The 284,787-nt window shown below is 51.2% G+C and overlaps 3 protein-coding genes across 7 annotated transcripts; 1 reads left to right on the top strand and 2 right to left on the bottom strand.

The window, feature by feature from the left end:
* The first annotated feature begins 5,816 nt into the window (after positions 1 to 5,816).
* LOC140392645 (tumor necrosis factor receptor superfamily member 9-like) lies at positions 5,817 to 27,208 on the top strand. Its single transcript, XM_072478114.1, has 7 exons — positions 5,817 to 5,983; positions 10,960 to 11,064; positions 11,276 to 11,419; positions 18,937 to 19,024; positions 22,301 to 22,452; positions 24,544 to 24,681; positions 26,717 to 27,208. The coding sequence occupies exons 1-7, from the start codon at positions 5,905 to 5,907 to the stop codon at positions 26,833 to 26,835; spliced, it is 825 nt and encodes a 274-aa protein (XP_072334215.1). The 5' UTR covers positions 5,817 to 5,904; the 3' UTR covers positions 26,836 to 27,208.
* Positions 27,209 to 33,623: 6,415 nt separating this feature from the next.
* On the bottom strand, positions 33,624 to 182,762 carry LOC140392647 (uncharacterized). Of its 5 annotated transcripts, none has more exons than XM_072478118.1 (12): positions 182,645 to 182,762; positions 178,186 to 178,288; positions 164,804 to 164,866; positions 163,729 to 163,858; positions 161,351 to 161,441; positions 138,291 to 138,396; positions 39,981 to 40,141; positions 37,244 to 37,306; positions 36,344 to 36,472; positions 35,061 to 35,173; positions 34,354 to 34,451; positions 33,624 to 34,208 (listed from the first exon to the last, which is right to left on the bottom strand). In XM_072478118.1, the coding sequence occupies exons 2-12, from the start codon at positions 178,232 to 178,234 to the stop codon at positions 34,054 to 34,056; spliced, it is 1,158 nt and encodes a 385-aa protein (XP_072334219.1). In that variant the 5' UTR covers positions 178,235 to 178,288; positions 182,645 to 182,762; the 3' UTR covers positions 33,624 to 34,053. The 5 variants fall into 5 exon arrangements, with proteins under 5 accessions (XP_072334219.1, XP_072334217.1, XP_072334216.1 ...); XM_072478116.1 differs by lacking the exon at positions 182,645 to 182,762 and adding an exon at positions 181,723 to 181,870; XM_072478115.1 differs by lacking the exon at positions 182,645 to 182,762 and adding an exon at positions 181,630 to 181,787.
* A 27,092-nt stretch (positions 182,763 to 209,854) lies between these two features.
* Positions 209,855 to 229,082, bottom strand: LOC140392648 (proteasome subunit beta type-7-like). Its single transcript, XM_072478120.1, has 8 exons — positions 228,945 to 229,082; positions 222,687 to 222,780; positions 222,293 to 222,390; positions 217,264 to 217,404; positions 213,342 to 213,457; positions 212,257 to 212,315; positions 210,866 to 211,017; positions 209,855 to 210,223 (listed from the first exon to the last, which is right to left on the bottom strand). Exons 1-8 carry the CDS (start codon positions 229,007 to 229,009, stop codon positions 210,112 to 210,114), a joined length of 837 nt encoding a protein of 278 aa, XP_072334221.1. The 5' UTR covers positions 229,010 to 229,082; the 3' UTR covers positions 209,855 to 210,111.
* Positions 229,083 to 284,787: the final 55,705 nt, after the last annotated feature.

Below are 284,787 nucleotides of genomic sequence, written 5' to 3' on the forward strand. Positions count from 1 at the left end.
GTGAGGTCAGCCATTTTGCAGTTTAGTTTTGTAGTTTGGAGGAAAAGAGCTGGATGTGTGTCTGTGTTTTGCAGTGAGCTGGATCTCTGCCATAAATGACCATATCTGGATCATTTGGGTGATTTAAACTCATAATAGGAAAACCTTTAACCTGATGCGATTTTGTTTAAAGGTGTTAAGTCTCTTGGAAGTTTGAAGGAACATTTTAAGGAATTATTTACTGTTGCAATATTTTCTGAGTGATCTTTGAAGTAAGGGGTGTTAAGAGATCCAATGTTTATTTAAGATGTTAAGTTGAGTTCATGGAATAAACAGTGTTTTGGGTTTAAAACCCCACGTGTCCATTATTGTAATCCCACACCTAGGGAAAAAGCCGTGTGCTAGGAAAAGCAACAAATCCATTAAAGGGAGAGATTGGTTGAACTCCATGACACATTTTGGGGTTCTGAAAACGTGTCGCCCATAACAATTCTAGCATCACAAAGTGATCACAAAACCATCTTCTTGAAATGGCATCAAACACAGTTTGATCCTAAACATGTTGTTATTCAGAGGAAGGAGATGTGGAAATGGTACAACAAGTTCAGAGATTCAAGCAATAGTTGTGGGTGTTAGTAAGTAAAGTCACCAGATGACCACAGGTTGCTTTCCCCTTTGAGGGGGAGAGCTGACTGGTGGTGATTTAACCCGAGGATCACCACACCTCAGGCGAGGGGCAAGGTTGAGAAGGCGGGACCTTCATGAATAACCTCAGCCGGTACGGGGATTGAACCCACGCTGCTGCCCTCGCTCTGCATCACAAACCAGCTGTCCAACCGACTGAGCTAAACTGGATCAAATTGGACATGTGAGCTAATGGGAGTCATTCTTTGGATGGAACCCAACAACTAGTCATGCGTTGAACATGTTATGAACATACGTAGGAACAGATGGATTAGGGGCAGAAGTGGGCCATTTAGCTTCTCAAGTCTGTTCCACCATTCATTAAAATCATGACTGATCTGATTGTGACCACAACTTCACATTCTGCCTACACCCCCAATAACCTTTGACTCCCTTGTTGGCCAAGAATCTAACTACCTCCGGCTTAAAAAATGCGAATTGACCCTTCATACATCACTCTCTGGGGAAGAGAATTCTAAAGATTTGGGACCCTCTGAGAGAAATGAAATTCTTCTCATTTCCATTTTAAACGGCACTTATTTTTAAACGGTGTCCCCAGGTTCCTGTTGATGTATCCGTTTTTTAATTATTTTGGTTGTTTCAGCGCTCATTGTGTTGATCGATATTCATTTATTATGGGAGGGCAAGGAGGATGCTTGAAAATGAGGATTGCAACCGAACTATAATGTTCAGTGAGACAAGATGGTTGTACAAATGACCCAGGTAACCCCTGGCAGAAAGAGCAGAGAAGAAATGGGGGAATGTGAGTTCACTTTACCCATGTATTTCAATGTATCCGATTGGATCTGCACCCAATGGGTTAAAACTGCTTTCAGTCCCGCTCATCAGGGAATACTGAACATTGAAGCAGGCTTAGCTGAAGGGAAATCACTCATCCTTAGAATGGAATCCCCACAGTTCAGGGGGCGGCTTTTCTGTCCGTCGAGTCTGCATCGACCCTCCGAAAGAGCACCCTACCTATGGCCACTCCCCTGCTCTATCCACACAATTCCGCATGTTGATCATGGCTGATTCATCTAACCTGCACATCTTTAGACTGTAGAAGGAAACCCACACAGATTTGGGGAGAACGTGCAAACTCCACATGGTCACCCAATGCCGGGATCGAACCCGGTTTCCTAGCGCTGTGAGGCATCAGTGCTAACCATTGTGCCAGTGTGCCGACCTCTTGAAGGTCTGGGACATGTTGTTTGGTGACTGTTGAAAATGGTAAAGTAGGCAGCACGCTGGCGCATTGGGTTAGCCCTGCAGTCTCACGATGCTGAGGTCCCAGGTTCGATCCCGGCTCTGGGTCACTGTCCGTGTGGAGTTTGCACATTCTCCCCGTGTTTGGTTGGGTTTCGCCCCCACAACCCAAAAGATGTGCAGGCTAGATGGATTGGCCATGCTAAATTTCCCCTTAATTGGAAAAAATTAATTGGGTACTCTAAGTTTATTAAGAAAAAAAAGAAAGTGATAAAGTGATTAAAGTGCTGGGTGAAATATATTAACCATGCTAACAGAATTGTTGGGAGAGCTTGAGTGTATCTTCTTGGCTCTATATTATCGGTGTTCTGCTTTGTAGTCTAGTGTTGGTCTACTTGGATGGTAGAGATCAAAGCTCGGGCTGTTATCAGCGTTTTGAGCAAACCACCGTCTTCTGGAGTGGTAAAGACTGGTACCTGAGTTCTTATAAATAGTAAAAAAAACAAATGGAATTGTGCTGAATGCTTTGACTGAGTGCCTATGTTGGATTGTGTCACATGAGCTTGTTAAAGCAAAGATCGGGTTTGATGTTGGTGCAGCTGATCTCTGTGTTTAAAATAACAAATAGACCAGGCAAGCAGTCCCAACTACGTTTCTCAACAGATCAGGAAAAGAATCTCACAGCAACGTCTTTACTCAATAGTAACTCCTCACCAGCAAGAATGCTTGAAGCAGTGAGTTGTTGATGCATTGCAGGGGAAGCTGGTTGTATCCATGAGGGGTAGAGAGCAAAGGGAACCCAGGAGAAGGTGGGGAGAGCACGATAGCATAGTGGATAGCACAATTGCTTCACAGTTCCAGGGTCCCAGGTTCGATTCCCGGCTTGGGTCACTATCTGTGCAGAGTTTGCATGTTCTCCCCGTGTGTGCGTGGGTTTCCTCCGGGTGCTCCGGTTTCCTCCCACAGTCCAAAGGTGTGCGGGTTAGGTGGATTGGCCATGTTAAATTGCCTTTAGTGTCCAAAATTGCCCTTAGTGTTGGGTGGGGTTACTGGGTTATGGGGGATAGGGTGGAGGTGTTGACCTTGGGTAGGGTGCTCTTTCCAAGAGCCGGTGCAGACTCGAAGGGCCGAATGGCCTCCTTCTGCATTGTAAATTCTATGAAATCTATGAGAGGTAATTGGAATGGGAAGGGATTTGTGTGGGGTATCAGGAGGCTACATCGCTGTGAAGGGGCACTGCTGGTGAGCCCAGTCGTCCCCACTTGACATCCACCGACATGCATTTGCCAGTCGAGAGGGTGAGTTGATGGGATAATGATCAGGAGTGGGAATCTTGGTTGGCTTTCCCCTGCTTAGCCTAGGGGTGCTGACACCAGTGTGGAAATCTTTATTGCCATTGGCACAGATCAGGGACATTCTAGGGTAATTACTCTATAGATCACCGATTTAACCAGCCGACTCATTGCTGAAAATCTCATCCCAGTCCCTAAATTCAGTTGTGAGTGACCAAATCTTTGGCTGTGCGTGTGACACTGTTTATTCATGGAGCATGAGACTGCACTGTTTTTTATAGGGATGTGAGACTGACTGTGTTATTTGAAGTGTTATTGGAAAGCCGAATGTCCTCAAATCTTTCTGGGACGGGGTTGGAGATGTTGGTGTTGTTTTGGGGGGGGGGGGGGGGGGGGGGCAGGAGGGGTCTCGACTCGAGCATATGTCAGGATACAAGAGAAGAGCAAATCTGATAACCCACGCAGAGACCACAGCATGACAAAGCTGTAGGGAGATTATATTAAAGGATTTTGACAAATAAACAAAACGCAACCAGGTAGATTTAATAACGCGAGGAACCGTAGCAATTTACAGATTAGGGACCATCCATAAATGTCATAATTTGCTAAATAGAGTAGGGTGTGTACAATTAAATGCCAATGCACAGCTTTTTTTAAAATTTAAAGTGCCCAATTAATTTTTTCCAATTAAGGGGCAATTTAGCATGGCCAATCCACCTACCCTACACATCTTTGGTTTGTGGGAGTGAGACCCACGCAAACACGGGGAGAATGTGCAAACTCCACACAGACAGGGATCCAGGGCCGGGATCAAACCCGGGTCCTCAGTGCCGTGAGGGAGCAGTGCTAACCACTGAGCCACCGTGCCGCCCCACAGCTTTTCAATATATTTAGCTTTAATAAATTCATATGGCCATGAACATTGATTTTCGGGATGAGCCAGTATAGACAAGAGAGAATCTAACCAGCTCCCCTTGACATTCGGTGGCATTACCCTCACTGAATCTTTAAAATGCATTGGGATGGGATGTGAGCATCACCCGTTGGTCCAGCATTACTTACCATCGCTAATTGCCCTTGTACTGAATGACTTGCTCAGCCATTTCAGAGGGCAGTTAAGTGTCAACCTGCTATGGGTCTGGAGTCACATGGGCAGCAGACCAGGTAAGGATGGCAGCTTTCCTTCCCTAAAGGACATTGATGAACCAGATAGTATTTCTGCCACCTCTCTTTCAGATAGTATTTTTACTGAGTTCAAATTCCACCATCTGCTATGGTGGGATTCAAACCGGATGCCCGGAGTATTAACCCTGGGTCTCTGGGTTATTGGTCTGCTGACAATACCGTTATTCCACTGAATCCCCCCACTATCAACATCCTGGGGGTTACCATTGACTGACCAGAAACTGAACTGGACTAGCCATATAAATACTATGGCCACAAGAACAGGTCAAAGGTTAGGAATCCTGTAGCGAGTAAATCACCCGCTGACTCCCCCAAACCTGTCCACCATCTACAAGGCACAAGTCAGGAGTGCGTTGGAATACTCTCCACTTGCCTGGATGAGTGCAGCTCAAGAAGCTCAACACCACCCAGGAGAAAGCAGGCCACTTTATTGGCACCCCATCCATCACCGTAAACATTCACTCCCTTCACCACTAACGCACAGCCGCAGCCGTGTGCACCATCGACAAGATGCTCTGGAAGAACTCACCAAGGCTCCTTGGAAAGTACCTTCTACCTTCAATCACCTAGACGTACAAGGGCATGAGATACATGGGAACACCACCACTGCACGTTCTCCTCCAAATCACCCACCAGCCCGACTTGGAAATATATCACTGTTCCTTCACTGTCGCTGGTTCAAAATCCTGGCATTCCCTCCCTAACAGCACACTGGGTGTACTTACTGCAGTGGTTCAAGAAGGCAGCTCACCGGGACCTTCTCAAGGGCAATTGGGACCTTTCAATGAATTACTATTGTTGTAAACTTTGGGGGTCTCTCTCTCTCCACCCCACCTTCCTAAAAATGCTGCTTCAGACTTCCTTTGACAAAACTTCCAGCCACCTTCCCTAGTAACCCCCTCAAATTGGTAACTGCTGTCATGTGGCCGTCAATGTTCGCACAGTAAGATCCCACAAGCAGCTATGTGAGAAGTGAGTATGATATTGGAGCTGCCAGTGGGCTGGGTGAGTATTGGAACCGCCGTTCTCCCTCAGATACGGAAGCTGGAAGGGCTGGAGGTTAATAGCACTGCAGAAAGACAGCACCTCCGACAGTGCAGCACCAAGAATCCCCACCTGCAATGTGTGGGAGCTGAACCCTGGTCACAGACACAGCCTGCTGCCCTGCCAGAGAATGGCCTCCTCCTGTGCCTCTTACACATTTACAGTATTTTGGGGAGGGGGAGAGAGTCGGGTTATTAAATAACTAAAATTACCAGAATGCTTAGAATAAAAGTCGAGGGGAATTCCGTTACCGGTTGAGCACTCGGGGAATTGGAAGCATCAAATAGGCTGGGGTGAACTTCCCAGTCAGAGACTATCACGGGTGGGGGGCTGTTCTCCGGGCCGGGTGGGGGTGGTGGTGAGCTGCCTGATATTCACCCCCAGGGCTCTCACAATCTGGGCTTCCCCCAGTGCGTCAATCAAACCGCCCCCTCCACATCTTGCTAAGGCATGAAGTAAATGCCGTGTGTGAAGGGGCCACACTCACATCACAGTGGAGCTGTGTACAGCGGGAATGGAAGCCACACCGCTGCTGCTTGTACTTGTCCTGTTGCTGAAGATGTCCTCAGCCACCGACACCAACTGTCCTGCAGGTAGGGGGGACTCCACTCTGACTCTCTCACTCCCCATGCTCTTTCCAGCGCATTCACTGTCTCACTGTGGCTGTTTATTCACTTATTGTGGCTCTAACCTGATTCGCTCCTGCAGAAACCAGTGAGTGCAAATGGGATCAGATGCAGTTTTATTTATAGATTTAGACACCTGTCTAGAAATTCGCGCGTTCTCACTCGGTCTCTCTCCCTCACTGTTGCAGTCCCTCTCTGTCATTCTCAGTGTCTCACTATCTGTCTCTCTCACTATCTCTCTCACAACCCGTCTCTCTTTCTCCCTCACAATCTCTCTCTCACTCTGTCTCTCTTTCTCTCACAATCTGTCTCTCTCTCTCTCTTTCACTATCTGTCTCTCTTTTTCACTCACTCTGTCACTCTCTCACTATCTGTCTCTCACTCTGCCTCTCTCACCATCTCTTTATCTCTCTCACTCACTCTCACGATCTCACTCTCTCCCTCACTATATTTCTCTCTCACTATTTCCCTCTCACTATCTCTGTATTTTAGCACGGTAGCCTTGTGGATAGCACAGTTGCTTCACAGCTCCAGGGTCCCAGGTTCGATTCCGGCTTGGGTCACTGTCTGTGCGGAGTCTGCACATCCGCCCCGTGTGTGCGTGGGTTTCCTCCGGGTGCTCCGGTTTCCTCCCACAGTCCAAAGATGTGCAGGTTAGGTGGATTGGCCATGATAAATTGCTCTTAGTGTCCAAAATTGCCCTTGGTGTTGGGTGGGGTTACTGGGTTATGGGGCTAGGGTGGTGGTGTTGACCTTGGATAGGGTGCTCTTTCCAAGAGCCGAGCAGACTCGATGGGCCGAATGGCCTCCTTCTGCACTGTAAATTCTATGAAATCTATGAACACACATTCTGTTAGGATGTTGAAATCTATTGATAGTATGATGGTCACTAGAGATAAGATATAACGTCAATTTAAAGATTTTCCTTTCTGTAGTAATTAGCAAACTGCTTATTGGCACATTAAGAAATCCCTCAAATTCAGTTCAGAGGGAGACAGGGAATGTAAACTATCGGTTTGGAAGTTTACGAAGCTGAATACTTAGACTGTTATCAAGAGAATTGGCAAATGAGTAAAGGAGACTGGATTGGGAGGAAATCCCTGCTTCCCAGGCCCTTTGATCCCAGTGACAGCTCTCACAGTGAACACAGCCAGAGAGATACAAAGGAAGAATCTACATCCTGTTGACCACGAGTGTGTGTAAAGCGGGACACTCACAGACCTTTGACATTTTGGAAATATCCGGTTAGATTATTTACAAAGCGTCGTCCCGGGACTCGTGACTGGATATCCCTGCGGGACAGACTTAGCCCTGTCTTAAACCCTATCCCCGCTACCTCCCCCCCTCCCCATACCCTTTACTCCCCCCTCCCCATACCCTTTTACTCCCCCCTCCCCATACCCTTTTACTCCCCCCCTCCCCATTCCCTTTTACTCCCCCCTCCCCATACCCTTTTACTCCCCCCTCCCCATACCCTTTTACTCCCCCCTCCCCATACCCTTTTACTCCCCCCTCCCCATACCCTTTTACTCCCCCCTCCCCCATACCCTTTTACTCCCCCCCTCCCCATTCCCTTTTACTCCCCCCTCCCCATTCCCTTTTACTCCCCCCTCCCCATACCCTTTTACTCCCCTCCCCATACCCTTTTACTCCCCCCTCCCATACCCTTTTACTCCCCCCCTCTCCCCATACCCTTTTACTCCCCCCTCCCCATACCCTTTTACTCCCGTCTCCCCATACCCCTTTTACTCCCGTCTCCCCATTCCCTTTTACTCCCGTCTCCCCATTCCCTTTATTCCCCCCTCCCCATACCCTTTACTCCCCCTGCCCCATACCCTTACTCCCCCTGCCCCATACCCTTTACTCCCCCTTCCCATCTCTTCTTCTGCTTTACTCCCTCTGTCCTCCCCGTACCTTATTCCTTCCTCTTCCCTCATTCCCATTTCCCTGGCCACTCTCCATTCCCCTCTTTTTATCCTTTTTCACATGGACTCAGCCCTCTCCCCTCCCATTCTCCCTCCCACTCCCCTTCTTGTGATCGTTGCTGCCTCATTGCCACGACCCCCCCCCCCCCCCCCCCCCCCCCCGGTGTAGAAAGTGCGGATGGGCTATTCCACTATGTAGGACCACATTTCCATCTCCGTCCCACACCCAATGCCCACAACCACATTTTTGCAGCTGACACCAACCAATAAGACATGGGTGTTGCGATTGATTTTCACTCCCCTCCCACCTCAGAATTTCATAGAATTATAGAATCTGTACAGTGCAGAGGAAGGCCATTCGGCCCATCAAGTCTGCACCGACCCTTCTGAAAGAGCACCCAAACCAATCCTCCCTCCTATCCCAGTAACCCTACCGAGGGACAATTTAGCATATCCAATCCGCCTAACCTGCACATCTTGGGACTGTGGGAGGAAACCGGAGCACCCGGAGGAAACCCATGCAGACACGGGGAGAAAGTGCAAAACTCCACACAGACAGACGCCCGAGGTCGGAATCGAATCCAGGTCCCTGGCGCTGTGATACAGCAGTGCTAACCACTGTGCCACCATTGCCGCTCCCCTCCCTCCACCTCCTTGCCCACCTCACGGCCTCCCCCTGCCTGCTGTCAGCTAACTGCACACCCTGAACCTGAGATCTCCCCATTTCTTGAGACTTTCTCAGCTATTCCAGGAAATGGAAGCACCTCAAAAACTCCCCAAAATCCCACATCTTGCAGGGGAATCCACAGTTGCGTTATTAAAGATTTTCTAGGAGAGCTGAAGAACTCTTTATGCCCTCTCCCTCCTCACTATCCCCTCCCTCTCATTGCTGTCGCTTCCTGAAGTCATCAGATTGGCTCAGAAATTACTCCTGGGCTCCCTCCATTGTTATTCTGTACCTGACCAGGAGAGGGCACTATCAGTGGTTCCACATTAGCAGTCTGGTATTCCCCCAAGTTATGCAAGTACACTAGGTGACAGTGTGCACCAGTAGTTTGGATACTGCTACCTGTATTTATTGGTGATTGTGACAGCACACCTCTGTGTAGTACTGCCATTAGCATCAGTGCCCTGGGCTACACGGTGTTCTCCAACTGAAACCCATAAATTTACAGGGCTAGGGTATAGATTTTACTGCAATGCTCTCCCCTCTTTAGCCTTGTTCACTGTGGGTCAGCTGTAAAGTCCCAAGGGATCAGTTAACTCAGAATGGATCCAGAATTGAACTTGGGATAACCCTGATCTGGGAGGCTCAACTTGGGACATGATCACATTGAAAACAAGAACCAAAATGTCAATCTCTGTGCCTTTGGGAGGATGTGATGGGGGGGCGAAGGTGGCTGAGGGATTAATAGGTGCAGGGCTGAGGGGGCAGTTGGTGACGTGGCAGAAATGCCACTCTGTTAGACATCAAGGCTGTGCAATTACAGAGAGAAGGTGAGAAGGTGAATCACCAGCCACGCTGACTGACAGGCAGTAACATACAGATTCAATTACTAACTGGGAAGTTTGAGGCCTCCAAATAAAACTCTGATTCAGATGTGACAAAATTATTTAAATATTTCAAGAATCATTGCGTGGCTTTGAAAAGATTTAATAAAGAATTCTAGTTGGTTGATGTCTGATCGAGGGATCAGAGTGTTTAATCATAGGGAAGATGAATTTGCATTTTTATAGCGTCTCTCACAGCCTCAGGAAGTCCCCAAAGCTCTTTACAGAAACGAAATACTTTTTCAAATGTACTCAGTGGACTACAGGAATAGTAGCCGCTGTTTTCTGCACATGAGCTTCACTGGACCCGGACAATAATGTGATCATGGCCTGATAATGTGATTGAGGGATAAACATTGACCAGATGACCAGGGATAACATCCTTATCTCCTTGTGAAACAGTGTCATGGAATCATTTCCCTGAGAAGGTAGACTGGGTCTCCATTTAACATCTTCTCTGAAAGCTAGCACCTCTGACAATGCAGCACTCCCTCAGTACTACACTGGAGAGCCAGCCTGCATTGTGTGCACCAGATTTTCCTCCACCAGCCAATAGAGGAAAAGATTCTACGGGATTAAAAATTTTTTTTTAAAGTGCCCAATTCTTTTTTCCCCCAATTAAGTGGCAATTTAGCGTGGCCAATCCACCTACCCTGCACACCTTTGGGTTGTGGGGGTGAGACCCACGCAGACACGGGGAGAATGTGCAAAATCCACACGGACAGTGACCTGGGGCCGGGATCGAGCCTGGGACCTCGGCATCATGAGGCAGCAGTGCTAACCGCTGTCCTCCATGTCACCCACCTGTGGGAAATCTCACTGGACTATTTTGCCTCCACAGTTATTGGCCCTGCTCCAAGTGGGGACAGATGGATTGAGGGAGGAAGAGAGAGAGGGTGGTAGGGCAGGAAGGAGAGGGAGGTGAATTGGGCGACTGGGGTTAAGCTCAACTTCACTAATTGATTGACCCAGCTCAGTGGAAGTTTGTTTGCTGGTAGGGAGTTGGGAATATTGGGGGCTTTCTTTCCCTTCAACTCCTGTTAGAGGGGCAGATGGGAAGGAAAACACCCATTGAATTGAACTTAGGTCCCAGACACGGAAGAATAATGCCTCAGACACAACTGCCCCAATCATTACTCAACGGTTGATGCTGAGAGTGCCTGAGGGGTGATCAGGCAAGGGATTTATAGAATGGTAGAGTGTAGTGTGGAAGGCCATTCAGAACATCAAACCTGTTCTGGCCCTCTGAAAGATCTATCCAAATAGTCCTAGCCTCTTGCTCTTTTATCAAAGCTCTGCAAATCTTAATTGATGGCCTTCACACTCATTGACACACTCCGAGAATCATGAGGCACTTGGGGATGACCACTGCTTGAACCAAACTACAGGACAATTGTTGACAGGAGGATCAGGGAGAACTGTGCTGATTGCACACAATTGATGAGTAATGGTCTTTCTCGTTAACAGGCTCGTTTCTAAGGAATAAACAGTGCACACCCTGTCCAGCAGGATCGTATACAGAGAGCTCGAATAGAAGACCCACCTGCAAAAGGTGCCAGCCATGTCAGGGAGGTAGGTGCCTCCTGCAAATGTTACCTGGTCCCATCTTGCTGCACATTCGTAATAACCCTCATTCTTGTGGGGGTGGGGATTGGGTGGAGGGAGTGGTGGTTGGTAGGGGGCAGGGGAGGAATGGCACTGGATATCGAGAAACATAACAGAGAGAGGTAAAGAGAAAGGGAGAGAGAACAAACAAGTGACATTTGTTTTTCTGTTTTGAAAGGTAAGTTTCTGATCCTGGCAGTGTGCACCGGGACATCAGACACCAAGTGTGGATGTGTCGAGGGATTCAGGTGTAGCACCAAGGAATGCAGATCCTGTGAAAAACACACCATGTGTGGGAAAGGACAGGGAGTGCAAGAGAAAGGTAAGAGATTCTGATGAGACCAATTTTCAGAACGTTTATTTTGGTCCTGTTTAGGAATTACCTGCAATTTCCGAGGATCTTAACAGAACAGCCTGATGTCATATTTGAATATTGCCCCTAGTCGGTACAATGTGATAGCATCTGAATTTTCGGAGCAGCACACCTCTGCTGTTTTACAGAGAGAGAGAACAGCAACCACCCGATGAGTCACAGAACGAACACTCAGACGCACGCATGCATTGTGTTACATCTTTGCCCTCAAGGGAAAATAAATACTGGGCTGGATTGTCCGTCTCACGAAGCCGGAAGTGCGAATCGTGATTGGGCGGACAATCCGGTGTCCTGCAAAAATTCAGGTTCGTGCCCGCGCTGAATCCAGCACCGTGTTCCGGTCCCTTCCCTACGATTAAAATGAGGTTTGGACCCCGCACAGGCGGGGGCATGGAAAACTGGCATTTGCATGCATTTATATGTGATTATCAGGTTGGACACTTCATGCTCCGTCCTTCTGTGATGCTCCCCCCCCCCCCCCCCTCTCTCAGGCAGAGGTCCCGTGGGCGTGAATTACTACAAGTATTTACCATCAGGGACTGGGCGCCATGGCTGCGGAGGGGGAGAGGGAGGCTAAAGAAACACTGAAAAACCATTGAAAACTGTCGGGCCTGCTGGGGATTGGTTGCCCGGACCGGGGGCAGTAGTGGGAAACAACTTGATGCTGAATCCCCCTCGGGATCTGGCTCCATTACTGCAGTCTGTCATTTAAACGCACCCCTTTATGCTATTTGTACGTTCCTGGCCGCTCACACTGCTGGGTGCTGCCTGTGTCCTCTGAATGTTCAGAAGACCGCTGGTCATGAGCCCACCCAGGCCGCCCCTCTGTACAGGCTCACACCCCAGCTGCTGCGTCAAGCGGATGGGCGTGGCCAAGCTCAGTCAGGGGCCCACAGGTGCTGGCACTGCTCAGAAGCAGTGGGCAGCATGGTAGCACAGTGGTTAGCACTGTTGCTTCACAGCACCAGGGTCCCAGGTTCGATTCCCAGTTTGGGTCACAGTCTGTACAGAGTCTGCACGTTCTCCCCGTCTGCGTGGGTTTCCTCCGGGTGCTCCGGTTTCCTCCCACAAGTCCCGAAAGACGCGCTGTTGGGTAATTTGAACATTCTGAATTCTCCCTCAGTGTTCCCAAACAGGTGCTGGAATGGGGCGACTCGGGGCTTTTCACAGTAACTTCATTGCAGTGTTAATGTAAGCCTACTTGTGACAAAGATTTTTTTTAAAGCGCTGCCCCACTTCAGAGGAAGCAGGGGTCAGCAGAACTCACTCCAACCAGGGTACACCTGCACTGTGGCCTTTCAGCCCTCCCTGGTTATCTGTCCCTCTCAGGACTGAGGTCTCACCAGTGACCCCTACCCCTCTGGATCACCAGCTGTCTCCTCCTGGTGAGGCTGGCAGCACTGACTGCAGTGTCCAGGACGGTGGGCTTGAGTCTGCGGCCCACCCTGGGCAAGAGGGTGTCCCTCCTCTCCTCACCGGCATGGAACTGTGGGTCCCCTTCGGACTCCCGACCTCAGGGGGTCAGGTTTTCCGTGAGCATTCTTGGTGGCTGCAGTGAGTGTGTAGTAAGTGGAGCTCTCAAAAACAGCTCCAGCTGTCAGGCTCTTTGGCGCTAACTCCGACCCCAGCGGTTAGAATGCCCGCTGGGCCGGGAATCGCACTGAATTTGCGCTAGCAGAGTCCTCGCCCATTTTCATATCGTGACTCGCTTTCCGAATAGTGCCCCCAATGGAAACACAAACTGAATTCAATTCATTCCCAACGACAACACTTAGTTTCCGAAACGGAGAATCCTGCCCATTGTCTATTTAGAGTTAAAAAACGCACAGGTAGAGGAACTTAGAAATTTAATCAAACCTAAACATAATCAGATGCATGCACAATAGGAACAAATAGTTCTTCATTTGAGATAGAGGCTGACATTGCCCTCAACATCCGGGATTTGTGATTGTGTCTGACCGCACCAGTTTATGGACTTGTTTGTATTATTTTGAAGAGAATACGCAGTTCAAAAGGCATCTGGGAAACTGCGTTTCAGGAAAAGACAATCTCAGGAGTGTTGCTTACAGGTAGTACATGAGCAGAAATCAATTGATCGATCGATCGAAAGCTGTGATAAGTGATTCACTGATTTGTACATCAGCACTCCCAGGACCCAACACCCTTTGTTCATTATCCAGCATTCCAAATTCCACGGCCAGTGAGTTTCAGCCACACTGTGTCACTAGCAGACATTCCTTGAATTTCGCAATCCTCTCAAGATGTTACTATTGATGTTCCTGCCAACGAGTGTCCGAGTGTTTCCTCAGTCAGATGGCAAGGCTGTGGGTGTGTCCCCGGCTATAAGAAGTAGTGTCTCACACCCAACCCTAACCCTAACCCGCGAATCCCGGTGCAGAATTTGCACACCTTCCCTTCAGTGTAATAAAAACAGAAAATCCCAGAAAAGCTCAGCAGGTCTGACAGCATCTCTAGAGAGAGAAACAGAGTAAACATTTTGAGTGCAATATGACTCTTTGTTGGAACTCAATGCTGCACCATTCTACCACAACGAGAAACCCTCGTTTACTGGACATGTGTCTTGTGAGGAGCCCTTTTGTGAAAGGGAAAATATGTTTGACTAATTTATTGGTGTTCTATGAGGAATTAACACGTGACTGATAGAAGTGGAACCTATGGATGTGATGTTCTTGGATTTCCAATGGGTGTTTGATAAGGTGCCACACCAAAGGATGTTGGACCAAATAAGAGCTGATGGTATAGGTGGGAATGTGTTATCATGGATACAGGATTGGTTGGCCAACAGGAAGCAGAAAGTAGGGATAAATGTGCTGCCATGGGTTGTTAGGGTCTGCTTAAAACGTTTCTGGACAACTGGTGTTTGCAAGCAGTACATGTCCAGACTGTGGAGGTTACAGTGTACCTAATAACTGGTGTGATGGTGGCTGTTACTTTTAGTAAATGCAGCATCAGGTTTTGTGATTCTCCTCAGAACCAGTGTGTGTTCTTCATTAAATGTCTCTTTTTCTTTTTAAATTTTTGTCCAATTAAGAGGCAATTTAGCGTGGCCAATCCACCTACCCTGCACACCTTTGGGTTGTGGGGGTGAGACCCACACAGACACGGGGAGAATGTGTAAACTCCACACGGACAGTAACCCGGGACTGGGATCAAACCGGGTCCTCGGCGCCGTGAGGCAGCAGTGCTAACCAGTGCATCACTGTGCCGCCTCTTCATTGAATATCTCAGTGATGTTTGTTACGTCTAACAGAGAAATTTACTCCGATATTGGGCAAGTTTAAACAGCCACTGGATTTCTGCTGCATGTATATGTGTCAGCATGTCTAGAGGTGATTTAACTTTGGTGGCTGGATGAATATAAAGTTATCTTCCTGTAGTAATTTGTCCAAGAAAGGTAAATCTTGCTTCCAAAATTTTAATTTGTGTTCTCCCCCCTTCCCCATCACTGTACTGAATAATTGAAGATGATTCAGTATCAAACTGCCCTTGGTCATTGACTTGCTGGTATTGATTTCATATACTGTTACTCCAGTAGATGGTGCGCTATCAATTTCATCCTGATTGCTGTGCCTATAGCGGTCCATGCCCAGGATAGTTATGCTTTCATTGACTTTACAGTCTGGTTTACACCTGTTACCACAATGTCGGAGCAGGATTTGCCCTCTCTGATCAGCAGGCTTGTGCCAACATAAACTACAATCATGGACCTCAGTCCACCATTGCAAGCTTAAAACCTCTTGTTGCCTTTTTGTTGTAGGCAAAGCAGAGTTATTTACATCTCACTGGAGGAGGAGACTCCACAAGTATCCCCATCCTCAATGATGGAGGAGCCCAGCACCAACAGCCTCCCCGAACAGGCGCTGGAATGTGGCGACTAGGGGCTTTTCACAGTAACTTCATTTGAAGCCTACCTGTGACAATAAGCGATTTTCATTTCATTTCATTTTCGTGTGCAAAAGACAAGGCTGAGGCATTCGCAACAATTTCCAGCCAGAAGTGTCGAGTGGATGAGCTATCTCGGTCTCCTCCGGAAGTCCCCAGCATCACAGGTGTCAGTCTTCAGCCAATATGATTCACTCCACATGATATCAAGAAACGGCTGAAGGCACTGGATTCTGCAAAGGCTATGGGTCCTGACAATATTCCAGCAATAGTACTGAAGACTTGTGCTCCAGAACTTGCCACATCCTAGCCAAGCTGTTCCAGTATAGCTAGAGCACTGGCATCTACCCAGCAATGTGGAAAATTGCCCAGATGTGTCCTATACACAAGAAACAGGACAAATCTAATCCAGCCACTTTCCGCCCTATCAGTCTACTCCATCATCAGCAAAGTGACGGAAAGAGTCATTGAGAGTGCTATCAAGCACTCTTAATGACTCTTTCTTGGCAATAACCTGCTAACGGACGCTCAGTTTGGGTTCTGCCAGGGTCACTCAGCTCCTGACCTCAATACAGCTTTGGTTCAAACATGGACAAAAGCGCTGAATGCCAGAGGTGAGGTGAGAGTGACTGCCCTTGACATCAAGGCAGCATTTGACCGGGTTTGGCATCAAGGAGCCCTAGCTAAACGGGAGTCAATGGGAATCGGGGAAAACTCCACTGGTTGGAGTCATACCTGGCACAAAGGAAGATGGTTGTGGTGGTTGGAGGTCAATCATCTCCACTCCAGGACATCACTGCAGGAGTTCCTCAGGGTAGTGTCCTCAGCCCAACCATCTTCAGTTGCTTCATCAATGACCTCCCTTCCATCATAAGGTCAGAAGTGGGGATGTTTGCTGATGACTGCACAATCTAACCTTTGGACACTAAGGGGCAATTAATTTATCATGGCCAATCCACCTAACCTGCATATCTTTTGACTGTGAGAGGAAACCGGAGAACCCGGAGGAAACCCACGTAGACACGGGGAGAATGTGCAAACTCCACCAGTCACATGGGGCCCGAATTGAACCCAGGTCTCTGACACTGTGAGACGGCAGTGCTAACCCCTGTGCCACCCCTGACATTAAGTTCCCCACTCACTTTCTGACCCCTCATCTCCTCTCTGGAGTTGCACCACATGCTGTCAGCCATGTGATAAATCTCATGCATATCTGAGGTCGAAGCGGTCTCTCACGAATCCTCGAGTCCGAACACAAGTAGGTCTCAGACCCTCTCTCCTGGCATCGAAGCTTGGATCCTTGCTGACTTTTCACAAGGCAGCACTGGTCATATTTCTCACCAGTACCTTGTATCTCTGGATAGGAACAGTCTAGTGGGCTTCGCAATCCTCCACATCAGCTCCACTTTGGCCGGGATTCTCCGATTGTTGCGATTCCCGCCGGCAGTGCGGCCCTATCAGTGCAAAATCCTATCGACACTCGGCGGGAAGATAGAATCCCACCGCGTGCGAAGGGGGCGTGGGCGAGACACACGTGGCTGGCAGACCAGAGAATCCCGCACTTATTCCTGACTCCAAAGCAGGCTGCATTTACTTTTCCCCTGTTGACCGTGAGAAGTGGTGTCACTGTCTGAACTCATTTTTGTTTCTGGCCGTGCTCCTTTGGAAGGGAATACTTCCCTCGGGCTCATTCAAACCCTTTCCACTTTTCCTCCGAGGCTGTGGATTTCAATAACCAGAGGTTATGGTAGAATATCTCTCAACATCATTGGGCACGTGCGTGCGTTTTCACAAAACGTTTAAAATCGTGCCAATGTTTGAGGTAAATCATCGCTGCGGCTACATGACATGGCCATGTATTTTTACAAGGTTTATCAACGTTTATTAAGAATATAGAATAAGTTAACTGGTAGTATCTTCAGGAGCTGCATCTGTTCCACAGTTTGCTGCTTTACCAGTCCGAGAGAAGAATCTCCTGTCCAATGACCCACTGAATCACGTGGGCAATCGCAGGGAACACCAGGCCACTGTAGAAAGGTACATCTGGAAACCAGGTCAGATCACGCAGGGTCGAGGGTGGTGTCACCTTCCCTCTTACGCCCGGACTTATCAGATAGAAAGGACACGTTTGACGATCAGTGTCACCACTGGCTGAGTCATCCAATGTAAGAATCTTCTAAAAACAGACGGTAGTAGAGAAGCCACATCCTGTGACGGTCAATGAGACACGTGGGAGAAGGTGAAAATGTTCCACTCGCGCCTTGCGCTATCTATTCTGTGACCTCCATTGATAATGTAGTCATGACTTGGTCATCGCCGATGACCAAAGTTAAAGCTTTTTCTTTCCTACCCCGCCTGAAGAGCTGGATTCTGAAGCTCGGGGGTGGGGGGTGGGGGAGGTCTGGAGTCTACCACTTTACTCCAGGGGCCATTATTTTGGTCTCTGTAACCTGCCTGTACAGTTTGATTTCCCTCTGGGGATAGGGAGGGGGCAGTTCATAGTTAACTTATTTGGGAAATTAACATTTCGCTGGGCTGTGAAAAGGTTTGTGCATTTTTGCTGCTGATTCCTTGGCTGGGGTCAACATTTAAAACAACTCTGCGGTGAAACACGGGTTCTCCCCACCTTGACCACCCCCTTCACATAACCGGTCTGAGTGACCTCGACACCCCCTCCCACCCTGTCCCTGTGACCCCACTCTCCCTGTCCCTGTGACCCCACTCTCCCTGTCCCTGTGACCCCACTCTCCCTGTCCCTGTGACCCCACTCTCCCTGTCCCTGTGACCCCACTCTCCCTGTCCCTGCTCCTGTGACCCCACTCTCCCTGTCCCTGTGACCCCACTCTCCCTGTCCCTGCTCCTGTGACCCCACTCTCCCTGTACCCTGCTCCTGTGACCCCGCTCTCCCTGTACCCTGCTCCTGTGACCCCACTCTCCCTGTCCCTGCTCCTGTGACCCCGCTCTCCCTGTACCCTGCTCCTGTGACCCCACTCTCCCTGTCCCTGCTCCTGTGACCCCGCTCTCCCTGTCCCTGCTCCTGTGACCCCGCTCTCCCTGTACCCTGCTCCTGTGACCCCACTCTCCCTGTCCCTGCTCCTGTGACCCCGCTCTCCCTGTACCCTGCTCCTGTGACCCCACTCTCCCTGTCCCTGCTCCTGTGACCCCGCTCTCCCTGTACCCTGCTCCTGTGACCCCACTCTCCCTGTCCCTGCTCCTGTGACCCCGCTCTCCCTGTCCCTGCTCCTGTGACCCCACTCTCCCTGTCCCTGCTCCTGTGACCCCGCTCTCCCTGTCCCTGCTCCTGTGATCCCACTCTCCCTGTCCCTGCTCCTGTGACCCCGTTCTCCCTGTACCTGCTGTATCTCACTTGATGCTGCAATTTACACACTGAAGCCTCACAGTAGCTCTCTCCAACTTTTCTTTGCTGGGCCGAATGACTGACTGGTTTTCAGAAGTGCCCCACCTTTCACAACATCTCGTGGTCAAATGGGCAGGAATAATAGTAGGCAGGTTTTGGGGGCTTAAGAATAACAAAATCCCCTCTTTCTCTCCTTTCCCTCCAGGTGACTCCTTCAAGGATACAATATGCAGTGACTGCGGGCACGGGACATATTCCGACACAGAGGGTGGAACTTGTAAATCCTGGACCAAGTAAGTGACCAATCAAAGCTGTGTTCACCGCCCAGGTGAATTGCTTAAAGGTTTTGGAAACAAAGCAACGTTTCTGAGGGAGACATTACTGAGCACAACTACCTGCATTTATATAGCACCTTTAACATAGTAAAACATCCCAAGGTGGTCCATGGGAACAATTATCAAACAACATTTGACACCAAGCTATGTAAAGAGATATTAGGACAGTGGGAGAGAGAGTTAGAGAGCTTTGTGGAGGAAATCTCAGCTATTAGGGTCCAGACAGCTGACAGAACTATCACAATTGATTAAGCGGGTAAAATTGTGAACTTGCAGGAAGCCATGGTATGAGGCGCGACGTGGCGATGATGGATTGGGGAATGTTCCGTAAAGGGATGACGGTGGATAGGCAGAAGAACAGTAGACCTAAGGATTGGGAGCAGTTTAGAATTCAGCAAAGGAGGACAATGGGATTGATTAAGAAGGAGAGAATAGCGTACAAAAGTAAGCTAGCAGGGAACATAAAAACTGACTGTAAAGGTTTCTATAGATATGCGAAGAGAAGAAGATTGGTGAAGACAAATGTAGGTTCCTTATAGTCAGAATCAGGGGAATTTATAATGGGGAACAAAGAAATGGTTGACCAACTAAATACCTACTTTAGTTCTGTCTTCACAAAGGTCACAAATACCTCTGTACCAAGTACCAGAAATGTTGAGGAACACAGGGCTTGATGAGAAGAAGGAACTGAAGGAAATCAGCATTAGTAGGGAAGTGGTGTTGGGGAAATTGATGGGATTGAAAGCCAATAACTCTCCAGGGCCTGACGAACCACATCTCAGGAAGTGGCCCTAGAAATAATTGATGCATTGGTGATCATCTTCCAAGATTCTATAGATGCTGGAACAATTCCTGCAGATTGGAGGGTAGCTAATGTAACCCCATTATTTAAAAAGGGAGGTAGAAAGAAAACTGTGAATTATAGACCAGGAAGCCTGATGTCGGTAGTAGGGAAAATGCTCGAATCCATTCTCAAGGATTTTATAGCAGAGCACTTGGAAAACAATGGCAGGATCAGACAGAGTCAGCATGGATTTCCAAAGAGAAATCACGCTTGACAAATCTACTGGAATTCTTTGAGGATGTAACTAGTAGAGGTGATGAGGGGGAGCCAGTGGATGTAATATATTTTGACTTTCAGAAGACTTTTGACAAAGCCCCACCGAAGAGATTAACGTGTAAAATTAAAGCGCATGGGATTGGGAGTCATGTATTGAGATGGATAGAAAAATGTTTGACAGACAGGAAATAAAGTGTAGGAATAATCAGGTCTTTTTCCAAATGGTCGTCATTGACTAGTGGGGTACCGCAGGGATCAGTGCTACGATCCCTAGATTGTCACAATGTATATTAATGATTTAGATGAGGGAACTAAATGTAATATCTTCAAATTTGCCAAAGACTCGATGTTGGGTGGGAGGGTGAGCTGTGAGGAGGATGCAGAGATGCTTCAGTGTGATTTGGATAAGTTGAGTGACTGAGCAAATGAATGACAGATGCGGTATAATGTAGAAAAATGTGAAGCTATCCACTTTGGTCGCAAAAACAGGAAGGCAGATTATTATCTGAATGAGAGAGGGAAATGTGCAATGAGGCCTGGGTGTCCTCGTACACCAGTCGCTGAAAGTAAGTAGGTGGTAAAGAAGGCAAATGGTATGTCGGCCTTCATGAAAATGAAAATCGCTTGTCACAAGTAGGCTTCAATGAAGTTACTGTGAAAAGCCCCTAGTCGCCACATTCCGGCGCCTGTTCGGGGAGGCTGTTACGGGAATTGAACCGTGCTGCTGGCCTGCCTTGGTCTGCTTACAAAGCCAGTGATTTAGCCCGGTGCTAAACAGCCCCTTCATTGCGAGAGGATTCAAGTACAGGAGCAGGGATGTCTTGCTGCAATTATACAGGGCCTTGGTGAGACCACACCTGGAGTATTGTGGCAGTTTTGACCTCCTTATCTGAGGAAGGATGTTCTTGCTGCAGAGGCAGCGCAGCAAAGGTTTACCAGGCTGATTCCTGGGATGGCGAAACTGATGTATGAGGAGAGATTGAGTCATTTAGGATTATGTTTGCTGGAGTTTAGATGAATGAGGGAGAAAATCTCGTTGAAACCTGTAAAGGTTTAACAGGACCAGACAGGGTAGATGCAAGGGAGTACAGAACCAGGGGTCACAGTCTAAGGATATGTGGTCAACCATTTAGGACAGAGATGAGGAGAATCTTTTTTTTCACCCAGAGAGTGGTGAGCCTGTGGAATTTGCTACCATAGAAAGCAGTTGTGGCTAAAACATTGTGTGTTTTCAAGGAGTTAGATATAGCTGGTGGGGTTCAAGGGGTCAAAGGATATTGGGGGAAAGCGGGAACAGTTAATTGAGTTGGATGATCAGTCATGATCATAATGAATGGTGGAGTAGGGCCTCCTCTTGCACCTATTTCTATGTTTCTGAACCAGAATTGAAGGAGTGCAGAGACCTTGGATGGTTGTAGTGCTGGAGGAGGTTACCAGAGAGAGGGAGAGTTGAAGCCTGTACAAATTGAGAAAGTTGGACTCAACGGGAGGATTGGGGGATGGTGGTGGTGGTGGTGGTGGGGAGATTGGAACCAAGCACACCCACAATGTCAGGTTACGGACCAATCCGGGCTGTTGTGGATCATTGAGTCGATTCATTGTAGCTGAGCCTTTGAGCAAGTAGCTTGGATTTGACTGGGGTGGGGATGCGGGGGTGGGGGTTGGGGGGGAATGTAAGAGGATGACTATGAGTAACTTTACCACATGGCAATGCCCCTTTAACGGGTGGTTCTATTTGTTTGCAAACTGAAAGGTCAAAGCCTGGGCTGCTAGTGGAAACTTAAGGCTCCACTCATAACCACAGGTAGCAACTATGAGCTTTCCACTCCCTCCCTCCGTCCTTTAGTGCAGCGAGCAGCTCTTAAAAAATACACAGTTTTAAAAATACAGTTAAAAGCAGTTAAATGAATAGTTTGCTCGCTGTTCAAATTTGGCATATTTGCTCACAATACTGTAACTGTACAGGCAGGAAGTATATATTACAGAATGAGAAAGATAATCACATATTGCTCTCCAGTGCAGGCAATGATGGGAAACCACTTTAAACAAGATCACTCCCACGATCAGACCAGTCATTGCACAACTTTCCAAATATATTTCAACAACGAAAAAGCTGAATGAATCGGTTTGTATAGTCTGTGTGTATTAATCTCCTTTTGCATTCCTTATCCCAGCTGCTTGGCAGAGCGTCGCCAAGTCTCGAGGAATGGTTCTCGGACGGAGGACCAAATATGCGGAGCTCCATTTCCCTCCACAACGGTCCTGAGTAGCCCAGAACGATCCACAAACAGAACACCAAAACAGACGGACAAGCCACTGATTGAAGGTAGTTCATGTGCACCATTCCTGACATTAACTCTTTTTGAAAGCGAAGAATAACTCGCTTGGAGTTTTTTACCGCCTTGTCACAGTGCAATGGGCAGAATGGTCTCCTCCTGTACTGTAAGATTCTGTGCTACCATTCTAATCTAATCCAGAAATAGAACAGGAAAATCTTGAATAATAAGAGAAGATGCTTGAGTAAGGGCAGCACGGTTGCACACTGGTTGGCACAGTTGCTTCACAGCTCCAGGGTCCCAGGTTTGATTCCTGCACTGTCTGTGCGGAGTCTGCACGTTCTCCCCGTGTCTGCGTGGGTTTCCTCCGGGTGCTCTGCGGAGTTTCCTCTCACAGTCCAAAGATGCGCAGGTTAGGTGGATTGGCCGTGATAAATTGCCCTTAGTGTCCAAAAAAGGTTAGGTGGGGTTACTGGGTTATGGGGATAGGTTGGAAGTGTGGGCTTAAGTGGGGTGCTCTTTCCATGGCCGGTGCAGACTCGATGGGCCAAATAGCCTCCTTCAGCACTGTGAATTCTATGATTCTATTCTAGTATGATAAGTCCGTCTCTGAAGCAGGGTCTGTAATACATTTTGGGTGTCAACACCCCAGGGGAACCCTGCTCGGGCTCAGTAAAATTACTCTGAGGTGCGATCAGTACTGAGAGGGGATAGGGGAAGGCAGTGAGCATAAATCCGGTACCAGGGCGGCACAGTGGTTAGCACTGCTGCCTACGACACTGAGGACCCGGGTTTGAATCCCGGCCCTGGGCCACTGTCCGTGTGGAGTTTGCACATTCTCCCCGTGTCTGTGTGGGTTTCACCCCCACAACCCAAAGATGTGCAGATCAGGTGGTTTGGCCACGCTCAATTGCCCCTTAATTGGGGAAAAAAAAAAGTGTGTACTCTAAATTTAAACAAAAAAGATCTTCCCGATAACCGGGATGAGAGCGCTGAGAAACTAGCAGCGGCTGACGGTCAGGAGCTCAGTCAGACGGTTTTCTTGTATCAGCAGCACTAACCTGATCACGGTGGAAAATCAATGCAGAATCTCTGCTCGCCAGTGTCGCTGGCATCACCCATGCTTAATCCCACTCATTACATCGCAGCTTGTTTGAAAATAAAACAACCAATTCCAACCGAAGAATCTCCAACAATACACAAGAAGCCCAACACTATCCAGGACAAAGTAGCCCACTTGACCGACACCCCATATACCACCTTGTGCACAATCCGTGTGGTTTCACTCTAGGGAGTGAAAGTCGGTTTTGCCAATGACACCAAGCTTCTTCGCCAATTTGCCGACATCCATCTCTGGGCTGTGATGAGGAGCAGGGGGGCGACAGGCGGAATTTGCCCCATCAGGCACTCACTCTGGTCCAAGGACACGGGATCCAATTGTGACACCTTATCAAACACCACCTAGCTGTACAAACCAGAGAACAGAACCTGGGACATCTTGCTCAAGTACGGACTGCCTTAACCAGCCCGGCTAAAGGATGAGTTAATAATCGGTTTGATTAAGTGAATATTGTTGTGTTTTGGAGGTGTGACACTTGGGAGCATGGAGGTTTATTTGCAGTGAGTTCTCTGTTACATTGCTGTGCCCCAATGTTTCGCGCGCTAGGACTTATGACGCCATTTTCGATGAATACATTAATACAACAGAGCTTCACGAGAGTTAATAGGATTTAGTGCAAATTATGTAACAAATATTGACACTGGTGTGTCGGCCCCTGATTTGGAGGTAGGTGGGACCTCACCCTGTCTGTTTAAAGAGTCTCTGTAAACTACAGCAAACAGAACTAAAGCAACATTTTGTGATAAAAGCAAGGTCATTTCACCAGCAAAATGCAGTCAGAGGACAGGTACCCAATACAAACAAGGTGGATAAAAAGCAATCCCAGTCACTTGTAGCCGTGTCGGCTCCTGACGTGATTGACAATTATACAGTCTCTCCATCCATTGTCCTTTAATCATTGTCAACTTGGTAAATAAAATAGAGTTGGTGTTGAGTACATTAAAATAACGTTTATTATCAGGAGAAATGGTGATAATTAAAAGTTATGGAGCTCATGTCCTCCAACTTTTTCCCTTGTTAGGCACAGCAAAGAATGAAGGGATTGCAGGGATTGTCGCCATAATTGTGCTGCCGTGTGTCTTCGTTCCATTCACTTTGTATGTGGCTGTGCAGAACAGAAAAAAACAGAAGCAGCTCCCACTGGATGTGCTGAATAATGGTAAGTGTGCGGCTGCACCTCCCGGTCACTTCATCAGCACCATTACAAGAGTGGGTCTAGGTAGGGTGCTCTTTCGGAGGGGTCGGTGCAGACTCGATGGATCGAATGGCCTCCTTCTGCACTATGATGCTGAAGAGCCACCGTTATACCCTCTCCCTACTCTTCCCCATATCCCTCAGCCCCCTCCCCATATCCCTCAGCCCCCGTTAACCCCCCTTCTCCCCGTATCCCTCAACCCCCGTTAACCAGCCAGCTCCCATATCCCTCAGGCCCCGTTAACCCGCCTTCTCCCCATATCCCTCAGCTCCCGTTAACCAGCCTTCTCCCCATATCCCTCAGGCCCCGTTAACCAGCCTTCTCCCCATATCCCTCAGCCCCCGTTAACCAGCCTTCTCCCCATATTCCTCAGCCCCCGTTAACCAGCCTTCTCCCCATATCCCTCAGCCCCCGTTAACCAGCCTTCTCCCCATATCCCTCAGCCCCGTTAACCCGCCTTCTCCCCATATCCCTCAGCCTCCGTTAACCAGCCTTCGCCACATATCCCTCAGGCCCCGTTAACCAGCCTTCTCCCCATATCCCTCAGCCCCCGTTAACCAGCCTTCTCCCCATATCCCTCAGCCCCCGTTAACCAGCCTTCTCCCCATATCCCTCAGGCCCCGTTAACCCGCCTTCGCCCCATATCCCTCAGGCCCCGTTAACCAGCCTGCACCCATATCCCTCAGGCCCCGTTACCCAGCCTTCTCCCCATAGCCCTCAGCCCCCGTTAACCAGCCTTCTCCCCATATCCCTCAGGCCCCGTTAACCAGTCTTCTCCCCATATCCCTCAGCCCCCGTTAACCAGCCTTCTCCCCATATCCCTCAGCCCCCGTTAACCAGCCTTCTCCCCATATCCCTCAGCCCCGTTAACCCGCCTTCTCCCCATATCCCTCAGCCCCCGTTAACCCGCCTTCTCCCCATATCCTTCAGCCCCGTTAACCAGCCTTCTCCCCATATCCCTCAGGCCCCGTTAACCAGCCTTCTCCCCATATCCCTCAGCCCCCGTTAACCCGCCTTCTCCCCATATCCCTCAGCCCCGTTAACCAGCCTTCTCCCCATATCCCTCAGCCCCCGTTAACCAGCCTTCTCCCCATATCCCTCAGCCCCGTTAACCAGCCTTCTCCCCATATCCCTCAGCCCCCGTTAACCAGTCTTCTCCTCATATCCCTCAGCCCCCGTTAACCAGCCTTCTCCCCATATCCCTCAGCCCCCGTTAACCAGCCTTCTCCCCATATCCTTCAGCCCCCGTTAACCAGCCTTCTCCCATATCCCTCAGCCCCGTTAACCAGCCTGCTCCCCATATCCCTCAGCCCCCGTTAACCAGCCTTCTCCCCATATCCCTCAGCCCCCGTTAACCAGCCTTCTCCCCATATCCCTCAGCCCCCGTTAACCAGCCTTCTCCCCATATCCCTCAGCCCCCGTTAACCAGCCTTCTCCCCATATCCCTCAGCCCCCGTTAACCAGCCTTCTCCCCATATCCCTCAGCCTCGTTAACCAGCCTTCTCCCCATATCCCTCAGCCCCCATTAACCAGCCTTCTCCCCATATCCCTCAGCCCCCGTTAACCAGCCTTCTCCCCATATCCCTCAGGCCCCGTTAACCAGCCTTCTCCCCATATCCCTCAGCCCCGTTAACCAGCCTTCTCCCCATATCCCTCAGCCCCCATTAACCAGCCTTCTCCCCATATCCCTCAGCCCCCGTTAACCAGCCTTCTCCCCATATCCCTCAGCCCCGTTAACCAGCCTTCTCCCCATATCCCTCAGCCCCGTTAACCAGCCTTCTCCCCATATCCCTCAGCCCCCGTTAACCAGCCTTCTCCCCATATCCCTCAGCCCCGTTAACCAGCCTGCTCCTCATATCTCTCAGCCCCGTTAACCAGCCTGCTCCCCTTATCTCTCAGCCCCGTTAACCCGCCTTCTCCCCAGATATATTGAAAATGTTACAAAGTGGATTTTCTCAATTTACAACATCCTTAATGCTTCTCCACGTCTGCTTTTCAGAGGATCTTCCAGTTGCCTTGGTGACAGCGGCAGACGATCGGTGTAGTTGCCATTGTCCTGAAGAGGAGGTGGGAGACTGGCAGCTGCGGCAAGAGACCACCCCCAAACCTCCGGAATGAGCCTCGCCTCCTCCACTCCAAGCAGAGTCTGAACGTTGGGACAGCGTTGTGAACGGGGGAAGAAACAGAAGTTCAACAGCTTTCAAAGTGACTCATTTCTAGAGTAAAAATCAAAACGACTCTCCGGAAAGAATTGGATTTGTTCAAAGAATACTGTCGCTATAAATCCCAAGTGTTTGGGACAGTCACTCCCCAGGTACGACTGTGGTTACATAAGCAATTACAGATAACCGTCCCTTTTTCTTGCTTCAATTTCTAGCACCTTCTGACATTCACTATGGGTCTTATTACAGACCCGGACCCGGGAGCTTTCTCTCCTTTGATTGAGTTAAGTGTCTCGTAGCATGTCCGGCAGACCAGGAAAGTCTCACATTTTGGGGGGTGGGGGTGGGGTGGGGGTGGGGGGGAAAGAGCTCTTTCAATGTGCAGAATTGGAGGGGAGAAGGATGACCAGTGTGTGCTGGGACGATCAATAATCAGCTGAGGCGCCTGTTCCTGGTTGGTAGCCAATGGCCACTTTTGATAGTGAGAGGGATAGTGAGTTGGCATCCTGTCAACATGCCAGAGTGGGACAGGGAAAGACAGAGCTCTCAGCACTCGGGGACGAGTCAGAGGTTTGCTTTAGGAAGGGCAATCCGGAGCTTGGGGTGAAGGCCTACCCACCAAACGATGGGAGCGATTAAAATTGGGGATGCTCGAGATGCCAGAATTAGATGAGCACAAATATCTTGGGGAGGATTGTGTGGCAGCTTAAAGGGGTGAGAGAGGGTGGAATAAGTTAATTAATGGTAAGAGTTGACCATAAGGGGTAAAACAAATAGCCAAGGTGCAAATGATGGGCCTGGGGCTGGAGTACCCAAAATGCACATATGAATGGACTCCGGGGAAGCTGAAGTTGCAGAGAAATGGTCACATAAAAACTAAAAAAGCTGATGGTGAATGGGAAACCGATAGGAGGCAATGGGAACGAATTCAGAGTTAAGATCACACATCCTGTGGTATGACATTAATGTCCTGGATAGGGTGAAGCATCACTAGTTCAGTTGGTGGAACATCAGACTTTTAATCTGAGGGTCCAAGGTTCCAGTCCCTATCTGAATGCTCCTTTCAACAAAGTATCTCAAATCTCATGAAATATGAACAAACCCTTGACCGCGTTTGGAGGCAGATGTAGCGAGGGAAGTCCAGAAGCTATTTGAGGACCTTCTCCCACACACCAGGGGCCTGGTGTTGGATGGATCAAAGAAGGCTACAATTGAATCCCTAATAAAAATAATATGTTCCAAAATAGTAACTAGTTCATAGTCAGCCTACAGGAGCAGAACCAACAACCCCAACCATTAAAGCTATCCACAACGCAAGGCCCAGGAACCAAACAGAAGTTGTGCTTGTCAGAAGTGACTGACTGTGGATTCACTGGGCAAAGACACTAATTCCTGGTCTGTTCGTATTGACTGGATGTTTACTCAGGAAATGGATGGGAATAGAGTGATACGGACCCAGGACGTGTAGAAGATTGTAGTTTAGTCGGGCAGCATGGTCAGCACGGGCTTGGAGGGCCGAAGGGCCTGTTCCTGTGCTGTACATTTCTTTGTTCTTTGTTCTATTTCAGTGCTCATATCTGACCAAAGCTGAAAGTACTGTGATGTGCAACTCTCTTGTTCTCGAGTGCAATATTTAAAGCAGTGTATATATTATTAAATAAACACTTTTTCTTATAATTCTGCTGCTGTGGTTTTTGGCTGAATGCTGGGAAGTTGGTTGATTAAAAATACATTATGTCAAACAGAAAAGGACCATTCAATCTAACATGTTCCTGCTGCTGTTAATGCTTCACAATACCGATCACAATACCTATCACCCCATATCAACATAATCTTCTATTCCTTTCTCCTTCATGTGATTCCCTAACTTTCCCTTAAACTTATCCTTTTTATTTAATTTTTTTTTTTTAAATTTAGAGTACCCGATTCATTTTTTCCAATTAAGGGGCAATTTAGCGTGGCCAATCCTCCTACCCTGCACATCTTTGGGTTGTGGGGGCGAAACCCACGCAAACACGGGGAGAATGTGCAAACTCCACACGGACAGTGACCCAGAGCCGGGATCGAACCCGGGACCTCGGTGCCGTGAGACAGCAGTGCTAACCACTGCACCACCCTGCTGCCCTAAACGTACCCTTTTTAATAAGAGGAATTTTACAGTACTCTGATCAACTGAAGTTCTATATAAATTCTGCCTTTCAATTTTATTTTTTCCTCTTATCAAAATTAACCTGTGCTATGCTTGCTTTTTTTTTTAAAATGGTCTAATTAATTAACTCACATTGCTACTTTGTAATGTGGATCTGAAACCCTGGATCCATTTAGCACCTCTAGCCTGTGTAAATACTTATTTTCCAATGATTATGTGGCCTCCTTTATGCTTCCTATCAAAACGTATCTCACGCTTCTCAATACTGGAGTTCTTTTGACAATGACGCATCTGTTCAGCGAGTTTACCTTCCTCCATTTCTCCTCTGCATTAACTACACCCTCAATTTGGTGGCATTTGAAAATTTTGAAATTGTATTTCCAATTCTTGGGAGTCCAAAACATTGATGCAAATAATGAACAGTGGCCCACCTTTGACCCTTATGGAAAACCACTTCTACCGTTGCTAGTCTGAGTAACTATCTCTACTCCCTGTAGCCAGCATGCTGTCCATTCTGCTACACGTCCTCTGATTCTGCAGAGACTGAGAGAGAGAGACCAGATTTCGAATCTCACAAAGGCAGGGTTTATAAATCAGTTCTGAAACTCAAATACTCCAGAAATTAGGTCTTGATGTGCTGTGCTTTATTCTTCTGGACAGGGTAATACATATTGTACAAAAAACAAAATGGCTGGTTTGAGCCAAGGCAAAATCAGTTACCATCTGACTCAAAGCAAATGAGAATTAAATTATCCCCCCTTCAAAGGAAGGGCAGACACGATGGCACACAGTGGGACCCACATGACAGGGGACCCACCCTTTTTCTGGGTGGGTGGGAAACCGTCACTGAATCGTTCAATGGACTATTTGAGACAAACAGGTGACTTTCCTGCTCTCCTCCTCTGGGGAAGAAACCAAAAGGAAACATTCTTATTGTTATTTAAGTGCAATTGGAATCGGATAGGGACAGTTTCACCCTCACTGGTCAACTGGGAAAGACTGGGGCCCCTTACGTCTGAGAGCCACATCAGCTGATGGTTGATTCAATACTGGAATCTGGAGCCAGAGATGAAGGTATTGCCCTGGAGGCAGGGGGAGGGCCAATTTTGTGAGATAGAAACCAGCAAATGACATTTAAGAAACTGCGCCCCACTCACCCCCCCCCCCCCCCCCCCCCCCCCAAAAAAAAACACTTAATTTTAACGAGAGTTTCAAAAGTAACACAGATTGAAACATTGGAATGAAAACAACTGCCTCTTGGAGCAGGTCACGTGAATATGACCGATTGATTACGGTTTGGGTAAATTAGTTTGTTATTGTGTTGGTTCAGCCACCTTGCACATGGTCACAAGACTAAGGAATTCCCCATAGGAAATATTGAAACTAGTGCTTGTGACTGGAGTACGTGATAACTCAACGCCCCTCTGAGGCACATGGGCGAGGAATGCCCCCTCTGAGGCACATGGGCGAGGAACGCCTCTCTGAGGCACATGGGCGAGGAATGCCCCCTCTGAGGCACATGGGCGAGGAATGCCTCTCTGAGGCACATGGGCGAGGAATGCCCCCTCTGAGGCACATGGACGAGGAACACCCCCTCTGAGGCACATGGGCGAGGAATGCCCCCTCTGAGGCACATGGGCGAGGAATGCCCCCTCTGAGGCACATGGGCGAGGAATGCTCCAACTGGTTCGGATATTAACTGTTCATTGGCCAAAGCTACAGTGGACAAAGCACCTACATCCTAATCGAATTTCACGGGTTTGACCTCTCACCCTGGCAACAGCGCTTGGCTGGGGAGTTCTGAAGCCACTGGTGTCCGGACGATGGGATACAGTTACCCCAGGAGAGTTTTGCTGCCCTGTCTCTTCCCCCTGTAGGCTGGGATGTCACTGGGTAGGTATTCCTGCCCTCTGCAGGCTGGGTGGACACTCCTGCCCCCTACAGGCTGGGATGCCACTGGGTGGACACTCCTGCCCCCTACAGGCTGGGATGCCAATGGGTGGACACTCCTGCCCCCTGCAGGTTGGGATGTCACTGAGAAAGCATTCCCGCCCCCTGCTTGATCATTTACACCACTTTAAGGGTCCAAATGTCGCACTGGCTGAGATCATGCAATGGGCTCACTGTACGTCAGGCTAACCAATAGGAGATAGAAGGAACTGGAGCTTTTTGAAACCTCATTATTGTACTCGTTGTCCTTCAAATCTCGTATGAGGGTGAGAGTGTAAAACCCCCAACAAAGAGTCTGGTTCAGTGGATCTGAAACCCTGGAGAGTTTGGGAAGTATTCTGACAGAGATGGTTACGTGCCAGGCCTCAAGAGGGGGGGGGGGGGACTTTCCAATTTATCCCCGATTTAGCCAAAATGAATAAAATTTGACTCCTTAAAAAGGAAAACAAACTGGAAGCTTATTTCAGCTCTGAAGAAACAAATACCAAACTTTCCCCAGAATTCCCCACACGCATCTGTCCTTACACATTCACTTGGCACAATCTTCTCTGAAATCCCCCCCCTTCTTTGCCACATTTCTCACCCCTCCTGCTAGCTTCGATTTGCTACATCCACCAATGCTGGAGCCAAAGACATTTTCACGGCACCGACAATACCAGGACACCCGGCTCCACAAGGCCTCTTGTGGAGAAGGAAGCATAAATCTGGAAGCTCCGCACGGTTGCTGTGAGTGACCAGAGGTGCCTAGACTTGAAGGACGAGGGGTCCCAGAGGGACATATACTTTCGAAGATCAGATTGCTGACTGTCAGGGTCAGAGTGGTGTCTCTGCTCACTGGTTAGCAGTTTCTGTTCCGTGTATTAATAAAAATAATTTCCTGTGAACGGCAAGGTTTTCATTTGGTAACTAACTTTAGTAAACCAGACTCGGGGTCTCGGGTGCGCCCAGTTAGAAAGCTTCTGCGTTAACTGGATTGGCTTCTAGCAACTGGCAAGAGCGCCATAAAGTGACATTCCCACTTTAAAAAAACAAAACACAACAAATTGAGAATTCCGAGTGTAATGTCACAGACCAAGTCTGGCCCTGGGAACATCGCAGGGGACACGATGGCAGAAGGGAGGTGGAACAGGAAATTATGGTTTTATTCCCCATTTATATCAGAGGAAGCAGACACGAGCGTTAGATTAGATTTAAGGTTAGATTTCACAATATACGAGAGGAGAATTCAAGTCCTCTGCCATCTGGCTGCGTATCTCACCCCCTCCCCACTAATGTACAAGCTGCCTCTGTGACAGGCTAATGTTCCACAAGTGGAGGGTGGGTGAGTGAGCTGGTCCGAGACACTGCCCAGCATCTGTGAGGATCTGATTCAAGCTGCATCCAGGTAAATCACTGCCCCATTCCCCACGGAATGGGAGCAGAACAAAGCCCTTAAAACCATCACAGACTGCGACACGGCCTGCCCCGCAACAAGGAGCAAGGCATTTTAAAATCAGTGCATTCTTCCCGTGCAAGTGTCTGTATTATTTACACTCACACTGTTTTGACAACACTAACCCAACTGATATTAAATCGCTGGAGTGCATCTCTCTCAAATGCTGTCACACACACCAGCCAATTTACAGAATGAAACACTTTTTTTCAAAAAATGGAATTTGTAATAAATCTAATATCTGAAATCACGGAATATCTGTCAATGGAAGACTAGACATTCACCATCTCTACAAATCTCCCTCTGTACTGTTCTCCATCAAACACTCCCAGGACAGGTACAGCACTGGGATAGATACAGAGTAAAACTCCCTCTGCACTGTCCACATCAAGATCAAAAATGAAATGATTGCAATTTTAAAAGTTGCAAAAATGTTTGGGGCTTAGCTCCATATTTTCACCTCTAGATGGGCGTCTTTCGATAGTAATGTGTAGTGTGTCCCCTGGCTGATACCCCACAGTGCACCCTCCGGCTGATACCCCACAGTGCGCCCTCCGGCTGATACCCCACAGTGCGCCCTCCGGCTGATACCCCACAGTGCACCCTCCGGCTGATACCCCACAGTGCGCCCTCCGGCTGATACCCCACAGTGCGCCCAGGTTGGTGAATGCAGTTGCAGAGCACCCTAATGAAATCAGCTAGTTTAGCCTAGCCGAAAGATCAAAGCTGAGATTTTCCAGAGGTGGGCAGGGGTTGCGATTGGGGCATTTAACATTGAACACAGATACGGACTGGCTTTCAACTGCTGCAGCTCTCCTTAACAACATGATGTCTAGCAGTATTGGGCTGGCTCTGGGCAGGTGCTACAGCTCCCGTCTAGCCAATGGGAAGATGGGAATGTAGTGCTGCTTGCGCCTCTCCTAGTGATTGGAGAGTGAGGACAGGGTTAAGGCTGCCGTGTTTGCCATCTCCCCACCCAGGACAGTTCAGTGCTGGGGGGGGGGTGCAGTTATGGCTGGCAGTTTCCACACCAGGTCAGTTACATTTGTTCGAGCTCTGGAGAGCCCAGGGAATAAAGGAGGGGGGGGGAGAATAATCAAGCTGCCTTCTGTCCAAACCAGTCTTCAATACAGCTGGAGTCTGAGCGTGCGGGGGCATGAGGTTTAACAGTGTACAACACAAAACAAATAATTCATCGGTGCTTCAAACAAAGTCTGTTCTGGAAACCTGGAGCTTTTATGATGAACAAAATTCGAGCATGTGTGTGCGTGAGCATATAGAGAGGGGCTTCTGAATGGATGCGTGTGTGTGCTCGTAAATATAGACAGAGGCTTCCCAGTGTGTGTGTGTGTCTGTGTGTGTGTGTGTCTGTGTCTGTGTGTGTCTGTGTGTCTGTGTGTGTCTGTGTGTGTGTGTGTGTCTGTGTGTGTGTGTGTGTCTGTGTGTGTGTGTGTGTCTGTGTGTGTGTGTGTGTCTGTGTGTCTGTGTGTGTGTGTGTGTGTGAGTGTGAGTGTGTCTGTGTGAGTGTGTGTGTCTGTCTGTGTGTGTGTCTGTCTGTGTGTGTGTCTGTCTGTGTGTCTGCATATACACAGCGGTTCCTCAGTTGGCCAGCACACTCATTCTGTTCCACAGCCCAGGCGTCCTCACTGCTGTTTGCAGCCTTCCTTCTTCTCCTTTGATTTCTGTCTCACCAGCTTCTCTTCCTGTCGCCTGGTTGGTGGAACACATGTCGGCTCGGACGAATCATCCAGGTAGTCATAGAAACCATCTGGTGGCACAGTACGGGGGTGAGGCAAAGCTGTAGCAGGAGAAAGGCGAACACGTTAGTACCCAACAAGCAGATAGCAAGATTGGACAGAGAACAACCGAGAGATGGCAGTAAATTAGAGGCTGCAATCTAATCAGGGTGTTTTTATATCAAGTTCTGAATGTGACGGTGTTACCTGATGGAACAATAGGAAATAGGTCAGAGTCGTGGTCAGTGTTTTTGGTTTGAAAGGTTGGATCCAGCTCCTCAGCAATGTTTCTGGGGAATGGATACCTGCAGCAAAGCAAAAAAACACATTAATCTCTTCCCACAGTATTTTAAAAATTATTTAATGATACATCTGCCACAGAAGTAACTCACTCCTGTTACTCGGTGTTCGTATGGAAACTTTGAGTCTTTGGACAGTCCCCAGCACAATCTAGATTTGGGTGGGCAGGTTTCTCATTTAGTCTTGAGTGTGGAAAGATTGAATGATGAGAGTTAAAGGGACCCCCACACATCAGGGTTTATTCGGTGAGCTGCTGAAACATGCAGACCACTCGGGCCCAATGTCAGAGCCCAGTCTGGGCTGAGGTTGGTACCAATGCCACCAGGTGGCGCTGCTATAGTTGTCCTTGGTGCTGTTCGGCGGGGGGGGGGTTGCTTTTGGTAATATTGGAGTCACTGCACTCAGTGAACCGGACTGGAAATACCCACTCCCCTCCTCACACATCACAGATGTAAACATCCCCTCAAAAGAGGTTGCCAACTTCGGTAGAAGACAGAGCAAGGTTGGAGAGAAGGAAAAGTGCACATGTGGATTACAGGCGCCCAACCCCCAGTTTGAAGCCATTTCCCTCCTTCCTGCCAGCACTGGTTGGTGATATCACTGGAAGTCCTTACCTGGCTCTCTGCAGTTGCTCTGTGGGCGATCCCCTCTCTGGAGTCTGCTCCCCACTCGGTGACGGAAATCCTCCCGAGTTCAGTCGCTCTTGTCGAGTGGAGTCTGCTAGACTCTGGAAATGAAGGACGACGCCAATAAAACCTGGACCATCCCCCTTTCCCGCCCCCTATCCAGTGGCCCATCAGTTGACTTAGTAATAGAGCTGTACGGACCTTGCCTGTCTCTGGTTTGCCTCCCAGTCACTGCCGAGTCTAGTTAACCTCGTGCAGCAACTGCTGAGGCAGAGGAAAGTTTATGCAGCATTCCTGCTCCCGATTGACATCCTGTGATTGCTGTTGCAAACGGTGCTGCACTCACTACACCAGGTGAGGGGTGATCCGGCCGAATTGGATGTTAAACCAAGATTAATGCATGAAGGATCCCAACCTCAGCAGAGCACCAATTAATTGTTGGCACATCCAGTGAGGAGCTGGGGGAAATCACCATACTGGGGAAAGGAGAATGGAAACTGGGCATCACGGCCCAGCAGAAAGACACACAAACCCTAACCCCTTCCTGTTAAGAAGCTGAACCATTTGATGGCAGGGTTGCTGGGAGCTTCTACCACTCTGTAATGACAATGACAATGCAGAGATCACAATGATGGGTCAAATGACCACTTCTTTTGGTATATCATTCTATGATTAAAATTTTTTTTTTTTTTAGGGTACCCAATCATTTTTTCCAATTAAGGGGCAATTTAGCGTGGCCAATCCGCCCAACCTGCACACCTTTGGGTTGTGGGGGCGAAACCCAAACACAGCAAGAATGTGCAAACTCCACACGGACAGAGCTGGGATTGAACCTGGGACCTCGGCGCCGTGAGTGGTTTAGCTCAAGGGGCTACAAGCACACTGGGCTAAATCGCTGGCTTTGAAAGCAGACCAAGGCAGGCCAGCAGCACGGTTCAATTCCCGTACCAGCCTCCCCGAACAGGCGCCGGAATGTGGCGACTAGGGGCTTGTCACAGTAACTTCATTGAAGCCTACTCGGGACAATAAGCGATTTTCATTTCATTTCGTGAGGCAGAAGTGCTAACCACTGCACCGCCGTGTTGCCCTCGTCATTCTATGATTGGTATATTGTCATTAAGGCAAACATGGGTAAACTCCAAACCAGACGATGGACGACTGCACCGATGTTTAAATGACGCCAATCATGTGATTAAATCAAACAAGATGGATCCTTTAGACTGTACTGGAAACTGATGTTCCGCATCCCGATTTTTATCCACTCTCCTTACCCGCCTCTTCTGCCTCTCCGAGGAATCACTGCTTTCTTCGGAATACTCTCTCCTCATCAGCCGCTGGTCCAGCCCCTTGGACTGTTTGTGAGCTTTCACTTCTTGCCTCTGAATGTACTTTGCTATTTCCTGGTAGAAGCAGACTTGGTCTTAGCTCTTGTCCAATCAAAAGTAAACTGGACAGCAATATTTATATAAAGTTTCCATTTATAAACCATTAATAAGCTGCATTTGTGATGTTATTGAGGGATGAATATTGGCCAAGGCACCAGCCCAGCTCTTCAAAATAATGCCATGGGATCTTTCACACCTACCCGAAGGGGCAGACAAGCTTCATGCAAAAGACGGCACCTTCAGCTTCTCACGTCTCTGCAGTTGAGCTTGAACCCATGACCACAGTATCAGAGGTGCGAGTGCTATCCACCGAGTCAAGGCTGACACCTACTATGAACATCTCACGGTGAAGCCCCACAACCAATGTCACCATCAGACTGAGGTCCCGGGTCCTTCAGTTGCCGGGGAGATTGGGGCCTCGTTCTGGGGCCCCGGTTGACAATAAATCAGCAAAATTAACCTGCCGTTCAGGGCCGGTGGGACATCCCATTGGTCAGCGCTGTGTACCAGCTACCCAGCATTACCTGGCCACGTATCCCACCTACCAAAGTATCTGTTACATCCAGCAAGTTAGAAATGCAGTGAGGGTTCCCCTGTTTGACAGCCCAGCACCCCTGACCGAGATACTGGGGAATAAAGGCAGGAGCGCATCAGTGGCAATAAAAGGCAACCACGGCCCACATCACCGGGGGGAAATATCTGGTGCAAAAAAACCTCAAACAAGCCTCAACGTTCCTGGTTACACTCATTGCACAAGAACAGCCACACCCGTTGCCTGGACGTTACCTCGTCCTGTGCCACCTGCGCTGTACGGAAGTCCTCCTCTTGGTTCCTTTGGCTCTTTGATCTCTGCAAGAGATTTTTTTTCGAACACATGGTCAGGTTCAGAGAGGAGGCAAGATGTGGAACACTGCGAGAAGGAACGTGCCACAATACTTCATATCGAACCCTTCAGAGGGAGCAGGAAAGGCTGGCAGAGCAGAGCCACGCTCCGGACCTTGTAATATATATATATATAAATGACTTGGAAGTAAACGTAGCGGGTCTGACTAGCAAGTTTGCGGATGATACTAAGATTGCAGGAGTTGAGGATAATGATGAAGATTGTCAGAGAATACAACAGGATATAGATAGGCTGCAAAATTGGGCAGAGAAATGGTAGATGGAATTTAACCCAGACAAATGCGAGGTGATGCATTTTCATAGATCCAATTCAGGTGGGAGCTATAAATTAAATGGCAGAACCATCAGGAGCATAGAGACACAGAGAGATCTGGGTGTGCAGGTCCACAGATCCTTAAAAGTGGCCACACAGGGGAAAACGCCGGTAAAGGAAGCATATGGCATGCTTGCCTTCATAGGACAGGGTATCAAATATAAAAGCTCAAAAATTATGTTACAATTATATGGAACGTTGGTTGGGTCACATTTGGAATACTGTGTCCAATTCTGGTCACCGCACTACCAGAAGGGAGGCTTTTGTGGAGGCTTTGGAGAGAGTACAGAAAAGGTTTACCAGGATGTTACCTGGTATGGAGGGTATTAGCTATGAGGAGAGATTGAATACATTGGGATTGTTCTCCCGAGAGAGACGGAGGCTGAGGGGCGACCTGATAGAAGTTTATAAAATTATTAGGGGTATAGATAGGGTGAACAGTTTTCCCCAGGGCGGAAACGACAATTACACGGGGGCACAAGTTCAAGGTGAGGGGGGAAAGGTTCAGTGGAGATGTGCGGGGGAAGTTTTTTTTTTTTTTACACAAGAGGGTGGTGGTGGCCTGGAATACCCTGCCAAGGGAGGTGGTTGAGACATATACGTTAGCGACCTTTAAGACTTATCTGGATAGGCACATGAACAGACTGGGTGTAGAAGGATACAGGTGGTTGGTTTAGATAGGACACATGATCGGCGCAGGCTTGGAGGCCGAAGGGCCTGTTCCTGTGCTGTATTGTTCTTCGTTCTTCGAGACGCGGAGGACTGAATGTCTGTACTTTTCCCTTTAACTCACAGCCACATACTCATCCACCTTCCCTTCGGAAAACGATAACCAGCTTCAACTCAACTGCTTTCAAAAGTAAATCATCCAATCATCGCTACGGAAAATCAATGTTTCATTTCTTCTCGAAACTCCATGAAACTTCCCCAATTAAAAATTCTTTCGACACTTTATCTTTGATTTCACTCGGGTGAAAAGGTAACCGTATTCTGTGATTGGGCTAACACGTGGGAGCTGCCACGTTCAATGAGGGGCCCCTTCAACATCAATTCAAATGTGGCACCAGGCCACATTGGACAGGTGGCCAAATGGTAGGTTATTAGCAGCCAGAGAGAGCGAGAGTGAGCCAGAGAGAGCGAGAGTGAGCCAGAGAGAGCGAGAGTGAGCCAGAGAGAGCGAGAGTGAGCCAGAGAGAGCGAGAGTGAGCCAGAGAGAGCGAGAGTGAGCCAAAGAGAGCGAGAGTGAGCCAAAGAGAGCGAGAGTGAGCCAAAGAGGTTTAACCACAGAATTCCAGGGATAGGGAGGGTTGTATGGGCTGGAGGAGATTATAAAAGTAAGGAGGGTATTTGGGGCTGGAGGAGGTTATAGAAATCGGGAAGGTATTTGGGGCAGAAAGAGGTTACAGAGATAGGGAGGGTGGTAGGGCTGGAGAAGGTTACAGAGATCGGGAGGGTAGTAGGGCTGGAGGAGGTTACAGAGATAGTGAGGGTGGTAGGAGCTGGAGGAGGTTACAGAGATAGGGAGGGAGGTAGTGGCTGGAGGAGGTTAGAGATAGTGAGGGTGGTAGTGGCTGGAGGAGGTTACAGAGATAGGGAGGGTGGTAGTGGCTGGAGGAGGTTACAGAGACAGGGAGGGTAGTAGGGCTGGAGGAGGTTACAGAGATAGGGAGGGAGGTAGTGGCTGGAGGAGGTTACAGAGATAGGGAGGGAGGTAGGGGCTGGAGGAGGTTAGAGAGATAGGGAGGGTGGTAGGGCTGGAGGAGGTTACAGAGATAGTGAGGGTGGTGGAGGGAGGGTGGTAGAGCTGGAGGAGGTTACAAAGATAGTGAAGGTGGTAGGAGCTGGAGGAGGTTACAAAGATAGGGAGGGAGGTAGGGGCTGGAGGAGGTTAGAGAGATAGGGAGGGTGGTAGGGCTGGAGGAGGTTACAGAGATAGGGAGGGTGGTGGAGGGAGGGTGGTAGAGCTGGAGGAGGTTACAGAGATAGTGAGGGAGGTAGGGGCTGGAAGTGGTTAGAGATAGTGAGGGTGGTAGGTCTGGAGGATATTACAGAGATAGGGAGGGTGGTGGAGGGAGGGTAGTATGGGCTGGAGGAGGTTCCAGAGATAGGGAGGGTGGTAGGTCTGGAGGATATTACAGAGATAGGGAGGCTGAAGTGAACATTTAATGATGAGGACAACTGGATGTTTAAACCCATTAAATAATTGAACGATCAGCCGTGCTGCACATTAAGGATTGGAGATCGCCTCACACTATCCCATCAGCGACCACAGCCTGAGAGCCCAGATGCTCCAATTGAGTCACTTACCAGCTGCACCAGCCTCAATTCCTCCTCTTCCTGCAAGAGTCGAGCCAACGCCTCATCTCGCTGGAGCTGCTCCCCGTCACTCTCGCAAGAATCTCGGATATTCAGCTGTGCAACCTCCCTGTCCAGAGGGTTCTGCCCGTGGCCATGCCACGTCCTCGTCCCTGTAAAACAGAAACCATCAAAATCCATTTACATTCTTCCCTCATTCGACTGTCACTTTGCGCGAGAGTGACTACAACAGTACCATGGACGTGCGGTCGACCGGCAAACCTTCACCCGTCATTAGGGCGTGGTTATTCTACTCTGTGGGGCGTCACAGCCTTCATGGGGAAGGTGGGAAGCAAATCAGGGCAGGACTCCTACTCGGCAGCTCCACTTCCCACCCAGCAAGGTGGAGCTCACTGTAGTGTCCAGCGGCATTGGACAGGTCATTACATCTGCTCTCACTCCTCAATTCCTCCCACTGTAATGCATGAAGAGTGAGGTACACATGTGCGTGGCTGTCGATCCAGCACCGCAGAGCTGGGAGCCCAGAGTCTGGCCGGCAGCTTTAATGGAAACTCATTCTTTGTAAACATTGAAGGAAATCTGGTGGTGTGCCTCAAAATTTATTCGGCATTTTGAGAAAGTCAATTGCGAAGAAACTCGCTCCATGGATCGGTAACTCGATTTCAGAACCAGGAAATCACCAGAAGCTGACAAGGAAATTGCAGTGGGGAATTGTAGATGGATGGAGAACACTATCAACATCAAATCTGGTGGAGACGGAATCCAGAAATGACTTAGAAAAAGAACATTGAAAATGGGCAGGAGAGTGGGACTAAGGGGATAGCACTGGGACAGTCAGCTCATACATGGGCTCAATGGCCTTGGTCTGTTCTGTAAAATTCAGATGATCTGATATGGAGAAGTGTACCCTGTTCCCCATTCATCACAGTAACCCTACAATTGCAGAGCTGGTGTCAGCCGTGAAATCTCTGGTTTCGCACTGAAGGAGCGCGGCACTGACACAGAAATCTCTGGTGTAGCGCTGAAGGAGTGCGGCACTAACAGAGAAATCTCTGGTGTAGCGCTGAAGGAGTGCGGCACTAACACAGAAATCTCTGGTGTAGCGCTGAAGGAGTGCGGCATTAACACAGAAATCTCTGGTGTAGCGCTGAAGGAGTGCGGCATTAACACAGAAATCTCTGGTGTAACGCTGAAGGAGTGCGGCATTAACAGAGAAATCTCTGGTGTAGCGCTGAAGGAGTGCGGCATTAACAGAGAAATCTCTGGTGTAGCGCTGAAGGAGTGCGGCATTAACAGAGAAATCTCTGGTGTAGCGCTGAAGGAGTGCGGCATTAACACAGAAATCTCTGGTGTAGCGCTGAAGGAGTGCGGCATTAACAGAGAAATCTCTGGTGTAACGCTGAAGGAGTGCGGCATTAACACAGAAATCTCTGGTGTAGCGCTGAAGGAGTGCGGTATTAACAGAGAAATCTCTGGTGTAACGCTGAAGGAGTGCGGCACTAACAGAGAAATCTCTGGTGTAACGCTGAAGGAGCGCGGCACTGACACAGAAATCTCTGGTGTAACGCTGAAGGAGCGCGGCACTGACACAGAAATCTCTGGTGTAGCGCTGAAGGAATGCGGCACTAACAGAGAAATCTCTGGTGTAGCGCTGAAGGAGTGCGGCACTGACAGAGAAATCTCTGGTGTAACGCTGAAGGAGTGCGGCATTAACACAGAAATCTCTGGTGTAGCGCTGAAGGAGTGCGGTATTAACAGAGAAATCTCTGGTGTAACGCTGAAGGAGTGCGGCACTAACAGAGAAATCTCTGGTGTAATGCTGAAGGAGCGCGGCACTGACACAGAAATCTCTGGTGTAGCGCTGAAGGAGTGCGGCATTAACACAGAAATCTCTGGTGTAACGCTGAAGGAGTGCGGCATTAACAGAGAAATCTCTGGTGTAGCGCTGAAGGAGTGCGGCATTAACAGAGAAATCTCTGGTGTAGCGCTGAAGGAGTGCGGCATTAACACAGAAATCTCTGGTGTAGCGCTGAAGGAGTGCGGCATTAACACAGAAATCTCTGGTGTAGCGCTGAAGGAGTGCGGCATTAACACAGAAATCTCTGGTGTAGCGCTGAAGGAGTGCGGCATTAACACAGAAATCTCTGGTGTAGCGCTGAAGGAGTGCGGCACTAACAGAGAAATCTCTGGTGTAGCGCTGAAGGAATGCGGCACTGACAGAGAAATCTCTGGTGTAGCGCTGAAGGAGTGCGGCACTGACGGAGAAATCTCTGGTGTAGCGCTGAAGGAATGCGGCACTGACAGAGAAATCTCTGGTGTAGCGCTGAAGGAGTGCGGTATTAACAGAGAAATCTCTGGTGTAACGCTGAAGGAATGCGGCACTGACGGAGAAATCTCTGGTGTAGCGCTGAAGGAGTGCGGCACTAACAGAGAAATCTCTGGTGTAACGCTGAAGGAGTGCGGCACGGACAGTGAAATCTCTGGTGCAGCGCTGAAGGAGTGCGGCACTGACAGAGAAATCTCTGGTGTAGCGCTGAAGGAGTGCGGCATTAACAGAGAAATCTCTGGTGTAACGCTGAAGGAGTGCGGCACTGACAGAGAAATCTCTGGTGTAACGCTGAAGGAGTGCGGCACTGACAGAGAAATCTCTGGTGTAGCGCTGAAGGAATGCGGCACTGACGGAGAAATCTCTGGTGTGGCGCTGAAGGAGTGCGGCATTAACAGAGAAATCTCTGGTGTAACGCTGAAGGAGTGCGGCACTGACAGAGAAATCTCTGGTGTAGCGCTGAAGGAGTGCGGCACTGACAGAGAAATCTCTGGTGTAACGCTGAAGGAGTGCGGCATTAACAGAGAAATCTCTGGTGTAACGCTGAAGGAGTGCAGCACTAACTGAGAAATCTCTGGTGTAACGCTGAAGGAGTGCGGCACTAACAGAGAAATCTCTGGTGTAGCGCTGAAGGAGTGCGGCATTAACAGAGAAATCTCTGGTGCAGCGCTGAAGGAGTGCGGTATTAACAGAGAAATCTCTGGTGCAGCGCTGAAGGAGTGCGGTATTAACAGAGAAATCTCTGGTGCAGCGCTGAAGGAGTGCGGCATTAACAGAGAAATCTCTGGTGTAACGCTGAAGGAGTGCGGCACTAACTGAGAAATCTCTGGTGTAGCGCTGAAGGAGTGCGGCATTAACAGAGAAATCTGTGGTGTAACGCTGAAGGAGTGCGGCACTGATAGAGAAATCTCTGGTGTAACGCTGAAGGAGTGCGGCACTAACAGAGAAATCTCTGGTGTAGCGCTGAAGGAGTGCGGCACTGACAGAGAAATCTCTGGTGTAACGCTGAAGGAGTGCGGCACTGACGGAGAAATCTCTGGTGTAGTGCTGAAGGAGTGCGGTATTAACAGAGAAATCTCTGGTGTAGCGCTGAAGGAGTGCGGTATTAACACAGAAATCTCTGGTGTAGCGCTGAAGGAGTGCGGCATTAACAGAGAAATCTCTGGTGTAACGCTAAAGGAATGCGGCACTGACGGAGAAATCTCTGGTGTAGCGCTGAAGGAGTGCGGTATTAACAGAGAAATCTCTGGTGTAGCGCTGAAGGAGTGCGGCATTAACACAGAAATCTCTGGTGTAGCGCTGAAGGAGTGCGGCATTAACAGAGAAATCTCTGGTGTAACGCTGAAGGAATGCGGCACTGACGGAGAAATCTCTGGTGTAGCGCTGAAGGAATGCGGCACTGACGGAGAAATCTCTGGTGTAGCGCTGAAGGAGTGCGGCACTGACAGAGAATTCTCTGGTGTAGCGCTGAAGGAGTGCGGCACTGACGGAGAAATCTCTGGTGTAGCGCTGAAGGAGTGCGGCATTAACAGAGAAATCTCTGGTGTAACGCTGAAGGAGTGCGGCACTGACAGAGAAATCTCTGGTGTAGCGCTGAAGGAGTGCGGCACTACCAGAGAAATCTCTGGTGTAACGCTGAAGGAGTGCGGCATTAACAGAGAAATCTCAGGTGTAACGCTGAAGGAGTGCGGTACTAACTGAGAAATCTCTGGTGTAACGCTGAAGGAGTGCGGCACTAACAGAGAAATCTCTGGTGTAGCGCTGAAGGAGTGCGGCATTAACAGAGAAATCTCTGGTGTAGCGCTGAAGGAGTGCGGCATTAACAGAGAAATCTCTGGTGTAACGCTGAAGGAGTGCGGCACTAACTGAGAAATCTCTGGTGTAGCGCTGAAGGAGTGCGGTAATAACAGAGAAATCTCTGGTGTAACGCTGAAGGAGTGCGGCACTGACAGAGAAATCTCTGGTGTAGCGCTGAAGGAGTGCGACACTGACAGAGAAATCTCTGGTGTAGCGCTGAAGGAGTGCGACACCGACAGAGAAATCTCTGGTGTAGCGCTGAAGGAGTGCGGCACTGACAGAGAAATCTCTGGTGTAGCGCTGAAGGAGTGCGACACTGACAGAGAAATCTCTGGTGTAACGCTGAAGGAGTGCGGTATTAACAGAGAAATCTCTGGTGTAGCGCTGAAGGAGTGCGGTATTAACAGAGAAATCTCTGGTGTAGCGCTGAAGGAGTGCGGCATTAACAGAGAAATCTCTGGTGTAGCGCTGAAGGAATGCGGCACTGACAGAGAAATCTCTGGTGTAGCGCTGAAGGAGTGCGGCACTGACAGAGAAATCTCTGGTGTAGCGCTGAAGGAATGCGGCACTGACTGAGAAATCTCTGGTGTAGCGCTGAAGGAGTGCGGCACTGACAGAGAAATCTCCGGTGTAGCGCTGAAGGAATGCGGCACTGACAGAGAAATCTCTGGTGTAACGCTGAAGGAGTGCGGCACTAACAGAGAAATCTCTGGTGTAGCGCTGAAGGAGTGCGGCACTGACAGAGAAATCTCTGGTGTAGCGCTGAAGGAGTGCGGCATTAACAGAGAAATCTCTGGTGTAACGCTGAAGGAGTGCGGCATTAACAGAGAAATCTCTGGTGTAACGCTGAAGGAGTGCGGCACTGACAGAGAAATCTCTGGTGTAGCGCTGAAGGAGTGCGGTATTAACAGAGAAATCTCTGGTGTAGCGCTGAAGGAGTGCGGCACTAACAGAGAAATCTCTGGTGTAGCGCTGAAGGAGTGCGGCACTGACAGAGAAATCTCTGGTGTAGCGCTGAAGGAATGCGGTACTAACAGAGAAATCTCTGGTGTAGCGCTGAAGGAGTGCGGCACTAACACAGAAATCTCTGGTGTAGCGCTGAAGGAGTGCGGCACTAACAGAGAAATCTCTGGTGTAGCGCTGAAGGAGTGCGGCATTAACACAGAAATCTCTGGTGTAGCGCTGAAGGAGTGCGGCATTAACAGAGAAATCTCTGGTGTAACGCTGAAGGAGTGCGCCACTGACAGAGAAATCTCTGGTGTAACGCTGAAGGAGTGCGGCATTAACAGAGAAATCTCTGGTGTAGCGCTGAAGGAGTGCGGTATTAACAGAGAAATCTCTGGTGTAGCGCTGAAGGAGTGCGGTATTAACAGAGAAATCTCTGGTGTAGCGCTGAAGGAGTGCGGCATTAACAGAGAAATCTCTGGTGTAGCGCTGAAGGAGTGCGGCACTAACTGAGAAATCTCTGGTGTAGCGCTGAAGGAGTGCGGCACTGACAGAGAAATCTCTGGTGTAGCACTGAAGGAGTGAGTCACTGACAGAGAAATCTCTGGTGTAACGCTGAAGGAGTGCGGCACTAACAGAGAAATCTCTGGTGTAGCGCTGAAGGAGTGCAGCATTAACTGAGAAATCTCTGGTGTAGCGCTGAAGGAGTGCGTCACTGACAGAGAAATCTCTGGTGTAGCGCTGAAGGAGTGCGGCACTGACAGAGAAATCTCTGGTGTAACGCTGAAGGAGTGCGGCACTGGCAGAGAAATCTCTGGTGTAGCGCTGAAGGAGTGCGGCATTAACAGAGAAATCTCTGGTGTAACGCTGAAGTAGTGCGGCACTGACAGAGAAATCTCTGGTGTAACGCTGAAGGAGTGCGGCACTAACAGAGAAATCTCTGGTGTAACGCTGAAGGAGTGCGGCACTAACAGAGAAATCTCTGGTGTAACGCTGAAGGAGTGCGGCACTGACAGAGAAATCTCTGGTGTAACGCTGAAGGAGTGCGGCACTGACTGAGAAATCTCTGGTGTAACGCTGAAGGAGTGCGGCACTGACAGAGACATCTCTGGTGTAACGCTGAAGGAGTGCGGTATTAACAGAGAAATCTCTGGTGTAGCGCTGAAGGAGTGCGGCACTGACAGAGAAATCTCTGGTGTAATGCTGAAGGAGTGCGGCACTGACTGAGAAATCTCTGGTGTAACGCTGAAGGAGTGCGGCACTGACAGAGACATCTCTAGTGTAACGCTGAAGGAGTGCGGTATTAACAGAGAAATCTCTGGTGTAGCGCTGAAGGAATGCGGCACTAACAGAGAAATCTCTGGTGTAACGCTGAAGGAATGCGGCATTAACAGAGAAATCTCTGGTGTAGCGCTGAAGGAGTGCGGCATTAACAGAGAAATCTCTGGTGTAGCGCTGAAGGAATGCGGCACTAACAGAGAAATCTCTGGTGTAGCGCTGAAGGAGTGCGGCATTAACAGAGAAATCTCTGGTGTAGCGCTGAAGGAATGCGGCACTAACAGAGAAATCTCTGGTGTAGCGCTGAAGGAGTGCTGCACTGACAGAGAAATCTCTGGTGTAGCGCTGAAGGAGTGCGGCACTGACAGAGAAATCTCTGGTGTAGCGCTGAAGGAGTGCGGCATTAACAGAGAAATCTCTGGTGTAGCGCTGAAGGAGTGCGGCAATAACAGAGAAATCTCTGGTGTAGCGCTGAAGGAGTGCGGCACTAACTGAGAAATCTCTGGTGTAACGCTGAAGGAGTGCGGTATTAACAGAGAAATCTCTGGTGTAGCGCTGAAGGAGTGCGGCATTAACAGAGAAATCTCTGGTGTAGCGCTGAAGGAGTGCGGCACTAACAGAGAAATCTCTGGTGTAGCGCTGAAGGAGTGCGGCACTAACTGAGAAATCTCTGGTGTAACGCTGAAGGAGTGCGGGATTAACAGAGAAATCTCTGGTGTAGCGCTGAAGGAGTGCGGTATTAACAGAGAAATCTCTGGTGTAGCGCTGAAGGAGTGCGGCACTGACAGAGAAATCTCTGGTGTAACGCTGAAGGAGTGCGGCACTGACTGAGAAATCTCTGGTGTAACGCTGAAGGAGTGCGGCACTGACAGAGAAATCTCTGGTGTAGCGCTGAAGGAGTGCGGTATTAACAGAGAAATCTCTGGTGTAGCGCTGAAGGAGTGCGGCACTGACACAGAAATCTCTGGTGTAGCGCTGAAGGAGCGCGGCACTGACAGAGAAATCTCTGGTGTAGCGCTGAAGGAGTGCGGCACTAACAGAGAAATCTCTGGTGTAGCGCTGAAGGAGTGCGGTATTAACAGAGTAATCTCTGGTGTAGCGCTGAAGGAGTGCGGCACTAACACAGAAATCTCTGGTGTAGCGCTGAAGGAGTGCGGCACTAACAGAGAAATCTCTGGTGTAGCGCTGAAGGAGTGCGGCATTAACACAGAAATCTCTGGTGTAGCGCTGAAGGAGTGCGGTATTAACAGAGAAATCTCTGGTGTAACGCTGAAGGAGTGCGGCACTGACAGAGAAATCTCTGGTGCAACGCTGAAGGAGTGCGGCATTAACAGAGAAATCTCTGGTGTAACGCTGAAGGAGTGCGGCAAAAAAAGAGAAATCTCTGGTGTAGCGCTGAAGGAGTGCGGTATTAACAGAGAAATCTCTGGTGTAGCGCTGAAGGAGTGCGGCATTAACAGAGAAATCTCTGGTGTAACGCTGAAGGAGAGCGGCACTGACAGAGAAATCTCTGGTGTAGCGCTGAAGGAGTGCGGCATTAACAGAGAAATGTCTGGTGTAACGCTGAAGGAGTGCGGCATTAACAGAGAAATCTCTGGTGTAGCGCTGAAGGAGTGCGGTATTAACAGAGAAATCTCTGGTGTAGCGCTGAAGGAATGCGGCACTGACAGAGAAATCTCTGGTGTAACGCTGAAGGAGTGCGGCACTGACAGAGAAATCACTGGTGTAACGCTGAAGGAGTGCGGCATTAACAGAGAAATCTCTGGTGTAACGCTGAAGGAGTGCGGCACTGACTGAGAAATCTCTGGTGTAGCGCTGAAGGAGTGCGGCACTGACAGAGAAATCTCTGGTGTAGCGCTGAAGGAGTGCGGTATTAACAGAGAAATCTCTGGTGTAGCGCTGAAGGAATGCGGCACTGACAGAGAAATCTCTGGTGTAACGCTGAAGGAGTGCGGCACTGACAGAGAAATCACTGGTGTAACGCTGAAGGAGTGCGGCATTAACAGAGAAATCTCTGGTGTAGCGCTGAAGGAGTGCGGTATTAACAGAGAAATCTCTGGTGTAGCGCTGAAGGAGTGCGGTATTAACAGAGAAATCTCTGGTGTAGCGCTGAAGGAGTGCGGCATTAACAGAAAAATCTCTGGTGTAGCGCTGAAGGAATGCGGCACTGACAGAGAAATCTCTGGTGTAACGCTGAAGGAGTGCGGCACTGACAGAGAAATCTCTGGTGTAGCGCTGAAGGAGTGCGGCATTAACAGAGAAATCTCTGGTGTAACGCTGAAGGAGTGCGGCATTAACAGAGAAATCTCTGGTGTAACGCCGAAGGAGTGCGGCACTGACAGAGAAATCTCTGGTGTAGCGCTGAAGGAGTGCGGTATTAACAGAGAAATCTCTGGTGTAACGCTGAAGGAGTGCGGCATTAACAGAGAAATCTCTGGTGTAACGCTGAAGGAGTGCGGCACTGACAGAGAAATCTCTGGTGTAACGCTGAAGGAGTGCGGCACTGACAGAGAAATCTCTGGTGTAGCGCTGAAGGAATGCGGCACTGACAGTGAAATCTCTGGTGTAGCGCTGAAGGAGTGCGGCACTGACAGAGAAATCTCTGGTGTAGCGCTGAAGGAGCGCGGCACTGACAGAGAAATCTCTGGTGTAGCGCTGAAGGAGTGCGGCACTAACAGAGAAATCTCTGGTGTAGCGCTGAAGGAGTGCCGTATTAACAGAGAAATCTCTGGTGTAGCGCTGAAGGAGTGCGGCACTAACACAGAAATCTCTGGTGTAACGCTGAAGGAGTGCGGCACTAACAGAGAAATCTCTGGTGTAGCGCTGAAGGAGTGCAGTATTAACAGAGAAATCTCTGGTGTAGCGCTGAAGGAGTGCGGTATTAACAGAGAAATCTCTGGTGTAGCGCTGAAGGAGTGCGGCACTGACAGAGAAATCTCTGGTGTAGCGCTGAAGGAGTGCGGCACTGACAGAGAAATCTCTGGTGCAGCGCTGAAGGAGTGCGGCACTGACTGAGAAATCTCTGGTGTAGCGCTGAAGGAGTGCGGTATTAACAGAGAAATCTCTGGTGTAACGCTGAAGGAGTGCGGCACTGACAGAGAAATCTCTGGTGCAGCGCTGAAGGAGTGCGGTATTAACAGAGAAATCTCTGGTGTAGCGCTGAAGGAGTGCGGCACTGACAGAGAAATCTCTGGTGTAGCGCTGAAGGAGCGCGGCACTGACAGAGAAATCTCTGGTGTAGCGCTGAAGGAGTGCGGCACTAACAGAGAAATCTCTGGTGTAGCGCTGAAGGAGTGCGGTATTAACAATGAAATCTCTGGTGTAGCGCTGAAGGAGTGCGGCACTGAGAGAGAAATCTCTGGTGTAGCGCTGAAGGAGTGCGGCACTAACACAGAAATCTCTGGTGTAGTGCTGAAGGAGTGCGACACTGACAGAGAAATCTCTGGTGTAGCGCTGAAGGAGTGCGGCACTGACAGAGAAATCTCTGGTGTAGCGCTGAAGGGGTGCGGCACTAACAGAGAAATCTCTGGTGTAGCGCTGAAGGAGTGCGGCACTAACAGAGAAATCTCTGGTGTAGCGCTGAAGGAGTGCGGCATTAACAGAGAAATCTCTGGTGTAGCGCTGAAGGAGTGCGGTATTAACAGAGAAATCTCTGGTGTAGCGCTGAAGGAGTGCGGCATTAACAGAGAAATCTCTGGTGTAGCGCTGAAGGAGTGCGGCACTAACAGAGAAATCTCTGGTGTAGCGTTGAAGGAGCGCGGCACTGACAGAGAAATCTCTGGTGTAGCGCTGAAGGAGTGCGGCACTGACAGAGAAATCTCTGGTGTAGCGCTGAAGGAGTGCGGCATTAACACAGAAATCTCTGGTGTAGCGCTGAAGGAGTGCGGCATTAACAGAGAAATCTCTGGTGTAACGCTGAAGGAGTGCGGCATTAACACAGAAATCTCTGGTGTAGCGCTGAAGGAGTGCGGTATTAACAGAGAAATCTCTGGTGTAACGCTGAAGGAGTGCGGCACTAACAGAGAAATCTCTGGTGTAACGCTGAAGGAGCGCGGCACTGACACAGAAATCTCTGGTGTAACGCTGAAGGAGCGCGGCACTGACACAGAAATCTCTGGTGTAGCGCTGAAGGAATGCGGCACTAACAGAGAAATCTCTGGTGTAGCGCTGAAGGAGTGCGGCACTGACAGAGAAATCTCTGGTGTAACGCTGAAGGAGTGCGGCATTAACACAGAAATCTCTGGTGTAGCGCTGAAGGAGTGCGGTATTAACAGAGAAATCTCTGGTGTAACGCTGAAGGAGTGCGGCACTAACAGAGAAATCTCTGGTGTAATGCTGAAGGAGCGCGGCACTGACACAGAAATCTCTGGTGTAGCGCTGAAGGAGTGCGGCATTAACACAGAAATCTCTGGTGTAACGCTGAAGGAGTGCGGCATTAACAGAGAAATCTCTGGTGTAGCGCTGAAGGAGTGCGGCATTAACAGAGAAATCTCTGGTGTAGCGCTGAAGGAGTGCGGCATTAACACAGAAATCTCTGGTGTAGCGCTGAAGGAGTGCGGCATTAACACAGAAATCTCTGGTGTAGCGCTGAAGGAGTGCGGCATTAACACAGAAATCTCTGGTGTAGCGCTGAAGGAGTGCGGCATTAACACAGAAATCTCTGGTGTAGCGCTGAAGGAGTGCGGCACTAACAGAGAAATCTCTGGTGTAGCGCTGAAGGAATGCGGCACTGACAGAGAAATCTCTGGTGTAGCGCTGAAGGAGTGCGGCACTGACGGAGAAATCTCTGGTGTAGCGCTGAAGGAATGCGGCACTGACAGAGAAATCTCTGGTGTAGCGCTGAAGGAGTGCGGTATTAACAGAGAAATCTCTGGTGTAACGCTGAAGGAATGCGGCACTGACGGAGAAATCTCTGGTGTAGCGCTGAAGGAGTGCGGCACTAACAGAGAAATCTCTGGTGTAACGCTGAAGGAGTGCGGCACGGACAGTGAAATCTCTGGTGCAGCGCTGAAGGAGTGCGGCACTGACAGAGAAATCTCTGGTGTAGCGCTGAAGGAGTGCGGCATTAACAGAGAAATCTCTGGTGTAACGCTGAAGGAGTGCGGCACTGACAGAGAAATCTCTGGTGTAACGCTGAAGGAGTGCGGCACTGACAGAGAAATCTCTGGTGTAGCGCTGAAGGAATGCGGCACTGACGGAGAAATCTCTGGTGTGGCGCTGAAGGAGTGCGGCATTAACAGAGAAATCTCTGGTGTAACGCTGAAGGAGTGCGGCACTGACAGAGAAATCTCTGGTGTAGCGCTGAAGGAGTGCGGCACTGACAGAGAAATCTCTGGTGTAACGCTGAAGGAGTGCGGCATTAACAGAGAAATCTCTGGTGTAACGCTGAAGGAGTGCAGCACTAACTGAGAAATCTCTGGTGTAACGCTGAAGGAGTGCGGCACTAACAGAGAAATCTCTGGTGTAGCGCTGAAGGAGTGCGGCATTAACAGAGAAATCTCTGGTGCAGCGCTGAAGGAGTGCGGTATTAACAGAGAAATCTCTGGTGCAGCGCTGAAGGAGTGCGGTATTAACAGAGAAATCTCTGGTGCAGCGCTGAAGGAGTGCGGCATTAACAGAGAAATCTCTGGTGTAACGCTGAAGGAGTGCGGCACTAACTGAGAAATCTCTGGTGTAGCGCTGAAGGAGTGCGGCATTAACAGAGAAATCTGTGGTGTAACGCTGAAGGACTGCGGCACTGATAGAGAAATCTCTGGTGTAACGCTGAAGGAGTGCGGCACTAACAGAGAAATCTCTGGTGTAGCGCTGAAGGAGTGCGGCACTGACAGAGAAATCTCTGGTGTAACGCTGAAGGAGTGCGGCACTGACGGAGAAATCTCTGGTGTAGTGCTGAAGGAGTGCGGTATTAACAGAGAAATCTCTGGTGTAGCGCTGAAGGAGTGCGGTATTAACACAGAAATCTCTGGTGTAGCGCTGAAGGAGTGCGGCATTAACAGAGAAATCTCTGGTGTAACGCTAAAGGAATGCGGCACTAACGGAGAAATCTCTGGTGTAGCGCTGAAGGAGTGCGGTATTAACAGAGAAATCTCTGGTGTAGCGCTGAAGGAGTGCGGCATTAACACAGAAATCTCTGGTGTAGCGCTGAAGGAGTGCGGCATTAACAGAGAAATCTCTGGTGTAACGCTGAAGGAATGCGGCACTGACGGAGAAATCTCTGGTGTAGCGCTGAAGGAATGCGGCACTGACGGAGAAATCTCTGGTGTAGCGCTGAAGGAGTGCGGCACTGACAGAGAATTCTCTGGTGTAGCGCTGAAGGAGTGCGGCACTGACGGAGAAATCTCTGGTGTAGCGCTGAAGGAGTGCGGCATTAACAGAGAAATCTCTGGTGTAACGCTGAAGGAGTGCGGCACTGACAGAGAAATCTCTGGTGTAGCGCTGAAGGAGTGCGGCACTACCAGAGAAATCTCTGGTGTAACGCTGAAGGAGTGCGGCATTAACAGAGAAATCTCAGGTGTAACGCTGAAGGAGTGCGGTACTAACTGAGAAATCTCTGGTGTAACGCTGAAGGAGTGCGGCACTAACAGAGAAATCTCTGGTGTAGCGCTGAAGGAGTGCGGCATTAACAGAGAAATCTCTGGTGTAGCGCTGAAGGAGTGCGGCATTAACAGAGAAATCTCTGGTGTAACGCTGAAGGAGTGCGGCACTAACTGAGAAATCTCTGGTGTAGCGCTGAAGGAGTGCGGTATTAACAGAGAAATCTCTGGTGTAGCGCTGAAGGAGTGCGGCACTGACAGAGAAATCTCTGGTGTAGCGCTGAAGGAGTGCGGCACTGACAGAGAAATCTCTGGTGTAGCGCTGAAGGAGTGCGGCATTAACAGAGAAATCTCTGGTGTAACGCTGAAGGAGTGCGGCACTGACAGAGAAATCTCTGGTGTAACGCTGAAGGAGTGCGGCACTGACAGAGAAATCTCTGGTGTAACGCTGAAGGAGTGCGGCACTAACAGAGAAATCTCTGGTGTAGCGCTGAAGGAATGCGGCACTGACAGAGAAATCTCTGGTGTAACGCTGAAGGAGTGCGGTATTAACAGAGAAATGTCTGGTGTAACGCTGAAGGAGTGCGGCATTAACAGAGAAATCTCTGGTGTAGCGCTGAAGGAATGCGGCATTAACAGAGAAATCTCTGGTGTAGCGCTGAAGGAGTGCGGCATTAACAGAGAAATGTCTGGTGTAACGCTGAAGGAGTGCAGTATTAACAGAGAAATCTCTGGTGTAACGCTGAAGGAGTGCGGTATTAACAGAGAAATGTCTGGTGTAACGCTGAAGGAGTGCGGCATTAACACAGAAATCTCTGGTGTAGCGCTGAAGGAGTGCGGTAATAACAGAGAAATCTCTGGTGTAGCGCTGAAGGAGTGCGGCACTGACAGAGAAATCTCTGGTGCAGCGCTGAAGGAGTGCGGCACTGACAGAGAAATCTCTGGTGTAGCGCTGAAGGAGTGCGGCTCTGACAGAGAAATCTCTGGTGTAACGCTGAAGGAGTGCGGCACTGACAGAGAAATCTCTGGTGTAGCGCTGAAGGAGTGCGACACCGACAGAGAAATCTCTGGTGTAGCGCTGAAGGAGTGCGGCACTGACAGAGAAATCTCTGGTGTAGCGCTGAAGGAGTGCGACACTGACAGAGAAATCTCTGGTGTAACGCTGAAGGAGTGCGGTATTAACAGAGAAATCTCTGGTGTAGCGCTGAAGGAGTGCGGTATTAACAGAGAAATCTCTGGTGTAGCGCTGAAGGAGTGCGGCATTAACAGAGAAATCTCTGGTGTAGCGCTGAAGGAATGCGGCACTGACAGAGAAATCTCTGGTGTAGCGCTGAAGGAGTGCGGCACTGACAGAGAAATCTCTGGTGTAGCGCTGAAGGAATGCGGCACTGACTGAGAAATCTCTGGTGTAGCGCTGAAGGAGTGCGGCACTGACAGAGAAATCTCCGGTGTAGCGCTGAAGGAATGCGGCACTGACAGAGAAATCTCTGGTGTAACGCTGAAGGAGTGCGGCACTAACAGAGAAATCTCTGGTGTAGCGCTGAAGGAGTGCGGCACTGACAGAGAAATCTCTGGTGTAGCGCTGAAGGAGTGCGGCATTAACAGAGAAATCTCTGGTGTAACGCTGAAGGAGTGCGGCATTAACAGAGAAATCTCTGGTGTAACGCTGAAGGAGTGCGGCACTGACAGAGAAATCTCTGGTGTAGCGCTGAAGGAGTGCGGTATTAACAGAGAAATCTCTGGTGTAGCGCTGAAGGAGTGCGGCACTAACAGAGAAATCTCTGGTGTAGCGCTGAAGGAGTGCGGCACTGACAGAGAAATCTCTGGTGTAGCGCTGAAGGAATGCGGTACTAACAGAGAAATCTCTGGTGTAGCGCTGAAGGAGTGCGGCACTAACACAGAAATCTCTGGTGTAGCGCTGAAGGAGTGCGGCACTAACAGAGAAATCTCTGGTGTAGCGCTGAAGGAGTGCGGCATTAACACAGAAATCTCTGGTGTAGCGCTGAAGGAGTGCGGCATTAACAGAGAAATCTCTGGTGTAACGCTGAAGGAGTGCGCCACTGACAGAGAAATCTCTGGTGTAACGCTGAAGGAGTGCGGCATTAACAGAGAAATCTCTGGTGTAGCGCTGAAGGAGTGCGGTATTAACAGAGAAATCTCTGGTGTAGCGCTGAAGGAGTGCGGTATTAACAGAGAAATCTCTGGTGTAGCGCTGAAGGAGTGCGGCATTAACAGAGAAATCTCTGGTGTAGCGCTGAAGGAGTGCGGCACTAACTGAGAAATCTCTGGTGTAGCGCTGAAGGAGTGCGGCACTGACAGAGAAATCTCTGGTGTAGCACTGAAGGAGTGAGTCACTGACAGAGAAATCTCTGGTGTAACGCTGAAGGAGTGCGGCACTAACAGAGAAATCTCTGGTGTAGCGCTGAAGGAGTGCAGCATTAACTGAGAAATCTCTGGTGTAGCGCTGAAGGAGTGCGTCACTGACAGAGAAATCTCTGGTGTAGCGCTGAAGGAGTGCGGCACTGACAGAGAAATCTCTGGTGTAACGCTGAAGGAGTGCGGCACTGGCAGAGAAATCTCTGGTGTAGCGCTGAAGGAGTGCGGCATTAACAGAGAAATCTCTGGTGTAACGCTGAAGTAGTGCGGCACTGACAGAGAAATCTCTGGTGTAACGCTGAAGGAGTGCGGCACTAACAGAGAAATCTCTGGTGTAACGCTGAAGGAGTGCGGCACTGACAGAGAAATCTCTGGTGTAGCGCTGAAGGAATGCGGCACTGACGGAGAAATCTCTGGTGTGGCGCTGAAGGAGTGCGGCATTAACAGAGAAATCTCTGGTGTAACGCTGAAGGAGTGCGGCACTGACAGAGAAATCTCTGGTGTAGCGCTGAAGGAGTGCGGCACTGACAGAGAAATCTCTGGTGTAACGCTGAAGGAGTGCGGCATTAACAGAGAAATCTCTGGTGTAACGCTGAAGGAGTGCAGCACTAACTGAGAAATCTCTGGTGTAACGCTGAAGGAGTGCGGCACTAACAGAGAAATCTCTGGTGTAGCGCTGAAGGAGTGCGGCATTAACAGAGAAATCTCTGGTGCAGCGCTGAAGGAGTGCGGTATTAACAGAGAAATCTCTGGTGCAGCGCTGAAGGAGTGCGGTATTAACAGAGAAATCTCTGGTGCAGCGCTGAAGGAGTGCGGCATTAACAGAGAAATCTCTGGTGTAACGCTGAAGGAGTGCGGCACTAACTGAGAAATCTCTGGTGTAGCGCTGAAGGAGTGCGGCATTAACAGAGAAATCTGTGGTGTAACGCTGAAGGAGTGCGGCACTGATAGAGAAATCTCTGGTGTAACGCTGAAGGAGTGCGGCACTAACAGAGAAATCTCTGGTGTAGCGCTGAAGGAGTGCGGCACTGACAGAGAAATCTCTGGTGTAACGCTGAAGGAGTGCGGCACTGACGGAGAAATCTCTGGTGTAGTGCTGAAGGAGTGCGGTATTAACAGAGAAATCTCTGGTGTAGCGCTGAAGGAGTGCGGTATTAACACAGAAATCTCTGGTGTAGCGCTGAAGGAGTGCGGCATTAACAGAGAAATCTCTGGTGTAACGCTAAAGGAATGCGGCACTGACGGAGAAATCTCTGGTGTAGCGCTGAAGGAGTGCGGTATTAACAGAGAAATCTCTGGTGTAGCGCTGAAGGAGTGCGGCATTAACACAGAAATCTCTGGTGTAGCGCTGAAGGAGTGCGGCATTAACAGAGAAATCTCTGGTGTAACGCTGAAGGAATGCGGCACTGACGGAGAAATCTCTGGTGTAGCGCTGAAGGAATGCGGCACTGACGGAGAAATCTCTGGTGTAGCGCTGAAGGAGTGCGGCACTGACAGAGAATTCTCTGGTGTAGCGCTGAAGGAGTGCGGCACTGACGGAGAAATCTCTGGTGTAGCGCTGAAGGAGTGCGGCATTAACAGAGAAATCTCTGGTGTAACGCTGAAGGAGTGCGGCACTGACAGAGAAATCTCTGGTGTAGCGCTGAAGGAGTGCGGCACTACCAGAGAAATCTCTGGTGTAACGCTGAAGGAGTGCGGCATTAACAGAGAAATCTCAGGTGTAACGCTGAAGGAGTGCGGTACTAACTGAGAAATCTCTGGTGTAACGCTGAAGGAGTGCGGCACTAACAGAGAAATCTCTGGTGTAGCGCTGAAGGAGTGCGGCATTAACAGAGAAATCTCTGGTGTAGCGCTGAAGGAGTGCGGCATTAACAGAGAAATCTCTGGTGTAACGCTGAAGGAGTGCGGCACTAACTGAGAAATCTCTGGTGTAGCGCTGAAGGAGTGCGGTATTAACAGAGAAATCTCTGGTGTAGCGCTGAAGGAGTGCGGCACTGACAGAGAAATCTCTGGTGTAGCGCTGAAGGAGTGCGGCACTGACAGAGAAATCTCTGGTGTAGCGCTGAAGGAGTGCGGCATTAACAGAGAAATCTCTGGTGTAACGCTGAAGGAGTGCGGCACTGACAGAGAAATCTCTGGTGTAACGCTGAAGGAGTGCGGCACTGACAGAGAAATCTCTGGTGTAACGCTGAAGGAGTGCGGCACTAACAGAGAAATCTCTGGTGTAGCGCTGAAGGAATGCGGCACTGACAGAGAAATCTCTGGTGTAACGCTGAAGGAGTGCGGTATTAACAGAGAAATGTCTGGTGTAACGCTGAAGGAGTGCGGCATTAACAGAGAAATCTCTGGTGTAGCGCTGAAGGAATGCGGCATTAACAGAGAAATCTCTGGTGTAGCGCTGAAGGAGTGCGGCATTAACAGAGAAATGTCTGGTGTAACGCTGAAGGAGTGCAGTATTAACAGAGAAATCTCTGGTGTAACGCTGAAGGAGTGCGGTATTAACAGAGAAATGTCTGGTGTAACGCTGAAGGAGTGCGGCATTAACACAGAAATCTCTGGTGTAGCGCTGAAGGAGTGCGGTAATAACAGAGAAATCTCTGGTGTAGCGCTGAAGGAGTGCGGCACTGACAGAGAAATCTCTGGTGCAGCGCTGAAGGAGTGCGGCACTGACAGAGAAATCTCTGGTGTAGCGCTGAAGGAGTGCGGCTCTGACAGAGAAATCTCTGGTGTAACGCTGAAGGAGTGCGGCACTGACAGAGAAATCTCTGGTGTAGCGCTGAAGGAGTGCGACACTGACAGAGAAATCTCTGGTGTAGCGCTGAAGGAGTGCGACACCGACAGAGAAATCTCTGGTGTAGCGCTGAAGGAGTGCGGCACTGACAGAGAAATCTCTGGTGTAGCGCTGAAGGAGTGCGACACTGACAGAGAAATCTCTGGTGTAACGCTGAAGGAGTGCGGTATTAACAGAGAAATCTCTGGTGTAGCGCTGAAGGAGTGCGGTATTAACAGAGAAATCTCTGGTGTAGCGCTGAAGGAGTGCGGCATTAACAGAGAAATCTCTGGTGTAGCGCTGAAGGAATGCGGCACTGACAGAGAAATCTCTGGTGTAGCGCTGAAGGAGTGCGGCACTGACAGAGAAATCTCTGGTGTAGCGCTGAAGGAATGCGGCACTGACTGAGAAATCTCTGGTGTAGCGCTGAAGGAGTGCGGCACTGACAGAGAAATCTCCGGTGTAGCGCTGAAGGAATGCGGCACTGACAGAGAAATCTCTGGTGTAACGCTGAAGGAGTGCGGCACTAACAGAGAAATCTCTGGTGTAGCGCTGAAGGAGTGCGGCACTGACAGAGAAATCTCTGGTGTAGCGCTGAAGGAGTGCGGCATTAACAGAGAAATCTCTGGTGTAACGCTGAAGGAGTGCGGCATTAACAGAGAAATCTCTGGTGTAACGCTGAAGGAGTGCGGCACTGACAGAGAAATCTCTGGTGTAGCGCTGAAGGAGTGCGGTATTAACAGAGAAATCTCTGGTGTAGCGCTGAAGGAGTGCGGCACTAACAGAGAAATCTCTGGTGTAGCGCTGAAGGAGTGCGGCACTGACAGAGAAATCTCTGGTGTAGCGCTGAAGGAATGCGGTACTAACAGAGAAATCTCTGGTGTAGCGCTGAAGGAGTGCGGCACTAACACAGAAATCTCTGGTGTAGCGCTGAAGGAGTGCGGCACTAACAGAGAAATCTCTGGTGTAGCGCTGAAGGAGTGCGGCATTAACACAGAAATCTCTGGTGTAGCGCTGAAGGAGTGCGGCATTAACAGAGAAATCTCTGGTGTAACGCTGAAGGAGTGCGCCACTGACAGAGAAATCTCTGGTGTAACGCTGAAGGAGTGCGGCATTAACAGAGAAATCTCTGGTGTAGCGCTGAAGGAGTGCGGTATTAACAGAGAAATCTCTGGTGTAGCGCTGAAGGAGTGCGGTATTAACAGAGAAATCTCTGGTGTAGCGCTGAAGGAGTGCGGCATTAACAGAGAAATCTCTGGTGTAGCGCTGAAGGAGTGCGGCACTAACTGAGAAATCTCTGGTGTAGCGCTGAAGGAGTGCGGCACTGACAGAGAAATCTCTGGTGTAGCACTGAAGGAGTGAGTCACTGACAGAGAAATCTCTGGTGTAACGCTGAAGGAGTGCGGCACTAACAGAGAAATCTCTGGTGTAGCGCTGAAGGAGTGCAGCATTAACTGAGAAATCTCTGGTGTAGCGCTGAAGGAGTGCGTCACTGACAGAGAAATCTCTGGTGTAGCGCTGAAGGAGTGCGGCACTGACAGAGAAATCTCTGGTGTAACGCTGAAGGAGTGCGGCACTGGCAGAGAAATCTCTGGTGTAGCGCTGAAGGAGTGCGGCATTAACAGAGAAATCTCTGGTGTAACGCTGAAGTAGTGCGGCACTGACAGAGAAATCTCTGGTGTAACGCTGAAGGAGTGCGGCACTAACAGAGAAATCTCTGGTGTAACGCTGAAGGAGTGCGGCACTAACAGAGAAATCTCTGGTGTAACGCTGAAGGAGTGCGGCACTGACAGAGAAATCTCTGGTGTAACGCTGAAGGAGTGCGGCACTGACTGAGAAATCTCTGGTGTAACGCTGAAGGAGTGCGGCACTGACAGAGACATCTCTGGTGTAACGCTGAAGGAGTGCGGTATTAACAGAGAAATCTCTGGTGTAGCGCTGAAGGAGTGCGGCACTGACAGAGAAATCTCTGGTGTAATGCTGAAGGAGTGCGGCACTGACTGAGAAATCTCTGGTGTAACGCTGAAGGAGTGCGGCACTGACAGAGACATCTCTAGTGTAACGCTGAAGGAGTGCGGTATTAACAGAGAAATCTCTGGTGTAGCGCTGAAGGAATGCGGCACTAACAGAGAAATCTCTGGTGTAACGCTGAAGGAATGCGGCATTAACAGAGAAATCTCTGGTGTAGCGCTGAAGGAGTGCGGCATTAACAGAGAAATCTCTGGTGTAGCGCTGAAGGAATGCGGCACTAACAGAGAAATCTCTGGTGTAGCGCTGAAGGAGTGCGGCATTAACAGAGAAATCTCTGGTGTAGCGCTGAAGGAATGCGGCACTAACAGAGAAATCTCTGGTGTAGCGCTGAAGGAGTGCTGCACTGACAGAGAAATCTCTGGTGTAGCGCTGAAGGAGTGCGGCACTGACAGAGAAATCTCTGGTGTAGCGCTGAAGGAGTGCGGCATTAACAGAGAAATCTCTGGTGTAGCGCTGAAGGAGTGCGGCAATAACAGAGAAATCTCTGGTGTAGCGCTGAAGGAGTGCGGCACTAACTGAGAAATCTCTGGTGTAACGCTGAAGGAGTGCGGTATTAACAGAGAAATCTCTGGTGTAGCGCTGAAGGAGTGCGGCATTAACAGAGAAATCTCTGGTGTAGCGCTGAAGGAGTGCGGCACTAACAGAGAAATCTCTGGTGTAGCGCTGAAGGAGTGCGGCACTAACTGAGAAATCTCTGGTGTAACGCTGAAGGAGTGCGGGATTAACAGAGAAATCTCTGGTGTAGCGCTGAAGGAGTGCGGTATTAACAGAGAAATCTCTGGTGTAGCGCTGAAGGAGTGCGGCACTGACAGAGAAATCTCTGGTGTAACGCTGAAGGAGTGCGGCACTGACTGAGAAATCTCTGGTGTAACGCTGAAGGAGTGCGGCACTGACAGAGAAATCTCTGGTGTAGCGCTGAAGGAGTGCGGTATTAACAGAGAAATCTCTGGTGTAGCGCTGAAGGAGTGCGGCACTGACACAGAAATCTCTGGTGTAGCGCTGAAGGAGCGCGGCACTGACAGAGAAATCTCTGGTGTAGCGCTGAAGGAGTGCGGCACTAACAGAGAAATCTCTGGTGTAGCGCTGAAGGAGTGCGGTATTAACAGAGTAATCTCTGGTGTAGCGCTGAAGGAGTGCGGCACTAACACAGAAATCTCTGGTGTAGCGCTGAAGGAGTGCGGCACTAACAGAGAAATCTCTGGTGTAGCGCTGAAGGAGTGCGGCATTAACACAGAAATCTCTGGTGTAGCGCTGAAGGAGTGCGGTATTAACAGAGAAATCTCTGGTGTAACGCTGAAGGAGTGCGGCACTGACAGAGAAATCTCTGGTGCAACGCTGAAGGAGTGCGGCATTAACAGAGAAATCTCTGGTGTAACGCTGAAGGAGTGCGGCAAAAAAAGAGAAATCTCTGGTGTAGCGCTGAAGGAGTGCGGTATTAACAGAGAAATCTCTGGTGTAGCGCTGAAGGAGTGCGGCATTAACAGAGAAATCTCTGGTGTAACGCTGAAGGAGAGCGGCACTGACAGAGAAATCTCTGGTGTAGCGCTGAAGGAGTGCGGCATTAACAGAGAAATGTCTGGTGTAACGCTGAAGGAGTGCGGCATTAACAGAGAAATCTCTGGTGTAGCGCTGAAGGAGTGCGGTATTAACAGAGAAATCTCTGGTGTAGCGCTGAAGGAATGCGGCACTGACAGAGAAATCTCTGGTGTAACGCTGAAGGAGTGCGGCACTGACAGAGAAATCACTGGTGTAACGCTGAAGGAGTGCGGCATTAACAGAGAAATCTCTGGTGTAACGCTGAAGGAGTGCGGCACTGACTGAGAAATCTCTGGTGTAGCGCTGAAGGAGTGCGGCACTGACAGAGAAATCTCTGGTGTAGCGCTGAAGGAGTGCGGTATTAACAGAGAAATCTCTGGTGTAGCGCTGAAGGAATGCGGCACTGACAGAGAAATCTCTGGTGTAACGCTGAAGGAGTGCGGCACTGACAGAGAAATCACTGGTGTAACGCTGAAGGAGTGCGGCATTAACAGAGAAATCTCTGGTGTAGCGCTGAAGGAGTGCGGTATTAACAGAGAAATCTCTGGTGTAGCGCTGAAGGAGTGCGGTATTAACAGAGAAATCTCTGGTGTAGCGCTGAAGGAGTGCGGCATTAACAGAAAAATCTCTGGTGTAGCGCTGAAGGAATGCGGCACTGACAGAGAAATCTCTGGTGTAACGCTGAAGGAGTGCGGCACTGACAGAGAAATCTCTGGTGTAGCGCTGAAGGAGTGCGGCATTAACAGAGAAATCTCTGGTGTAACGCTGAAGGAGTGCGGCATTAACAGAGAAATCTCTGGTGTAACGCCGAAGGAGTGCGGCACTGACAGAGAAATCTCTGGTGTAGCGCTGAAGGAGTGCGGTATTAACAGAGAAATCTCTGGTGTAACGCTGAAGGAGTGCGGCATTAACAGAGAAATCTCTGGTGTAACGCTGAAGGAGTGCGGCACTGACAGAGAAATCTCTGGTGTAACGCTGAAGGAGTGCGGCACTGACAGAGAAATCTCTGGTGTAGCGCTGAAGGAATGCGGCACTGACAGTGAAATCTCTGGTGTAGCGCTGAAGGAGTGCGGCACTGACAGAGAAATCTCTGGTGTAGCGCTGAAGGAGCGCGGCACTGACAGAGAAATCTCTGGTGTAGCGCTGAAGGAGTGCGGCACTAACAGAGAAATCTCTGGTGTAGCGCTGAAGGAGTGCCGTATTAACAGAGAAATCTCTGGTGTAGCGCTGAAGGAGTGCGGCACTAACACAGAAATCTCTGGTGTAACGCTGAAGGAGTGCGGCACTAACAGAGAAATCTCTGGTGTAGCGCTGAAGGAGTGCAGTATTAACAGAGAAATCTCTGGTGTAGCGCTGAAGGAGTGCGGTATTAACAGAGAAATCTCTGGTGTAGCGCTGAAGGAGTGCGGCACTGACAGAGAAATCTCTGGTGTAGCGCTGAAGGAGTGCGGCACTGACAGAGAAATCTCTGGTGCAGCGCTGAAGGAGTGCGGCACTGACTGAGAAATCTCTGGTGTAGCGCTGAAGGAGTGCGGTATTAACAGAGAAATCTCTGGTGTAACGCTGAAGGAGTGCGGCACTGACAGAGAAATCTCTGGTGCAGCGCTGAAGGAGTGCGGTATTAACAGAGAAATCTCTGGTGTAGCGCTGAAGGAGTGCGGCACTGACAGAGAAATCTCTGGTGTAGCGCTGAAGGAGCGCGGCACTGACAGAGAAATCTCTGGTGTAGCGCTGAAGGAGTGCGGCACTAACAGAGAAATCTCTGGTGTAGCGCTGAAGGAGTGCGGTATTAACAATGAAATCTCTGGTGTAGCGCTGAAGGAGTGCGGCACTGAGAGAGAAATCTCTGGTGTAGCGCTGAAGGAGTGCGGCACTAACACAGAAATCTCTGGTGTAGTGCTGAAGGAGTGCGACACTGACAGAGAAATCTCTGGTGTAGCGCTGAAGGAGTGCGGCACTGACAGAGAAATCTCTGGTGTAGCGCTGAAGGGGTGCGGCACTAACAGAGAAATCTCTGGTGTAGCGCTGAAGGAGTGCGGCACTAACAGAGAAATCTCTGGTGTAGCGCTGAAGGAGTGCGGCATTAACAGAGAAATCTCTGGTGTAGCGCTGAAGGAGTGCGGTATTAACAGAGAAATCTCTGGTGTAGCGCTGAAGGAGTGCGGCATTAACAGAGAAATCTCTGGTGTAGCGCTGAAGGAGTGCGGCACTAACAGAGAAATCTCTGGTGTAGCGTTGAAGGAGCGCGGCACTGACAGAGAAATCTCTGGTGTAGCGCTGAAGGAGTGCGGCACTGACAGAGAAATCTCTGGTGTAGCGCTGAAGGAGTGCGGCATTAACACAGAAATCTCTGGTGTAGCGCTGAAGGAGTGCGGCATTAACAGAGAAATCTCTGGTGTAACGCTGAAGGAGTGCGGCATTAACACAGAAATCTCTGGTGTAGCGCTGAAGGAGTGCGGTATTAACAGAGAAATCTCTGGTGTAACGCTGAAGGAGTGCGGCACTAACAGAGAAATCTCTGGTGTAACGCTGAAGGAGCGCGGCACTGACACAGAAATCTCTGGTGTAACGCTGAAGGAGCGCGGCACTGACACAGAAATCTCTGGTGTAGCGCTGAAGGAATGCGGCACTAACAGAGAAATCTCTGGTGTAGCGCTGAAGGAGTGCGGCACTGACAGAGAAATCTCTGGTGTAACGCTGAAGGAGTGCGGCATTAACACAGAAATCTCTGGTGTAGCGCTGAAGGAGTGCGGTATTAACAGAGAAATCTCTGGTGTAACGCTGAAGGAGTGCGGCACTAACAGAGAAATCTCTGGTGTAATGCTGAAGGAGCGCGGCACTGACACAGAAATCTCTGGTGTAGCGCTGAAGGAGTGCGGCATTAACACAGAAATCTCTGGTGTAACGCTGAAGGAGTGCGGCATTAACAGAGAAATCTCTGGTGTAGCGCTGAAGGAGTGCGGCATTAACAGAGAAATCTCTGGTGTAGCGCTGAAGGAGTGCGGCATTAACACAGAAATCTCTGGTGTAGCGCTGAAGGAGTGCGGCATTAACACAGAAATCTCTGGTGTAGCGCTGAAGGAGTGCGGCATTAACACAGAAATCTCTGGTGTAGCGCTGAAGGAGTGCGGCATTAACACAGAAATCTCTGGTGTAGCGCTGAAGGAGTGCGGCACTAACAGAGAAATCTCTGGTGTAGCGCTGAAGGAATGCGGCACTGACAGAGAAATCTCTGGTGTAGCGCTGAAGGAGTGCGGCACTGACGGAGAAATCTCTGGTGTAGCGCTGAAGGAATGCGGCACTGACAGAGAAATCTCTGGTGTAGCGCTGAAGGAGTGCGGTATTAACAGAGAAATCTCTGGTGTAACGCTGAAGGAATGCGGCACTGACGGAGAAATCTCTGGTGTAGCGCTGAAGGAGTGCGGCACTAACAGAGAAATCTCTGGTGTAACGCTGAAGGAGTGCGGCACGGACAGTGAAATCTCTGGTGCAGCGCTGAAGGAGTGCGGCACTGACAGAGAAATCTCTGGTGTAGCGCTGAAGGAGTGCGGCATTAACAGAGAAATCTCTGGTGTAACGCTGAAGGAGTGCGGCACTGACAGAGAAATCTCTGGTGTAACGCTGAAGGAGTGCGGCACTGACAGAGAAATCTCTGGTGTAGCGCTGAAGGAATGCGGCACTGACGGAGAAATCTCTGGTGTGGCGCTGAAGGAGTGCGGCATTAACAGAGAAATCTCTGGTGTAACGCTGAAGGAGTGCGGCACTGACAGAGAAATCTCTGGTGTAGCGCTGAAGGAGTGCGGCACTGACAGAGAAATCTCTGGTGTAACGCTGAAGGAGTGCGGCATTAACAGAGAAATCTCTGGTGTAACGCTGAAGGAGTGCAGCACTAACTGAGAAATCTCTGGTGTAACGCTGAAGGAGTGCGGCACTAACAGAGAAATCTCTGGTGTAGCGCTGAAGGAGTGCGGCATTAACAGAGAAATCTCTGGTGCAGCGCTGAAGGAGTGCGGTATTAACAGAGAAATCTCTGGTGCAGCGCTGAAGGAGTGCGGTATTAACAGAGAAATCTCTGGTGCAGCGCTGAAGGAGTGCGGCATTAACAGAGAAATCTCTGGTGTAACGCTGAAGGAGTGCGGCACTAACTGAGAAATCTCTGGTGTAGCGCTGAAGGAGTGCGGCATTAACAGAGAAATCTGTGGTGTAACGCTGAAGGAGTGCGGCACTGATAGAGAAATCTCTGGTGTAACGCTGAAGGAGTGCGGCACTAACAGAGAAATCTCTGGTGTAGCGCTGAAGGAGTGCGGCACTGACAGAGAAATCTCTGGTGTAACGCTGAAGGAGTGCGGCACTGACGGAGAAATCTCTGGTGTAGTGCTGAAGGAGTGCGGTATTAACAGAGAAATCTCTGGTGTAGCGCTGAAGGAGTGCGGTATTAACACAGAAATCTCTGGTGTAGCGCTGAAGGAGTGCGGCATTAACAGAGAAATCTCTGGTGTAACGCTAAAGGAATGCGGCACTAACGGAGAAATCTCTGGTGTAGCGCTGAAGGAGTGCGGTATTAACAGAGAAATCTCTGGTGTAGCGCTGAAGGAGTGCGGCATTAACACAGAAATCTCTGGTGTAGCGCTGAAGGAGTGCGGCATTAACAGAGAAATCTCTGGTGTAACGCTGAAGGAATGCGGCACTGACGGAGAAATCTCTGGTGTAGCGCTGAAGGAATGCGGCACTGACGGAGAAATCTCTGGTGTAGCGCTGAAGGAGTGCGGCACTGACAGAGAATTCTCTGGTGTAGCGCTGAAGGAGTGCGGCACTGACGGAGAAATCTCTGGTGTAGCGCTGAAGGAGTGCGGCATTAACAGAGAAATCTCTGGTGTAACGCTGAAGGAGTGCGGCACTGACAGAGAAATCTCTGGTGTAGCGCTGAAGGAGTGCGGCACTACCAGAGAAATCTCTGGTGTAACGCTGAAGGAGTGCGGCATTAACAGAGAAATCTCAGGTGTAACGCTGAAGGAGTGCGGTACTAACTGAGAAATCTCTGGTGTAACGCTGAAGGAGTGCGGCACTAACAGAGAAATCTCTGGTGTAGCGCTGAAGGAGTGCGGCATTAACAGAGAAATCTCTGGTGTAGCGCTGAAGGAGTGCGGCATTAACAGAGAAATCTCTGGTGTAACGCTGAAGGAGTGCGGCACTAACTGAGAAATCTCTGGTGTAGCGCTGAAGGAGTGCGGTATTAACAGAGAAATCTCTGGTGTAGCGCTGAAGGAGTGCGGCACTGACAGAGAAATCTCTGGTGTAGCGCTGAAGGAGTGCGGCACTGACAGAGAAATCTCTGGTGTAGCGCTGAAGGAGTGCGGCATTAACAGAGAAATCTCTGGTGTAACGCTGAAGGAGTGCGGCACTGACAGAGAAATCTCTGGTGTAACGCTGAAGGAGTGCGGCACTGACAGAGAAATCTCTGGTGTAACGCTGAAGGAGTGCGGCACTAACAGAGAAATCTCTGGTGTAGCGCTGAAGGAATGCGGCACTGACAGAGAAATCTCTGGTGTAACGCTGAAGGAGTGCGGTATTAACAGAGAAATGTTTGGTGTAACGCTGAAGGAGTGCGGCATTAACAGAGAAATCTCTGGTGTAGCGCTGAAGGAATGCGGCATTAACAGAGAAATCTCTGGTGTAGCGCTGAAGGAGTGCGGCATTAACAGAGAAATGTCTGGTGTAACGCTGAAGGAGTGCAGTATTAACAGAGAAATCTCTGGTGTAACGCTGAAGGAGTGCGGTATTAACAGAGAAATGTCTGGTGTAACGCTGAAGGAGTGCGGCATTAACACAGAAATCTCTGGTGTAGCGCTGAAGGAGTGCGGTAATAACAGAGAAATCTCTGGTGTAGCGCTGAAGGAGTGCGGCACTGACAGAGAAATCTCTGGTGCAGCGCTGAAGGAGTGCGGCACTGACAGAGAAATCTCTGGTGTAGCGCTGAAGGAGTGCGGCTCTGACAGAGAAATCTCTGGTGTAACGCTGAAGGAGTGCGGCACTGACAGAGAAATCTCTGGTGTAGCGCTGAAGGAGTGCGACACTGACAGAGAAATCTCTGGTGTAGCGCTGAAGGAGTGCGACACCGACAGAGAAATCTCTGGTGTAGCGCTGAAGGAGTGCGGCACTGACAGAGAAATCTCTGGTGTAGCGCTGAAGGAGTGCGACACTGACAGAGAAATCTCTGGTGTAACGCTGAAGGAGTGCGGTATTAACAGAGAAATCTCTGGTGTAGCGCTGAAGGAGTGCGGTATTAACAGAGAAATCTCTGGTGTAGCGCTGAAGGAGTGCGGCATTAACAGAGAAATCTCTGGTGTAGCGCTGAAGGAATGCGGCACTGACAGAGAAATCTCTGGTGTAGCGCTGAAGGAGTGCGGCACTGACAGAGAAATCTCTGGTGTAGCGCTGAAGGAATGCGGCACTGACTGAGAAATCTCTGGTGTAGCGCTGAAGGAGTGCGGCACTGACAGAGAAATCTCCGGTGTAGCGCTGAAGGAATGCGGCACTGACAGAGAAATCTCTGGTGTAACGCTGAAGGAGTGCGGCACTAACAGAGAAATCTCTGGTGTAGCGCTGAAGGAGTGCGGCACTGACAGAGAAATCTCTGGTGTAGCGCTGAAGGAGTGCGGCATTAACAGAGAAATCTCTGGTGTAACGCTGAAGGAGTGCGGCATTAACAGAGAAATCTCTGGTGTAACGCTGAAGGAGTGCGGCACTGACAGAGAAATCTCTGGTGTAGCGCTGAAGGAGTGCGGTATTAACAGAGAAATCTCTGGTGTAGCGCTGAAGGAGTGCGGCACTAACAGAGAAATCTCTGGTGTAGCGCTGAAGGAGTGCGGCACTGACAGAGAAATCTCTGGTGTAGCGCTGAAGGAATGCGGTACTAACAGAGAAATCTCTGGTGTAGCGCTGAAGGAGTGCGGCACTAACACAGAAATCTCTGGTGTAGCGCTGAAGGAGTGCGGCACTAACAGAGAAATCTCTGGTGTAGCGCTGAAGGAGTGCGGCATTAACACAGAAATCTCTGGTGTAGCGCTGAAGGAGTGCGGCATTAACAGAGAAATCTCTGGTGTAACGCTGAAGGAGTGCGCCACTGACAGAGAAATCTCTGGTGTAACGCTGAAGGAGTGCGGCATTAACAGAGAAATCTCTGGTGTAGCGCTGAAGGAGTGCGGTATTAACAGAGAAATCTCTGGTGTAGCGCTGAAGGAGTGCGGTATTAACAGAGAAATCTCTGGTGTAGCGCTGAAGGAGTGCGGCATTAACAGAGAAATCTCTGGTGTAGCGCTGAAGGAGTGCGGCACTAACTGAGAAATCTCTGGTGTAGCGCTGAAGGAGTGCGGCACTGACAGAGAAATCTCTGGTGTAGCACTGAAGGAGTGAGTCACTGACAGAGAAATCTCTGGTGTAACGCTGAAGGAGTGCGGCACTAACAGAGAAATCTCTGGTGTAGCGCTGAAGGAGTGCAGCATTAACTGAGAAATCTCTGGTGTAGCGCTGAAGGAGTGCGTCACTGACAGAGAAATCTCTGGTGTAGCGCTGAAGGAGTGCGGCACTGACAGAGAAATCTCTGGTGTAACGCTGAAGGAGTGCGGCACTGGCAGAGAAATCTCTGGTGTAGCGCTGAAGGAGTGCGGCATTAACAGAGAAATCTCTGGTGTAACGCTGAAGTAGTGCGGCACTGACAGAGAAATCTCTGGTGTAACGCTGAAGGAGTGCGGCACTAACAGAGAAATCTCTGGTGTAACGCTGAAGGAGTGCGGCACTAACAGAGAAATCTCTGGTGTAACGCTGAAGGAGTGCGGCACTGACAGAGAAATCTCTGGTGTAACGCTGAAGGAGTGCGGCACTGACTGAGAAATCTCTTGTGTAACGCTGAAGGAGTGCGGCACTGACAGAGACATCTCTGGTGTAACGCTGAAGGAGTGCGGTATTAACAGAGAAATCTCTGGTGTAGCGCTGAAGGAGTGCGGCACTGACAGAGAAATCTCTGGTGTAATGCTGAAGGAGTGCGGCACTGACTGAGAAATCTCTGGTGTAACGCTGAAGGAGTGCGGCACTGACAGAGACATCTCTAGTGTAACGCTGAAGGAGTGCGGTATTAACAGAGAAATCTCTGGTGTAGCGCTGAAGGAATGCGGCACTAACAGAGAAATCTCTGGTGTAACGCTGAAGGAATGCGGCATTAACAGAGAAATCTCTGGTGTAGCGCTGAAGGAGTGCGGCATTAACAGAGAAATCTCTGGTGTAGCGCTGAAGGAATGCGGCACTAACAGAGAAATCTCTGGTGTAGCGCTGAAGGAGTGCGGCATTAACAGAGAAATCTCTGGTGTAGCGCTGAAGGAATGCGGCACTAACAGAGAAATCTCTGGTGTAGCGCTGAAGGAGTGCTGCACTGACAGAGAAATCTCTGGTGTAGCGCTGAAGGAGTGCGGCACTGACAGAGAAATCTCTGGTGTAGCGCTGAAGGAGTGCGGCATTAACAGAGAAATCTCTGGTGTAGCGCTGAAGGAGTGCGGCAATAACAGAGAAATCTCTGGTGTAGCGCTGAAGGAGTGCGGCACTAACTGAGAAATCTCTGGTGTAACGCTGAAGGAGTGCGGTATTAACAGAGAAATCTCTGGTGTAGCGCTGAAGGAGTGCGGCATTAACAGAGAAATCTCTGGTGTAGCGCTGAAGGAGTGCGGCACTAACAGAGAAATCTCTGGTGTAGCGCTGAAGGAGTGCGGCACTAACTGAGAAATCTCTGGTGTAACGCTGAAGGAGTGCGGGATTAACAGAGAAATCTCTGGTGTAGCGCTGAAGGAGTGCGGTATTAACAGAGAAATCTCTGGTGTAGCGCTGAAGGAGTGCGGCACTGACAGAGAAATCTCTGGTGTAACGCTGAAGGAGTGCGGCACTGACTGAGAAATCTCTGGTGTAACGCTGAAGGAGTGCGGCACTGACAGAGAAATCTCTGGTGTAGCGCTGAAGGAGTGCGGTATTAACAGAGAAATCTCTGGTGTAGCGCTGAAGGAGTGCGGCACTGACACAGAAATCTCTGGTGTAGCGCTGAAGGAGCGCGGCACTGACAGAGAAATCTCTGGTGTAGCGCTGAAGGAGTGCGGCACTAACAGAGAAATCTCTGGTGTAGCGCTGAAGGAGTGCGGTATTAACAGAGTAATCTCTGGTGTAGCGCTGAAGGAGTGCGGCACTAACACAGAAATCTCTGGTGTAGCGCTGAAGGAGTGCGGCACTAACAGAGAAATCTCTGGTGTAGCGCTGAAGGAGTGCGGCATTAACACAGAAATCTCTGGTGTAGCGCTGAAGGAGTGCGGTATTAACAGAGAAATCTCTGGTGTAACGCTGAAGGAGTGCGGCACTGACAGAGAAATCTCTGGTGCAACGCTGAAGGAGTGCGGCATTAACAGAGAAATCTCTGGTGTAACGCTGAAGGAGTGCGGCAAAAAAAGAGAAATCTCTGGTGTAGCGCTGAAGGAGTGCGGTATTAACAGAGAAATCTCTGGTGTAGCGCTGAAGGAGTGCGGCATTAACAGAGAAATCTCTGGTGTAACGCTGAAGGAGAGCGGCACTGACAGAGAAATCTCTGGTGTAGCGCTGAAGGAGTGCGGCATTAACAGAGAAATGTCTGGTGTAACGCTGAAGGAGTGCGGCATTAACAGAGAAATCTCTGGTGTAGCGCTGAAGGAGTGCGGTATTAACAGAGAAATCTCTGGTGTAGCGCTGAAGGAATGCGGCACTGACAGAGAAATCTCTGGTGTAACGCTGAAGGAGTGCGGCACTGACAGAGAAATCACTGGTGTAACGCTGAAGGAGTGCGGCATTAACAGAGAAATCTCTGGTGTAACGCTGAAGGAGTGCGGCACTGACTGAGAAATCTCTGGTGTAGCGCTGAAGGAGTGCGGCACTGACAGAGAAATCTCTGGTGTAGCGCTGAAGGAGTGCGGTATTAACAGAGAAATCTCTGGTGTAGCGCTGAAGGAATGCGGCACTGACAGAGAAATCTCTGGTGTAACGCTGAAGGAGTGCGGCACTGACAGAGAAATCACTGGTGTAACGCTGAAGGAGTGCGGCATTAACAGAGAAATCTCTGGTGTAGCGCTGAAGGAGTGCGGTATTAACAGAGAAATCTCTGGTGTAGCGCTGAAGGAGTGCGGTATTAACAGAGAAATCTCTGGTGTAGCGCTGAAGGAGTGCGGCATTAACAGAAAAATCTCTGGTGTAGCGCTGAAGGAATGCGGCACTGACAGAGAAATCTCTGGTGTAACGCTGAAGGAGTGCGGCACTGACAGAGAAATCTCTGGTGTAGCGCTGAAGGAGTGCGGCATTAACAGAGAAATCTCTGGTGTAACGCTGAAGGAGTGCGGCATTAACAGAGAAATCTCTGGTGTAACGCCGAAGGAGTGCGGCACTGACAGAGAAATCTCTGGTGTAGCGCTGAAGGAGTGCGGTATTAACAGAGAAATCTCTGGTGTAACGCTGAAGGAGTGCGGCATTAACAGAGAAATCTCTGGTGTAACGCTGAAGGAGTGCGGCACTGACAGAGAAATCTCTGGTGTAACGCTGAAGGAGTGCGGCACTGACAGAGAAATCTCTGGTGTAGCGCTGAAGGAATGCGGCACTGACAGTGAAATCTCTGGTGTAGCGCTGAAGGAGTGCGGCACTGACAGAGAAATCTCTGGTGTAGCGCTGAAGGAGCGCGGCACTGACAGAGAAATCTCTGGTGTAGCGCTGAAGGAGTGCGGCACTAACAGAGAAATCTCTGGTGTAGCGCTGAAGGAGTGCCGTATTAACAGAGAAATCTCTGGTGTAGCGCTGAAGGAGTGCGGCACTAACACAGAAATCTCTGGTGTAACGCTGAAGGAGTGCGGCACTAACAGAGAAATCTCTGGTGTAGCGCTGAAGGAGTGCAGTATTAACAGAGAAATCTCTGGTGTAGCGCTGAAGGAGTGCGGTATTAACAGAGAAATCTCTGGTGTAGCGCTGAAGGAGTGCGGCACTGACAGAGAAATCTCTGGTGTAGCGCTGAAGGAGTGCGGCACTGACAGAGAAATCTCTGGTGCAGCGCTGAAGGAGTGCGGCACTGACTGAGAAATCTCTGGTGTAGCGCTGAAGGAGTGCGGTATTAACAGAGAAATCTCTGGTGTAACGCTGAAGGAGTGCGGCACTGACAGAGAAATCTCTGGTGCAGCGCTGAAGGAGTGCGGTATTAACAGAGAAATCTCTGGTGTAGCGCTGAAGGAGTGCGGCACTGACAGAGAAATCTCTGGTGTAGCGCTGAAGGAGTGCGGCACTAACTGAGAAATCTCTGGTGTAACGCTGAAGGAGTGCGGGATTAACAGAGAAATCTCTGGTGTAGCGCTGAAGGAGTGCGGTATTAACAGAGAAATCTCTGGTGTAGCGCTGAAGGAGTGCGGCACTGACAGAGAAATCTCTGGTGTAACGCTGAAGGAGTGCGGCACTGACTGAGAAATCTCTGGTGTAACGCTGAAGGAGTGCGGCACTGACAGAGAAATCTCTGGTGTAGCGCTGAAGGAGTGCGGTATTAACAGAGAAATCTCTGGTGTAGCGCTGAAGGAGTGCGGCACTGACACAGAAATCTCTGGTGTAGCGCTGAAGGAGCGCGGCACTGACAGAGAAATCTCTGGTGTAGCGCTGAAGGAGTGCGGCACTAACAGAGAAATCTCTGGTGTAGCGCTGAAGGAGTGCGGTATTAACAGAGTAATCTCTGGTGTAGCGCTGAAGGAGTGCGGCACTAACACAGAAATCTCTGGTGTAGCGCTGAAGGAGTGCGGCACTAACAGAGAAATCTCTGGTGTAGCGCTGAAGGAGTGCGGCATTAACACAGAAATCTCTGGTGTAGCGCTGAAGGAGTGCGGTATTAACAGAGAAATCTCTGGTGTAACGCTGAAGGAGTGCGGCACTGACAGAGAAATCTCTGGTGCAACGCTGAAGGAGTGCGGCATTAACAGAGAAATCTCTGGTGTAACGCTGAAGGAGTGCGGCAAAAAAAGAGAAATCTCTGGTGTAGCGCTGAAGGAGTGCGGTATTAACAGAGAAATCTCTGGTGTAGCGCTGAAGGAGTGCGGCATTAACAGAGAAATCTCTGGTGTAACGCTGAAGGAGAGCGGCACTGACAGAGAAATCTCTGGTGTAGCGCTGAAGGAGTGCGGCATTAACAGAGAAATGTCTGGTGTAACGCTGAAGGAGTGCGGCATTAACAGAGAAATCTCTGGTGTAGCGCTGAAGGAGTGCGGTATTAACAGAGAAATCTCTGGTGTAGCGCTGAAGGAATGCGGCACTGACAGAGAAATCTCTGGTGTAACGCTGAAGGAGTGCGGCACTGACAGAGAAATCACTGGTGTAACGCTGAAGGAGTGCGGCATTAACAGAGAAATCTCTGGTGTAACGCTGAAGGAGTGCGGCACTGACTGAGAAATCTCTGGTGTAGCGCTGAAGGAGTGCGGCACTGACAGAGAAATCTCTGGTGTAGCGCTGAAGGAGTGCGGTATTAACAGAGAAATCTCTGGTGTAGCGCTGAAGGAATGCGGCACTGACAGAGAAATCTCTGGTGTAACGCTGAAGGAGTGCGGCACTGACAGAGAAATCACTGGTGTAACGCTGAAGGAGTGCGGCATTAACAGAGAAATCTCTGGTGTAGCGCTGAAGGAGTGCGGTATTAACAGAGAAATCTCTGGTGTAGCGCTGAAGGAGTGCGGTATTAACAGAGAAATCTCTGGTGTAGCGCTGAAGGAGTGCGGCATTAACAGAAAAATCTCTGGTGTAGCGCTGAAGGAATGCGGCACTGACAGAGAAATCTCTGGTGTAACGCTGAAGGAGTGCGGCACTGACAGAGAAATCTCTGGTGTAGCGCTGAAGGAGTGCGGCATTAACAGAGAAATCTCTGGTGTAACGCTGAAGGAGTGCGGCATTAACAGAGAAATCTCTGGTGTAACGCCGAAGGAGTGCGGCACTGACAGAGAAATCTCTGGTGTAGCGCTGAAGGAGTGCGGTATTAACAGAGAAATCTCTGGTGTAACGCTGAAGGAGTGCGGCATTAACAGAGAAATCTCTGGTGTAACGCTGAAGGAGTGCGGCACTGACAGAGAAATCTCTGGTGTAACGCTGAAGGAGTGCGGCACTGACAGAGAAATCTCTGGTGTAGCGCTGAAGGAATGCGGCACTGACAGTGAAATCTCTGGTGTAGCGCTGAAGGAGTGCGGCACTGACAGAGAAATCTCTGGTGTAGCGCTGAAGGAGCGCGGCACTGACAGAGAAATCTCTGGTGTAGCGCTGAAGGAGTGCGGCACTAACAGAGAAATCTCTGGTGTAGCGCTGAAGGAGTGCCGTATTAACAGAGAAATCTCTGGTGTAGCGCTGAAGGAGTGCGGCACTAACACAGAAATCTCTGGTGTAACGCTGAAGGAGTGCGGCACTAACAGAGAAATCTCTGGTGTAGCGCTGAAGGAGTGCAGTATTAACAGAGAAATCTCTGGTGTAGCGCTGAAGGAGTGCGGTATTAACAGAGAAATCTCTGGTGTAGCGCTGAAGGAGTGCGGCACTGACAGAGAAATCTCTGGTGTAGCGCTGAAGGAGTGCGGCACTGACAGAGAAATCTCTGGTGCAGCGCTGAAGGAGTGCGGCACTGACTGAGAAATCTCTGGTGTAGCGCTGAAGGAGTGCGGTATTAACAGAGAAATCTCTGGTGTAACGCTGAAGGAGTGCGGCACTGACAGAGAAATCTCTGGTGCAGCGCTGAAGGAGTGCGGTATTAACAGAGAAATCTCTGGTGTAGCGCTGAAGGAGTGCGGCACTGACAGAGAAATCTCTGGTGTAGCGCTGAAGGAGCGCGGCACTGACAGAGAAATCTCTGGTGTAGCGCTGAAGGAGTGCGGCACTAACAGAGAAATCTCTGGTGTAGCGCTGAAGGAGTGCGGTATTAACAATGAAATCTCTGGTGTAGCGCTGAAGGAGTGCGGCACTGAGAGAGAAATCTCTGGTGTAGCGCTGAAGGAGTGCGGCACTAACACAGAAATCTCTGGTGTAGTGCTGAAGGAGTGCGACACTGACAGAGAAATCTCTGGTGTAGCGCTGAAGGAGTGCGGCACTGACAGAGAAATCTCTGGTGTAGCGCTGAAGGGGTGCGGCACTAACAGAGAAATCTCTGGTGTAGCGCTGAAGGAGTGCGGCACTAACAGAGAAATCTCTGGTGTAGCGCTGAAGGAGTGCGGCATTAACAGAGAAATCTCTGGTGTAGCGCTGAAGGAGTGCGGTATTAACAGAGAAATCTCTGGTGTAGCGCTGAAGGAGTGCGGCATTAACAGAGAAATCTCTGGTGTAGCGCTGAAGGAGTGCGGCACTAACAGAGAAATCTCTGGTGTAGCGTTGAAGGAGCGCGGCACTGACAGAGAAATCTCTGGTGTAGCGCTGAAGGAGTGCGGCACTGACAGAGAAATCTCTGGAGTAACGCTGAAGGAGTGCAGCACGAACTGAGAAATCTCTGGTGTAGTGCTGAAGGAGTGCGACACTGACAGAGAAATCTCTGGTGTAGCGCTGAAGGAGTGCGGCACTGACAGAGAAATCTCTGGTGTAGCGCTGAAGGAGTGCGGCACTGACAGTGAAATCTCTGGTGTAGCGCTGAAGGAGTGCGGCATTAACAGAGAAATCTCTGGTGTAGCGTTGAAGGAGTGCGGTATTAACAGAGAAATCTCTGGTGTAGCGCTGAAGGAGTGTGGCACTGACAGAGAAATCTCTGGTGTAGCGCTGAAGGAGTGCGGTATTAACTGAGAAATCTCTGGTGTAGCGTTGAAGGAGTGCGGCACTGACAGTGAAATCTCTGGTGTAGCGCTGAAGGAGTGCGGCATTAACAGAGAAATCTCTGGTGTAGCGTTGAAGGAGTGCGGTATTAACAGAGAAATCTCTGGTGTAGCGCTGAAGGAGTGCGGCACTGACAGAGAAATCTCTGGTGTAGCGCTGAAGGAGCGCGGCACTGACAGAGAAATCTCTGGTGTAGCGCTGAAGGAGTGCGGCACTAACAGAGAAATCTCTGGTGTAGCGCTGAAGGAGTGCAGTATTAACAGAGAAATCTCTGGTGTAGCGCTGAAGGAGTGCGGTATTAACAGAGAAATCTCTGGCGTAGCGCTGAAGGAGTGCGGCATTAACAGAGAAATCTCTGGTGTAGCGCTGAAGGAGTGCGGCACTAACAGAGAAATCTCTGGTGTAGCGCTGAAGGAGTGCGGCACTAACTGAGAAATCTCTGGTGTAGCGCTGAAGGAGTGCGGTATTAACAGAGAAATCTCTGGTGTAGCGCTGAAGGAGTGCGGTATTAACAGAGAAATCTCTGGTGTAGCGCTGAAAGAGTGCGGCATGAACAGAGAAATCTCTGGTGTAGCGCTGAAGGAGTGCGGCACTAACAGAGAAATCTCTGGTGTAGCGCTGAAGGAGTGCGGCATTAACAGAGAAATCTCTGGTGTAGCGCTGAAGGAGTGCGGCAAAAAAAGAGAAATCTCTGGTGTAGCGCTGAAGGAGTGCGGTATTAACAGAGAAATCTCTGGTGTAGCGCTGAAGGAGTGCGGCATTAACAGAGAAATCTCTGGTGTAACGCTGAAGGAGTGCGGCACTGACAGAGAAATCTCTGGTGTAGCGCTGAAGGAGTGCGGCATTAACAGAGAAATGTCTGGTGTAACGCTGAAGGAGTGCGGCATTAACAGAGAAATCTCTGGTGTAGCGCTGAAGGAGTGCGGTATTAACAGAGAAATCTCTGGTGTAGTGCTGAAGGAATGCGGCACTGACAGAGAAATCTCTGGTGTAACGCTGAAGGAGTGCGGCACTGACAGAGAAATCTCTGGTGTAACGCTGAAGGAGTGCGGCATTAACAGAGAAATCTCTGGTGTAACGCTGAAGGAGTGCGGCACTGACTGAGAAATCTCTGGTGTAACGCTGAAGGAGTGCGGCACTGACAGAGAAATCTCTGGTGTAGCGCTGAAGGAGTGCGGCACTGACAGAGAAATCTCTGGTGTAACGCTGAAGGAGTGCGGCACTGACAGAGAAATCTCTGGTGTAACGCTGAAGGAGTGCGGCACTGACAGAGAAATCTCTGGTGTAACGCTGAACGAGTGCGGCACTAACAGAGAAATCTCTGGTGTAGCGCTGAAGGAGTGCGGCACTGACACAGAAATCTCTGGTGTAGCGCTGAAGGAGCGCGGCACTGACACAGAAATCTCTGGTGTAGCGCTGAAGGAGTGCGGCACTAACAGAGAAATCTCTGGTGTAGCGCTGAAGGAGTGCGGTATTAACAGAGTAATCTCTGGTGTAGCGCTGAAGCAGTGCGGCACTAACACAGAAATCTCTGGTGTAGCGCTGAAGGAGTGCGGCACTAACAGAGAAATCTCTGGTGTAGCGCTGAAGGAGTGCGGCATTAACACAGAAATCTCTGGTGTAGCGCTGAAGGAGTGAGGTATTAACAGAGAAATCTCTGGTGTAACGCTGAAGGAGTGCGGCACTGACAGAGAAATCTCTGGTGTAACGCTGAAGGAGTGCGGCATTAACAGAGAAATCTCTGGTGTAGCGCTGAAGGAGTGCAGTATTAACAGAGAAATCTCTGGTGTAGCGCTGAAGGAGTGCGGTATTAACTGAGAAATCTCTGGTGTAACGCTGAAGGAGTGCGGCATTAACAGAGAAATCTCTGGTGTAGCGCTGAAGGAGTGCGGCACTAACAGAGAAATCTCTGGTGTAGCGCTGAAGGAGTGCGGCACTAACTGAGAAATCTCTGGTGTAGCGCTGAAGGAGTGCGGCATTAACAGAGAAATCTCTGGTGTAGCGCTGAAGGAGTGCGGCAAAAAAAGAGAAATCTCTGGTGTAGCGCTGAAGGAGTGCGGTATTAACAGAGAAATCTCTGGTGTAGCGCTGAAGGAGTGCGGCATTAACAGAGAAATCTCTGGTGTAACGCTGAAGGAGTGCGGCACTGACAGAGAAATCTCTGGTGTAGCGCTGAAGGAGTGCGGCATTAACAGAGAAATGTCTGGTGTAACGCTGAAGGAGTGCGGCATTAACAGAGAAATCCCTGGTGTAGCGCTGAAGGAGTGCGGTATTAACAGAGAAATCTCTGGTGTAGCGCTGAAGGAATGCGGCACTGACAGAGAAATCTCTGGTGTAACGCTGAAGGAGTGCGGCACTGACAGAGAAATCTCTGGTGTAACGCTGAAGGAGTGCGGCATTAACAGAGAAATCTCTGGTGTAACGCTGAAGGAGTGCGGCACTGACTGAGAAATCTCTGGTGTAGCGCTGAAGGAGTGCGGCACTGACAGAGAAATCTCTGGTGTAACGCTGAAGGAGTGCGGCACTGACAGAGAAATCTCTGGTGTAACGCTGAAGGAGTGCGGCACTAACAGAGAAATCTCTGGTGTAGCGCTGAAGGAGTGCGGCACTGACAGAGAAATCTCTGGTGTAACGCTGAAGGAGTGCGGTATTAACAGAGAAATCTCTGGTGTAACGCTGAAGGAGTGCGGCACTAACAGAGAAATCTCTGGTGTAGCGCTGAAGGAGTGCGGCACTGACAGAGAAATCTCTGGTGTAACGCTGAAGGAGTGCGGCACTGACAGAGAAATCTCTGGTGTAGCGCTGAAGGAGTGCGGCACTGACAGAGAAATCCCTGGTGTAACGCTGAAGGAGTGCGGCACTGACAGAGAAATCTCTGGTGTAACGCTAAAGGAGTGCGGCACTGACAGAGAAATCTCTGGTGTAACGCTGAAGGAGTGCGGCACTAACAGACAATTCTCTGGTGTAACGCTGAAGGAATGCGGCACTGACTGAGAAATCTCTGGTGTAACGCTGAAGGAGTGCGGCACTGGCAGAGAAATCTCTGGTGTAAAGCTGAAGGAGTGCGGCACTAACAGAGAAATCTCTGGTGTAACGCTGAAGGAGTGCGGTATTAACAGAGAAATCTCTGGTGTAGCGCTGAAGGAGTGCGGCACTGACAGAGAAATCTCTGGTGTAACGCTGAAGGAGTGCGGTATTAACAGAGAAATCTCTGGTGTAGCGCTGAAGGAGTGCAGCATTAACTGAGAAATCTCTGGTGTAGCGCTGAAGGAGTGAGTCACTGACAGAGAAATCTCTGGTGTAGCGCTGAAGGAGTGCGGCACTGACAGAGAAATCTCGGGTGTAGCGCTGAAGGAGTGCGGCACTGACAGAGAAATCTCTGGTGTAGCGCTGAAGGAGTGCGGCACTGACAGAGAAATCTCTGGTGTAGCGCTGAAGGAGTGCGGCACTGACAGAGAAATCTCTGGTGTAGCGCTGAAGGAGTGCGGTATTAACAGAGAAATCTCTGGTGTAGCGCTGAAGGAGTGCGGCACTGACAGAGAAATCTCTGGTGTAGCGCTGAAGGAGTGCGGCACTGACAGAGAAATCTCTGGTGTAGCGCTGAAGGAGTGCGGTATTAACAGAGAAATCTCTGGTGTAGCGCTGAAGGAGTGCGGCACTGACAGAGAATTCTCTGGTGTAGCGCTGAAGGAGTGCGGTATTAACAGAGAAATCTCTGGTGTAACGCTGAAGGAGTGCGGCACTGACAGAGAATTCTCTGGTGTAGCGCTGAAGGAGTGCGGCACTGAGAGAGAAATCTCTGGTGTAACGCTGAAGGAGTGCGGCACTGACAGAGAAATCTCTGGTGTAGCGCTGAAGGAGTGCGGCACTGACAGAGAAATCTCTTGTGTAGCGCTGAAGGAGTGAGTCACTGACAGAGAAATCTCTGGTGTAACGCTGAAGGAGTGCGGCACTAACAGAGAAATCTCTGGTGTAGCGCTGAAGGAGTGCAGCATTAACTGAGAAATCTCTGGTGTAGCGCTGAAGGAGTGCGGCACTGACAGAGAAATCTCTGGTGTAGCGCTGAAGGAGTGAGTCACTGACAGAGAAATCTCTGGTGTAACGCTGAAGGAGTGCGGCACTAACAGAGAAATCTCTGGTGTAGCGCTGAAGGAGTGCAGCATTAACTGAGAAATCTCTGGTGTAGCGCTGAAGGAGTGCGTCACTGACAGAGAAATCTCTGGTGTAGCGCTGAAGGAGTGCGGCACTGACAGAGAAATCTCTGGTGTAACGCTGAAGGAGTGCGGCACTGGCAGAGAAATCTCTGGTGTAGCGCTGAAGGTGTGCGGTATTAACAGAGAAATCTCTGGTGTAGCGCTGAAGGAGTGCGGCATTAACAGAGAAATCTCTGGTGTAACGCTGAAGTAGTGCGGCACTGACAGAGAAATCTCTGGTGTAGCGCTGAAGGAGTGCGGCACTGACAGAGAAATCTCTGGTGTAACGCTGAAGGAGTGCGGCACTGACAGAGAAATCTCTGGTGTAACGCTGAAGGAGTGCGGCACTAACAGAGAAATCTCTGGTGTAACGCTGAAGGAGTGCGGCACTAACAGAGAAATCTCTGGTGTAACGCTGAAGGAGTGCGGCACTGACAGAGAAATCTCTGGTGTAACGCTGAAGGAGTGCGGCACTGACTGAGAAATCTCTGGTGTAACGCTGAAGGAGTGCGGCACTGACAGAGACATCTCTGGTGTAACGCTGAAGGAGTGCGGTATTAACAGAGAAATCTCTGGTGTAGCGCTGAAGGAGTGCGGCACTGACAGAGAAATCTCTGGTGTAATGCTGAAGGAGTGCGGCACTGACTGAGAAATCTCTGGTGTAACGCTGAAGGAGTGCGGCACTGACAGAGACATCTCTAGTGTAACGCTGAAGGAGTGCGGTATTAACAGAGAAATCTCTGGTGTAGCGCTGAAGGAATGCGGCACTAACAGAGAAATCTCTGGTGTAACGCTGAAGGAATGCGGCATTAACAGAGAAATCTCTGGTGTAGCGCTGAAGGAGTGCGGCATTAACAGAGAAATCTCTGGTGTAGCGCTGAAGGAATGCGGCACTAACAGAGAAATCTCTGGTGTAGCGCTGAAGGAGTGCGGCATTAACAGAGAAATCTCTGGTGTAGCGCTGAAGGAATGCGGCACTAACAGAGAAATCTCTGGTGTAGCGCTGAAGGAGTGCTGCACTGACAGAGAAATCTCTGGTGTAGCGCTGAAGGAGTGCGGCACTGACAGAGAAATCTCTGGTGTAGCGCTGAAGGAGTGCGGCATTAACAGAGAAATCTCTGGTGTAGCGCTGAAGGAGTGCGGCAATAACAGAGAAATCTCTGGTGTAGCGCTGAAGGAGTGCGGCACTAACTGAGAAATCTCTGGTGTAACGCTGAAGGAGTGCGGTATTAACAGAGAAATCTCTGGTGTAGCGCTGAAGGAGTGCGGCATTAACAGAGAAATCTCTGGTGTAGCGCTGAAGGAGTGCGGCACTAACAGAGAAATCTCTGGTGTAGCGCTGAAGGAGTGCGGCACTAACTGAGAAATCTCTGGTGTAACGCTGAAGGAGTGCGGGATTAACAGAGAAATCTCTGGTGTAGCGCTGAAGGAGTGCGGTATTAACAGAGAAATCTCTGGTGTAGCGCTGAAGGAGTGCGGCACTGACAGAGAAATCTCTGGTGTAACGCTGCAGGAGTGCGGCACTGACTGAGAAATCTCTGGTGTAACGCTGAAGGAGTGCGGCACTGACAGAGAAATCTCTGGTGTAGCGCTGAAGGAGTGCGGCACTGACAGAGAAATCTCTGGTGTAACGCTGAAGGAGTGCGGCACTGACAGAGAAATCTCTGGTGTAACGCTGAAGGAGTGCGGCACTAACAGAGAAATCTCTGGTGTAGCGTTGAAGGAGTGCGGCACTGACAGAGAAATCTCTGGTGTAGCGCTGAAGGAGTGCGGTATTAACAGAGAAATCTCTGGTGTAGCGCTGAAGGAGTGCGGCACTGACACAGAAATCTCTGGTGTAGCGCTGAAGGAGCGCGGCACTGACAGAGAAATCTCTGGTGTAGCGCTGAAGGAGTGCGGCACTAACAGAGAAATCTCTGGTGTAGCGCTGAAGGAGTGCGGTATTAACAGAGTAATCTCTGGTGTAGCGCTGAAGGAGTGCGGCACTAACACAGAAATCTCTGGTGTAGCGCTGAAGGAGTGCGGCACTAACAGAGAAATCTCTGGTGTAGCGCTGAAGGAGTGCGGCATTAACACAGAAATCTCTGGTGTAGCGCTGAAGGAGTGCGGTATTAACAGAGAAATCTCTGGTGTAACGCTGAAGGAGTGCGGCACTGACAGAGAAATCTCTGGTGTAACGCTGAAGGAGTGCGGCATTAACAGAGAAATCTCTGGTGTAACGCTGAAGGAGTGCGGCACTGACAGAGAAATCTCTGGTGTAACGCTGAAGGAGTGCGGCATTAACAGAGAAATCTCTGGTGTAGCGCTGAAGGAGTGCGGCACTGACAGAGAAATCTCTGGTGTAACGCTGAAGGAGTGCGGTATTAACAGAGAAATCTCTGGTGTAACGCTGAAGGAGTGCGGCACTAACAGAGAAATCTCTGGTGTAGCGCTGAAGGAGTGCGGCACTGACAGAGAAATCTCTGGTGTAACGCTGAAGGAGTGCGGCACTGACAGAGAAATCTCTGGTGTAGCGCTGAAGGAGTGCGGCACTGACAGAGAAATCTCTGGTGTAACGCTGAAGGAGTGCGGCACTGACAGAGAAATCTCTGGTGTAACGCTAAAGGAGTGCGGCACTGACAGAGAAATCTCTGGTGTAACGCTGAAGGAGTGCGGCACTAACAGAGAATTCTCTGGTGTAACGCTGAAGGAATGCGGCACTGACTGAGAAATCTCTGGTGTAAAGCTGAAGGAGTGCGGCACTAACAGAGAAATCTCTGGTGTAACGCTGAAGGAGTGCGGTATTAACAGAGAAATCTCTGGTGTAGCGCTGAAGGAGTGCAGCATTAACTGAGAAATCTCTGGTGTAGCGCTGAAGGAGTGCGGCACTGACAGAGAAATCTCTGGTGTAACGCTGAAGGGGTGCGGCACGGACAGAGAAATCTCTGTTGTAACGCTGAAGGAGTGCGTCACTGACTGAGAAATCTCTGGTGGAACGCTGAAGGAGTGCGGTATTAACAGAGAAATCTCTGGTGTAGCGCTGAAGGAGTGCAGCATTAACTGAGAAATCTCTGGTGTAGCGCTGAAGGAGTGAGTCACTGACAGAAAAATCTCTGGTGTAGCGCTGAAGGAGTGCGGCACTGACAGAGAAATCTCTGGTGTAGCGCTGAAGGAGTGCGGTATTAACAGAGAAATCTCTGGTGTAGCGCTGAAGGAGTGCGGTATTAACAGAGAAATCTCTGGTGTAGCGCTGAAGGAGTGCGGCACTGACAGAGAAATCTCTGGTGTAACGCTGAAGGAGTGCGGCACTAACAGAGAAATCTCTGGTGTAACGCTGAAGGAGTGCGGCACTGACAGAGAAATCTCTGGTGTAACGCTGAAGGAGTGCGGCACTGACAGAGAAATCTCTGGTGTAACGCTGAAGGAGTGCGGCACTGACTGAGAAATCTCTGGTGTAACGCTGAAGGAGTGCGGCACTGACAGAGACATCTCTGGTGTAACGCTGAAGGAGTGCGGTATTAACAGAGAAATCTCTGGTGTAGCGCTGAAGGAGTGCGGCACTAACAGAGAAATCTCTGGTGTAGCGCTGAAGGAGTGCGGTATTAACAGAGAAATCTCTGGTGTAACGCTGAAGGAGTGCGGCACTGGCAGAGAAATCTCTGGTGTAGCGCTGAAGGAGTGCGGTATTAACAGAGAAATCTCTGGTGTAGCGCTGAAGGAGTGCGGCATTAACAGAGAAATCTCTGGTGTAACGCTGAAGGAGTGCGGTATTAACAGAGAAATCTCTGGTGTAACGCTGAAGGAGTGCGGCATTAACAGAGAAATCTTTGGTGTAGCGCTGAAGGAGTGCGGCATTAACAGAGAAATCTCTGGTGTAACGCTGAAGGAGTGCGACACTGACTGAGAAATCTCTGGTGTAGCGCTGAAGGAGTGTGGTATTAACAGAGAAATCTCTGGTGTAACGCTGAAGGAGTGCGGTATTAACAGAGAAATCTCTGGTGTAGCGCTGAAGGAGTGCGGCATTAACAGAGAAATCTCTGGTGTAGCGCTGAAGGAGTGCGGCATTAACAGCGAAATCTCTGGTGTAGCGCTGAAGGAGTGCGGCACTGACAGAGAAATCTCTGGTGTAGCGCTAAAGGAGTGCGGTATTAACAAAGAAATCTCTGGTGTAGCGCTGAAGGAGTGCGGCACTAACAGAGAAATCTCTGGTGTAACGCTGAAGGAGTGCGGTATTAACAGAGAAATCTCTGGTGTTGCGCTGAAGGAGTGCGGCACTGACAGAGAAATAACTGGCGTAGCGCTGAAGGAGTGCGGCACTGACAGAGAAATCTCTGGTGTAACGCTGAAGGAATGTGGCACTGACAGAGAAATCTCTGGTGTAACGCTGAAGGAGTGCGGCACTGACAGAGAAATCTCTGGTGTAGCGCTGAAGGAGTGCGGCACTGACAGAGAAATCTCTGGTGTAACGCTGAAGGAGTGCGGCACTAACAGAGAAATCTCTGGTGTAACGCTGAAGGAGTGCGGCATTAACAGAGAAATCTCTGGTGTAACGCTGAAGGAGTGCGGCACTGACAGAGAAATCTCTGGTGTAGCGCTGAAGGAGTGCGGCACTGACAGAGAAATCTCTGGTGTAACGCTGAAGGAGTGCGGCACTGACAGAGAAATCTCTGGTGTAGCGCTGAAGGAGTGCGGCACTGACAGAGAAATCTCTGGTGTAGCGCTGAAGGAGTGCGGCATCGACAGAGAAATCTCTGGTGTAACGCTGAAGGAGTGCGGCATTAACAGAGAAATCTCTGGTGTAGCGCTGAAGGAGTGCGGCACTGACAGAGAAATCTCTGGTGTAACGCTGAAGGAGTGCGGCACTGACTGAGAAATCTCTGGTGTAGCGCTGAAGGAGTGCGGCACTAACAGAGAAATCTCTGGTGTAACGCTGAAGGAGTGCAGCATTAACTGAGAAATCTCTGGTGTAGCGCTGAAGGAGTGCGGCATTAACAGAGAAATCTCTGGTGTAACGCTGAAGGAGTGCGACACTGATGGAGAAATCTCTGGTGTAGCGCTGAAGGAGTGCGTCACTGACAGAGAAATCTCTGGTGTAGCGCTGAAGGAGTGCGGTATTAACTGAGAAATCTCTGGTGTAACGCTGAAGGAGTGCGACACTGACGGAGAAATCTCTGGTGTAGCGCTGAAGGAGTGCGTCACTGACAGAGAAATCTCTGGTGTAGCGCTGAAGGAGTGCGATATTAACTGAGAAATCTCTGGTGTAGCGCTGAAGGAGTGCGGCACTGACAGAGAAATCTCTGGTGTAGCGCTGAAGGAGTGCGGCACTGACAGAGAAATCTCTGGTGTAGCGCTGAAGGAGTGCGGCATTGACAGTGAAATCTCTGGTGTAGCGCTGAAGGAGTGCGGCACTAACAGAGAAATCTCTGGTGTAACGCTGAAGGAGTGCGGCACTAACAGAGAAATCTCTGGTGTAGCGCTGAAGGAGTGCGGTATTAACTGAGAAATCTCTGGTGTAGCGCTGAAGGAGTGCGGTATTAACAGAGAAATCTCTGGTGTAGCGCTGAAGGAGTGTGGCATTAACAGAGAAATCTCTGGTGTAACGCTGAAGGAGTGCAGCATTAACTGAGAAATCTCTGGTGTAACGCTGAAGGAGTGCGGCACTGACAGAGAAATCTCTGGTGTAGCGCTGAAGGAGTGCGGTATTAACAGAGAAATCTCTGGTGTAACGCTGAAGGAGTGCGATATTAACTGAGAAATCTCTGGTGTAGCGCTGAAGGAGTGCGGCACTGACAGAGAAATCTCTGGTGTAGCGCTGAAGGAGTGCGGCACTGACAGAGAAATCTCTGGTGTAGCGCTGAAGGAGTGCGGTATTAACTGAGAAATCTCTGGTGTAGCGCTGAAGGAGTGCGGAATTAACAGAGAAATCTCTGGTGTAGCGCTGAAGGAGTGCGGTATTAACTGAGAAATCTCTGGTGTAGCGCTGAAGGAGTGCGGCATTAACAGAGAAATCTCTGGTGTAACGCTGAAGGAGTGCGGCACTGACAGAGAAATCTCTGGTGTAGCGCTGAAGGAGTGCGGCATTAACAGAGAAATCTCTGGTGTAGCGCTGAAGGAGTGCGGCACTAACAGATAAATCTCTGGTGTAACGCTGAAGGAGTGCGGCATTAACAGATAAATCTCTGGTGTAGCGCTGAAGGAGTGCGGTATTAACAGAGAAATCTCTGGTGTAACGCTGAAGGAGTGCGGCACTAACAGAGAAATCTCTGGTGTAGCGCTGAAGGAGTGCGGCACTGACAGAGAAATCTCTGGTGTAACGCTGAAGGAGTGCGGCACTGACAGAGAAATCTCTGGTGTAGCGCTGAAGGAGTGCGGCACTGACAGAGAAATCTCTGGTGTAGCGCTGAAGGAGTGCGGCACTGACAGAGAAATCTCTGGTGTAGCGCTGAAGGAGTGCGGCACTGACTGAGAAATCTCTGGTGTAACGCTGAAGGAGTGCGGCATTAACAGAGAAATCTCTGGTGTAACGCTGAAGGAGTGCGGCACTAACAGAGAAATCTCTGGTGTAACGCTGAAGGAGTGCGGCACTAACAGAGAAATCTCTGGTGTAACGCTGAAGGAGTGCGGCACTGACTGAGAAATCTCTGGTGTAGCGCTGAAGGAGTGCGGCACTGACAGAGAAATCTCTGGTGTAGCGCTGAAGGAGTGCGGCACTGACAGAGAAATCTCTGGTGTAGCGCTGAAGGAGTGCGGCACTGACAGAGAAATCTCTGGTGTAGCGCTGAAGGAGTGCGGCACTGACAGAGAAATCTCTGGTGTAACGCTGAAGGAGTGCGGCACTGACAGAGAAATCTCTGGTGTAGCGCTGAAGGAGTGCGGTATTAACAGAGAAATCTCTGGTGTAGCGCTGAAGGAGTGCGGCACTGACAGAGAAATCTCTGGTGTAACGCTGAAGGAGTGCGGCATTAACAGAGAAATCTCTGGTGTAGCGCTGAAGGAGTGCGGTATTAACGGAGAAATCTCTGGTGTGGCGCTGAAGGAGTGCGGCACTGACAGAGAAATCTCTGGTGTAACGCTGAAGGAGTGCGGCATTAACTGAGAAATCTCTGGTGTAGCGCTGAAGGAGTGCGGCATTAACAGAGAAATCTCTGGTGTAGCGCTGAAGGAGTGCGGCATTATCAGAGAAATCTCTGGTGTAACGCTGAAGGAGTGCGGCACTGACAGAGAAATCTCTGGTGTAGCGCTGAAGGAGTGCGGCACTAACAGAGAAATCTCTGGTGTAGCGCTGAAGGAGTGCGGTATTAACAGAGAAATCTCTGGTGTAACGCTGAAGGAGTGCGGTATTAACAGAGAAATCTCTGGTGTAGCGCTGAAGGAGTGCGGCACTGACAGAGAAATCTCTGGTGTAGCGCTGATGGAGTGCGGCACTAATTGAGAAATCTCTGGTGTAACGCTGAAGGAGTGCAGCATTAACTGAGAAATCTCTGGTGTAACGCTGAAGGAGTGCGGCACTGACAGAGAAATCTCTGGTGTAGCGCTGAAGGAGTGCGGCACTGACAGAGAAATCTCTGGTGTAGCGCTGAAGGAGTGCGGTATTAACAGAGAAATCTCTGGTGTAACGCTGAAGGAGTGCGGCACTGACAGAGAAATCTCTGGTGTAGCGCTGAAGGAGTGCGGCACTGACAGAGAAATCTCTGGTGTAGCGCTGAAGGAGTGCGGCACTGACAGAGAAATCTCTGGTGTAGCGCTGAAGGAGTGCGGCACTGACTGAGAAATCTCTGGTGTAACGCTGAAGGAGTGCGGCATTAACAGAGAAATCTCTGGTGTAACGCTGAAGGAGTGCGGCACTAACAGAGAAATCTCTGGTGTAACGCTGAAGGAGTGCGGCACTAACAGAGAAATCTCTGGTGTAACGCTGAAGGAGTGCGGCACTGACTGAGAAATCTCTGGTGTAGCGCTGAAGGAGTGCGGCACTGACAGAGAAATCTCTGGTGTAGCGCTGAAGGAGTGCGGCACTGACAGAGAAATCTCTGGTGTAGCGCTGAAGGAGTGCGGCACTGACAGAGAAATCTCTGGTGTAGCGCTGAAGGAGTGCGGCACTGACAGAGAAATCTCTGGTGTAACGCTGAAGGAGTGCGGCACTGACAGAGAAATCTCTGGTGTAGCGCTGAAGGAGTGCGGCACTGACAGAGAAATCTCTGGTGTAGCGCTGAAGGAGTGCGGCACTGACAGAGAAATCTCTGGTGTAACGCTGAAGGAGTGCGGTATTAACAGAGAAATCTCTGGTGTAACGCTGAAGGAGTGTGGCACTAACAGAGAAATCTCTGGTGTAACGCTGAAGGAGTGCGGCACTGACAGAGAAATCTCTGGTGTAGCGCTGAAGGAGTGCGGCACTGATAGAGAAATCTCTGGTGTAACGCTGAAGGAGTGCGGTATTAACAGAGAAATCTCTGGTGTAACGCTGAAGGAGTGTGGCACTAACAGAGAAATCTCTGGTGTAACGCTGGAGGAGTGCGGCACTGACAGAGAAATCTCTGGTGTAGCGCTGAAGGAGTGCGGCACTGACAGAGAAATCTCTGGTGTAACGCTGAAGGAGTGCGGCACTGACAGAGAAATCTCTGGTGTAACGCTGAAGGAGTGCGGCACTAACAGAGAAATCTCTGGTGTAGCGCTGAAGGAGTGCGGCACTGACAGAGAAATCTCTGGTGTAACGCTGAAGGAGTGCGGCACTGACAGAGAAATCTCTGGTGTAACGCTGAAGGAGTGCGGCACTAACAGAGAATTCTCTGGTGTAACGCTGAAGGAATGCGGCACTGACTGAGAAATCTCTGGTGTAACGCTGAAGGAGTGCGGCACTGGCAGAGAAATCTCTGGTGTAAAGCTGAAGGAGTGCGGCACTAACAGAGAAATCTCTGGTGTAACGCTGAAGGAGTGCGGTATTAACAGAGAAATCTCTGGTGTAGCGCTGAAGGAGTGCAGCATTAACTGAGAAATCTCTGGTGTAGCGCTGAAGGAGTGCGGCACTGACAGAGAAATCTCTGGTGTAACGCTGAAGGGGTGCGGCACGGACAGAGAAATCTCTGTTGTAACGCTGAAGGAGTGCGTCACTGACTGAGAAATCTCTGGTGGAACGCTGAAGGAGTGCGGTATTAACAGAGAAATCTCTGGTGTAGCGCTGAAGGAGTGCAGCATTAACTGAGAAATCTCTGGTGTAGCGCTGAAGGAGTGAGTCACTGACAGAGAAATCTCTGGTGTAGCGCTGAAGGAGTGCGGCACTGACAGAGAAATCTCTGGTGTAGCGCTGAAGGAGTGCGGCACTGACAGAGAAATCTCTGGTGTAGCGCTGAAGGAGTGCGGCACTGACAGAGAAATCTCTGGTGTAGCGCTGAAGGAGTGCGGCACTGACAGAGAAATCTCTGGTGTAGCGCTGAAGGAGTGCGGTATTAACAGAGAAATCTCTGGTGTAGCGCTGAAGGAGTGCGGTATTAACAGAGAAATCTCTGGTGTAGCGCTGAAGGAGTGCGGCACTGACAGAGAAATCTCTGGTGTAACGCTGAAGGAGTGCGGCACTAACAGAGAAATCTCTGGTGTAACGCTGAAGGAGTGCGGCACTGACAGAGAAATCTCTGGTGTAACGCTGAAGGAGTGCGGCACTGACAGAGAAATCTCCGGTGTAACGCTGAAGGAGTGCGGCACTGACTGAGAAATCTCTGGTGTAACGCTGAAGGAGTGCGGCACTGACAGAGACATCTCTGGTGTAACGCTGAAGGAGTGCGGTATTAACAGAGAAATCTCTGGTGTAGCGCTGAAGGAGTGCGGCACTGACAGAGAAATCTCTGGTGTAATGCTGAAGGAGTGCGGCACTGACTGAGAAATCTCTGGTGTAACGCTGAAGGAGTGCGGCACTGACAGAGACATCTCTGGTGTAGCGCTGAAGGAGTGCGGCATTAACAGAGAAATCTCTGGTGTAGCGCTGAAGGAGTGCGGCACTAACAGAGAAATCTCTGGTGTAGCGCTGAAGGAGTGCGGCACTAACTGAGAAATCTCTGGTGTAACGCTGAAGGATGCGGCATTAACAGAGAAATCTCTGGTGTAGCGCTGAAGGAGTGCGGCACTAACAGAGAAATCTCTGGTGTAGCGCTGAAGGAGTGCGGCACTAACTGAGAAATCTCTGGTGTAACGCTGAAGGAGTGCGGGATTAACAGAGAAATCTCTGGTGTAGCGCTGAAGGAGTGCGGTATTAACAGAGAAATCTCTGGTGTAGCGCTGAAGGAGTGCGGCACTAACAGAGAAATCTCTGGTGTAACGCTGAAGGAGTGCGTCACTGACAGAGAAATCTCAGGTGTAGCGCTGAAGGAGTGCGGCACTAACAGAGAAATCTCTGGTGTAGCGCTGAAGGAGTGCGGCACTAACAGAGAAATCTCTGGTGTAGCGCTGAAGGAGTGCGGTATTAACAGAGAAATCTCTGGTGTAACGCTGAAGGAGTGCGGCACTGACAGAGAAATCTCTGGTGTAGCGCTGAAGGAGTGCGGTATTAACAGAGAAATCTCTGGTGTAACGCTGAAGGAGTGCGGCACTAACAGAGAAATCTCTGGTGTAGCGCTGAAGGAGTGCGGTATTAACAGAGAAATCTCTGGTGTAGCGCTGAAGGAGTGCGGCACTAACAGAGAAATCTCTGGTGTAACGCTGAAGGAGTGCGGCATTAACTGAGAAATCTCTGGTGTAGCGCTGAAGGAGTGCGGCACTGACAGAGAAATCTCTGGTGTAACGCTGAAGGAGTGCGGCACTGACAGAGAAATCTCTGGTGTAACGCTGAAGGAGTGCGGCACTAACAGAGAAATCTCTGGTGTAACGCTGAAGGAGTGCGGCATTAACTGAGAAATCTCTGGTGTAGCGCTGAAGGAGTGCGGCACTGACAGAGAAATCTCTGGTGTAACGCTGAAGGAGTGCGGCATTAACAGAGAAATCTCTGGTGTAACGCTGAAGGAGTGCGGCATTGACAGAGAAATCTCTGGTGTAACGCTGAAGGAGTGCGGCATTGACAGAGAAATCTCTGGTGTAACGCTGAAGGAGTGCGGCACTGACAGAGAAATCTCTGGTGTAGCGCTGAAGGAGTGCGGCATTAACTGAGAAATCTCTGGTGTAGCGCTGAAGGAGTGCGGCACTGACAGAGAAATCTCTGGTGTAGCGCTGAAGGAGTGCGGCACTGACAGAGAAATCTCTGGTGTAGCGCTGAAGGAGTGCGTCACTGACAGAGAAATCTCTGGTGTAGCGCTGAAGGAGTGCGGCACTAACAGAGAAATCTGTGGTGTAGCGCTGAAGGAGTGCGGTATTAACTAAGAAATCTCTGGTGTAACGCTGAAGGAGTGCGGTATTAACTAAGAAATCTCTGGTGTAGCGCTGAAGGAGTGCGGCACTGACAGAGAAATCTCTGGTGTAGCGCTGAAGGAGTGCGGCACTAACAGAGAAATCTCTGGTGTAGCGCTGAAGGAGTGCGGCACTAACAGAGAAATCTCTGGTGTAGCGCTGAAGGAGTGCGGTATTAACAGAGAAATCTCTGGTGTAACGCTGAAGGAGTGCGGCACTGGCAGAGAAATCTCTGGTGTAGCGCTGAAGGAGTGCGGTATTAACAGAGAAATCTCTGGTGTAGCGCTGAAGGAGTGCGGCATTAACAGAGAAATCTCTGGTGTAACGCTGAAGGAGTGCGGTATTAACAGAGAAATCTCTGGTGTAACGCTGAAGGAGTGCGGCATTAACAGAGAAATCTCTGGTGTAGCGCTGAAGGAGTGCGGCATTAACAGAGAAATCTCTGGTGTAACGCTGAAGGAGTGCGACACTGACTGAGAAATCTCTGGTGTAGCGCTGAAGGAGTGTGGTATTAACAGAGAAATCTCTGGTGTAACGCTGAAGGAGTGCGGTATTAACAGAGAAATCTCTGGTGTAGCGCTGAAGGAGTGCGGCATTAACAGAGAAATCTCTGGTGTAGCGCTGAAGGAGTGCGGCATTAACAGCGAAATCTCTGGTGTAGCGCTGAAGGAGTGCGGCACTGACAGAGAAATCTCTGGTGTAGCGCTAAAGGAGTGCGGTATTAACAAAGAAATCTCTGGTGTAACGCTGAAGGAGTGCGGCACTAACAGAGAAATCTCTGGTGTAGCGCTGAAGGAGTGCGGTATTAACAGAGAAATCTCTGGTGTAGCGCTGAAGGAGTGCGGCACTAACAGAGAAATCTCTGGTGTAACGCTGAAGGAGTGCGGCATTAACTGAGAAATCTCTGGTGTAGCGCTGAAGGAGTGCGGCACTAACAGAGAAATCTCTGGTGTAACGCTGAAGGAGTGCGGCATTAACTGAGAAATCTCTGGTGTAGCGCTGAAGGAGTGCGGCACTGACAGAGAAATCTCTGGTGTAACGCTGAAGGAGTGCGGCACTGACAGAGAAATCTCTGGTGTAACGCTGAAGGAGTGCGGCACTAACAGAGAAATCTCTGGTGTAACGCTGAAGGAGTGCGGCATTAACTGAGAAATCTCTGGTGTAGCGCTGAAGGAGTGCGGCACTGACAGAGAAATCTCTGGTGTAACGCTGAAGGAGTGCGGCATTAACAGAGAAATCTCTGGTGTAACGCTGAAGGAGTGCGGCATTGACAGAGAAATCTCTGGTGTAACGCTGAAGGAGTGCGGCATTGACAGAGAAATCTCTGGTGTAACGCTGAAGGAGTGCGGCACTGACAGAGAAATCTCTGGTGTAGCGCTGAAGGAGTGCGGCATTAACTGAGAAATCTCTGGTGTAGCGCTGAAGGAGTGCGGCACTGACAGAGAAATCTCTGGTGTAGCGCTGAAGGAGTGCGGCACTGACAGAGAAATCTCTGGTGTAGCGCTGAAGGAGTGCGTCACTGACAGAGAAATCTCTGGTGTAGCGCTGAAGGAGTGCGGCACTAACAGAGAAATCTGTGGTGTAGCGCTGAAGGAGTGCGGTATTAACTAAGAAATCTCTGGTGTAACGCTGAAGGAGTGCGGTATTAACTAAGAAATCTCTGGTGTAGCGCTGAAGGAGTGCGGCACTGACAGAGAAATCTCTGGTGTAGCGCTGAAGGAGTGCGGCACTGACAGAGAAATCTCTGGTGTAGCGCTGAAGGAGTGCGGCACTAACAGAGAAATCTCTGGTGTAGCGCTGAAGGAGTGCGGTATTAACAGAGAAATCTCTGGTGTAACGCTGAAGGAGTGCGGCACTGGCAGAGAAATCTCTGGTGTAGCGCTGAAGGAGTGCGGTATTAACAGAGAAATCTCTGGTGTAGCGCTGAAGGAGTGCGGCATTAACAGAGAAATCTCTGGTGTAACGCTGAAGGAGTGCGGTATTAACAGAGAAATCTCTGGTGTAACGCTGAAGGAGTGCGGCATTAACAGAGAAATCTCTGGTGTAGCGCTGAAGGAGTGCGGCATTAACAGAGAAATCTCTGGTGTAACGCTGAAGGAGTGCGACACTGACTGAGAAATCTCTGGTGTAGCGCTGAAGGAGTGTGGTATTAACAGAGAAATCTCTGGTGTAACGCTGAAGGAGTGCGGTATTAACAGAGAAATCTCTGGTGTAGCGCTGAAGGAGTGCGGCATTAACAGAGAAATCTCTGGTGTAGCGCTGAAGGAGTGCGGCATTAACAGCGAAATCTCTGGTGTAGCGCTGAAGGAGTGCGGCACTGACAGAGAAATCTCTGGTGTAGCGCTAAAGGAGTGCGGTATTAACAAAGAAATCTCTGGTGTAGCGCTGAAGGAGTGCGGCACTAACAGAGAAATCTCTGGTGTAACGCTGAAGGAGTGCGGTATTAACAGAGAAATCTCTGGTGTTGCGCTGAAGGAGTGCGGCACTGACAGAGAAATAACTGGCGTAGCGCTGAAGGAGTGCGGCACTGACAGAGAAATCTCTGGTGTAACGCTGAAGGAATGTGGCACTGACAGAGAAATCTCTGGTGTAACGCTGAAGGAGTGCGGCACTGACAGAGAAATCTCTGGTGTAGCGCTGAAGGAGTGCGGCACTAACAGAGAAATCTCTGGTGTAACGCTGAAGGAGTGCGGCATTAACAGAGAAATCTCTGGTGTAACGCTGAAGGAGTGCGGCACTGACAGAGAAATCTCTGGTGTAGCGCTGAAGGAGTGCGGCACTGACAGAGAAATCTCTGGTGTAACGCTGAAGGAGTGCGACACTGATGGAGAAATCTCTGGTGTAGCGCTGAAGGAGTGCGTCACTGACAGAGAAATCTCTGGTGTAGCGCTGAAGGAGTGCGGTATTAACTGAGAAATCTCTGGTGTAACGCTGAAGGAGTGCGACACTGACGGAGAAATCTCTGGTGTAGCGCTGAAGGAGTGCGTCACTGACAGAGAAATCTCTGGTGTAGCGCTGAAGGAGTGCGATATTAACTGAGAAATCTCTGGTGTAGCGCTGAAGGAGTGCGGCACTGACAGAGAAATCTCTGGTGTAGCGCTGAAGGAGTGCGGCACTGACAGAGAAATCTCTGGTGTAGCGCTGAAGGAGTGCGGCATTGACAGTGAAATCTCTGGTGTAGCGCTGAAGGAGTGCGGCACTAACAGAGAAATCTCTGGTGTAACGCTGAAGGAGTGCGGCACTAACAGAGAAATCTCTGGTGTAGCGCTGAAGGAGTGCGGTATTAACTGAGAAATCTCTGGTGTAGCGCTGAAGGAGTGCGGTATTAACAGAGAAATCTCTGGTGTAGCGCTGAAGGAGTGTGGCATTAACAGAGAAATCTCTGGTGTAACGCTGAAGGAGTGCAGCATTAACTGAGAAATCTCTGGTGTAACGCTGAAGGAGTGCGGCACTGACAGAGAAATCTCTGGTGTAGCGCTGAAGGAGTGCGGTATTAACAGAGAAATCTCTGGTGTAACGCTGAAGGAGTGCGATATTAACTGAGAAATCTCTGGTGTAGCGCTGAAGGAGTGCGGCACTGACAGAGAAATCTCTGGTGTAGCGCTGAAGGAGTGCGGCACTGACAGAGAAATCTCTGGTGTAGCGCTGAAGGAGTGCGGTATTAACTGAGAAATCTCTGGTGTAGCGCTGAAGGAGTGCGGAATTAACAGAGAAATCTCTGGTGTAGCGCTGAAGGAGTGCGGTATTAACTGAGAAATCTCTGGTGTAGCGCTGAAGGAGTGCGGCATTATCAGAGAAATCTCTGGTGTAACGCTGAAGGAGTGCGGCACTGACAGAGAAATCTCTGGTGTCGCGCTGAAGGAGTGCGGCATTAACAGAGAAATCTCTGGTGTAGCGCTGAAGGAGTGCGGCACTAACAGATAAATCTCTGGTGTAACGCTGAAGGAGTGCGGCATTAACAGATAAATCTCTGGTGTAGCGCTGAAGGAGTGCGGTATTAACAGAGAAATCTCTGGTGTAACGCTGAAGGAGTGCGGCGCTAACAGAGAAATCTCTGGTGTGGCGCTGAAGGAGTGCGGCACTGACAGAGAAATCTCTGGTGTAGCGCTGAAGGAGTGCGGTATTAACTGAGAAATCTCTGGTGTAACGCTGAAGGAGTGCGGCACTGACAGAGAAATCTCTGGTGTAGCGCTGAAGGAGTGCGGCACTGACAGAGAAATCTCTGGTGTAGCGCTGAAGGAGTGCGGTATTAACAGAGAAATCTCTGGTGTAACGCTGAAGGAGTGCGGCACTGACAGAGAAATCTCTGGTGTAGCGCTGAAGGAGTGCGGCACTGACTGAGAAATCTCTGGTGTAACGCTGAAGGAGTGCGGCATTAACAGAGAAATCTCTGGTGTAACGCTGAAGGAGTGCGGCACTAACAGAGAAATCTCTGGTGTAACGCTGAAGGAGTGCGGCACTAACAGAGAAATCTCTGGTGTAACGCTGAAGGAGTGCGGCACTGACTGAGAAGTCTCTGGTGTAGCGCTGAAGGAGTGCGGCACTGACAGAGAAATCTCTGGTGTAGCGCTGAAGGAGTGCGGCACTGACAGAGAAATCTCTGGTGTAGCGCTGAAGGAGTGCGGCACTGACAGAGAAATCTCTGGTGTAGCGCTGAAGGAGTGCGGCACTGACAGAGAAATCTCTGGTGTAACGCTGAAGGAGTGCGGCACTGACAGAGAAATCTCTGGTGTAGCGCTGAAGGAGTGCGGTATTAACAGAGAAATCTCTGGTGTAGCGCTGAAGGAGTGCGGCACTGACAGAGAAATCTCTGGTGTAACGCTGAAGGAGTGCGGCATTAACAGAGAAATCTCTGGTGTAGCACTGAAGGAGTGCGGTATTAACGGAGAAATCTCTGGTGTGGCGCTGAAGGAGTGCGGCACTGACAGAGAAATCTCTGGTGTAACGCTGAAGGAGTGCGGCATTAACTGAGAAATCTCTGGTGTAGCGCTGAAGGAGTGCGGCATTAACAGAGAAATCTCTGGTGTAGCGCTGAAGGAGTGCGGCATTATCAGAGAAATCTCTGGTGTAACGCTGAAGGAGTGCGGCACTGACAGAGAAATCTCTGGTGTAGCGCTGAAGGAGTGCGGCACTAACAGAGAAATCTCTGGTGTAGCGCTGAAGGAGTGCGGTATTAACAGAGAAATCTCTGGTGTAACGCTGAAGGAGTGCGGTATTAACAGAGAAATCTCTGGTGTAGCGCTGAAGGAGTGCGGCACTGACAGAGAAATCTCTGGTGTAGCGCTGATGGAGTGCGGCACTAACTGAGAAATCTCTGGTGTAACGCTGAAGGAGTGCAGCATTAATTGAGAAATCTCTGGTGTAACGCTGAAGGAGTGCGGCACTGACAGAGAAATCTCTGGTGTAGCGCTGAAGGAGTGCGGCACTGACAGAGAAATCTCTGGTGTAGCGCTGAAGGAGTGCGGTATTAACAGAGAAATCTCTGGTGTAACGCTGAAGGAGTGCGGCACTGACAGAGAAATCTCTGGTGTAGCGCTGAAGGAGTGCGGCACTGACAGAGAAATCTCTGGTGTAGCGCTGAAGGAGTGCGGCACTGACAGAGAAATCTCTGGTGTAGCGCTGAAGGAGTGCGGCACTGACTGAGAAATCTCTGGTGTAACGCTGAAGGAGTGCGGCATTAACAGAGAAATCTCTGGTGTAACGCTGAAGGAGTGCGGCACTAACAGAGAAATCTCTGGTGTAACGCTGAAGGAGTGCGGCACTAACAGAGAAATCTCTGGTGTAACGCTGAAGGAGTGCGGCACTGACTGAGAAATCTCTGGTGTAGCGCTGAAGGAGTGCGGCACTGACAGAGAAATCTCTGGTGTAGCGCTGAAGGAGTGCGGCACTGACAGAGAAATCTCTGGTGTAGCGCTGAAGGAGTGCGGCACTGACAGAGAAATCTCTGGTGTAGCGCTGAAGGAGTGCGGCACTGACAGAGAAATCTCTGGTGTAACGCTGAAGGAGTGCGGCACTGACAGAGAAATCTCTGGTGTAGCGCTGAAGGAGTGCGGCACTGACAGAGAAATCTCTGGTGTAGCGCTGAAGGAGTGCGGCACTGACAGAGAAATCTCTGGTGTAACGCTGAAGGAGTGCGGTATTAACAGAGAAATCTCTGGTGTAACGCTGAAGGAGTGTGGCACTAACAGAGAAATCTCTGGTGTAACGCTGAAGGAGTGCGGCACTGACAGAGAAATCTCTGGTGTAGCGCTGAAGGAGTGCGGCACTGACAGAGAAATCTCTGGTGTAACGCTGAAGGAGTGCGGTATTAACAGAGAAATCTCTGGTGTAACGCTGAAGGAGTGTGGCACTAACAGAGAAATCTCTGGTGTAACGCTGGAGGAGTGCGGCACTGACAGAGAAATCTCTGGTGTAGCGCTGAAGGAGTGCGGTATTAACTGAGAAATCTCTGGTGTAGCGCTGAAGGAGTGCGGTATTAACAGAGAAATCTCTGGTGTAGCGCTGAAGGAGTGCGGCACTAACTGAGAAATCTGTGGTGTAGCGCTGAAGGAGTGCGGTATTAACAGAGAAATCTCTGGTGTAGCGCTAAAGGAGTGCGGCACTAACTGAGAAATCTCTGGTGTAGCGCTGAAGGAGTGCGGTATTAACAGAGAAATCTCTGGTGTAACGCTGAAGGAGTGCGGCACTAACAGAGAAATCTCTGGTGTGGCGCTGAAGGAGTGCGGCACTGACAGAGAAATCTCTGGTGTAGCGCTGAAGGAGTGCGGTATTAACTGAGAAATCTCTGGTGTAGCGCTGAAGGAGTGCGGTATTAACAGAGAAATCTCTGGTGTAGCGCTGAAGGAGTGCGGCACTAACTGAGAAATCTCTGGTGTAGCGCTGAAGGAGTGCGGTATTAACAGAGAAATCTCTGGTGTAGCGCTGAAGGAGTGCGGCACTAACTGAGAAATCTCTGGTGTAGCGCTGAAGGAGTGCGGTATTAACAGAGAAATCTCTGGTGAAGCGCTGAAGGAGTGCGGCACTAACAGAGAAATCTCTGGTGTAACGCTGAAGGAGTGCGGTATTAACAGAGAAATCTCTGGTGTAGCGCTGAAGGAGTGCGGCACTGACAGAGAAATCTCTGGTGTAACGCTGAAGGAGTGCGGCATTAACAGAGAAATCTCTGGTGTAGCGCTGAAGGAGTGCGGTATTAACGGAGAAATCTCTGGTGTGGCGCTGAAGGAGTGCGGCACTGACAGAGAAATCTCTGGTGTAGCGCTGAAGGAGTGAGTCACTGACAGAGAAATCTCTGGTGTAGCGCTGAAGGAGTGCGGCACTGACAGAGAAATCTCTGGTGTAGCGCTGAAGGAGTGCGGCACTGACAGAGAAATCTCTGGTGTAGCGCTGAAGGAGTGCGGCACTGACAGAGAAATCTCTGGTGTAGCGCTGAAGGAGTGCGGCACTGACAGAGAAATCTCTGGTGTAGCGCTGAAGGAGTGCGGTATTAACAGAGAAATCTCTGGTGTAGCGCTGAAGGAGTGCGGTATTAACAGAGAAATCTCTGGTGTAGCGCTGAAGGAGTGCGGCACTGACAGAGAAATCTCTGGTGTAACGCTGAAGGAGTGCGGCACTAACAGAGAAATCTCTGGTGTAACGCTGAAGGAGTGCGGCACTGACAGAGAAATCTCTGGTGTAACGCTGAAGGAGTGCGGCACTGACAGAGAAATCTCTGGTGTAACGCTGAAGGAGTGCGGCACTGACTGAGAAATCTCTGGTGTAACGCTGAAGGAGTGCGGCACTGACAGAGACATCTCTGGTGTAACGCTGAAGGAGTGCGGTATTAACAGAGAAATCTCTGGTGTAACGCTGAAGGAGTGCGGCACTAACAGAGGAATCTCTGGTGTAACGCTGAAGGAGTGCGGCACTAACAGAGAAATCTCTGGTGTAGCGCTGAAGGAGTGCGGTATTAACAGAGAAATCTCTGGTGTAGCGCTGAAGGAGTGCGGCACTGACAGAGAAATCTCTGGTGTAACGCTGAAGGAGTGCGGCATTAACAGAGAAATCTCTGGTGTAGCGCTGAAGGAGTGCGGTATTAACGGAGAAATCTCTGGTGTGGCGCTGAAGGAGTGCGGCACTGACAGAGAAATCTCTGGTGTAACGCTGAAGGAGTGAGTCACTGACAGAGAAATCTCTGGTGTAGCGCTGAAGGAGTGAGTCACTGACAGAGAAATCTCTGGTGTAGCGCTGAAGGAGTGCGGCACTGACAGAGAAATCTCTGGTGTAGCGCTGAAGGAGTGCGGCACTGACAGAGAAATCTCTGGTGTAGCGCTGAAGGAGTCCGGCACTGACAGAGAAATCTCTGGTGTAGCGCTGAAGGAGTGCGGCACTGACAGAGAAATCTCTGGTGTAGCGCTGAAGGAGTGCGGTATTAACAGAGAAATCTCTGGTGTAGCGCTGAAGGAGTGCGGTATTAACAGAGAAATCTCTGGTGTAGCGCTGAAGGAGTGCGGCACTGACAGAGAAATCTCTGGTGTAACGCTGAAGGAGTGCGGCACTAACAGAGAAATCTCTGGTGTAACGCTGAAGGAGTGCGGCACTGACAGAGAAATCTCTGGTGTAACGCTGAAGGAGTGCGGCACTGACTGAGAAATCTCTGGTGTAACGCTGAAGGAGTGCGGCACTGACAGAGACATCTCTGGTGTAACGCTGAAGGAGTGCGGTATTAACAGAGAAATCTCTGGTGTAGCGCTGAAGGAGTGCGGCACTGACAGAGAAATCTCTGGTGTAATGCTGAAGGAGTGCGGCACTGACTGAGAAATCTCTGGTGTAACGCTGAAGGAGTGCGGCACTGACAGAGACATCTCTGGTGTAGCGCTGAAGGAGTGCGGCATTAACAGAGAAATCTCTGGTGTAGCGCTGAAGGAGTGCGGCACTAACAGAGAAATCTCTGGTGTAGCGCTGAAGGAGTGCGGCACTAACTGAGAAATCTCTGGTGTAACGCTGAAGGATGCGGCATTAACAGAGAAATCTCTGGTGTAGCGCTGAAGGAGTGCGGCACTAACAGAGAAATCTCTGGTGTAGCGCTGAAGGAGTGCGGCACTAACTGAGAAATCTCTGGTGTAACGCTGAAGGAGTGCGGGATTAACAGAGAAATCTCTGGTGTAGCGCTGAAGGAGTGCGGTATTAACAGAGAAATCTCTGGTGTAGCGCTGAAGGAGTGCGGCACTAACAGAGAAATCTCTGGTGTAACGCTGAAGGAGTGCGTCACTGACAGAGAAATCTCAGGTGTAGCGCTGAAGGAGTGCGGCACTAACAGAGAAATCTCTGGTGTAGCGCTGAAGGAGTGCGGCACTAACAGAGAAATCTCTGGTGTAGCGCTGAAGGAGTGCGGTATTAACAGAGAAATCTCTGGTGTAACGCTGAAGGAGTGCGGCACTGACAGAGAAATCTCTGGTGTAGCGCTGAAGGAGTGCGGTATTAACAGAGAAATCTCTGGTGTAACGCTGAAGGAGTGCGGCACTAACAGAGAAATCTCTGGTGTAGCGCTGAAGGAGTGCGGTATTAACAGAGAAATCTCTGGTGTAGCGCTGAAGGAGTGCGGCACTAACAGAGAAATCTCTGGTGTAACGCTGAAGGAGTGCGGCATTAACTGAGAAATCTCTGGTGTAGCGCTGAAGGAGTGCGGCACTGACAGAGAAATCTCTGGTGTAACGCTGAAGGAGTGCGGCACTGACAGAGAAATCTCTGGTGTAACGCTGAAGGAGTGCGGCACTAACAGAGAAATCTCTGGTGTAACGCTGAAGGAGTGCGGCATTAACTGAGAAATCTCTGGTGTAGCGCTGAAGGAGTGCGGCACTGACAGAGAAATCTCTGGTGTAACGCTGAAGGAGTGCGGCATTAACAGAGAAATCTCTGGTGTAACGCTGAAGGAGTGCGGCATTGACAGAGAAATCTCTGGTGTAACGCTGAAGGAGTGCGGCATTGACAGAGAAATCTCTGGTGTAACGCTGAAGGAGTGCGGCACTGACAGAGAAATCTCTGGTGTAGCGCTGAAGGAGTGCGGCATTAACTGAGAAATCTCTGGTGTAGCGCTGAAGGAGTGCGGCACTGACAGAGAAATCTCTGGTGTAGCGCTGAAGGAGTGCGGCACTGACAGAGAAATCTCTGGTGTAGCGCTGAAGGAGTGCGTCACTGACAGAGAAATCTCTGGTGTAGCGCTGAAGGAGTGCGGCACTAACAGAGAAATCTGTGGTGTAGCGCTGAAGGAGTGCGGTATTAACTAAGAAATCTCTGGTGTAACGCTGAAGGAGTGCGGTATTAACTAAGAAATCTCTGGTGTAGCGCTGAAGGAGTGCGGCACTGACAGAGAAATCTCTGGTGTAGCGCTGAAGGAGTGCGGCACTAACAGAGAAATCTCTGGTGTAGCGCTGAAGGAGTGCGGCACTAACAGAGAAATCTCTGGTGTAGCGCTGAAGGAGTGCGGTATTAACAGAGAAATCTCTGGTGTAACGCTGAAGGAGTGCGGCACTGGCAGAGAAATCTCTGGTGTAGCGCTGAAGGAGTGCGGTATTAACAGAGAAATCTCTGGTGTAGCGCTGAAGGAGTGCGGCATTAACAGAGAAATCTCTGGTGTAACGCTGAAGGAGTGCGGTATTAACAGAGAAATCTCTGGTGTAACGCTGAAGGAGTGCGGCATTAACAGAGAAATCTCTGGTGTAGCGCTGAAGGAGTGCGGCATTAACAGAGAAATCTCTGGTGTAACGCTGAAGGAGTGCGACACTGACTGAGAAATCTCTGGTGTAGCGCTGAAGGAGTGTGGTATTAACAGAGAAATCTCTGGTGTAACGCTGAAGGAGTGCGGTATTAACAGAGAAATCTCTGGTGTAGCGCTGAAGGAGTGCGGCATTAACAGAGAAATCTCTGGTGTAGCGCTGAAGGAGTGCGGCATTAACAGCGAAATCTCTGGTGTAGCGCTGAAGGAGTGCGGCACTGACAGAGAAATCTCTGGTGTAGCGCTAAAGGAGTGCGGTATTAACAAAGAAATCTCTGGTGTAACGCTGAAGGAGTGCGGCACTAACAGAGAAATCTCTGGTGTAGCGCTGAAGGAGTGCGGTATTAACAGAGAAATCTCTGGTGTAGCGCTGAAGGAGTGCGGCACTAACAGAGAAATCTCTGGTGTAACGCTGAAGGAGTGCGGCATTAACTGAGAAATCTCTGGTGTAGCGCTGAAGGAGTGCGGCACTGACAGAGAAATCTCTGGTGTAACGCTGAAGGAGTGCGGCACTGACAGAGAAATCTCTGGTGTAACGCTGAAGGAGTGCGGCACTAACAGAGAAATCTCTGGTGTAACGCTGAAGGAGTGCGGCATTAACTGAGAAATCTCTGGTGTAGCGCTGAAGGAGTGCGGCACTGACAGAGAAATCTCTGGTGTAACGCTGAAGGAGTGCGGCATTAACAGAGAAATCTCTGGTGTAACGCTGAAGGAGTGCGGCATTGACAGAGAAATCTCTGGTGTAACGCTGAAGGAGTGCGGCATTGACAGAGAAATCTCTGGTGTAACGCTGAAGGAGTGCGGCACTGACAGAGAAATCTCTGGTGTAGCGCTGAAGGAGTGCGGCATTAACTGAGAAATCTCTGGTGTAGCGCTGAAGGAGTGCGGCACTGACAGAGAAATCTCTGGTGTAGCGCTGAAGGAGTGCGGCACTGACAGAGAAATCTCTGGTGTAGCGCTGAAGGAGTGCGTCACTGACAGAGAAATCTCTGGTGTAGCGCTGAAGGAGTGCGGCACTAACAGAGAAATCTGTGGTGTAGCGCTGAAGGAGTGCGGTATTAACTAAGAAATCTCTGGTGTAACGCTGAAGGAGTGCGGTATTAACTAAGAAATCTCTGGTGTAGCGCTGAAGGAGTGCGGCACTGACAGAGAAATCTCTGGTGTAGCGCTGAAGGAGTGCGGCACTAACAGAGAAATCTCTGGTGTAGCGCTGAAGGAGTGCGGCACTAACAGAGAAATCTCTGGTGTGGCGCTGAAGGAGTGCGGCACTGACAGAGAAATCTCTGGTGTAGCGCTGAAGGAGTGCGGTATTAACTGAGAAATCTCTGGTGTAGCGCTGAAGGAGTGCGGTATTAACAGAGAAATCTCTGGTGTAGCGCTGAAGGAGTGCGGCACTAACTGAGAAATCTCTGGTGTAGCGCTGAAGGAGTGCGGTATTAACAGAGAAATCTCTGGTGTAACGCTGAAGGAGTGCGGCACTAACTGAGAAATCTCTGGTGTAGCGCTGAAGGAGTGCGGTATTAACAGAGAAATCTCTGGTGAAGCGCTGAAGGAGTGCGGCACTAACAGAGAAATCTCTGGTGTAACGCTGAAGGAGTGCGGTATTAACAGAGAAATCTCTGGTGTAACGCTGAAGGAGTGCGGCACTAACAGAGGAATCTCTGGTGTAACGCTGAAGGAGTGCGGCACTAACAGAGAAATCTCTGGTGTAGCGCTGAAGGAGTGCGGTATTAACAGAGAAATCTCTGGTGTAGCGCTGAAGGAGTGCGGCACTGACAGAGAAATCTCTGGTGTAACGCTGAAGGAGTGCGGCATTAACAGAGAAATCTCTGGTGTAGCGCTGAAGGAGTGCGGTATTAACGGAGAAATCTCTGGTGTGGCGCTGAAGGAGTGCGGCACTGACAGAGAAATCTCTGGTGTAACGCTGAAGGAGTGAGTCACTGACAGAGAAATCTCTGGTGTAGCGCTGAAGGAGTGAGTCACTGACAGAGAAATCTCTGGTGTAGCGCTGAAGGAGTGCGGCACTGACAGAGAAATCTCTGGTGTAGCGCTGAAGGAGTGCGGCACTGACAGAGAAATCTCTGGTGTAGCGCTGAAGGAGTGCGGCACTGACAGAGAAATCTCTGGTGTAGCGCTGAAGGAGTGCGGCACTGACAGAGAAATCTCTGGTGTAGCGCTGAAGGAGTGCGGTATTAACAGAGAAATCTCTGGTGTAGCGCTGAAGGAGTGCGGTATTAACAGAGAAATCTCTGGTGTAGCGCTGAAGGAGTGCGGCACTGACAGAGAAATCTCTGGTGTAACGCTGAAGGAGTGCGGCACTAACAGAGAAATCTCTGGTGTAACGCTGAAGGAGTGCGGCACTGACAGAGAAATCTCTGGTGTAACGCTGAAGGAGTGCGGCACTGACAGAGAAATCTCTGGTGTAACGCTGAAGGAGTGCGGCACTGACTGAGAAATCTCTGGTGTAACGCTGAAGGAGTGCGGCACTGACAGAGACATCTCTGGTGTAACGCTGAAGGAGTGCGGTATTAACAGAGAAATCTCTGGTGTAGCGCTGAAGGAGTGCGGCACTGACAGAGAAATCTCTGGTGTAATGCTGAAGGAGTGCGGCACTGACTGAGAAATCTCTGGTGTAGCGCTGAAGGAGTGAGTCACTGACAGAGAAATCTCTGGTGTAGCGCTGAAGGAGTGCGGCACTGACAGAGAAATCTCTGGTGTAGCGCTGAAGGAGTGCGGTATTAACAGAGAAATCTCTGGTGTAGCGCTGAAGGAGTGCGGTATTAACAGAGAAATCTCTGGTGTAGCGCTGAAGGAGTGCGGCACTGACAGAGAAATCTCTGGTGTAACGCTGAAGGAGTGCGGCACTAACAGAGAAATCTCTGGTGTAACGCTGAAGGAGTGCGGCACTGACAGAGAAATCTCTGGTGTAACGCTGAAGGAGTGCGGCACTGACAGAGAAATCTCTGGTGTAACGCTGAAGGAGTGCGGCACTGACTGAGAAATCTCTGGTGTAACGCTGAAGGAGTGCGGCACTGACAGAGACATCTCTGGTGTAACGCTGAAGGAGTGCGGTATTAACAGAGAAATCTCTGGTGTAGCGCTGAAGGAGTGCGGCACTAACAGAGAAATCTCTGGTGTAGCGCTGAAGGAGTGCGGTATTAACAGAGAAATCTCTGGTGTAACGCTGAAGGAGTGCGGCACTGGCAGAGAAATCTCTGGTGTAGCGCTGAAGGAGTGCGGTATTAACAGAGAAATCTCTGGTGTAGCGCTGAAGGAGTGCGGCATTAACAGAGAAATCTCTGGTGTAACGCTGAAGGAGTGCGGTATTAACAGAGAAATCTCTGGTGTAACGCTGAAGGAGTGCGGCATTAACAGAGAAATCTCTGGTGTAGCGCTGAAGGAGTGCGGCATTAACAGAGAAATCTCTGGTGTAACGCTGAAGGAGTGCGACACTGACTGAGAAATCTCTGGTGTAGCGCTGAAGGAGTGTGGTATTAACAGAGAAATCTCTGGTGTAACGCTGAAGGAGTGCGGTATTAACAGAGAAATCTCTGGTGTAGCGCTGAAGGAGTGCGGCATTAACAGAGAAATCTCTGGTGTAGCGCTGAAGGAGTGCGGCATTAACAGCGAAATCTCTGGTGTAGCGCTGAAGGAGTGCGGCACTGACAGAGAAATCTCTGGTGTAGCGCTAAAGGAGTGCGGTATTAACAAAGAAATCTCTGGTGTAGCGCTGAAGGAGTGCGGCACTAACAGAGAAATCTCTGGTGTAACGCTGAAGGAGTGCGGTATTAACAGAGAAATCTCTGGTGTTGCGCTGAAGGAGTGCGGCACTGACAGAGAAATAACTGGCGTAGCGCTGAAGGAGTGCGGCACTGACAGAGAAATCTCTGGTGTAACGCTGAAGGAATGTGGCACTGACAGAGAAATCTCTGGTGTAACGCTGAAGGAGTGCGGCACTGACAGAGAAATCTCTGGTGTAGCGCTGAAGGAGTGCGGCACTGACAGAGAAATCTCTGGTGTAACGCTGAAGGAGTGCGGCACTAACAGAGAAATCTCTGGTGTAACGCTGAAGGAGTGCGGCATTAACAGAGAAATCTCTGGTGTAACGCTGAAGGAGTGCGGCACTGACAGAGAAATCTCTGGTGTAGCGCTGAAGGAGTGCGGCACTGACAGAGAAATCTCTGGTGTAACGCTGAAGGAGTGCGGCACTGACAGAGAAATCTCTGGTGTAGCGCTGAAGGAGTGCGGCACTGACAGAGAAATCTCTGGTGTAGCGCTGAAGGAGTGCGGCATCGACAGAGAAATCTCTGGTGTAACGCTGAAGGAGTGCGGCATTAACAGAGAAATCTCTGGTGTAGCGCTGAAGGAGTGCGGCACTGACAGAGAAATCTCTGGTGTAACGCTGAAGGAGTGCGGCACTGACTGAGAAATCTCTGGTGTAGCGCTGAAGGAGTGCGGCACTAACAGAGAAATCTCTGGTGTAACGCTGAAGGAGTGCAGCATTAACTGAGAAATCTCTGGTGTAGCGCTGAAGGAGTGCGGCATTAACAGAGAAATCTCTGGTGTAACGCTGAAGGAGTGCGACACTGATGGAGAAATCTCTGGTGGAGCGCTGAAGGAGTGCGTCACTGACAGAGAAATCTCTGGTGTAGCGCTGAAGGAGTGCGGTATTAACTGAGAAATCTCTGGTGTAACGCTGAAGGAGTGCGACACTGACGGAGAAATCTCTGGTGTAGCGCTGAAGGAGTGCGTCACTGACAGAGAAATCTCTGGTGTAGCGCTGAAGGAGTGCGATATTAACTGAGAAATCTCTGGTGTAGCGCTGAAGGAGTGCGGCACTGACAGAGAAATCTCTGGTGTAGCGCTGAAGGAGTGCGGCACTGACAGAGAAATCTCTGGTGTAGCGCTGAAGGAGTGCGGCATTGACAGTGAAATCTCTGGTGTAGCGCTGAAGGAGTGCGGCACTAACAGAGAAATCTCTGGTGTAACGCTGAAGGAGTGCGGCACTAACAGAGAAATCTCTGGTGTAGCGCTGAAGGAGTGCGGTATTAACTGAGAAATCTCTGGTGTAGCGCTGAAGGAGTGCGGTATTAACAGAGAAATCTCTGGTGTAGCGCTGAAGGAGTGTGGCATTAACAGAGAAATCTCTGGTGTAACGCTGAAGGAGTGCAGCATTAACTGAGAAATCTCTGGTGTAACGCTGAAGGAGTGCGGCACTGACAGAGAAATCTCTGGTGTAGCGCTGAAGGAGTGCGGTATTAACAGAGAAATCTCTGGTGTAACGCTGAAGGAGTGCGATATTAACTGAGAAATCTCTGGTGTAGCGCTGAAGGAGTGCGGCACTGACAGAGAAATCTCTGGTGTAGCGCTGAAGGAGTGCGGCACTGACAGAGAAATCTCTGGTGTAGCGCTGAAGGAGTGCGGTATTAACTGAGAAATCTCTGGTGTAGCGCTGAAGGAGTGCGGAATTAACAGAGAAATCTCTGGTGTAGCGCTGAAGGAGTGCGGTATTAACTGAGAAATCTCTGGTGTAGCGCTGAAGGAGTGCGGCATTAACAGAGAAATCTCTGGTGTAACGCTGAAGGAGTGCGGCACTGACAGAGAAATCTCTGGTGTAACGCTGAAGGAGTGCGGCATTAACAGAGAAATCTCTGGTGTAACGCTGAAGGAGTGCGGCACTAACAGAGAAATCTCTGGTGTAACGCTGAAGGAGTGCGGCACTAACAGAGAAATCTCTGGTGTAACGCTGAAGGAGTGCGGCACTGACTGAGAAATCTCTGGTGTAGCGCTGAAGGAGTGCGGCACTGACAGAGAAATCTCTGGTGTAGCGCTGAAGGAGTGCGGCACTGACAGAGAAATCTCTGGTGTAGCGCTGAAGGAGTGCGGCACTGACAGAGAAATCTCTGGTGTAGCGCTGAAGGAGTGCGGCACTGACAGAGAAATCTCTGGTGTAACGCTGAAGGAGTGCGGCACTGACAGAGAAATCTCTGGTGTAGCGCTGAAGGAGTGCGGTATTAACAGAGAAATCTCTGGTGTAGCGCTGAAGGAGTGCGGCACTGACAGAGAAATCTCTGGTGTAACGCTGAAGGAGTGCGGCATTAACAGAGAAATCTCTGGTGTAGCGCTGAAGGAGTGCGGTATTAACGGAGAAATCTCTGGTGTGGCGCTGAAGGAGTGCGGCACTGACAGAGAAATCTCTGGTGTAACGCTGAAGGAGTGCGGCATTAACTGAGAAATCTCTGGTGTAGCGCTGAAGGAGTGCGGCATTAACAGAGAAATCTCTGGTGTAGCGCTGAAGGAGTGCGGCATTATCAGAGAAATCTCTGGTGTAACGCTGAAGGAGTGCGGCACTGACAGAGAAATCTCTGGTGTAGCGCTGAAGGAGTGCGGCACTAACAGAGAAATCTCTGGTGTAGCGCTGAAGGAGTGCGGTATTAACAGAGAAATCTCTGGTGTAACGCTGAAGGAGTGCGGTATTAACAGAGAAATCTCTGGTGTAGCGCTGAAGGAGTGCGGCACTGACAGAGAAATCTCTGGTGTAGCGCTGATGGAGTGCGGCACTAATTGAGAAATCTCTGGTGTAACGCTGAAGGAGTGCAGCATTAACTGAGAAATCTCTGGTGTAACGCTGAAGGAGTGCGGCACTGACAGAGAAATCTCTGGTGTAGCGCTGAAGGAGTGCGGCACTGACAGAGAAATCTCTGGTGTAGCGCTGAAGGAGTGCGGTATTAACAGAGAAATCTCTGGTGTAACGCTGAAGGAGTGCGGCACTGACAGAGAAATCTCTGGTGTAGCGCTGAAGGAGTGCGGCACTGACAGAGAAATCTCTGGTGTAGCGCTGAAGGAGTGCGGCACTGACAGAGAAATCTCTGGTGTAGCGCTGAAGGAGTGCGGCACTGACTGAGAAATCTCTGGTGTAACGCTGAAGGAGTGCGGCATTAACAGAGAAATCTCTGGTGTAACGCTGAAGGAGTGCGGCACTAACAGAGAAATCTCTGGTGTAACGCTGAAGGAGTGCGGCACTAACAGAGAAATCTCTGGTGTAACGCTGAAGGAGTGCGGCACTGACTGAGAAATCTCTGGTGTAGCGCTGAAGGAGTGCGGCACTGACAGAGAAATCTCTGGTGTAGCGCTGAAGGAGTGCGGCACTGACAGAGAAATCTCTGGTGTAGCGCTGAAGGAGTGCGGCACTGACAGAGAAATCTCTGGTGTAGCGCTGAAGGAGTGCGGCACTGACAGAGAAATCTCTGGTGTAACGCTGAAGGAGTGCGGCACTGACAGAGAAATCTCTGGTGTAGCGCTGAAGGAGTGCGGCACTGACAGAGAAATCTCTGGTGTAGCGCTGAAGGAGTGCGGCACTGACAGAGAAATCTCTGGTGTAACGCTGAAGGAGTGCGGTATTAACAGAGAAATCTCTGGTGTAACGCTGAAGGAGTGTGGCACTAACAGAGAAATCTCTGGTGTAACGCTGAAGGAGTGCGGCACTGACAGAGAAATCTCTGGTGTAGCGCTGAAGGAGTGCGGCACTGATAGAGAAATCTCTGGTGTAACGCTGAAGGAGTGCGGTATTAACAGAGAAATCTCTGGTGTAACGCTGAAGGAGTGTGGCACTAACAGAGAAATCTCTGGTGTAACGCTGGAGGAGTGCGGCACTGACAGAGAAATCTCTGGTGTAGCGCTGAAGGAGTGCGGCACTGACAGAGAAATCTCTGGTGTAACGCTGAAGGAGTGCGGCACTGACAGAGAAATCTCTGGTGTAACGCTGAAGGAGTGCGGCACTAACAGAGAAATCTCTGGTGTAGCGCTGAAGGAGTGCGGCACTGACAGAGAAATCTCTGGTGTAACGCTGAAGGAGTGCGGCACTGACAGAGAAATCTCTGGTGTAACGCTGAAGGAGTGCGGCACTAACAGAGAATTCTCTGGTGTAACGCTGAAGGAATGCGGCACTGACTGAGAAATCTCTGGTGTAACGCTGAAGGAGTGCGGCACTGGCAGAGAAATCTCTGGTGTAAAGCTGAAGGAGTGCGGCACTAACAGAGAAATCTCTGGTGTAACGCTGAAGGAGTGCGGTATTAACAGAGAAATCTCTGGTGTAGCGCTGAAGGAGTGCAGCATTAACTGAGAAATCTCTGGTGTAGCGCTGAAGGAGTGCGGCACTGACAGAGAAATCTCTGGTGTAACGCTGAAGGGGTGCGGCACGGACAGAGAAATCTCTGTTGTAACGCTGAAGGAGTGCGTCACTGACTGAGAAATCTCTGGTGGAACGCTGAAGGAGTGCGGTATTAACAGAGAAATCTCTGGTGTAGCGCTGAAGGAGTGCAGCATTAACTGAGAAATCTCTGGTGTAGCGCTGAAGGAGTGAGTCACTGACAGAGAAATCTCTGGTGTAGCGCTGAAGGAGTGCGGCACTGACAGAGAAATCTCTGGTGTAGCGCTGAAGGAGTGCGGCACTGACAGAGAAATCTCTGGTGTAGCGCTGAAGGAGTGCGGCACTGACAGAGAAATCTCTGGTGTAGCGCTGAAGGAGTGCGGCACTGACAGAGAAATCTCTGGTGTAGCGCTGAAGGAGTGCGGTATTAACAGAGAAATCTCTGGTGTAGCGCTGAAGGAGTGCGGTATTAACAGAGAAATCTCTGGTGTAGCGCTGAAGGAGTGCGGCACTGACAGAGAAATCTCTGGTGTAACGCTGAAGGAGTGCGGCACTAACAGAGAAATCTCTGGTGTAACGCTGAAGGAGTGCGGCACTGACAGAGAAATCTCTGGTGTAACGCTGAAGGAGTGCGGCACTGACAGAGAAATCTCTGGTGTAACGCTGAAGGAGTGCGGCACTGACTGAGAAATCTCTGGTGTAACGCTGAAGGAGTGCGGCACTGACAGAGACATCTCTGGTGTAACGCTGAAGGAGTGCGGTATTAACAGAGAAATCTCTGGTGTAGCGCTGAAGGAGTGCGGCACTGACAGAGAAATCTCTGGTGTAATGCTGAAGGAGTGCGGCACTGACTGAGAAATCTCTGGTGTAACGCTGAAGGAGTGCGGCACTGACAGAGACATCTCTGGTGTAGCGCTGAAGGAGTGCGGCATTAACAGAGAAATCTCTGGTGTAGCGCTGAAGGAGTGCGGCACTAACAGAGAAATCTCTGGTGTAGCGCTGAAGGAGTGCGGCACTAACTGAGAAATCTCTGGTGTAACGCTGAAGGATGCGGCATTAACAGAGAAATCTCTGGTGTAGCGCTGAAGGAGTGCGGCACTAACAGAGAAATCTCTGGTGTAGCGCTGAAGGAGTGCGGCACTAACTGAGAAATCTCTGGTGTAACGCTGAAGGAGTGCGGGATTAACAGAGAAATCTCTGGTGTAGCGCTGAAGGAGTGCGGTATTAACAGAGAAATCTCTGGTGTAGCGCTGAAGGAGTGCGGCACTAACAGAGAAATCTCTGGTGTAACGCTGAAGGAGTGCGTCACTGACAGAGAAATCTCAGGTGTAGCGCTGAAGGAGTGCGGCACTAACAGAGAAATCTCTGGTGTAGCGCTGAAGGAGTGCGGCACTAACAGAGAAATCTCTGGTGTAGCGCTGAAGGAGTGCGGTATTAACAGAGAAATCTCTGGTGTAACGCTGAAGGAGTGCGGCACTGACAGAGAAATCTCTGGTGTAGCGCTGAAGGAGTGCGGTATTAACAGAGAAATCTCTGGTGTAACGCTGAAGGAGTGCGGCACTAACAGAGAAATCTCTGGTGTAGCGCTGAAGGAGTGCGGTATTAGCAGAGAAATCTCTGGTGTAGCGCTGAAGGAGTGCGGCACTAACAGAGAAATCTCTGGTGTAACGCTGAAGGAGTGCGGCATTAACTGAGAAATCTCTGGTGTAGCGCTGAAGGAGTGCGGCACTGACAGAGAAATCTCTGGTGTAACGCTGAAGGAGTGCGGCACTGACAGAGAAATCTCTGGTGTAACGCTGAAGGAGTGCGGCACTAACAGAGAAATCTCTGGTGTAACGCTGAAGGAGTGCGGCATTAACTGAGAAATCTCTGGTGTAGCGCTGAAGGAGTGCGGCACTGACAGAGAAATCTCTGGTGTAACGCTGAAGGAGTGCGGCATTAACAGAGAAATCTCTGGTGTAACGCTGAAGGAGTGCGGCATTGACAGAGAAATCTCTGGTGTAACGCTGAAGGAGTGCGGCATTGACAGAGAAATCTCTGGTGTAACGCTGAAGGAGTGCGGCACTGACAGAGAAATCTCTGGTGTAGCGCTGAAGGAGTGCGGCATTAACTGAGAAATCTCTGGTGTAGCGCTGAAGGAGTGCGGCACTGACAGAGAAATCTCTGGTGTAGCGCTGAAGGAGTGCGGCACTGACAGAGAAATCTCTGGTGTAGCGCTGAAGGAGTGCGTCACTGACAGAGAAATCTCTGGTGTAGCGCTGAAGGAGTGCGGCACTAACAGAGAAATCTGTGGTGTAGCGCTGAAGGAGTGCGGTATTAACTAAGAAATCTCTGGTGTAACGCTGAAGGAGTGCGGTATTAACTAAGAAATCTCTGGTGTAGCGCTGAAGGAGTGCGGCACTGACAGAGAAATCTCTGGTGTAGCGCTGAAGGAGTGCGGCACTAACAGAGAAATCTCTGGTGTAGCGCTGAAGGAGTGCGGCACTAACAGAGAAATCTCTGGTGTAGCGCTGAAGGAGTGCGGTATTAACAGAGAAATCTCTGGTGTAACGCTGAAGGAGTGCGGCACTGGCAGAGAAATCTCTGGTGTAGCGCTGAAGGAGTGCGGTATTAACAGAGAAATCTCTGGTGTAGCGCTGAAGGAGTGCGGCATTAACAGAGAAATCTCTGGTGTAACGCTGAAGGAGTGCGGTATTAACAGAGAAATCTCTGGTGTAACGCTGAAGGAGTGCGGCATTAACAGAGAAATCTCTGGTGTAGCGCTGAAGGAGTGCGGCATTAACAGAGAAATCTCTGGTGTAACGCTGAAGGAGTGCGACACTGACTGAGAAATCTCTGGTGTAGCGCTGAAGGAGTGTGGTATTAACAGAGAAATCTCTGGTGTAACGCTGAAGGAGTGCGGTATTAACAGAGAAATCTCTGGTGTAGCGCTGAAGGAGTGCGGCATTAACAGAGAAATCTCTGGTGTAGCGCTGAAGGAGTGCGGCATTAACAGCGAAATCTCTGGTGTAGCGCTGAAGGAGTGCGGCACTGACAGAGAAATCTCTGGTGTAGCGCTAAAGGAGTGCGGTATTAACAAAGAAATCTCTGGTGTAACGCTGAAGGAGTGCGGCACTAACAGAGAAATCTCTGGTGTAGCGCTGAAGGAGTGCGGTATTAACAGAGAAATCTCTGGTGTAGCGCTGAAGGAGTGCGGCACTAACAGAGAAATCTCTGGTGTAACGCTGAAGGAGTGCGGCATTAACTGAGAAATCTCTGGTGTAGCGCTGAAGGAGTGCGGCACTAACAGAGAAATCTCTGGTGTAACGCTGAAGGAGTGCGGCATTAACTGAGAAATCTCTGGTGTAGCGCTGAAGGAGTGCGGCACTGACAGAGAAATCTCTGGTGTAACGCTGAAGGAGTGCGGCACTGACAGAGAAATCTCTGGTGTAACGCTGAAGGAGTGCGGCACTAACAGAGAAATCTCTGGTGTAACGCTGAAGGAGTGCGGCATTAACTGAGAAATCTCTGGTGTAGCGCTGAAGGAGTGCGGCACTGACAGAGAAATCTCTGGTGTAACGCTGAAGGAGTGCGGCATTAACAGAGAAATCTCTGGTGTAACGCTGAAGGAGTGCGGCATTGACAGAGAAATCTCTGGTGTAACGCTGAAGGAGTGCGGCATTGACAGAGAAATCTCTGGTGTAACGCTGAAGGAGTGCGGCACTGACAGAGAAATCTCTGGTGTAGCGCTGAAGGAGTGCGGCATTAACTGAGAAATCTCTGGTGTAGCGCTGAAGGAGTGCGGCACTGACAGAGAAATCTCTGGTGTAGCGCTGAAGGAGTGCGGCACTGACAGAGAAATCTCTGGTGTAGCGCTGAAGGAGTGCGTCACTGACAGAGAAATCTCTGGTGTAGCGCTGAAGGAGTGCGGCACTAACAGAGAAATCTGTGGTGTAGCGCTGAAGGAGTGCGGTATTAACTAAGAAATCTCTGGTGTAACGCTGAAGGAGTGCGGTATTAACTAAGAAATCTCTGGTGTAGCGCTGAAGGAGTGCGGCACTGACAGAGAAATCTCTGGTGTAGCGCTGAAGGAGTGCGGCACTGACAGAGAAATCTCTGGTGTAGCGCTGAAGGAGTGCGGCACTAACAGAGAAATCTCTGGTGTAGCGCTGAAGGAGTGCGGTATTAACAGAGAAATCTCTGGTGTAACGCTGAAGGAGTGCGGCACTGGCAGAGAAATCTCTGGTGTAGCGCTGAAGGAGTGCGGTATTAACAGAGAAATCTCTGGTGTAGCGCTGAAGGAGTGCGGCATTAACAGAGAAATCTCTGGTGTAACGCTGAAGGAGTGCGGTATTAACAGAGAAATCTCTGGTGTAACGCTGAAGGAGTGCGGCATTAACAGAGAAATCTCTGGTGTAGCGCTGAAGGAGTGCGGCATTAACAGAGAAATCTCTGGTGTAACGCTGAAGGAGTGCGACACTGACTGAGAAATCTCTGGTGTAGCGCTGAAGGAGTGTGGTATTAACAGAGAAATCTCTGGTGTAACGCTGAAGGAGTGCGGTATTAACAGAGAAATCTCTGGTGTAGCGCTGAAGGAGTGCGGCATTAACAGAGAAATCTCTGGTGTAGCGCTGAAGGAGTGCGGCATTAACAGCGAAATCTCTGGTGTAGCGCTGAAGGAGTGCGGCACTGACAGAGAAATCTCTGGTGTAGCGCTAAAGGAGTGCGGTATTAACAAAGAAATCTCTGGTGTAGCGCTGAAGGAGTGCGGCACTAACAGAGAAATCTCTGGTGTAACGCTGAAGGAGTGCGGTATTAACAGAGAAATCTCTGGTGTTGCGCTGAAGGAGTGCGGCACTGACAGAGAAATAACTGGCGTAGCGCTGAAGGAGTGCGGCACTGACAGAGAAATCTCTGGTGTAACGCTGAAGGAATGTGGCACTGACAGAGAAATCTCTGGTGTAACGCTGAAGGAGTGCGGCACTGACAGAGAAATCTCTGGTGTAGCGCTGAAGGAGTGCGGCACTAACAGAGAAATCTCTGGTGTAACGCTGAAGGAGTGCGGCATTAACAGAGAAATCTCTGGTGTAACGCTGAAGGAGTGCGGCACTGACAGAGAAATCTCTGGTGTAGCGCTGAAGGAGTGCGGCACTGACAGAGAAATCTCTGGTGTAACGCTGAAGGAGTGCGACACTGATGGAGAAATCTCTGGTGTAGCGCTGAAGGAGTGCGTCACTGACAGAGAAATCTCTGGTGTAGCGCTGAAGGAGTGCGGTATTAACTGAGAAATCTCTGGTGTAACGCTGAAGGAGTGCGACACTGACGGAGAAATCTCTGGTGTAGCGCTGAAGGAGTGCGTCACTGACAGAGAAATCTCTGGTGTAGCGCTGAAGGAGTGCGATATTAACTGAGAAATCTCTGGTGTAGCGCTGAAGGAGTGCGGCACTGACAGAGAAATCTCTGGTGTAGCGCTGAAGGAGTGCGGCACTGACAGAGAAATCTCTGGTGTAGCGCTGAAGGAGTGCGGCATTGACAGTGAAATCTCTGGTGTAGCGCTGAAGGAGTGCGGCACTAACAGAGAAATCTCTGGTGTAACGCTGAAGGAGTGCGGCACTAACAGAGAAATCTCTGGTGTAGCGCTGAAGGAGTGCGGTATTAACTGAGAAATCTCTGGTGTAGCGCTGAAGGAGTGCGGTATTAACAGAGAAATCTCTGGTGTAGCGCTGAAGGAGTGTGGCATTAACAGAGAAATCTCTGGTGTAACGCTGAAGGAGTGCAGCATTAACTGAGAAATCTCTGGTGTAACGCTGAAGGAGTGCGGCACTGACAGAGAAATCTCTGGTGTAGCGCTGAAGGAGTGCGGTATTAACAGAGAAATCTCTGGTGTAACGCTGAAGGAGTGCGATATTAACTGAGAAATCTCTGGTGTAGCGCTGAAGGAGTGCGGCACTGACAGAGAAATCTCTGGTGTAGCGCTGAAGGAGTGCGGCACTGACAGAGAAATCTCTGGTGTAGCGCTGAAGGAGTGCGGTATTAACTGAGAAATCTCTGGTGTAGCGCTGAAGGAGTGCGGAATTAACAGAGAAATCTCTGGTGTAGCGCTGAAGGAGTGCGGTATTAACTGAGAAATCTCTGGTGTAGCGCTGAAGGAGTGCGGCATTATCAGAGAAATCTCTGGTGTAACGCTGAAGGAGTGCGGCACTGACAGAGAAATCTCTGGTGTAGCGCTGAAGGAGTGCGGCATTAACAGAGAAATCTCTGGTGTAGCGCTGAAGGAGTGCGGCACTAACAGATAAATCTCTGGTGTAACGCTGAAGGAGTGCGGCATTAACAGATAAATCTCTGGTGTAGCGCTGAAGGAGTGCGGTATTAACAGAGAAATCTCTGGTGTAACGCTGAAGGAGTGCGGCACTAACAGAGAAATCTCTGGTGTGGCGCTGAAGGAGTGCGGCACTGACAGAGAAATCTCTGGTGTAGCGCTGAAGGAGTGCGGTATTAACTGAGAAATCTCTGGTGTAACGCTGAAGGAGTGCGGCACTGACAGAGAAATCTCTGGTGTAGCGCTGAAGGAGTGCGGCACTGACAGAGAAATCTCTGGTGTAGCGCTGAAGGAGTGCGGTATTAACAGAGAAATCTCTGGTGTAACGCTGAAGGAGTGCGGCACTGACAGAGAAATCTCTGGTGTAGCGCTGAAGGAGTGCGGCACTGACAGAGAAATCTCTGGTGTAGCGCTGAAGGAGTGCGGCACTGACAGAGAAATCTCTGGTGTAGCGCTGAAGGAGTGCGGCACTGACTGAGAAATCTCTGGTGTAACGCTGAAGGAGTGCGGCATTAACAGAGAAATCTCTGGTGTAACGCTGAAGGAGTGCGGCACTAACAGAGAAATCTCTGGTGTAACGCTGAAGGAGTGCGGCACTAACAGAGAAATCTCTGGTGTAACGCTGAAGGAGTGCGGCACTGACTGAGAAATCTCTGGTGTAGCGCTGAAGGAGTGCGGCACTGACAGAGAAATCTCTGGTGTAGCGCTGAAGGAGTGCGGCACTGACAGAGAAATCTCTGGTGTAGCGCTGAAGGAGTGCGGCACTGACAGAGAAATCTCTGGTGTAGCGCTGAAGGAGTGCGGCACTGACAGAGAAATCTCTGGTGTAACGCTGAAGGAGTGCGGCACTGACAGAGAAATCTCTGGTGTAGCGCTGAAGGAGTGCGGTATTAACAGAGAAATCTCTGGTGTAGCGCTGAAGGAGTGCGGCACTGACAGAGAAATCTCTGGTGTAACGCTGAAGGAGTGCGGCATTAACAGAGAAATCTCTGGTGTAGCGCTGAAGGAGTGCGGTATTAACGGAGAAATCTCTGGTGTGGCGCTGAAGGAGTGCGGCACTGACAGAGAAATCTCTGGTGTAACGCTGAAGGAGTGCGGCATTAACTGAGAAATCTCTGGTGTAGCGCTGAAGGAGTGCGGCATTAACAGAGAAATCTCTGGTGTAGCGCTGAAGGAGTGCGGCATTATCAGAGAAATCTCTGGTGTAACGCTGAAGGAGTGCGGCACTGACAGAGAAATCTCTGGTGTAGCGCTGAAGGAGTGCGGCACTAACAGAGAAATCTCTGGTGTAGCGCTGAAGGAGTGCGGTATTAACAGAGAAATCTCTGGTGTAACGCTGAAGGAGTGCGGTATTAACAGAGAAATCTCTGGTGTAGCGCTGAAGGAGTGCGGCACTGACAGAGAAATCTCTGGTGTAGCGCTGATGGAGTGCGGCACTAACTGAGAAATCTCTGGTGTAACGCTGAAGGAGTGCAGCATTAACTGAGAAATCTCTGGTGTAACGCTGAAGGAGTGCGGCACTGACAGAGAAATCTCTGGTGTAGCGCTGAAGGAGTGCGGCACTGACAGAGAAATCTCTGGTGTAGCGCTGAAGGAGTGCGGTATTAACAGAGAAATCTCTGGTGTAACGCTGAAGGAGTGCGGCACTGACAGAGAAATCTCTGGTGTAGCGCTGAAGGAGTGCGGCACTGACAGAGAAATCTCTGGTGTAGCGCTGAAGGAGTGCGGCACTGACAGAGAAATCTCTGGTGTAGCGCTGAAGGAGTGCGGCACTGACTGAGAAATCTCTGGTGTAACGCTGAAGGAGTGCGGCATTAACAGAGAAATCTCTGGTGTAACGCTGAAGGAGTGCGGCACTAACAGAGAAATCTCTGGTGTAACGCTGAAGGAGTGCGGCACTAACAGAGAAATCTCTGGTGTAACGCTGAAGGAGTGCGGCACTGACTGAGAAATCTCTGGTGTAGCGCTGAAGGAGTGCGGCACTGACAGAGAAATCTCTGGTGTAGCGCTGAAGGAGTGCGGCACTGACAGAGAAATCTCTGGTGTAGCGCTGAAGGAGTGCGGCACTGACAGAGAAATCTCTGGTGTAGCGCTGAAGGAGTGCGGCACTGACAGAGAAATCTCTGGTGTAACGCTGAAGGAGTGCGGCACTGACAGAGAAATCTCTGGTGTAGCGCTGAAGGAGTGCGGCACTGACAGAGAAATCTCTGGTGTAGCGCTGAAGGAGTGCGGCACTGACAGAGAAATCTCTGGTGTAACGCTGAAGGAGTGCGGTATTAACAGAGAAATCTCTGGTGTAACGCTGAAGGAGTGTGGCACTAACAGAGAAATCTCTGGTGTAACGCTGAAGGAGTGCGGCACTGACAGAGAAATCTCTGGTGTAGCGCTGAAGGAGTGCGGCACTGACAGAGAAATCTCTGGTGTAACGCTGAAGGAGTGCGGTATTAACAGAGAAATCTCTGGTGTAACGCTGAAGGAGTGTGGCACTAACAGAGAAATCTCTGGTGTAACGCTGGAGGAGTGCGGCACTGACAGAGAAATCTCTGGTGTAGCGCTGAAGGAGTGCGGTATTAACTGAGAAATCTCTGGTGTAGCGCTGAAGGAGTGCGGTATTAACAGAGAAATCTCTGGTGTAGCGCTGAAGGAGTGCGGCACTAACTGAGAAATCTGTGGTGTAGCGCTGAAGGAGTGCGGTATTAACAGAGAAATCTCTGGTGTAGCGCTGAAGGAGTGCGGCACTAACTGAGAAATCTCTGGTGTAGCGCTGAAGGAGTGCGGTATTAACAGAGAAATCTCTGGTGTAACGCTGAAGGAGTGCGGCACTAACAGAGAAATCTCTGGTGTGGCGCTGAAGGAGTGCGGCACTGACAGAGAAATCTCTGGTGTAGCGCTGAAGGAGTGCGGTATTAACTGAGAAATCTCTGGTGTAGCGCTGAAGGAGTGCGGTATTAACAGAGAAATCTCTGGTGTAGCGCTGAAGGAGTGCGGCACTAACTGAGAAATCTCTGGTGTAGCGCTGAAGGAGTGCGGTATTAACAGAGAAATCTCTGGTGTAGCGCTGAAGGAGTGCGGCACTAACTGAGAAATCTCTGGTGTAGCGCTGAAGGAGTGCGGTATTAACAGAGAAATCTCTGGTGAAGCGCTGAAGGAGTGCGGCACTAACAGAGAAATCTCTGGTGTAACGCTGAAGGAGTGCGGTATTAACAGAGAAATCTCTGGTGTAACGCTGAAGGAGTGCGGCACTAACAGAGGAATCTCTGGTGTAACGCTGAAGGAGTGCGGCACTAACAGAGAAATCTCTGGTGTAGCGCTGAAGGAGTGCGGTATTAACAGAGAAATCTCTGGTGTAGCGCTGAAGGAGTGCGGCACTGACAGAGAAATCTCTGGTGTAACGCTGAAGGAGTGCGGCATTAACAGAGAAATCTCTGGTGTAGCGCTGAAGGAGTGCGGTATTAACGGAGAAATCTCTGGTGTGGCGCTGAAGGAGTGCGGCACTGACAGAGAAATCTCTGGTGTAACGCTGAAGGAGTGAGTCACTGACAGAGAAATCTCTGGTGTAGCGCTGAAGGAGTGAGTCACTGACAGAGAAATCTCTGGTGTAGCGCTGAAGGAGTGCGGCACTGACAGAGAAATCTCTGGTGTAGCGCTGAAGGAGTGCGGCACTGACAGAGAAATCTCTGGTGTAGCGCTGAAGGAGTGCGGCACTGACAGAGAAATCTCTGGTGTAGCGCTGAAGGAGTGCGGCACTGACAGAGAAATCTCTGGTGTAGCGCTGAAGGAGTGCGGTATTAACAGAGAAATCTCTGGTGTAGCGCTGAAGGAGTGCGGTATTAACAGAGAAATCTCTGGTGTAGCGCTGAAGGAGTGCGGCACTGACAGAGAAATCTCTGGTGTAACGCTGAAGGAGTGCGGCACTAACAGAGAAATCTCTGGTGTAACGCTGAAGGAGTGCGGCACTGACAGAGAAATCTCTGGTGTAACGCTGAAGGAGTGCGGCACTGACAGAGAAATCTCTGGTGTAACGCTGAAGGAGTGCGGCACTGACTGAGAAATCTCTGGTGTAACGCTGAAGGAGTGCGGCACTGACAGAGACATCTCTGGTGTAACGCTGAAGGAGTGCGGTATTAACAGAGAAATCTCTGGTGTAACGCTGAAGGAGTGCGGCACTAACAGAGGAATCTCTGGTGTAACGCTGAAGGAGTGCGGCACTAACAGAGAAATCTCTGGTGTAGCGCTGAAGGAGTGCGGTATTAACAGAGAAATCTCTGGTGTAGCGCTGAAGGAGTGCGGCACTGACAGAGAAATCTCTGGTGTAACGCTGAAGGAGTGCGGCATTAACAGAGAAATCTCTGGTGTAGCGCTGAAGGAGTGCGGTATTAACGGAGAAATCTCTGGTGTGGCGCTGAAGGAGTGCGGCACTGACAGAGAAATCTCTGGTGTAACGCTGAAGGAGTGAGTCACTGACAGAGAAATCTCTGGTGTAGCGCTGAAGGAGTGAGTCACTGACAGAGAAATCTCTGGTGTAGCGCTGAAGGAGTGCGGCACTGACAGAGAAATCTCTGGTGTAGCGCTGAAGGAGTGCGGCACTGACAGAGAAATCTCTGGTGTAGCGCTGAAGGAGTCCGGCACTGACAGAGAAATCTCTGGTGTAGCGCTGAAGGAGTGCGGCACTGACAGAGAAATCTCTGGTGTAGCGCTGAAGGAGTGCGGTATTAACAGAGAAATCTCTGGTGTAGCGCTGAAGGAGTGCGGTATTAACAGAGAAATCTCTGGTGTAGCGCTGAAGGAGTGCGGCACTGACAGAGAAATCTCTGGTGTAACGCTGAAGGAGTGCGGCACTAACAGAGAAATCTCTGGTGTAACGCTGAAGGAGTGCGGCACTGACAGAGAAATCTCTGGTGTAACGCTGAAGGAGTGCGGCACTGACAGAGAAATCTCTGGTGTAACGCTGAAGGAGTGCGGCACTGACTGAGAAATCTCTGGTGTAACGCTGAAGGAGTGCGGCACTGACAGAGACATCTCTGGTGTAACGCTGAAGGAGTGCGGTATTAACAGAGAAATCTCTGGTGTAGCGCTGAAGGAGTGCGGCACTGACAGAGAAATCTCTGGTGTAATGCTGAAGGAGTGCGGCACTGACTGAGAAATCTCTGGTGTAACGCTGAAGGAGTGCGGCACTGACAGAGACATCTCTGGTGTAGCGCTGAAGGAGTGCGGCATTAACAGAGAAATCTCTGGTGTAGCGCTGAAGGAGTGCGGCACTAACAGAGAAATCTCTGGTGTAGCGCTGAAGGAGTGCGGCACTAACTGAGAAATCTCTGGTGTAACGCTGAAGGATGCGGCATTAACAGAGAAATCTCTGGTGGAGCGCTGAAGGAGTGCGGCACTAACAGAGAAATCTCTGGTGTAGCGCTGAAGGAGTGCGGCACTAACTGAGAAATCTCTGGTGTAACGCTGAAGGAGTGCGGGATTAACAGAGAAATCTCTGGTGTAGCGCTGAAGGAGTGCGGTATTAACAGAGAAATCTCTGGTGTAGCGCTGAAGGAGTGCGGCACTAACAGAGAAATCTCTGGTGTAACGCTGAAGGAGTGCGTCACTGACAGAGAAATCTCAGGTGTAGCGCTGAAGGAGTGCGGCACTAACAGAGAAATCTCTGGTGTAGCGCTGAAGGAGTGCGGCACTAACAGAGAAATCTCTGGTGTAGCGCTGAAGGAGTGCGGTATTAACAGAGAAATCTCTGGTGTAACGCTGAAGGAGTGCGGCACTGACAGAGAAATCTCTGGTGTAGCGCTGAAGGAGTGCGGTATTAACAGAGAAATCTCTGGTGTAACACTGAAGGAGTGCGGCACTAACAGAGAAATCTCTGGTGTAGCGCTGAAGGAGTGCGGTATTAACAGAGAAATCTCTGGTGTAGCGCTGAAGGAGTGCGGCACTAACAGAGAAATCTCTGGTGTAACGCTGAAGGAGTGCGGCATTAACTGAGAAATCTCTGGTGTAGCGCTGAAGGAGTGCGGCACTGACAGAGAAATCTCTGGTGTAACGCTGAAGGAGTGCGGCACTGACAGAGAAATCTCTGGTGTAACGCTGAAGGAGTGCGGCACTAACAGAGAAATCTCTGGTGTAACGCTGAAGGAGTGCGGCATTAACTGAGAAATCTCTGGTGTAGCGCTGAAGGAGTGCGGCACTGACAGAGAAATCTCTGGTGTAACGCTGAAGGAGTGCGGCATTAACAGAGAAATCTCTGGTGTAACGCTGAAGGAGTGCGGCATTGACAGAGAAATCTCTGGTGTAACGCTGAAGGAGTGCGGCATTGACAGAGAAATCTCTGGTGTAACGCTGAAGGAGTGCGGCACTGACAGAGAAATCTCTGGTGTAGCGCTGAAGGAGTGCGGCATTAACTGAGAAATCTCTGGTGTAGCGCTGAAGGAGTGCGGCACTGACAGAGAAATCTCTGGTGTAGCGCTGAAGGAGTGCGGCACTGACAGAGAAATCTCTGGTGTAGCGCTGAAGGAGTGCGTCACTGACAGAGAAATCTCTGGTGTAGCGCTGAAGGAGTGCGGCACTAACAGAGAAATCTGTGGTGTAGCGCTGAAGGAGTGCGGTATTAACTAAGAAATCTCTGGTGTAACGCTGAAGGAGTGCGGTATTAACTAAGAAATCTCTGGTGTAGCGCTGAAGGAGTGCGGCACTGACAGAGAAATCTCTGGTGTAGCGCTGAAGGAGTGCGGCACTAACAGAGAAATCTCTGGTGTAGCGCTGAAGGAGTGCGGCACTAACAGAGAAATCTCTGGTGTAGCGCTGAAGGAGTGCGGTATTAACAGAGAAATCTCTGGTGTAACGCTGAAGGAGTGCGGCACTGGCAGAGAAATCTCTGGTGTAGCGCTGAAGGAGTGCGGTATTAACAGAGAAATCTCTGGTGTAGCGCTGAAGGAGTGCGGCATTAACAGAGAAATCTCTGGTGTAACGCTGAAGGAGTGCGGTATTAACAGAGAAATCTCTGGTGTAACGCTGAAGGAGTGCGGCATTAACAGAGAAATCTCTGGTGTAGCGCTGAAGGAGTGCGGCATTAACAGAGAAATCTCTGGTGTAACGCTGAAGGAGTGCGACACTGACTGAGAAATCTCTGGTGTAGCGCTGAAGGAGTGTGGTATTAACAGAGAAATCTCTGGTGTAACGCTGAAGGAGTGCGGTATTAACAGAGAAATCTCTGGTGTAGCGCTGAAGGAGTGCGGCATTAACAGAGAAATCTCTGGTGTAGCGCTGAAGGAGTGCGGCATTAACAGCGAAATCTCTGGTGTAGCGCTGAAGGAGTGCGGCACTGACAGAGAAATCTCTGGTGTAGCGCTAAAGGAGTGCGGTATTAACAAAGAAATCTCTGGTGTAACGCTGAAGGAGTGCGGCACTAACAGAGAAATCTCTGGTGTAGCGCTGAAGGAGTGCGGTATTAACAGAGAAATCTCTGGTGTAGCGCTGAAGGAGTGCGGCACTAACAGAGAAATCTCTGGTGTAACGCTGAAGGAGTGCGGCATTAACTGAGAAATCTCTGGTGTAGCGCTGAAGGAGTGCGGCACTGACAGAGAAATCTCTGGTGTAACGCTGAAGGAGTGCGGCACTGACAGAGAAATCTCTGGTGTAACGCTGAAGGAGTGCGGCACTAACAGAGAAATCTCTGGTGTAACGCTGAAGGAGTGCGGCATTAACTGAGAAATCTCTGGTGTAGCGCTGAAGGAGTGCGGCACTGACAGAGAAATCTCTGGTGTAACGCTGAAGGAGTGCGGCATTAACAGAGAAATCTCTGGTGTAACGCTGAAGGAGTGCGGCATTGACAGAGAAATCTCTGGTGTAACGCTGAAGGAGTGCGGCATTGACAGAGAAATCTCTGGTGTAACGCTGAAGGAGTGCGGCACTGACAGAGAAATCTCTGGTGTAGCGCTGAAGGAGTGCGGCATTAACTGAGAAATCTCTGGTGTAGCGCTGAAGGAGTGCGGCACTGACAGAGAAATCTCTGGTGTAGCGCTGAAGGAGTGCGGCACTGACAGAGAAATCTCTGGTGTAGCGCTGAAGGAGTGCGTCACTGACAGAGAAATCTCTGGTGTAGCGCTGAAGGAGTGCGGCACTAACAGAGAAATCTGTGGTGTAGCGCTGAAGGAGTGCGGTATTAACTAAGAAATCTCTGGTGTAACGCTGAAGGAGTGCGGTATTAACTAAGAAATCTCTGGTGTAGCGCTGAAGGAGTGCGGCACTGACAGAGAAATCTCTGGTGTAGCGCTGAAGGAGTGCGGCACTAACAGAGAAATCTCTGGTGTAGCGCTGAAGGAGTGCGGCACTAACAGAGAAATCTCTGGTGTGGCGCTGAAGGAGTGCGGCACTGACAGAGAAATCTCTGGTGTAGCGCTGAAGGAGTGCGGTATTAACTGAGAAATCTCTGGTGTAGCGCTGAAGGAGTGCGGTATTAACAGAGAAATCTCTGGTGTAGCGCTGAAGGAGTGCGGCACTAACTGAGAAATCTCTGGTGTAGCGCTGAAGGAGTGCGGTATTAACAGAGAAATCTCTGGTGTAGCGCTGAAGGAGTGCGGCACTAACTGAGAAATCTCTGGTGTAGCGCTGAAGGAGTGCGGTATTAACAGAGAAATCTCTGGTGAAGCGCTGAAGGAGTGCGGCACTAACAGAGAAATCTCTGGTGTAACGCTGAAGGAGTGCGGTATTAACAGAGAAATCTCTGGTGTAACGCTGAAGGAGTGCGGCACTAACAGAGGAATCTCTGGTGTAACGCTGAAGGAGTGCGGCACTAACAGAGAAATCTCTGGTGTAGCGCTGAAGGAGTGCGGTATTAACAGAGAAATCTCTGGTGTAGCGCTGAAGGAGTGCGGCACTGACAGAGAAATCTCTGGTGTAACGCTGAAGGAGTGCGGCATTAACAGAGAAATCTCTGGTGTAGCGCTGAAGGAGTGCGGTATTAACGGAGAAATCTCTGGTGTGGCGCTGAAGGAGTGCGGCACTGACAGAGAAATCTCTGGTGTAACGCTGAAGGAGTGAGTCACTGACAGAGAAATCTCTGGTGTAGCGCTGAAGGAGTGAGTCACTGACAGAGAAATCTCTGGTGTAGCGCTGAAGGAGTGCGGCACTGACAGAGAAATCTCTGGTGTAGCGCTGAAGGAGTGCGGCACTGACAGAGAAATCTCTGGTGTAGCGCTGAAGGAGTGCGGCACTGACAGAGAAATCTCTGGTGTAGCGCTGAAGGAGTGCGGCACTGACAGAGAAATCTCTGGTGTAGCGCTGAAGGAGTGCGGTATTAACAGAGAAATCTCTGGTGTAGCGCTGAAGGAGTGCGGTATTAACAGAGAAATCTCTGGTGTAGCGCTGAAGGAGTGCGGCACTGACAGAGAAATCTCTGGTGTAACGCTGAAGGAGTGCGGCACTAACAGAGAAATCTCTGGTGTAACGCTGAAGGAGTGCGGCACTGACAGAGAAATCTCTGGTGTAACGCTGAAGGAGTGCGGCACTGACAGAGAAATCTCTGGTGTAACGCTGAAGGAGTGCGGCACTGACTGAGAAATCTCTGGTGTAACGCTGAAGGAGTGCGGCACTGACAGAGACATCTCTGGTGTAACGCTGAAGGAGTGCGGTATTAACAGAGAAATCTCTGGTGTAGCGCTGAAGGAGTGCGGCACTGACAGAGAAATCTCTGGTGTAATGCTGAAGGAGTGCGGCACTGACTGAGAAATCTCTGGTGTAACGCTGAAGGAGTGCGGCACTGACAGAGACATCTCTGGTGTAGCGCTGAAGGAGTGCGGCATTAACAGAGAAATCTCTGGTGTAGCGCTGAAGGAGTGCGGCACTAACAGAGAAATCTCTGGTGTAGCGCTGAAGGAGTGCGGCACTAACTGAGAAATCTCTGGTGTAACGCTGAAGGATGCGGCATTAACAGAGAAATCTCTGGTGTAGCGCTGAAGGAGTGCGGCACTAACAGAGAAATCTCTGGTGTAGCGCTGAAGGAGTGCGGCACTAACTGAGAAATCTCTGGTGTAACGCTGAAGGAGTGCGGGATTAACAGAGAAATCTCTGGTGTAGCGCTGAAGGAGTGCGGTATTAACAGAGAAATCTCTGGTGTAGCGCTGAAGGAGTGCGGCACTAACAGAGAAATCTCTGGTGTAACGCTGAAGGAGTGCGTCACTGACAGAGAAATCTCAGGTGTAGCGCTGAAGGAGTGCGGCACTAACAGAGAAATCTCTGGTGTAGCGCTGAAGGAGTGCGGCACTAACAGAGAAATCTCTGGTGTAGCGCTGAAGGAGTGCGGTATTAACAGAGAAATCTCTGGTGTAACGCTGAAGGAGTGCGGCACTGACAGAGAAATCTCTGGTGTAGCGCTGAAGGAGTGCGGTATTAACAGAGAAATCTCTGGTGTAACGCTGAAGGAGTGCGGCACTAACAGAGAAATCTCTGGTGTAGCGCTGAAGGAGTGCGGTATTAACAGAGAAATCTCTGGTGTAGCGCTGAAGGAGTGCGGCACTAACAGAGAAATCTCTGGTGTAACGCTGAAGGAGTGCGGCATTAACTGAGAAATCTCTGGTGTAGCGCTGAAGGAGTGCGGCACTGACAGAGAAATCTCTGGTGTAACGCTGAAGGAGTGCGGCACTGACAGAGAAATCTCTGGTGTAACGCTGAAGGAGTGCGGCACTAACAGAGAAATCTCTGGTGTAACGCTGAAGGAGTGCGGCATTAACTGAGAAATCTCTGGTGTAGCGCTGAAGGAGTGCGGCACTGACAGAGAAATCTCTGGTGTAACGCTGAAGGAGTGCGGCATTAACAGAGAAATCTCTGGTGTAACGCTGAAGGAGTGCGGCATTGACAGAGAAATCTCTGGTGTAACGCTGAAGGAGTGCGGCATTGACAGAGAAATCTCTGGTGTAACGCTGAAGGAGTGCGGCACTGACAGAGAAATCTCTGGTGTAGCGCTGAAGGAGTGCGGCATTAACTGAGAAATCTCTGGTGTAGCGCTGAAGGAGTGCGGCACTGACAGAGAAATCTCTGGTGTAGCGCTGAAGGAGTGCGGCACTGACAGAGAAATCTCTGGTGTAGCGCTGAAGGAGTGCGTCACTGACAGAGAAATCTCTGGTGTAGCGCTGAAGGAGTGCGGCACTAACAGAGAAATCTGTGGTGTAGCGCTGAAGGAGTGCGGTATTAACTAAGAAATCTCTGGTGTAACGCTGAAGGAGTGCGGTATTAACTAAGAAATCTCTGGTGTAGCGCTGAAGGAGTGCGGCACTGACAGAGAAATCTCTGGTGTAGCGCTGAAGGAGTGCGGCACTAACAGAGAAATCTCTGGTGTAGCGCTGAAGGAGTGCGGCACTAACAGAGAAATCTCTGGTGTAGCGCTGAAGGAGTGCGGTATTAACAGAGAAATCTCTGGTGTAACGCTGAAGGAGTGCGGCACTGGCAGAGAAATCTCTGGTGTAGCGCTGAAGGAGTGCGGTATTAACAGAGAAATCTCTGGTGTAGCGCTGAAGGAGTGCGGCATTAACAGAGAAATCTCTGGTGTAACGCTGAAGGAGTGCGGTATTAACAGAGAAATCTCTGGTGTAACGCTGAAGGAGTGCGGCATTAACAGAGAAATCTCTGGTGTAGCGCTGAAGGAGTGCGGCATTAACAGAGAAATCTCTGGTGTAACGCTGAAGGAGTGCGACACTGACTGAGAAATCTCTGGTGTAGCGCTGAAGGAGTGTGGTATTAACAGAGAAATCTCTGGTGTAACGCTGAAGGAGTGCGGTATTAACAGAGAAATCTCTGGTGTAGCGCTGAAGGAGTGCGGCATTAACAGAGAAATCTCTGGTGTAGCGCTGAAGGAGTGCGGCATTAACAGCGAAATCTCTGGTGTAGCGCTGAAGGAGTGCGGCACTGACAGAGAAATCTCTGGTGTAGCGCTAAAGGAGTGCGGTATTAACAAAGAAATCTCTGGTGTAACGCTGAAGGAGTGCGGCACTAACAGAGAAATCTCTGGTGTAGCGCTGAAGGAGTGCGGTATTAACAGAGAAATCTCTGGTGTAGCGCTGAAGGAGTGCGGCACTAACAGAGAAATCTCTGGTGTAACGCTGAAGGAGTGCGGCATTAACTGAGAAATCTCTGGTGTAGCGCTGAAGGAGTGCGGCACTAACAGAGAAATCTCTGGTGTAACGCTGAAGGAGTGCGGCATTAACTGAGAAATCTCTGGTGTAGCGCTGAAGGAGTGCGGCACTGACAGAGAAATCTCTGGTGTAACGCTGAAGGAGTGCGGCACTGACAGAGAAATCTCTGGTGTAACGCTGAAGGAGTGCGGCACTAACAGAGAAATCTCTGGTGTAACGCTGAAGGAGTGCGGCATTAACTGAGAAATCTCTGGTGTAGCGCTGAAGGAGTGCGGCACTGACAGAGAAATCTCTGGTGTAACGCTGAAGGAGTGCGGCATTAACAGAGAAATCTCTGGTGTAACGCTGAAGGAGTGCGGCATTGACAGAGAAATCTCTGGTGTAACGCTGAAGGAGTGCGGCATTGACAGAGAAATCTCTGGTGTAACGCTGAAGGAGTGCGGCACTGACAGAGAAATCTCTGGTGTAGCGCTGAAGGAGTGCGGCATTAACTGAGAAATCTCTGGTGTAGCGCTGAAGGAGTGCGGCACTGACAGAGAAATCTCTGGTGTAGCGCTGAAGGAGTGCGGCACTGACAGAGAAATCTCTGGTGTAGCGCTGAAGGAGTGCGTCACTGACAGAGAAATCTCTGGTGTAGCGCTGAAGGAGTGCGGCACTAACAGAGAAATCTGTGGTGTAGCGCTGAAGGAGTGCGGTATTAACTAAGAAATCTCTGGTGTAACGCTGAAGGAGTGCGGTATTAACTAAGAAATCTCTGGTGTAGCGCTGAAGGAGTGCGGCACTGACAGAGAAATCTCTGGTGTAGCGCTGAAGGAGTGCGGCACTAACAGAGAAATCTCTGGTGTAGCGCTGAAGGAGTGCGGCACTAACAGAGAAATCTCTGGTGTAGCGCTGAAGGAGTGCGGTATTAACAGAGAAATCTCTGGTGTAACGCTGAAGGAGTGCGGCACTGGCAGAGAAATCTCTGGTGTAGCGCTGAAGGAGTGCGGTATTAACAGAGAAATCTCTGGTGTAGCGCTGAAGGAGTGCGGCATTAACAGAGAAATCTCTGGTGTAACGCTGAAGGAGTGCGGTATTAACAGAGAAATCTCTGGTGTAACGCTGAAGGAGTGCGGCATTAACAGAGAAATCTCTGGTGTAGCGCTGAAGGAGTGCGGCATTAACAGAGAAATCTCTGGTGTAACGCTGAAGGAGTGCGACACTGACTGAGAAATCTCTGGTGTAGCGCTGAAGGAGTGTGGTATTAACAGAGAAATCTCTGGTGTAACGCTGAAGGAGTGCGGTATTAACAGAGAAATCTCTGGTGTAGCGCTGAAGGAGTGCGGCATTAACAGAGAAATCTCTGGTGTAGCGCTGAAGGAGTGCGGCATTAACAGCGAAATCTCTGGTGTAGCGCTGAAGGAGTGCGGCACTGACAGAGAAATCTCTGGTGTAGCGCTAAAGGAGTGCGGTATTAACAAAGAAATCTCTGGTGTAGCGCTGAAGGAGTGCGGCACTAACAGAGAAATCTCTGGTGTAACGCTGAAGGAGTGCGGTATTAACAGAGAAATCTCTGGTGTTGCGCTGAAGGAGTGCGGCACTGACAGAGAAATAACTGGCGTAGCGCTGAAGGAGTGCGGCACTGACAGAGAAATCTCTGGTGTAACGCTGAAGGAATGTGGCACTGACAGAGAAATCTCTGGTGTAACGCTGAAGGAGTGCGGCACTGACAGAGAAATCTCTGGTGTAGCGCTGAAGGAGTGCGGCACTGACAGAGAAATCTCTGGTGTAACGCTGAAGGAGTGCGGCACTAACAGAGAAATCTCTGGTGTAACGCTGAAGGAGTGCGGCATTAACAGAGAAATCTCTGGTGTAACGCTGAAGGAGTGCGGCACTGACAGAGAAATCTCTGGTGTAGCGCTGAAGGAGTGCGGCACTGACAGAGAAATCTCTGGTGTAACGCTGAAGGAGTGCGGCACTGACAGAGAAATCTCTGGTGTAGCGCTGAAGGAGTGCGGCACTGACAGAGAAATCTCTGGTGTAGCGCTGAAGGAGTGCGGTATTAACAGAGAAATCTCTGGTGTAGCGCTGAAGGAGTGCGGCATCGACAGAGAAATCTCTGGTGTAACGCTGAAGGAGTGCGGCATTAACAGAGAAATCTCTGGTGTAGCGCTGAAGGAGTGCGGCACTGACAGAGAAATCTCTGGTGTAACGCTGAAGGAGTGCGGCACTGACTGAGAAATCTCTGGTGTAGCGCTGAAGGAGTGCGGCACTAACAGAGAAATCTCTGGTGTAACGCTGAAGGAGTGCAGCATTAACTGAGAAATCTCTGGTGTAGCGCTGAAGGAGTGCGGCATTAACAGAGAAATCTCTGGTGTAACGCTGAAGGAGTGCGACACTGATGGAGAAATCTCTGGTGTAGCGCTGAAGGAGTGCGTCACTGACAGAGAAATCTCTGGTGTAGCGCTGAAGGAGTGCGGTATTAACTGAGAAATCTCTGGTGTAACGCTGAAGGAGTGCGACACTGACGGAGAAATCTCTGGTGTAGCGCTGAAGGAGTGCGTCACTGACAGAGAAATCTCTGGTGTAGCGCTGAAGGAGTGCGATATTAACTGAGAAATCTCTGGTGTAGCGCTGAAGGAGTGCGGCACTGACAGAGAAATCTCTGGTGTAGCGCTGAAGGAGTGCGGCACTGACAGAGAAATCTCTGGTGTAGCGCTGAAGGAGTGCGGCATTGACAGTGAAATCTCTGGTGTAGCGCTGAAGGAGTGCGGCACTAACAGAGAAATCTCTGGTGTAACGCTGAAGGAGTGCGGCACTAACAGAGAAATCTCTGGTGTAGCGCTGAAGGAGTGCGGTATTAACTGAGAAATCTCTGGTGTAGCGCTGAAGGAGTGCGGTATTAACAGAGAAATCTCTGGTGTAGCGCTGAAGGAGTGTGGCATTAACAGAGAAATCTCTGGTGTAACGCTGAAGGAGTGCAGCATTAACTGAGAAATCTCTGGTGTAACGCTGAAGGAGTGCGGCACTGACAGAGAAATCTCTGGTGTAGCGCTGAAGGAGTGCGGTATTAACAGAGAAATCTCTGGTGTAACGCTGAAGGAGTGCGATATTAACTGAGAAATCTCTGGTGTAGCGCTGAAGGAGTGCGGCACTGACAGAGAAATCTCTGGTGTAGCGCTGAAGGAGTGCGGCACTGACAGAGAAATCTCTGGTGTAGCGCTGAAGGAGTGCGGTATTAACTGAGAAATCTCTGGTGTAGCGCTGAAGGAGTGCGGAATTAACAGAGAAATCTCTGGTGTAGCGCTGAAGGAGTGCGGTATTAACTGAGAAATCTCTGGTGTAGCGCTGAAGGAGTGCGGCATTATCAGAGAAATCTCTGGTGTAACGCTGAAGGAGTGCGGCACTGACAGAGAAATCTCTGGTGTAGCGCTGAAGGAGTGCGGCATTAACAGAGAAATCTCTGGTGTAGCGCTGAAGGAGTGCGGCACTAACAGATAAATCTCTGGTGTAACGCTGAAGGAGTGCGGCATTAACAGATAAATCTCTGGTGTAGCGCTGAAGGAGTGCGGTATTAACAGAGAAATCTCTGGTGTAACGCTGAAGGAGTGCGGCACTAACAGAGAAATCTCTGGTGTGGCGCTGAAGGAGTGCGGCACTGACAGAGAAATCTCTGGTGTAGCGCTGAAGGAGTGCGGTATTAACTGAGAAATCTCTGGTGTAACGCTGAAGGAGTGCGGCACTGACAGAGAAATCGCTGGTGTAGCGCTGAAGGAGTGCGGCACTGACAGAGAAATCTCTGGTGTAGCGCTGAAGGAGTGCGGTATTAACAGAGAAATCTCTGGTGTAACGCTGAAGGAGTGCGGCACTGACAGAGAAATCTCTGGTGTAGCGCTGAAGGAGTGCGGCACTGACTGAGAAATCTCTGGTGTAACGCTGAAGGAGTGCGGCACTGACTGAGAAATCTCTGGTGTAGCGCTGAAGGAGTGCGGCACTGACAGAGAAATCTCTGGTGTAGCGCTGAAGGAGTGCGGCACTGACAGAGAAATCTCTGGTGTAGCGCTGAAGGAGTGCGGCACTGACAGAGAAATCTCTGGTGTAGCGCTGAAGGAGTGCGGCACTGACAGAGAAATCTCTGGTGTAACGCTGAAGGAGTGCGGCACTGACAGAGAAATCTCTGGTGTAGCGCTGAAGGAGTGCGGTATTAACAGAGAAATCTCTGGTGTAGCGCTGAAGGAGTGCGGCACTGACAGAGAAATCTCTGGTGTAACGCTGAAGGAGTGCGGCATTAACAGAGAAATCTCTGGTGTAGCGCTGAAGGAGTGCGGTATTAACGGAGAAATCTCTGGTGTGGCGCTGAAGGAGTGCGGCACTGACAGAGAAATCTCTGGTGTAACGCTGAAGGAGTGCGGCATTAACTGAGAAATCTCTGGTGTAGCGCTGAAGGAGTGCGGCATTAACAGAGAAATCTCTGGTGTAGCGCTGAAGGAGTGCGGCATTATCAGAGAAATCTCTGGTGTAACGCTGAAGGAGTGCGGCACTGACAGAGAAATCTCTGGTGTAGCGCTGAAGGAGTGCGGCACTAACAGAGAAATCTCTGGTGTAGCGCTGAAGGAGTGCGGTATTAACAGAGAAATCTCTGGTGTAACGCTGAAGGAGTGCGGTATTAACAGAGAAATCTCTGGTGTAGCGCTGAAGGAGTGCGGCACTGACAGAGAAATCTCTGGTGTAGCGCTGATGGAGTGCGGCACTAACTGAGAAATCTCTGGTGTAACGCTGAAGGAGTGCAGCATTAACTGAGAAATCTCTGGTGTAACGCTGAAGGAGTGCGGCACTGACAGAGAAATCTCTGGTGTAGCGCTGAAGGAGTGCGGCACTGACAGAGAAATCTCTGGTGTAGCGCTGAAGGAGTGCGGTATTAACAGAGAAATCTCTGGTGTAACGCTGAAGGAGTGCGGCACTGACAGAGAAATCTCTGGTGTAGCGCTGAAGGAGTGCGGCACTGACAGAGAAATCTCTGGTGTAGCGCTGAAGGAGTGCGGCACTGACAGAGAAATCTCTGGTGTAGCGCTGAAGGAGTGCGGCACTGACTGAGAAATCTCTGGTGTAACGCTGAAGGAGTGCGGCATTAACAGAGAAATCTCTGGTGTAACGCTGAAGGAGTGCGGCACTAACAGAGAAATCTCTGGTGTAACGCTGAAGGAGTGCGGCACTAACAGAGAAATCTCTGGTGTAACGCTGAAGGAGTGCGGCACTGACTGAGAAATCTCTGGTGTAGCGCTGAAGGAGTGCGGCACTGACAGAGAAATCTCTGGTGTAGCGCTGAAGGAGTGCGGCACTGACAGAGAAATCTCTGGTGTAGCGCTGAAGGAGTGCGGCACTGACAGAGAAATCTCTGGTGTAGCGCTGAAGGAGTGCGGCACTGACAGAGAAATCTCTGGTGTAACGCTGAAGGAGTGCGGCACTGACAGAGAAATCTCTGGTGTAGCGCTGAAGGAGTGCGGCACTGACAGAGAAATCTCTGGTGTAGCGCTGAAGGAGTGCGGCACTGACAGAGAAATCTCTGGTGTAACGCTGAAGGAGTGCGGTATTAACAGAGAAATCTCTGGTGTAACGCTGAAGGAGTGTGGCACTAACAGAGAAATCTCTGGTGTAACGCTGAAGGAGTGCGGCACTGACAGAGAAATCTCTGGTGTAGCGCTGAAGGAGTGCGGCACTGACAGAGAAATCTCTGGTGTAACGCTGAAGGAGTGCGGTATTAACAGAGAAATCTCTGGTGTAACGCTGAAGGAGTGTGGCACTAACAGAGAAATCTCTGGTGTAACGCTGGAGGAGTGCGGCACTGACAGAGAAATCTCTGGTGTAGCGCTGAAGGAGTGCGGTATTAACTGAGAAATCTCTGGTGTAGCGCTGAAGGAGTGCGGTATTAACAGAGAAATCTCTGGTGTAGCGCTGAAGGAGTGCGGCACTAACTGAGAAATCTGTGGTGTAGCGCTGAAGGAGTGCGGTATTAACAGAGAAATCTCTGGTGTAGCGCTGAAGGAGTGCGGCACTAACTGAGAAATCTCTGGTGTAGCGCTGAAGGAGTGCGGTATTAACAGAGAAATCTCTGGTGTAACGCTGAAGGAGTGCGGCACTAACAGAGAAATCTCTGGTGTGGCGCTGAAGGAGTGCGGCACTGACAGAGAAATCTCTGGTGTAGCGCTGAAGGAGTGCGGTATTAACTGAGAAATCTCTGGTGTAGCGCTGAAGGAGTGCGGTATTAACAGAGAAATCTCTGGTGTAGCGCTGAAGGAGTGCGGCACTAACTGAGAAATCTCTGGTGTAGCGCTGAAGGAGTGCGGTATTAACAGAGAAATCTCTGGTGTAGCGCTGAAGGAGTGCGGCACTAACTGAGAAATCTCTGGTGTAGCGCTGAAGGAGTGCGGTATTAACAGAGAAATCTCTGGTGAAGCGCTGAAGGAGTGCGGCACTAACAGAGAAATCTCTGGTGTAACGCTGAAGGAGTGCGGTATTAACAGAGAAATCTCTGGTGTAACGCTGAAGGAGTGCGGCACTAACAGAGGAATCTCTGGTGTAACGCTGAAGGAGTGCGGCACTAACAGAGAAATCTCTGGTGTAGCGCTGAAGGAGTGCGGTATTAACAGAGAAATCTCTGGTGTAGCGCTGAAGGAGTGCGGCACTGACAGAGAAATCTCTGGTGTAACGCTGAAGGAGTGCGGCATTAACAGAGAAATCTCTGGTGTAGCGCTGAAGGAGTGCGGTATTAACGGAGAAATCTCTGGTGTGGCGCTGAAGGAGTGCGGCACTGACAGAGAAATCTCTGGTGTAACGCTGAAGGAGTGCGGCATTAACTGAGAAATCTCTGGTGTAGCGCTGAAGGAGTGCGGCATTAACAGAGAAATCTCTGGTGTAGCGCTGAAGGAGTGCGGCATTATCAGAGAAATCTCTGGTGTAACGCTGAAGGAGTGCGGCACTGACAGAGAAATCTCTGGTGTAGCGCTGAAGGAGTGCGGCACTAACAGAGAAATCTCTGGTGTAGCGCTGAAGGAGTGCGGTATTAACAGAGAAATCTCTGGTGTAACGCTGAAGGAGTGCGGTATTAACAGAGAAATCTCTGGTGTAGCGCTGAAGGAGTGCGGCACTGACAGAGAAATCTCTGGTGTAGCGCTGATGGAGTGCGGCACTAACTGAGAAATCTCTGGTGTAACGCTGAAGGAGTGCAGCATTAACTGAGAAATCTCTGGTGTAACGCTGAAGGAGTGCGGCACTGACAGAGAAATCTCTGGTGTAGCGCTGAAGGAGTGCGGCACTGACAGAGAAATCTCTGGTGCAGCGCTGAAGGAGTGCGGCATTAACAGAGAAATCTCTGGTGTAACGCTGAAGGAGTGCGGTATTAACAGAGAAATCTCTGGTGCAGCGCTGAAGGAGTGCGGCATTAACAGAGAAATCTCTGGTGTAACGCTGAAGGAGTGCGGCACTGACAGAGAAATCTCTGGTGTAACGCTGAAGGAGTGCGGTATTAACAGAGAAATCTCTGGTGTAACGCTGAAGGAGTGCGGCATTAACAGAGAAATCTCTGGTGTAACGCTGAAGGAGTGCGGTATTAACAGAGAAATCATCTGGTGTAACGCTGAAGGAGTGCGGCATTAACAGAGAAATCTCTGGTGTAGCGCTGAAGGAGTGCGGCACTAACAGAGAAATCTCTGGTGTAACGCTGAAGGAGTGCGGCACTGACAGAGAAATCTCTGGTGTAGCGCTGAAGGAGTGCAGCATTAACTGAGAAATCTCTGGTGTAACGCTGAAGGAGTGCGGCACTGACAGAGAAATCTCTGGTGTAGCGCTGAAGGAGTGCGGCACTGACAGAGAAATCTCTGGTGCAGCGCTGAAGGAGTGCGGCATTAACAGAGAAATCTCTGGTGTAACGCTGAAGGAGTGCGGTATTAACAGAGAAATCTCTGGTGCAGCGCTGAAGGAGTGCGGCATTAACAGAGAAATCTCTGGTGTAACGCTGAAGGAGTGCGGCACTGACAGAGAAATCTCTGGTGTAACGCTGAAGGAGTGCGGCATTAACAGAGAAATCTCTGGTGTAGCGCTGAAGGAGTGCGGCATTAACAGAGAAATCTCTGGTGTAACGCTGAAGGAGTGAGGCATTAACAGAGAAATCTCTGGTGTAGCGCTGAAGGAGTGCGGCATTAACAGAGAAATCTCTGGTGTAACGCTGAAGGAGTGCGGCACTGACAGAGAAATCTCTGGTGTAGCGCTGAAGGAATGCGGCACTGACAGAGAAATCTCTGGTGTAGCGCTGAAGGAGTGCGGTATTAACAGAGAAATCTCTGGTGTAGCGCTGAAGGAGTGCGGCACTGACAGAGAAATCTCTGGTGTAGCGCTGAAGGAGTGCGGTATTAACAGAGAAATCTCTGGTGTAGCGCTGAAGGAGTGCGGCACTGTTAGAGAAATCTCTGGTGTAACGCTGAGGGAGTGCGGCACGGACACAGAATCTCTACAGTGCACAAGGAGGCCATTCGGCCCATTGAACCCGCACCAACTCTCCGAAAGAGCACCCTACCCTGGCCCAATCACTATAACCCTGTAATCCTACCTAACCTTTGGACACTAAGGGGTAATTTAGCATGGTTAATCCCCCTAACCTGCACATCTTTGGATAATGGGTGGGAACCGGAGCACCTGGAGGAAACCCACGCAGACACGGGGAGAATGTTCAAACTCCGCACAGTCAACCAAGGTCGGAATTGAACCAGATCCCTGGGGCAGTGAGGCAGCAGTGCTAACCGCTGAAGGATTGCTGAACTAACTGACAAACCAGTAACAGGAGGGAACTACAGCAAGTCCAGCCAGCAAAATGGTAATTTCTTTAATGACACTGTGTACAACTCCCCTTCCGACATCCAAGTCCTACTTGACAACATCCCCTCTGTGTTTTGGACTGGTTGGATGGTATCGGACCGGACACCTTGGTGCTAGCTCTACTCTCCAGCTGGGACTGTCCCCACACTGAGGAATGGATTACCTCTCGGCCTGTGCATCTCTTCTCCAGCCCCATACAGCTCAGCTTCGAACAGCAGTCTCCGCTGGTTTCTCAGCTCTTCCTCTTCCTGTAACCTCCTGGCCACTTCCTACAAGGCCAACACAGGTAGAGGTTTAGTCACAACTTTGCCCGAGGGAAAAGCTTTGCTTACAAACCTGTTCTCATCAGAGCTAGAAAAACCCTGTGATTATTGCAATCGAGAAAGGAGAAAAAGAAAGACATTATGCAGTAATCCATAGGGGATGAACGGAAGACAGAAAGCAGAAAACAAAATTCAACCAGGGAGTCCCCCTTCCAGCTCAGTATCCAGTGGACATTGCGAGGGAGAGCCAGGTTAACCTGAACCCCAGTGAGAGTCAGCACCTTCAGAAGGGGAGGGTGAGCTGAACCCCAGTGAGAGTCAGCACCTTCAGGGAGAGGAGGGGGAGCTGAACCCCAGTGAGAGTCAGCACCTTCAGGAGAGGAGGGGGAGCTGAACCCCAGTGAGAGTCAGCACCTTCAGGGAGGGGAGGGGGAGCTGAACCCCAGTGAGAGTCAGCACCTTCAGGAGAGGAGGGGGAGCTGAACCCCAGTGAGAGTCAGCACCTTCAGGAGAGGAGGGGGAGCTGAACCCCAGTGAGAGTCAGCACCTTCAGGGAGGGGAGGGGGAGCTGAACCCCAGTGAGAGTCAGCACCTTCAGGAGAGGAGGGGGAGCTGAACTCCAGTGAGAGTCAGCACCTTCAGGAGAGGAGGGGGAGCTGAACTCCAGTGAAAGTCAGCACCTTCAGGAGAGGAGGGGAGCTGAACCCCAGTGAGAGTCAGCACCTTCAGGGAGAGGAGGGGGAGCTGAACCCCAGTGAGAGTCAGCACCTTCAGGAGAGGAGGAGGAGCTGAACCCCAGTGAGAGTCAGCACCTTCAGGAGAGGAGGGGGAGCTGAACTCCAGTGAGAGTCAGCACCTTCAGGAGAGGAGGGGGAGCTGAACCCCAGTGAGAGTCAGCACCTTCAGGGAGAGGAGGAGGAGCTGAACCCCAGTGAGAGTCAGCACCTTCAGGAGGGGAGGGGGAGCTGAACCCCAGTGAGAGTCAGCACCTTCAGGAGAGGAGGAGGAGCTGAACCCCAGTGAGAGTCAGCACCTTCAGGAGAGGAGGGGGAGCTGAACTCCAGTGAGAGTCAGCACCTTCAGGAGAGGAGGGGGAGCTGAACTCCAGTGAGAGTCAGCACCTTCAGGGAGAGGAGGGGGAGCTGAACCCCAGTGAGAGTCAGCACCTTCAGGGAGAGGAGAAAGCAAAGGCGTTTAACAATTGACAACGATGAAGCTGGGCAGGATTATTAGAGGAGGGACACAGATACATGAATAACAGCTCCTCATTGCAAACCAATTCCGATTGTAGGAGGGGGATGAGGTAGGTGGTCACAACAAACTCGGAGTTGGTGGGGATTTTTAGCGGCAATTCTCTTAAAATGTTTTGACAGGAAATGAAACACTGACCAGAGCCTGTTCCAGGAAGCAGCAGCTTAGAAACGGGTAAAATCAAACAGCTCACTGCTAATACAAAGTAAAATGCAAAGTAGGAGCCAGGGCCACAGCAGTTTAGTGATAGAACGTACCAGTCGCCAGAATCAGGGGCTTTACATTGCAGTGGGGTCTGACGCCCTCCATTTCTGATCAGTGCCATCGTCGACCAAAAACCAGCAAGTCCCGAGGAAATGGATTATGACTAAAAAAAAAAATACGGGCACTGACCCTCTCCTTTCCAGACACCCACAGGCTCAGAGTTAACCGGGTTGTTGCGGGGGGGATTAGGAAGGTTGATCTCATTGCCCATCCCTAATCCCATAGCTTCCTCGAGCCCTCCAACCCTCAGAGATCTGCTCCAATTCCGGCCTCTTGCACGTTCCCAGTTTTCATTCCTCCCCCCATTCGTGGCAGTGTTTGTGCCCGGAGCTCAGGGATTCCCTCCCGAACCTCCCTCTGTCCTCCTTTAAGGAGCTGCTCAGAAGCCAGCTCTTTGACCCAGCTCTCGGTTCCAGTATCCCCGACTCCAAGCTGTTTTGGCGAAATCTCTCCTGTGAGACACCCCGGGATGTGGGTGAAGGTGCTATGTAAATGCAGGTTGTTGTTGCGCTTGTTGAAGCCACCCTCCCGAAGGCTGCCTGCTCTCCCCTCCTCAAAGACCCTCTTCAAAAAAACTCTGACCAAGCTGCCGGTGTGAAAATCCCTACCTGTTTGGTGACACTCCTGCGAGCAATGTTTGAAGAGGTTATAGAAATGAGAATTATGGTCGAATCACCATTTGTCTGATCGCAGGTTGGGATGTTTACATTTGGCCTCCTACATTTGTATCAGGAGGAGATTTAGATCCTTGACCCAACCATGTCACTGAAACCACTGGTCTCCAAGCTACAAAAGTGACAAATTTCAATGTGTGTGTTTCGACTCGATAATCTACCAATAGTTCTGTATCCACACCCAACAGGCTATCAGGATCACAGAACAGGGGCGGGATTCTCCCATCCCGCGGCAGAGTGTCCACGCCGTTGTAAACGCCGTTGTGTTTTACGACGGCATGAACGGGCCGCTCCCGTGACTAATTCTGGCCCCTCCAGGGGGCCAGCACGGTACTGGAGTGGTTCACGCCTCCAGCTGCAGATCCCGGCGCGAACTGTGCGCCGCGGGATCCGCGCATTCGCAGTTGCGCCGGCGAGGACATGCGCAGTGGTGCTGGGGCCAATGTGCGCACGCGCAGTGGCCTCCTTCAACACGCCAGCCCCGACGCAACATGGCGCAGGACTGCAGGGACCAGCGCGTAGGAAAGGAGGCCCCCAGCCACTGTGGCTAGCCCGCCGATTGGTGGGCCCTGACCGCAGGCCAGGCCACATCGGAGAATCCCACCCCAGGTCTATCCAACAACCAGTCAGAACAGATCTTCTCTGTACATGGAGCGGGTATCCACAATAAACTCTGAACAACAGCACATTGGAGCTGGATTCCCTGGTGAGCTACACAGAGCTGAAAATCCAAGAGCAATCCTCAGCTTGCAAGCTGGGATTTCACAATTAGCCTCAGTGCCCCGGGTCAGGGTGGGAGGAAAGGAAAGATGCTGGTCCTCCAGCATGGGCCAATGATCCCTGTGGGAATGTACATGTGCTGAGTGACAATCCGATTGGAGCTGGAAGGGGGGACAGAACAAGATACAAATAGATAAAAGCAAATTACTGAGGATGCTGGAATCTGAAACCAAAGAGAAAATGCTGGAAAATCTCAGCAGGTCTGGTAGCATCTGTAGGGAGAGAAAAGAGCTAACGTTTCAAGTCCGATGATTCTTTGTCAAAGCTAAGAGACAGAGGAAGTGGGAAATATTTATACTGTGGAGTGAGAATGAAAGATGAGTCATAGCCACAGAAACCCAGGGAAACCGGGTGCTAATGGCCACAGAAACCAAGGGGAAAGAGTGCTAATGGCAGTCCCCAGAGAGGACAAAAGATGTGAAAGGTCAAACAGCAGAGAAACTGACATCAGAGGGTGAACTGTAGATGTGGGGGGAGGAGAAGGGGGAAGCAAAGAGGAGAAAGGGTAAGGAAAGGTGGATAAGATGGGTGGGGGGGGCGGGTTAAATATATATAAAGAAAGACAAGAAAGAAAGAAATGGTAAAAGACAGTTAAAATGAAATGGGATGAAAACAAATGGGTCGAGGTGGGATAGAGCTAATCATGTGAAGTTGTTGAATTCGATATTGAGACCGGAAGACTGTAGCGTGCCTAACCGGAAGATGAGATGTTGTTCCAAAGAGAGAGAGAGACAGAGCGAAAAGGAGAGGCAGAGAAAGGGAGAGATAGGGAAGAATGAAAATGCAAAAGGGAATAAAGATTTTTTTTTAAAAAGAGTGAAAAACCTGCATTTATATAGCACCTCTCACAATCTCAGACACCCCAAAAGATTTCACTGTCAGTATTTGAAATGTTGTTCTTGTTGCAGGAAAGATGGCAGTGAATTTACACACAGCAAGATCCCACTCACAGCAATGCAATGATGACCTGAGAATCTGTTTTTGTGATGGGAAAATTATTATTTTTTATAAATTTAGAATACCCAATTAGTTTTCTTCCAATTGAGGGGCAAGTTAGCGTGGCCAATTCTCCTAACCTGCACATCTTTGGGTTGTGGGGGCGAAACCCACACAGACACGGGGAGAAGTGCAAACTCCACACGGACAGTGACGCAGAGCCGGGATTCGAACCCGGGTCCTCAGCGCCACAGTCCCAGTGCTAACCACTGCGCCACCATGCGGCCTGTGATGGGAAAATTATTGACCTGGGTCAGGACAGAGGACAGCTCCTCGTTTCCGCCCGCCTGATGGAGCAGACTGGGCCTCGGTCTAACATCTCAGCTGAAAGTTAGTATATCTGACGGTGCAGCACTCCTTCAGTACAAACACTGTGAGTGAGAGGCCAGATTTTGTGTTTACCTGTCGACAGTGGGACTTGAACCAGAGAGAGGAATATTGACCCCAAGCTCAACACTGGATTCCTGTAAGTAAACCACCTGACTTCGCCACACAATAGGTTTCTGAGAGCCTCTCAAATTCCCCACTCGACTCACCTCGTAGTATTTTCCATTGGAAATAAGGGAGGTTTTAATGAATGGGAACATCGAGTTTCTCCTTTCACCCAGCTTCTGTAGTTACATCGCTTCCCACATTGGGGTGCTGAAACTCCACATCCACTCCCGCAAGATCCTGATTTTGTTCTCCTGAACATGACTACTTAAAGAACAAAGACACAGCACAGCAACAGGCCCTTCAGCCCCCCAAGCCTGTAAAAACCATGCTGCCCTTCTAACCCAAAATCTTCTACACATCCAGGGCCTGTATCCTTCTATTCCCATCCTCTTCATGTATTTGTCAAGGTGCCCCTTAAACGTCGCTTTCGTACCTGCTTCCACCACCTCCTCTGTCAGCGAGTTCCAGACACCCACGACCCTCTGTGTAAAAAAACTTACTTCGCACATCTCCTCTAAACTTTGACCCTCACGCCATAATAATAATCGCTTATTGTCACAAGTAGGCTTCAATGAAGTTACTGTGAAAAGCCCCTAGTCGCCACATTCGGGGAGGCCGGTACAGGAATTGAATCCCTAATATATTGTATTAATAATATTTACACTGCAAACTGATTAATTCCAACAGAGCAAAAAGCATTAAATAATATTGCACAATAGATACTGAGGTCAAGACATGAGAGCTTGAATTGCACAGCAGGGAGGCTAATGACTATTTAGCAATTAAATTTTGGTAATTTGTTATTTTTTTCTATCTTTGGTTTCTGGTTTGTTCGTTTTGAACTTTGGGCATATGTTGGAGGCAGGGCAGTTCCAGGGTCAGGGGCCTATGTCCCCCTAGTAATAGACTCTTCCACCCTGGGAAAAGCTTCTGACTATCCGCTCTGTCCATGCCCCTCATAATTTTGTAGACTTCCATCAGCCTCTTAACCTCCGTCGCTCCAGTGAGAACAAGCTGAGTTTATCCAACCTCTCCTCAGAGCTAATGTCCTCCATACCAGGCAACATCCTAGTAAACCTCTTCTGTACTCTCTCCAAAGCCTCCATATAACATCCTCACTTTCTTTTGTAAGCCATGGTTGGGCTGCTTTTCTTGCGTTTTTGCACCATCGTCATGCACACATTCTTTCCTTAAATATTAGCCATGGTCTATTCACCATCGTGCCTTTCAATCAAGTTCTGAAATCTATTTTACGCAACTCATGCCACAAACCTTCTTAGTTTCCGGTCTTTAGATTTACGATCCTAGATTTGGATGGAACCTCTTCACTTTCCACCCCAATGAAGAATTCTCTCAAGTTATCTAAAAGACCCCGCGCAACAAGATTATTAATTAATCCCTTCTCATTGCACAATACCAAATCTAGGAAAGCCTGTTCCCTAAGCTGGTTCCTTGATGTACTGGTCTGAAAATCCATCCTCCACAGAATTATTGCTAATTTGCTTTGCTCAGTCCAAGTGCGTATTAAATTCACCCATGATTACAGTAGCACCCTATGTACATCTCTAATTTCTTGTTTAATGCTATCCCCGACCTTACCACTACTGTTTGGAGACCTAGAGACAATTCCAACTATTGAATTCTATCGCTTGTTGCTTCTTAGCTCCACCCATGGGCAGCATGGCAGCACAGTGGTTAGCAAGTTGCTTCACACCTCCAGGGTCCCAGGTTCGATTCCCGTCTTGGGTCGCTTGTCTGTGCGGAGTCTGCACATTCTCCCCGTGTTTGCGTGGGTTTCCTCCGGGTGCTCCGGTTTCCTCCCACCGTCCAAAGATGTGTAGGTTAGGTGGATTGGCTCTGCTAAATTCCCCTTAGTGCCCAAAAATGGTTAGGTGGGGTTGCGGGGATAGGATGGAGGTGTGGGGATAGGATGGCGGTGTGGGCTTGGGTAGAGTGCTCTTTCCAAGGGCTGGTGCAGACTCGATGGGCCGAATGGCCTCATTCTGCACTGTAAATTCTACAAGTTGATTCTACAACCAGATTTTTTGAGCCAATATCCTCTCTATTTCACAAATTTCACCCTGAACTAATATTGCTAGCCCAACTCTTTTGCCAGGACCTTCCCAAATACCAAGTGTGCTACATACGACACCCTGGGCTAGTGCGCTGCTAATTCCAACTCCTCTGGAGACTCAACACAAGTGAATTAACCAATAATTCAGAAAAATACCCAAAGTGTTTGGCCCTTGGCTGCCCAATAATTACAGTCACTGGGTTTGTAAACATACACACAATTAGTCTTTATTTGTAACAACTATAATGAAATATGCAACAAATACAACTGAGTAACTATTGTCTAATTCCAAATCACCACTTTAACTCCCCCCCCCCCCCCCCCACCACACACATTACACACACACAGGAAGAAAGGGGCAAAGAAAAATCAAAAGTAAAAGGGAATAAAAAGTATTTGTTTCAGAAACAAAAACAGTAGGTACAATCTTAAAAGGACTGACACTATCTGTGGAGAAGAGAGCTAACGTTTCGAGCCTGAACGTGTCCCCTCACTGAACAATTTCCCCATGAACATATCTCACTTCTTCCAAACTAAAGGCGTGGCTATGGGTACCCGCATGGATCCCAGTTTTGCCCATCTCTTTATGGGGTGTGTGAAACATTCCTTGTTCCAGTTCTACTCCGGTCCCATCCCACAACTCTTTTATTGGTGCATCGACAACTGTTTCGGTGCTGTTTCATGTTCCAATCCGGACCTGGAAAAATGTATTCATTTTGCTTCCAATTTCCACACCTCTATCACCTTCACCTGGTTTATCTCCGACACTTCCCCCCCCCCCCCCCCTTCCTTGTCCTTTCTATCTCAATTTCCAGGGATAGATTGTCTATCCATTTCAAACCCACCGACTCCCACAGCTACCTCCACTACAGCTCTCCACCCCCCACATCCTGTAAGGACTCCATCCCATTCTCCCAGTTCCTTCACCTCCGTCACATCTGTTCTGACTATGCCACTTTTCCTGTCTACCCCCATAATCCTTGTCGATAAAAAAATCTGGGGGAAGAGAATAATAATAATAATAGCTTATTGTCACAAGTAAAATTCCACAAACTAGTGACTCTTAAAAGGGAGACCTCCTCCCTTGCCTAGGTCACTGTCCGTGTGGAGTTTTCACATTCTCCCAGTGTTTGCGTGGATTTCACCCCCAGAACCCAAAGATGTGCTGGATAGGTGGATTGGCCGCACTAAATTGCCCCTTAATTAGGAAAAAAAACATAATTGGGTACTCTAAATTTATAATTTTTTTTAAAAACGACACTAGCCAATCATCTCACTAAACTGACCAGATGATTAACCCACTCACCTAACTAACCTGTTACTCTACCCGGTCACTACAATAACCTGTCTCATTCCACTAACTTGATGGTCTGATCTGTCTCACTGCCAGTCATTTGAGGGTTAACTCAAAGCTGTAATTATAATGTGTCTGGAATGTTTACAGGGCACAGATTAACAGCTCCTCCAAGCCGACAATTCCGCAGACAGACAGCAGGGGATTCTTGGCTCCTGGGAATGCGCTCGGAGGCAACAAGGTCTTCCCGACACAAAGACCTGGCATGCGCCCAGCCGCTGAGCAGACAAGCAGCCTGACTGGGCACTGCAACACCGCCCCCTGCTGGCACACCACGGTAAACCCAACTCTTTTTTTTAAAACTCACAGCCGGTTTCAGACGGCGAAACAGGCAGCTGTGAGGAGCTCAGGGCCACATCAACAAGTGAGATCAATTAAGGTAATTGGTAAAAGAACCAGAGGGAGATTTACTTTCTGCAGTGAGGTGCGAGGATCTGGAATGTCTGGCAGGAGAAGATGGAGCAGAAAAATCCCAGAGGCAATAACATAAATACTTGAAAAGGAGAGATTCGCAGGGGCGGGTTACTTGGATAGAGTCAGCACTGGTTTGATGGACTGAATGGCCCCTTTCTGGATAGAATTATACTATGATTGTAATTGGGATCAAAGCTAAAACATGCAACCAACAAAATGTCATTGAGCTGCACGATCAATGACCACTAAAGCAAGGTTATGTAGTCCAACTGAAGGCTTTAATAAGCTAGATGTTTCCCCCAGCAGCTCAGGTACAGAAAGAAGGCAGCTGGGGCGGCACGGGCTCTTATACCCCGCCTTGCAGGGTGGAGCTACCATACAGCTTGACCAATAGGAAACATACAATATCTACCAATGGTGTTCCAGCATTACCAGGTACCGTACACAGACTACCACACACACAAAAGGCCCTCTGGCCCATTGCATCTGCACTGGTCAAAAACCATCTAACTATTCTAATCCTATTTTCCAGCACTTGGCACATAGCCTTGTAGACCTTGGCCTTGCAAGTGAACATTTAAATATTTCTTAAATGTTATGAGGGTCTCTGCCTCCACCAACCTTTCAGGCAGCGAGTTCCAGACTCCCAACACCCCCTGGGTGAAAGGTTTTTCCTCACATCCCCTCTCAACCTCCTGACCCTTACCGTAAATCTATGCCCCCTGGTCATTGATCCCTCCACCAAGGGGAAAGGTTCCTTCCTGTCCACTCTATCTGCGTCCCTCAGAATTGTATACATCTCAATCATGTGATCCCCCTCCCCAGTCTCCTCTGCTCCAAGGAAAACAACCCCAGCCTATCCAATCTCTCTTCCTAACTAAAACTCTCCAGCCCAGGCAACACCCTGGCAAATCTCCTCTGCATCCTTTCCAGTGCTATCGCATCCTTCCTATAATGCGGATTCCAGAACTGCACACAGTACTCTAGCTGTGCACTGAGCAGCTCCAGCAAAACACCCCTGCTTTTAAGCTCGGTCCGAAAATGAGAAGTTTGTCTCCCAGAGGACTCTCTCAGATATATCTGTGTGGGCCATGTCTGTACCCCTCGATGTATGTGCAATAAAGTGTTTATAGAGCACCTTTAACCAAGTAAAACGTCCTGAAGCCCTTCGCGTGAATGCCAAAGAAAATGTAATACTGAGCCACATGTAAAGACCTGAGGATCGATGAGGTATGCCCTCAAAGAGCGCTCGCTATAAAGGAAGTTGGGAAAACAGAAAAAGGTAGCGGTTTAGAGAAAGAATTCTGGAGCTTCAGCCCTCGACAACTGAAGGCTCGGCGGCCAGTGGTGGAATGATTAAAGTCGGGAATGCGCAAGATTCCAGAATTGGAAGAGAGCGGAGATCTCAGGGTTATGGGTTTGGGCGAGTTCACAGAGACAGACGGGGAGAGAGAGGGGCGAGGCCACAGAGAGGGTTTGAACACCAGGTTGAATATTTTAAAAATTGAGGGGCTTTGCTGGACCGGGAGCCAGTGTCGGTGACTGAGCACAGGGGTGGTGTGTGAACGGGGGCAAGGAGAACACCAGTCAGGTCCAGGAGTAACAAAGGGTAAAGACTTCAGTCAATATCCAGGTGTGCCCTCCAGCCTGTGCTGATATCACCTTGTTTATGTCCACGAATGTCTTGCTGATTTTTAAAAAACAGTGAATGGTTTCTACCTCTTGGCCATTTGAGAAAGGTTTCTCATGTCAGGGAATGCTGATTGAAGTCAAAGTTTGTTTTATGTTACAGCTGTTCTATAATTTGAAACAGTTACCAGTTAAGAAAGAAAGCTCACCAGGTTCAAACCATTTACCATCCAGCACATCTTAAATCACTTTTACTTATAAACAAGATTTTTTATTTGAACAATCAGACCTGCCAAGCTCCTTTCTACATTTCCTCGGACACATACCCCAATATCAAAATCACCCCACAATAAGAATATCAATCCCTCATAAACAATCCTTTACTCCGCAGCAGAGAGCTGTAATAGCGGAGCTTCCCACTCCTGATTATCTGGACAGTAAGAGCTATCAGTCCGAGATAACCATTCACAGACCCCCAGCAGTCTATATACAGGCATCAAGGAAGATTAGAAACAAGCTGATGCACCCTCTGGTAAAGAAGCCCCCTGTCACTCACTATCTAGATGTGCATGGGAAATTAGCTATACAGCCACAGTGAGAGGCAGCACCTTCAGGAGGGGAGGGGGAGCTGAACCCCAGTGAGAGTCAGCACCTTCAGGAGAGGAGGGGGAGCTGAATCCCAGGGAGAGTCAGCACCTTCAGGAGGGGAGGGGCAGTTGAACCCCAGTGAGAGTCAGCACCTTCAGGAGGGGGGGGGGAGCTGAACCCCAGTGAGAGTCAGCACCTTCAGGGAGAGGAGGGGGAGCTGAACCCCAGTGAGAGTCAGCACCTTCAGGAGAGGAGGGGGAGCTGAACCCCAGTGAGAGTCAGCACCTTCAGGAGGAGAGGGGAGCTGAAACCCAGTGAAAGTCAGCACCTTCAGGAGAGGAGGGGGAGCTGAACCCCAGTGAGAGTCAGCACCTTCAGGGAGAGGAGGGGGAGCTGAACCCCAGTGAGAGTCAGCACCTTCAGGAGGGGAGGGGGAGTTGAACCCCAGTGAGAGTCAGCACCTTCAGGAGGGGGGGGGAGCTGAACCCCAGTGAGAGTCAGCACCTTCAGGAGAGGAGGGGGAGCTGAACCCCAGTGAGAGTCAGCACCTTCAGGAGAGGAGAGGGAGCTGAACCCCAGTGAGAGTCAGCACCTTCAGGAGAGGAGAGGGAGCTGAACCCCAGTGAGAGTCAGCACCTTCAGGAGAGGAGGGGGAGCTGAACCCCAGTGAGAGTCAGCACCTTCAGGGAGAGGAGGGGGAGCTGAACCCCAGTGAGAGTCAGCACCTTCAGGAGAGGAGAGGGAGCTGAACCCCAGTGAGAGTCAGCACCTTCAGGAGAGGAGGGGGAGCTGAACCCCAGTGAGAGTCAGCACCTTCAGGGAGAGGAGGGGGAGCTGAACCCCAGTGAGAGTCAGCACCTTCAGGAGAGGAGGGGGAGCTGAACCCCAGTGAGAGTCAGCACCTTCAGGAGGGGAGGGGGGTGCGCGGAGTGTTGTGAGGGACGGTAGGTGGAAGAAATAGAAAAAGAGCTGGTTGGAATGTCAGGACCTGATTGATTCTTCTCGAAGGACACAGACAGATTGCTGCCAGTGACACCCGATACATATCAATTAGATGCTGAGCCAATCTGAGGAGGGCACAATTATCTTCGTCCCGACTCCAGTAGCTGCATTGACGCATTACAGCGTCAGCACGATGGACTGACGGAATCGCATGCCTAATGCAGTGCTGCTGTAGAGTTGCAAGGAGCAGACAAACATCAATCTTCTCTCCCTGGCACAGACAGCAGCATAAATCGCTCCACTTTATGATGAATGTAAGCAGAGTGTGAGGGCAGCACGGTAGCATTGTGGATAGCACAATTGCTTCACAGCTCCAGGGTCCCAGGTTCGATTCCCGGCTTGGGTCACTGTCTGTGCGGAGTCTGCACATCCTCCCCGTGTGTGCGTGGGTTTCCTCCGGGTGCTCCGGTTTCCTCCCATGGTCCAAAGATGTGCAGGTTAGGTGGATTGGCCATGATAAATTGCCCTTAGTGTTGGGTGGGGTTACGGGGATAGGGTGGAGGTGTTGACCTTGGGTAGGGTGCTCTTTCCAAGAGCCGGTGCAGTCTCGATGGGCCGAATGGCCTCCTTCTGCACTGTAAATTCTATGAAAATCATCACAGGTATCAAGAGGGTCTCCAGGGTCTGGAGTTGTAAATAACACCTGCTGGAGGGAGTTCAAAGGGTAATAGTTCACTGAGTCACGTGCCATGTCCTATCCCCATTTAGTGGGTCAATCAATATAAATGCCTCACCTCACAGTCAAACTGCCTTTCCCAGGAAGGGGTACACTGGGATCTCAGTGGGCACACCCTGCCACATAGAAACATTAGAGTGTGGGGCAGAGGTTCAGGACCATGAACTGCTCCGACACCCACTCACGCCCTCCCCCCACCCCACCGCCAGGCCACATGTCCCCTGCCCTCCAGTCCTTAAATGAATAATGTTTCTAAAAAATAAAATTGAAAACATTTGACTGCAGTGCTCAAAATAATGGAAACTGCCAAGTGTAACTTTTCTCTTTCCATCTCCGACAACCTCACAGTGGTTACAATTATTCTTAAATGAGGTGCCAATGTGGCTTTGGTCTCCAGCTCCTGTCGAATACATTCTGATGCATTACTGTCATTTGGAACAAACAAAATGGTTCAGAGAAGCCCGTGCAACAGAAATTGCAACAGTAAAATCCGACTTTAGAATCCTAAAATACTCCCATGTTTTTCTCACAATGTTGAGTCATAGACCAGGAAGATCCACCCCTGCTCCATGGCCACAGCTACTGGCCTCAGCAATCCCGGCTGTCCGAAAATCAGACATTATTCCATCCACTGAAAACTATTCAGTGTGTAGACGTCCCATAGAATCCCTACCCTGCAGAAGTAGGCCATTTGGTCCATCGAGTCTGCACCGACCCCTACCTAGGCCCAATCCCTGCAACCCCACCCTAAGGGGCAATTTAGCATGACCAAACCACCCAAGCTGCACATCTTTGGACTGCGGGAGGAAACCGGACCACCTGGAGGAAACCCACGCAGACAGGGGGAGAACGTGTAGATTCCGCACAGATAGTGACCCAAGCCGGGAATTGAACCCGGGCCCCTGGTGGTATGAGGCAGCAGTGCTAACCGCTGTGCCACCATGCCGCCTATTGGCCTCATACAGGAGACCATACTGGGTTAAGAAGCCTAAGCGACGCTGTCAGAATATAGATCCAAGAATACATCGAGGAGAGGGCATTGGAGGGTGAACTCAAGTTGTAGCTTGGACATAGAAGCATCTGCAAAGGAGAACGGTCAATCCATTTGGCTCAGTGGAGAGTACTTCCTCACAGAATCAGAGTCCTGGTTTCAAGTCCCACTTCAGGGCAAGCACCTAAATCAATGCAATCCTGAGCGGGGGTGCAGTGCTGCTGGAGGGGCCTCCTTTTAGTATCAATCCAAAGTCCTAGAATAGACTTCAAACTCAATCTTCTCACTCAAGATGCGAATGTGACCAGCTCAGCCAAGACAGCACAAATATTTGGCACTGCTAGAAATCTCTCGGATCAGACACAGAATTATATCGGGTCTACAGCACAGAAAACAGGTTCCTGGCGCCATATTGTAGAATGAATATATCGGCACTGGAGGTGGTTCAGAGAAGGTTCACAAGGATGACACCAGAAATGTGTGGGTATGCATATCAGGACAGGATTGAAGGCTGGCTCTTTACTCTTCTGTAAAGAAAGGCTGAAGGGTGATCTAATCAAGAAATTTGAAACATTCTCAAAAGTTTTGACAGGATGGAGGGAGTCAGCGAGAGAGAGTGAGAGCGAGAAAGAGCAAGAAAATCCAAAAGGAAATCAGAAGAAGCACATCTGGTGTGTGGCAATATAATCAGGGCCTAGTTTTAAGGCTGATTAAATTAGATATCTTAAATTAAAGAATTGGGCACTTTAAATTAAAACCACAGTCTGCTCCAGCAAGAAGCCTGCAGAATATCCGACTTGAATATACACAACTCAAACAGACTGCGGAGCATGTCTGGAGCTGCCCCTGATACCCCATCAAGTGATTATCGCCCCTACAGGAGATGCATTGGCCTATTGTCCACAGTTCCTGATACCCCATCAAGCAATCATCGTTCCTCCTAGGGCAGGCTCAGGTGCCCTGTCAACAGGCCATCAACTAGATCATTGGGCACTGACCCTGCCTCCCGAGACTCCATTACAGACGGTCAAGGGCAAGTGAATGAAAATAGGCATTCCGGACATCTGGGCGGGCGGGAGAGGAGGAGGAGGAGGAGAAGAGGAGAGAGAGTCTACAGTATACCAAACCACCTTTGCTGGTAGTATAGTCGAATCCTGGGTGTTTCTTATTTATATAGTGGGTAATTTACAGGTTAACTATATTTAATAAAGTGTGTTGCATTATATTGGTGTCCGTACTTTGTTCTCCTCATAAATAAAGACACCTGGGTAAACTTTGATTAAAGAGCTGGTTGAAGTATCTGAATTGGATAGATACAACAGGCGGAGGCATAGTGTTGTCCAGAGTAATCCGGAGACTCATGGTAATGCTCTGGGGGATGGGGGCAGGGTTGAAATCCCACCCACCATGGAAGATGGTGACATTTGAATTCAATAAAAATCTGGTGTTAAAAAAGTCTAATGATGAGCAGGAAATCAATGTCGATTGTCATTAAAAAAAAAAAACACATCGGGTTCACTAATGCCCTTTAGGGGAGGAAATCTGCCGCCCTTACCTGGTCTGGCCTGCATGTGGCTCACAGCAGTGTGGTTGACTCTTAAATGCCTCCTGAACAAGGGCAATTAGGGATGGGCAAGAAATGCTGGCCTACCCAGCGACTGCCACATCCCATGAACGAATAAAAATAAGAAAGAAGAAAACAGTAGAGAGAGTGGTGAGAATGTGGAACTCGCTACCACAGGGAGTGGTTATGGATCCATTTATAAGAACATAAGGACTAGGAGCAGGGTTTGGCAATTCAGCCACTCCAGCCCGTTCCGCCAGTCAATACGATCATGGCTCATCGCCTCTCGGCCTCAACTCCACTTTCCTGCTCGGAGAAGCTTGGCTATAAGATGAGGTAGAAGGGAATAGTGTGTTATGATGGTCGATTTGGATGAGAAAAGATGCTCGACTGAAGTATGGACAGGTTGGGATGGGTGGCCTCTTTCGGTGTTGTATATCCCATGCAATCCATACCCCAGCGTCCAGACACCACATAAACCTCCTGCTAGCTTGCCCTGGAGACCGCAATCCTCTTCTCCCTCACCTATGCATCAAAAGTCCTCTCTTGAACACGTCAATGCACTCTGCTTCAGCCGTTCCTTGCCCCACCGTGGAGTGGAATATCGCTTCAGCTCTTATTTAATCTGCTACTGACCATCTTGAAATCGTTCCCCTGTTCGGGCTCCACCCACAAGTTTCCCCACGTCAGCACCTGCGGCCCTGTCCCCAATTACCGAGTTGGAAAGGGCCGAGTACACAGTCAGCAGTGGCAGGCTGTGAACTGCTGGAGGGGACAGCTGGAGACTCAGCCAGGGGGGGCTTTAACGGGCAGGCTCGCCGGCCATTAAAATTAAACATCAAAAGCAGCTTTCTGTTGGAGCTGCAATTAATCTGGCAAAATCGGCTCTGGGGATAAACAGAAGAAAACCACTTCAGTTAAAAAAACATCTCCAGACGAAACAAACATGGGCATGATGAAAATGGCAAGGGAGGGTGGGCAGGATGCGATACATCACACTGCCACTTCTATAAACAGGCCAAGAGACACAGTCTGCCAATGAATCAGTCACTGTTTATGGGACCCTTTGTGTAATAAGTATCTTTATAATCTATTAGGATTAAAAAGTCCCTCAGTGACATGGGGTACAGGGCAATTGAATCCGTGCGTTTAGATGTAATTCAGCCTCGTTTTATAATCTCACATTCTGTCCTTATTTCCATATCATGTGAAACCCGATTAACTTTTAAAAAAAAATTTATAGTACCCAATTCATTTTGTTTCCAATTAAGGGGCAATTTAGAGTGTCCAATCCACCTACCCTGCACATCTTTTGGGCTTTGGGGGTGAGATCCATGCAAACACAGGGAGAATGTGCAAACTCCACACGGACAGTGACCCGGGGCCGGGATCGAACCTGAGTCCTCGGCGCCGTGAGGCAGCAGTGCTAACCACTGCATCACCGTGCCACCCTAAAGCCCAATGAATCTTTAGCCTGAACAATAATGATTGTGCCTTCCCCATTCTTCTGCTCAAAGTTTTGTGTGATCCAGCTTCCAACCCACGGCGGAGGGAACTGCTCCCACTTCGACCCCTGTCCCGAGTGGCAGGTGGAGCACAGCAAGGTGCTGCACCTCGGAGGTCTGATTCCCTCACTGACACTGCGCGTGAAGGCTACAGTGCAGTCCCCACCATTAACACCACAAACACACAGGGCTAATCACATTCACAGCCCTGAGTATAGGTGCTGGGGACTGTACCAGATACCTAGAGGTAGCTAATTAGCCATAGCATCATAGACGTCTCTCTTCATTCCAGACAGACAATTGGTTATGTATAGCCTGTGGGGTACCACTCCGCCAGCATGGGGGTGGGGGGGGCAATGTGAGGAGGCAGACCTCCATGAACCACCACAGCCCATCCGGGGATTGAACCTGCGCTGTTGGCATCATTCTACATCACATACTAGCCATTCTAATCAACCGAGTTAGCAAACTAAGAGGACTACCCCGACTTTAAAAAGAAAGTATATTTATCAGAATTTTACATTTTTGAAAACACCGCAATAAAATTACAAAATAAATAAATCACAGTAAGAAAGGGACAAATTAATAAATTACAGTAAGTAAGGGACAAAAACGGCTCAACATACAGGAATACAGAGGGGGACAGAATAACAACGTGCAATCATTAGATAAGGATAGATGCCTCTACAATCCCCACCAGAGACTAAGGGAGAAACAGGATGATGCCATGAAAACCATGGTAAAGTGGTCAGCGGCTAGGAATCCTGCAGTGAGTAACTCACCTCCTGACTCCCGAAAGCCTGTCCACCATCTACAAGCTCCAACAACACTCAAGAAGCTCAACACCATCCAGGACAAAGCAGCCCGCTTGATTGCTACTCCTTCCACAAAAGTTTACTCGCTTTCCATCACTGATGAACAGTGGCAGCCGTGTGTACAATCTACAAGATGCACTGCAGTAACTCACCAAGGTTCCTGAGACAGCACCTTCCAAACCCACGACCACCACCATCTAGAACATGAGCAGCAGATAGCTGGGAACCCCACCTCGAGGTTCCCCTCCAAGTCACTCACCACCCTCACTTGGAAATATATCACCGTTCCTTCACTGTCACTGGGTCAAAACCCTGGAACTCCCTCCCTAATAGCACAGTAGGTGTACCAACACCACATGGACTTCAGCGGTTCAAGAAGGCAGCTCACCACCACCTTCTCAAGGGGCAATTAGGGATAGGAAGTGAATGCTGGCCTAACCAGCGACACCTGTATCCCATAAAAGTGGATTTTTAAAAAACCTTCCTGCAATTACCACGAGTGTTCAGGATAGATTTTCCACGCTATGTTCGGCCGCGCAACTCTCCCTCAATCTCCCTCAACTCTAGCAGCACCAATGGCACCGATAACCCACCACTGCCTCTACTCCTCGGATACCAAACTCATCTGTACCCTTGGATACAGCCATTCACGGACTCTTTACATCTACCCTTACAAAAGGAAAGAAAATACTCGAGAACCCTAGTTCCAAAGGGGAGTTACATATATACCACAAGATGACCACCAAAAACACAGGTCAGCTCAACCCCAGGCCCTCGTGTACCGAAGAAGCAAAACCCGGCATCTTGGGATGTCCCTACTAAGTGCCATCGAGAGGGACATCCCACACTCCAGGGAGTACAGGGTACCAGCCCCAGCACCAGACCTGGCCTAACCCAGCACACCCCGGCACATAGGAATCAATAATCCTAGGAGCTCCAGTACACCCCCAGGCCCCAGCCGGACCCACACCTCTCCAGCCAGGCTTACAATGATTACGTCAGCCCCAGCCCGGGGAGACCCTTCACTGAAGAGAGGGAGAATAGTCAAAACACCCAATAATTGGACGCCCTGGAGGGGAGGAGGGGTGGGGGGCAATTCCAGGGGAATCTGGCCTGAATCACCAGACGCTCCAGGATTAGGAACAGCACCCAGCTCACCCAGATGAAGAAAAGGAGAGAAAAAACAACACCCCCCCCCCCCCCCCCCACCCAAAGGGAAGAACCCCCCGACTAATCGAAAAACCACCCAGCACTGTCTGCCATCACAGAAAGGATACCAAGAACAATCTTTCTTAAACAGCCCAGCCAAAGATTAATAAAACCCACCTCAGCGTTCGCCGCCACTCATACCCCCCCATTCTAATAACTCTAGAAAAAAAGGACCCACAGGAAAAACTCCAACCTTAAGGAAAAGTCACAAGGAACCCAGTCCTCCCAGGGTACATAAATCTGCCCAGGCCATCGAAGGAGAAAGGTCTGGATTCTTAAATTCAAAACAACAAAAAAACTAAATAAAAACCTGATAATGTTTTAGCTCTAACTGGGGTGGGGGGGGGGGGGGGGGGGCTCTCCTCAATCTCACTGAGGACTTAACTAACCCACACCCACACCAACAAACCACCCATCACCCCCACCATCCACCCATCACCCTGCCGTGGCTCCACTCATCTTCATTCAATCCCCGCCCATGCCCACAAGGATTATAACACAAAATGACAAAAAAAAAAGTCTAATTGTGCATCGACCGCATTTCACACAATCACCTCAAAATGTTTTGTTACTAGAACAGGAGAACAGACGACACTTGCCTCGTGCTCACATCTCGCACGCCCTTGCAGGAGAAAAGACAACAATAAATAATCAACAAAGTAATCACAAGAGAGTAATGCCCAGGGTTATAGAAGAATTCTTGGATACTGACACCATCTATTTTGCTCGAGAAGCCCAGTGCCAGGTTAGGACCGACGAACACTCCTTGGCATTTCTCAAAGATTCGAGGAACAAAGCACCATCACTTCCACCATGCCCCACCAATTCAATGCTGATGTAACCCACAGCCTACCTATTAGGGCAAGTGCCCTTTCGAATGCAAGAACTCCCTAATGTGCCTTCACCATTCTCCCAAGGGTACCTCGCAGTTCTTCAAAGTGAACACTAAAGAAGTGCACCACAGAGCCGAGATCTTCATCCAGAACAACATCCTCAGTGGCGGCCATCATCCAGATGCACACAGCACCGCCAAGGCAAAAGTCCACCCACCAGCAACACGGTCACTGCGAGCTGGTCCTCATCCCAGTCCACTCCGACTGCCACAGTCAAACAAGGATTTTCTGCAATTTATCTCAGCTTCTCTCCGCAAAACACCAATCAGAATCCTCCAGGGACATAGCGCGAGACATATATCCCGGGAAATGACTAATATGAAATGTGAACCAGGATGAAATAAAGGATTATAAGAAATGAGCAGAGCCGGAGTTTATGAAAACACAGCCGCTTTGCCACTCACATCAGGTGACTCCCCCTACCCCCGACTTTTAACAGCTTTTTTCACAGGTAGACCCAAATCCACTCTCTCACCTCACTCAGCTGGGCAAGGAGTCAGTAATGGGGCCCCCGAGCTCTCAGGTAGGGGCTGTTTAGCACACTGGGCTAAATCGCTGGCTTTGAAAGCAGACCAAGGCAGGCCAGCAGCACGGTTCAATTCCCATAACAGCCTCCCCGAACAGGCGCCGGAATGTGGCGACTAGAGGCTTTTCACAGTAACTTCATTGAAGCCTACTTGTGACAATAAGCGATTTTCATTTCATTTTCATTTCAGGGGAAAGTCTCCACTCCAACCCCAGCTGCAAAACAAGCTGTAGCTTCATCCATAATTTAGAAGAAAAAAAAAAATCACTGATCTGAGATTCCATCTAACAGTGTCTCGTTGCACAGGAGGCCTGGGGCTAAAAGCCCACATCACAATTAAACACACCAGCCAGTCCAATTTGACAGCTGCAAGTACTACTCTGTTTCAGTTCCCCTGACCTACTCCAAACTCTTGGATTCCGACCTGAAAAACTAACCTGAATTTATCTGGAGAGATTTGCCTTTCTTCAACTTTTTAAAAGAATTTGTTCATGGGATGTGGGGCAGCATTTATTGCCCATCCATGAGGGCACCCAAGAGTCAACTGCATTGCTGTGGGTCTGGAGTCACATGTAGGTCAGACCAGGTAAAGGGCATTAGTGAACCAGATGGGGTTTTATGACAATTGACAATAGCTTCACGTTCATCATTAGACTTTTAATTCCAGATATTTATTTATTTAATTCAAACCCAGATCCCCAGAGCATCACCGTGGTCTCTGGACTACTAATCCAGCAATAATTATCATAGAATTTACAGTACAGAAGGAGGCCATTCGGCCCGTCAAGTCTGCACCGGCTCTTGGAAAGAGCACCCTACCCAAGGTCCACACCTCCACCCTATCCCCATAACCCAGTAACCCCACCCAACACTAAGGGCAATTTTGGACACTAAGGGCAATTTATCATGGCCAATCCACCTAACCTGCACATCTTTGGATTGTGGGAGGAAACCGGAGCACCCGGAGGAAACCCACGCACACACGGGGAGGACGTGCAGACTCCGCACAGACAGTGACCCAAGCCGGAATCGAACCTGGGACCCTGGAGCTGTGAAGCAATTGTGCTATCCACAATGCTACCGTGCTGCCCTAGCCACTACGCCACTGCCTGCCCTCGGAGAGAGCGGACACGGGGGAAACGGGTTTCACCCCAGTTTGACAAAGGTTAACACGCAGAGGATTTGTGCCAAAGCTAGACAGACATGAGATTTTGACTCCCCCATCCAGCCACTGGACTGTTGGATCAGCACGGCTAATGATTTAGTTCTGCAAGAACAATTCACTAAATCAGATGTTGCTCGTCCTGAGTTTATGGCATTGCAGGAATGGCCAGACTGGTTTGGGAAAGTGTGGGGCAGTTTGTGATTTAAGGAGAAAGGTTTTGTTGTTTAATCAGTTGCCTCTGTGAGTCTGGTGTGCTGGCAACGGCGCCGCTGCCGCTCCCTCCAAGGAGGTATACCACGAGCCCGGTGGTGGTGGCGGCCCTCAAAATTTGGGGGCAGTGGAGGCGGCATAGGGGGGGAAGTTAGGGCCTCGGCGTGACCCCATTACGGGGGAACCACCGGTTCGCCCCAGGAAGAACAGGTGGAGGGTTTTCGGGGTGGCACAGGGCAGAGATACGAAAGTTGGGGGACCTGTTTGTGGACGGGAAGTTCGCGAGCTTGGGTGAGCTGGAGGAGAAGTACGGGTTCCCCCCGGGGAACACCTTCAGGTACTTACAGGTAAGGGCGTTTGCCAGACGGCAGGTGGTGGAATTCCCACGGCTACTGCCACACACAGTACAGGACAGGGTGCTCTTGGGGGGGTGGGTGGGAGTGGGGAAGATCTCGGAAACCTACCAGGTGATGCAGGAGGAGGAGGAGGCCTCGATGGTGGAGTTGAAAGGTAAGTGGGAGAAGGAGTTGGGAGAGGAGATCGAAGAGGGGACGTGGGCAGATGCCCTAGGGAGGGTGAACTCTTCCTCTTCATGCGCGAGGCTCAGCCTCATACAATTTAAGGTGCTGCACAGGGCACACATGACCGGGACAAGGATGAGCACGTTCTTTGGGGGTGAGGACAGGTGTGTTAGGTGCTCAGGGAGCCCAGCAAATCCCACCCATATGTTCTGGGCATGCCCAGCGCTGGAGGAATTTTGGAAGGGCGTAGCGAGGACAGTGTCGAGGGTGGTAGGATCCAGGGTCAAACCGGGCTGGGGGCTCGCAATATTTGGGGTGGCAGAGGAGCCGGGAGTGCAGGAGGTGAAAGAGGCCGGAATTCTGGCCTTTGCGTCCCCGGTAACCCGGCGAAGGATTCTCCTTCAGTGGAAAGATACGAGGCCCCCAAGCGTGGAATCCTGGATCAGCGATATGGCAGGGTTCATTAAATTGAAGAGGGTGGAATTCGCCTTGAGAGGGTCAGTACAGGGGTTCTTTAGGCGGTGGCAAGCGTTCTTAGACTTTCTGGCAGAACGGTAGACATTGGTCAATGGCAGCAGCAGCTCGGGGGGGGGGGGGGGGGGGGGGGGGGAGGTTACTTTATTTTTGTTTATGTTATTTACACTGGAATGGTCTGAGGGGGTGTATACACCTGTTGTCTTAAGTCGGGGTGTTAATGTTAATTTATTATTTAGGTATGGGGGGGGAAGGGAGGGGTTTGGGGGGTTGCTTTTTTAGATTGTGTTTTGTACTTAACCCTGTTGGGTTCTTTTTTATTTCTCAGTTTGTTATTGATATTTTATGAAAACCTTTAATAACAATTATTTTTACAAAAAAGTTGCCTCTATGAGGCAGCCAAACCAGCCAAAAGAACGACAGCTTCTCACCACCCGTGTCCCATCAACCTGCTGCCATGATAGTCAGTGTGGGAGAAAGAGAAAGGGGGGAAAAAGCACCCAAACTTTACCAGGCCCAACATGGCACCAAACACATGGCACAGAGATCAGGGTGCGTCCTCAATGACTGTTCAGTAAATCCTGACAGAAGTATCCACATATGGATTTTGTAGGGTGATGGGGCTAACAAGTGGATTAGAGTGTGCCATGCTGGTCAAATAACCAACAGAGTCCACCCAGGCTCAAGCATGAAGCCTGACTACGCGGGGGCTGGATTTTGAAACTTATGGAACCATATCCCAAAAAGGTCAGCAGCTTCTGAATGAGAAGAACCCAAAATTCACACGATAGGCAGTGAACTGTCCCACCTGGGCTGATATCAACATCTTAAAAAAACGAGACCACAACATGCTGGGAGTTTCAGGAGCAGTGGGAATGGGCTGGAGTGCTGCCTCGCTGTGCCTTCTGTGAGCAGTTAAACGTTCACCATAGCCCGAAGACAAAACATACCTTATCCTGCCGCTCCCGCTGCAGGCTCTCTGCTACACATTGCTCAATCTCCTCTTGGATAACTTTAGCGTACTGAGAATCAAGCTCCTCACTAGACATGGAAACAGTGCAGTTAACGCCAAGACAGACTTACATTGATACCGCATCTTTCACACCCCCAGGCCAGCCCAAAGTGCTCTACAGCCAGTAGAAAACGTGTGAAGTCAGGTTATTGTTATAATGGAGGGAATGAGGCAGTCAATGTACAGAGAGCAAGATCTCACCAACAACAATGTGATAATGCTATGGTATCTTTAACTTCCACCCAATTTAACTTCAGATTTCATCTGAAAGACAGCAACCCCAACAATGCGTACCCTCAGTACTGTGCTGGGAATATCTGGCTGAATAATGGGCTCAAACCTCTGGGGTGGGTCCGGAAACGATGACGTTCTGACGGCGAGAGTGTTACTCACTGTGTGGGCGCATGGCGTGCAAAGGTTTGGAGCTTGGCAGGACCAAGTGGAAAGATAATTGCAGTAGCAACATTGATAGCACCAAACACAAACCCATACTGTGCACTACGTTTAGATCAGATGAAGAGTGGGTGCAGGGAACATGCTTCTAACTTGCAGAGGTTTGAATATATTGAAGCTGGAGGTGCTTCAGGACAAGACCCACACCCAGTTTCACTGTTCACCAATCGGACATGTGTCAACTCATCACCAATTCAAAGTACTGTCTGATCGAGACAGGCTTTGCCCAGTGCTGGTTACACCACTCCTTGTCGAGAAAAGTTCAAGTGACTTAAATCCAGAGGGCTTAGGAATTTGACAAAGAGGAGTCCGAGGGGCTTATCAAGTCTGTGCAGAAGGGCCCTGGATTTATTCCGTACCATTCACCAGCTCTGAGAGCTGACCAACTTCCCCCCCCACCCCCCATCCTATCTGCCACAGCTTTGACCTTCGAGTGGCAGCAATCCCAGGCCTGTGACCAGTCCACCTCTCCAGTGAGCAGACTGGCCAATCCATTGCCAGCAGCTGCTGTGCAGCCACCTCGGCTGGAGATACCTGCTTACCCAGTCACACATTCACTGGTCGATCACTAGACAAGTGCAGGCGAGAGTTCTGAGCCAGTGCAAGCACCATAACAGCACACGCTGCCCAGGCTGGACATTGCTGTCAGCCAGGACTCCAAACCCAGGTCGGGTGCGATGAGGTGGAAGTCCATTGTTGGCAGAGAGGGTAGGCCGAGGAGCAGATCCTGGGGGAGGGGCAGGATCCCTGCTCCAGCACACAATACTTTATTGTTCAGCAGTTCGCTGCATTGTACAGGAGCAGCGGGAGGAGCATGTGGGCCAGGGTCTGGGAACTCAGCCCAGTGTGTCAACTCTTCAAAGGGAGAACTTTTTGTTCTGAATACATCGTAAAATCATTTAATATATTTTTTATTTTAAGCAAATTGTCATCTGAATTTTATTTGCAGTTTTATACAAATTTCAATTTTATAGCTAGTAGGCCTGCCCCCTCATTCTCCCTCACCTCCTTTCCAGGCATTCCCCATCAATATCCAACACCACCCCCCCCACCCCCCCCCACCCCCCCACCCCCCCCACCCCCCACCCCCCCCTCAGTACCACCTTCCTTAAAAATTTTTTTTTTTTTTTTAGAGTACCCAATTAATTCTTTCCAAATAAGGGGCAATTTAGCATGATCAATCCACCTACACTGCACATCTTTGGGTTGTGGGGGCGAAACCCACGCAACCACGAGGATACTGTGCAAACTCCACACAGATAGTGACTCAGGCCCGGGATCGGACCTGGGACCTCGGCGCCAAGAGGCAGTAATGCTAACCACTGCGCCACTGTGCTTCCTACCTCCTTCACAGGCCTTCCCCCTCAACCCCCCCCATACCCTCATAGGCCTGCCTCCTCAATCTCTCCCCTTATACCTCCCTCCTAGGCCTGCCCCTTCATTACCCCCCGCCCCGACTCCCTTCCAGGCCTGCCCCCTCGTTCCCCACCCCCTCACCTCCCTCCTAGGCCTGTCCCCTCATTACCCCCGCCCCGGCTCCCTCCCAGATCTGCCCCCTCGTTCCCCATCCCCTTGCCCCCCTTCCAGGCCTGCCCCCTCATTCCCCACCCCCTCGCCTCCCTCCTAGGCCTGCCCCCTCATTACCCCCGCCCCGGCTCCCTCCCAGATCTGCCCCCTCATTCCCCATCCCCTCACCTCCCTCCCAAGCCTGTCCACCCCGCCATTACCCTTCCTCTCGCCCAGTCCGGTTGCTCCTTGCCCACCTCCTCCACACAGCTCCACTCTGCACTTGACTCCTTAACCCATCATCTTGTCCCATTGTTCTGCTCCAACTCTCAGATCCCCCCATTCCAATATACGTACATCTGTTGTTGGTGTTCCCGGCTGAAGTGTTTGGCCTCCAATTCCTCCTCATCCTGCAGCTTCTTCGCCACACAAACATCCTGACGGACCAACTTGTTCTTCTCAATGTTTGAGGCATAGTGCTGCTCAACTGGAACACCAAGGGCATTGTTTAATAGTGACACATAGCGCATACTATCATTTTCTAAATAGCAACTTGGTTTTAACATTTACCAGGGAGCCAAGAACCAGAATCCCGAGAAACTAAATTTCCCTCTGCTCACAGACCCCGACTCTCACAGGAGCACAGGCTCCATGGCCACCGGCCATGTCCAAACTTTGCCAGTGACACAAAGCATTCTACTGTGGGAGCTATTATAGATTTCACCTTATGCCCTCAATCAAACATCTTCCCCCACCACCCACCTAGTAAACATGCTGGTATAATGAATCCCGCCCTGGTCACATCTTATCCCTCCATCTGCAGCTTTCCTATCCCTACCTCCAAGCTTTCTTCCCCTGCTCAATCCTGGGATTTAATCCACCTTTCAACCCTGTTCTCCATGTCCCTCCAGAAGATATGAACTTTCAGCTGCATTCTTGAACTCTGTCCTCAGCTTCTGATCTCGCACTGTGCCCTCCAACCTAAAATACCTTCCTCCCCAACACTTCCTTCAATTTCCACTGATCTCCCACCATGTCCTCCAACCTAAAATACCTTCCTCCCCAACACTCCCTTCAATTTCCACCCTTTATCCCCCCCTCCCCCCGGCTTCTGGAACACTTTGAGCTCCGTTTGGAGTTCTAGGTGCTGCACAAGAGTGCACGAAGGATAAGGAATCTCTGCTCAAGGGCACCAAAAGTGCAAGGTGCCGTACCCTCTCCCCCCAACCTCTTCCCCAGCTGGGGTCAACCCCCAATTTGTATGAGGCTGCAAGTCCTCACCAACGGTGTCATTGCCGCACCTTGACCTTGCTCTGACCCGCGCATCCTCCTAAAGAGGCTGCCAAGGGCACATGGGTGATGCCCATCTATCGGTCTGCAGGTTGAACCCAGAACCACAGGCGGTTCAGCCCCTGGAGCTGTTTCTACTCACTCTCTTGTTCCTGAAGGTTGTGTGCCAACGCCCCATCCTCCAAGACAGCAAACCCACGGCACACTATAGCAAAAGAGAAAGAAAGGGAAGGCTCGAGTAAGGCCACACACCATTGCTAAATGTGTCCATTAACAGGCACCAATATTAGACACACAAAGTCACCACCCCAACCAACCGCTTGCTCAAGAGCAATTCCCCAGAGTGCTGCAACGCCCTGCGTCTTGTGGTTTAGGTGAAAGACACGGCAGCTTAAAATGGAACACTCTCAGCTTTACAAAGGCAAGATTGCCCAGAATGACCATCAGTTGCCAGCTGATGCTGGCACACGACGCGGCACAGGAACAATTATCAAACCAAACACGTCTCCGGGTTTCATAAAGAAATATCAGGACAGTTCAGCAAATGCTTGGTTAAGGAAGTGGGTTTTTAAGGAACGCCCTGTAGACAGAGGAGGGGAGAGGTTTCGGGAGCTGCAGCTCCGGAGCTTCGAGCCCAGACAGCTGAAGCCACAAAACGACAGCACTTCCCTCACAGGGCTCAATAGAACCATTCAGAAAGTCGCTGGTGAGTTTTCCACTTTGTGGCAGGAAAGGGCTGGGCCAGGATAAACACCGCTCCGGCTTCGGATGAATCTACCCAGTTGGTAGACCCCCATCAGAGCCAGACGATTGCGGGTCCAAGCCCACTTGTGGTCCAGAGGCTGGCACGCCAGTGCAACACCGAGGGAGTGCCGACTTTCAGATGAGGCATTTACACCTAGGCCCCTCGGTCAGGTGGACATAAAAGGGTTCCTGTGGCTTGGAATTGACGAAGATTTATCCTTTAATCTACATCACAGAACCAGGACATCACCTTGCAGCTTCTGGGATCTTGCCATGCACAATCTGACTGCCCTCTATCACAACAATTCCACAAAGGCACAGAAAAGCTGAATGGCCCCCTTGTGTTCTGTAAAATTCTGTAAGCTCTTGGCACAGGGGTTCCTGAATGTAAACATTCCCCTATTTGGCATTAACGCGGTTACATAATACATAGCTCCCATCATTAACAGCAGACACACTGATTTATTGTGAATGATGTCATGGGAAATCTAACTGTTTAACCCTCCCAACCCTACACAAGCCTCGCTCGACTGAAATTTCTATTTTTAGTCAGGTCCAGACTTTAATAAAAGCCATCAAACAACTTGATTTGTGACATGATGTGTAAATACACACTCCCGGGGCAGAAGCGGAGGTAAAGAGCATTTCCTCACCCACCTGGTCTGACAGCTGGGGCCTTACAACCCCCAGCATGGTTTTGGTAGCTAATGAGCGCCTTGTTTTGGCATCAAATAGTTAGCAGCTGTAAGACATCAAGTGGGAGCAGCAACATGGGGCGGAATTCTCTCAGCCCAGGGCCGGGCCGGAGAATCCCCGCAACCGGCCTGCGGAGAATCGGCGCTATTGGTTGGCGCAGTGCTGGTCGGGGGCCGGTCTACGCGGCCGGCCTGCTGATTCCCGGCCCGGGATGGGCCAAGCGGCCGTGGTGAAAAACCCGAGTCCCGGCGGTGACCTGGGGGGGGGGGGGATGCCTCCGATGTGGCCTAGCCCGCGATCGAGGCCCACCAATCGGCAGGCCGGCCTCTCGGGCTGGGGGCCTCCTTTCTTCCACGCCGGCCCGTAGTCCTGCGCCGTGTTGTGTCGGGGCCGATGCGTTGAAGGAAGCCACTGCGCATGTTGGCGCCGGTGCCACTGCGCATGCGCGGATCCCGCGGCGCCCAGTTGACACCGGGATCAGCGGCTGGAGCGGCGTGGGCTGCTCCAGTGCCGTGCTGGCCCCTATTGCTGATCCTGAGGCCGTTTCCGCAACGTTTCCGACGGAGTCAACACTTCGCCTCAGGATCACAGAATCCCGCCCATGGTGAACAATGCCCAGTTCAAACCGTCCTGAAGGCCCGATGACTCAGGACGTTCAAACAATGAGTCCGCAGAGGGAGCCCATAATTGCAGTGCAGTACTGAGGGAGCGCAGCACTGGCGGAGACGCAGTCTTTTAGATAAAATGTTAGACTGAGGCCCTGCTGGCAGATGTAAAACAACAGGGTGACCGGACTAATATTCAGCTTCACTGGATCTGATCACAGTGCTGCTTGTGGGATCTTACCGTGCATCGACAGACTGCTGTTCCTCCTACGTCACAAAAAAGGTGACCACGCTTCAAAAAGTGCTTTTAGCGGCTGCCGAGTGTTTGGGGCGGCTTGACGTTGTGAACGGTGCTATCAAAATGCAAGACTTCTTATTCCTGTTTCACTGCCGCACACGCACACACAGTCTGGGGTTTGATCCCCTTGGGGGTGGTGGGAGGGGTGTAATTGAATAGTCCAATAGGTTGAAGGGGCTGAATGGCCTCTTCTTCCTCCTGTGGTGTCAACAGCCCGGAGACTCTTGTCTTACAGAGGGCCGAGGTCGTTAGCAAGTCACCAGCAACATATTTCAGGACAAAGCCAGGGGAAATTCCTTGTGTAGCTGCCTATTCCCTCGGCAACTGCCAAACAGGAGGCAGCTACTGAGAGCGCCAGGCCAAAGGTCACTACTTTAAGAAAACTCGTTCTGTCATTCAGACAAGTGTGATTGTGTAGCACAGATCCCCGCACCTCCCCAACCTACCCCATAGGCCAAGGAAACAGCTGGGATGGGGGGGGTGCGGATTGTACAAGTTACCATAGAAACATCAGGGTTAGTGCGACAATGGAATCCTGGCTCCAAGCCCAGGAAAATGTACACGCGAGAGGCCCGAGCAGCTCCTCATACACACAGTCGACCTCGCAGGAATGAAGGGCCCAGGGTTTGCCACGCAATCTGCTGACTGCACCAGGACTCGGTGGTCAGGTCTGAAGGGGGAAAGCAGGGGGTGGGCTCCGATCACTGACCAATGATGTAAATTGGGTGTGGCCATCAGGTGAGGATGCAGCTGAGCGAGGCTGCGATGGCCACACATCGACATGAGCCCAGGACATGACTAACTGGGGTCGGGGAGGGACGGAGCAGAGGATTCGGGGCGAGGGTAAGGGTGGGGAGAGTGGTTAAGAGAGGGAGTAGGTAGGGACATGGGGAGGGATGGAGGGAATTGGAGATGGGCAAAAGGGGCATGGGGAGGAGGGGAATGAGACGAGGGAAGAAAAGGCCCCACTACGATGTTCAAAAGGTTCTCCCCCAGAATTAATCTGCCAGCCACTGAAAGTACACATCAGACAAGGTTTCCTCTGGGAACGCAGCAGTGTAATAATTACCACGTGTAAACATACAGTACATCAGCCACATTGCAATAGATGGAGAAAGAACAAAGGGATAAAAAAGTCACAGAGCCAGACTGAGACATTTAGGAGTTGCCAAGGGAAATGCTGTCAATGGAAAGTTTGGAAATCCAGTCACTTTTCGTCATTCTGAGCGAGAAAAGAGTGGGGGGGGGGGGTTCTTCACCTTTGGAGAGGATGCTGGGATATTTGTGTCTGTGCAGGTCCAGCTGGCAAAGGGCCCAGTTTGTGTTGAGAATTAACTGATCCGAGTTACAGTGGAGGCTTCAGGAGCCCAGAATTGAGATGTACATGTGTATAATTCACCAGGATTTCCATGGCGGTGGGGTGGGGGGCATCGTATCCTGGGCCAGACAAAAGCTTACAGAGTTGGGGATCTGGTTTTCCAGAAGCCCTCTGAGAATACGCACTCCCTCGCTAAAAGGGGACAGTGCTTCAGAGGACTTCCGATATAAAGCCAGCCGGCCGGCTCAGAACTGGCCAGCACGCACTCAGGAGGAGTAGCTTGTACCATGGTCTCTGTAACAAAAACTTAAATGTACCTCCTGTTTATCCTGCAACCCGATGTGGACTCCTTCCTCTGGGGCAATTACAATACTGGCGACGAGGAAAAACGGTGCCTTGTTGATGATGTGACCTTCCTCCTGGACTGCATCCTGCAGTCCGCTGTGATGCTTTTATTCGGCCGCTTGGACACGTTCACTGTCAGAGTTGAAGTTTAGACCCGTTATGCAGAGCGCAAGTGCTATTACTTTTGCACTAACGACATTCTAGACGATGGGCGGCAGACAGTGATATTACTGACCATGTGTGGAGATCAAACGTACGGGGTGATCCAGGACCTCGTGCAACCGGTTGTGCCGGATACCCACACTTCGCACAACTGATGGAAATCGTTGGCCAATCTTTCAGCCCCCTTCCCTCCGACATTATCCAACGGTACCTTCTGAATATAGCACAGCACGGGTGAGTCGGTGGCAGAGGGTCATGATGAGCTTTGTGCATTTGGGGCCTCCCTAGATGAGACCTTGCGGGACCGCCTCATCTGGGGCATCAGTGGAGCAGAGACCCAGCGACGGCTCTGGGCGAGCCCACTTTGACCCTCCAGCAGGCACTGCAGATTTCCCAGTCTCGGAAGAGCATGAAACGTGGTGCTCAGGAGATCCAGGGCATGGAGGTAAACACCCTGGGGCGTGGGGCACTGCACAGCAACCCCCCCAGGCCCAGTTGAGCAGGCTGCGTGACTGCGGGCAGTGGTCGCCACTCCGCCCTCCACAGCCAGAACCTTTTGTTGAAACGCCCGAAGGCGACCTGTCTCCTTGTGTGCAACACCTGTCTGCCGCTGTCGGAGTGACCACGGACAGCCAGGACCCTCGAGGTTCCGTCGACTCGGTTAGGTTTGGTGCCGGCTCAGAGATTGGACCTACCACTTGGATACTCTGGACGAAGAAGAGGCCATGGTGCAACTCCAATGCTTAGCAGCACCCCGTGTAGCACCCATCACCCATCCGCATCCCTGTGCAGGTGAATGGCTACTGGCTGCATATGGAGCTGGACACTGGGGCAGCAGTGTCGGTCATAGGCCAGAGCACATTCGACCCTATCCAGCAAGGTGTCTGGATGTTGGCCCCTTCCACGACTCGTCTGGAGACGTATACTGGGGGGGGGGGGGGGGGGAAGGAGGAGAACATATGATGGAAGGGACTTTGCACGGCATACCTGGATGACATCCTGGTCACAGGTGCAACAGACCAGGAACATTTATGGAATCTGGAGGCTGTGCTCTGCCGGTTTTCAGAATTTGGGATCCACCTGCGGCAGAAGAAGTGTTTTTAATGCTGAGATCATCCACCTGGGTGACCGTGTGGACCGAGCCGGGTTGCACCTATGGAAGACAAAGTGTGCGCCACACAGCTTGCCCCACCACCGACAGACGAACAGGGCTCCGTGCCTTCAGTCTGGTGAATTACTACGGGAGGTTCGTCCTGAACCCGGCAACGGTGCTGGACCCTCTGCACCTCCTGCTGAAGAAACACCAGGACTGGCTCTGGGCCACTGCCCAGGAGGCGACATTCCGTCGGGTCAAACAGCAACTACCTTCATCGGGCATGTTGACCCACTGTGACCAGGATAAGCCCCTAGTCGTCACTTGCAATGCGTCGCCCTATGGGTTCGGCGCCGTCCTGGCCCATCGGATGCCGGACGGTAGTGAACGACCCGATGGCCTTCGCGTCCAGGACACTGACCGCTGCTGAGCACAAGTATGCACAGATCGAGGAGGAGGTTGTGGCGGTGGTCTTTGGAGTTAAATGTTTCCACTAATATGTCTTACTCTGGTTACAGACCACAAACCCCTCCTGGGTCTTTTTCGCGATGATAACGCGATTCTCCCCATAGCGTTGGCACGCACCCAGCGGTGGGCTCTGTTACTCTCACTTATGAGTATTCTCTCGGCCAGGGACCCAGATAGCGCATGTCGATGGGTTGAGCCAGGTGCCCCTGCCAGACATGGCCTCACCTCACCCTCTGGCGGATGAGATGGTCACGGTGTTGAATTTCAAGGACTCCTGTCCGGTTACCGCATCTTGTATCCGCTACTGGACCCAGATGGATCCCATCCTTACCCGGGTGCAACACCTTCTCCTCCGGGGTGATCGGCATCAGCAATTGCCCGGGGAGCTGTGGGCTTTTTCTACCCGGATGTCAGACGGGGTTTCCTGTGGGGTAGATGGATCGTGATCCCGGCTAAGGGTCAGGCACTTGTGTTACAACGGGCACCCGGGGGGGTGACCAGGATGAAGATGCTGGTGGGCGGGCCCTGAAGTCTTTACATTGAGAAGTTAGCGCAGCAATGCCCTGTCTGCCAGGAATACCAGCCGCTCTCCCACCACGCCACTCCACCCTGGGAGTGGCCGGGCTGCCCCTGGGCTCGAGTCCACGCAGACTTCGCCGGTGCGTTTATGGACTCAATGTTCCTTCTTTTAGTGGATGCCAATTTTAAATGGTTGGAGGTCCTTTAGATGGCGGCTATCACCTCTCACACAATGCTGGAGAAGATGCACCTCCCTTTCTCCACAGAGATCCTTATGATGGACAATGGGGCGCCCTTCACGAGTGCAGACCTTTTGGAGTTTCTACGGACAAATGGCATCCGGCATGTGAGGACAGCCCCCTTCACCTGGCCTCCAACAAGTTGGCAGAGAGGGCCGTCCATGCCTTCAACAGGGCCTCTGCAAAGAGCAGACGGGACCCTTGGACACATGTCTGGCCAATTCTTTTTTCGCCCCATTTTTTTCCAATTTAGCGTGGCCAATCCACCTACCCTGCACATCTTTGGGTTCTGGGGGTGAGGACCCCGCAGGCACGGGGAGAATGTGCAAACTCCACACGGACAGTGATCTAGAGCCAGGAGCGAACCCGGGTCCTCAGCTCCGTGAGGCAGCAGTGCTAGCCGCTGAGCCACCGTGCCACCTAACGTCTGGCTCAATTCTTGTTCGCGTACTGGACCACACCACATACTGTGACCGAGGTGGCGTCAGCAGAACTGCTCATGGCCGGAAAGGGCGGCGTGGTGGCACAGTGGTTAACACTGCTGCCTCATGGCGCAGAGGTCCCGGGTTCGATCCCGGCCCCGGGTCACCGTCTGTCGTTGCAAAACACCTCGGGATAGTCTACTGTGTTTTAGGTGGTACAGAAATGCAAGTTGTTGGTGTTTTTAGTGGCCGAGGTGGGATCAGGTTAGAATCTCCAGATCAAAAAACTGTCCCTATTTTGACAATGCGACTGAGAGCGCCGAGGAGACCTGGTGATGGTGTTAGGAAATGAAACAATATGACAATAGTATGGTACAATGTACGTTGAGGCAGTGTTGGGGAAGCTTTACTGCAACTCTGAGGTGATTTGGGGTATCCTAGGGTTGTGATAAGTACTGGAAAAATACAAGTCGCCTTCTCTCTATTTATTCTTAACTGGAATAGTATAACAAACCTCTTAAACACACAGGCACGCAAGGCATGCAAAGTCCCAGATAATCTACAGAAATCAAAGAATTCTTTATGCCTCCCTGATGGGAAACTTTAAAATACATTCCAACTCAAGAAATATTTAAAAAGATAGTGCCCAGGAATCTTTCAGCTGTGAAAAGAGCAGACAGGACCAGCACCCCCCCCCCCCCCCCCCCCCCCCCACCCACCACCACCACGCAAACAGCAACAACCCCCCCTCCACAGCCCTCTTTGATATAGAGATACTCTGGGAACAGATCTCCGAGCAGGGAATGTCAGAGTGAGGGCAGCAACTCATTCAGATGTTAATGCCTCACAGATGGGGCTACAGACAGAGCTACAAGTGGGGGCTGGGGCGAGAGATGTCACTGCAGAAGGTTTAACATTAACAGAAACACTTATTAACAAAACTTCAATCAGAAAACTCTGACTCAAGTGAAACAGAGAACTCTGGGCATGGTACAATTCCCCAACCTTCCACAAATGTATTCAATCCAATTTTTAAGTTTGACTGCCACCAGCTGTAGGGCTCTGCAGAATCCACCTGTTACTTGAACATCTCCCTTTCTCTCCCAGCCCTTTTTGCTAATCCTGCATCCCAAGGCAGGCCCAAGCTGTCAGAGTGTGAATATAGAACCTTAATCATTGGGTCTGAGGAGGGCTACAGCGCGCGCGCGCGGTGGGGGTGGGGGGCACTCTGTTCAGTCTGTCTTTAAGACATTAGGTGCTGGGAGGTGTTGCTGGTCACAGAGTTACGCAGCTGTGGATCCAAAAACGTTGGCTTTGGATCAGGAGTGGAATGGATCAGGAACAAACAGGAAATGATTTGCAACATTGGCTACTGATCTTAGCCAATCTACACAAGACCCGTCATCAGGGAAAGAAACAGATCCCCAAGTTGGAAACTAGCGTTATTTAAACATTTTTATTCACTCTCAGAATTCAGGAGTCACTGGCATTATCTGCCCAACCCCAGCTGCCACGAGATAGTTTGTTCCAACCAAGTAACTCACTCGGGTCACGGGGCAGTTAACAATAAAAGACAGGGGTGTAGGACTGGAGTCACGGATAGGCCCAGGCAGCATAAGGATAGCAGCTTTATTTGCCTAAAGGGTGGTACAGTGGTCAGCACTGCTGCCTCACGGTGCCAGAGACCCGGGTTCGATTCTGACCTTGGGTCACTGTTTGTGTGGAACATAGAACATACAGTGCAGAAGGAGGCCATTCGGCCCATCAAGTCTGCACCGACCCACCTCCACCCCATCCCCGTAACCCAATAACCCCTCCCAACCTTTGTTTGGTTACGAAGGGCAATTTAACATGGCCAATCCACCTAACCTGCACGTCTTTGGACTGTGGGAGGAAACCGGAGCACCCAGAGGAAACCCACGCAGACACGTGGAGAACGTGCAGACTCCACACAGACAGTGACCCAGCGGGGAATCGAACCTGGGACCCTGGCGCTGTGAAGAAACTGTGCTAGCCATTTGTGTTACAGTTTGCACTTCCTCCCAGTGTTTGCGGGAGTTTCCGCCGGGTGCTCCGGTTTCCTCCCACAGTCCAAAGATGTGCAGGTTAGGTGGATTGTCCATGGTAAATTACCCCTTGGTGTCCAGGATGTGCAGGTTAGGTGGGGTTGCGGGGAAAGGGCGAGGACGTGCGGGGCTCTTTCAGGAGGGTCAATGCAGACTCGACGGGCCAAATGGCCTCCTTCTGCATTGTTGGGATTCTATGATAGGGATTCTAGTAATTAAGTAAAGTCTTCATAGGCTGCTTTCCGCTTTGAGGAGAGCGGACTGGTGGTGATTTTTTTAAAAATGGTCCCCAATTCTTTTTGTTTCCAATTAAGGAGCAATTTAGCGTGGTCAACTGACCTAGCCTGCACAGTGGATTAAACCGCTGGCTTGAAATGCAGAACAATGCCAGCAGCGCGGGTTCAATTCCTGTACCAGCTTCTGCGAACAGGCGGCGGAATGTGGCGACTAGGAGCTATTCACAGTAACTTCATCGAAGCCTACTTGTGACAATAAATTATTATTATTGTAGGTTGTGGGGCTCACACAGACACAGGGAGAATGTGCAAATTCCAGACTGGTGGTGATTTAACCTGAGGATCACCACACCTCAAGCGAGGGACAAGTTTGAGAAGGCAAGGCCTCAGCCGGTTTGGGAATTGAACCCGTGCCGTTGGCCTTGTTCTGCATCACAAACCAGCTGTCCAGCCAGCTGAGCTAAACCGGCCCCCCATTCTAGGATATCGGTGAACTAGTTGGGTTTTTCCCGACAGCCGTACAGGTCACTTGCAGTTTCCGATTATTTTTTTTTAAATGGGAGCCAAATTCTCCGCCATGTTGGGATTTGGACCTTGTGTTTTCTGTGTTACTTGTTCAGTCACATCACGCAGGAGGAGGCCTGGGCGTACTGAGGAAGAGGACAACAGAGTTGCTTCCACCTACCCCTGTGGTCATTTTAAAAGTGGGCTTTACTCAGCAGGAGCAGACGCAGGTCCGACCTGCCCTGTACCTACCTCCCACCTCAGCCGCATTGAGTGGGGTTGTCCCGTGGGGAAGTTGCATCGACGGTCAGGGTGACCGGCGGTCAGGGTGACCGGCAGTCTGGGAACATGGTGTGCAGCCACCCACTCAGCTGCAAGTGGCAAGGCAGAGGAGGATTTAGACTTAAATTAATTAACAAGCAACACCCGGATCATGTCCCCTGCCAGAAACCGTATACGCTGACACAATTGAACAGCTCACACGTCAAACAGAATGGGCTTTCTTTAATATCCCATAAAAAGGAAATGTCCACCTATCCACCTCCCCATAAACAAGGTGAGATCAACTGGACTGGGTTCTCTCTTCCCCCCCCCCCCCCAAAAGTCAGCTTAGGCAACAATGGGCCGAATGGCCCTTTCTGTACAGTGTCATTTGATGATTCTAAACCACCTTCAATGATGTTTCACAGAGGACAGCCTGGAGTCAGAGTTCTAACAGCACTTTTCAATTTTCCCTCTCCAGCCTCAGCAGCAACTTGGGGGAAGAAATTCCCAAGTTTCCACCTCTTCCCAAAGTGGAGCCTTCCCCAACATCGCCCCTGAATAGTGTAATCGTAACTTTACGGTCATGCTTCCTCCCGATTGGAAGAGTGTGGTGGTGTCTATCTGATGGGGTTTGTACGAGGGGCCAAAGAAGAGACAAGACAGGTTCATTAGGGAGTTGGGGGTAGGTCAGAGGGGATATAGGAGAGGGATAGGCAAGGGCAGTGAAGTGGGGATGGGGGAAACGTCTAAGGAAGAAGGGCAAGGTAGCTGAATGCACACAATTACTCCAAACCAAATGAGACCACATTTGGAGTAGTGTGCAGTTCTGGTCACCTCACTATAGGAGGGATGTGGAAGCATTGGAAAGGGTGCAAAGGAGATTTACCAGGATGCTGCCTAGTTTGCAGGATAGGTCTTATGAGGAAAGGTTGAGGGAGCTAGGGCTTTTCTCTTTGGAGCGGAGGAGGATGAGAGGCGACTTAATAGAGGTTTATAAGATGATGAGGGGGATAGATAGAGTGGACGTTCAGAGACTATTTCCTCGGGTGGATGTAGCTGTTACAAATGAAAATGAAAATCGCTTATTGTCACAAGTAGGCTTCTAATGAAGTTACTGTGAAAAGCCCCTAGTCGCCACATTCCGGCGCCTGTTCGGGGAGGCTGGTACGGGAATTGAACCGGGCTGCTGGCCTGCCTTGGTCTGCTTTAAAAGCCAGCGATTTAGCCCAGTGTGCTAAACCAGCCAAGGGGGCATAACTATAAGGTGTGGGGTGGGAGATATATGAGGGAGGTCTGAGGTAGGTTCTTTACTCAGAGAGTGGTTAGGATGTGGAATGGACTGTCTGCTGTGATAGTGGAGTCGGACACTTTCGGAATTTTCAAGCAGTTATTGGACAGGCACATGGAGCACACCAGAATGACAGGGAGTGGGATAGCTTGATCTTGGTTTCGGACAAAGCTCGGCACAACATCGAGGGCTGAAGGGCCTGTTCTGTGCTGTACTGTTCTATGAAACGGGGGAGGGAGTTACAAAGGAAACCAGACTTCAAAGTAGCGAGTGCTGACATCACAACAACAGCAGCCTGCTACATTTGCAAATGGGAACCGCTGACCCAAGGGATACATTCACAAGGGCTTCCCATCCCACTCACTGTCTCCCTGCTTCGTTCGAGAATGAACTCTTGTATCAGCCTCTCCTTCCCATCTTGTTAAGAGATAGTTATAAGGAGGACGGTGGACTTTTGACATTCTCAATAAAATAGATGCTGCAGAAGAACATTTGCTGATTGTTTGTTTATTCATGTTTACACCTACCGCTTGCTGTGGAATAAACAGTCCGCGTTCTGGGAACAAGGTATAAAAGGCTGGTGTTGGAGACAGCTCCGAACCTGTTTATTCTGGAGCCCGCACTAACTGAAAATAAATACATTAAATATTTTATTCCCACTGCGGAGCATTTTCTCCCTCAGAAAATTTCTGGTGGGAATAAAATGTCCAGAAGCAGATTGGATTGGATTGGATTTGTTTATTGTCACGTGTACCGAGGTACAGTGAAAAGTATTTTTCTGCGAGCAGCTCAACAGATCATTAAGTACATGAGAAGAAAAGGGAATAAAAGAAAATACATAATAGGGCAACACAACATATACAATGCAACTACATAAGCACAGCATCGGATGAAGCATACAGGGTGTAGTGTTAATGAAGTCAGTCCATAAGAGGGTCATTTAGGAGTCTGGTGACAGTGGGGAAGAAGCTGTTTTTGAGTCTGTTCGTACGTGTTCTCAGACTTGTTCTGTATCTCCTGCCCGATGGAAGAAGTTGGAAGAGTGAGTAAGCCGGGTGGGAGGGATCTTGGATTATACTGCCCGCTTTCCCCAGGCAGCGGGAGGTGTAGATTACCAGTGTTGGATCACTTTACTCCAAATTTCACACTACTGAAACTGCACTGTCCCATAAAACACTCCCAGGACAGGTACAGCATGGGGTTAGATACAGAGTAAAGCTCCCTCTACACTGTCCCCATCAAACACTCCCAGGACAGGTACAGCATGGGGTTAGATACAGAGTAAAGCTCCCTCTACACTGTCCCCATCAAACACTCCCAGGACAGGTACAGCACAGGGTTAGATACAGACTAAAGCACCCTCTACACTGTTCTATCACTGTCTCTGGTTTGCTTTGTACAGTCAACTCCTACCCTTCACTCAAAACAGGACTATGACCAATCCTCAAATTCAAGATTATTCAATTGTTGCCCCTTAATACTTAAGTGAGATGATGGGTTATTAACTCAATAAGGTTATACTAAACTCTTTGCAAGAGGCAAAGCAAACTTGGCCATTCTTTTGTTTATTGTACAAGTGTGTTACATTTTTGCACGGAACTCTCCTGTGATGATTACAAGTGGTCACTCTCCCTATCCTCGCTACCTCCCCATCCTCACTACCTATGTTACCTCAATGTCATTTGAGGTCCTTCGCTCTGGAATCTCTTTCTCAAATCATAGAATCCCTACAGTGCAGAAGGAGACCGCTCAGCCCATTTGAGTCTGCACCGACCCTCTAAAAGAGCACTCCCCTGCCCTATCCCTGTAGCCCCACCTAACCTGTACATCCCTAGACACTAAGGGGCAATTTTAGCATGGCAATCCACCTAACCTGCACATCTTTGGACTGTGGGAGGAAACCGGAGCATCCGGAGGAAACGGGGAGAAAGTGCTAACTCCAAACGGACAGTGGAATTGAACTCTGGGTGCTGTGAGGCAGCAGTGTTAACCACTGTTCCACCATGCCGCCCCTAAACCTTGTCTCCCTGAAGACCCCCCTCAAACTCTTTGACAAGCTTTAGCTCACCTGTCCTAATATCACCTGCTCTTTTTTCCTAATTTACAGAATTGTAAAGCACATTGGGACATTTTACTATGTGAAAGGTATGCTAAAAGATGCACTCAGCAAAAAATCCAAGTGAAAGAATTGCTCCACACACACAAACAAATCTGCAATATATAAAAGACAATATTGAAAAGTTCATCTCCCTCTCACCTTCTTGCACCCGAGGGAGATTGGATTGGTCAATCGCCCTTTCCATCATTGCCAATGCCGGGCTCACCTTTCAACTTGGGTTGGGATCATCCAAATAATTAAACTGTTTAAAATAAACACACACAAAAGTACTTCACATAATGCACAAACCGTTCAAACAAAGTTCAACCAGCTGATTTTAAAAGATAAACTTTAAAAATAAATAAATTGAGGAGATTCCAAGGCTGTGCAGGACGAAAGAGCTACGAAGAAGAGGAGTTAAATCGCACGGGGTCATGTGAAGCGAGGAGATCAGCTTTAAAAAGACTATTGCTTGTAGGAAGCAGCTTGAGGTACTGACAGCATCTGGCCTCATGAAAATATACTTCAGAAAATCACATTGCCAGAGGCAGGGCGAAGAGTCCAGGTGAAGAGTGGACAATATGCCCCTCGCCTGGCTGATAAAATCACATTGCCAGAGGCAGGGCGAAGAGTCCAGGTGAAGGACAGACACAATGCTCCTCACCCAGCTGATTTGCCCCTCGCCCAACTGATTGAGGGACTCTTCAGTGGAGGTTTTCAGAACCTAGAGGAAAAGAATCACCAGGAAGTGGACAAAGCTCCATCTGTCAGAACATGTCATTGACCTGTTCACGGACTGCAGCTAAGGGTCCGGACAGAATCGACACTCATTTCACATTCCAGCTCTCCCTGGGTGTCAGCAACAAAGACAAATTCAGCCCGCGTCCACATCTCCGCTACCCAATCAACAAGAGTGCCCCAGTCTTCCGACGTCCACACCCCAATCTCCCCCTGCCCAAATTGACACCCACACCCCAATCTCCACCTGCCCAAATCGATGCCCCAATCACCCCTGCTCAATTCGACACCCACACCCCAATTTCCCCCTGCCCAAATCGACACCCACACCCCAATCTCCCCTGCCCAAATCTGCACCCACGCCTCAATCTCCCCTGCCCAAATCAGCGCCCACGCCCCAATCTCCCCTGCCCAAATCGACACCTACGCCCCAATATTCCCCTGCCCAAATCGACACACACGCCCCAATCTCCCCTGCCCAAATCTGCACCTACGCCTCAATCTCCCCTGCCCAAATCGACACCCACGCCCCAATATTCCCCTGCCCAAATCAACACCCCCAATCTCCCCCTTCCCAAATCGACACCCACACCCCAATCTCCCCTGCCCAATTCGATGCCCCAATCTCCCCTGCCTAAATCGACACCCACACCCCAATCTCCCCTGCCCAAATCGATACCCCAATCACTCCCTGCTCAATTCGACACCCACACCCCAATTTCCCCCTGCCCAAATCGACACGCACGCCCCAATCTCCCCCTGCCCAAATTGACACCCACACCCCAATCTCCACCTGCCCAAATCGATGCCCCAATCACTCCCTGCCCAAATCGACACCCACACCCCAATCTCCCCTGCCCAAATCTGCACCCACGCCTCAATCTCCCCTGCCCAAATCGGCGCCCACGCCCCAACCTCCCCTGCCCAAATCGACACCCACGCCCCAATATTCCCCTGCCCAAATCGACACCCACGCCCCAATCTCCCCTGCCCAAATCGACACCCACGCCCCAATCTCCCCTGCCCAAATCGACACCCACGCCCCAATCTCCCCTGCCCAAATCGACACCCACGCCCCAATATTCCCCTGCCCAAATCGACACCCACGCCCCAATCTCCCCTGCCCAAATCGACACCCACGCCCCAATCTCCCCTGCCCAAATCTGCACCCACGCCTCAATCTCCCCTGCCCAAATCAACACCCACACCCCATTCTCCCCTGCCCAAATCGACACCCACGCCCCAATATTCCCCTGCCCAAAACAACACCCACACCCCATTCTCCCCTGCCCAAATCGACACCCACGCCCCAATCTCCCCTGCCCAAATCGACACCCACGCCCCAATCTCCCCTGCCCAAATCGACAACCACGCCCCAATATTCCCCTGCCCAAATCGACACCCACGCCCCAATATTCCCCTGCCCAAATCGACACCCACGCCCCAATCTCCCCTGCCCAAATCGATGCCCCAATCACTCCCTGCTCAATTCAACACCCACACCCCAATTTCCCCCGCCCAAATCGACACCCACGCCCCAATCTCCCCTGCCCAAATCGACACCCACGCCCCAATATTCCCCTGCCCAAATCAACACCCACGCCCCAATCTCCCCTGCCCAAATCGATGCCCCAATCACTCCCTGCTCAATTCAACACCCACACCCCAATTTCCCCCTGCCCAAATCAACACCCCTAATCCCCCCCTGCCCAAATGGACACCCACGCCCCAATATTCCCTTGCCCAAATCAACACCCACGCCCCAATCTCCCCTGCCCAAATCTGCACCCACGCCTCAATCCCCCCTGCCCAAATCGGCGCCCACGCCCCAATCTCCCCTGCCCAAATCGACACCCACGCCCCAATATTCCCCTGCCCAAATCGACACCCACGCCCCAATATTCTCCTGCCCAAATCGACACCCACGCCCCAATCTCCCCTGCCCAAATCGACACCCACGCCCCAATATTCTCCTGCCCAAATCGACACCCACGCCCCAATCTCCCCTGCCCAAATCGACACCCACGCCCCAATCTCCCCTGCCCAAATCGACACCCACGCCCCAATCTCCCCTGCCCAAATCTGCACCCACGCCTCAATCTCCCCTGCCCAAATCAACACCCACACCCCATTCTCCCCTGCCCAAATCGACACCCACGCCCCAATATTCCCCTGCCCAAATCAACACCCACACCCCATTCTCCCCTGCCCAAATCGACACCCACGCCCCAATCTCCCCTGCCCAAATCGACACCCACGCCCCAATCTCCCCCGCCCAAATCGACACCCACGCCCCAATCTCCCCCTGCCCAAATCGACACCCACGCCCCAATATTCCCCTGCCCAAATCAACACCCACGCCCCAATCTCCCCTGCCCAAATCGATGCCCCAATCACTCCCTGCTCAATTCAACACCCACACCCCAATTTCCCCCGCCCAAATCGACACCCACGCCCCAATCTCCCCTGCCCAAATCGACACCCACGCCCCAATATTCCCCTGCCCAAATCAACACCCACGCCCCAATCTCCCCTGCCCAAATCGATGCCCCAATCATTCCCTGCTCAATTCAACACCCACACCCCAATTTCCCCCGCCCAAATCGACACCCACGCCCCAATCTCCCCTGCCCAAATCGACACCCACGCCCCAATATTCCCCTGCCCAAATCAACACCCACGCCCCAATCTCCCCTGCCCAAATCGATGCCCCAATCACTCCCTGCTCAATTCAACACCCACACCCCAATTTCCCCCTGCCCAAATCAACACCCCCAATCCCCCCCCTGCCCAAATGGACACCCACGCCCCAATATTCCCCTGCCCAAATCAACACCCACACTCCAATTGATCCGAAACACCAACCCTCAAATCGATATCAACTCCCCAGGTCACTGACGAGTGGTGTGACTTTTCTATCCAATATCAAATCCAATCCAGATTTGGCTCGACCTTTACCCGTGGCGGCAGCTCTGTTCCCCGTTCCTCTCGCTCTCCCCGTTCCTCTCTCTCTCCCGGTTTCTTTCTCTTTCCCCGTTCCCGGTCTCTCTCTCTCTCCGCCTCCAGTTAAAACTTTGGGAACTCCCTCTCTTTCCCACCAGTCCCGGCACCGAGCCTCCCGCTCTCCCTTTAAATCATCATCCCCCACTCCCTCTCTTCATTCACTCCTTCCCTCTCTTCATTCACTGATCTTCGAACTCTTTCCCTCTTTGTTCTTCACTCTCTCCTCATTGAGCCCTGTCGTTATCCCACCCTCTCCTTCTCCCTCGGTTTCATTCACTATTTCTTCCTGTTTTTTCTCCCCGTTTCACTGTTTTTCTTTTTGCTTGTTCTTTCTGTCGTTTCTCTCTTTCTCCTCTTTTCTGTTTCACTCTTTGAGTTTTTTTCTCTTTTGTTTCTCTCGCTCTTCCTTTCTGTTGCTTTTCTCCGTCTCACTTTTTCTTTCTCTCTCGCTCACTGTTTCTCACTCTCACTGTTTCACTCTTTCGTTCTCTCACTGTTTCACTCTCACTTTCTCTCAGTTTCACTCTTTCTTTCTCACACTCACTGTTTCACTCTTGTTTCTCACTCACTGTTTCTCTCTTTCCCTCACTGTTTCACTCTCTCTCTCTCTCTCTCTCTCCCTCCCTGTTTCACTCTGTCTCTCTCTCCACCTGACTGTTTCACTCTGTCTGTCTCTCTCTGTTTCTCTCATTCACTGTTTCTCTCTCTTTCCCTCACTGTTTCTCTCTCTCTGTTTCTCTTTCTCTCTCCCTCACTGTTTCACTCTGTTTTTCTCTCCCTCACTGTTTCACTCTGTTTCTCTCTCTCCCTCACTATTTCACTCTGTCTCTCTCCACCTGACTGTTTCACTCTGTCTCTCTCTGTGTTCGTGCTCCACCTCTGATTCCAGCAGCTGTTGTCTTTGGGATTACGGCGAGCAGCCACTGCCAAACCGCATTCAAAATCCTGTCTACACATCTGCACATGACGATCGGAGGGAAGCAAGCCCAGAATGTGTTAACACAGAGCCCCGAGTGTTAGCTTCACACAAACAGCTACACATCTGAGACCTACCCCCGGCCAGACTGCGACACCTACATAATCAGGCCGCTAAACAGACACAAAGCTCCCTTTTAACCTGCCTAATGTTCAACATCAGCACCAACTCGCAATTAATACAGCATCATTAATGTATTAAAATGTCCTGTAGCTAAACAGATTGTGACACCAAGCTAGATGAGGAGATCTTAAGGCAGGTACTGAGTTTTAAAAGGAGGAGGAGAGGTTGCAGAGGGGATTTCATTTTTTTTTTAAATTTAGGGTACCCAATTCATTTTATTTCCAATTAAGGGGCAATTTAGCATAGCCAATCCACCGAGCCTGCACATCTTTGGGTTGTGGGGGTGAAACCCACGCAAACACGGGGAGAATGTGCAAACTCCACACAGACAGTGACCCAGAGCCGGGATCGAACCTGGGACCTCGGCGCCGTGAGGCATCAGGGCTAACCCACTGCGCCCCCGTGCTGCCCTGGGATTTCAGAATTTAAGGCACAGCTGCCTATGGTGGGAATAAAGTGTGGGATGGATAAGAGGTCAGAATTGAACTCGTTGAGGTAGCGAGGGGCAGGACAATGGAAGACTTTGACACTTGAGCCAGGATAGGTCAATCCAGAGGGGTGATGGGTGAATGGGATTCGGTGCGAGTTAAGATATGGGACAGCCAAGTTTTGGAGGAGCTTAAATTTATCGAGAGTGGAAGGAGCCAGGAAGCAGAGAGGAAATCTGACAATGTCTGGACTCTCTGAACTTGAGATCCTATACAATAGGATGGTTTAAAAATGGTGCAGTGGTTGTTATCAGGAGGTGCAGCAGCATGCATGAAGAGAAAGGCAGGGGTTGCTTGGTGTCCCCTGAGCAGCTTCGATAGTGAAGATTAAATTCACATTCTCATTAAACTCATGATTTAAGAATTTCTTCACCAATGAGGCAATAAAGTTAGGAACAATCATGCCCAAAGCCTCCAGGCACACAAAGCCCAAATAGGACACAAGACCCCGGGAAAAGTCAGTCACTGCCTTCTGCTTCTGTTGAGACGTCCACACCCAAGACATTAATTAATTTGTGTTAAGAGGTGATAAATCTCTTAACTATCCAGCAGTGTTCACCAGGAGTCAACAGCACCATCTGGTGCTTGAGCCTGTGATGTTGCAGCCAGCTTCAATAAGATTACAAACGTCATTAGACCCTGATTTTTAAAATATTCATTCAGGGGATGTAGGCATTTATTGCCCATCAACTGAGTGCTAGGCCATTTCAGAGCGCATTTAAGAGTCAACCACACCACTGTGGGTCTGGAGTCACATGTACACCAGACCATGGCTTTTTTACGACAATGACAATGGTTTCATGGTCATTATTAGACTTTTAATTCCAGATTTTTGTTGAATTAAAACTTCAACATCTGCGGTGGTTGGATTCGAACCCAGGTCCCCAGAGAACCTTATGTCCTGGATTACCAATCCAGAAACAAAACCACTTCACCACCACTTCCCTGATGGAGGAATTAGTGGGTAGCTTAGTTTTATATAGAGCAGGAACGCTCCCCGACTCCACCCCTGGTGCTAAGTTCCCACCTCTCCCCCGGAGCATCAGATGGGATAATATATCTGACCAAATTCTTCCAAATCTGTGCCCACCTTTCCCACAACTCCATGTTTAAATCTCTCCAATCAAATCTCTGCCACGGCACTGAAATAGCCTTTGTGAAAGTCACAAATGACATCCTGTGTGATTGTGACCATGGTAAATGATCTCTCCTCATTCTCGGCCTCTCTGCAGCCCATACAATCCTCTTCCAATGCCTCTTCCACCCTCCAGAAACTTGAGCTCATCTCGGAACTTGTGCTAACCACTTCCTAACTCGCACCAAGTCTCATTCGCCCATTACCCTGTGTTCGCTGACCTAGTCCAGCAACCCCTTGTTTTTAAATTTCTCATCCTTTGATTTCAATGGCCTTGCTTCTCCCGATCTCTGTAACCTTCTTGAGCCTCACAACCCTCTGTGATTTGTGTGATTCTCCAATTCTGGCTTCACTTCTTCACTCTGCTCCATCAGCAGTGGCCATGCCTTCAGCTGCCAAGATCATAAGCTCTAAAATTCCCTCCCGTAACATTTTAGCCTCTCTAACTTTCCCTCCTCCTTTTAGACCATTCTTTAGTGACAAAGGTTTTGTTCACTTGTCCGAATAGCTCACTGTGAAACTTTGTTCAATAATATGTCCGGGATTTTGGTCCTGTCCAAAGCTGGAGGATTACTGGAAGGAGGTTTTTAGGTTAATTTCTAAAGTGGTGTATGTGAAACTGGACCCGGGCCCTCGGGAGGCCATATTCGGGGGGTCGGACCAGCCGTGGTTGGAAACAGGCGCAGAGGCGGATCCTGTTAGGGTGGAGATCAACCTCTCCACCCTGTTCCCTGGTGTGGTGGGGGTCCTGCTGGAATTCTTGACGCTTGAAAAGGTCAAATTTGAACTGAGGGGAAGGATGGAGGAGCTCCACAATTCATGGGTGTTATTCATTGTGCACCTTCGAGAATTGGATCACATCGAACAATTGGGGGCTGGGAGGGTTGGGGGCTGGGAGGGTTGGGGGGTGGGGGACTGTATGTGTTAATGGTGACTATGGGTGATTCCTGATTCCTTTTTGTCATTTTTTGATGTTAACATGCAGGCTAATGGTTGAGGGTTTGGTGGGAGAATGGGATCGTTGTTATTGATATGGGGATTAACATTACATTCGGTACTGATTATTGTCGGGTATAAATTTGGGAGAAAATGTGAAAAAGGAGAATAACCCCCCCCCCACCCCCCGGACCCCTCCCCCCACCATCAAGCCACACACTATCCTGACTTGGAATTATATCACCAGTCCTTCACTGTCGCCGGGTGAAAAACCTGGAAACCCCCCCTCCCCCCTCAACCACAAACAGCACTGTGGATACACCTGCATCAGATACACTGCAGCGGTTGAAGAAGGTGACTCACCACTACCTTCTCAAGGCTGAAGTGCAACCAGAGGTGGGCAACAAATGCTGGCCTGGCCAGCACTACTCTCATCCCGTGAAAGAATTTAGAAATGCCGAATAAATGCAAGTTATTGTTGTTGCTGATGATGACATCAACACCCTTGGCTCAGTTTTTAGTCCCTGATTGTTATTTCCGAGGAACCCTCATATACAGATGTTGAGCTCAGGTGTAATGCCCCACTCTGTCAAATAGGCTGATAATGTCACTGAAGAATGGCTATTTGGCTATGGTTCACCTTATCGGAATGCTGGTAGAAACTTGCACTCGGATTGGAAAGACAAATTTGTGAGGAATTAAAATGAGGGTGGAAGATTCATCTAGCTTTGCTAAAGGATGGATCTTCAGTAATATTTTCACAATGAAAGACAGTCCTGGGTTAGATGTTACTAGACTGGGAAAGAAAAAGATTGGAAGTAAACCCTTAGGAGTAAAGAATCATTTTAGATTGATTCTGGGAGTATTGAATCTACGTAAAGGACAGTGGGGTGAATTCTTCATCAGCGGGGTTCTCTGTTTCACCATCAGCGCACCCCCCCATGGGTTTCCTGGTGGAGTGGGGTGCCTATAATGGGAAATCCCATTGGCCAGTGGCGGGAACGGAGAATCCTGCTGCAAGCGACGGCGTGCCATTGACACGCGGCTGGGGAGGGGGAGAATTCATCCCAGTGTAACATATACCTGCTAGTGAGCTTTTTTGGTTTTGTTGAAAGTTTTGTTCTGTAGTTTGAAGAATAAGTTCCTTATAAAACTAATGTTTAGTCATTAGTGCTTTTAGTCTGTTTGTTACAGTAAACATCTTAAAATGTGAAATATTGTTGTGTCATCTGTTCATTTACTATGTGGAAGTTTGAATTTATTTTTAAAAGTTATCATTCTCTACAGTGATCATAACAAAACTGGGGGCTCTTTGCGGGAGTTCCAATCCGCAGGCTGAGACTAGTACATTGGGATTGGCCAAAGTTTAAGCAAGCAAGATTTCACAGTGACCTTTACTGTATTGAAATAAGTTAAAATGGCTCTGACTATTGTTGAAGCTACCCTCAAAAGAAATGACTTATCTGTGAGTACCTTGTGACAGTTAATAAAGGTTAATTTAAAAGGGGGTTAGATTCATGTTAAAATAGTGTTTGCATGTATGGGGGTTTTTGGTTTCAATTCAAACTGACTATTGTGTTGAGAGTGTATGATGGGAAAAAGTAAACACAAGCCTAGAGAAAGAATGGGCTGTTGCTTGGCAACCAGGGCCACCTTTAGGGTAGGAGGCTTTTTAAGTTTAGTTTTAACTGTACGCTAGGCAGATGGTTTTTAAAAACAATATTTTTTTAATTAAAGTTTTGCAAAGTTTTTCATAATAAATAGTAATAATCCTAACACAGCAAAATAGAGTGAACATGAACATAGTGCAAAAAGAGAATAGACAATAGCAATTGACTAGACGTGACCCCACGCGCCTCAGTCTTCCCACACCCTTCCAATGGAACTCACCCCCACTCCCCTACGGGTCGCTGCTGCTGCTGACGTTTTAATTTTCCCTGAGAAGCCATCAGACGGTATTATGCCCCCGCTCAACAGCAGCAGCTCTGTACAGTTGGCAAAATTATTTACACACATAAGTAGGCATCTGTTTGTGGTGTTGTCGTCCCTTGCTTCTCCCAGACGGAGTTCGCTGCCATTGTCGTCTCGTTCCGCTTCTGCGGCCCTCCCGTCTTCCCCGTTTGCTCTGTTCCTGTGGACGTTAAGTTTGTTAACGTTTCCCTGCCTCCCCCCTCCCCCTCCCTGGCTCTCCTCTATTGTTCCGTCTCTTCCCTCTACCCCCCTCTCCCCGCTCCTGCCCCCCCCCCCCCCCCACCCCTGTGGCTCGCCTTTCCTTCCTCTTAGATTTAGCTGTCCATCCACCCCCCCCCCCCCCTCCCCCTCCTGGTCTATCTCTCCCTCTCATGCTTTGGATACTCTCCCCTGTTTCTTGGCTACCTGGCTATTCTTCTGCTTGTTCGTTGGCCACAAACAGGTCCCGGAACAATTGGGTGAATGGCTCCCACGCTCTGTGGAAGCCGCCGTCTGACCCTCGGATGGCGAATTTGATTTTCGCTATTTGGAGAGATTCCGAGAGGTCGGGCAGCCAGTCTGCAGCTTTGGGTGGTGCTGCTGACCACCAGCCAAACAGGATTCTATGGCGGGCGATCAGGGAGGCAAAGGCAAGGGCGTCCGCCCTCCTCCCCAGGAATAGATCTGGCTGGTCCAAAACCCCGAAGACTGCCACTTTCGGGCATGGCTCCACCTTCATCCCCACCACCTTGGACATTGCCTCGAAGAAGGCTGTCCAGTACTCCACAAGTCTGGGGCAAGACCAGAACATGTGGGTGTGGTTGGCTGGGCCTCCTTGGCACCATTCACATCTGTCCTCCACCTCCGGGAAGAACCTACTCATACAGGTTCTTGTTAAGTGGGCTCTATGTACCACTTTTAGTTGCGTCAGGCTGAGCCTTGCGCACGTGGAGGTGGAGTTGACCCTATGCAGTGCTTCGCTCCAGAGACCCCACCCCATTTCGATCCCCAGGTCCTCCTCCCACTTCATTCTTGTTGCGTCCAGTACGGTGTCGGCCCTTTCTACCAGTCGGTCATACATGTCACTACAGTTTCCTTTGTCTAGTATGCTAGTGTCCAGTAACTCTTCCAGTAGTGTCTGTCGTGGTGGTTGTGGCTATGTCCCTGTCTCCTTTCGTAGGAAGTTTTTTAGTTGCAGGTACCTTAGCTCGTTCCCCCTGGCTAGCTGGAATTTCTCTGTCAGTTCGCCCAGTGTTGCGATCCTGCCGTCCGTGTATAGGTCCCTGACTGTCAGTGTCCTTCTGTCCTGTCCCCACCTTTTTAAGGTGGCGTCAGTCAGTGCTGCTGTGAACCTATGGTTGTTGCAGATGGGAGCTTTACCCGACATTATGGTCAGGCCACATTGCTGCCGTAGTTGGTTCCAGGACTGGAGGGTGGCTATTATCACCGGGCTGCTGGAGTGTTTTTTGGGTGGGGATGGGGATGGGAGCGCCACCGTGGTGAGGGCCCGGAGGGAGGTCCCCATGCAGGAGGCCTCTTCCGCGCGCACCCACTCGGCTTCTGGCTCCTTGGTCCATCCCCTTATCCGCTCGGCCGTCGCCGCCCAGTGGTAAAGTTGTAGGTTTGGGAGGGCAAGCCCCCCCCCTGGATTTTGTTTTTTGTAAGACCTTCTTTGGGATCCTAGCATTCTTCGCCCCCCATACGAACGCCACGATTAGTTTGTCTAGTGCTTTGAAAAAGGCCTTGGGGATGTAGATCGGGATGGATCTAAGTAGGAAGAGGTACCTGGGCAGCACGTTCATTTTGATCGTCTGGACTCTCCCCGCGAGGGAGCGTGGGAGTGTGTTCCATCTTTGCAGGTCCTTTTATACTTCCTCCGTCAGACTGGTGAGGGTCCATTTGTGGATCCCTTTCCAGTCATGGGCTATTTGGATTCCCAGGTAGCGGAATTTGTGTCGGGCTTGTTTAAACGGCAGTCCCGTTAGGGCTGCCTCACCTACTTGTGGGTGTACCGGGAAGATCTCGCTTTTGCTCATGTTGAGTTTGTAGCCCGAGAAGACGTCAAACTCTTTCAGGAGCGCGATGATTCCGTCCATGCTGCTCTGTGGGTCCGAAATGTAGAGGAGCAGGTCATCTGCATAGAGTGAGACTCTGTGCTCTCTGCCGCCCCTTCGGATCCCCCTCCAGCTTTTTGCTGCTAGAGCGAACAGCAGCGGGGACAGTGGGCATCCTTGTCTGGTGCCCCTGTGCAGCTGGAAGTATCGGGAGTTGGTATTGTTGGGCCGTACGCTCGCCATGGGAGCGTTGTTTGGAGTTTTACCCAGGAGGTGAACACTGTTCCAAGCCCGAACCGCTCCAATATCTCTATGGGGTATTTCCATTCGACTCTGTCGAAGGCCTTTTCTGCATCGAGGGAGACGATCACCTCTGGTGTTCTCTCCCCGGATGGGGTCATTATCGCGTTCAGCAGGCGCCTGATGTTCGAGGTAAGCTGTCTACCTTTGACAAAGCCCCTCTGGTCCTCTGCGACCACCTCAGGTACAGTCTTCTAACCTTTTGGCTTGGATTTTGGCCAGTATTTTGGCATCTGCATTCAGCAGTGAGATGGGTCTGTATGACCCACATTCCGTTGGGTCTTTGTCTTTCTTAGGTATCAGCGAGATTGAGGCCTGTGCTAGCGTGGGCGGCAGTGTGCCCCTAGCTAGCGAGTCTGTGAACATCTCCCGCAGGTGTGGGGCCAGTGCTGTCGCAAATTTTTTGTAGAAGTCCGCCGGGAAACCGTCGGGTCCCGGCGCCTTCCCCGCCTGCATGGAGCTAATGCTGTCCATGATCTCTCCCAGTGCCAGTGGTGCTTCCAGGACCCGTTTTCTGCCCTCCCCCACGACTGGTATGTCCAGTCCATCAAGGAACCGTTTCATCCCGGACTCCCCCATTGGGGGCTCTGAGGTGTACAGCCCTTGGTAGAAGGCCTTGAAGGTTTTGTTGATCTTTTCTGGTTCTGTTTCTAACGTGCCTCTAGTATCCCAAATTTGTGCAATTTCTCTGGTGGCTGCCTGCTTTCTCAGCTGGTGTGCCAACAGCGACTGGCTTTGTCTCCGTGTTCGTATAGGGTCCCACGTGCCTAGCGGAGTTGGTGCACTGCTTTCCTGGTGGAGAGCAGATCAAAGTTCCTTTGTAGCTCTTTCCTCTCCGCCAGGAGCTCTACGGTCGGGGCCTCGGAGTATTTACGGTCTACCTCCAGTATGGAGTCGACCAGCTGCTGCATAGCCGCCCTGTCCTCCCTATCTCTTCGTGCTTTGAAAGCGATGATTTCCCCTGTTAGTACGGCCTTTAGCGCTTCCCAGAATGTGGAGGGTGAGACCTCCCCGTTCTGGTTGTTCTCTGTGTGCTCTGCTACGGCCCGCGATATCCTTTCGTTGAAGGCCTTGTCAGCTAGTAGGGCGACGTCCAATCTCCATGTGAGGCATTGGGCCCTGCCCGTCTCCAGCCTCACATCCATGTAGTGTGGAGGGTGGTCTGATATCACAATTGCGGAGTATTCCACCTTGTCTATCCCCGGAAGCACCGTTTTCCCGACCACGAAGAAGTCAATTCTGGTGTATACATTGTGTACTGGGGAGAAGAAGGCGAACTCCTTCTCCCCAGGGTGGGTGAACCTCCAGGGGTCCACCGCTCCCATCTGCTCCATAAAGTGACTGAGTTCCCTTGCCATGCTTGAGGTTTTCCCCGTTTGATCTGTCTGTCTTTGGATCTTGTACACAGTTGAAGTCCCCCCCCCCATGATTAGTCGATGCGTCGCTATGTCGGGGATTTCTGCCATGGTCTTCTTGATGAAGCTCGTGTCGTCCCAGTTGGGTGCGTACATGTTAACTAGTACTACCAGTGCCCCATCCAGGGCCCCGCTGACCATGATATACCGTCCCCCTGGGTCCGTAACCGTCTTTGTCGCCCTAAACATCGTCCTCTTGCCGATCAGTATCGCCACCCCCCCTGGCCCTCGTCCCATAGCAGGAATGGTATGTTTGTCCCACCCAGCCGTTTCTTACCCGCAGTCGGTCCTGCTCTCGCAGGTGTGTCTCTTGGAGGAAGACTATGTCGGCTTCATATTTCTTAGGTGGGTGAGGACTCTGGATCTCTTCACTGGGCCATTGAGTCCCATTACATTCCAGGTGACTATCCTGGTGGGGGGGCTTCTGTCCCCCTCGCTCCTGTGGGATTAACCATACTTACCTGGTGGACGCGCCCCTGCCCTCCGGGGTTTCCCTTTGTTAGGGGGCTGTCCAGGATGGCCGCTGTCACTGCTCTCTTCATGCGGTCGGTCCCTGCACTCCGGAGTTTCCCTTTGTCCAGGGGGCACCCGACATGGCCGCCCACTGTGTGTCCGCCACGCGGGTAGTCCCCTGCACTCTGGGGTCTCCCTTCGCCCAGAGACCGTACTGGGAGGGTGCTTGCAGCGATTCATTGTTTCGAGCCCTTGGTTGTGGCACTTTGTAGCCCAATTCCTTTTCTAGCCCTGTTTGTCCCTCCTTCCCTGTGTCGCCCCTCCCCGGTCTCTCCTTCCCTGTGTCCCCCCGCCTCCCGGTCTCTTCCCTTTCCCCCCTCTCCCTTGTACCCCTCCTTTGTCCCTCTTTCCCCTGTTCCTGTCCCAGTTTGCTCTCCTGTCTCTGTTGAGTGGTCCCCCCCACCTCCAGCCTGGCGCCTTCCCCCCTGTTGGGGGCGCGCTGCGGCCCTGCTTTGTTGCATGCCCCCGGCGCTAGCTTTCCTGCTAGTATGGTGGCCCCCCCTCTCGGGAGTTACTGTCTCGCTTCTCCCTTGCCCGGCCTCTGCGGTTTTCTGCCCGCTCTTCCCCCATCCTACCCTGCACTCCTCATGCTTGCTCTCCCTTCTCTGCTACTCTCGTTCCCTCGTGCTGGGGCCTGGCCTCCCACCTAAAGCGGTCCCTCGGGCAGTGGTCTGTTTTTAGTTCAGGGTGCGCTCGCTGTGGTGGGGCGGGTGGCCTGGCGTTGCCCCCCCCCCCCGTCGGCGTGTTGTTGCCCCTTGCCAGGGGCCCCTCGTTTCTACCCTCGCTGCTGGTATTCCAGCCCGTGTTCCTCGACAAACCTGTTTGCTTCGGCAGGGGCTGTGAAGAAGTATTCTCTTTCTTGGTGTGTGACCCAGAGTTTCGCTGGGTACAACATACCAAAACGCACGTTGCTCTTGTGAAGAGCTGCTTTCGCTCTATTAAACTCGGCCCGTCTCCCGGCTAGGTCTGCCCCAATGTCCTCGTAAATTCTAATGGCATGTCCTTCCCATTTGCAGGTTCTGTTTTTCCTGGCCCAGCGTAGGATTGTTTCCCTATCTTGGTACCGGTGTAGTTTAGCTATAACTGCTCTCGGGTGTTCCCCTGCTTTGGGCTTCGGGCGCAGCGACCGGTGTGCTCTGTCCATTTCTGGTGGGCTGGGAGAGGTTTTCTTCCCCACTAAGTTGCCCAGCATCTTGGCCACGTATGCCGTGGGGTTTCTACCCTCGATCCCCTCTGGTAAGCCCACTATCCTGACATTTTGCCTCCTCGAGCGGTTTTCCTGGTCGTCCACCCTGCCCTTCAGGCTCCCCTGTGTTGTGCCCAGTCTTGCCACCTCCCTCTCCACGGCCGTGATCCGGTCGCTCACGTCAGCCGCTGCTGTCTCCAGCTCTTTGATGGTCGTCTCTTGGGCTTCCAGTTTCTTCCCTTGGGCGTCCAATTTCTCCTCTGCTCTGCCCAGGGCCTGCTGCACCTCCGCCAGGGCCTTGGCCATTGCTGCCTGCACAGCGGCCTCTATGTCTGCCTTGTTTACCTGCTGATGTTCCCTCAGCGCATCGGCAAAGGCTGCCTTCCAATTCCAGCTCCCCCTCCTGGCCCCGGGGGAGACTGCACCTGTCTGCCCAGCTCTTTTTGATGCGGCGATACTTCCGTTCTGCCGCTTTGCTCGCTGATTGGCTCGGCTGAACTGGCTCGCCCATTGCCCCGTCTGCCTTTGGTGCCCCTTCTCCCTCTGCTTTGGCTCCCTTCTGGCATTTTTCACCCCTTTTTTTCCCTCCCCCCTCTTATTTATTTATTTATTTATTTATTTTCTCCCCCCCCTTCCCTTTTTCTTCTCCCCTCCCTTCTCTCCTTTACCACTTTATTTTTCCCTCTTTTATAAAATTCTTCTCAGGTGAACTTGTTTTGGGTGAGAACAAGAAAAGTGCAAAAATAATTAAAAAAAAAAAAAAGTTTTAAAAGTTTAAAAGTTTTCTTTTCAGAGTTTTGTTTTTGCAAAAGTTCTTTTTTCCTTCCTTTTCCCTCACTCACCCAGGTGGAGAGAGGGAGAGAGAGTGGCTTTTGGTCCGGAGTCCCTCTTTGTTCCTGCCTCGTGGTGGTCGCCGCCGGGGGGGGGGGGTCGGTCGGACGGTCCCCGCTTCGTTCCCCGCTGCTCGGTCCGGGCCGCCGCTCGTTGCACTCTGCGCTCTCCTGCTGGGGGCGGGTGGCGGTCGCTCCACCGTTCCTTCCTCCCTGCAGGTTCGGCCCCCGCTTCGGTCTTGGCCACCGCTTGTCCTGCCCTATGCTCTGCTGCCGTGTGTGTGTGGGGGGGGGGGGGGGGGGGGAAATCGCTCATCTCCCGAGGGCCCCTGCTCCCGATTTTGCGGGAAACTTAAAAAAAATGTTTTTAATCCGGAGGCCCCCTGAAAAAGCCCCTACTTTGTGGAACTGCGGGAGCCTTTTTGCTGCGACCGCTCCACTCATGAACGCCCACGCTAGGCAGATGTAACTAGAAAGCTGGAGAGAGACCATCCCTCTCAGTTCTGCCAGAAGCAGAAGTAAAACAATGGAGTAATGGGCATGAAAGCAAGTCCCAGAGAAAACTAAAGAATAGTTAGTTCTAGAGCCAGAATGAAAGAGATGTTCCAAGAAGTTTGAAGTCAAAGGAACAAACAGAAACTAGAATTGGGACAGGGAAGTTATAGACAGAGCCGAAAAGAGTGAGACCTGCTAAAGTTGGCTAGTGAGAAGCCAGAGATGTCTGAAGTGATGCCAAGGCTGGCGATATTTTACTATCGCCTGTGAAGCTTTAGTTGAAGCAATTGTGAAGCAATTGGTGGTTGGAGCTCAGAGTTTGTGTAAAAACCTGGAAGCATTCAAGACTAAGCAATACGGAAAGGAAAGTTGCAAAACCTGGTGGCGGATCATTATTGGGAATGGCTGAGGTAAAACGTTGCTTGAAAGAATATTCTGAGGCATGTCTTCTTGAGAGCGGAGTTTGGAATCACTCGTGTGGAAGCTGGAGTCCAGAGAGAAAAGTTGGCTCATGGTATAAGAATCATCTGGTTGGATTTGAGGAGGAATGCACAGTAGTTCACTTGGTTTCAGAGTGGAGTGTATCTGACCACAGTCAGCCCGTGGGCTTAAAGGGACTGTCTGTTTACTGAGACCATTACAGCTTAAGAATTAGTTTGTAACCTGTGTTATCCTTAAAATCTGTGTATCTTTGTGAAGATAATGGGGGGTGGGGGGTGGGGGGGGGGGGGGGGGAGGGTTTAAATGTCTAATACATTTTTTTGGTGAAAAGCTAATTGGCAGCCCAGTGACTGTGTTCATCCATGTTTTCTAAAATAACAAGTAAAAGTCATGGAACTTTGAGCTAGGGTTTCATTCTGGGAACTTACCCATACAGTAGTAACACCAGCTGAGATCGTAGCACATGTCGCATGCGTCACGTGAAGGCAGATTGCTGGAAGTCGAAAGCTACACTGCTAGCTTTTGTGGGCGCATGTCAGTGCTGCCCATATCTTGCGAATGACTGAAAGAAAAAGCTTGGGAGGAAGAATCATGGTTATCCATACATTTGAAATTGAATCCTATCAGTTCCTTGGTTGCGGCGGGGGGGGGGGGGGGGGGGGGGGGGGGGGGCGCGGAGAAGAGGGGGGCCAAGCAGAAACTAAGGGATGAGGCACAAAGATAACATTTCCAGGTGCCTCTTTCCACCTGGAAGGAACCATGGAAGCAGTTGGCAGTGAAAGGATATTTTCCCTTGTCCTCTGTTAACAATACATAGATTCACTCACCCTCGCTGTCAGCCCCTTGATTTAGGAGCCTTAAGAAAGGTCACATTGTATCACTTTTACTTTTTGTATCAATTTTCTTCTGACGTCATTTATAGGTTTCATTTTAGCATATTTATTGCAGGACATGCAATCTAAAAATCATCTATTCACACCAGTGCTACATATTTATTACTCTGTATAACTGCAGAATTATTAGCTTAGATATACCGGTGCAGGTGTGGCTGGATGTATCTACTTTGTATTTTATTAAAAGAAACAAGAGATAATTAGACACTGAACCAAGTAGCCAGCTGTTGGATGACTATTTTATTTTAATCTGTATATGTTTTTGTTTTATCTTAATTTATTTTTTAAATGATTGTAATACATAATGAAGCTGAGTTATAGCATCTAGACACATAGGCAATAACCTTTCACACGTTGGTGCACTTGAATGTGGGACCGAGTGACACAAACCAGAATGATGTCAGGTTTGATCCACCGTCTGTGCTAAATAGGGTGGAGGAGCAAAGGGATGAAGGGGTACAGATTTGGCTAGGATCAAGCGTGGGATCAGGTGTAATGGCTGTTCTTGTCCGCTTGGATCTAACATAATAATAACCTTCTATTCTCACTAGTGTGAAGTTACTGTGAAAAGCCCCTAGTCGCCTGTTCGGGTAAGCTGGTACGGGAATTGAACCCGCGCTGCTAGCCTTGTTCTGCATCACAAACCAGCTGTCTAGCCCACTGAGCTAAACCCGTCCTTTGTCTCTTTTGTGGGGACCATGAAGTGGATTCAACTTGAGTTGTTTTTTGGAGCAGGCAGGGAGAAGGGCAGCATGGTGGCACAGTGGTTAGCACTGCTACCTCACAGTTCCAGGGACCCGGGTCCAATTCCGGCCTGGGTTGACTGTCTATGTGGAGTTCGCACTTTCTCCCCGTGTCTGCGTGGGTTTCCTCCGGGTTCCTCCCACAGTCCAAAGATGGGCAGGTTAGGTGGGTAGGCCGTGCTAAATTGCCCCTTAGTGCCCAAAAGGTTAGATGGGGTTACTGGGTTACAGGGATATGGTGGAGGCGTGGGCTTAAGTAGGGTGCTCTTTCCAAGGGCCGGTGCGGACTCGATGGGCTGAATGACCTCCTTCTGCACTGTAAATTCTATGGGATTCTATGGATTATGCCTTTCCCGGCCCAGTCAGTAGTAACTTTGAGACAGGAATAAACAAATGAAGGGGTACCGATTGACAAATCATTAACAGTGATGACGAAGGTTAACAGAGCTGTCAAATATACAATCAAAGGCCGAGGGTGAAGGAATTCTCCCGGACCGATTATTTTGTGTTGGATGTTGTTGGCGGGGGTGGTCAGTTTGGAGTACTCGGCAATTGTGGTTTCGGACCATGCGCCGCATTGGGTGGACATGCAGGTGAATGGGGGGGGGGGGGAGGCAGTGCCTACAGTGGAGGTTGGATGTGGGGCTGTTGGCAGATGAGGTTCATGAGCGGGCGAGGGCTGGCATTCGGGGATATATGGAACTGAATGAGGTTTCGACCGCCATGCTGTGGGAGGCACTGAAGGCAGTGGTAAGGGGGAAGATTATCTCAATACGGGCACACATAGACATGGCGGAGCGGGCGGAGATGGCAAGATTAGTGGAGGAGATTCTGCAGATGGATAGGAGGTATTCGGAGATGTCAGAGGCGGGGTTGTTGAGGGAGTGGCAAAAACTCCAGATGGAGTTTGGATTGGATTGGATTTGTTTATTGTCACGTGTACCAAGGTACAGTGAAAAGTATTTTTCTGCGAGCAGCTCAACAGATCATTAAGTACATGGGAAGAAAAGGGAAGAAAAGAAAATACATAATAGGGCAACAGTTTGGGCTGATATCCACGGGTAAGGCAGGAGGGCAGTTGAGGAGGTCTAGGGGGGGGCGGTCTATCAATACGGGGAAAAGGCGAGTAGGATGTTGGCACGTCAATTGAGAAAGCAGGAGGCAACGAGGGAGATTGGAAAGGTGAAGGATAGTGGGGGGGAATATGGCCTTGGACCCGTTGGGGGTGAATGGGGTGTTTGGGGAATTTTATGAGAGATTGTGTGAGTCGGAACCCCTGTCCGGGGTGGAGGGAATGAGGCGTTTTTTGGAGGGGGTGGAGTTCCCGAGGGTGGGGGAGGACCTGGTGGAGGGGCTGGGAACCCCCATTGGGCTGGTGGAGGTGGTGGAGGGTATGGAGGGGATGGCGTTCCCGAGGATGGAGGAGGGCCTGGTGGAGGGGCTGGGAACCCCCATTGGGCTGGTGGAGGTGGTGGAGGGTATGGAGGGGGTGGAGTTCCCGAGGGTGGAGGAGGGCCTGGTGGAGGGGCTGGGAACCCCCATTGGGCTGGTGGAGGTGGTGGAGGGTATGGAGGGGGTGGCGTTCCCGAGGGTGGAGGAGGGCCTGGTGGAGGGGCTGGGAACCCCCATTGGGCTGGTGGAGGTGGTGGAGGGTATGGAGGGGGTGGCGTTCCCGAGGGTGGAGGAGGACCTGGTGGAGGGGCTGGGAACCCCCATTGGACTGGTGGAGGTGGTGGAGGGTATGGGGCGAGGCCGGCGGGGACAGGTTCCCGGTGGAATTTTATAAAAGGTTTTCAGAGGACTTGGAGCCCCTGCTGGTAAGGATGTTTAATGAAATGAGGGAGCAGGGGGTGCTCCTCCCCTATGCTGTCGCAGGCCTCGATCTCCTTAATCTTAAAGAGGGACAAGGAAGGGGCAGCATGTGGCGCAGTGGTTAGCACTGGGACTGCGGCGCTGAGGACCTGGATTCGAATCCTGGCCCTGGGTCACTGTCCGTGTGGAGTTTGCACATTCTCCCCGTGTCTGCGTGGGTTTCATCCCCACAACCCAAATATGTGCAGGTTAGGTGGATTGGCCACGCTAAATTGCCCCTTAATTGGAAACAAAATGATTGGGTATTCTAAATTTATTTTTTTTAAAAGGGGACAAGGATCCGGAGCAGTGTGGGTCCGACAGGCCAATTTCATTGTTAAATGTGGACGCTAAGTTGTTGGCCAAGATTTTGGCCTCAAGGATTGAGGACTGTGTGCCGGGGGTGATAGGGGAGGACCCAACGGAGTTTGTTAAGGGGAGGAGGCATTTGTCGTCTAACATCAGGCAGCTGTTAAATGTTATAATGATGACCCGGAGGGACGAAGTGTGGTGGTGGTGGTCGCCATGGATGCGGACAAGGCCTTCAATCGGGTGGAATGGAACTATCTGTGGGAGGTGCTGGGACGGTTTGGGTTTGGGCCGGGGTTTGTGGATTGGGTCCGGCTGTTGTACCGGGCGCCAGTAGCGAGCGTGCGAACGAACTGGGTGAGTTTGGAATATTTCAGGCTGCAGCGGGGGATGAAGCACGGTTGCCCACTCTCCCAACGGCTCTTTGCCTTGGCTATAGAACCATTGCCGATGCCGCTGAGAGCGTCGAGGGACTGGCAAGGGATGGTGCAGAGGGTGGAGCATAGGGTCTCGTTGAATGCGGACAATCTGCTGCTCCAAATATCAAACCCTTTGGAAGGTATTGGGAGCATCATGGGCCTATTGGAGGAATTTGGACGGTTTTCGGATATAAATTGAGTATGGGGAAGAGCGAGGTTTTTCCGATTCAAGCGAGGGGGCAGGAGAAGAGGCTGGGGGAGTCACCGTTTAGAGTAGTGGGGGTGAACCTTTTGGGTATCTTGGTGGCGCGGGGGTAGGAGCAGCTCCACCAGCTGAATTTGGCTCGGTTGGTGGATTTTAGGAGGTGGGATGCGCTCGCGCGGTCACCGACGGGACAGGTGCAGTCGGTGAAGATGGCGGTTCTCCCGAGGTTCTTCTTTGTGTTCCAGAATCTTTATCCCTGAGGCTTTTTCTAGGAGGGTGAATGCACTGATTTTGGGGTTTGTTTGGGTGGGCAAGGCCCCGCAGGTGAAGAAGATGTTGCTGGAGCGGCGTCGGGGGGGGGGGGTTAACACTTTCAAATTTGTTACTACTGGGGGGTGAATATAGCCATGTTTAGGAAGTGGGTGGTGGGGAACGGCTGGAGGCAGCCTCATGTAAGGACTCGAGCTTGGGGGCACTGTTAACGGTGCCGTTATCGTTGGTGGTGTGAAAAACAGGGGTAGGTGAGGTAGAGTGTCAGAAATGCATAAGGAGTTGATGGATTAGGAGGAAGCCCTGATAGGGGTAGTGAAGCGTAAGTGGGAGGAAGAGTTGAGGAGGGAGGTGGAGGCTGGGGCTTGGGAGGAAGCTTTGAGGAGGGTGAATGCATCCTCGTTGTGCGCTAGGCTTAGCCTTATCCAGTTTAAGGTGGTCCACAGGGTACAGACGACTGTGGCCCGGATGGGCAGGTTTTGTGAAGGGCTGAAGATAGGTGTGGGCGGTATGCGGCTGGGCCTGCGAATCATGTCCACATGTTTTGGGCATGCCCAAAGCCTGGGGGATTCTGGCAGGGTTTGCCAACGTTATGACGTTACGAAGATGAAGGTGGTTCCCAGTCCAGAAGCGGCGATCTTCGGAGTGTCAGAAGACCCGGGAGTCCAGGGGACGAGAGAAGACCCGGGAGTCCAGGGGGCGAGAGAGGCTGATGTCTTAGACTTTGCCTCCCTGGTTGCCCGGAGTCGGATCTTATTTGAATGGAGGGACTCGGGGCCGCCGAAACCGGGGGTATGGGTGACTGACCTGGCAGAGTTTCTTAGGCTGGAGAAGATAGAGTTCGCCTTGCGAGGGCCTCAATAAAATACAATCAAAGTTCCTTTTCCAGAAGAATAGCATTCAAAAGCAGAGAAGATATGTCAAATGACCTACAATCTTGGTTGGACCATATTTGGAGCACCGTACATAGTTCTGGTTTCCGTATTATGAAGGGGATGCAGAGGAGTTAGAGAAGGTGCAAAAAAAACGATTGACCAGGGTGATGTAAGAACTGAGCAGCTCCAACTATCAGCAAATTCTAACAGACCTGGATTCTTTTCTCTAGAAAAGCGAGGGCTGAGTGGTAACCTCACCAAAGTCTTTAAAACTGCAAAGAGGTTTGATAGGGTGAGCGTGGAGATGTTTCCACTTGAGGGAAGCTTGGGAACATAAATATAAGATAGTCACCAGTCAAACCAATTGGAGATTTCAGGAGAAGGTGATCTACCCAGACAGCGGTGGAACGTGCTATCACAGGGGTAGTTGAGACAAATAACATTGATGCGTTTAAGGGAAGGTAGATCATCACATGAGGGACAAAGGGATAGAAGGATAAAGAATAGGATAAGATGAGGAGCACTGGATTTCTTAGATGCAAAAAAAGATGGGGACACAACATTTTTGGATCGATAAAGAGATTATGGGAAGGAAAGTGAAGTAGATTTTTCAAGAGCCTTTCAATGCAGAAAAACCTTTAATTAATGCAAGACTAACCATATTTCATGTCAAACCTTGGATAAATCTGCGTCACTCAGCTTGTGAATGATAAATAACTGTTGAAAAGCGGGAGTTGATGGAGAGGAGTGAATTTGAAGGGTTTATTAGTTTGGTGATGGGCAGTAAATCTGTGTCCCATCTGCTTTCTTATTTTATCCTTGAAACGGAGTCCGAATGAAGCGTTGATTGGATTTAACACCTCGAGGTAATAAAATGATGTTTTATTGACCATCGATGTTGTTTGTGAGGGGAAAGGGGGCTGTAGGGTTATATAAAGGTGTGTGTTCACTGATCGTTGTACACCTCTGCTCTCTCTGTGTCTCTCTCACTCTCTTGTTTCTCAGACTCTTCAATCATGATGTCCTTGGTACTTGTAGCTGGTGTGTTGCTCCTGAGTGGATCCTGTGTCTTTGCTGTGCCCATTGCAGACTCCATGTACAGAGCAGGTAAGCAGGGGAGATAGGGGGAGGAAGGTACGTTCTTGACGGATGGGTTCACCTCGACAGAACCTCATCCAGCGTCACCATTATCATTCACTCTTCTCCGTGTGTCAATATGAAAAAAGGTGCCATACAAACATGTTCCAATCTGGTATGGATGTGCCGTTTTTAACAAATGTTTAAAGATTTCACAGCACTGTTAGGAAAAGAGCAGCAAGGCTCCCTGTGCCGTCCTGAACAATATTGTCCCTCAACCAACGTCCTGATACTGTAGTGTGTCATTGCTGTCTGTGGGTGCTTGGTGTGTAATTTGAATGCTGCATTTCCTACATTACAACAGTGACGACACTTCAAAAAGTACTTCATTTACTCTAAAGCGCGTTGGGATATTCTGTGGTCATGTACGATGCTGTTTAAATGCAAGTTTTTTATTTCAGTATTATTGTACTCGGATACCTGTTCTTGGGTGGATGGGGTTTAGCTCACTTGGCTAGATTGCTAGTGATGCAGAGGGAGGCCAGCAGCGTGGGTTCAATTCCTGTACCGGCTGACGTTATTCTCAACCTTGCCCCTCGGGTTAAATCACCACCAGTCAGCTCTCTCCCCTCTATGGGGAAAGCAGCCTCTGGGACTATGGTGACTTTACCATCTAGGATGCAAGTTTGTAAATTGAAACGTAAAAGTTAATTAAGGCTGGAGTTTATTACTGAATTATCAAAGAGTAATGTTTCCGATGCTTTTAACGTGTGCCAAATTCCTGAACAGGATGGAGTTAAGTTGTATTTAGTTCAGGTTTCACAAAGTTAGCTGGTGATGCAGCTGATGGAGTTTCAGTTAAATCTTCTCTCTCATTCTGTTGATAGTTTTGTCCTCGTTGAAGAACTGCAATCATAATTTACTGGTTGGATTGGGGGGGGGGGGGGGTTAGTTGTTAAGTTTAAATGACTAATCTTGGTCAGGAGTAAATGACCATTTACTCCTGACCAAATTAAACCTCCCCCATTTTATGTGGAGGGGGGTGCGGATGGTGGTTATTGCCTGTCTTTCTGTTACTGATTTAAAAGACCACTTTGCAGTGACAACGTGCAGCCAGGACCAAAACAGAGTGGGACATGTGCCATTCAATGGGAGGAGATCCCACCCACAAGGGCTGTCAGTCTGATTGATTGGCCAACAGCTCTAGCCTGTGATGCCATAACCCAGTAGTGGGCATTGCTGGGACTGCAAGGGTCCCTGGCATGAAGAGCAATCCAGTGGAGAGAGGTACGTCTCCCCAACCTGATTTTTCAACAAAGTTGTTGACAGATAAAGCAGCCTTCCTCCTCTCGCCCGCCTGCCATGCCAACTGCATGATGGCATGGGCAGGTTAATATTGGCGTCAATTGACTTGTTAACATTCTCTTCAAAATGGCAGGTGGGTTGCCAGTTTTGGCCCCTGTATGCCAGAGGCCGGGTGGGGAGTGGGCATATTTTACAAACCCCTCCCCTGAAACCACAGCGACTGGGGAGAGGGGAGGAAGGGAGAGGGGTAAATTCAGCCCCAGTGATTTCAAGGCCGGAGATTATAGCATCATTCACAATGGGGTTTATACTGGCAGTGGGGTTTTCTCCCTGTCTGGTATCTGAGCAGGAGAAGAGGTTTGGTGGAAGATTTGTAAAAATATTTTAATTTTGTTTGTGTCCTTTTTGTAAAATTTAAAAGCGGAATTTGAACATTTTCAACAGCTTTGGTTTTAAAAGACTTTTTTTCTCTTCTACCTCCCTCCTACACTGTTGAGATTTCAGAGCGATGATCCTTCATCCCAATTTTTTTGATGTGATATGTTCACTCTGTTCCTCTCTCCGCACTTGCTGCCAGACCCGCTGAGTATTTTCAACGCTTTCTGTTTTTATTTCAGATTTCCAGCATCTGCAGGACTTTATCCTTCAAGTAAGCAGCTGGACTGATAACCGTTGAATAGGGGATTTAGGGTTAGATAATATTACCAGCAAGGTGCTGTAAGGAGATTCCCGTAGGTGGGTGACGACGCTCCGTGTTTTGGGCGGGAGTCTGAGACAGAGTACTCGGGCCGGGTTCGGGTAAGGAGCCATATAGTCTTTGGTTTTCCAGTGTTCTGATGTTCTAATTCTCAGATGATTCTCTTCCAGGGTCCAGTGAGGAAAATCAGCCTTTGAGTCTGGTCGAATTGCAAAGTTTGGACAATAACCTTCCGTGGAACCCATCTGCCAGGCTGCCCAAAGCCAGCCTCTATGATGCCATCAGAGATCTCGAAGCTGCTGAACAACTTAAGAATGGTACAGTCCACAAAACGAGAGCCCCAAGACATTCCCCCCACCTCCGCTCTCACCTTGAGTTTAGATAGTCAAGGTGAAAGGCCAGCACACAGTGCAGTTACAATGTTAGGTCCCTAGATGTCTTTAGCAAGTGCTATGTATCGGATATTCACTAAGAAAGCAGGTGGCACCCAGTGGTAAGGAAGCTGTACTGTAATTCTGGGACTTGGGTTAGCATCAGGCCAGAATAGTGTGTTGAAAATCTCCTGTCTGGGTTTGGACAGACTTAATCTAACTGTTATTGGCACACATGCGCAGTGCGGCCGCATTGTTTCTAATATGGTCGCAGCCTTTTTTTTTCAAGTTGGGGGGGGGGGGGGAACACGACCAAAGGGACCCAAAACCATTTCCTCCATTTTGTCAGCAACAAACAAGGGAAGAGAAAATGGTGGGTCGCGAAGGTCGGCCGGCGTGGGTTGCGAAGGTTGGCCGGTTGGAAAAAATGGGTCCCCGGAAAAAAAGTTTGAAAAACACTGCAGTAGGGGATCCCCATCTTCTCAAGTTTGGCATTGAGGCAGTGTAAATGGAGTTTTAATCCACCCTGTCCCAGCCCTGAGAGTGTTTGATGGGGACAGTGTAGAGGGAGCTTTACTCTGTATCTAACCCCGTGCTGTACCTGTCCTGGGAGTGTTTGATGGGGACAGTGTGGAGGGAGCTTTACTCTGTATCTAACCCCATGCTGTACCTGTCCTGGGAGTGTTTGGTGGGGACCGTGTAGAGGGAGCTTTGCTCTGTATCTAACCCCGTGCTGTACCTGTCCTGGGAGTGTTTGATGGGGACAGTGTAGAGGGAGCTTTACTCTGTATCTAACCCCATGCTGTACCTGTCCTGGGAGTGTTTGGTGGGGACCGTGTAGAGGGAGCTTTGCTCTGTATCTAACCCCGTGCTGTACCTGTCCTGGGAGTGTTTGATGGGGACAGTGTAGAGGGAGCTTTACTCTGTATCTAACCCCGTGCTGCACCTGTCCTGGGAGTGTTTGATGGGGACAGTGTGGAGGGAGCTTTACTCTGTATCTAACCCCGTGCTGTACCTGTCCTGGGAGTGTTTGATGGGGACAGTGTAGAGGGAGCTTTACTCTGTATCTAACCCCATGCTGTACCTGTCCTGGGAGTGTTTGGTGGGGACCGTGTAGAGGGAGCTTTGCTCTGTATCTAACCCCGTGCTGTACCTGTCCTGGGAGTGTTTGATGGGGACAGTGCAGAGGGAGCTTTACTCTGTGTCTAACCCCGTACTGTACCTGTCCTGGGAGAGTTTGATGGGGACAGTGTAGTTTTACTTCGAGATGTGTTGCAGTGCTATCTTCTCCTCTGGAGGAAGCTTCCCAGTCACAAGCCAGTTTTACAGGTTTATCCTCTGCTTCGGGCTCTGAGGATCAACCTGAGGCCTTTGTTTTGTACAAGATTTGAACTGAAACTTCCTTCCTTGTCAACAGGTCTGAGGGAAATCAGTGACACTGACTTAGGAAACCTCAAAGAGGTGAGTTCAGAACATGGGAACTCTGAGGCACCACTGCTTTTAAAGGCAGCACACCTGCCAGTTATCTCCTCGCCTGTCAGTCATCCCATCGCCTGTCAGACATCCCCTCGCCCGTCAGTCATCCCCTCACCAGTCAGTCATCCTCTCGCCCGTCAGCCATCCCCTCGCCCGTCAGTCATCCCCTCGCCCGTCAGTCATCCCCTCGCCCGTCAGTCATCCCCTCGCCCGTCAGTCATCCCCTCGTCCGTCAGTCATCCCCTCGCCAGTCAGTCAGTCATCCCCTCGTCCGTCAGTCACCCCCTCGCCCGTCAGTCAACACCTCGTCCGTCAGTCATCCCCTCGCCCGTCAGTCATCCCCTCGCCCGTCAGTCATCCCCTCGTCCGTCAGTCAGTCATCCCCTCGTCCGCCAGTCACCCCCTCGCCCGTCAGTCACCCCCTCACCCGTCAGTCAACCCCTCGTCCATCAGTCATCCTCTCGTCCGTCAGTCATCCCCTCGCCCGTCAGTCATCCCTCGCCCGTCAGTCATCCACTCGCCTGTCAGTCAACCCCTCATCCGTCAGTCATCCCCTCGCCCGTCAGTCATCCCCTCGCCCGTCAGTCATCCCCTCGCCCGTCAGCCATCCCCTCGCCCGTCAGTCATCCCCTCGCCCGTCAGTCAACCCCTCGCCCGTCACTCAACCCCTCGCCCGTCAGTCATCCCCTCGCCCGTCAGTCATCCCCTCGCCCGTCAGTCAGTCATCCCCTCGTCCGCCAGTCACCCCCTCGCCCGTCAGTCACCCCCTCACCCGTCAGTCAACCCCTCGTCCATCAGTCATCCTCTCGTCCGTCAGTCATCCCCTCGCCCGTCAGTCATCCACTCGCCTGTCAGTCAACCCCTCATCCGTCAGTCATCCCCTCGCCCGTCAGTCATCCCCTCGCCCGTCAGTCATCCCCTCGCCCGTCAGCCATCCCCTCGCCCGTCAGTCATCCCCTCGCCCGTCAGTCAACCCCTCGCCCGTCACTCAACCCCTCGCCCGTCAGTCATCCCCTCGCCCGTCAGTCATCTCCTCGCCCGTCAGTCATCCCCTCGCCCGTCAGTCATCCCCTCGCCAGTCAGTCAGTCATCCCCTCGTCCGTCAGTCACCCCCTCGCCCGTCAGTCAACACCTCGTCCGTCAGTCATCCCCTCGCCCGTCAGTCAGTCATCCCCTCGTCCGTCAGTCACCCCCTCGCCCGTCAGTCACCCCCTCGCCCGTCAGTCAACCCCTCGTCCATCAGTCATCCTCTCGTCCGTCAGTCATCCCCTCGCCCGTCAGTCATCCCTCGCCCGTCAGTCATCCACTCGCCTGTCAGTCAACCCCTCATCCGTCAGTCATCCCCTCGCCCGTCAGTCATCCCCTCACCCGTCAGTCATCCCCTCGCCCGTCAGCCATCCCCTCGCCCGTCAGTCATCCCCTCGCCCGTCAGTCAACCCCCGTCCGTCAGTCACCCCTCGTCCGTCAGTCACCCCCTCGCCCGTCAGTCAACCCCTCGCCCGTCACTCAACCCCTCGCCCGTCAGTCATCCCCTCGCCCGTCAGTCATCCCCTCGCCCGTCAGTCATCCCCTCGCCCGTCAGTCATCCCCTCGCCAGTCAGTCAGTCATCCCCTCGTCCGTCAGTCACCCCCTTGCCCGTCAGTCAACACCTCGTCCGTCAGTCATCCCCTCGCCCGTCAGTCATCCCCTCGCCCGTCAGTCAGTCATCCCCTCGTCCGTCAGTCACCCCCTCGCCCGTCAGTCACCCCCTCGCCCGTCAGTCACCCCCTCGCCCGTCAGTCAACCCCTCGTCCATCAGTCATCCTCTTGTCCGTCAGTCATCCCCTCGCCCGTCAGTCATCCCTCGCCCGTCAGTCATCCACTCGCCTGTCAGTCAACCCCTCATCCGTCAGTCATCCCCTCGCCCGTCAGTCATCCCCTCGCCCGTCAGCCATCCCCTCGCCCGTCAGTCACCCCCTCGCCCGTCAGTCACCCCTCGTCCGTCAGTCACCCCCTCGCCCGTCAGTCACCCCCTCGCCCGTCAGTCAACCCCTCGCCCGTCACTCAACCCCTCGCCCGTCAGTCATCCCCTCGCCCGTCAGTCATCCCCTCGCCCGTCAGTCATCCCCTCGCCCGTCAGTCATCCCCACGCCCGTCAGTCATCCCTCGCCCGTCAGTCATCCTCTCGCCCGTCAGTCATCCCCTCGCCCGTCAGTCATCCCCTCGCCCGTCAGTCATCCCCTCGCCCGTCAGTCATCCCCTCGCCCGTCAGTCATCCCCTCGCCCGTCAGTCATCCCCTCGCCCGTCAGTCATCCCCTCGCCCGTCAGTCATCCCCTCGCCCGTCAGTCATCCCCTCGCCCGTCAGTCATCCCCTTGCCAGTCAGTCAGTCATCCCCTCGCCCGTCAGTCACCCCCTCGCCCGTCAGTCATCCCCTCGCCCGTCAGTCATCCCCTCGCCCGTCAGTCATCCCCTCGCCCGTCAGTCATCCCCTCGCCCGTCAGTCATCCCCTCGCCCGTCAGTCATCCCCTCGCCCGTCAGTTATCCCCTCGCCCGTCAGTCAACCCCTCGCCCGTCAGTCATCCCCTCGCCCGTCAGTCATCCCCTCGCCCGTCAGTCATCCCCTCGCCCGTCAGTCATCCCCTCGCCCGTCAGTCATCCCCTCGCCCGTCAGTCACCCCCTCGCCAGTCAGTCAGTCATCCCCTCGCCTGTCAGTCATCCCTTCGCCCGTCAGTCATCCCCTCGCCCGTCAGTCATCCCCTCGCCTGTCAGTCAGTCATCCCCTCGCCCGTCAGTCACCCCCTCGCCCGTCAGTCAACCCCTCCGTCAGTCACCTCCTCGTCCGTCAGTCTCCCCCTCGTCCGTCAGTCATCCCCTCGTCCGTCAGTCAGCCCCTCACCTAGTCATGGAGTCATTAATAACAGAGAAGAATGACATTCAGCCCATCGAATCCATGCCAGCTCTGCTGAGTGATCCCACTCCTGCACTCACTCTCCATAGCCCTCCAGGTTTATTCCTTCAAGTGCCCAGCCTATTTTCTTTTGAAATCATCGGGCGGAGTTTTCCGTTTTTTTTCCTGAAGTGCTGGCTCAGGCTGGAAAAGTGGTGTGCACACATCAACTGCACAGCTGGCCTGTTTCACATGTTTTCCAGACCCCTGCAATATTCATGGAGACCTTATCCGCAACCCCATGGACATCCCCACATGCACATGGGGAGACATCCCCGCATGCACATGGGGAGACATCCCCACATGCACATGGGGAGACATCCCCGCATGCACATGGGGAGACATCCCCGCATGCACATGGGGAAACACCCCACCCTGCCCCCCCAGGAGCTCCCCCTGGCACAGCCCCTTGGCACTGCTCCTGTCACTGCCACCTGGGGATCATCCCAGGGTTCTACCAGGGCATGCTCCCGGTGTGGTCGCTTTAAAAAAAAATTTAGAGTACCCAATTCATTTTTTCCAAGGGGCAATTTAGCGCGACCAATCCACCTACCCTGCACATCTTTGGGTTGTGGGGGCAAAACCCGCACAAACACGGGGAGAATGTGCAAACTCCACACGGACAGTGACCCAGAGCCGGGATCGAACCTGGGACCTCGGCGCCGTGAGGCAGCAGGGCTAACCCACTGCGCCACCCTGCTGCCCTAGCCAGTGTGGTCTTTTCACCTGGGTCACATTCCTCCAGACCTGTTGTAAACCTCGCCGATGTGATGTCATGTCAGCGAGGGGCAAATAAGGGGTGGGGGGGGGGGGGGGGGGGGGAGAGAATGATCACACCATGAGATCGCACCACTGAGAGTCTCTTTTTTGGCCTCTTGTAGGATTTGTACCTGTGGCAAATGTGGGTGCAAAACCTCGGCCATTCTTCAACCACCCGTGTGGACAGTGACTTCCAGGTCATTTCTTGTCGAAATCCTATCACCCATCCCCTCCTTGCCAGCTAATACTCACCTGTCAGTCAATCCCTCACGTGTCTGTCACTTCCTCACATTCAACCAATGCCGAATGTCTGTCACCTCCTCCCCTTGATGTGACAATGTAGAGGGAGCTTTTCTCTGTATCTAATCCCATGGGGAGTTATTCTGCTGTCGAATAGCCTCCTTATCCTCAATGTCTTGCTTTTAGTCATGAAGGACGGGCATGAGGTTTCGGTGCGTCAGGGTGCCTGGAACCGTCGGTGTTGGCAGGAGGTGGCATCAACCTCGGAGCCGGTGGGTGGAGTTGGGGGCTTCAGGTATGAATTGTGGCGGGGTGGGGGCTGGCCGGGGAAGGGGGTTACCTAGGGATTTGGGTGGGGGTTTAATGTAGGATAGGGGTAGGGGCCGGGATGGGTGCAGAAGTGGACCTGAGGTTGGAAATTGAATCCTTTGAAACCTTGGCAACCAGTCTCTGTTCTGATCCCCTCTGCAGATTCTGTATGGAAGGAGAACGCAACCAAAGGCAGGCCGCCTGCTCACTGGAAAAGGCAGAAAACAATACAAGAAACGTAACAACTTCTCAGACTGCTTCTGGAAATACTGTGTGTGATATCAGCCGCCCGCTGCCCGGTTTTGAAACAATCCTCTTGTGGTTATTTTTAATAAACGTCTGGCACTGTTGGAAAATATGTAAATGTTTTCTGGTACTTAATAAGCAAATCACCACTTATTAAAAATTAATGCAGCATTGCGGAAGGTTATATCTGTGCTTCAGTTATCAATAAAAATTGTATGTTTTGCAAACATGTGGTTCTTCTCAGATACAAATGAGACGGATCGTAACATCCACATCACTGCCCGCTCTTGTCCCGAGGGGGTTATTTATTTAGGGAAACTTAAATTGTACAATTCACATACCGGATACAATGTGGATACAATGTGTTTGGGATATAAACTACCAGGATACAGTGAGCCCCGCAACCCCACAGCATGAATCCAACATCAGATGCAAAATCCTTTTGTTTCCAACAGGAATTGTTCGTCTTGATCTTCCTGCTGGGATGATGGGATCTTCCTGCTGGGGATGATGGGATCTTCCTCGTCACTCCGTGTCCATCCTCTGGACAACCTCCTCCACCAGCTCCATTGCTAACGGAATGCTTGTTTCCTTCAGTACAGCAGTTGTGCCCTTCTTGTAGCGATACTGACCCTCCCTGCAGGAAATGACAGCGGTAATTAACGGGGTTGGGGTGCGGGCGTTGGTGAACGGCAGTGCGGCGGCGGGGGGGGGGTTGGGGGATGTGGGGGTAGGGGAGTCACAGAACGATGCAGCAAAGAAAGAGACCATTTGCCTTTTAGTGTCCGCAATGGCAATTTTAACGGGTGAGTTAGTCCCATTCCCTCTGCACGTTCCACAGAGCCCTGCACAAGTATTTATCTACTTTCAGAGTCAATTCCTGATCATAACACATTGTGTAAAAACATTTCTCCTAATCTCTTTTGCAGATAATTTTAAATCCAAGACCTCTAGTCAACCAATTTCTCCTTACCTACTCTAACAAAACCGTGATCATTTTAAATAACTTTCGCTATTAAATCTATTACTATTAAATCTCCTCTTATTCTGATCTGTAGAAAGAGAACAGCCTAGCTTCTCACCGAGAGCTCCTTCACTGGGACTGTTCAGGTAAACCTCCTCCATACCCTCTGTGAAGTCTCGATACCATCCCTATAGTGTGCTCCCCAAGTCTCTACCTGGGGCCCAATCGGTGTTGATTAGCATTTATAGTCTATGCCACTTTTCCCCATGGTGTCCCTGTCCTTCCGATGAGTTACCCCGAGAGCTGTGCACTTACTTTGTGCCCTTCTTGTTGGGGCAGTCGAAGGCACGAAGAAACTCGGTCTTGGTCTTGGTGATGATGAGAAGGTCAACGTTACTCCCAGAGCCCAGGTCACAGAATATTCCGGCTAGGATGGCTTCACGGACCAGCTGCTTGGCTGCTTCCTCCTAGAAATAAATAACCAGCCTCAGAGAGAATCGTGGAAACCAGGGCCCAGGCCTGGTGAAACCCAGGGCCCAGACCTGGAGTAACCCAGGGCCCAGGCCTGGAGTAACCCAGGGCCCAGGCCTGGAGTAACCCAGGGCCCAGGTCTGGAGTAACCCAGGGCCCAGACCTGGAGTAAACCAGGGCCCAGGCCTGGAGTAACCCAGGGCCCTGGCCTGGAGTAACCCAGGGCCCAGACCTGGAGTAACCCAAGGCCCAGGCCTGGAGTAACCCAGGGCCCTAGCCTGGAGTAACCCAGGGCCCTAGCCTGGAGTAACTCAGGGCCCAGGCCTGGAGTAACCCAGGGCCCAGGCCTGGAGTAACCCAGGGCCCTGGCCTGGAGTAACCCAGGGCCCAGACCTGGAGTAACCCAGGGCCCAGGCCTGGAGTAACCCAGGGCCCAGGCCTGGAGTAACCCAGGGCCCAGGCCTGGAGTAACCCAGGGCCCTGGCCTGGAGTAACCCAGGGCCCAGACCTGGAGTAACCCAGGGCCCAGGCCTGATGTAACCCAGGGCTAAAACCTGGAATATACCAGGGCTTAACATAGGGGCCAAGCCTTGAGTAACCCAGGGGCCAGGCCAGGAGTAACCCAGGGCATTGGTTTGGAATAACCCAGCATGAGTGTAAAAGAAAAGTTGCATGTCAGTACCATAGTACAAGATCCTGTGTTGTTTTAAAGTACAGTGGCATGTAAACATGCTATGGCCTTTAGTTCTTCATGTATTTTCCTGGCACAGGGTGTTAAGCAGCATAGGGGGATGTAATGGGGAGGGGGTGATAGGGTTTGGTGTGGGGCAGAGGGACTATGGAGGGTGCTGAGCAGGTATGTGTGTGGGGAGGGGAGGCTGCTACAAAAGGTGGAGAGATCCTAAATGTGTTGATGTCCAGGGAAGCTAGAATTCTCAATCCAGTTTTGGCTCCTTCACCTATGCGATAACAGCTGCAGCATCCAGTGGGCAGGTGAGGTATTTACCCAAGAGTTTCCTGGGAAAGTCATTGGTGTAAGTCCCATGTAAAATAAGTGTAATGTTTCCCGATAGAAAGAGAGAGAGCAAGAGAGACTTTCCAAATCATAAACCATTCCCTCGCTTTCTGAGCAGTGATTGCTGAGCTCAGGGTCGGGGTAAGGAGGCTGCCACGGCAACAGCAGGGGAGGAGATCGCAGAGTGCGCACCCGATCCTCATCAGGTCAGTCACTTTACCTCCATGTTTGGTTTGAATCGATCCTCCAGTACAGCCATAGCAGCTGCCGCTCCAGAACCTGCCCACAGGAAACACGCAGACAAACTCTCATTAATATCCGGCCAGGTTTACCACACATTCACAGACAGCAGTGAAATGGTCAGGGTTTTCCTGATCCCCATGCCCCTTCCTCGGGTGCTGACCATCCCCGAGCTCCAGCCGCAGAGCACTGAACAGTCCCTACCCAACCTCCTTGGTATGAGCCACGTTGAGTGTGGCCAGCCAAGCTATTCAGAGGTTACGTGATGGAAACCTCCCACAATTCACACAGCCACCCAGATCTGGGGCGTGATTTAACTAAATGGAAGCAAAGTCCCATAGAGAGCGCGTTTAGCCGTATGTTTCCCGGCGCTCGCATGGGCAAGAAACACATTGCTGTCAAACGTCACTCGGGTTAGCTAGGAGGCCTCAGCCGGGAACGCGCGGCCAAGGACGTACATAGCCCCTTTTCTCACTGAGGGGTCTGCTCGCCAGAACACCTCCGTGTAGCGAGAGCGCGGGATGCCACGTTTAAATGGCCTCTCGATCTCGGGAGCCCTGACACGACCCCCTCCCCCCTCCAGTCCCAACTCACTATGAGGGGGTCCCCGCTCCCCCCAGCACCTGCACTGGGCACCCTGGCCCGATTGCTGCCACGCAGAAAATGCCCAGCTTGGCAGTGCCAAACTGGTACACTGGCAGTGCCCCTGCCGGCTGGCAGTATCACCTGGGTACCTTGGCAGTGCCAGACTGGGGCCGACTGAAGTCACTCCTCAGTGAAACCGGAGAGGGAACCTGGCTCAGCCAATCAGCCAGGCAGGCGAAACAACCTTTAAATCCAGCACAGAAGTTGGCCATTCTGTCCATCGCATCTGCACTGGCTCTTTGGAAGGAGCCATTCAATTAGTCCGACCTCCTCGGATTCTTTCCTCAAAGCTGCGGGAATGTTTTCCTTTCCAACTTTAAAAAAAATCAGATTCTTTGGGAATTTTGGGGGGATTCTCGTCGTCAGCCTGAGGCCTGCGCGTTAGACGATGATTTAGATGCAGTGTTAATCTCTCCTTACCCATGGCGACATAGGGAAGTTTGTCCGTGGATCCGTGAGGGTACACTGCGTACAGGTGGGGCCCTGTGCAGTCCACACCACCGACTATCACTGATGCACTAATGTGCCCCTGGTACCTGAAGCAAGACAAGGATTAAATTGAGTTTAAATCAGAAAGGGGTTAATTTCATGGGGCAATAACTGTTGTGGAGCTGGACGGGGGGGGGGGGGGTCAGTAGTAACAGGCTCACAAAAAAGACTCACTATCCCATTAACACTAACAATGTCACGAAGGCCGCCATTTTGAAAGGGGCCTCTTGCGAGGCATCTAAGTCTCCTGCCTGATTCAGGCAATCAACCTCTTTTAATATAGAAACCAGGACCTTACCACATAAATAAAACCCTGATCAATCCTTTTAGGATGGAACTTGGTGGATTGTTTTCTGTGCTGATTCCAACTAAACACATGGGCAATGGCCCACGGACGGTCAATTATATGTTAGGCCCGGAATAGCAGGCGAGTCCTACAAAAATAATCCTGGCCTCTGCCTCAGACTCCAAATGCCCCCTGTCCCAGTCCCCGCAACCCTTCCCTGCCCCACGACCCAACCCCCCGCAGTCACCCCAGTTCCAAACTCCACCTCCTGCCCATGAACCACCCCTGTGGCCTCCCTGATTGTAAATGTTCCCCATCAGCAAGGATTCCAACCTTCCCCGACATCCCCACCCCATAACAACATAACGCCACCCCCTCATCAACGTGCCCCTCTGCAAGAACCACTACTTTCAACAATTCTGACCAACCTCCACAACCCCCCCCCCCCCCCCCCCCCCCCCAAAACACAGACATGCCGTGCCTCTTGGCAATGGCAACTTGGTTTCCTTTGTCCAAGTTGGTGAGCTGTGCCAGGGAGTGCCCAGCTGGGCTCTCTAACTTTGCCCAGTGAGTGGAAAGAAGGCTGGAGCCTCAAAATCACTCTGGGGAGAAGGAGGTTGTTGGCAGGGGTAAGTGTGTTGTGGTGAGCAATAGGGAGGGTAATGGGGAACGAGAGGGGTAAGGTGTTAGGGATGGGAATGAGGATGGGGTGAGTATTAGGGAACGAGAGGGGTAGGGTGTTAGGGATGGGAATCAAGGTGGGGTGAGAGATAGGGTGGGCAATGGGGAACGAGAGGGGTAGGGTGTTAGGGATGGGAATGAGGATGGGGTGAGAGATAGGGTGGGCAATGGGGAACGAGAGGGGTACGGTGTTGAGGAGGAGAATGAGGATGAGATGGGTGCCAGGGAGGGTAATGGGGAGGGGTTGGACAGATGACCAAAAGTCAAAAAAGTGTTCTGGTGTAGTTGCGGGAATTCGACTGTGGGGGGCAACACAACCATTCTCCGACACTGACCCACAATTATCGTCCAGCCACATAAGTGGTCAGGAGTGACATCCTGGTTGATCTTTTCTACAGTGATTCTGAGGCTCATTGTAATGAACTCAGTCTCGATTTATTCAGAGGGAAGTTGGTCCGTGGATCCGTGAGGGTACACCTGGGCTCAAAACTGGGAACTTCTGGATACACAGCTGAAGGCAATATTCCTTTTACATGAGCCACGAAACGTTTTTTTTATTCGTTTATGGGATGTGGGCATTAACTGCCCATCCATGAGGGCATTTAAGAGTCAACCACATTAAACAAAGAACAAAGAAAAGTACAGCACAGGAACAGGTCTTTCGGCCCTCCTGTGCCGATCGTATTGCCTGAACTAAAAAAATAAACTTCTACCCTTACTTGGTGCGTATCTCTCTATTTCCTCCCTATTCATGTACCCATCCAGAGGCCTCTTAAATGTTGCTAATGTGCTTGCTTCCACCACATCCTCTGTCAGCATGTTCCAGGTACCCACCACTCTCTGTGTGAAACTTAGCCCGCACATCTCCCCTAAACTTTCCCCCTCTCACCTTGAACCTGTGCCCCCTTGTAATTGCCACTTCCACCCTTGGAAAAAGCCTCTGACTATCCACTCGGTCTATGCCTCTCATAAATTTGGAAACCTCTGTCAGGTCTCCCCTCAGCATCCGTCTTTCCAGTGAAAACAATCCTTGTTTATTCAACTTCTCCTCATAGCCAACACCCTCGAGACCAGGCAACATCCTGGCGAACCTTCTTTGCACTCTCTCCAAAACTTCCACGTCCTTCTGATAATATGGTGACCAGAACTGCGCGCAACACTCCAAATGTGGCCTAACCAAGTTTTTATACAGCTGCAACATGACTTCCCAACTCCTGTACTCAATGTCTCGGCTGATGAAGGCAAGCATGCCATATGCCAGGTGGCACGGTGGCACAGTGGTTAGCACTGCTGCCTACGGCGCTGAGGACCCGGGTTCGATCCTGGCCCCGGGTCACTGTCTGTGTGGAGTTTGCACATTCTCCCCGCGTCTGCGTGGGTTTCATCCCCACAACCCAAAGATGTGCAGGGTAGGTCGATTGGCCACGCTAAATTGCCCCCAAAAAACAAAAAAGCATGCCATATGCCTTCTTAATCACCTTGGCTGCCTGTGTTGCCACTTTTAGGGAACTGTGGACCTACACGCCCAGATCCCTCTGTATGTTAATATTCCTAAGGGTTCTGCCATTTACAGTAGAATTCATACCTAGATTTGATCCTCCCCAATGCATCACCTTGCATTTGTCCGTATTAAACTCCATCTGCCGTTTCTGTGCCCAAGTCTCCAATCTATCTATATCCTGCTGAATCTTCTGACACTCCTCGGCACTATCAGCAACTCCACCAATCTTTGTGTCATCAACAAACTTACTAATCAGACCACCCACATTTTCCTCCAGATCATTTACATATACTACAAACAACAGCGGTCCCAGCACTGATCCCTGCGGAACACCACTAGCGACAGATCCCCATTCTGAAAAACACCCTTCCACCGCTACTCTCTGTCTTCTATAACCAAGTCAGTTCCATATCCATCTAGCCAGCTCACCCCAAATCCCATGTGATTTTAGTTTTTGTACCAGTCTGCCATGTGGGACCTTGTCAAATGCCATACTAAAGTCCATATAAACTACATCCACAGCCCTTCCCTCATCAATTTTCTTTGTCACCTCTTCAAAAAACTCAAATCAAGTTGGTGAGACATGACCTTCCCCATACAAAACCATGCTGCCTGTCACTAACTAGTCCATTTTCCTCCAAATGTGCATATATCCTGTCCCTCAGTATCTTTTCCAAAAAACTTCCCACCACTGATGCCAGGTTCACCGGCCTATAATTTGATGGATTGTCCCTGCTTCCTTTCTTAAACATTGGCTATTCTCCAGTCCTCTGGAACCTGCTGTGATCAAAGGGGATGTGAATATATCTGTTAACGCCCAGCTATTTCTCCCCTTGCCTCCGAGGGACTTTTCTACCTGAATGCAATTTAGGACACTCAACACTTCCTCCTTTACCATATTGATGTTCTCAAGAGCGTTCATACACTTATCGCTGACCTCAACATCCATCATGTCCTTCTCCCTGGTGAATACCGTTACAAAGTACTCATTAAGGATTTCACCCACTTCCCGTGGTTCCATGCATAACTTCCCTCCATTGCCCTGTGGGTCTGGAGTCACATGTAGGCCAGACCAGGTAAGGTTGACAGATTTCCTTTCCTAAGAACATTAATGAACCAGGTGGTTTTTTTACGATAATCGACAATGGTCGTCATTAGACTTTTAATTCCAGATTTTTATTGAATTAAAATTTCCCCATCTGCTGTGGTGAGATTCGAACCATTGTCCCTGGAGCAATTACTGGATTACTAGTCCAGCGACAATATCACTAGGCCACTGCCTCCCTGAACTGTGCCCTCGACCACACTCTTTCATTCTAACGATGAATGAGCCACCACAGTGAATCAAGAGTATTAAAGGGGCTGTTGTGTGCACACTCTCTCACCTGAACAACATCTGCTTCAACATGCGGGTAACCGTGGCAACACGGGGTTTGCGCCCTGTTGACAGGCTGTGAAGCTGGATGTTAGAGGCCATCATCTGTGTTGTAACTTCAGCATCAGCTGCACAGCCAGCACCACAGCAGCTGGGGAGAGAGAGAGAGATGAAGGTTTAATATCACAGGGAGAGAGTCCAAGGGGTTAATATCACCACAATAGAGTGAGTCAGAGAGTGAAGGGTTCATATCACTGAGAGAGAGTGAGTCAGAGAGTGAAGAGTTAATATCACAGGGAGAGAGAACATGAGGGGCTAATATCACAGGGAGTGTGTGAGACAGCGAGTGAGGGGTTAATATCACAGGGAGAGTGGGAGTCAGAGAGTGAGGGGTTAATATCACAGGAAGAGTGTGAGACAGCGAGTGAGGGGTTAATATCACAGGGAGAGTGGGAGTCAGCAAGTGAGGGGTTAATATCACAGGGAGAGTGGGAGTCAGAGAGTGAGGAGTTAATATCAGAGCGAGATTGAGACAGAGTGAAGGGTTAATATAACTGAGAGTGATTGAGAGTGTGGGGTTAATATCACAAGGAGAGTGGGACAAAGCGTGAGGGGTTAATGTCAAAAGGAGAGAAAGTGAGGGGTTAATATCACAGGGAGTGTGTGAGACAGAATGTGAGGGGTTAATATCACAGGGAGTGTGTGAGACAGAGAGTGAGGGGTTAATATCACAGGGAGAGAGAACGTGAGGGGTTAATATCACAGGGAGAGTGTGAGCCAGAGTGTGAGGGGTAATATCACAGGGAGAGTGTGAGACAGAAAGTGAGGGGTTAATATCACAGGGAGAGAGAATGTGAGGGGTTAATATCACAGGGAGAGTGTGAGACAGAGAGTGAGCAGTTAATATCATAGGGAGAGAGAACGTGAGGGGTTAATATCACAGGGAGAATGTGAGACAGAGAGTGAGGGGTTAATATCACAGGGAGAGAGAAAGTGAGGGGTTAATATCACAGGGAGAATGTGAGACAGAGAGTGAGGGGTTATTATCACAGGGAGAGAGAATGTGAGGGGTTAATATCACAGGGAGAGTGTGAGACAGAGTGAGGGGTTAATATCACAGGGAGAGAGAACGCAAGGGGTTAATATAACAGAGAGAGAAAGTGAGGGGTTAATATCACAGGGAGAGTGTGAGACAAGAGAGTGAGGGGTTAATAGCACAGGGAGAGAGAAAGTGAGGGGTTAATATCACAGGGAAACAGAATGTGAGGGGTTAATATCACAGGAAAAGTGTGAGACAGGGAGTGAGGGGTTAATATCACAGGAGAGAAAACGTGAGGGGTTAATATCACAGGGAGAGTGTGAGACAGAGAATGAGGGGTTAATATCACAGGGAGCCAGAACGTGAGGGGTTACTATCACAGGGAGAGTGTGAGACAGAGAGTGAGGGGTTAATATCACAGGGAGAGAGAACGCAAGGGGTTAATATCACAGGGAGAGTGAGAGTCAGAGAGTGAGGGGTTAATATCACAGGGAGAGAGAAAGTGAGGGGTTAATATCACAGGGGGAGTGTGAGACAGAGAGTGAGGGGTTAATATCACAGGGCGAGAGAAAGTGAGGGTTAATATCACAGGGAGAGTGTGAGATAGAGAGTGAGGGGTTAATATCACAGGGCGAGAGAAAGTGAGGGGCAAATATCACAGGGAGAGTGTGAGACAGAGAGTGAGGGGTTAATATCACAGGGAGAGAGAAAGTGAGGGGTTAATATCACAGGGGGAGTGTGAGACAGAGAGTGAGGGGTTAATATCACAGGGAGAGTGGGAGTCAGAGAGTGAGGGGTTAATATCACAGGGCGAGAGAAAGTGAGGGGCAAATATCACAGGGAGAGTGTGAGACAGAGAGTGAGGGGTTAATATCACAGGGAGAGAGAAGGTGAGGGGTTAATATCACAGGGGGAGTGTGAGACAGAGAGTGAGGGGTTAATATCACAGTGCGAGAGAAAGTGAGGGGTTAATATCACAGGGAGAGTGTGAGACAGAGAGTGAGGGGTTAATATCAAAGGGCGAGAGAAAGTGAGGGGCTAATATCACAGGGAGAGTGTGAGACAGAGAGTGAGGGGTTAATATCACAGGGCGAGAGAAAGTGAGGGGCTAATATCACAGGGAAAGTGTGAGACAGAGAGTGAGGGGTTAATATCACAGGGCGAGAGAAGGTGAGGGGCTAATATCACAGGGGGAGTGTGAGACAGAGAGTGAGGGGTTAATATCACAGGGCGTGAGAAAGTGAGGGGTTAATATCACAGGGAGAATGTGAGACAGAGAGTCAGGGGTTATTATCACAGGGAGAGAGAATGAGGGGGGTTAATATCACAGGGAGAGTGTGAGACAGAGTGAGGGGTTAATATCACAGGGAGAGAGAACGCAAGGGGTTAATATAACAGAGAGAGAAAGTGAGGGGTTAATATCACAGGGAGAGTGTGAGACAAGAGAGTGAGGGGTTAATAGCACAGGGAGAGAGAAAGTGAGGGGTTAATATCACAGGGAAACAGAATGTGAGGGGTTAATATCACAGGAAAAGTGTGAGACAGGGAGTGAGGGGTTAATATCACAGGGAAACAGAATGTGAGGGGTTAATATCACAGAGAGAGTGTGAGACAGAGAATGAGGGGTTAATATCACAGGGAGCCAGAACGTGAGGGGTTACTATCACAGGGAGAGTGTGAGACAGAGAGTGAGGGGTTAATATCACAGGGAGAGAGAACGCAAGGGGTTAATATCACAGGGAGAGTGAGAGTCAGAGAGTGAGGGGTTAATATCACAGGGAGAGAGAAAGTGAGGGGTTAATATCACAGGGGGAGTGTGAGACAGAGAGTGAGGGGTTAATATCACAGGGAGAGAGAACATGAGGGGCTAATATCACAGGGAGATTGTGAGACAGAGAGTGAGGGGTTAATATCACAGGGAGAGAGAACATGAGGGGCTAATATCACAGGGAGATTGTGAGACAGAGAGTGAGGGGTTAATATCACAGGGAGAGAGAAAGTGAGGGGTTAATATCACAGGGGGAGTGTGAGACAGAGAGTGAGGGGTTAATATCACAGGGCGAGAGAAAGTGAGGGTTAATATCACAGGGAGAGTGTGAGATAGAGAGTGAGGGGTTAATATCACAGGGCGAGAGAAAGTGAGGGGCAAATATCACAGGGAGAGTGTGAGACAGAGAGTGAGGGGTTAATATCACAGGGAGAGAGAAAGTGAGGGGTTAATATCACAGGGGGAGTGTGAGACAGAGAGTGAGGGGTTAATATCACAGGGAGAGTGGGAGTCAGAGAGTGAGGGGTTAATATCACAGGGCGAGAGAAAGTGAGGGGCAAATATCACAGGGAGAGTGTGAGACAGAGAGTGAGGGGTTAATATCACAGGGAGAGTGGGAGTCAGAGAGTGAGGGGTTAATATCACAGGGCGAGAGAAAGTGAGGGGCAAATATCACAGGGAGAGTGTGAGACAGAGAGTGAGGGGTTAATATCACAGGGCGAGAGAAAGTGAGGGGCTAATATCACAGGGAAAGTGTGAGACAGAGAGTGAGGGGTTAATATCACAGGGCGAGAGAAAGTGAGGGGCTAATATCACAGGGGGAGTGTGAGACAGAGAGTGAGGGGTTAATATCACAGGGCGTGAGAAAGTGAGGGGTTAATATCACAGGGAGAGTGTGAGACAGAGAGTGAGGGGTTAATATCACAGGGAGAGTGGGAGTCAGAGAGTGAGGGGTTAATATCACAGAAAGATTGAGAAAGAGAGTGAGGGGTTAATATCACAGGGAGAGTGGGAGTCAGAGAGTGAGGGGTTAATATCACAGAGAGATTGGGACAGAGTGTGTGGGGTTAATATCACAGAGAGATTGGGACAGAGTGTGTGGGGTTAATATCACAGGGAGAGTGGGACAAAGCGTGAGGGGTTAATGTCAAAAGGAGAGAAAGTGAGGGGTTAATATCACAGGGAGAGTGTGAGACAGCGAGTGAGGGGTTAATATCACAGGGAGAGAGAACATGAGGGGCTAATATCACAGGGAGAGTGTGAGACAGCGAGTGAGGGGTTAATATCACAGGGACAGAGGAAGCGAGGGGTTAATATCACAGGGAGTGCGTGAGACAGTGAGTAAGGGGTTAATATCACAGGGAGAGTGGGAGTCAGAGAGTGAGGGGTTAATATCACAGGAAGAGTGTGAGACAGCGAGTGAGGGGTTAATATCACAGGGAGAGAAAACATGAGGGGCTAATATCACAGGGAGTGCGTGAGACAGCGAGTGAGTGGATAATATCACAGGGAGAGTGGGAGTCAGAGAGTGAGGGGTTAATATCACAGGAAGAGTGTGAGACAGCGAGTGAGGGGTTAATATCACAGGGAGAGTGGGAGTCAGAGAGGGAGGAGTTAATATCAGAGAGAGATTGAGACAGAGTGAAGGGTTAATATAACTGAGAGTGATTGAGAGTGTGGGTTTAATATCACAAGGAGAGTGGGACAAAGCGTGAGGGGTTAATGTCAAAAGGAGAGAAAGTGAGGGGTTACTATCACAGGGAGTGTGTGAGACAGAGTGTGAGGGGTTAATATCACAGGGAGAGTGTGAGACAGAGTGAGGGGTTAATATCACAGGGAGAGTGTGAGACAGAGAGTGAGGGGTTAATATCACAGGGAGAGTGTGAGACAGAGAGTGAGGGGTTAATATCATAGGCAGAGAGAATGTGAGGGGTTAATATCACAGGGAGAATGTGAGACAGAGAGTGAGGGGTTAATATCACAGGGAGAATGTGAGACAGAGAGTGATGGGTTAATATCACAGGGAGAGAGGGAGAGAGAGGGAGAGATTCAGAGTGTGTTAAAGAGACAGCTAGGAGTGAGGAGTAGCTTGTATATTTAATTATTAATTAACTTTATGTTAAAGTTAATAACCAAATGTCATTTAGCAAGAGTCCACCAGAGGGGGTGATTTTACAGATATTGGGAGGCTGTCACTGTGGAACACAGACTGACCACGAGGATAATACTTACTAGATATTGGGGGCGATGTGGTGAATCTTGATACAGTTCTTATCAGCAACAACCATGTCATCCGTGGCCCGGGTATCAGATCCCAGAATCACCCCATCCTACATAACGAAGAAAACAATCAGTCAGCGTGCTGGTCATCTCACCGCCACACTCTGATCGCGAGCTCACTCTCAGAAACTGTCAACTGGCTTGTGTGGAGTGAGGCCAATTAAACGTTCATTACTGCCTCAAGACTGAGTAAAAGACAAGAAAAAACACAACCTGTTTTTGCCCCGCTGATTTTTCTCTGGGTTATTGTCCAGGGAGATATGTCCCGGTGATGAAACTTTAATCCGCAGAGACTTCGAGGCAATTGTGAAGGAGAGGTAACCGGGAGTTGTCGGCGAGGACTTACCTTGAAGATGATGCCAGTGATGGTGGTCCCGGTCTTCCTCGCTTTCGCAGGTTTGTAACCCACCTGCTGCAACTCCCTCTCCAGCGTTGCATTCCTGAAAGACACGAGAGATTTGAGAAGGAGGGTCAGGGGGAGAGAGAGAGCAAGTCAGGGGCGGGACTGCAGACTCATTCTGCAGTGCCTCAGTGATCTGAAGCCTCTCCGTCCACCCTCTCAGGTAGATGTAAGAGACGCGTTCGCACCATTTCCAAGATGATCCGGGAGAGTCCTCCCAAATTTCCGGGCCAACATTCATCCCTCAATCAACATCGCCAAAACAGATTCTCTGCTCACGGACACGTTGTGTGAAGATTAGCTGCTCTGTTTCCCGCATACACACCGTGACTACACAGTAAAAAGATAGCGAATCGCCTGTGATGAACTTTGGAAGGTCCCAAGGTTGTGGAAAGCATTTTATAAATGCAGATTGATTATTTTCTGACTAAGTATTGGGAATGATAGAGTTGTGAGAGGGTCAATATCCAGCAAGTTTAAACTGTCCACCTGCTGGTCAGGCCTCACCCTGAGCCCTGGCTCGGTGTTGAATGAATTCAGTTCACACAATCATGGGGTCAAAGGGCAGAAGGGGGGGGGTCACTGCTTATCGCCGCTCTCTGACCCCCGCTGGACCATGTGACTGGTGGGGCAGTGGGAATAGGATGGAATCTGGCTGTAATCCAGCCCTCTCACCTCACGGTCAAGCTAGCTGTGGGCACTCACTGAGGAGAGGGGAGGTGGGAGAGGAGGGGGGGGGGTGGGTGGGAGAGGAGGGGGGGGTGGGAGCGAGAGGAGGGGGGTGGGAGGGGAGGAGGAGGGGGGTGGGAGGGGAGGGATGGGGGTGTGGGGGGTGAGTGGGGAGGAGGGGAGGTGAGTGTGGGGGGGGAGGGGGTGAGTGGGGGTGAGTGGGGGAGAGGGGGTGAGTGGGGGGTGACTGGGGAGGAGGGGGAGGGGGACGGGGTGAGTGCGGGGGAGGGAGTGCGGGGGAGGGAGGGAGTGCGGGGGAGGGAGGGAGTGGGGGGAGGGAGGGAGTGGGGGGAGGGAGGGAGGGGGGGTGAGTGGGGAGGGTTCAGTGGGGGGGTGAGTGGGGGGTGAGTGGGGGGTGGGAGGGGGGTGGGAGGGGGGTGGGAGGGGGGTGGGAGGGGGGTGAGGGTGTGGGGGTGAGGAGGTGGGTGGGGGGTGACTGGGGTTGATGGGGGAAGGGTGTGGGGGTGAGGGGGGGTGAGGGGGTGAGTGGGGAGAAGGGGTATGAGTGGGGGTGGGGGACAGGAGGAGGGGTGGGGGGAGGGGTGATGAGTGGGGGGGAGGGGGAGTGAGTGGGGGGGAGAGGGAGTGAATGGGGGAGGGGGAGTGAGTGGGGGGAGGGGGAGTGAGTGGGGGGAGGGGGAGTGAGTGGGGGGGAGGGGGAGTGAGTGGGGGGGGAGGGGGAGTGAGTGGGGAGGGGGAGGGGGAGTGAGTGGGGAGGGGGAGGGGGGAGTGAGTGGGGGGGGTGAGTGGGTGGGGGAGGTGTAAGTGGGGGGGGTGTGAGTGGGGTGTGTGTGTGTGTGGGGGGGGTGTATGGGTGGGTGTGAGGGGGAGGTGGGAAGTGGGGGGGGAGGGGGTGAGTGGGGGGGAAGGGGGGATGAGTGGGGGGGGGTGATGGGGGGGAGGGGGTGATTGGGGGAGGGGGTGATTGGGGGAGGGGAGGGGGTGATTGGGGGAAGGTGTGATTGGGGGGAAGGGGAGGGGGTGATTGGGGGGGGAAGGGGGGAAGGGGAGGGGGTGATTGGGGCGGAGGGGAGGGGGTGATTGGGGGGGAGGGGAGGGGGTGTTGGGGGGTGATTGGGGGGAGGGAGGTGAGTGGGGTGGAGGGGGAGGAGGGAAGAGTGGGGGGGAGGGGGTGATTGGGGAGGGGAGGGGTGATTGGGGAGGGGAGGGCGTGATTGGGGAGGGGGTGATTGGGGGGAGGGGAGGGGGTGATTGGGGGGAGGGGAGGGGGTGATTGGGGGGAGGGGATGGGGTGATTGGGGGAGGGGAGGAGGTGATTGGGGGAGGGGAGGAGGTGATTAGGGGAATGGAGTGGGTGATTGGGGGGAGGGGAGTGGGTGATTGTGGGATGGGGAGGGGGTGATTGGGGAGGGGAGTGGGTGATTGGGGGAATGGGGGGGTGATTGGGGGGAGGGGGGGAGAGGATGAGTGGGGGGAGAGGATGAGTGGGGGGAGAGGATGAGTGGGGGGAGAGGATGAGTGGGGTGGGGGGAGGGGATGAGTGGGGTGGGGGGAGGGGATGAGTGGGGGGAGGGGATGAGTGGGGGGAGGGGATGAGTGGGGGGAGGGGATGAGTGGGGGGAGGGGATGAGTGGGGGGAGGGCGGGGGGTGGGGGGGGAGGGGGTGGGGTGGGAGGGCGCGGGGGTGGGGTGGGAGGGCGGGGGGGTGGGGTGGGAGGGCGGGGGGGTGGGGTGGGAGGGCGGGGGGGTGGGGTGGGAGGGCGGGGGGGCGGGTGGGGAGTGGGGGGGGAGGGCGGGGAGTGGGGGGGGAGGGCGGGGAGTGGGGGGGGAGGGCGGGGAGTGGGGGGGGAGGGCGGGGAGTGGGGGGGAGGGCGGGGAGTGGGGGGGGGGAGTGCGGGGAGTGGGGGGGGGGGAGTGCAGGGAGTGGGGGGGAGTGGGAGGGGGGGTGGGGGGGGAGTGGGGGGGGGGAGTGGGAGGGGGGGAGCGGGGGGGGAGTGGGAGGGGGGGAAGGGTGGAGTGGGGGAGAGGGGGAGGGGGGTCTGGGGGGGGAGGGGGAAGGGGGAGTGGCGGGGGAGGGGGGAGTGGGGGGGAGGGGGAGGGGGAGTGGGGGAGGGGGAGTGGGGGGAGGGGGAGGGGGAGTGGGGGGAGGGGGAGTGGGGGGAGGGGGAGTGGGGGAGGGGGAGTGGGGGGAGGTTGAGGGGGGAGTGGGGGAAAGGGAGGGGGGAGTGGGGGGAGGGGAGGGGGAGTGGATGGGGGAGTGGGGGGAGGGGAAGGGGGAGTGGATGCGGGAGTGGGGGGAGGGGGTGGAGGAGGGAGGGGGTGGGGGTGGGAGAGGGGGATGGGGGGTGAGTGGGTGGGAGGGGGGAGTGTGGGGAGGGGCGGGTGAGTGGAGGGGAGGGGCGGGTGAGTGGAGGGGAGGGGGAGAAGGGGGGTGAGTGGGGGGAAGAGGGGGTGAGTGAGGGGGAAGTGGGGTGAGTGGGGTGGAGGGGGGTAGGGGGGGAGAAGGGAAGAGTGGGGGGGAGGGGGTGATTGGGGGGGAGGGGTGATTGGGGGGGAGGGGTGATTGGGGGGAGGGGAGGTGGTGATTGGGGGAGGGGAGGGGGGGGAGGGGGTGATTGGGGGAGGGGAGGGGGAAGTGGGGGTGGAGGGGGGAGTGTGGGGAGGGGCGGGTGAGTGGAGGGGAGGGGGGGAGAAGGGGGGGTGAGTAGGGGGAAGGGGGGGGAGGAGGTGAGTGGGGGGTGAGTGGGGGGGGAGGGGGGGAGTGGTGGGGGAGGGGGTGAGTGGTGGGAGAGGGGGAAGTGGGGGTGGGAGGGGGGGGGGAGTGGGGAGGGAGGGGAGGGGGAGGGATGGGAGGGGGGGTGAGTGGAAGGGAGGGGGGTGAGTGGAGGGGAGGGTGGGTGAGTGGAGGGGAGGGGGGGTGAGTGGAGGGGAGGGGGGGTGAGTGGAGGGGAGGGGGGGTGAGTGGAGGGGAGGGGGGGTGAGTGGAGGGGAGGGGGGGGTGAGTGGAGGGGAGGGGGGGGTGAGTGGAGGGGAGGGGGGGGTGAGTGGAGGGGAGGGGGGGTGAGTGGAGGGGAGGGGGGGGTGAGTGGAGGGGAGGGGGGGGTGAGTGGAGGGGAGGGGGGGGTGAGTGGAGGGGAGGGGGGGGGTGAGTGGAGGGGAGGGGGGGTGAGTGGAGGGGAGGGGGGGTGAGTGGAGGGGAGGGGGGGTGAGTGGAGGGGAGGGGGGGTGAGTGGAGGGGAGGGGGGGTGAGTGGAGGGGAGGGGGGGTGAGTGGAGGGGGGGTGAGTGGAGGGGAGGAGGGGGTGAGTGGAGGGGAGGAGGGGGTGAGTGGAGGGGAGGGGGGGTGGAGGGGAGGGGGGAGGGGAGGGGGGTGAGGGGAGGAGGATCCCGGGGGGGGGGGAGGAGGATCCCAGGGGGGGGGGTAGGAGGATCCCGGGGGGGGGGGGGGTAGGAGGATCCCGGGGGGGGGGAGGAGGATCCCGGGGGGGGGGGGAGGAGGATCCCGGGGGGGGAGGAGGATCCGGGGGGGGGGGGGAGGAGGATCCCGGGGGGGGGGGGGGAGGAGGATCCCAGGGGGGTGGGGGATCCCAGGGGGGGGGATCCCAGGGGGGGGGAGTGGGGAGGGGGATCCCAGGGGGGGAGTGGGGAGGGGGATCCCAGGGGGGAGTGGGGGATCCCAGGGGGGAGGGAGGTCCCAGGGGGAGGGGGATCCCAGGGGGGAGGGGGGAGGAGGATCCCGGGGGGGAGGAGGAATCCAGGGGGGGGAGGGAGGATCCCAGGGGGGGGGAGGAGGATCCCAGGGGGGGGAGGAGGATCCCAGGGGGGGAGGAGGAATCCAGGGGGGGAGGAGGAATCCAGGGGGGGGAGGGAGGATCCCAGGGGGGGGAGGGAGGATCCCAGGGGGGGGAGGGAGGATCCCAGGGGGGGGAGGGAGGATCCCAGGGGGGGGAGGGAGGATCCCAGGGGGGGAGGGGGATCCCAGGGGGGAGGGAGGTCCCAGGGGGAGGGGAATTCCAGGGGGGGAGTGGGGAGGAGGAACCCAGGGGGAGGGGGATCCCAGGGGGGGGAGGGGGATCCCAGGGGGGGGGGGAGGGGGATCCCAGGGGGGGGGGAGGGGGATCCCAGGGGGGGGGAGGGGGATCCCAGGGGGGGGGGGGGGGAGGGGGATCCCAGGGGGGGGGGGGGGAGGGGGATCCCAGGGGGGGGAGGGGGGATCCCAGGGGGGGGGAGGGGGGATCCCAGGGGGGGGGAGGGGGGATCCCAGGGGGGGGGAGGGGGGATCCCAGGGGGGGGGAGGGGGATCCCAGGGGGGGGGAGGAGGATGCCAGGGGGGAGGGGGATCCGAGGGGGGAGGGGGAGGGGGATCCCAGAGGGGGAGTGGGGAGGAGGAACCCAGGGGGAGGAGGATCCCAGGGGGAGGGGGGAGGATCCCAGGGGGGGGGGGGGAGGAGGATCCTGGGGGGGGGGGGGGGAGGGGGGAGGGGGGGGAGGGGGGGGGAGGAGGATCCCGGGGGGGAGAGGAGGATCCCGGGGGGGGGGGGAGGAGGATCCCGGGGGGGGGGGAGGAGGATCCCAGGGGGGGAGGAGGAGGATCCCAGGGGGGGAGAGGAGGATCCCGGGGGGGGGAGGAGGATCCCGGGGGGGGAGGAGGATCCCAGGGGAGGAGGAGGAGGATCCCAGGGGGGGAGAGGAGGATCCCGGGGGGGGGAGGAGGATCCCGGGGGGGGGAGGAGGATCCCAGGGGAGGAGGAGGAGGATCCCAGGGGGGGAGGAGGAGGATCCCAGGGGGGGAGGAGGAGGATCCCAGGGGGGGAGGAGGAGGATCCCAGGGGGGGAGGAGGAGGATCCCAGGGGGGGGGGAGGGGGGTCCCAGGGGGGGGGAGGGGGGGTCCCAGGGGGGGGGAGGGGGATCCCAGGGGGGAGGGGGGATCCCAGGGGGGAGGGGGGATCCCAGGGGGGAGTGGGGGATCCCAGGGGGGAGTGGGGGGTCCCGGGGGGAGGGGGGTCCCGGGGGGGGGGGATCGCAGGGGGGAGGGGGTCCCGGGGGGGGGGATCCCAGGGGGGTCCCGGGGGAGGGGGATCCCAGGGGGGGAGCGGGATCCTCCCGGTTTCCCAGCTGTAAATGGGAGTGAGGAGCAAGGTTCAAATCCGAAAATATTCCTTTTCTATTTGAGTCCATTTGGTTTGTGAAAATAATGCCTCAGTCTCGGTACAAAACCCATGCTGAATGTGCGAGTCATTCAGGAAGTGTCTTACTTTCAGTTTCTATCTGCCCAGCATATTTGAAATCTATGGCAGGCTGGGTGCACTGCCCCATTCCCTCACTGTCCAGCCAGTTAGCCAGCAGCAGCTCTCTCCGGAGACAGCACAGTGCCAGGATCAATGCTGGGACACCTGGAGGCAGGCGACACGGAAGTCCCTCTAAAACTCCTGGCCAGCTTCATTCTTTACTCTTTGGACATTATCCCGGGATTTCCTTCACCTCCTCTGACCTCCTCCTCCTCCTCCTGCTCACCTGCTGCAGTTCTCAAAGCTGAATCCCCCCACAGGGGTGCTCAGGAATCTCTCACACTTCAACATGTCGTCCTGAGGAACAGCTCGACAGCTCACTTACTTTCACTTTCATAAACTATTCAGCAAAAGCCCATGTGATTACAGGGAGCCAGACTTACCAAAATTGGTTTTCGAACCAGAGTGAGGTCAAAATTCAAAGATGCACCCAACATTGAAACCAGTTTCTTTCCTCTCCTCCAGACTCCTGTCACTGCCTGTGGGCCCAGTCACACTCACCCAGCGGATTTCTGAGTCAAGGTGAGCTTGACTTTAATGAGGGTGTGGAGGTGTTGGAGTTTTAAACGTGGAGTTTTATTTTGGTTCAAGGAACCAGCTGCTGTGTTGGCACACTTTACAACAGGTCCTGCTGCTTTAAAGTGTAAGATAGTGAGGCCCAGCGGGGAAGCTGTACGTGCCCCACGGGAGAGATCGGTCAGTGTATCCCTGTGGGCCTCGTACAGGTTATTACATCAGTTCCGACGTCGTCCTGAAGTGGCAATGAGTCTCTGTCCATGTCCGAAACCGGGATGTCACCATACGGCTGGCCTGCACTCTGGTCCGTGGTGGGTTGTGACCCTGACTGCAGGGGTTGAGGGAAAAGGGCGGTGAAGGCACTGATGTGAACGGTGTGGTCTTCTCGGAGGGGTCCCTGCTTTTGAGGTGCTCCACGTGCTTCCATCTGGTCTTTTCCCCAGTTCTGATTTTTTTAAATTTTCGAGTACCCAATTCATTTTTCCAATTAAGGGGCAATTTAGCATGGCCAATCCACCTACCCTGCACATCTTTGGGTTGTGGGGGAGAAACCCACGCAAACACGGGGAGAATGTGCAAACTCCACACGGACAGTGACCCAGAGCCCGGATCGAACCTGGGACCTCGGCGCCGTGAGGCAGCCGTGCTAACCATTGCGCCACGAGCTGCCCCCAATTCTGACTTTTTACAAAACCGGCCCCTCTCTCTCTCCATCACCCCCCCGGGGTGCACTGGACGCCGTCCTCAAAACTGGGGACCCGGACGGCATGTCCTGGCTTGAAACCTCTATTGGGTGTGTGGTTGCCGTGGTATTTTCTCTGGAGCTCCTGCTTCATTTCGAATTTCCTGCCAAGACATGGCAATGTTAAGCTCAGGCAAGGCCAGAGGCTTCGGCCCATCAGTAGCTCCTCCCCGGTGCTACCCCGGTCGTGACATGCAGCATAGTCCGATAGTGGAACAAAAACCGCATCAGCTTTGTTCGGAGGGACCGATATTCTGCTTCCTTGTGCCGTGCTTGAAATTTGAACCGCCCGCTATGCCGAACTATTCGAGGAAGGTGGTATGGAGCATTCCCGATGTGCTTCACCCCATTGGCCCACATGAATGTCTGGAACTCCTGACTAGTGAACAGGGTCCTATTGTCTGGGACATGAACCTCCGGTGTCCCGTGGGTGATAATCGATTAACGTAGTTTCGCCACTGTACCCCTCGAGCTAGTCGTGGGCATTCGGTGTACATTGAGCCATTACAAGTGGGCGTCCACGAGGATCAGAAACATTGACCCAATGAATGGCCCAGCAACATCGGTGTGTGAGCGCACCCACTGGCCATTCCCAGTGGTGGAGCAAGGCTGAAGGAGGGAGCTTCTGGTGTTCCTGGCAGGCCGAGCACCTTTTCACCGTGTCTCAGTGTCTCCGCCGGGCGGGGTGGCCATCAAGTTAAGAGTCATTACAACCTCATCCGTTATTGGTGCAGATGGGGAACTCACAGGCAGAGGGAGTCGACTGAGGGCGTTGGCGCTTGCTTTTTGTACTCCCGGGCGATATTCAAACGTATATTCGTAAGTCGCTAATAGCAACGCCCAGCGTTAGACCCAGGCCGCAGCTATCGGAGGAACCCCCTTGTCCTCCTTGATGAGGCCAGGAGGAGCGTATGGTTGGTTGATAACAAAGGAATGGCGGCCCGTAGATGTACTGGTGGAATGTTTTCACTGCGTCTATCACGGCCAATCCCTCTTTCTATTTGGGTGTAACGGTATTCAGCATTGGGCAGTGATCTGGATCGATATGATATTGGATGTTCCGTGCCATGACTGCTCCAATGCCATACGGGAAGGCGTCACATGTGAGGACAAGCAGCCATGAAGGGTCAGACTGTGTCGAAAGCTGGGAGGACAGTAGCTGCCTCTTCACCCTAGCAAACCCTTCCTTTTGTGGCGTCCCCATGCCTATTTTTGGTACTTTTTCAGCAGTGCGAGCACGGGTGCCGATAGGGTGGCCAGTTGTGGGGTGAACCTTCCATTGTAGTTCACGAGCTCCAAAAACTACTTCAATTCGGTCATATTCTCAAGTGTTGGGGCCCTTATGGCCTTGGCCTTTTCCTCTATTGGGTGCAAACCATCCTTATCCACACGATATCCCAGGTATGTGACCACCTTCGCCTGGAACACACACTTACCTCTCTTCAGGTGGATGCCCGCTTTGGGGAACGTCGGAGGACCTCCTCCAGGTTGCCAGGTGCTCCATCAAGGTCGCTCCTGATCATCTAGACATACCGTTGCTCTGGGCAGTCCCTGGAGAATGCCTTTCAATACTCGCTGAAAGACCCCGAAGGGGAGCCGAATGAATCTGTACAGACAGACCCCTGTGGGTATTGGTGGTGACGTACCTTCGAGATGCTGCATCAAGTCCCAGTTGGAGGTTTGCACGGCTCATGTTGAGCTTTGTGATTAAGTGGATCCCGGCGAGCTTCATGTACAAGTCTTCCACACACGTCATAGGGTCACGGTCCAGGGGAAGGGCCCTGTTCACTGTCAGCTGGTAGTCACCACAAAGGTGAACCGACTTATCCGGTTTCTGTTCTGAGACCACTGGTGCTGCCCATTTTGCAAACAGGGATTGGCCGAATGATACCCAAGCTTTCCAAACATTGCAATTCGGTTTCTACCATCGCATGACGGGTGTAGGGGACTGGTCGGGCACTGAAATATTTGGACTGGGCCTCCGGGTCAACATAGACCCCTTTCACCCTGGCCCCTTTTATCTTCCCTGGAAAATGTTCGGATATTTCCCGAGGACCTCGTATAGACTACCGGAGCCCGTCTGGAAGATTTGCTGCCAGCCCAGGCGAAGTGTCTGTAGCCGGTCCTTGTACCACTGTCAGCGGCAGCCGGACTGTTTGTTGTCCGTGGGTGACCGGGGTCACATTGGTAACTATGATGTTCAATGGCTCCCTGATATACATTGCCAGCCAGGCCTTGGCATCTCACAAGCCCAAGGGCAGGATACCCATGCGGAGCCGCCGGAAGGTTTGTTGACCAATGATAGAGATGGCAGCTCCCGTGTCAATCTCCATGAGCAGGGGGTGACTGTTAACTTGGAGCTTAATCTGAATTGGGGCAACTTTAGGGGCTGTGATGCAATTCAGCTCCATCGGGTTGTCCTCCTCAGGTTGGGCGATGTGCAAGGTCCTGGCTCAGGGTGACTTTGTCGTCTGGCCAGGGCAGCGCACTCTCTGTCGATTCTGGTGGCCTTGGCTGCTGCGCGTTCTATGACCGCAAGTGCCACAAGGCTGCGGGTAACCCCGTCATCCTCCGGGGAGGTATCCCGTTGGTCAGTGGTGGCCCCTGACCGTTGAGTCCGGACATGATGCTGTGCACCTGACCGTTTCTTTGGTGGCAATTGAGACATGTGAGGTCTGTCCTTAGAGGGTGCCGCACTTCTGTGCAGGGGCACGTCCAACACTTTGGACACTGTAGTCAACGGAAGGAACCCTGGAGCTCCTGGACCCCCTCTCAGCATTCTCACGTGTTCAATGGCTCTTTTCAGGCCAAGGTTGGCTCGGCTAATAGCTTCCTCTGCGCTGCCACATTGTTGGCCCCGCACTCCAACTGGTCCCTTAACTTCAGTGTTCTGCTAGCTTCCGGAGTCGCTTCACGAATTCTGTCACCGACTCCCCTGGACTCTGTGCAGCCGTGTTAAACAGATACCGTTACATTATCACTGATGGTTTGGGGACATTGTGATTCGCCACCAACTCCATGAATTCCTCGAAGGATTTCGAGTCCGCGGCTGTCGGGTAGTTATGGCTCTTGATTATGCCAAAGGTTGCGGCCCACAATCGGTCAGGTGGACCACCTTCTGTCGGTCCCCTCCACTGACACCGTTCAGCTGAAATCAAAACTGCATTTGCTTGGCACATTGGGCCCAATCCTCTAGGCTTGCGTTACAAATTTCCCAAAAAGCAACATTTTTGAAATTCCTCCGACCTCGTTCCTATGCGGGTCTTTTCCAGAGTCACAGTCGTTTTTACCTCGTCGCCAGTGTAAAGATCAGTAGGCCCGAGAAGCTGAGGTAACTGTGGTTTTATTTTGGTGAAAGGAAACGGCTGCTAAGGCGGCTCACATCACAACAGGTCCTGGTCGGGACTAATGGGAATGCCGGTCCCAGTCCAGGCCGGTTTTTAAAGTGTAAGGTAAAGAGCCCCAGCTGGGTGAGCCTCCGTGGGGAAGCTCACGTTGCACGGGTCCCATGGGGAGATCGATCAATGTATGCCTGTGGGCCTCGTAGGGGTAATTACAGAGGGAGTAGTGAAGGGGCCACAGATTGAAGTCCAGCCCCTGCTGGGAGCAAATAGACAGTCCGAGCTGATCAGTTTACACTATGTGAGTCAGTGGGGGTTGCGAACACATGTCTGGACATTGGTGTCACTCTGAATATCTTTATGTGTCGATGCTTGTGTATTTCATCATATATGTGACTGTCTGGGTACCTGTGTGTCTATTTCCTGGTGTATGTGTCTTTCTGCGTGCCTGTGTGTCTATTTCCTGGTGTATGTGTCTTTCTGCGTGCCTGTGTGTCTATTTCCTGGTGTATGTGTCTTTCTGGGTGTTTGTGTGTCTATTTCCTGGTGCATGTGTCTTTCTGGGTGTCTATTTCCTGGTGTATGTGTCTTTCTGGGTGTTTATTTCCTGGTGCATGTGTCTTTCTGGGTGTTTATTTCCTGGTGCTTGTGTCTTTCTGGGTGTCTATTTCCTGGTGCATGTGTCTTTCTGGGTGTCTATTTTCTGGTGTATGTGTCTTTCTGGGTGTCTATTTCCTGGTGTATGTGTCTTTCTGGGTGTCTATTTCCTGGTGCATGTGTCTTTCTGGGTGTTTATTTCCTGGTGCATGTGTCTTTCTGGGTGTCTATTTCCTGGTGTATGTGTCTTTTTGGGTGTCTATTTCCTGGTGTATGTGTCTTTCTGGGTGTTTATTTACTGGTGCATGTGTCTTTCTGGGTGTCTATTTCCTGGTGCATGTGTCTTTCTGGATGTTTATTTCCTGGTGCATGTGTCTTTCTGGGTGTCTATTTCCTGGTGCATGTGTCTTTCTGAGTGTTTATTTCCTGGTGCATGAGTCTCTCTTGCTGTCTATTTCCTGGAGCATGAATCTTTCTGGATGCCCGTGTGTCTATTTCCTGGTGCATGTGTCTTTCTGGGTGTCTATTTCCTGCTGCATGTGTCTTTCTGGGTGTCTATTTCCTGGTGCATGTGTCTTTCTGGGTGTCTATTTCCTGGTGTATGTGTCTTTCTGGGTGTTTATTTACTGGTGCATGTGTCTTTCTGGGTGTCTATTTCCTGGTGCATGTGTCTTTCTGGGTGTCTATTTCCTGCTGCATGTGTCTTTCTGGGTGTCTATTTCCTGGTGTATGTGTCTTTCTGGGTGTTTATTTACTGGTGCATGTGTCTTTCTGGGTGTCTATTTCCTGGTGTATGTGTCTTTCTGGGTGTCTATTTCCTGGTGCATGTGTCTTTCTGAGTGTTTATTTCCTGGTGCATGAGTCTCTCTTGCTGTCTATTTCCTGGAGCATGAATCTTTCTGGATGCCCGTGTGTCTATTTCCTGGTGCATGTGTCTTTCTGGGTGTCTATTTCCTGCTGCATGTGTCTTTCTGGGTGTCTATTTCCTGGTGCATGTGTCTTTCTGGGTGTCTATTTCCTGGTGTATGTGTCTTTCTGGGTGTTTATTTACTGGTGCATGTGTCTTTCTGGGTGTCTATTTCCTGGTGCATGTGTCTTTCTGGGTGTCTATTTCCTGCTGCATGTGTCTTTCTGGGTGTCTATTTCCTGGTGTATGTGTCTTTCTGGGTGTCTATTTCCTGGTGCATGTGTCTTTCTGAGTGTTTATTTCCTGGTGCATGAGTCTCTCTTGCTGTCTATTTCCTGGAGCATGAATCTTTCTGGATGCCCGTGTGTCTATTTCCTGGTGCATGTGTCTTTCTGGGTGTCTATTTCCTGCTGCATGTGTCTTTCTGGGTGTCTATTTCCTGGTGCATGTGTCTTTCTGGGTGTCTATTTCCTGGTGTATGTGTCTTTCTGGGTGTTTATTTACTGGTGCATGTGTCTTTCTGGGTGTCTATTTCCTGGTGCATGTGTCTTTCTGGGTGTCTATTTCCTGCTGCATGTGTCTTTCTGGGTGTCTATTTCCTGGTGTATGTGTCTTTCTGGGTGTTTATTTACTGGTGCATGTGTCTTTCTGGGTATCTATTTCCTGGTGTATGTGTCTTTCTGGGTGTTTATTTACTGGTGCATGTGTCTTTCTGGGTGTCTATTTCCTGGTGCATGTGTCTTTCTGGGTGTCTATTTCCTGCTGCATGTGTCTTTCTGGGTGTCTATTTCCTGGTGTATGTGTCTTTCTGGGTGTCTATTTCCTGGTGCATGTTTCTTTCTGGGTGTCTATTTCCTGGTGTATGTGTCTTTCTGGGTGTCTATTTCCTGGCGTATGTGTCTTTCTGGGTGTCTATTTCCTGGTGCATGTGTCTTTCTGGGTGTCTATTTCCTGGTGCGTGTGTCTCTCTTGCTGTCTATTTCCTGGAGCATGTGTCTTTCTGGGTGTCTATTTCCTGGTGCATGTGTATTTCTGCGTGCCTGTGTGTCTATTTCCTGGTGTATGTGTCTTTCTGCGTGCCTGTGTGTCTATTTCCTGGTGTATGTGTCTTTCTGGGTGTTTGTGTGTCTATTTCCTGGTGCATGTGTCTTTCTGGGTGTCTATTTCCTGGTGTATGTGTCTTTCTGGGTGTTTATTTCCTGGTGCATGTGTCTTTCTGGGTGTTTATTTCCTGGTGCATGTGTCTTTCTGGGTGTCTATTTCCTGGTGCATGTGTCTTTCTGGGTGTCTATTTTCTGGTGTATGTGTCTTTCTGGGTGTCAATTTCCTGGTGTATGTGTCTTTCTGGGTGTCTATTTCCTGGTGCACGTGTCTTTCTGGGTGTTTATTTCCTGGTGCATGTGTCTTTCTGGGTGTCTATTTCCTGGTGCATGTGTCTTTCTGGGTGTCTATTTCCTGGTGCATGTGTCTTTCTGGGTGTCTATTTCCTGGTGCATGTGTCTTTCTGGGTGTCTATTTTCTGGTGTATGTGTCTTTCTGGGTGTCAATTTCCTGGTGTATGTGTCTTTCTGGGTGTCTATTTCCTGGTGCACGTGTCTTTCTGGGTGTTTATTTCCTGGTGCATGTGTCTTTCTGGGTGTCTATTTCCTGGTGCATGTGTCTTTCTGGGTGTCTATTTCCTGGTGCATGTGTCTTTCTGGGTGTCTATTTCCTGGTGCATGTGTCTTTCCGGGTGTCTATTTCCTGGTGCATGTGTCTTTCTGGGTGTCTATTTCCTGGTGTATGTGTCTTTCTGGGTGTCTATTTCCTGGTGTATGTGTCTTTCTGGGTGTCTATTTCCTGGTGCATGTGTCTTTCTGGGTGTCTATTTCCTGGTGCATGTGTCTTTCTGGGTGTCTATTTCCTGGTGCATGTGTCTTTCTGGGTGTCTATTTCCTGGTGCATGTGTCTTTCTGGGTGTTTATTTCCTGGTGCATGTGTCTTTCTGGGTGTCTATTTCCTGGTGCATGTGTCTTTCTGGGTGTCTATTTCCTGGTGCATGTGTCTTTCTGGGTGTTTATTTCCTGGTGCATGTGTCTTTCTGGGTGTCTATTTCCTGGTGCATGTGTCTTTCTGGGTGTCTATTTCCTGGTGCATGTGTCTCTCTTGCTGTCTATTTCCTGTAGCATGAATCTTTCTGGATGCCCGTGTGTCTATTTCCTAGTGCATGTGTCTTTCTTGGTGTTTATTTCCTGGTGCATGTGTCTTTCTGGGTGTCTATTTCCTGGTGTATGTGTCTTTCTGGGTGTCTATTTCCTGGTGTATGTGTCTTTCTGGGTGTCTATTTCCTGCTGCATGTGTCTTTCTGGGTGTCTATTTCCTGGTGCATGTGTCTTTCTGGGTGTCTATTTCCTGGTGCATGTGTCTTTCTGGGTGTCTATTTCCTGGTGCATGTGTCTTTCTGGGTGTCTATTTCCTGGTGCATGTGTCTTTGTGAGTGTTTATTTCCTGGTGCGTGTGTCTCTCTGGGTGTCTATTTCCTGGTGCATGTGTATTTCTGCGTGCCTGTGTGTCTATTTCCTGGTGTATGTGTCTTTCTGGGTGTCTATTTCCTGGTGCATGTGTCTTTCTGGGTGTCTATTTCCTGGTGCATGTGTCTTTCTGGGTGTCTATTTCCTGGTGCATGTGTCTTTCTGGGTGTCTATTTCCTGGTGCATGTGTCTTTCTGGGTGTCTATTTCCTGGTGCATGTGTATTTCTGCGTGCCTGTGTGTCTATTTCCTGGTGTATGTGTCTTTCTGCGTGCCTGTGTGTCTATTTCCTGGTGTATGTGTCTTTCTGGGTGTTTGTGTGTCTATTTCCTGGTGCATGTGTCTTTCTGGGTGTCTATTTCCTGGTGTATGTGTCTTTCTGGGTGTTTATTTCCTGGTGCATGTGTCTTTCTGGATGTTTATTTCCTGGTGCATGTGTCTTTCTGGGTGTCTATTTCCTGGTGCATGTGTCTTTCTGGGTGTCTATTTCCTGGTGCATGTGTCTTTCTGGGTGTCTATTTCCTGGTGTATGTGTCTTTCTGGGTGTCTATTTCCTGGTGCACGTGTCTTTCTGGGTGTTTATTTCCTGGTGCATGTGTCTTTCTGGGTGTCTATTTCCTGGTGCATGTGTCTTTCTGGGTGTTTATTTTCTGGTGCATGTGTCTTTCTGGGTGTCTATTTCCTGGTGTATGTGTCTTTCTGGGTGTCTATTTCCTGGTGTATGTGTCTCTCTGGGTGTCTATTTCCTGGTGTATGTGTCTTTTTGGGTGTCTATTTCCTGGTGTATGTGTCTTTTTGGGTGTTTATTTACTGGTGCATGTGTCTTTCTGGGTGTCTATTTCCTGGTGCATGTGTCTTTCTGGGTGTTTATTTCCTGCTGCATGTGTCTTTCTGGGTGTCTATTTCCTGGTGCATGTGTCTTTCCGGGTGTCTATTTCCTGGTGCATGTGTCTTTCTGGGTGTCTATTTCCTGGTGCATGTGTCTCTCTTGCTGTCTATTTCCTGGTGCATGTGTCTTTCTGGGTGTCTATTTCCTGGTGTATGTGTCTTTCTGGGTGTTTATTTACTGGTGCATGTGTCTTTCTGGGTGTCTATTTCCTGGTGCATGTGTCTTTCTGGGTGTCTATTTCCTGGTGTATGTGTCTTTCTGGGTGTCTATTTTCTGGTGTATGTGTCTTTCTGGGTGTCTATTTCCTGGTGCATGTGTCTTTCTGGGTGTCTATTTCCTGGTGCATGTGTCTTTCTGGGTGTTTATTTCCTGGTGCATGTGTCTTTCTGGGTGTCTATTTCCTGGTGCATGTGTCTTTCTGGGTGTCTATTTCCTGGTGCATGTGTCTCTCTTGCTGTCTATTTCCTGGAGCATGAATCTTTCTGGATGCCCGTGTGTCTATTTCCTGGTGCATGTGTCTTTCTTGGTGTTTATTTCCTGGTGCATGTGTCTTTCTGGGTGTCTATTTCCTGGTGTATGTGTCTTTCTGGGTGTCTATTTCCTGGTGCATGTGTCTTTCAGGGTGTCTATTTCCTGGTGCATGTGTCTTTCTGGGTGTCTATTTCCTGGTGCATGTGTCTTTCTGGGTGTCTATTTCCTGGTGTATGTGTCTTTCTGGGTGTTTATTTCCTGGTGCATGTGTCTTTCTGGGTGTCTATTTCCTGGTGCATGTGTCTTTCTGAGTGTTTATTTCCTGGTGCGTGTGTCTTTCTGGGTGTCTATTTCCTGGTGCATGTGTCTTTCTGGGTGTCTATTTCCTGGTGCATGTGTCTTTCTGAGTGTTTATTTCCTGGTGCATGTGTCTTTCTGAGTGTTTATTTCCTGGTGCATGTGTCTTTCTGGGTGCCTATTTCCTGGCGCATGTGTCTTTCTGAGTGTTTATTTCCTGGTGCATGTGTCTTTCTGGGTGCCTATTTCCTGGCGCATGTGTCTTTCTGGGTGTCTATTTCCTGGTGTATGTGTCTTTCTGGGTGTCTATTTCCTGGTGCATGTGTATTTCTGGGTGTCTATTTCCTGGTGCATGTGTCTGTCTGGGTGTCTATTTCCTGGTGTATGTGTCTTTCTGGGTGTTTATTTCCTGGTGTATGTGTCTTTCTGGGTGTCTATTTCCTGGTGCATGTGTCTGTCTGGGTGTCTATTTCCTGGTGTATGTGTCTTTCTGGGTGTTTATTTCCTGGTGCGTGTGTCTTTCTGGGTGTCTATTTCCTGGTGCGTGTGTCTTTCTGGGTGTTTATTTCCTGGTGTATGTGTCTTTCTGGGTGTCTATTTCCTGGTGCATGTGTCTGTCTGGGTGTCTATTTCCTGGTGTATGTGTCTTTCTGGGTGTTTATTTCCTGGTGCGTGTGTCTTTCTGGGTGTCTATTTCCTGGTGCATGTATCTTTCTGGGTGTCTATTTCCTGGTGTATGTGTCTTTCTGGGTGTCTATTTCCTGGTGTATGTGTCTTTCTGGGTGTCTATTTCCTGGTGCATGTGTCTGTCTGGGTGTCTATTTCCTGGTGTATGTGTCTTTCTGGGTGTCTATTTCCTGGTGCATGTGTCTTTCTGGGTGTTTATTTCCTGGTGCATGTGTCTTTCTGGGTGTCTATTTCCTGGTGCATGTGTCTCTCTTGCTGTCTATTTCCTGGAGCATGAATCTTTCTGGATGCCCGTGTGTCTATTTCCTGGTGCATGTATCTTTCTGGGTGTCTATTTCCTGGTGTATGTGTCTTTCTGGGTGTCTATTTCCTGGTGTATGTGTCTTTCTGGGTGTCTATTTCCTGGTGCATGTGTCTTTCTGGGTGTTTATTTCCTGGTGCATGTGTCTTTCTTGGTGTTTATTTCCTGGTGCATGTGTCTTTCTGGGTGTCTATTTCCTGGTGCATGTGTCTTTCTGGGTGTCTATTTCCTGGTGCGTGTGTCTTTCTGGGTGTCTATTTCCTGGTGCATGTGTCTTTCTGGGTGTCTATTTCCTGGTGCATGTGTCTTTCTGGGTGTCTATTTCCTGGTGCATGTGTCTTTCTGGGTGTCTATTTCCTGGTGCATGTGTCTTTCTGGGTGTTTATTTCCTGGTGTATGTGTCTTTCTGGGTGTCTATTTCCTGGTGCATGAGTCTCTCTTGCTGTCTATTTCCTGGAGCATGAATCTTTCTGGATGCCCGTGTGTCTATTTCCTGGTGTATGTGTCTTTCGGGTGTCAATTTCCTGGCGCATGTGTCTGCCTGGGTGTCTATTTCCTGGTGTATGTGTCTTTCTGGGTGTCTATTTCCTGGTGTATGTGTCTTTCTGGGTGTCTATTTCCCGGTGCATGTGTCTTTCTGGGTGTCTATTTCCTGGTACATGTGTCTGCCTGTGCAGGTCTGTGACTTGGTCCTGACTTGTGCGTGTCAGGCATGCGTGACGGATGGGACTGGATACGGCCACGTTGTTCGCTTCTGCCCGTGAATGTTGAAAAGACGCAATATCACGCTGGCTGACCAATTAAGAGTAGGTGTGCTTGAAACGCGCACCACCATTAGAGAAGGGCTGCTGGCAGGGGCGGGTGTCAGGTTCAATGCAGACCTGGCAGGAGGTTTAAACTGAGCTGGGGCAGACCAAGGGCAGTAGGCACAGGGAGGTGAGCAAAGGGAAAACTGATTGCAGCAGCACACAGTCGACATGCCAGTGTGGAGGGCAATGCCAGTGTGGAGGGCAATGCCAGTGTGGAGCGCAATGCCAGTGTGGAGCGCAATGCCAGTGTGGAGGGCAATGCCAGTGTGGAGGGCAATGCCAGTGTGGAGGGCAATGCAAGTGGGCACTCGAACCACACCCCCTCCCACTTCTCAGACGGGTTCCTGTGCACTCTGGTGGATACGGTGAGTGCCAGGCGGTCATCCTGGCGCTGCAGGATGGCATGGGCAGAAGTGGCAGCAGGTCAGTGGGCACAATGTGGTGCGCCGTTATGCCGAAAAATGTTCAATGGTCTTCTGCGTTCAGCAAGGGTGTGTACTGAGTTGGCATGGTCCAGTGTGGAGGAGTCTGGAAGAGTGGTTATCCTGAGCAGCGCTCAGAGGTGTAGCAATCAGAGTAATGGAAGACACAGATACCTGAGCGTGTGAAGATGGGAGAGAAGATCAGAAGCCCTGGGTCTGTCTAAATGTCAGGTGGGCAAAGCTGGTGGAACTTCAACATGGTTCGTGGGTAGGAGGGGAGGAGAACATAGCTGGTGTTGCAGGTGGAGGGTTGATCAGTGAATCAACCTTTGTACTTGTAAGAGAACAGGAACAATAATGCCCCTGAACTGAGGGGTGGCCTACCTGCTCCAGGCTTTTGGCTCAGATGGTAGCATACTGTGGGAAGGCACGGCACACATGCGCGAGGAGCTGGTAGAGGTTGAGAGTGCCCAGGGTACCAGCTGTCAGAGGCCTGCTCGAGACCAGAATGAGACTGAGCCCCTAGAGTCAGCAATTAGGCGGCAGATGCCGGATTTCCTGTGGGATGTGTGGGAGGAGCTGGTGCAGATCCCTGAGGGTCTGCGTGCCATGGTCTCTGTCATGGAGGAGTCTATGAGGAGCATGAGTGCTACATTGACCCTGAGCACTGAGCACAAAACCCACTCCATTGAGAGAGGGGTGACTCTTGTGGTGAGAGGAGCAGAACTCCGCCCTGCGAGGAGGATACTGCCAATGTGAATGAATGAAAATGAAAATCGCTTATTGTCACAAGTAGGCTTCAAATGAAGTTACTGTGAAAAGCCCCTAGTCGCCACATTCCGGCGCCTGTTCGGGGAGGCGGTTACGGGAATTGAACCGTGCTGCTGGCCTGCCTTGGTCTGCTTTAAAAGCCAGCGATTTAGCCCTGTGCTAAACAGCCCCAGCTGGATCCCAGTGGGGAGCGGGATCCCAGTGGGGAGGGGGATCCCAGGAGGGAGCGGGATCCCAGTGGGGAGCGGGATCCCAGGAGGGAGCGGGATCCCAATGGGGCGGGGGATCCCGGTGGGGAGGGGGATCCCAGGAGGGAGCGGGATCGCAGTGGGGAGGGGGATCCCAGTGGGGAGGGGGATCCCAGGAGGGAGCGGGATCCCAGTGGGGAGGGGGATCCCAGTGGGGAGCAGGATCCCAGTGGGGAGGGGGATCACAGTGGGGAGGGGGTTCCCAGGAGGGAGCGGGATCCCAGTGGGAGGGGGATCCCAGTTTGGAGGGGGATCCCAGTGGGGAGGGGGATCCCAGGAGGGAGCGGAATCCCAGGAGGGAGCGGGATCCCAGTGGGGAGGGGGATCCCAGGAGGGAGCGGGATCCCAGTGGGGAGGGGGATCCCAGGAGGGAGCGGGATCCCAGGAGGGAGCGGGATCCCAGTGGGGAGGGGGATCCCAGGAGGGAGCGGGATCCCAGGAGGGAGCGGGATCCCAGTGGGAGGGGGATCCCAGGAGGGAGCGGGATCCCAGGAGGGAGCGGGATCCCAGTGGGGAGGAGGATCCCAGGAGGGAGCGGGATCCCAGTGGGGAGGGGGATCCCAGGAGGGAGCGGGATCCCAGTGGGGAGGGGGATCCCAGGAGGGAGCGGGATCCCAGGAGGGAGCGGGATCCCAGTGGGGAGGGGGATCCCAGGAGGGAGCGGGATCCCAGGAGGGAGCGGGATCCCAGTGGGGAGGGGGATCCCAGGAGGGAGCGGGATCCCAGGAGGGAGTGGGATCCCAGTGGGGAGGAGGATCCCAGGAGGGAGCGGGATCCCAGTGGGGAGGGGGATCCCAGTGGGGAGCAGGATCCCAGTGGGGAGGGGGATCTCAGTGGGGAGGGGGTTCCCAGGAGGGAGCGGGATCCCAGTGGGGAGGGGGATCCCAGTTTGGAGGGGGATCCCAGTGGGGAGGGGGATCCCAAGAGGGAGCGGGATCCCAGGAGGGAGCGGGATCCCAGTGGGGAGGGGGATCCCAGTGAGGAGGGGGATCCCAGTGGGGAGGGGGATCCCAGTGGGGAGGGGGTTCCCAGGAGGGAGCGGGATCCCAGTGGGGAGGGGGATCCCAGTTTGGAGGGGGATCCCAGTGTGGAGGAGGATCCCAGGAGGGAGCGGGATCCCAGGAGGGAGCGGGATCCCAGTGGGGAGGGGGATCCCAGTGGGGAGGGGGATCCCAGGAGGGAGCGGGATCCCAGGAGGGAGTGGGATCCCAGTGGGGAGGGGGATCCCAGGAGGGAGCGGGATCCCAGTGGGGAGGGGGATCCCAGGAGGTAGCGGGATCCCAGTGGGGAGGGGGATCCCAGGAGGGAGCGGGATCCCAGTGGGGAGCGGGATCCCAGCGGGGAGGGGGATCCCAGTGGGGAGGGGGATCCCAGGAGGGAGCGGGATCCCAGTGGGGAGGGGGATCCCAGTGGGGAGGGGGATCCCAGTGGGGAGCGGGTCAGTGTTTGTCTGTGTGTCAGTGTTTGTCTGAGGGTCAGTGTTTGTCTGTGGGTCAGTGCCTGACTGTGGGTCAGTGTTTGTCTGAGGGTCAGTGTTTGTCTGTGGGTCAGTGGTTGTCTGAGGGTCAGTGTTTGTCTGTGGGTCAGTGTCTGACAGTGAGTCAGTGTTTGTCTGTGGGTCAGTGTTTGTCTGAGGGTCAGTGTTTGTCTGTGGGTCCGTGTCTGACTGTGGGTCAGTGTTTGTCTGAGGGTCAGTGTTTGTCTGTGGGTCAGTGTCTGACTGTGGGTCAGTGTTTGTCTGTGGGTCTGTGTTTGTCTGAGGGTCCGTGTCTGACTGTGGGTCAGTGTTTGTCTGAGGGTCAGTGTTTGTCTGTGTGTCAGTGTTTGTCTGAGGGTCAGTGTTTTTCTGTGGGTCAGTGCCTGACTGTGGGTCAGTGTTTGTCTGAGGGTCAGTGTTTGTCTGTGGGTCAGTGGTTGTCTGAGGGTCAGTGTTTGTCTGTGGGTCAGTGTCCGACAGTGAGTCAGTGTTTGTCTGTGGGTCAGTGTCTGACTGTTAGTCAGTGTTTGTCTGTGGATCAGTGTCCGACTGTGAGTCAATGTCAGTCTGTGGGTCAGTGTCTGACTGTGAGTCAGTGTTCAACTGTGAGTCAGTGTCCGATCTTGAGTCAGTGTCCGATTGTGAGTCGGTGTCCGACAGTGAGTAGTATCCGACTGTGAGTCAGTGTTTGTCTGTGAGTCAGTGTCCGATTTTGAGTCAGTGTCCGATTGTGAGTCGGTGTCCGACAGTGAGTAGTATCCGACTGTGAGTCAATGTTTGTCTGAGGGTCAGTGTTTGTCTGTGGGTCCGTGTCTGACTGTGGGTCAGTGTTTGTCTGTGGGTCAGTGTTTGTCTGTGGGACCGTGTCTGACTGTGGGTCAGTGTTTGTCTGTGGGTCAGTGTTTGTCTTTGGGTCACTGTTTGTCTGTGGGTCAGTGTTTGTCTGAGGGTCCATGTCTGACTGTGGGTCAGTGTTTGCCTGAGGGTCATTGTTTGTCTGTGGGTCCGTGTCTGTCTGTGGGTCAGTGTTTGTCTGTGGGTCAGTGTTTGTCTGAGGGTCAGTGTTTGTCTGTGGGTCAGTGTCTGACAGTGAGTCAGTGTTTGTCTGAGGGTCAGTGTTTGTCCGTGGGTCAGTGTCTGTCCGAGGGTCAGTGTTTGTCTGTGGGCCCGTGTCTGACTGTGGGTTAGTGTTTGTCTGAGGGTCAGTGTTTGTCTGTGGGTCAGTGTTTGTCTGAGGGTCAGTGCTTGTCTGAGGGTCAGTGTCTGACTGTGGGTCAATGTTTGTCTGTGGGTCAGTGTTTGTCTGAGGGTCAGTGTTTGTCTGTGGGTCAGTGTTTGTCTGTGGGTCAGTGTTTGTCTGAGGGTCAGTGTTTGTCTGTGGGTCAGTGTCTGACAGTGAGTCAGTGTTTGTCTGAGGGTCAGTGTTTGTCCGTGGGTCAGTGTCTGTCCGAGGGTCAGTGTTTGTCTGTGGGCCCGTGTCTGACTGTGGGTTAGTGTTTGTCTGAGGGTCAGTGTTTGTCTGTGGGTCAGTGTTTGTCTGAGGGTCAGTGCTTGTCTGAGGGTCAGTGTCTGACTGTGGGTCAATGTTTGTCTGTGGGTCAGTGTTTGTCTGAGGGTCAGTGTTTGTCTGTGGGTCAGTGGTTGTCTGAGGGTCAGTGTTTGTCTGTGGGTCAGTGTCTGACTGTGGGTCAGTGTCTGACAGTGAGTCAGTGTCTGACTGAGGGTCAGTGTTTTTCTGTGGGTCAGTGTTTGTCTGAGGGTCAGTGTTTGTCTGTGGGTCAGTGTTTGTCTGTGGGTCAGTGTCTGACAGTGAGTCAGTGTCTGACTGTGGGTCAGTGTTTGTCTGTGGGTCTGTGTCTGACTGTGGGTCAGTGTTTGTCTGTGGGTCAGTGTTTGTCTGTGGGTCAGTGTCTGACTGAGGGTCAGTGTTTGTCTGAGGGTCTGTGTCTGACTGTGGGTCAGTGTTTGTCTGAGGGTCAGTGTTTGTCTGTGGGTCAGTGTTTGTCTGAGGGTCAGTGTCTGACAGTGAGTCAGTGTTTGTCTGAGGGTCAGTGTCTGACTGTGGGTTAGTGTCTGACAGTGAGCCTGTGTTTGTCTGAGGGTCAGTGTTTGTCTGAGGGTCAGTGTCTGACTGTGGGTTAGTGTCTGACAGTGAGTCTGTGTTTGTCTGAGGGTCAGTGTTTGTCTGAGGGTCAGTGTCTGACAGTGAGTCAGTGTTTGTCTGAGGGTCAGTGTCTGACTGTGGGTTAGTGTCTGACAGTGAGTCTGTGTAGTGTCCTTGCTGAACCTTCACCTCACTAACTTATGGGAACTGAGGCCAACTGTATGGAGGCCAATGGACTGACCTCAGTGTGACCCACGAACTTACCAAAGGCCCTGGATGGTCCCAGGGCTCTTCCTGTTGTGTGGAATTCTCCACATTGGGAGCTCCTGCCTCTGGAGTTACACTTTCCCTTTAACATCAAATTGCAGCAATTGAAATGAATGAGTTCTAACGTGAACCAGGGGAAGAAGCAAATAGACATTAATCTGAGATGGACAATGACAGACAGTTGTCAATGTGGTGACAGGACACAAATACTTTGTGGTCAATGCTTTCTGAACTGTCCTCTCTGCCAGAGACTTCAGAAAGAGCAGCCAGGGTGTGCACAGGGTCCACTGGGATCCCCCTCCAAACTGGGATCCCCCTCCCCACTGGGATCCCGCTCCCTCCTGGGATCCTGCTCCCCACTGGGATCCCGCTCCCTCCTAGTGCCGGGAGGCAGTGCCAGCTCCAGTCCCGGTCTGACAGGGTGGACTCTGTGCCAGGGCTGGTGCTGGGGCCATGCGGCCCCTCACCCCCTCCGCTCGCTCCCCGCAGGCTCTGCGGTAGCTCGGGAGAAGCTGCCTTCTCGCTCTGAGTGGCTGGCAGGAGGCAGAGGGTCTCCCACACACTGGCAATAACTGGCATTATAAAGTCTCTGGGATGGGCAGGTTGCGGGAGCAGACACTGGGAGGAGGAGAGGAGACAGGGATTACAGGCCGCATTTCACAACACCTTACACCAGCTTTCATTCACATAGCGCCTGTAATGTATCAAAAGGAGCAGAAATCGGACAGGATTGAAACAAGGTCACACAAGGAGGTGTCTGGGCAGCTGTCGGAAAGTTTGTTCAAAGGGTTAGTATTCAGGTAGAGATGGCGACACAGAGGTTTCGGGAGGGAATTCCAGAGTTTGGAACTCTGCCAGCTGAGGGTACGGCTACCAATGGTGGAGTGATGCCATCCGGGATAGGCAGCCAGCCAACGCTGGAGGAGGCAGAGATCCCAGAGGGACAAAGGAAGCAGGAGCAGAATGAGGCCATTCTGCCCTTCTAGCCTGCTCCACCATTCAATCACATCCAGGCTGATCTCGTCCCCCCAATCCATGTGGGAGGGTTGGAGGGCTGGAGGAGGCCAGCTGGAGAGAAGGTGGGGAATCTGAAAATGAGGATGTTATAACTGGGCTCCCTGAACTGGTCCCCAATGGGAGTGAGTGAACAGGAGCGAGGGGCAGCAGGGATTGGTGCACTGGCTGGGAATGAGCCTCACTCACCCAACACCTGATCATTCTTCAGGACGCTCCCAGATTTGTGCAGGATCTCTGCCTTCTGCAGTTTGCTCCCCCCCTGGTCTGTGTGAGACTCTCTCTGCAACAATCCCTTCAGCTGCAGGGCACTCCTCTTTATTCCATCTCTCCGCCTCTTCTCCACCGTCTGTGCGGAATCTGCACGTTCCCCCAGTGTCTGCGTGGGTTTCCTCCGGATGCTCCGGTTTCCTCCCGCAAGTTCTGAAAGACGCGCTGTTCGGTGAATTGGATCTTCTGAATTCTCCCTCAGTGTACCCGAACAGGCGCTGGAGTGTGGCGACTGGGGGCTTTTCACAGTAACTTCATTGCAGTGTTAATGTAAGCCGGCTTGTGACAATGAAAGATTATTACCGCCTGTTTTGTCAGCTGTAGAAAACACAGAGAAAGAAATCATTTTGTCCTCAATTGGCACAAACCCTCGAACTCCGCTCTGTCACTATCGTATTCCAAAAGGAAGGTTCTGAAACTGGGCTTTGTGCCGGCTCTTCTCTCCACCCTGTTCTCTGCAGCTGCTCCGGTTAGTCCTCTCTTGGTGTGTTTCCCACATCCTGGGAAAGCGAGAGGCGGAGGGAGCAGAGGGCAGCTCCACTTATTGAGTGAAATATCAATGTTAACACCTTATCACAACAGATTCTTCGAACATCATTGGTGCAATGTGAATTGACAGCATACTGGAGCCTGATTGCTTTCTCATGCACATATCCCAGGACACTATTGCGATGTGCAACATCCCAGTGGAATATTCCTGAGGGAATTTAATGGTCAGGATGTGTGTGTTACTGGTGAGGCTGGCAGTTAATTATCTTTGTGAGCTGTCCTGAAAAGGGTATATGTGTCCTTTCCCCTTTCACAGGACAGTTAGGATTTAATGATATTGGTGTGGGACTGGAGTTATATACAGGCGCAGATGGTTAACGATAACTGAGTTACTCCCCTAAAGATAATTAGTGAACCGGTTGGGGTTTACTGACCATCGACAGCTTCATGTTTACTTTCACAGAGACAAAAGCTTTTTATTTTCGATTTTCAAACCAAACTGAATTTAAATTCTCAGCCTGACAGGGATTTGCATCCTGTTTCCCTGACTACTAGTCTGACAAATAAACTCTCTGCCAATAGTAAGTAGCATAACCACTACACCACTAGTCTAGCAACTGTAACACTAGTCGAGTAACATAACCACTAAACAGCTCGTTTAGTAACATAACCATTGCATCACTAGTCTAGTAACATAACCACTAAACAGCTAGTCTAGTAATATAACCATTAAACAGCTAGTCTAGTAACATAACCATTGCATCACAAATCTAGTAACATAACAATTAAACAGCTAGTTTAGAAACTTAACCATTGCATCACTAGTCTAGTAATTTAACCAATAAACAGCTAGTCTAGTAATATATCCATTAAACAGCTAGTCTAGTAACATAACCATTGCATCACTAGTCTAGTAACACAACCACTAAACAGCTAGTCTAGTACCATAACCATTAAACAGCTAGTCTGGTAACATGACTATTGCATCAATAGTCTAGAAACATAACCACTAAACAGCTAGTCTACTAACATAACCATTACATCACTAGCCTAGTAACACAACCACAAAACAGCTAGTCTAGTAGTATAACCACTAAACAGCTAGTCTAGTAATATGACCACTAAACAGCTAGTCTAGTAGCATAACCATTGCACCACTAGTCTAGTAATATAACTACTAAACAGATAGTCTAGTAACATAACCACTAAACAGCTAGTTTAGTAACATAACCATTGCATCACTAGCCTCGTAAAATAACCACGAAACAGCTAGTCTAGTAACATAACCATTGCATCACTAGTCTAGTAACATAACCACTACACAGCTAGTCTAGTAACATAACCATTGCATAACTAGTCTCATTAGATAACAACTAAACAGCTAGTCTAATAACATAACCATTTCATCACTTGTCTAGTAATGTAACCATTGCATCACTAGACGAGTAACATAACCACTAAACAGCTAGTTTAGTAACATAACCATTGCATCACTAGTCTAGAAGCATAACCCCTAAGCAGCTAGTCTAATAACATAACCATTGCAGCACGAATCTAGTAATATAACCACTAAACAGCTAGTCTAGTAACATAACCATTAAACAGCTAGTTTAGTAACATAACCATTGCATCACTAGTCTACTAACATAACCACTAAACAGCTAGTCTAGTAACATAACCATTGCATCACTAGTCTAGTAATATAACCACTAAACAGCTAGTCTAGTAAAATAACCATTGCATAACTAGTCTAGTAACATAACCACTAAACAGCTAGTCTGGTAACATAACCATTGCATCACTAGCCTAGTAACCTAACCACTAAACAGCTAGTCTAGAAACATAACCATTGCAACACTACTCTAGTAATATAACCAGTAAACAGCTAGTCTACTAACATAACCACTAAACAGCTAGTCTAGTAACATAACCATTGCATCACTAGCCTAATAACATAACCACTAAACAGCTAGTCTAGTAACATAACCATTGCAGCAGTAGTCTAGTAATATAAGTGTGAGGCTATCCATTTTGGGAGGAATAACAGCAGAATGGATTATTATTTAAACGGTAAGATGTTAAAACATGCTGCTGTGCAGAGGGATCTGGGTGTGCTGGTGCACGAGTCGCAAAAAGTTGGTGTGCAGGTGCAACAAATGATTAAGAAGGCTAATTGCTAGAGGGATGGAGTTCAAGACCAGTGAGGTTATGCTGCAATTGTATAGGGTGTTGGTGAGGCCGCATCTGGAGTATTGTGTTCAGTTTTGGTCTCCTTACCTGAGAAAGGACATATTGGCACTGGAGTCAGTGCAGAGGAGATTCACTAGGTTGATCCCAGAGTTGAGGGGATTAGATTATGACGAGAGGTTGAGTAGACTGGGACTGTACTCATTGGAGTTTAGAAGGATGCGGGGGGATCATATTGAGACATATAAAATTATGAAGGGAATAGATAGGATAGATGTGGGCAGGTTGTTTCCACTGGTCAGGGAAAGCAGAACTAGGGGGCATAGCCTCAAAATAAGGGGAGCTAGGTTTAGGACGGAGTGTAGGAGGAACTTCTTCACCCAAAAGGTTGTGAATCTCTGGAATTCCTTGCCCAGTGAAGCAGTTGAGGCTCCTTCTTTAAACGTTTTTAAGAAAAAGATAGATGCCTTTCTTTTCTTTTTAAATATATTTTATTGAAAATTTTTTCGATCACAATTTTTTCCCCTTACACATCAAACATAAGAAAAAGAAAATTTAACAGTACATGTAACATAGTAACCACAGTCTAATAACAAGTAACTAACCAACATGGTAAACTAATCATTTAACATAAAATAAAACTTCCCCCCCCCCCCCCCCTGGGTTGCTGCTGCTGGTCATCTATCTTCCCTCTCGCGTTCCCCTAGGTAGTCGAGGAATGGCTGCCACCGTCTGGTGAACCCTTGAGCCGATCCTCTCAGCACAAACTTCATCTGCTCCAGTTTTATGAACCCCGCCATATCGTTTATCCAGGCCTCCAGTCCGGGGGGCTTCGCTTCCTTCCACATGAGTAAAATCCTACGCCGGGCTACTAGGGACGCAAAGGCCATGACATCGGCCTCTTTCGCCTCATGCACTCCTGGCTCATCCGCAACTCCAAATAAAGCTAACCCCCAGCCTGGTTTGACCCGGACCTTCACCACCTTCGAAATCACTCCCGTCACTCCCCTCCAATACCCCTCCAGTGCCGGGCACGACCAAAACATATGTGTGTGGTTTGCCGGGCTTCCGCCGCACCTCCCACACTTGTCCTCCACTCCGAAGAACCTGCTCAACCTTGCTCCCGTTATGTGTGCTCTATGTAGCACCTTAAATTGAATCAGGCTAAGCCTGGCGCACGAGGAAGAGGAATTTACCCTGCTTAGGGCATCAGCCCACAAACCCTCCTCAATCTCCTCCCCGAGCTCTTCTTCCCATTTTCCCTTCAGTTCGCCCATCAGCTCCTCCCCCTCTTCTCTCATCTCTCGGTATATCTCTGACACCTTGCCCTCCCCGACCCACACCCCCGAGAGCATTCTATCCTGGATCCCCTGTGTCGGGAGCAATGGAAATTCCCTCACCTGTTGTCTTGTGAACGCCCTCACCTGCATGTACCTAAAAAAGTTTCCCCGGGGCAGCTTATACTTTTCCTCCAATGCACCCAAGCTCGCAAACGTCCCATCTATAAATAAATCTCACACCCTCCTAATTCCCAACTGGTGCCAGCTCTGGAATCCTCCATCCATTTTCCCTGGGGCAAACCTATGGTTGTTCCTGATTGGGGACCCCACCAGGGCTCCCAGCACACCTCTCTGTCGCCTCCATTGTCCCCAGATATTTAATGTTGCCGCCACCACTGGGTACGTGGTAAATTCTTTTGGTGAGAGCGGTAGCGGCGCCGTCACCAACGCTTCTAGACTCGTCCCTTTACAGGACCTTCTCTCCAGTCTTTTCCACGCCGCTCCCTCTCCCTCCATCATCCACTTACAGATCATCGCCACATTGGCGGCCCAATAGTAGTCGCCCAAATTCGGCAACGCCAGTCCCCCTCTGTCTCTGCTACGTTGTAGGAACCCCCTCCTTACCCTCGGGACTTTCCCTGCCCACACGAAGCTCGTGATACTCCTGTCTATTTTTTAAAAAAAGGCCTTAGTAATTAGTATAGGGAGACATTGGAACACAAATAAGAACCTCGGGAGGACCGTCATCTTAATTGCCTGCACTCTGCCCGCCAGTGACAGTGGCTGCATGTCCCACCTCTTGAAGTCCTCTTCCATTTGTTCTACCAATCATGTCAGATTAAGTCTGTGCAAGGTTCCCCAGCTTCTGGCGATCTGAATCCCCAGGTATCGGAAGTTTCTTTCCACTTTCCTTAGAGGCAGGCCTTCTATCCCTCTACTCTGGTCCCCAGGGTGTATCACGAAAAGTTCACTCTTCCCCATGTTAAGCCTATATCCCGAGAAATCTCCAAACTCCCTCAATATCTGCATGACCTCTGTCATTCCCCCCACTGGGTCCGTCACATACAACAGTAGGTCATCCGCGTAGAGCGACACTCGGTGTTCTTCTCCCCCTCTAATCACCCCTCTCCATTTCCTGGAGTCTCTCAGCGCCATGGCCAGTGGTTCAATTGCCAACGCGAACAGTATTGGAGATAGCGGGCATCCCTGCCTTGTTCCCCTGTATAGTCGGAAATACTCCGATCTTTGCCGACCTGTGACCACACTTGCCGTTGGGGCCCCATAAAGAAGTTTGACCCAGCTAATAAACCCGTTCCCGAACCCGAACCTCCTTAGCGCCTCCCATAAGTACTCCCACTCCACCCTGTCAAATGCCTTCTCTGCATCCATTGCCGCCACTATCTCTGCCTCCCCCTCTACTGGGGGCATCATTATCACCCCTAATAGCCGTCGCACGTTGACATTTAGTTGTCTCTCCTTTACGAACCCTGTCTGGTCTTCGTGCACCACCCCGGGACACAGTCCTCTATCCTCGTTGCCAGCACCTTTGCCAGCAATTTGGCGTCCACATTCAATAGTGAGATAGGTCTATAGGACCCGCACTGCAGCGGATCTTTATCCCGCTTCAAAATTAGCGATATCGTCACCTCCGACATTGTCGGGGGTAGGGTCCCCCCTTCTCTGGCCTCGTTAAAAGTCCTCACCAACAGCGGGGCCAGCAGGTCCACATATTTTCTATAAAATTCCACCGGGAACCCATCTGGTCCCGGAGCCTTCCCTGCCTGCATATTCCCCAGCCCCTTAATAACCTCGTCCACCCCAATTGGTGCCCCCAGGCCTTCCATCTCCTGCTCCTCCACCCTCGGGAACCTCAATTGATCCAGGAACTGCCGCATCTCCTCTTTTCCCTCCGGGGGTTGGGACCTATACAGTCCTTCGTAAAAGGTCTTAAACACCTCGTTTATCTTCCCTGCTCTCCGCACCGTAGCTCCCTTTTCGTCTCTAATTCCCCCTATCTCCCTCGCCGCTGTCCTCTTTCGCAGCTGATGGGCCAACAGGTGACTAGCTTTTCCCCCATACTCATACCTCACCCCCTGTGCCTTCCTCCACAGTACCTCCGCCCTCCTGGTGGTCAGAAGGTCGAACTCCGTCTGGAGTCGTCGTCTCTCCCTGTACAGTCCCTCCTCCGGGGTCTCCGCAAATTCCCTGTCCACCCTTAAAATCTCCCCCAGTAATCTTTCCCTTTCCTTGGCCTCTGTTTTCCCTTTGTGGGCCCTGATGGAGATCAGCTCTCCTCTGACCACCGCTTTTAGTGCTTCCCATACCACTCCCATTCGGACCTCCCCGTCGTCATTGGCCTCCAGGTACCTCTCAATACATCCCCGCACTCTTCCACAAACTCCCTCATCCGCCAACAATCCCACATCTAATCGCCAGAGTGCTCGCTGCTCCCTCTCCTCTCCTAGTTCCAGGTCCACCCAATGTGGGGCATGATCCGAAATAGCTATGGCTGAATACTCAGCTTCTTCCACCCTCGAGATCAACGACCTTCCCAAAACAAAAAAATCTATCCGGGAGTACACTTTATGAACATGGGAGAAGAAGGAGAACTCCCTGGCCCTCGGTCTAAGAAATCGCCATGGATCCACTCCCCCCATTTGGTCCATAAACCCCTTGAACACCTTGGCCGCTGCCGGCCTTCTTCCGGTCTTAGATCTGGATCTATCTAACCCTGGGTCCAGCACGGTGTTGAAGTCTCCTCCCAATATCAAGTTTCCTACCTCCAGGTCCGGTATACGTCCAAACATCCGCCTCATAAATCCCGCATCGTCCCAATTCGGGGCATATACGTTAACCAGCACAACTTCCATTCCCTCCAGCCTGCCACTCACCATTACATATCTGCCTCCACTATCTGCTACAATGCTCCTTGCTTCGAATGCTACCCGTTTCCCCACCAGTATGGCCACCCCTCTATTCTTTGCATCTAGCCCTGAATGGAACACCTGTCCCACCCATCCTTTCCTTAACCTAACTTGGTCCGCCACCTTCAGGTGCGTCTCCTGGAGCATAGCCACGTCTGCCCTTAGTCCTTTCAAGTGCGCGAGCACTCGGGCCCTTTTAATCGGCCCATTTAGGCCTCTCACGTTCCACGTGATCAGCCTCACTAGGGGGCTACCTGCCCCCTTCCCGTGTCGACTAGCCATCACCCTCTCTAGGCCAGTCCCACGTCCCGGTTCCGCGCTCACACTCGTTCCCCAGGTGTCGCATTCCAGCCCCGACCACCCACTCTTTAGTCATTTCCTCTTTGATTTCCGCAGCAGCAACCCAGTTATCCCCCCCCTCCCCCCCCCCACCCCCCCGCTAGATCCCTTTCTAGCGTGATTGCTTCCCCCATATTGCTTCCGCAAGTCAGCTGACTTCAACTGACCCCGGCTACTCCTGCTCACTCCTTGACTCCCCCGTGTGGGGAACTCCCATCTACCTTGCGCCTATCTTCCCGCCATTATCTTTCTGGCGCGGGAACATCTCTATAGCTGACCCGGCTCTTGTGGCGCAGCTCCCTTTCCCATCCCACTCCCATTCCTTATCATCCGCCTATGTCCCTTCTTTCCCCCCCCACACCGGCGCCCACATTTCTTAGTGTCTCCCCCCTTCCCAATTTACTTCTCTATTTACATCGACAGTAACATTTCCCTGCAATATCAGTCCCTCAGTTTCTCATCTTTAATAAAGGTCCATGCTTCTTCCGCCGTTTCGAAATAGTGATGTCTCTCCTGGTACGTGACCCATAGTCGTGCCGGCTGCAGCATCCCGAACTTCACCTTCTTCTTGTGTAACACCTCCTTGGCTCGGTTAAAACTCGCCCTCCTTCTCGCCACCTCCGCACTCCAATCCTGGTACACCCGTACCACTGCATTCTCCCATCTGCTACTCCGTACCTTTTTGGCCCATCTCAGAACCACTTCTCTATCCTTAAAGCGGTGAAATCGCACGATTGTCACCCAAGGTGGTTCTCCCGCTTTTGGTCTCCTCGCCGGGATCCGATGAGCCCCCTCCACTTCTGAGGGGCCCAAAGGGGCCTCAGCTCCCATCAGCGAGCTTAGCATCGTGCTCACATAAGCCCCGCAGTCCGCTCCTTCCACTCCCTCAGGGAGACCCAGTATCCGAAGGTTCTTCCTTCGTGCTCTGTTTTCTAGGGCCTCAATCCTTTCAATGCACTTTTTGTGGAGCGCCTCGTGCGTCTGTGTTTTGACCGCCAGGCCCAGGATCTCGTCCTCATTATCCGTCACCTTCTGCTCCACCACGCGGAGCTCTGTCTCCTGGGTCCTTTGTGCCTCCTTAAGCCCCTCAATTGCCTGTAGCATCGGGGTCAGCACCTCCTTCTTTAGTAGCTCCACACACCGTCTTAGGAATTCGTCTTGATCGGGCCCCCATGTCGCCTGGGCTTTCTCCGCCGCCATCTTGTTTCTTTTTCCTTTCTGTCCCTATCGTCGAGGATTCCTCGCGCTGCAGCCGCCGCCGCCGATATTTTCCTCTTTCGTTGGGGGGGGGACTCCCTATTCACTCACCCCACACCGGGTTTCGTCGCGTGAAAATTTCCCGTTGGGGCTCTTAAAAGAGCCCGAAGGTCCGTTGGAGCTGGAGCCGCCGAAACGTGCGGCTTAGCTGGTCATCGCCGCAACCGGAAGTCATAGATGCCTTTCTAAAGAATAAAGGGATTCGGGGATATGGTGTACAGGCCGGAGAGTGGAGCTGAGTCCACAAAGATCAGCCATGATCTCATTAAATGGCGGAGCAGGCTCGAGGGGCCAGATGGCCTACGCCTGTTCCTAATTCTTATGTTCTTATAACAAGTAAACAGCTTGTCTAGTAACATAACCATTGCATCACTAGTCTCGTCATATAACCACTAAACAGCTAGTCTAGTAACAAAAGCACTAAACAGCTAGTCTAGTAACATAACCATTGCATCACTAGTCTAGTAACATAACCACTAAACAGCCAGTCTAGTAACATGACCATTGCATCACTAACCTAGTAACATAACCACCAAACTGCTAATCTAGTAACCTAACCATTGCAGCACTAGTCTAGTAATATAACCAGTAAACAGCTAGTCTAGTAACATAACCATTGTATCACTAGTCTAGTAACATAACCACTAAACAGCTAGTCTAGTAACATAACCATTGCATCACTAGCCTAGTAACATAACCATTAAACAGCTAGTCTAGTAACATAACCATTGCATCACTAGCCTAGTAACATAACCACTAAACAGCTAGTCTAGTGACATAACCATTGCATCACTAGTCTAGTAACATAACCACTAAACAGCTTGTTTAGTAACATAACCATTGCATCACTAGCCTAGTAACATAACCACTAAACAGCTAGTCTAGTAACATAACCATTGCATCACTAGCCTAGTAACCTAACCACTAAACAGCTAGTCTAGAAACATAACCATTACAACACTACTCTAGTAATATAACCAGTAAACAGCTAGTCGAGTAACATAACCATTGCATCACTAGTCCAGTAACGCAACCACTAAACAGCTAGTCTAGCAGCATAACCACTAAACAGCTAGTCTAATAACATAACCATTACATCACTAGCCTAGTAACATAACCACTAAACAGCTAGACTAGTAATATAACCACTAAACAGCTAGTCTAGTAACATAACCATTAAACAGCTAGTGTAGTAACATTACCAGTGCAGCACTAGTCTAGTAACACAACCACTAAACAGCTAGTCTAGTAACATAACCATTGCAGCACTAGTCTAGTAACATAACCACTAAACAGCTAGTCTAGTAACATAACCATTGCAGCACTAGTCAAGTAAAATAACCAGTAAACAGCTAGTCTAGTAATATAACCACTAAACAGCTAGTCTAGTAACATAACCATTGCAGCACTAGTCTAGTAACATAACCACTAAACAGCTAGTCTAGTAACATAACCATTGCAGCACTAGTCTAGTAACATAACCACTAAACAGCTAGTCTAGTAACATAACCATTGCATCACTAGCCTAGTAACATAACCACTAAACAGCTAGTCTAGTAACATAACCATTGCAGCACTAGCCTAGTAACATAACCACTAAACAGCTAGTGTAGTAACATAACCATTGCATCACTAGCCTAGTAACCTAACCACTAAACAGCTAGTCTAGAAACATAACCATTGCAACACTACTCTAGTAATATAACCAGTAAACAGCTAGTCTAGTAACATAACCATTGCATCACTAGTCCAGTAACGCAACCACTAAACAGCTAGTCTAGCAGCATAACCACTAAACAGCTAGTCTAATAACATAACCATTGCATCACTAGCCTCGTAACATAACCACTAAACAGCTAGTCTAGTAATATAACCACTAAACAGCTAGCCTAGTAACATAACTATTAAACAGCTAGTGTAGTAACATTACCATTGCAGCACTAGTCTAGTAACACAACCACTAAACAGCTAGTCTAGTAACATAACCATTGCAGCACTAGTCTAGTAACATAACCACTAAACAGCTAGTCTAGTAACATAACCATTGCAGCACTCGTCTAGTAAAATAACCAGTAAACAGCTAGTCAAGTAACATAACCATTACATCACTAGCCTAGTAACATAACCACTAAACAGCTAGTCTAGTAACATAACCATTGCAGCACTAGTCTAGTAAAATAACCACTAAACAGCTAGTCTAGTAACATAACCATTGCATCACTAGCCTAGTAACATAACCACTAAACAGCTAGTCTAGTAACATAACCATTGCAGCACTAGTCTAGTAACATAACCATTGCATCACTAGTCATGTAATATAACTGCTAAACAGCTAGTCGAGTAAAATAACCACTAAACAGCTAGTCGAGTAAAATAACCACTAAACAGCTAGTCTAGTAACATAACCATTGCAGCATTAGCCTAGTAACATAACCACTAAACAGCTAGTCTAGTAAGATAACCATTGCATCACTAGCCTAGAACATAGAACATTACAACGCAGTACAGGCCCTTCGGCCCTTGATGTTGCGCCGACCTGTGAAACCACTCTAAAGCCCATCTACACTATTCCCTTATCGTCCATATGTCTATCCAATGACCATTTGAATGCCCTTAGTGTTGGCGAGTCCACTACTGTTGCAGGCAGGGCATTCCACCCCCTTACTACTCTCTGAATAAAGAACCTACCTCTGACATCTGTCCTATATCTATCTCCCCTCAATTTAAAGCTATGTCCCCTCGTGCCAGACATCACCATCCGAGGAAAAAGACTCACACTGTCCACCCTATCCAATCCTCTGATCATCTTGTATGCCTCAATTAAGTCACCTCTTAACCTTCTCTCTAATGAAAACAGCCCCAAGTCCCTCAGCCTTTCCTCATAAGATCTTCCCTCCATACCAGGCAACATTCTGGTAAATCTCCTCTGCACCCTTTCCAATGCTTCCACATCCTTCCTATAATGCGGCGACCAGAATTGCACGCAATACTCAAAATGCGGCCGCACCAGAGTTTTGTACAGCTGCAACATGACCTCATGGCTCCGAAACTCAACCCCTATACCAATAAAAGCTAACACACCGTACGCCTTCTTAACAACCCTCTCAACCTGGGTGGCAACTTTCAGGGATCTATGTACATGGACACCGAGATCTCTCTGCTCATCCACACTGCCAAGAATCTTATCGTTAGCCCAGTACTCTGTCTTCCTGTTATTCCTTCCAAAATGAATCACCTCACACTTTTCTGCATTAAACTCCATTTGCCACCTCTCAGCCCAGCGCTGCAGCTTATCTATGTCCCTCTGTAACTTGTGACATCCTTCCGCACTGTCCACAACTCCACCGACTTTAGTGTCATCTGCAAATTTACTCACCTATCCTTCTACACCCTCCTCCAGGTCATTTATAAAAATGACAAACAGCAGTGGCCCCAAAACAGATCCTTGTGGTACACCACTAGTAACTGGACTCCAGTCTGAACATTTCCCATCAACCACCACCTTCTTCTTCCAGCTAGCCAATTTCTGATCCAAACTGCTAAATCACCCTGAATCCCATGCCTCCGTATTTTCTGCAGTAGCCTACCATGGGGAACCTTATCAAATGCTTTACTGAAATCCATATACACCACATCAACTGCTTTACCCTCATCCACCTGTTTGGTCACCTTCTCAAAGAACTCAATAAGGTTTGTGAGGCACGACCTACCCTTCACAAAACCGTGTTGACTATCTCTAATCAAATTATTCCTTTCCAGATGATTATTCATCCTATCTCTTATAAACCTTTCCAAGATTTTGCCCACAACAGAAGTAAGGCTCACTGGTCTATAGTTACCGGGGTTGTCTCTACTCCCCTTCTTGAACAAGGGGACAACATTTGCTATCTATTTTCACACTTTCCAGAATTGCTAACACCTCCTCCTTATGAACCTCAAGCCCTTCTAGTCTTGTAGCCTGAATCTCAGTATTCTCCTTGACAACATTGTCTTTTTCCTGTGTGAATACCGACAAAAAATATTCATTTAGCACCTCTCCTATCTCCTCGGACTCCAAGCACAATTTCCCACTACTGTCCTTGACTGGCCCTACTCTTACCCTAGTCATTCGTTTATTCCTGACATATCTATAGAAAGCTTTAGGGTTATCCTTGATCCTACATAACCACTAAACAGCTAGTCGAGTAACATAACCATTGCATCACTAGTCTAGTAACACAACCACTGAACAGCTAGTCTGGTAATATAACCATTAAACAGCCAGTTTTTTTATTACTTTATCAGAGTTTCAAAGCCAGACTCAGAGTGTGGACAGGGGCAAACCCCTAATCCAGCTCCTTGCCTGCTCCAAAAACCAATTCAAATTGAATACAATTCATGGTCCCCACAAGAGAGACATACCAGATCCAGGCATTACACCTGACCTCACGCTCACCTTAGTGAAAAGGCCAAGAAGCGATCTAAACAGCTAGTTTAGTAACGTAAACACTAAACAGCTAGTCGAATAACACAACCACTAAACAGCTAGTCTAGTAACATAACCATTGCATCACTAGTCTAGTAACACAACCACTAAACTGCTAGTCTAGTAACATAACCATTGCATCACTAGTCTAGTAACACAACCACTAAACTGCTAGTCTAGTAACATAATCATTGCATCACTAGTCTAGTAACATAACCACTGCACCACTAGGCTAGTAACATTAGCACTACATCATTAGACCATAACCACTGCGCTATTAATCTAGTAACATAACCTCCTGTGCCGCTTTTTGTCTCATTCAGCAGTGCCTGTGCTGATCAACTCTGTGTTAAACATTACTTGTTGCTTCAGGAGCCTCACTCTGGTGAGCCAATCCCTGCTGCAGAAGAAGATAGTGGGCTGAGAAAGTGTGGCCTCTGTTTTATCACTAGTTCAGTAATATAACCACTACACTAAGTTACTATTCCGCTAGTCTAGTAACATAACCATCATATCACTAGTTTGGTGACATCACCACCAGCTGGGTAAAATAACCACTATGCCACTCGTCTAATCAAATCACCGTCATCGATTATATGTGACTGATGGAAACCTAAAATGAAACCAGAATAATTCCGAATCCATTCAGCTTATTGGAGAGAGACAGACAGATAAACTTTAGATTTGGATTGAACAATATCTAAAAATGCTTCAGGTAGAATGAATCACTTTGGAGTTGTTTGTCAAAGCAACAGCAATTTTATACAGGGCAAATTCGCAGAACGTATCAGAGCTGCTTCAGGTTTGGGGGATGTTAGTCGAGAATTGGTGGAAGAGGCACAAAGGAGCTTCCCTTTGGTGTTTACTATTTCAACTTTTACACACAATTTGTATTTTTAAGTGCTAAAAGATCAAGTTTTAAAGTTACATTGGCAATACAGCTGCAACCAGGGTTGGGCCTGGATAGTTTGAGCATTCAGACAAAGAAAAACCCAAAAGTAGCTTAAGACAGCACCAGGTCTCATTCAGCCATTACTGCTGTATCCACTGAGAAATTGATCATAAAGTGTAGGATTCACAATTTGAAAAGTGTTGACGAGTGATGCACGATCAATTACACAAAGTAGGATGTAATCGAGGCTTTATTACACTGAGATGTGTGGCCTCCTGCAGCAGCTGGCGAAATGGCTGCTGTACTGGGAGCACACATATTTATACTCCGCCTACTGGGCGGAGCCAGCAGGCAGGGACTACCCCCGTACCTGTAGTACAGGGCCTTACTACAAATCACCTAATATACTACATCAGTGGTGACTACCACAATGAGAAAGTAAGGTAAATGAGGAAATAGCATATAACACAAGTCAGGCCATTAATTCTGAAGATTGGCACATGTGCTATCCCCCCTAACTCCCACCCTGCCAACCCCCCATCTGCCCTTTCAGCGGGTATGGAAGATCCCATGGAGCTATTTTGAACAATGGCACAGGGCGGGGGGGGGGGGGGGTGCGGGGGGTGTTGGGGGTGGGGGGGTGGGGGTGCTCCCAAATTTCGTGGACATAGGAGCAGAATTAGGCCACTCGGCCCATCGAGTCTGCTCTGCCATTGAATCATGGCTGATATTTTCTCATCCCCATTCTCCTGCCTTCTCCCCATAACCCCTAATCCCCCCGCCCGGGCGCTTCCGACCAGAAGCGAGAGCCCCTCAGGGCTCGCCTGATTACACAGTGCTGTTTGTGGGATCTTGCTGTGTGTAACTTGGCAACATATTTAGCGACATTATGACAGTGACTACACTTTGAAAGCACTTCACTAGCTGTCTTCGGGTCAGGAAAGGCCCTATAGAAATACAGATCCTTGGTTTGTTTTCGAGTGGAAATGATCCTGTCCTAAAACTGACCTCATGAGACTCTCAGTAATATTGAGGGTGACAAAGACAATGTTAGCAGTCTGTCTGCTAACTCTCTTTACCTGTCAGGTGCATGTCCCTTTACCCTGGAAAAGCAATGTCTAATATTACCAGTACATGGGTGTGTTTCTCGATGCAAGATTTGATGGAGCCAGATGTGAGAGAGCATTCTCTAATTCATTCAATAACTGAAGCTGCCCTCTGCTCTCTCTGCCTCTCATTTTCCCAGGATGAGTGACTTTGTGCTGACACTAATACAATGGGATTTCGTAGAATTTACAGTGCAGAAGGAGGCCATTCAGCCCATCGAGTCTGCACCGGCTCTTGGAATGAGCACCATACCCAGGTCCACACCTCCACCCTATCCCCATAACCCAGTAACCCCACCCAACACTAAGTGCAATTTTGGACACGAAGGGCAATTTATCATGGCCAATCCGCCTAACCTGCACATCTTTGGACTGTGGGAGGAAACCGGAGCACCCGGAGGAAACCCACGCACACACGGGGAGGATGTGCAGACTCCACACAGACAGTGACCCAAGATGGAATCGAACCTGGGACCCTGGAGCTGTGAAGCAATTGTGCTATCCACTATGCTACCGTGCTGCCTCTGCCCACAATACAGAGGCAGATCCCCTCACTAATTCCCCCTGCAGCAAGGCACCGCATTCATTGTCCTGCCGGCGAGTGGGGGGGGGGGGGGGGGGGGGGGGGGGGGATTGGGCGGTGAGTGTGGGAATGTGAGGGGCAGCACAGACCCACATTCTGTCATGTTAATTGCAGCCTTTACATCCAGCAGCCGGGGCTGGGCTGGGCTCAGAGAGCTGGACCAGAGTCTCACCCACACACCCGCAGTGAGCCTCACCCACACACCCACAGAGAGCCTCACCAACACACCCACAGTGAGTCTCACCCACACACCCACAGTGAGTCTCACCCACACACTCGCAGTGAGCCTCACCCACACACACACACAGAGCCTCACCCACACACCCACAGTGAGCCTCACCCACACACACCCACAGTGAGCCTCACCCACACACACCCACAGTGAGCCTCACCCACACACCCACAGTGAGCCTCACCCACACACCCACAGTGAGTCTCACCCACACACCCACAGTGAGTCTCACCCACACACACCCACAGTGAGTCTCACCCACACACCCACAGAGAGCCTCACCCACACACACCCACAGTGAGCGTCACCCACACACCCACAGTGAGTTTCACCCCCCCCACAGTGAGTCTCACTCACACACACCCACAGTGAGCGTCACCCACACACCCACAGTGACTCTCACCCACACATCCACAGTGAGCCTCACCCACACACCCACAGTGAGTCTCACCCACACACCCACAGTGAGTCTAACCCACACACCCACAGTGAGTCTCACCCACACACACCCACAGTGAGTCTCACCCACACACACCCACAGAGAGCCTCACCCACACACCCACAGTGAGTTTCACCCACACACACCCACAGTGAGCGTCACCCACACACCCACAGAGAGTCTCACCCACACACCCACAGTGAGTCTCACTCACACATCCACAGTGAGTCTCACACACACACCCACAGTGAGTCTCACCCACACACCCACAGTGAGTCTCACCCACACCCACCCACAGTGAGTCTCACCCACACACACCCACAGTGAGTCTCACCCACACACCCACAGAGAGCCTCACCCACACACCCACAGTGAGTCTCACCCACACACCCACAGTGAGTCTCACCCACACACCCACAGAGAGCCTCACCCACACACCCACAGTGAGTCTCACCCACACACCCACAGTGAGTCTCACCCACACACCCACAGTGAGTCTCACCCACACACACCCACAGTGAGCGTCACCCACACACCCACAGAGAGTCTCACCCACACACCCACAGTGAGTCTCACCCACACACACCCACAGTGAGTCTCACCCACACACACCCACAGAGAGCCTCACCCACACACCCACAGTGAGTCTCACCCACACACCCACAGTGAGTCTCACCCACACACCCACAGTGAGTCTCACCCACACACCAACAGTGAGTCTCATCCACACCCACCCACAGTGAGTCTCACCCACACACCCACAGTGAGTCTCACCCACACACCCACAGTGAGCCTCACCCACACACACCCACAGTGAGTCTCACCCACACACACCCACAGTGAGTCTCAACCACACACCCACAGTGAGCGTCACCCACACACCCACAGAGAGTCTCACCCACACACCCACAGTGAGTCTCACTCACACACCCACAGTGAGTCTCACACACACACACCCACAGTGAGTCTCACCCACACACCCACAGTGAGTCTCACCCACACACACCCACAGTGAGTCTCACCCACACACACCCACAGTGAGTCTCACCCACACACCCACAGTGAGTCTCACCCACACACCCACAGTGACTCTCACCCACACACCCACAGTGAGCCTCACACACACACCCACAGAGAGCCTCACCCACACACCCACAGTGAGTCTCACCCACACACCCACAGTGAGTCTCACCCACACACACCCACAGTGAGTCTCACCCACACACACCCACAGTGAGTCTCACCCACACACACCCACAGTGAGCCTCACCCACACACCCACAGTGAGTCTCACCCACACACCCACAGTGAGCCTCACACACACACCCATAGTGAGCCTCACCCACACACCCACAGAGAGTCTCACACACACACCCACAGTGAGCCTCACCCACACACCCACAGTGAGTCTCACCCACACACCCACAGTGAGCCTCACACACACACCCACAGAGAGCCTCACCCACACACCCACAGTGAGTCTCACCCACGCACCCACAGAGAGCCTCACCCACATACCCACAGTGAGCCTCACCCACACACCCACAGTGAGTCTCACCCACACACCCACAGTGAGTCTCACCCACACACCCATAGTGAGCCTCACCCACACACCCACAGTGAGTCTCACCCACACACCCACAGTGAGCTTCACCCACACACCCACAGTGAGCCTCACCCACACACCCACAGTGAGTCTCACCCATACACCCACAGTGAGTCTCACCCACACACTCGCAGTGAGCCTCACCCACACACCCACAGTGACTCTCACCCACACACCCACAGTGAGCCTCACCCACACACCCACAGTGAGTCTCACCCATACACCCACAGTGAGTCTCACCCACACACTCGCAGTGAGCCTCACCCACACACCCACAGTGACTCTCACCCACACACCCACAGTGAGTCTCACCCACACACACCCACAGAGAGCCTCACCCACACACCCACAGTGAGTCTCACCCACACCCACCCACAGTGAGTCTCACCCACACACCCACAGTGAGTCTCACCCACACACCCACAGTGAGTCTCACCCACACACCCACAGTGAGCCTCACCCACACACCCACAGTGAGTCTCACCCACACACCCACAGTGAGTCTCACCCACACACCCACAGCGAGCCTCACCCCACCCCAAGAGAGGACCAACTCGAGCAGCCGCAGAGAACAGTGTGGAGGGAGCGAGTGAGAGCCGGCACGGAGGGAATTCCTGGTTTCAGAACCTTCCTTTGGGAGCGTCCTGAAGAATCTTCAGCTGTTGAACCCCAGTGAGAGTCAGCACCTTCAGGGAGAGGAGGGGGAGCTGAACCCCAGTGAGAGTCAGCACCTTCAGGCGAGGATGGGAGCTGAACCCCAGTGAGAGTCAGCACCTTCAGGAGAGGAGGGGGAGCTGAACCCCAGTGAGAGTCAGCACCTTCAGGAGAGGAGGGGGAGCTGAACCCCAGTGAGAGTCAGCACCTTCAGGCGAGGATGGGAGCTGAACCCCAGTGAGAGTCAGCACCTTCAGGGAGAGGAGGGGGAGCTGAACCCCAGTGAGAGTCAGCACCTTCAGGGAGAGGAGGGAGTGCTGAACCCCAGTGAGAGTCAGCACCTTCAGGGAGAGGAGGGGGAGCTGAACCCCAGTGAGAGTCAGCACCTTCAGGGAGAGGAGGGGGAGCTGAACCCCAGTGAGAGTCAGCACCTTCAGGGAGAGGAGGGGGAGCTGAACCCCAGTGAGAGTCAGCACCTTCAGGAAGGGAAGGGAGCTGAACCCCAGTGAGAGTCAGCACCTTCAGGGAGAGGAGGGGGAGCTGAACCCCAGTGAGAGTCAGCACCTTCAGGGAGAGGAGGGGGAGCTGAACCCCAGTGAGAGTTAGCACCTTCAGGGAGAGGAGGGGGAGCTGAACCCTGGTGATCAGCTCCACTATAATATTGAATTTCTGTGAAATTCTAGCATCTCAGTTTGTTGCTCCTTTGAGGGATGTTGAGTATTATACCTGAAGTGTCACTGTAACAGTGCTGGATCGGAGATAGACTGAGTTTCAAACTATGCCATTGAATAGTTTCAATATTTGAAACTCTAAATTACAAACTTTGTGTAAACAAGTGTTTTAATACTGAGAGATTATTTGAATGCTTGGAGGACAGAATGCTTTGTCACTATAAGTTTTTTGAATGCAGGATTGTATTTTCTTAAAAGACATTAAAGTAAAACACTCCTATTGGAATGTTAATGTTAATAAATGTTGTTCTGTGGGAATACCTTGATAATAAATTTGAAATCTGTTTTTATTTTGGATGAGTTCTGATTGCCATCTGCCCCCACCTGAGGCACAGAGCAGGTTCGGCACCTGGTACTGAGCTGGCGAACTGGGTGTGGGGGTGACTCAGACTGGGGGTGCCGAATGTAGCAGTTTCCCAGTGATGTAACAGGCTGCTCCAGCCCCCCCCCCTTACTGGCCGCACATTAAATGTGTCAGTCTGTGCTAGATTTATATAAAAACACAATGATACTAGGACCTGTCCTCTAAGGAGGGAGAAGAGAAACAGAGTGGGTAAATGCAGAGAAAGATTCAACCATTAGAGAATATCACCAATATAATCTTCGTGACAAAACATTTATGTTATAACTGGATCTAAAAATAGGATCTAAAGTGAGCACTTCCTGTACATGCCACGCCAATTTCCTGTCTCATGTCCCTGTTACTCTGTCTTGACGCCCTGATTGCAATAAAGCAGCATTTGGATCCACTCATATGTGAACAACAATGTGGGAGACGCTGACAGTAAAATCCACCCTCCTCCATGATACACTATCAATTACGACGAGACGAGTGTAGAGAGTAATCAAGGCTTTATTACGCTGAGATGTGTGGCCTCCTACAGCTGCCGCCGAAATGGCTGCAGTTCGGAGAGCACACACATTTATACTCCGCCTACTGGGCGGAGCCAGCATGCAGGGATCTACCCCTGTACCTGTAGTACAGGGGCCTTACCGTAATACCCTCGTATGCAGTGCAGTATATACAATATAATACAACAGTGGTGACTACCACATGGGCAAACTGGATTGAGTGAACTTTAATCAGTCTGTAATGTCCAGACATGAGAGGCAAACTGACACCAATTCACAGACTGATACATTTAGGATACCCAAGCAGACACCAATTTGGATGCCGAGTGAGGAACCGTAAACAATTTGCAATTTGTAAAACTGTGAGGAAAGGATACTTCACCCCAGGAGCGTTGACTCTGACCAATCGGGATATTTTATGTTACAACAAACTTTAATTTAAAACCAGGTTTATCCACATTAACATCACATAAATAGCCTGACAATTAACAGCTAAACAGTCCTGAAAGAAAAGGAAAGCCGTAACTCGTTATATACACCTGGCACCATATATATTCCAACAAACCAACCCAATATAGTTCCAAATTGGCAGATTCTTTTGTAAACCCACAGTTGAACGTGGAGCAATATTATTTCCCCATAATGTCGGAGTTTTGTTGCTTTTTAAAGTGTTTTACAGCACGGTAGCATAGTGGATAGCACAATTGCTTCACAGCTCCAGGGTCCCAGGTTCGATTCCGGCTTGGGTCACTGTCTGTGTGGAGTCTGCACATCCGCCCCTCCCTGTGTGTGCATGGGTTTCCTCCGGGTGCTCCGGTTTCCTCCCACAGTCCAAGATGTGCAGGTTAGGTGGATTGGCCATGATAAATTGCCCTTAGTGTCCAAAATTGCCCATAGTGTTGGGTGGGGTTGCTGGGTTATGGGGATAGGGTGGCGGTGTGGACCTTAGGTAGGTTGCTCTTTCCAAGAGCCGGTGCAGACTCGATGGGCCGAATGGCTTCCTTCTGCATTGTAAATTCTATGAAATATGCTCACTGCGTGGCACAATTTTGTAATAACGTCTTCTAATTGTTATCTGGATGTTATGTACATTCACTAATAAAATATTTTGTGTCAATCTCTGAGCGGTTTCCGCATTAGCTGGGCTGCAGTTACTCAAAGCTGCGCAATCTCAAAACTGACAGAACATGGTGACCAAGGTGGATCTATACTGCTCCCTGCTGGGGATCTGTGGAAATGCTGATTGCTTGTGTCATTTACAGTATATTTGATCTACATTTCAGCCTCATTATCAGCTTCATACGAAAAAATATAGACCCCAAACTTTCAAAAGGCCAGTTGGATGTCTTCTGAACTTTTCAAACTCAACACTTTATTGCACTCCCACTCCCAGAGTGATCTCAGAGTGAGGTCGATCTCCCAGAGTGATCTCAGAGTGACTGAGGTCCCACTCCCAGAGTGATCTCTTTGGAGATTGGACATGGGACTGTTGGCGGACGAGGGGGTATGTGGAAGGGTGAGGGGATGTATTGAAAGATACCTAGAGGTTAATGATGATGGGGAGGTCCAGGTGGGAGTGGTCTGGGAGGCGCTGAAGGTGGTGGTTAGAGGGGAGCTGATCTCCATAAGGGCCCACAAGGGGAAACAAGAGGGTAAAGAAAGGGAGAGACTGATTGGGGAGATTCTGAGGGTGGATAGACAATATACGGAGGCTCCGGACGAAGGGCTATACAGGGAAAGACGGAGACTACACACGGACTTTGACCTGTTGACCACGGGTAAGGCGGAGACGCAATGGAGGAAGGCACAGGGAATACAGTATGAATACGGGGAAAAGGCGAGCCGACTGCTGGCCCAGCAACTTAGGAAGAGGGGGCGGCGAGAGAGATCGGAGGGGTTAGAGACAAGGAGGGAAGGATGGAACAGAGAGCGGAGAGGGTGAACGGGGTGTTTAAGGAATTCTACGAGAGGCTGTATAAGGCCCAACCCCCGGAAGGGAAAGAGGGAATGATACATTTCCTAGACCAGTTGGAGTTCCCGAAGGTTGAGGAGCGGGAGATGGCAGGATTGGGAGCGCAGATTGAGGTGGTGGAGGTGGTAAAAGGAATCAGGAATATGCAGGCAGGGAAGGCCCCAGGACCAGATGGGTTCCCGGTGGAATTTTATAGGAAATATGTGGACCTGCTGGCCCCACTTCTGACGAGAACCTTCAATGAGGCTAAGGAAAGGGGGACACTACCCCCGACGATGTCGGAGGCGACAATATCGTAGATCCTGAAAAGAGACAAAGACCCGCTGCAGTGCGGGTCATACAGGCCTATCTCCCTCCTGAACGTAGATGCCAAGTTATTGGCCAAAGTGATGGCGACAAGGATAGAGGACTGTGTCCCAGGGGTGGTACATGGGGACCAAACAGGGTTTGTCAAAGGGAGGCAATTGAATGACAATATACAAAGGTTGCTGGGGGTGATGATGATGCCCCCACCGGAGGGGGAGGCAGAGATAGTGGTGGCTATGGATGCAGAGAAGGCATTTGATAGAGTGGAGTGGGACTACCTGTGGGAGGTACTGAAGAGATTTGGATTTGGAGAGGGGTTCATTAGATGGGTTCAGCTCCTGTACGGGGCCCCGATGGCAAGTGTGGTTACAAACAGGCAACGATACGACTACTTCCGATTATATAGGGGCACAAGACAGGGGTGCCCACTGTCCCCATTACTGTTTGCGTTGGCAATTGAGCCATTGCCCATAGCGCTGAGGGGCTCTAAGAAGTGGAGAGGGGTACTTAGAGGAGGAGAAAAACATCGGGTGTCATTATATGCGGATGATTTGCTGCTATATGTGGCGGACCCAGTGGAGGGGATGCCTGAGATAATGCAGACACTCAGGGAGTTTGGAGAGTTTTTGGGATACAAATTGAATATGGGGAAGAGTGAACTGTTTGTGATGCACCCCGGGGAACAGGGCAGGGGAATAGACGATCTGCCGCTGAGGAGAGTAACAAGAGACTTCCGATATTTAGGGATCCAGGTGGCCAGGAACTGGGGACCCTTGCATAAGCTTAATTTGACACGACTGGTAGAGCAGATGGAGGAGGACTTTAAGAGGTGGGACATGGCGCCCCTGTCACTGGCGGGTAGGGTGCAGGCGATTAAAATGGTGGTCCTCCCGAGGTTCCTTTTTGTGTTTCAGTACCTCCCCATACTGATTACAAAGGCCTTTTTTAAGAAGGTGGATAGGAGCATCATGAGCTTTGTGTGGGCCGGAAAGACCCCAAGGGTAAAGAGGGGGTTCCTACAGCGCAGTAGGGATAGAGGGGGACTGGCACTGCCGAGTCTGAGTGACTATTATTGGGCCGCCAACGTGTCTATGATATGTAAATGGATGAGGGAAGAAGAAGGGGCAGCGTGGAAAAGGCTGGAGATGGCGTCCTGTAAGGGAACAAGTTTAAAAGTGCTGGCGACGGCGCCGTTGCCGTTCTCCCCGATAAGGAACAACCACAGGTTCGTCCCGGGAAGGATAGATGGGGGATTTCAATCCTGGCAGCGAGCAGGAATTGCGAAACTGAAGGACTTGTTCTTGGATGGGACGTTCGCGAGTCTGGGAGCACTGACAGAAAAATACGGGTTGCCACCTGGGAATGCATTTCGCTATATGCAAGTGAGGGCATTTGTGAGGCAACAGGTGAGGGAATTTCCGCAGCTCCCGGCGCAATGGATCCAGGACAGAGTGATTTCGGGGGCATGGGTGGGTGATGGTAAGGTGTCCGATATATACAGGGAAATGAGAGACGAGGGGGAGACGATGGTAGAGGGGCTGAAGGGAAAATGGGAGGAGGAGCTGGGGGAAGAGATTGAGGAGGGGCTGTGGGCAGATGCCCTAAGTAGGGTAAATTCCTCGTCCTCGTGTGCCAGGCCCAGCCTGATCCAATTTAAGGTTCTACACAGGGCGCATATGACGGGAGCAAGATTGAGCAGGTTTTTCGGGGTGGAGGATAGGTGTGGGAGGTGCGAGGGAAGCCCGGCGAACCACACCCACATGTTCTGGTCATGTCCGGTACTGCATGGGTTCTGGGTGGGTGTGGCAAGAGTGCTCTCAAAGGTGGTGGGGGTCCGTGTCGAACCAGGCTGGGGGTTGGCTATATTTGGGGTTGCAGAAGAGCCGGGAGTGGAGGAGGCGAGAGAGGCCGATGTTTTGGCCTTTGCGTCCCTAGTAGCCCGGCGAAGGATTCTACTTATGTGGAAAGAAGCTAAACCCCCGGGCGTGGAGGCCTGGATAAATGACATGGCAGGGTTCATAAAATTGGAGCGGATAAAGTACGCACTAAGAGGTTCGGCTCAAGGGTTCACCAGGCGGTGGCAACCGTTCCTCGACTATCTCGCAGAGCGATAAGGGAAAAACAGGAAAGACAGCAGCAGCAACCCGGGGGGGGTGGGGGGGGTGCACTTGGGTCTTCGGGGGTTTACATGTTTGCTGTTCATATTTATTTTCTCAACGTTATTACTTCTTTTTTCTTGTTTGTTTTGGGCACTTGCCGTTAGTTAATATATTATTTTTTTTAAACGATCAATGTATATATTGTTACAAAGTTGTAAAAATGGAAAATTCTTGGTTGATCGAAAAACTTTAATAAAATATATTTTTTAAAAAAAGTTTTAACCTGAAACAGTGGTTATTAGTCTACTTTACTTACTTAGCAATGCGGGACCCAGGATCGATGCTACTAAGTGGTAAGTAGATGAAATCTTCGGTGAAGGTATGGGTTATACCGGGGGATAACTTGAAAATATAGCATGAACTGAATAGCGCCCACTGAAGCTTGCATCGGAGTCGGGGAGTGAGAATCCCTGATCACCATGTAGAATTTCGGCACTTTTTGGTATAGGGGGAATTCTAAGAATAGTGGTGAGTTTTCAAAAACAGGTCCCACTCCCAGAGTGATCTCAGAGTGACTGAGGTCCCATTCCCAGAGTGATCTCAGAGTGACTGAGGTCCCACTCCCAGAGTGATCTCAGACTGAGGTCCCACTCCCAGAGTGATCTCAGAGTGAGGTCCCACTCCCAGAGTGATCTCAGAGTGACTGATGTCCCACTCCCAGAGTGATCTCAGAGTGATGTCCCACTCCCAGAGTGATCTCAGAGTGAGAGGTCCCACGCCCAGAGGGATCTCAGAGTGACTGAGGTCCCACTCCCAGAGTGATCTCAGAGTCACTGAGGTCCCACTCCCAGAGTGATCTCAAAGTGACTGACGTCCCACTCCCGAGTGATCTCAGAGTGAGAGGTCCCAATCCCAGAGTGATCACAGAGTGAGAGGTCCCACTCCCAGAGTGATCTCAGAGTGACTGAGGTCCCACTCCCAGAACGATCTCAGAGTGACTGAGGTCCCACTCCCAGAGTGATCTCAGAGTGAGGTCCCACTCCCAGTGATCTCAGAGTGACTGAGGTCCCACTCCCAGAGTGATCTCAGAGTGACTGAGGTCCCACTCCCAGAGTGATCACAGTGTGAGGTCCCACTCCCAGAGTAATCTCAGAGTGAGGTCCCACTCCCAGAGTGACCATAGAGTGACTGAGGTCCCACTTCCAGAGTGATCTCAGAGTGACTGAGGTCCCACTCCCAGAGTGACCTCAGAGTGAAGTCCCACTCCCAGAGTGATCTCAGAGTGACTGAGGTCCCACTCCCAGAGTGACCTCAGAGTGATTGAGGTCCCACTTCCAGAGTGATCTCAGAGTGACTGAGCCCCCACTCCCAGAGTGATCTCAGAGTGACTGAGCTCCCACTCCCAGAGTGATCTCAGAGTGACTGAGGTCCCACTCCCAGAGTGATCTCAGAGTGAGGTCCCACTCCCAGAGTGATCTCAGTGTGACTGAGGTCCCACTCCCAGAGTGATCTCAGAGTGACTGAGGTCCCTCTCCCAGAGTGATCTCAGAGTGACTGAGGTCCCACTCCCAGAGTGATCTCAGAGTGAGGTCCCACTTCCAGAGTGATCTCAGAGTGACTGAGGTCCCACTCCCAGTGTGATCTCAGAGTGACTGAGGTCCCACTCCCAGAGTGATCTCAGAGTGAGGTCCCACTCCCAGAGTGATCTCAGAGAGACTGAGGTCCCACTCCCAGAGTGATCTCAGAGTGACTGAGGTCCCACTCCCAGAGTGATCTCAGAGTCACTGACGTCCCACTCCCAGAGTGATCTCAGAGTGACTGAGGTCCCACTCCCAGAGTGATCTCAGAGTCACTGACGTCCCACTCCCAGAGTGATCTCAGAGTGACTGAGGTCCCACTCCCAGAGTGATCTCAGAGTGAGGTCCAACTCCCAGAGTGATCTCAGAGCGACTGAGGTCCCACTCCCAGAGTGATCTCAGAGTGACTGAGGTCCCACTCCCAGAGTGATCTCAGAGTGACTGAGGTCACACTCCCAGAGTGATCTCAGAGTCACTGAGGTCCCACTCCCAGAGTGATCTCAGAGTGACTGAGGTCCCACTCCCAGAGTGATCTCAGACTGAGGTCCCGCTCCCAGAGTGATCTCAGAGTGAGGTCCCACTCCTAGAGTGATCTCAGAGTGACTGATGTCCCACTCCCAGAGTGATCTCAGAGTGATGTCCCACTCCCAGAGTGATCTCAGAGTGAGAGGTCCCACTCCCAGAGGGATCTCAGAGTGACTGAGGTCCCACTCCCAGAGTGATCTCAGAGTCACTGAGGTCCCACTCCCAGAGTGATCTCAGAGTGACTGACGTCCCACTCCCGAGTGATCTCAGAGTGAGATGTCCCAATCCCAGAGTGATCTCAGAGTGACTGAGGTCCCACTCCCAGAGTGATCTCAGAGTGAGAGGTCCCACTCCCAGAGTGATCTCAGAGTGAGAGGTCCCACTCCCAGAGTGATCTCAGAGTGACTGAGGTCCCACTCCCAGAGTGATCTCAGAGTGACTGAGGTCCCACTCCCAGAACGATCTCAGAGTGACTGAGGTCCCACTCCCAGAGTGATCTCAGAGTGAGGTCCCACTCCCAGTGATCTCAGAGTGACTGAGGTCCCACTCCCAGAGTGATCTCAGAGTGACTGAGGTCCCACTCCCAGAGTGATCTCAGAGTGAGGTCCCACTCCCAGTGATCTCAGAGTGACTGAGGTCCCACTCCCAGAGTGATCTCAGAGTGACTGAGGTCCCACTCCCAGAGTGATCTCAGAGTGACTGAGGTCCCACTCCCAGAACGATCTCAGAGTGACTGAGGTCCCACTCCCAGAGTGATCTCAGAGTGAGGTCCCACTCCCAGTGATCTCAGAGTGACTGAGGTCCCACTCCCAGAGTGATCTCAGAGTGACTGAGGTCCCACTCCCAGAGTGATCTCAGAGTGAGAGGTCCCACTCCCAGAGTGATCTCAGAGTGACTGAGGTCCCACTCCCAGAGTGATCTCAGAGTGAGGTCCCACTCCCAGAGTGATCTCAGAGTGAGGTCCCACTCCCAGAGTGATCACAGAGTGACTGAGGTCCCACTCCCAGAGTGATCTCAGAGTGACTGAGGTCCCACTCCCAGAGTGATCTCAGAGTGAGAGGTCCCACTCCCAGAGTGATCTCAGAGTCACTGAGGTCCCACTCCCAGAGTGATCTCAGAGTGACTGAGGTCCCACTCCCAGAGTGATCTCAGAGTGAGAGGTCCCACTCCCAGAGTGATCTCAGAGTGACTGAGGTCCCACTCCCAGAGTGATCTCAGAGTGACTGAGGTCCCACTCCCAGAACGATCTCAGAGTGACTGAGGTCCCACTCCCAGAGTGATCTCAGAGTGAGGTCCCACTCCCAGTGATCTCAGAGTGACTGAGGTCCCACTCCCAGAGTGATCTCAGAGTGACTGAGGTCCCACTCCCAGAGTGATCTCAGAGTGACTGAGGTCCCTCTCCCAGAGTGATCTCAGAGTGACTGAGGTCCCACTCCCAGAGTGATCTCAGAGTGACTGAGGTCCCACTCCCAGAGTGATCTCAGAGTGACTGAGGTCCCTCTCCCAGAGTGATCGCAGAGTCACTGAGGTCCCACTCCCAGAGTGATCTCAGAGTGACTGAGGTCCCACTCCCAGAGTGATCTCAGAGTGACTGAGATGACCTCCGGGTGCGGCTATGCAGAGCTAGGTCGCATATTCGGCAGCTCCCGCTTAGAACGGACTTTTGGGCTCTTTTACAGGGCCCCCACGGCACTTGTTTGACATTTCCCGGTGTGACAAGAAGACTGCAGCATTCCCCTGACAGTGTCCCCCAGGAATGTTATGTCCGTCCGACCAACTGCCACCCTCTGTCGTGCGTCCCTGGGTGCGGTTGAGGTTGGAGATGTCGGCTGTGTCTTGGCCGAGACGACCCTGGACGTTCGGCGGCTGGCCCTGGGGAACACAACGATACGGGGTTCGTTAGACACACTGGGCCGGGTGTATGGTGGTGGTGGGGGCAGTGTGTGAGGGGAGAGAGGATCGAGGGTGCAGTGGCCAGAGTGTGAGGGGGGAGGGGATCGAGGGTGCAGAGGCCAGAGTGTGAGGGGGGAGGGGATCGGGGGTGCAGTGGCCAGAGTGTGAGGGGGAGGGGATCAAGGGTGCAGTGGCCAGAGTGTGAGGGGGGAGGGGATCAAGGGTGCAGTGGCCAGAGTGTGAGGGGGGAGAGGATCGAGGGTGCAGAGGCCAGAGTGTGAGGGGGGAGGGGATCGGGGGTGCAGTGGCCAGAGTGTGAGGGGGGAGGGGGACGGGGGTGCAGTGGCCAGAGTGTGAGGGGGGAGAGGATCGAGGGTGCAGAGGCCAGAGTGTGAGGGGGGAGGGGATCGGGGGTGCAGTGGCCAGAGTGTGAGGGGAGAGACTATCGAGGGTGCAGTGGCCAGAGTGTGAGGGGGGAGAGGATCGAGGGTGCAGTGACCAGAGTGTGAGGGGAGAGAGGATCGAGGGTGCAGTGGCCAGTGTGTGAGGGGGGGGGGAGGGGATCGGGGGTGCAGTGGCCAGAGTGTGAGGGGGGAGGGGAACGGGGGTGCAGTGGCCAGAGTGTGAGGGGAGAGAGGATCGAGGGTGCAGTAGCCAGAGTGTGAGGGGGGAGAGGATCGAGGGTGCAGTGACCAGAGTGTGAGGGGGGAGGGGATCGAGGGTGCAGTGACCAGAGTGTGAGGGGGAAGGGGATCAAGGGTGCAGTGGCCAGTGTGTGAGGGGGGAGAGGATCGAGGGTGCAGTGGCCAGAGTGTGAGGGGGGAGGGGGACGGGGGTGCAGTGGCCAGAGTGTGAGGGGGGAGAGGATCGAGGGTGCAGAGGCCAGTGTGTGAGGGGGGAGGGGATCGGGGGTGCAGTGGCCAGAGTGTGAGGGGAGAGACTATCGAGGGTGCAGTGGCCAGAGTGTGAGGGGGGAGAGGATCGAGGGTGCAGTGACCAGAGTGTGAGGGGAGAGAGGATCGAGGGTGCAGTGGCCAGTGTGTGAGGGGGGGGGAGGGGATCGGGGGTGCAGTGGCCAGAGTGTGAGGGGGGAGGGGAACGGGGGTGCAGTGGCCAGAGTGTGAGGGGAGAGAGGATCGAGGGTGCAGTAGCCAGAGTGTGAGGGGGGAGAGGATCGAGGGTGCAGTGGCCAGAGTGTGAGGGGAGAGAGGATCGAGGGTGCAGTAGCCAGAGTGTGAGGGGGGGAGAGGATCGAGGGTGCAGTGGCCAGAGTGTGAGGGGGGAGGGGATCGAGGGTGCAGTGGCCAGAGTGTGAGGGGGGGAGGGGATCGAGGGTGCAGTGGCAGAGTGTGAGGGGGGGAGGGGATCGAGGGTGCAGTGGCCAGAGTGTGAGGGGGGAGGGGATCGAGGGTGCAGTGGCCAGAGTGTGAGGGGGGAGGGGATCGAGGGTGCAGTGGCCAGAGTGTGAGGGGGAGGGGTGATGTGTTGGGTACTCTGCTACACAGACGAACCAACACGGTTGCGAATGGTACAACTCAGTTTTATTTCTAACATTTATTTACACTGGTAAACTGATTACTGAGGTTCGATCATAACCCTAGAATCTGTGGACCTATTCCTAATACTATATTGGAGTGGCACTCAGCACATGGTGGATGTCTGAGTGGCTTGCTGTGAGCTCTGTGCCCTGAGCTGTCTCCTGCTGGAATGCCTGGGAAGTGTTGTGTTCCCTGATTTGTAGTGTGTATGCTCTTGCCTGTGATGGCTGTCGTGTTGTGTGTGTGTTGATTGATACGTTGATCTGTCCATCAGTATGTGTGTATGTTTGCACCATGATGTTTACCTGAATATCATGACATCCCCCCTTTTTTTTACAAGAACATGTGCCTATGTGGTTATAAATAGAGATGTGTACTGAGTGCAGCTAAATGTGTGTGTGTGCAATATTTACAGCATGTACATGGGGCTAAACTATATACAAGGGGCGATGTCGGGTGCGACATAGCAACGAGGTTGTACCATAAACAAAGAACGGGGAAATGTTGAACGACAAAACAAACTCCTGTAACGACAAGGAAAAAGAGAAACATATTAACACAGTGGTATTATGAGTTCAATGTACAAACAGGCTCATAAGTCCAGTCTAGTAGGTGGGCGACGAATTCGGGTTGACCGCCTCAAGGGTGGGTCTGGATCCACCGGCTGAGGAATGGGCCTGGCCACGGGCGACGATGGAAGGGGCATGGTGGCAGGAAGCTCCACAAAGTCGATATCAGGTGCTGGTGTAAGTTCCCGTAGCGAACGTGGAAGCAGGCGAAGAGCCCGGCGATTGCACCTACGAATGGAGCCATCAGGCATGCGAACCAGGAATGAGCGGGGAGCCACGTGTCAGAGAATTTCAGCAGGTGCTGACCAGCCACCTTCTGGTAGGTGGATGCTGACATCGTCTCCAGGCGCCAGGGCGGGAAGATCAGTTGCCCGTGTGTCATATGCCATCTTCTGGCGAATGCGCTGCTGTTGCATTCTGTGTAGTACCGGAGCATGGTTGGTTGTGGGTACCAGAATGGATGGCACAGTGGTCCTGAGGGCGCGACCCATCAACAGCTGGGCTGGTGAGAGGCCAGTGGCTAGTGGGGCCGAGCGATAGGCCAGCAGGGCTAGGCAGAAATCCGATCCAGCAGCAGCCTTGCAGAGGAGCCGCTTGACGATGTGAACGCCCTTCTCCGCCTTTCCATTGGACTGGGGATGCAGAGGGCTGGATGTCACGTGTGTGAAGCCATACGAAGCAGCAAAGGACGACCATTCCTGGCTGGCAAAACAGGGCCCATTGTCCGACAGGACAGTCATCGGAATGCCATGGCGTGCGAAGGTGGCTTTGCAGGCCCTTATGACAGCGGACAATGTCAAATCGTGCAGGCGTATGACCTCTGGATAGTTGGAAAAGTAGTCAATGACGATTACATAGTCCCTGCCGAGTGTGTGAAAGAGGTCCACACCCACCTTCGCCCAGGGGGACGTCACCAGCTCATGGGACTGAAGGGTCTCAGGAGGTTGTGCCGGTTGAAACCTTTGGCAGGTGGGGCAGTTGAGCACCATATTGGCAATGTCATCACTGATGCCCGGCCAGTATACCGCCTCTCGGGCCCTCCGTCTGCACTTCTTGACCCCCCCCAGATGGTCTTCGTGTAGTTGGTCGAGACCAGCTTGTGCATGCTGTGCGGAATCACAATCCGGTCCAGCTTTAGGAGGACACCATCAATGACGGCCAAGTCGTCTCGGACATTGTGGCACTGTCCTTTGAGCCACCCTCCCGTCATGTGGCGCATCACCCGTTGTAGAAGGGGGTCAGCCGCAGTCTCCCAGCGATTACGGGCCAGACTGGAGTCGTCAGCTGGCAGATTTGCCGATGTGAAGGCCACCTGCGCTTCGACCTGACAGACGAACCCCTCCGAATCGGGCGGTGTGCTCACTGCTCTAGATAGGGCATCTGCAATGATAAGGTCCTTTCCTGGGGTGTAGACCAGTCATACCTCCTGAGTTTAAGTAGGATGCGCTGGAGGCGAGGGGTCATCTCGTTCAGGTCCTTATGTATGATGCTGACCAGGGGGCGATGGTCAGTCTCAACGGTAAACTGGGGGAGACCATACACGTAGTCATGGAACTTGTCTATTCCGGTTAGCAAACCCAGGCACTCCTTCTCGATCTGCGCGTAGCGCTGTTCTGTGGGGTTCATGGCCCGCGAGGCATAGGCGACCGGGGCCCATGACGGAGTTCCAGTGGCTGCCCACACACGACCGGGGCCCATGACGCAGTGCCATCCCGCTGTAGGAGTACCGGCCCAATGCTGGACTGGCCGGCATCAGTTGAAATTTTAGTGTCACGAGATGTGTCGAAAAACGCCAATACCGGGGCTGTGGTGAGCTTAATTTTGAGCTCCTCCCATTCCTTCTGGTGTGTGGGCAGCCACTGGAACTCCGTGGACTTCTTCACTAGGTGGCGCAGAGCCGTCGTGTGGGAGGCTAAGTTGGGAATGAACTTCCCCAGGAAGTTGACCATGCCTAGGAAGCGTAGTACTGCTTTCTTGTCTGCCGGCTGCGGCATGGCTGTAATGGCGCTCACCTTGTCTGCATCCGGATGGACACCTGACCGGGAATTGTGGTCCCCCAGGAACTTCAGCTCGGTTTGGCCGAAAGAACACTTGGCTCGGTTGAGGCGCAGGCCGTTTTCCCGTATGCGCGCAAAGACGCGCTGGAGACGATTGATGTGCTCCTGCGGTGTGGTGGACCAGATGATGACGTCGTCCATGTAGACGCGCACCCCTTCGATGTCCTCCATCATCTGCTCCATGATCCTGTGAAAGACCTCGGATGCCAAGATGATGCCAAATGGCATTCTGTTATAGCAGAACCTGCCGAAAGGGGTGTTGAAGGTGCACAGCTTTCGGCTGGACTGATCCAGTTGGATCTACCAAAAACCCTTCGAGGCATCCAGTTTTGTGAAGATTTTAGCCCGGGCCATTTTGCTCGTGATCTCTTCCCGTTTGGGTATGGGGTAGTGTTCCCTCATTATGTTGTTGTTGAGGTCTTTTGGATCAATGCAGATGCGGAGCTCGCCAGAGGGCTTCTTAACACACACCATGGACCTGACCCATGGCGTGGGCTCCGTGACCCGGGATAGCACCCCTTGGTCCTGGAGATCCTGCAGCTGCTGCTTGAGGCGGTCTTTGAGTGGTGCTGGGACCCTGCGAGGTGCGTGAATGACCGGGTGGTGTCCGGTTTGAGCCGTATTCTGTAGGTGTAGGGCAGTGTTCCCATGCCCTCGAATGCCTCCTGGTTGTGGGCGAGGAGCGATTGGAGCTGTGCCCTGAATTCTGCATCCGGGAAGTCAGATGTGCCTTCCGGCGACAGAGCGTGGACTCGTTGCACGAGGTGGAGAACCTTGCATGCCTGTGCGCCGAGCAGGGAGTCCTTCGATGAGCCGACTATCTCGAATGAGAGTGTGGCCGTGTGTGTGTGTTGTGTGTCACCTGGAGCTGGCAGGATCCCATAGCCGGGATAATGTTCCCATTGTAGTTGACCATCTTGCAACGGGATGGCCGAATTGGTGGTCTGACCTTCATGGCGTAGAAGGCTGACCATGCTATGAGGTTGGCGGAGGCGCCAGTGTCCAGACGGAATGTTATTGGTGATCGGTTGACCGTTAGGGTGGCACACCATTCATCACCCGGATTGACAGTGTTCACTTGCAACGGCTGGTGGGTCCTGGTTGGAGACATCTGGCTCCTATCAATGACCGCAACACGGAAGGCATCCCGGTCGTCTGTGTCTCTGGTCTGGATATCGTCTGGGCACGACTCGTAGTAAGGAGGCTGAATGGTCCGCACGTGCCTGCGAGGTTGTCGGAATTGGGGAACATTGGCAGGTTCAGCTGCTGGACAGCAGGCAGCGTAGTGGCCAATCTTGCCACAGCGGAGGCATTGTCGGTTTCTTGCGGGACATTGCCGCTTTAAATGTGCGGCTCCGCAGTTGCCGCATGTCGTGACGTCATGGCGTTCGTTGCGCCACCGCGCATGCGCAGTTCGGTTTTGCGTCGAGCGCGCCTGCGCATCACGTCCCACTGTGTCGACATCTTTTTTGGTGCGCACAAACGCGGGAGGCCCCAGAAAGCGCGCAAAATGGCCGCCCTCATCCGGGCCGCGGGCCGGGAGGAACTCAATCGCCTGGACCCGTTCGGCCTCGTAGGACGCCTGCCTCGCCGATCCGGCCGCGTAGGACCCCTGCCTCGCCGATCCGGCCGCGTAGGACGCCTGCCTTGCCGGTCCGGCCGCGTAGGACGCCTGCCTCGCCGTTCCGGCCGCGTAGGACCCCTGCCGCGCCGATCCGGCCGCGTAGGAGCCCTGCCTCGCAGATCCGGCCGCGTAGGACCCCTGCCTCGCCGATCCGGCCGCGTAGGACCCCTGCCTCGCCGATCCGGCCGCGTAGGACCCCTGCCGCGCCGATCCGGCCGCGTAGGACGCCTGCCTCGCTGATCCGGCCGCGTAGGACGCCTGCCTCGCCGATCCGGCCACGTAGGACGCCTGCCTCGCTGATCCGGCCGCGTAGGACGCCTGCCTCGCCGATCCGGCCGCGTAGGACCCCTGCCTCGCCGATCCGGCCGCGTAGGACGCCTGCCTCACCGATCCGGCCGCGTAGGACGCCTGCCTCGCTGATCCGGCCGCGTAGGACGCCTGCCTCGCCGATCCGGCCGCGTAGGACGCCTGCCTCGCTGATCCGGCCGCGTAGGACGCCTGCCTCGCCGATCCGGCCGCGTAGGACGCCTGCCTCGCTGATCCGGCCGCGTAGGACGCCTGCCTCACCGATCCGGCCGCGCAGGACCCCTGCCTTGCTGATCCGGCCGCGTAGGATGCCTGCCTCGCCGATCCGGCCACGTAGGACGCCTGCCTCGCTGATCCGGCCGCGTAGGACGCCTGCCTCGCCGATCCGGCCGCGTAGGACCCCTGCCTCGCCGATCCGGCCGCGTAGGACGCCTGCCTCACCGATCCGGCCGCGTAGGACCCCTGCCTCGCTGATCCGGCCGTGTAGGACGCCTGCCTCGCTGATCCGGCCGCGTAGGACCCCTGCCTCGCTGATCCGGCCGCGTAGGACCCCTGCCTCGCTGATCCGGCCGCGTAGGACCCCTGCCTCGCTGATCCGGACGCTTAGGACGCCTGCCTCGCTGATCCGGCCGCGTAGGACGCCTGCCTCGCTGATCCGGCCGCGTAGGACCCCTGCCTCGCTGATCCGGCCGCGTAGGACCCCTGCCTCGCTGATCCGGCCACGTAGGACCCCTGCCTCGCTGATCCGGACGCGTAGGACCCCTGCCTCACTGATCCGGATGCGTAGGACGCCTCCCTCGCTGATCCGGCCGCGTAGGACCCCTGCCTCGCTGATCCGGCCGCGTAGGACCCCTGCCTCGCTGATCCGGCCGCGTCGGACGCCTGCCTCGCTGATCCGGCCGCGTAGGACCCCTGCCTCGCTGATCCGGCCGCGTCGGACCCCTGCCTCGCTGATCCGGCCGCGTCGGACCCCTGCCTCGCTGATTCGTCCACTTGAAATTGGGAGTAGCGGCTAGTCGCGTTTTCATGCAGGACACAGGCTTCGATTGCGGAGGCTAGGGTGAGGCTTTTAATTTTTAGTAGCTGCTGGCGTAGGGTGCCCAAGGTGACCCCCAAAACAATCTGGTCCAGAATCATGGAATCGGAGGTGGTGTCGTAACCGCAGGACTGCGCGAGGATACAAAGATGCGTAAGGAATGACTGAAAGGGCTCATTCTTACCCTGCAGGCGCTGCTGGAAGAGATACCTCTCGAAACTCTCGTTGACCTCGACGTTGAAGTGTTGGTCGAGTTTGAGAAGGACCGTCTTGTACTTCGTCTTGTCCTCACCTTCCGCGAACACCAGGGAGTTGTAGACATGGATGGCGTGTTGACCTGCCGTGGAGAGGAGGAGGGCGATCTTTCTGGTGTCCGAAGCGCCCTCCTTTTCGTTGGCTTCCAGGAAGAGCTGGAAGCGCTGTTTGAACAGCTTCCAATTAACGCCGAGGTTTCCAGCGACTTGTAGCGGCTGCGGCGTGCTGACGGTGTCCATGGTGCAGGATGGCAGATTCCGGAGGATTCATAGGTAGGTCCCACAGTTACTCCTGGTACTATGATGTGTTGGGTACTCTGCTACACAGACGAACCAACACGGTTGCGAATGGTACAACTCAGTTTTATTACTAACATTTATTTACACTGGTAAACTGGTTACTGAGGTTCGATCATAACCGTAGAATCTGTGGACCTATTCCTAATACTATCTTGGAGTGGCACTCAGCACATGGTGGATGTCTGAGTGGCTTGCTGTGAGCTCTGTGCCCTGAGCTGTCTCCTGCTGGAATGCCCGGGAAGTGTCGTGTTCCCTGTTTTGTAGGGTGTATTGTAGCCACGTAAAATGGCTGCTTCCCGATTAATTTTGCCAAAACCCGATTTAAAATGGCTAACCGAAAAGGCTGATGGGAAAAGCAGGTAACAGGACACAAACGGGCAGCTGCAGGCAGAATATCATATTCGGCTCTGGGGAAGTCGGCCCAGATCGATACTTAAGACTATTAGCAGCCCATCAACCCAGACATCTGCAGTTTAATCGGCTATTCCCGGGAACAATTGCATCATATTAGCAATTGAATACCGGGCCAGACCTGTCGGCGCCTGCAGTGGCCGAAACAAAGGCAGGTGAACGACCACCCCCCGATCGGGGAATCGCCTCGCAATTGGACGTATCAAACCCAATGATTGGGAACAAGTCCAATCACTTGGGACTCAGGGTCAAGGGCCGCCCCGAGAGGCGGGAAGCCCCTGGGCCCTATAAAGTGAGGGGCCAAGTTCAGATCTCTCTCTCTCTCCCTTTTTCGCCTGCTCGACACCTTCGCAAGAACATCAACCAGCAACTGTAAGTTTGAATCCAGCGATCGCTATCCGATAAAGACTCCTAGCCATCGACCTGTATCAGCCTTTTGAATCCCGCGGGCCAGATCCGATTGGATAAGCCATTCGTTTCCCTGACCTGGTGGGCTCTTCCTAAAGTTACGGATTGGCCAGTAGTGATAGGTTTATTATATAGATAGTAGGATTATTGTGTAAACATTACTTGTTGTATATAATAAATGACCGTTGATTTCAATCTTACTAAGCAGTGTGCTGACGTATTCATCATAACTCGAGCTTGAACCACGTGGCGGTATCAGAAAGATACCTGGCGACTCGTGAGCAAAGGTGACGTAATCAGAGCTAATAAACTAAGGCTAAAAAGAGCAACAGTATGCTCTTGCCTGTGATTGGCTGTGGTGTGTGTGTGTTGATTGGTCCGTTGATCTGTCCATCAGTATGTATGTATGTTTGTACCATGATGTTTACCTGAATATCATGACAAGGGGATCAAGGGTGCAGTGGCTAGAGTGTGAGGGGGTGATGACGGGTTGCGGGGGGGGGGGGGGTGAGGACATGC

Source organism: Scyliorhinus torazame, chromosome 16 (genome assembly GCF_047496885.1).
Source record: "Scyliorhinus torazame isolate Kashiwa2021f chromosome 16, sScyTor2.1, whole genome shotgun sequence".
NCBI lineage: Eukaryota > Metazoa > Chordata > Chondrichthyes > Carcharhiniformes > Scyliorhinidae > Scyliorhinus > Scyliorhinus torazame.

Excerpts from the sequence above, each read along its gene's own strand:
- LOC140392645 (XM_072478114.1), top strand. The coding sequence starts at position 5,905 with ATGGAAGCCACACCGCTGCTGCTTGTACTTGTCCTGTTGCTGAAGATG. Across the intron at positions 5,984-10,959 it reads CGACACCAACTGTCCTGCAG|GCTCGTTTCTAAGGAATAAA; the intron begins GTAGGGGGGACT and ends TCTCGTTAACAG. Across the intron at positions 24,682-26,716 it reads ACTGGATGTGCTGAATAATG|AGGATCTTCCAGTTGCCTTG; the intron begins GTAAGTGTGCGG and ends TCTGCTTTTCAG.
- LOC140392647 (XM_072478118.1), bottom strand. The coding sequence starts at position 178,234 with ATGATGGAAAGGGCGATTGACCAATCCAATCTCCCTCGGGTGCAAGAA. Across the intron at positions 40,142-138,290 it reads AGAGATGCACAGGCCGAGAG|GGACGAGGACGTGGCATGGC; the intron begins GTAATCCATTCC and ends TCTGTTTTACAG. Across the intron at positions 37,307-39,980 it reads AATTGAGGCTGGTGCAGCTG|AGATCAAAGAGCCAAAGGAA; the intron begins GTAAGTGACTCA and ends AATCTCTTGCAG.
- LOC140392648 (XM_072478120.1), bottom strand. The coding sequence starts at position 229,009 with ATGTTGAAGTGTGAGAGATTCCTGAGCACCCCTGTGGGGGGATTCAGC. Across the intron at positions 217,405-222,292 it reads CACATCGCCCCCAATATCTA|CTGCTGTGGTGCTGGCTGTG; the intron begins GTAAGTATTATC and ends CTCTCTCCCCAG. Across the intron at positions 210,224-210,865 it reads CCCAACAAGAAGGGCACAAA|GGAGGGTCAGTATCGCTACA; the intron begins GTAAGTGCACAG and ends CATTTCCTGCAG.